Source organism: Thalassophryne amazonica, chromosome 6, assembly GCF_902500255.1.
Source record: "Thalassophryne amazonica chromosome 6, fThaAma1.1, whole genome shotgun sequence".
In the NCBI taxonomy this organism is placed as follows: domain Eukaryota; kingdom Metazoa; phylum Chordata; class Actinopteri; order Batrachoidiformes; family Batrachoididae; genus Thalassophryne; species Thalassophryne amazonica.
The window spans coordinates 117,147,617-117,398,713 of record NC_047108.1 but is presented as its reverse complement, the minus strand read 5'-3'; the positions used below and the strand labels follow the sequence as shown (position 1 = coordinate 117,398,713).

General features: G+C 42.5%; 1 protein-coding gene and 2 long non-coding RNA genes across 3 annotated transcripts; 2 read left to right on the top strand and 1 right to left on the bottom strand.

Annotated features, from left to right (window-relative positions):
- The first annotated feature begins 7,534 nt into the window (after positions 1-7,534).
- Positions 7,535-27,368, top strand: LOC117512977. Its single transcript, XR_004561429.1, has 4 exons — positions 7,535-7,634; positions 13,617-13,618; positions 23,484-23,494; positions 27,355-27,368. It is a non-coding gene; the product is annotated as an uncharacterized LOC117512977 (long non-coding RNA).
- si:dkey-178k16.1 (band 4.1-like protein 1) lies at positions 15,686-127,386 on the bottom strand. The gene is made up of 21 exons (XM_034173227.1): positions 127,237-127,386; positions 121,829-121,978; positions 100,097-100,201; positions 98,447-98,489; positions 98,271-98,346; positions 93,402-93,620; positions 93,206-93,293; positions 92,972-93,124; positions 88,671-88,768; positions 75,437-75,612; positions 72,997-73,235; positions 71,941-71,982; positions 66,585-66,614; positions 60,855-61,010; positions 53,800-53,850; positions 49,851-50,255; positions 34,307-34,534; positions 34,166-34,225; positions 31,521-31,604; positions 29,129-29,209; positions 15,686-15,990 (listed from the first exon to the last, which is right to left on the bottom strand). Exons 1-21 carry the CDS (start codon positions 127,333-127,335, stop codon positions 15,856-15,858), a joined length of 2,718 nt encoding a protein of 905 aa, XP_034029118.1. The 5' UTR covers positions 127,336-127,386; the 3' UTR covers positions 15,686-15,855.
- Positions 29,121-31,397, top strand: LOC117512978. The gene is made up of 3 exons (XR_004561430.1): positions 29,121-29,227; positions 30,681-30,687; positions 31,387-31,397. It is a non-coding gene; the product is annotated as an uncharacterized LOC117512978 (long non-coding RNA).
- Positions 127,387-251,097: the final 123,711 nt, after the last annotated feature.

Here is a 251,097-nt window from a genome sequence, read left to right as displayed (position 1 = left end):
ATTCATCACAATCAGATGGAAAATTATTACAACTTTCCACATGATCCGATTTGCGGTGATTTTCCCCTTGTTGCCATGATTTTCTCTCAACAGAAATGTAGGGTGCTAATGACGCTATTGGCTGTATCTCAATCCAGAGAGACGCATCCTTCAACGGCTGCATTCGATGACCACATGCATCATACTGGCGTAAAAGTTTCATTTTGAAGCCTCCTTGGATTGCAGCCTTTTTAACTCTTGAAAACAAGAGTTAATGTTTCAATCTAATTTATTTTTGTTAATGGGCAATTTGGGGCTTCTAATGTACAATTATAAATAACTAATGTTTATAAATAAGGCATAAATAAGCAGTGGAGAAATTTTTCTGAATGACAGGTTATGGCCATTACGCTAGCTTGTCATATGCAACTGTCAAGATTGGTAGGCAACAGGGGATGGGGCAGAATAAGCAAATGATGCAATTGCAAAATGTGCCATGGACTTGGCCATTTCATTTCAAAACGTTTGGTTCAGCATGTGTGGTATCGAAAGATCAGATTTTCATAGAACACAGCGGCACTTGAACTGAGACACAGCCACCGTGATGGCATTCATTTTTTTTCCCTAGCAACCATTTGCGTGGAACCAGCCTAGCGGTTGTCAAGGTGTTGTGACATCATCACTATGGAGCTCTATAATATTTTATTTACATTTAAATTAGTGTTGTGTCATATTTTCTATCAAAGTGTACAAATTGGTATGTAATGACAAGCAGATAAACATTAAGTTAATGGTGTCACTTGTGGCTAAAGGTTGCTTCCCAAGCAAGTTATCCTTTTTCACTTGAACATTCCACATTTCAGCTCATGCAAATATTCTTAAACATAATCATTCATTGTTTGTATAATATCCTGACAGGGAGAACTGCTGTTTAAATTTAATATGACTCATGGCTAACAGTAACTAACCAAGCTAATTAGCCAACCTGGCAGTCACAGTTGCGCTGTTGATAGCATTTGAAAAGGGTTAAAATATGAATACACTTTGAAAATAATTTTTGTGAAACATTTAATTCAGTCATGTAAAGATTTTCACAGTAGCTTACTTTAAACATCTGTGTATAATCGAGATCGAAAGCTTGCACATGACGCTGTCCACATTCCAACTTGTCAGTTTCCAGGTTAACACAGTATCAGGTTTGGCTTTTCTTTCGTTTTGTTGTATTTTTAGAGGGTTTTGTGGGCTCTGAAAAAATGCGCCTTTCTCATATGTCTTTCATGATCAGCATTGTGATTATATTGACTTTTCTAATATACCACAGTGGAAGTGGTACTGTATTTGACTGTCGCCTGCAGCTGGGAATTAGAATGAGATCAGTGTACCTGCGTTGTATAGGATGTATGGATCTTTTAATAAACTTAATGCCATTTTCCTCATTTCTTTGTGTAGTTGTAAGGTTTTATTTTTGTAGCTGATTCCTCCTGTCACAAAAGTAAAAAAAAAAAAAGGACAGTGAAATCTAGTGATGCCAATTTTAACACACAAAACCATTGAAAACCTTTTAAAAACCCCAGACACAAGTTTCATTACCATAACGAAGCATTGGCCACATGGACGACTTTTATTTTGACAATAGCTGCTGGATATTGTTACGCCAGTTGGCTGTGCAATGACACCAAGAGGCAATTTTTAGGTCATTTAGAAATACATTAAAGTAACATTTCAAATGTGTCAAAAGTAGTTCAAAGTATTTTAAAAATTGGGTATTTAACTATAATAAGCAAGTCTACAGAAGCACTTTTAACCTTTAAAAATGTATAATTTCGTAGAGAAGAAATTTATATGAAAATTGTAGGGTTTATTTTTATTCCTGTACAGTTATGCTATATAGTTGCATTACCACTGGGAACTTTTTATAGATGTTTATTTAATTTATGAATTTAATTATTATTATTTAAAAACTACATATGCCATTGCAGGCTTTTTTTTTTTTTTTTTTAGATTGAAACAATATAAAATTTTCAATTTTGGAAAAGAAATATTTAGAGACATTTATCCTCTTTGGAACTTGGAAGAACCTCCAGCACTGTGATTAGCAACAGAAACTATAAATGAATAATGTATTTCTGAGAAACATTAGCAAAATATTCAAATATGTCGTAGCTCTATACCATAACTGAATCACATAAAATAATTACTTCAACATTCGTGTTCTTGGGCAACTCTGCTTTTTCTTCAATGACATTTTATTTGGTGCTGCACTCCTCTGTTAGTTGAAGAGCGGGACTTGGCCTTCGCAATTTCAAAATGTAAGTATTGTTCTGCTTAAGCTTGTCTGCTACAGTCTGTTTGTGCTGAGGATCATTTTCACACTGTGTGACCCTGCCTCTGTTTCAGATCAAAAGAGACTGCATAGTGCTTTTCTCTGCATGAACGCGCCTGACGATATCTTGAAAACAGACGTTCATACACTCAACAAAAATATAAACGCAACACTTTTGGTTTTGCTCCCATTTTGTATGAGATGAACTCAAAGATCTAAAACTTTTTCCACATACACAATATCACCATTTCCCTCAAATATTGTTCACAAACCAGTCTAAATCTGTGATAGTGAGCACTTCTCCTTTGCTGAGATAATCCATCCCACGTCACAGGTGTGCCATATCAAGATGCTGATTCGACACCATGATTAGTGCACAGGTGTGCCTTAGACTGCCCACAATAAAAGGCCACTCTGAAAGGTGCAGTTTTGTTTTATTGGGGGGGGATACCAGTCAGTATGCGGTGTGACCACCATTTGCCTCATGCAGTGCAACACATCTCCTTCGCATAGAGTTGATCAGGTTGTCAATTGTGGCCTGTGGAATGTTGGTCCACTCCTCTTCAATGGCTGTGCAAAGTTGCTGGATATTTGCAGGAACTGGTACACGCTGTCGTATACGCCAGTCCAGAGCATCCCAAACATGCTCAACGGGTGACATGTCCGGTCAGTATGCCGGCCATGCAAGAACTGGGACATTTTCAGCTTCCAAGAATTGTGTACAGATCCTTGCAACATGGGGCCGTGCATTATCCTGCTGCAACATGAGGTGATGTTCTTGGATGTATGGCACAACAATGGGCCTCAGGATCTCGTCACGGTATCTCTGTGCATTCAAAATGCCATCAATAAAATGCACCTGTGTTCTTCGTCCATAACAGATGCCTGCCCATACCATAACCCCACTGCCACCATGGGACACTCGATCCACAACATTGACATCAGAAAACCGCTCACCCACACGACGCCACACACGCTGTCTGCCATCTGCCCTGGACAGTGTGAACCGGGGTTCATCCGTGAAGAGAACACCTCTCCAACGTGCCAAACACCAGCGAATGTGAGCATTTGCCCACTCAAGTCGGTTACGACGACGAACTGGAGTCAGGTCGAGACCCCGATGAGGACGACGAGCATGCAGATGAGCTTCCCTGAGACAGTTTCTGACAGTTTGTGCAGAAATTCTTTGGTTATGCAAACCGATTGTTTCAGCAGCTGTCCGAGTGGCTGGTCTCAGACGATCTTGGAGGTGAACATGCTGGATGTGGAGGCCCTGGGCTGGTGTGGTTACACGTGGTCTGCGGTTGTGAGGCTGGTTGGATGTACTGCCAAATTCTCTGAAATGCCTTTGGAGACGGCTTATGGTAGAGAAATGAACATTCAATACACGAGCAACAGCTCTGGTTGACATTCCTGCTGTCAATCAATCAATCAATTTTTTTATATAGCGCCAAATCACAACAAACAGTTGCCCCAAGGCGCTTTATATTGTAAGGCAAGGCCATACAATAATTATGTAAAACCCCAACGGTCAAAACGACCCCCTGTGAGCAAGCACTTGGCTACAGTGGGAAGGAAAAACTCCCTTTTAACAGGAAGAAACCTCCAGCAGAACCAGGCTCAGGGAGGGGCAGTCTTCTGCTGGGACTGGTTGGGGCTGAGGGAGAGAACCAGGAAAAAGACATGCTGTGGAGGGGAGCAGAGATCGATCACTAATGATTAAATGCAGAGTGGTGCATACAGAGCAAAAAGAGAAAGAAACAGTGCATCATGGGAACCCCCCAGCAGTCTACGTCTATAGCAGCATAACTAAGGGATGGTTCAGGGTCACCTGATCCAGCCCTAACTATAAGCTTTAGCAAAAAGGAAAGTTTTAAGCCTAATCTTAAAAGTAGAGAGGGTGTCTGTCTCCCTGATCTGAATTGGGAGCTGGTTCCACAGGAGAGGAGCCTGAAAGCTGAAGGCTCTGCCTCCCATTCTACTCTTACAAACCCTAGGAACTACAAGTAAGCCTGCAGTCTGAGAGCGAAGCACTCTATTGGGGTGATATGGTACTACGAGGTCCCTAAGATAAGATGGGACCTGATTATTCAAAACCTTATAAGTAAGAAGAAGAATTTTAAATTCTATTCTAGAATTAACAGGAAGCCAATGAAGAGAGGCCAATATGGGTGAGATATACTCTCTCCTTCTAGTCCCCGTTAGTACTCTAGCTGCAGCATTTTGAATTAACTGAAGGCTTTTTAGGGAACTTTTAGGACAACCTGATAATAATGAATTACAATAGTCCAGCCTAGAGGAAATAAATGCATGAATTAGTTTTTCAGCATCACTCTGAGACAAGACCTTTCTAATTTTAGAGATATTGCGTAAATGCAAAAAAGCAGTCCTACATATTTGTTTAATATGCGCTTTGAATGACATATCCTGATCAAAAATGACTCCAAGATTTCTCACAGTATTACTAGAGGTCAGGGTAATGCCATCCAGAGTAAGGATCTGGTTAGACACCATGTTTCTAAGATTTGTGGGGCCAAGTACAATAACTTCAGTTTTATCTGAGTTTAAATGGATGGATGGGATGGATTATCTCAGCAAAGGAGAAGTGCTCACTATTACAGATTTAGACTGGTTTGTGAACAATATTTGAGGGAAATGGTGATATTGTGTATGTGGAAAAAGTTTTAGATCTTTGAGTTCATCTCATACAAATTGGGAGCAAAACCAAAAGTGTTGCGTTTATATTTTTGTTGAGTGTAAGTGCAGTCGACACCTGCAGACACGTAAGTGTTGCCATCAAGTGCGTCACCTCCTTGACATTTATCTGGTGCTCTCTGGTGTGTGTAAAGATCACATTGCACTCATGTGAAGGACGGCATCTGCCTTTGTTCTGTTTGCTGTGCTGCAATACTTCGCTGAATGCTGAAAACACTTAAAATCAGCTCTTCACAGCTCGTATTGATCCATTAGATGCCTGTTACTCACTAAATTCACCAAGGTAAAGTTATCTAGGAGAACATTTGTGAGATGGTCTTTCCATTGGAGGTGCATCCCGGTGTCCAGTACCATCAGGGTAAAAGGTGAGTCCTGCACTCTTTTTACTGAGTAAAAAAAAAATCCAGTATCCATATTATTGTTAGTGATCGTGAAAATTCAGTAAGGTATGTCTTCTAGAACATGTTCCATTTCTAAGGTAGAACTCTACTAGTGTATACTAAGGTATATCTAAATATCTAAAAAAAAAAAGGAAGCGTAGAATAGAGTAAAGTAGAGCCATGTAGGTGCCTGGTCTTGAGAACCAGGGATGGTAGGTTTATTTATGATTAGCTCCAGCTGGTAGCATCTCTGTGCCTGTGTAAAAAGGATTTGTTTGACAGCACTGACTGGACTGACAACACAGAGTGCAATGGGAAAGTCCAAGAAGACAGACCTAGGTCAGGAATGTCTCTTGATACCATGTCTAAACATCCGTAGAGTCCAAGCTCATCGGTTCAAACAACTTTACTGAAGTACACAATAATGTGAGGTGTAGGTACTTTGTCATCATCTGCAAGAAGACCCAACACCGTCAATCTTAGCTGAGAAGAAAGTGGGTCATATGGTCTGAAAAAAAACCTAGGAACCACCAAAGTACAACTAGGACCTGCTGGAACAGCAGTGTCACTGTCTCTAGTCAGGCTAGTTTTACATCTCCATGGAGTGAAAGGTTGCTGTCCAAGAAAGAAGACCCCTGCTCCAAAACAATACTTTCAAATTTGAGTCAGATTTACAGCTGATGACATGGACAAACAAAATCTTCTGGTGGAAGGTTTTATGTCAGATGACACTGAGTTGTTTAGCCACAATGACCAGAGAGAGGTATGTTCAGGTTTGTAAAGATGAGGCATTCAAACCCAAGAACACCAACTGCTATAATGAAAGAGGGGGAGGACAACCTCAGAATACAAAGAGATGGTTCATCTATCTCAGGTGATTCAGCCATCGGTTAAACATTCAATCTTGGACAGAATTGGGTGACCCAACAGGGTAATGACCCCAAACACACATCACAAGGGGTTGTGGGTTGTGGAATGCATATAGTGGGACACTCGTGTGTAAAATATCACTAAAATTGTGCGTTTGCACAGGGACAGGTCAAACAGGTTGAGGGTCACTAGACCACAGATGATGTGGCCCCTGATCACAGATTATTCTAATAAACGCCTCCTTGTCCCCTCTCAGGGCCATTACATCCCACTTTCTCAGCTCCCTGTACATCCTAAGGTTTCCATCAAGCTGTGCACTATGACTCCTTTGGATGATATTTAGAGTGTCCTCAGATATGAAACACCTCCTTCTATGGACACTGTCGGCTCCAATACAGTCCTCTGCAACATTCAGGGTCTGATTGCAGAAGAACACTCACAACCTATTCTTATCACCAGTCCTCCAGCCAATGGCACTGACATTGAATTTGAAAAAAAGAATAAAAATAGAGTTTGGCATGATACCCAATTTTTTTTTTTATTACCTCCGCCAACGAAGTTGAAGGAAGTTATGTTTTCACCCCTGTTTGTTTGTTTGTCTGTGAACAGCCTGGAGCAGACAGTTTTTATTATATTGTTATGAAATTTTCACTGAACATTCATGTAAGAAGTGGTTCAATTTTCAAGGTCAAAGTCAGGAAAAATCTTGAGAAATTGGAAAATTTCCTATCTTTAACACTGAACGAATTAAAAAAAAATCATACTTCTGTCATAAACAATCAAATTTCTGTCATATTTGAGAGCTTTATTTAGGATGGTATCCTTTATCAACTGACAAAGTTTTATCCGGATCTGATTCAGATTACAGATTTTGTAGCCAAATTTAACATTGAAAACCCCATTTAATGTATATTTTACATTATATTTTAATCAAAGCACTCCAGTCACTCTCATATTTGAAAGTGAGGTGCAGACTGGCACTCACTGTCTCCTGACAAAGTTTGATCCTGATTGTGGATTTTGCGGACATTTTAATTAAATATTGAAAAGCTCATTTGGTGTATAGTTTGCATTATATCTCAATCAAAAGTGCCTCATTCACTCTCATTTGTGACAAAGAGGTGCAAACTGGCGCTCTCAATGAACAGACTAAGATGGATCCACATCTGCTCTGTATTGCAGATTTAGCAGATATTTGGTTTTAACATTGAAAAGCCTTTTTGATCTATATTTTGTAGTATATTTTAGCTTATGAAAAGTCACTTCTAACAGGACTTTGACCTTGTAAATGGTTTCCAAGGTAAAAATTTGTGCAATTGGAAACTAGTGTTGGCGGAGGACTGTGCTCTACGAGCACGGTGCTCGAGGTATCATTTCACATGATCTGTCCTGCTAATAAAGCAAGCATTAAGCTTTTTGAATGATCTGACCTCAGCCTGATAGAAATTATTTGCCGTGTGTTTAAAAGTTGGGTCCATACAGAAAACGAAAAAAAATATTTGAAGTGCACCAAAGCTGCTAACGTGCACAGTTAGAGTTAGTCCAATCAGAATTCTGCCAGAAGCTTGTTGATGGCTACCACAAGTGTCTGATAGCAGAAAACCCAACACCAGCACACAAATATCCACCTGCATCTCCTTAGAATTACAACAGGTTTGTGGACGTTTACAGTGACACCAAAACCACACAGATTTAGCTTTTTTTTACTATATAAAGTTTTCTTAAATTCAAGATCTATCTTAAGGATGTCTGGTTTGAGCCCTGTGGTGTAGAGTGTTACGTTTATAGGCCTGAATGGCATCATGTTCAACCAACATAATTTAAACTCAACTTTCAGAAACTTCAAATACGTGGATTCAGTAGTTGTACGGATTTTAAGATGCATGACACTGATGCATTTCTGGTGTGCAGAATACTCAACTTCAGCTTTAGAACTCCAGGAGGTGTGGCATCACACCATCCCTCAAAAATCTGGTCTCCATCCACTAGCATGAAAAGCCGTAGCGCTTACACCTGCAGACATTACGACATCCATCTCCACCAAGTACCACCAGTCTGCTGGATCTGGATCATTATGAAAATCCACTGTCCAACACAAAGCCCAGGAGCGACATTAAGTTTGATTTAAGGAAGAAGAGCTCTGATGTGTCCAGATGTGAGGGGAACCATTATTCCACTTTAGGATCACAGGTACTCTCAGAGTGTCCAGGCCTCCAGATGCAAACAACCTCAGTGAAAGATGTTCTGGCAAATGTGTGAATAATAAACACATAAATATGGAAAATCTGACAGTGTTCCATTTCATAGTGGGAGAAGTTTGGTCCTTCATGGACTTTAGATGTTGATGAATGACTACAGGCACAGAGTAAAACATCCAAGTTTGGTTTAACACACAAGCTTTATTTTTGGACCATCAGTTTGTGACACATTTTGTGAAATATTTATCATCATAGGCACCGTAGTGTGTGAGAGAGTGGCAAAATATGCAAATTAATGTTAAAGATGATTGTGAAGCTGCATATGGATCCAGATGTTTTTTTGTAATTCTACCAGTTCTCGCTCTTTCTACCCAGGTCCATAAACTGGGTGTGTAAAAACAGCCTCCTGCAAATGAATCACTTAAATTCTGACACAAAATATATTATAGGCATAGAAAGTGAACTGGTTCTGTGGCAGATTGGCTGAGACGCGCAAATCCTCATTAACATAAATGAAGTCAGAGTCTCTCATCAGATGCTCTCTTTTCTGTTTCAGTGCTTTTTACTTTGAAATTAGTGTTTTGTCATATTTTCTGTAAAAAATGCTAATATAACATCTATACCCTGGCAGGCTGAAACACCTTAAAAGATAAATGCTGTTATGGTTAACAATAGTTAACCAAGCTAGTTAGCTAACAAGGTATTCACAACATTCACCATTGGTAGTCTTCAAAACTGAAGACTTTAAAGAAAGTGATTTTTCTGATTTAGACGCTCAGGTAATGAGCTTTAACGTGGTTGTTAGCAACATCTGCAGTTAATTTGTTACTTTCAAACTGGGGATTTGTCATATTTTCTCTAAGACTGTCCACATACATCCTGACAGGCAGAAACACCATAACAGAGCTCTCAAGTCTCACTCATTCAGAGTGAGACTCGCGCTTAAAAGCGGTCCTGTCAGGTCTCATGTGTTTGGTGTGAGACTTAACATGTTGTCACGCTCTCCTTCGGGGTTTTCACATATCCCACAATCCCTTGCATGCCAAAGAGTCGCTGGAGTCAAAACAACATAGAGAATCCACACGATGACAATTAAAAATGAATTTTATTTATATAGCGCCAAATCACAACAAACAGTTGCCCCAAGGTGCTTTATATTGTAAGGCAAAAGCCATACAATAATTACAGAAAAACCCCAACGGTCAAAACGACCCCCTATGAGCAAGCACTTGGCGACAGTGGGAAGGAAAAACTCAGTTTTAACAGGAAGAAACCTCCAGCAGAACCAGGCTCAGGGAGGGGCAGTCTTCTGCTGGGACTGGCTGGGGCTGAGGGGAGAGAATCAGGAAAAAGACATGCTGTGGAAGAGAGCAGAGATCAATCACCAATGATTAAAAGCAGAGTGGTGCATACAGAGCAAAAAGAGGTGAATAAAAAGAAAAACTGGGTGCATCATGGGAAACCCCCCAGCAGTCTAAGTCTATAGCAGCATAACTAAGGGATGGTTCAGCCCTAAGCGTTTTCAAAAAGGAAAGTTTTAAGCTTAATCTTAAAAGTAGAGAGGGTGCACAGTTAGATAAAACTACAAAAATGTAATTTTTTTACTGCTTTTCCTCACGTTAATAAAAGACTGCTGCATGATACCCTGAAAACTTGCTAAAACAATTCTAACAAATAATCTGTGTTTGCTACGTTTAACCTGCGTGGAATTTAATAAACGCAAACCAAATTTCAGACATATATATATATATATATATATATATATATATATATATATATATATATATATATATATATATTAGTCTGGAACAAAGAGGACAAACAGTGTTGTAAAGAACAATAGTCAAGACGTTAAAGAGCAAACTTCACTTTCCCCTAGAAAGACATGAACAGGAAGCGAGCGTAGCTCACAGCAGCTCCCATTGAAAATAACGGAGAGACAGCCTGTGATTCTCGCATGTTTACATAAAACAAACACAATAACAATGTCTATAAACCCAGAGAATATATTCACAAGAGTTTTAGGAACAATATAAAAATAGTTTTATGTTGCGATGTTAATGGTGTTGTCCGTGTGCAGCGGTTAAAGTGAAACCCGATCAAAGCGTTTCAATGCAGTTCTCAATGTTACTGAGATCTCACAGCGTGGCGACCTCTCCGAGATTTTGCGGGATTTGAAACCTGAAAAGCCTCAATGCTAATGCATGACATTATGAAACATTTCACTGCTATGACTGGCGGAAAATAACTCCTTGAGCGTATCTCAACTCGAGAGCTCTGCCATAAACATGTCACTCACGGCTAACACTAGCTAACCAAGCTAGTTAGCTAACAAGGTATTCAGTGCAGGTGCTACTGGTAGCATGACGAAGGCCAGCAGGAGTCGCTGTGTGATAGTAGTCAATACGCTTCACACTACCGACAGCCAAAGGATACTCCGGCCACTCTGGCCAAAGCCCGGTTTTTAGCCGACTTCTCAGAGCCTCCGCCTCCCATGCCAGAGATTGCATGAGTTCGCGTCCTGAGGTGAGTGACTGGGAAGAGTGGAAAAAAAACTACACAGAAGAAGAGCAAGTACAAGCCGTTGCAGTTATGTTTCAAAACTAAAGACTTTGAAGAAAGCTAACAGTTTTCTGTTTTAGGGCCGGTCACACGGCACACAGCGACAGCTGAACAAAGGAAAAAGTCAAAAATCAGAGAGAAAAAGTGGACAAATGATCCTGTACTTTTTCCATGATCGAAAAGCGTACGAATCAAGAGCGCAAAAAGGAACGAAACAAAACCAAAATGAACAAAAGAAAAATGAAGCGAACGTCGACCTCGACACTTTAAACTAACTCAAAATGCAACATTCACGACGATGTGACTGACAGCGGGTATGAGACTGAGTGCAGCCAGCCCTGTCCTCATGTCCGCAGCACCTTGCAGGTGCGGGATCTGGTTGTCTTCACAACGTTTGTGCGCACGCATGTTCCAGCCACAAACGGCTGGAACATGTGTGAATAGTTCCAGAAGTAGATAAAATGTTTTTACCACAGTTGTTTCTGTATGACACCGTTGCTTTTGATCCCAAACATGGACGAATCATCAGCAATACAAGAATGTTACTCTCAGCTCGTCTGGGCTTTAGTTATTGATCCGTTCAGATATCGTCAGCATTCGTGCAAGATGTCCGACTTGTGAGGTTGGACGACGCAAACGATGAGGAAAGTAAAATGACATACGTACGAATTGAGGATGTCGTTAGTATTTGTTCACATTTTTCAATAGTTTGAAAATTCTGGTGAAGGAACAAAGCTGGACATGCTTCTGAAAGTCAACTTAAGTCCACATTTTTTGTTTCGTTTGGGCTTCATTGTCCTGGATCAAAATGTGTCAGTTGATAAAGGATACCATCCTACATAAAGCTCTCAAATATGAAAGAAATGTGATCTTCTTGACAGTTATGAATTTTTGAAAATTCATTCAGTGTTAAAGAGAGGGATTTTACTATTTTTCCAAGATTTTTTTCTGACTTTGACCTTGAACATTGAATCACTTCTTGCCCATCAGGATATGAATTTTCAGTAAAAATTTCATAATGATATATAAAAAAATTATGGGCTGCAGGCTGTTCACAAACAGTCAAACAAAAAACGGGAGAAAACAATAACCTCCTTCAACTTCGTTGGTGAAGGTAACGCTACATCTTCCACCGATCATCTAATTACATTTTGTTTAGAAGTGGCAATAAGGAAACACCGAAAATGCTGCTTCTGGGATGGTGGATCCACCAGCACGTCACGATAGTTTTAAAGGTTTAACTGCAACAAGGAGAGGAAACTGGACAAGGTGACACCTTTAATGCCTTCAATCAGAATATTTTCTTGTCCCAGATTAAAACTGGACCATGTTAGAGAAACATTTACGTTTCTTTTCTCTACTTGAAGCTTTCAGTAGCTGCAGTGCAGCGGCTGAGGAGCACAGACTCGTGGATCAAACAGTGCGACAGGGATCACTCTTTTTTTTTTTAATCTTCTTTATTGGTTTTGAAGGAGTACAAGTACAATGTACAGCAAAGACACGGCACCAAGCAATAAGAGACGTGGAGAAGGGCTCTGTACAGCTAGAAGCAGAACTAAGTCCAAACATGGGACCGAGATCATCCAGTCAGGCTTCAGGTGCAGATGGCTGAGGTAAGTTGGACTCTGCAGGATGATCTGATCTGAATCAGGTTTCCTGTTAGTGTTGCACGGTCAGAAGAATTTCCACGCTCTGTGGCAAAGCTCTCTCCTTTTCTAGGTAAGTGGGGCCCTCTAGTGCACCTCAAGTAAATTACCCATAACTACTTCAAATCTTCACAATCCACCAAACAGCACCAAATACACAGTATAAAAGTATGTGTGGCTGCAGAATTGTTTTCCACTTCCTATCTGACACTCACATCCATGATTTTAACTGTGACTTTAAAGGATTTGGAAGCAAAATAAGAAGCACGACGGGAGGTAAACTACACACATGAATACTGAAAATGAAGGCATCTTAAAGCCAAAGTATGGCAGAAATAATACCTTCATTAACATGAAAGCCTGAAACACTTTTTCCTAAATAAATAAATGCTGCAGGTGTTTATTAATAATATATTACCTTTCCAGAAGAAGGCAAGGATGTTCGAGTAAAATGAAAACATGGTCATTAATAGGAAACCATCACCATGACTTCCATGTGTTTTTTTTTTTTGTATAAAGTTAGTTCATACAAAAGAAAATTGTACAATTTGACTGCTACTGTAACTGGCACGCTACACGTCACCGACGCATCCGTGTGTCCAACAAAGATTGCACTCCTAAAGGGGCACTGAAAGGGCTTTGATGCAGAATATTTCATAAGTGCAGAATGTTTGACAGAGGAACATCCTTTCTCACATAGATTGAACTCACATAGGGTAGAAAAAAACAAAGAATTGGAGAAACCACACATTGTGTTTCCAAGTGGCTTCAGCAGGTACACTGAGCCAAACGTCCAACGCAGCCATCTGTCATCTTCAAGGATATGGTTTTCTTTTATATTATTTATTTTGAATTGCTAGTTTATTGCAAATCCAGATCTTCTGAATAGAACAGGTTTTAACTGTTGGATCAGCAAAAGCAGTTTCACAGCAAACTGATTCAGTCGTAACCCAGTGGTAACCTTGCAGTTCCTTCAACGGCCACTTGAGGAGCACTCCCAAACTGGGTCAAGACCCACATGCTCCTGTTCTCTACTTCGATCATCGATTATCGGTGAAAACATCACCGAACTCGATACAAATACATGTAATTTGGTCACTTTTTAAATTTAATGTACAATGGTTCATTTCAGGTCAGCTTGGTGTATGAATGTGACCGTTCCAGGCAATGAGAGCTGTCAGGTAAATGGTAAATGGACTGCATTTATATAGCGCTTTTCCATCTGCATCAGATGCTCAAAGCACTTTAGAATTGTGCCTCACATTCACCCCGATGTCAGGGTGCTGCCATACAAGGCACTCACTACACACCAGGAGCAATGGGGTATTAAAGACCTTGCCCAAGGGCCCTTAGTGATTTTCCAGTCAGGCTGGGATTTGAACCAAGGATCTTGAACCAAGGACGCCAACAGAATCTTCACCGAAATCCATCTGAATCTTTCGAATGGTTTCCAACTGGCTGTCTCTAACAGTTTCTGAAAAAAAATTCATGGAGCAAAGCGGCAGCCTTTCAGCCATTTCACTGACAATAAAAATCCGACGAGGGGGGTTGACCAGTGCTCACTCAAAGCCTGCCCACAGGCGAATGACGCAACCGACAGGTGTGAAAAAACTCACGCATGCGCACGAAGGTTCAAGCTTGTCTGATGCAAGCGCACATGATTCAAATCCATATAGTTTTTGAAAAAAATAAAAAGGTCTGATAGTTTTCTCACAGACCTCGTAGATACTGGTACACCTCAAACCCTGAAATACAGTAATTTTCAGAAGAAAAAAAAAAAATCACTGTATTTTATGCGTGTCTAATTTGTGCTGTCAGGTTTTGCTCGCACACTCTGTCCTGAATGTCATCATCCATCAGTTTGATTTAATGTATTACTACGGCCAATAAGGCAGGGGATCATCATGCAAACAATTCACATACAGCAGCTCATTCATTTGGCAAACTGAGCAAGTAAAGTGAGCCCAACATACTATGTACCCACTGCACAAGAGGGATTGAACATCCAACTGGATTTTCAAGCAAATCTAAAGTCCAGGACACTCTGCTAGTTTGTAAAAACAGCAAACTCAATGTCCACACGCATATGCAAATGCGCTAATCAGGCTAGCTTGTCACTTCATGGTGAAAAACTGAATCTCTCCACACGTAAATTCAGTCACACTGTAAGACCAGCTGTGTTTCCTCAGATCTGTCCTAATCTATGACAAACACTTGACCAGAGAAGCTCACAGTAATTTTCTAGGACTTGTATTACTACCAGCAGATGGAGCAGAGATCATACACTTGTTGATGTAAGGATGAAAACCAGAAGGTTGTGCTTGCCCCAAAACCCTGCTTCACGTCATGCATTTTACAGTACAGGAGCTACATGTAATGGGTCGTGTTCCACACTCAGGTGGGTTCACTCAAGTTATACACAACACACGGTCTATTTATTTATTGTCTACTCTTATTTCCCAGCACCTTTGTTAAGGCCGAAAAACAATCTCAGCATTAAAAAAGTATTTTAAAATGTCCATAGTCTGCCATTTAATACCAGCACGCCCTGGGGCCAGGTCCAAACTTTTCACTGGGTTTTGTAAAAATGAATTATTTAAAAAAGAATTTCTGCAGTGTAGATGATTGTTAAAGTGTCCAAAATGTAAAGATTTCTTTTCAAGAGCAAGCTTAACCTTTTTGCCATATTTTGTGAAAATTCTGTCATGTGTTGAGAAGCAAGGGACACATGTGGAACACGATACATCGGCTTTGATTGCTTGCACTAATCCCCTGCGACCTCTGTGGACTTATGAGTGCAGTTAGATTCAAGACAACCTGAGAGGTTTGCTGAGATTTTAGTCTGATGATTTGTTCAGTCAAGGAACGTGAAATGGTAAAATTCTTAAAACCACGCTGCCTTACTCTTCTTAGTGGAATGGTGTTCAAAAAAAAGTGTTTTTCAGATGTGGACACAGACAACTGTGTGTGTGTGTATGTGTGTGTGCGTGCGTGTGTCACTGGCAGTCAGCAGATGGAGAAAATACAAGTAGGGCAATGACACACCTGGTCCTCAGGGGGGCACTGTTGTCTCAGGAAATCACCACTGCACATTGTTTAAAAAAAAAGGAAAGAGAAGCACAATCTGAAGTGAAAGGCGGTCGAGAGACCTCATCTTGGCCTAATATTATTGTTGTTGGGAGTCAAAATGGCAGCTCTACTTCCAGTGCACTGTGTCGATCATCTGCAGATGATTCGGTTTCCCTGACAACCACCGCTTTGGTCACCTGCATGTCTGGATGCTGCTGTTTGGCTTCTTGTATTGCGATAGCCAGTGCCTGCAGGGGCAGAATGAGCAAATATTGTTTTTATTTATCAACCACATGGAGGTATAATGGTTATAAAGATAATTCAGCTTTAGTGTGGAGAGTTGTGGTCAGATGTTTACATACGGCAGTATTGGGGTTTCAGTGGTTTCTTTGTAATGTTCTTTTTCTGTGGCAGAATGTTTTTAATTGTACTTACCACATATAGGAAACATTGCTGCAGAATGCACTTGCATTTTTTACAACCCCTGGCAAAAATTATGGAATCACTGGCCTCGGAGGATGTTCATTCAGTTGTTTAATTTTGTAGAAAAAAAAGCAGATCACAGACATGACACAAAACTAAAGTCATTTCAAATGGCAACTATCTGGCTTTAAGAAACACTATAAGAAATCAGGAAAAAAAATTGTGGCAGTCAGTAACGGTTACTTTTTTAGACCAAGCAGAGGGAAAAAAAATATGGAATCACTCAATTCTGAGGAAAAAATTATGGAATCATGACAAACAAAAGAACACTCCAACACATCACTAGTATTTTGTTGCACCACCTCTGGCTTTTATAACAGCTTGCAGTCTCTGAGGCATGGACTTATTGAGTGACAAACAGTACTCTTCATCAATCTGGCTCCAACTTTCTCTGATTGCTGTTGCCAGATCAGCTTTGCAGGTTGGAGCCTTATCATGGACCATTTTCTTCAACTTCCACCAAAGATTTTCAATTGGATTAAGATCCGGACTATTTGCAGGCCATGACATTGACCCTATGTGTCTTTTTGCAAGGAGTGTTTTCACAGTTTTTGCTCTATGGCAAGATGCATTATCATCTTGAAAAATGATTTCATCATCCCCAAACATCCTTTCAATTGATGGGATAAGAAAAGTGTCTTTACCTGACATGCAGCTCCATATCATATCATATCATATCATCAATGACTGTGGAAATTTACATGTTCTCTTCAGGCAGTCATCTTTATAAATCTCATTGGAACGGCACCAAACAAAAGTTCCAGCATCATCACCTTGCCCAATGCAGATTCAAGATTCATCACTGAATATGACTTTCATCCAGTCATCCACAGTCCACGATTGCTTTTCCTTAGCCCATTGTAACCTTGTTTTTTCTGTTTAGGTGTCAATGATGGCTTTCATTTAGCTTTTCTGTAAGTAAATCCCATTTCCTTTAGGCGGTTTCTTACAGTTCGGTCACAGACGTTGACTCCAGTTTCCTCCCATCCGTTCCTTATTTGTTTTGTTGTGCATTTTCGATTTTTGAGATATATTGCTTTAAGTTTTCTGTCTTGACGCTTTGATGTCTTCCTTGGTCTACCAGTATGTTTGCCTTTAACAACCTTCCCATGTTGTTTGTATTTGGTCCAGAGTTTAGACACAGCTGACTGTGAACAACCAACATCTTTTGCAACATTGCATGATGATTTACCCTCTTTTAAGAGTTTGATAATCCTCTCCTTTGTTTCAATTGACATCTCTTGTGTTGGAGCCATGATTCATGTCAGTCCACTTGGTGCAACAGCTCTCCAAGGTGTGATCACTCCTTTTTAGATGCAGACTAACGACCAGATCTGATTTGATGCAGGTGTTAGTTTTGGGGATGAAAATTTACAGGGTGATTCCATAATTTATTCCTCAGAATTGAGTGAGTCCATATTTTTTTCCCTCTGCTTGGTCTAAAAAAGTAACCGTTACTGACTGCCACAATTTTTTTTTCTTGATTTCTTATAGTGTTTCTTAAAGCCAGAAAGTTGCCATTTGAAATTACTTTAGTTTTGTGTCATGTCTGTGATCTGCTTTTTTTCTACAAAATTAAACAACTGAATGAACATCCTCCGAGGCCAGTGATTCCATAATTATTGCCAGGGGTTGTACTCAAAGCCATCAAATATGGCCATCAGTATTGCGAAAGCTTTTTGTCCGTCTGTTTGTCCATCTGTCCATCCATCTGTCTGAACTCATAAGTCCAGTCCTATTACTGCTGAACTCTTGAAATTCACAAGGAACATTATTGGGACACAGACCTTGGACACATTCAAAGATTGCTAACCTTGATGTATTTTAAGAGGTTAAAAAGTCACATTCTATTTCAATCTGATCCATTTCATGTTTGAGTGGCGTGGGTGACAGTCAATCAGAGTACAAATGCACCATGATGTCAGTTACTGGTCTCTTCAAAACTGCTTCATTTTCTGTGTTTATATACATGTTTCTCATATGTTATGTAAAAGCTAGTGAGAAATAAACACTTCTAAAACTGAAAAGGCTATTTTTGGAACCTAATAACTCCTCTGAACTTATTTAAAAGAGAATTTGCAGAGGTTAGCATGGTGACATCACTTCCTGGTGTAGCTACTTGCTAACAGCTTCACTTCTGGTATATTATGTAAAAGATAATGAGAAATAAACACCTTTACAACTGAAAAAACTGTTTTTGTAACCCGATAACACCTCTAGAGTCTTTTTTAACATTTTACGGATGTTAGCTTGCCCACTAATTTTTGCTAACTCAAAGCTACCCTCCTATGGAGTTAAATTTGTCTCATCAATAACTGTAAATGCACAGAGGGTGATCTACAAATATTCCTTGATTTGCACAACAAGAACAAATAATTAATAATTTTATATCTTAATTAATTAAACAATTGCAAATTATAAAGAACACAATGTTCATACCGCCGGGGGAATTTTAGCATTACATTATATTTCTTCTTAGCAGCTCAGTGCACTTCCGGTAGCAATCATGATTTTCGTTTAGCAGTGCCTGTGTTGCTGTGCACTATTTTGTGAATACATTAAGTGTTTGGCAGTGGTGGGCACTGTTCCGCAATTCTGCTCACTGCTAATTAGCAAAGCTAGCTTTTTTGTTAGCGCATTAGCTTTTCAGCTAACTTCAAAAACCATCAGCAGACCAATTAGCTCCTGCTAAATTTCATTCCGCTAATTTAATCCGCTAATGTTTTCATAGTAACAGTGAAAAACATTCGTAAACCCTAAAATCATGCACGTTTTTGCAGCAGTCAGGCAGCTGAGAGGAGCTGAGCTCAACTCTACCCCAGCAGAAAGAACCTGGCTGCCAGGCTGCTACAAAAATAAATAAATAAATAAATAAATAACAAAAGTAATTTACATTTTTAAATTCACAGCATACAGTGATACATACATGATACATACAGCATACATGAGGCAGATGTCCTGAAAAGGAAAGCATGTTTGACTTATGGTTTTGATTTTTAAACAGAATAACTACATTAATGTCAACTCTGACATTTTTACAAAGTGAAAATATAACACATATCTTTTCATTTTAAAATAATGCATTAATTTGAATGTTTTTGAACATTAACACACATAGATGCCAAAAAGCATTATGTGTAAAATGAGCTTCCCCCTCATCACTGATTGGTTGACATAAAAACCAACACACCAGTGACTGTAACATGTGTCAGTTTTTACAAATAAATGTGTATTTGTAAAACGTCTTTTTTTTTTTCATTTGTAAAAAAGGGCATTTGCAAAACTGAAAATTCTGTTAAGCTGAGATTCAACTCTACAACCGTGATATAACCAGGCGCCATTCCTACTGCCATCCAGTAGATGGCAGTAAATGTCAGTGTTCTATGCATTTTGACCCATCTACTGGACGGCAGTGGCATCATGGAGTAGTGCCAAAATTTCAGAATGATGCCAGTTCCACAGGAGAAAAAAATCTCTTGCTGTAAGCTGTGTCCCCTGCAGTGGAAAACTATACGAGCAGCTGGTGAGTCTCACAGAGAAAGCCACACAAGTTTATCTGATTTTGGATTAGTGTGACGATGTAGTTGAAGAGAAACCAACAGCGAGTGATGACAGCAGGCGGCTGTGTTTGCGATCTCAACGGGAGAGCTGTGACAATGAAATGAGACTTGTAACAGCTACCAGTAATGTGTATGTTTACCTGTTTACTGACTGTGGATGGACAAATGAAAAGGACCAAGCAACAATCAATCAATCAATCAATTTTATTTATATAGCGCCAAATCACAACAAACATTTGCCCGAAGGCGCTTTATATTGTAAGGCAAGGCCATACAATAATTACGTAAAAACCCCAACGGTAAAAAAGACCCCCTGTGAGCAAGCACTTGGCGACAGTGGGAAGGAAAAACTCCCTTTTAACAGGAAGAAACCTCCAGCAGAACCAGGCTCAGGGAGGGGCAGTCTTCTGCTGGGACTGGTTGGGGCTGAGGGAGAGAACCAGGAAAAAGACATGCTGTGGAGGGGAGCAGAGATCAATCACTAATGATTAAATGCAGAGTGGTGCATACAGAGAAAAAGGAGAAAGAAACACTCAGTGCATCATGGGAACCCCCCAGCAGTCTAAGTCTATAGCAGCATAACTAAGGGATGGTTCAGGGTCACCTGATCCAGCCCTAACTATAAGCTTTAGCAAAAAGGAAAGTTTTAAGCCTAATCTTAAAAGTAGAGAGGGTGTCTGTCTCCCTGATCCTGAATTGGGAGCTGGTTCCACAGGAGAGGAGCCTGAAAGCTGAAGGCTCTGCCTCCCATTCTACTCTTACAAACCCTAGGAACTACAAGTAAGCCTGCAGTCTGAGAGTGAAGCGCTCTATTGGGGTGATATGGTACTATGAGGTCCCTAAGATAAGATGGGACCTGATTATTCAAAACCTTATAAGTAAGAAGAATAATTTTAAATTCTATTCTAGAATTAACAGGAAGCCAATGAAGAGAGGCCAATATGGGTGAGATATGCTCTCTCTTCTAGTCCCCGTTAGTACTCTAGCTGCAGCATTTTGAATTAACTGAAGGCTTTTCAGGGAACTTTTAGGACAACCTGATAATAATGAATTACAATAGTCCAGCATAGAGGAAATAAATGCATGAATTAGTTTTTCAGCATCACTCTGGGACAAGACCTTTCTAATTTTAGAGATATTGCGTAAATGCAAAAAAGCAGTCCTACATAATTTGTTTAATATGCGCATTGAATGACATATCCTGATCAAAAATGACTCCAAGATTTCTCACAGTATTACTAGAGGTCAGGGTAATGCCATCCAGAGTAAGGATCTGGTTAGACACCATGTTTCTAAGATTTGTGGGGCCAAGTACAATAACTTCAGTTTTATCTGAGTTTAAAAGCAAGAAATTAGAGGTCATCCATGTCTTTATGTCTGTAAGACAATCCTGCAGTTTAGCTAATTGGTGTGTGTCCTCTGGCTTCATGAGGTGGGCTTCATAGATAATTGGCAAAGCTTCTGGGGAAAACCTGGTCTTGTTAGGAGAGACGGCATCCATCCCACTTTGGATGGAGCAGCTCTCATTTCTAGAAATCTGGCCAATTTTCTTAAATCCTCCAAACCGTGACTATCCAGGGTTGGGACCAGGAAGCAGAGTTGTAGTCTTACACACCTCTCTGCAGCTTCTCTCCCCCTGCCATCCCCTCATTACCCCATCCCCGTAGAGACGGTGCCTGCTCCCAGACTACCAATAACCAGCAAAAATCTATTTAAGCATAAAAATTCAAAAAGAAAAAATAATATAGCACCTTCAACTGCACTACAGACTAAAACAGTTAAATGTGGTCTATTAAACATTAGGTCTCTCTCTTCTAAGTCCCTGTTGGTAAATGATATAATAATTGATCAACATATTGATTTATTCTGCCTAACAGAAACCTGGTTACAGCAGGATGAATATGTTAGTTTAAATGAGTCAACACCCCCGAGTCACACTAACTGTCAGAATGCTCGTAGCACGGGCCGGGGCGGAGGATTAGCAGCAATCTTCCATTCCAGCTTATTAATTAATCAAAAACCCAGACAGAGCTTTAATTCATTTGAAAGCTTGTCTCTTAGTCTTGTCCATCCAAATTGGAAGTCCCAAAAACCAGTTTTATTTGTTATTATCTATCGTCCACCTGGTCGTTACTGTGAGTTTCTCTGTGAATTTTCAGACCTTTTGTCTGACTTAGTGCTTAGCTCAGATAAGATAATTATAGTGGGCGATTTTAACATCCACACAGATGCTGAGAATGACAGCCTCAACACTGCATTTAATCTATTATTAGACTCTATTGGCTTTGCTCAAAAAGTAAATGAGTCCACCCACCACTTTAATCATATCTTAGATCTTGTTCTGACTTATGGTATGGAAATAGAAGACTTAACAGTATTCCCTGAAAACTCCCTTCTGTCTGATCATTTCTTAATAACATTTACATTTACTCTGATGGACTACCCAGCAGTGGGGAATAAGTTTCATTACACTAGAAGTCTTTCAGAAAGCGCTGTAACTAGGTTTAAGGATATGATTCCTTCTTTATGTTCTCTAATGCCATATACCAACACAGTGCAGAGTAGCTACCTAAACTCTGTAAGGGAGATAGAGTATCTCGTCAATAGTTTTACATCCTCATTGAAGACAACTTTGGATGCTGTAGCTCCTCTGAAAAAGAGAGCTTTAAATCAGAAGTGTCTGACTCCGTGGTATAACTCACAAACTCGTAGCTTAAAGCAGATAACCCGTATGTTGGAGAGGAAATGGCGTCTCACTAATTTAGAAGATCTTCACTTAGCCTGGAAAAAGAGTCTGTTGCTCTATAAAAAAGCCCTCCGTAAAGCTAGGACATCTTTCTACTCATCACTAATTGAAGAAAATAAGAACAACCCCAGGTTTCTTTTCAGCACTGTAGCCAGGCTGAAAAAGAGTCAGAGCTCTATTGAGCTGAGTATTCCATTAACTTTAACTAGTAATGACTTCATGACTTTCTTTGCTAACAAAATTTTAACTATTAGATAAAAAATTACTCATAACCATCCCAAAGACGTATCGTTATCTTTGGCTGCTTTCAGTGATGCCGGTATTTGGTTAGACTCTTTCTCTCTGATTGTTCTGTCTGAGATATTTTCATTAGTTACTTCATCCAAACCATCAACATGTTTATTAGACCCCATTCCTACCAGGCTGCTCAAGGAAGCCCTACCATTATTTAATGCTTCGATCTTAAATATGATCAATCTATCTTTGTTAGTTGGCTATGTACCACAGGCTTTTAAGGTGGCAGTAATTAAACCATTACTTAAAAAGCCATCACTTGACCCAGCTATCTTAGCTAATTATAGGCCAATCTCCAACCTTCCTTTTCTCTCAAAAATTCTTGAAAGGGTAGTTGTAAAACAGCTAACTGATCATCTGCAGAGGAATGGTCTATTTGAAGAGTTTCAGTCAGGTTTTAGAATTCATCATAGTACAGAAACAGCATTAGTGAAGGTTACAAATGATCTTCTTATGGCCTCGGACAGTGGACTCATCTCTGTGCTTGTTCTGTTAGACCTCAGTGCTGCTTTTGATACTGTTGACCATAAAATTTTATTACAGAGATTAGAGCATGCCATAGGTATTAAAGGCACTGCGCTGCGGTGGTTTGAATCATATTTGTCTAATAGATTACAATTTGTTCATGTAAATGGGGAATCTTCTTCACAGACTAAAGTTAATTATGGAGTTCCACAAGGTTCTGTGCTAGGACCAATTTTATTCACTTTATACATGCTTCCCTTAGGCAGTATTATTAGACGGTATTGCTTAAATTTTCATTGTTACGCAGATGATACCCAGCTTTATCTATCCATGAAGCCAGAGGACACACACCAATTAGCTAAACTGCAGGATTGTCTTACAGACATAAAGACATGGATGACCTCTAATTTCCTGCTTTTAAACTCAGATAAAACTGAAGTTATTGTACTTGGCCCCACAAATCTTAGAAACATGGTGTCTAACCAGATCCTTACTCTGGATGGCATTACCCTGACCTCTAGTAATACTGTGAGAAATCTTGGAGTCATTTTTGATCAGGATATGTCATTCAAAGCGCATATTAAACAAATATGTAGGACTGCTTTTTTGCATTTACGCAATATCTCTAAAATTAGAAAGGTCTTGTCTCAGAGTGATGCTGAAAAACTAATTCATGCATTTATTTCCTCTAGGCTGGACTATTGTAATTCATTATTATCAGGTTGTCCTAAAAGTTCCCTAAAAAGCCTTCAGTTAATTCAAAATGCTGCAGCTAGAGTACTAACGGGGACTAGAAGGAGAGAGCATATCTCACCCATATTGGCCTCTCTTCATTGGCTTCCTGTTAATTCTAGAATAGAATTTAAAATTCTTCTTCTTACTTATAAGGTTTTGAATAATCAGGTCCCATCTTATCTTAGGGACCTCGTAGTACCATATCACCCCAATAGAGTGCTTCGCTCTCAGACTGCAGGCTTACTTGTAGTTCCTAGGGTTTGTAAGAGTAGAATGGGAGGCAGAGCCTTCAGCTTTCAGGCTCCTCTCCTGTGGAACCAGCTCCCAATTCAGATCAGGGAGACAGACACCCTCTCTACTTTTAAGATTAGGCTTAAAACTTTCCTTTTTGCTAAAGCTTATAGTTAGGGCTGGATCAGGTGACCCTGAACCATCCCTTAGTTATGCTGCTATAGACGTAGACTGCTGGGGGGTTCCCATGATGCACTGTTTCTTTCTCTTTTTGCTCTGTATGCACCACTCTGCATTTAATCATTAGTGATCGATCTCTGCTCCCCTCCACAGCATGTCTTTTTCCTGGTTCTCTCCCTCAGCCCCAACCAGTCCCAGCAGAAGACTGCCCCTCCCTGAGCCTGGTTCTGCTGGAGGTTTCTTCCTGTTAAAAGGGAGTTTTTCCTTCCCACTGTAGCCAAGTGCTTGCTCACAGGGGGTCGTTTTGACCGTTGGGGTTTTACATAATTATTGTATGGCCTTGCCTTATAATATAAAGCGCCTTGGGGCAACTGTTTGTTGTGATTTGGCGCTATATAAAAAAATTTATTGATTGATTGATGGATAGATAAAGCTGGGTATCATCTGCGTAACAATGAAAATTTAAGCAATGCCGTCTAATAATACTGCCTAAGGGAAGCATGTATAAAGTGAATAAAATAGGTCCTAGCACAGAACCTTGTGGAACTCCATAATTAACCTTAGTCTGTGAAGAAGATTCCCCATTTACATGAACAAATTGTAATCTATTAGATAAATATGATTCAAACCACCGCAGCGCAGTGCCTTTAATACCTATGGCATGCTCTAATCTCTGTAATAAAATTTTATGGTCAACAGTATCAAAAGCAGCACTGAGGTCTAACAGAACAAGCACAGAGATGAGTCCACTGTCCTGAGGCCATAAGAAGATCATTTGTAACCTTCACTAATGCTGTTTCTGTACTATGATGAATTCTAAAACCTGACTGAAACCCTTCAAATAGACCATTCCTCTGCAGATGATCAGTTAGCTGTTTTACAACTACCCTTTCAAGAATTTTTGAGAGAAAAGGAAGGTTGAAGATTGCCCTATAATTAGCTAAGATAGCTGGGTCAAGTGATGGCTTTTTAAGTAATGGTTTAATTACTGCCACCTTAAAAGCCTGTGGTACATAGCCAACTAATAAAGATAGATTGATCATATTTAAGATCGAAGCATTAAATAATGGTAGGGCTTCCTTGAGCAGCCTGGTAGGAATGAGGTCTAATAGACATGTTGATGGTTTGGATGAAGTAACTAATGAAAATAACTCAGACAGAACAATCGGAGAGAAAGAGTCTAACCAAATACCGGCATCACTGAAAGCAGCCAAAGATAACGATACGTCTTTGGGATGGTTATGAGTAATTTTTTCTCTAATAGTTAAAATTTTATTAGCAAAGAAAGTCATGAAGTCATTACTAGTTAAAGTTAAAGGAATACTCGGCTCAATAGAGCTCTGACTCTTTGTCAGCCTGGCTACAGTGCTGAAAAGAAACCTGGGGTTGTTCTTATTTTCTTCAATTAGTGATGAGTAGAAAGATGTCCTAGCTTTACGGAGGGCTTTTTTATAGAGCAACAGACTCTTTTTCCAGGCTAAGTGAAGATCTTCTAAATTAGTGAGACGCCATTTCCTCTCCAACTTACGGGTTATCTGCTTTAAGCTGCGAGTTTGTGAGTTATACCACAGAGTCAGGCACTTCTGATTTAAAGCTCTCTTTTTCAGAGGAGCTACAGCATCCAAAGTTGTCTTCAATGAGGATGTAAAACTATTGACGAGATACTCTCTCACTTACAGAGTTTAGGTAGCTACTCTGCACTGTGTTGGTATATGGCATTAGAGAACATAAAGAAGGAATCATATCCTTAAACCTAGGTACAGTGCTTTCTGAAAGACTTCTAGTGTAATGAAACGTATTCCCCACTGCTGGGTAGTCCATCAGAGTAAATGTAAATGTTATTAAGAAATGATCAGACAGAAGGTGGTTTTCATGGAATACTGTTAAGTCTTCAATTTCCATACCATAAGTCAGAACAAGATCTAAGATATGATTAAAGTGGTGGGTGGACTCATTTACATTTTGAGCAAAGCCAATTGAGTCTAATAATAGATTAAATGCAGTGTTGAGGCTGTCATTCTCAGCATCTGTGTGGATGTTAAAATCGCCCACTATAATTATCTTATCTGAGCTAAGCACTAAGTCAGACAAAAGGTCTGAAAATTCACAGAGAAACTCACAGTAACGACCAGGTGGACGATAGATAATAACAAATAAAACTGGTTTTTGGGACTTCCAATTTGGATGGACAAGACTAAGGTGTTGACTCATTTAAACTAACATATTCATCCTGCTGTAACCAGGTTTCTGTAAGGCAGAATAAATCAATATGTTGATCAATTATTATATCATTTACTAACAGGGACTTAGAAGAGAGAGACCTAATGTTTAATAGACCACATTTAACTGTTTTAGTCTGTGGTGCAGTTGAAGGTGCTATATTATTTTTTCTTTTTGAATTTTTATTCTTAAATAGATTTTTGCTGGTTGTTGGTGGTCTGGGAGCAGGCACCGTCTCTACAGGGATGGGGTAATGAAGGGATGGCAGGGGGAGAGAAGCTGCAGAGAGGTGTGTAAGACTACAACTCTGCTTCCTGGTCCCAACCCTGGACAGTCACGGTTTGGAGGATTTAAGAAAATTGGCCAGATTTTTAGATGATGAGAGCTGCTACATCCAAAGTGGGATGGATGCTGTCTCTCCTAACAAGACCAGGTTTTCCCCAGAAGCTTTGGCAATTATCTATGAAGCCCACCTCATTTTTTGGACACCACTCAGACAGCCAGCAATTCAAGGAGAACATGTCACTCCCGGTCCGATTGGGGAGGGGCCCAGAGAAAACTACAGAGTCCGACATTGTTTTTGTAAAGTTACACACCGATTCAATGTTAATTTTAGTGACCTCCGACTGGCGTAACCGATTGTCATTACTGCCGACGTGAATTACAATCTTACCAAATTTACGCTTAGCCTTAGCCAGCAGTTTCAAATTTCCTTCAATGTCGCCTGCTCTGGCCCCCGGAAGACAATTGACTATGATTGCTGGTGTCGCTAACTTCACATTTCTCAAAACAGAGTCGCCAATAACCAGAGTTTGATCCTCGGCGGGTGTGTCGTCGAGTGGGGAAAAACGGTTAGAAATGTGAACGGGTTGGCGGTGTACACGGGGCTTCTGTTTAGGACTATGCTTCCTCCTCACAGTCACCCAGTCGGCCTGCTTTCCTGGCTGCTCGGGATCTGCCAGAGGGAAACTAACGGTGGCTAAGCTACCTTGGTCCGCACCGACTACAGGGGCCTGGCTAGCTGTAGAATTTTCCACGGTGGGGAGCTGAGTCTCCAATTCGCCCAGCCTGGCCTCCAAAGCTACGAATAAGCTACACTTATTACAAGTACCATTACTGCTAAAGGAAGCCGAGGAATAACTAAACATTTCACACCCAGAGCAGAAAAGTGCGGGAGAGACAGGAGAAGCCGCCATGCTAAACCGGCTAAGAGCTAGTAGCTGCGCTAAGCTAGCGGATTCCTAAAAACACGCAAAGTGAATAATGTGTAAATAATTCAGAGGTGATTCAGCAGAGGGAGTGCTTTAGTTAAGGCACGTGAAGATTACACTGTGAAACAAATCGTTATCTAGTTAACTAGATCAATCTAACTGTGCAGATTAAACAGCTAACAGATACAGCAAAACACCACTGTGCTCTGGAACAGGAAGTGATACAATACCGCAGTGAGAGCCAACCACCAGTAGAGGCAAGCCAAACATGACACTGGAACAGAGAATTTGGAAGCATCAAAAGGAAATAACAACTTTCTTCACATATCTGTTCACATCGCCAGATAGCAGAATAATATTCTACGTGTCTTGTTCTGAAACCCTCCTGTCCTGTGCACCGGCAAAATTTCCTGTATATTCGTTTTGTGTATTGTTTGGTAATTTGTGCCGTAGCATGGCCCAAGTAGAGGGTCACCCCTTTGAGTTTGGTCTGCTTGAGGTTTCTTCCTCAAATCATCAGAGAGAGTTTTTCCTTACCTTTCTTACCACTGTCGCCTGTGTGCTTGCTCTGGGGGTTAGTATACTACTATATATATATATATATACACACTATAGTATATAATACTTTGTTTATGCTCATCCATGTTATTTAGACATATCTGATGTTTTTTTGTTTTTTTTTTCTGAATACACGGCAGGTTACAAAGGAGGCGGAGATGGAAATACGTTTGCGGGCCAACCTCATAAAATTCATGCAAAAACAAGTAGTGCGCCCCTGTGGCGGTACATAAGTACCTATATGCAATAGTGAGAATTAAATAATACACAGAATTGCACCAGAACAGCACCAGCTTGAATTGATTGTGGGATCACCCAGGCATTAAATGTATACATACAGGGTCAAATATATAATATAGAAATAATGTACAATTATTCTGCCCCAGAAAGAGAAACGGTTCTCAGAAATCATTGAAATCTGAAGACTGCGTGACATTCATGTCCATTATGAGTTCTGAACTACATCAAAGCATGGACTCAGTAGATTGTTCAATACTGAAAGATGGTCAACTTTAATGCCTGAAATGTTCACATATTTTATTATATTTTTGCAAACTATTGCAATTACAATAGGTCAAAATCCTGTACTGAGAGAAATTTATATTTTTTGGTACTTATAAGCACTAAACATGGAAGCAGTGAAAACCAAAGACACTGTTGCTTTGGCTCAACTGTCTCTTCCACACATTTGTTCTGGATTCACCTGTTCCTGGTCAACATCATCGTCTCCGGTGATTATGATTCTCTTCTCGATCCTGGTCTCTGAATATCCTCCTTTCACCGTCTGTGACATACAACAGCTGTTCATCAACAACTTTCTAAATCAGTTGCAAAACCAAATTTACTGCAATGACCAATGTAAAATCCCTAACTATTTCAGCTAAATTATGTGAACAGATGTACACATGGAGTCACACAAGAGTTTACACCAGCTGGTAAACAATTCAGTAATCCCACCACATGGTGGTGATGTCATCAGGGGTATTCACATAAGCATCTTAATTTTCACTTTAATCTCCTTCTTTAATGTTACAAAGTTGGACTTTCTCCACAATTTTCTATTTAAAATTCCCAAATTGTAAAATGTGTGTGTTGGGTTAGAATTCTTGATTCTTCATTAGGCTGTGACAAGCTTAAAAAAAAATCAAGGTTTAGAAACTGACAAGTATCACAATAAGATGCACGACCTATCGGTTGGTAGAAACCGGCCAAAATATACAGAAATGGTCAATATTGGAAAATGTTCACTATGTACAAAAAAATGTAAACAACTCATAGCTGTCATTCCAGCAAATTATTAAGACAGTTTTCATACCTTTTTTTTATAAATTCAGCAATGGTTTTCATTTATGAATCAGCTCAGTGTTATTCCTATTGGTTACACGTCACCTCTAGCAACAATCTGTGCGGCGCACACTCATGTCGATGTCAACACCAAAAGTGCCCCTTGCAAGAAACCATTAGTGGCGCGCTGTGTTGTGGATCCACTGAACTGGCAACATAAATTTCATGTATGCAATCCAGCAGAAAACTGGAAGCACAGTGGCATCGGTTCGGACCTCAGACTACATTTGAGATAAGTGTGAGGTCAGTACTCAAAATTCTGCCATTTTTGGCCTATGAGTCAAATACTTTATGATATCAAGAATAAGGAAAGATTTTCTGTATTTGGTGGCAATGTCCTAGATATGCATCACAAAACTTTATCAAAACACTGCGCTTTCTATCAGTACTTTTGCAGAATAATTTTGATCCACGATTAACCAACATTATTTGGAGAATGATATAAAATGCTGAGTCCGAATTTAAGAAGCCTTTCCTGTTTCCAAGTAGGAAATCCACCTTCTGATAGCTTTTTCTCTAATCAGAGATTGGGTTTGCCAAGTTGTCAGTTGCCATCAAATGCGACATTTATGTCATACACAATTATCTTAAATCATAAATGCACAATATTGAATTATTTAGTAAAAACACTTAGCAGGCTTGCGTTCTGACAGCCCATTTAACATACAATATATGGGGATGTGTTGATGCATTGTGAGAAAGTTGCATATTAAATCGCTAAGCTAGCATGGTAGTAGTCAGACTGTAACTTACCGCTGCTGGGAAGAAACAGAATTTGCACTACCCGGTCTATTATTATAAGTTTGAGAGATGTATAAAATCCTATTTTGTGACACACTAGCTCATATAATAATATTAATTTGGACACTGGGCGGCACAGCAGCTTCATGGTTAGCATTGTTGCCTCACAGCAAGAAGGTAGTGGGATCGCTTCCCACCTGGTACTTTGTGTGTGGCATTTGTATGCTCTCTCGGTCTTTGGGTGCATTTCCTCCAGGTGTTCCAGCGTCCTCCCACTTCCAAAAGACGTGCAGGTTAGGTGAACTGGTGACTGTAAAGTGATCGTAGGTGTGTGTGTGAGAGCGATTGTGTCCATTTGTCTGTCGATATGTGGCCCCCTGCCGTAAACTAACATCCTGTCTAGGGGTTACCCTGCCTGAGGCCCTATAACTACTGGGGTTGACTCCACCCCCCTCCTCCCTGCCCCAACAACTGATTGTAGTAAGCGGATATAGAAAAATGAGTTTGGACATTGTTTACATCCATCACCTTAAAGGTGAGCAAAATGAAAAGTCGATTTGTATCTCAGAGTTAATCAAAGCTGAAATCAATGACATTGACATAATCACCTACCAGGAATTCAGGGTAAATGTGTGACTAATTGTTATTCACATTATTGGATATTAATTCCTTTCAAAATTTCAAGTTTGTCTGCAGCATTAAGTCTCTGTACCCCAAACAGCCACTAAGGGGAGATGCAGACGGTTTACCATCATTTTCAGTTTGACTGCCATGTCCATATTTGTATACAGAGTAAATGAAATTCTGTGCACATGGAGCTAATGATTATACACTCAGATGGGGGTGATGTCAATGGAGTTGCTGTGTTGCAACAAGCAGAATCATGAGCATGCGTCCTAATGCAGAATTGGAGTATTGCTTGTCCTGAGCAGAGCGATGCACTCTGCACGTACACGGTCTCATTATCTGAGAAAATGTGTGCAGCATTCGCTCAGTTTCAGCTTTATTACCTTGGTGACGTGAGTGGTTGCTGAGGTTACATTTTCAAGGATGGGCGACCCTGAAGCCTCTCTTCCAAAACCTGCCATATGTACCTGATAGAGCAGAGCCGTATTAGGGCAAACACACAATTGCTGATGAGAAACTAGAAATGATTCTGTTGTCACTTCTGAGGTGGTCCAGGTTTGGCACTTAATATTAAATGCAGATTATTTCTAAGTAGGATGAGAACAAGTAGTGGAGCAGAACATCAATTTTACAGCAAAATCATTTGTCATGGTGATTCCCAGTGGTGGGCATAACTAACCAAAACGTTAGCTTGGATAACATAAAAATTTATCTTTTATAAAGCTAAACCGATAAATCACCCAAAAATTTATCGGAAGCTACAGCTAACCCATAACTTCCAGTATTGTCTCTGGTACACTGGCAACTACTAACAAGCTGATTTTGAGTTTTAACACGATGATCACTTCTGGTAGCATCAAAGGTGACCACAGACCCAAACAATGAGTCAGTACTTCTGTCTTTGTGCACCCTGCTGGAAAATTAATACCGATAAAACCAACACGTTAATGTGAGGGGTGTAGGTTGGTGTTTACATATGAATGTGCTTTTGTAAAATATGCCTTTTCTTTATTTGTCAAAAAAAAAAAAAGCCAAAAAGTCAAGTTGTTATTTTGACAACCATCTCATATGACAAGGGTCAAAATAAATAGAACACTGCCATCTACTGGCAGCCAGATGCTCATACTGCCATGAACACTGAACACTAGTGGCCAGTAGAGACCGTGAAAACTTGCCAAAACAAAATTCCAGATAATCCATGTCTACATTTAAGATGCGTAGAATTTAATAAATGCAAACTGAATTTCAGACATCTTATACATATATTACTCTGGAACAAAGATGACAGGCAGTGTTTAACATAAACAGGACTCTAAATAGCAAACAGGAATCGAATGCAATGATTCCAATTGAAAAATAATGGAGAATCAACCTGAGCTTCTTCTGGCATTTTTATATAAAACAAACACAATAACAACTTTTGGTTCTTTTGGAACCAGCTCTCCTCTGTTTACAGAGGATAGAACTGCACATTTACTACAAAGCATCTAACAGGTAGGTACTCAACTGATTTTAAGCTTAATAAATGTTTATAACTATAAAGCTTTGTTCACCATGCCTCCAAGCATGCTGTCTAAAAATTATCGGACAAAAACTTATCAGAAGATAATTGGTCCAATGACGGTTTTCAAAGTTATCTGAAATAGACATGGGCGATACCGGGAATTTTGGTATTGATCCGATACCAAGTAAATACAGGCCCAATATCTATACCGATACTTTTCATATTTAAGCTTCATAGATCCAAAGGATCCAAAAGACCCAGGATAGAATTTCGCCAAACATTGTACGTGACAACAAAATACTTTATTATCACAATCAACATTTTTGTTTAAAAAAATATCACTCAACACAACTTAAAACAAAATCTCCTGAGGTAGAGGGCTGACTCGAGGAGAGCGCTGAATGGGCGGGCCAGGCTGAGCCTACCTGCATGGCTGTTGGCTGGTGCCACTGAGCCACATGATGGTGCAGCAACAAAAGACCAGAGGGGGGAGGGTGCGCTGTTCCATGTTGTGTGACACAGCACAGTGCTGCTCTTACAGACCGAGAGTAGACTTTGATGAATCTGCATGCGCAGCAGTCAATGCGTGTGGGAGAGAAAAAAAGCTCGAGTATTGATCTTTTTACACGAGGATCACTCAGTATCAATACCAGCATTGGTATCGATATTATCGATATTAGGATCGATCTGCCCACCTCTAATCTGAAAAGCTAATCCAATAATGAAAACTTTAACTTCAATAATTGGCGGTTAGCGGATTAACTGTGCCCACCACTGGGTATTCTCAAGGTAGTAATTACCAAATCTAGTCAACTGGCCACTTCAAAATCCACAATGGTGATCATTTTCTAAGATGGCCACCAAAATGACCTAAAGAAAGTTACTTTTTGCATTACTTTTTTTACATGCTATCACAATGGATTTGTTTTGCAGCATTATTGAAACCCAAGACAGCATCTCGTTTCAAGATGGCCACCAAACTGACCCTAAAATATTTTATTCTCACATAAATGTCATTACTTTATTTGATTTGGGGGACCTTGGTATCAAATTGTAAGTTGTAATTTTTTATGTTCCACTAACAATATGACAGTCTTAATGGTATAAATAGGCATTTGACCATGTTGACTGCATAAATAACACAATATATGATGAACACTTTCAAAACATGTGTTGGGTGGAAACCATTAATACTAAATGCAATTAGCACATAAGCAAAATAAAACATAATAAATACCATAAATAGCAAATAAAATATAACAAAATGGAAATCGTCATCAATATCATTGTAATTGATCAAATAGGAGCATTTCTAAGGAAAAAGTGCTTTTCGATGGGTGATTTTGTTGGCTATCATGAAAAATGGCCACCATCTTGAATAGACTACGTATATATGCTAAGTAATATTGTGCGAATCCCCCTGTCAAATTTGGTACTTGTGCCACCAAATGCATGATTTTTCTAGTTTCTGCTCCACTATTGGAGAGCCGGGAAGAACGTGCTCCAGGTCGAGTTTGTACTCACAGGGGAGACGCTTTGCCTGGTAGAATATGAAACTTCACTGAGACCACTGATACCGTGATCCTGAAAGAGAATTTTTTTGTTAGTAGAATGCTTTTACTCAGAGCAGTGGCCTTAGAATGAAGGAAGTACATAACAGTGAACCTGATCTGTGAACTCCACGATGGTCGTGGTGACCTCTGACCCGTTGGGCTGAGCTTCGGTTGTGACGTCAGTCTTCCTCACTGTGGACAAAACCACGGCGTCGCTGGTCTCCCTGCTCAGGGACGTGACGGAGACGCGAGCGTGTGGCGTCTCTCTGTGTGACGTCTCTCTGTCCACTGATGACGAGGACACAGGCACTGACCTCTTTGGTTTTTTGGGTACTACAGGCTTCACAGAAGAAACATTATTACTGTATTACAGTTTAATTTTTTTAAGAATACAAACAAAAAGAACCATCTCCTGACTGTGTGTAGAGTGGCAGAAGAAGAGTTCTGAAGTGTGACTATATTTAGAAGCAAGAATTTGAATAGTTTTGAAGCCACTCAACAACAGCCCACATAGCAGCTTCAACAAACTGCGCATTGTGTGTTCAGCTCATCCTGAATCATGAGGGATAGCTGGTGAAGACCCCACAAATATAGAGAAACACAATAATAACCAAATTATACAAACATGTCCCTGCTTGTCTCTTGGACTATCACAGTCAATTTCTGGTACTCTTCAGAGGATCCTGAGGTACCGCTTGACTGAAACAGTTTCTTCCAGGAGTGTCACTTGCATTGTGAGGGAATGTCAAGTGCAGCATTTCGGATACAGTAGTGTTCAGAATAATAGTAGTGCTATGTGACTAAAAAGATTAATCCAGGTTTTGAGTATATTTCTTATTGTTACATGGGAAACAAGGTACCAGTAGATTCAGTAGATTCTCACAAATCCAACAAGACCAAGCATTCATGATATGCACACTCTTAAGGCTATGAAATTGGGCTATTAGTAAAAAAAAAAAAAAGCAGAAAAGGGGGTGTTCACAATAATAGTAGAAACTCAAACTCAAAACTATTATGTTCAAACTGCTTTTTTAGCAATCCTGTGAATCACTAAACTAGTATTTAGTTGTATAACCACAGTTTTTCATGATTTCTTCACATCTGCAAGGCATTAATTTTGTTGGTTTGGAATCACGATTTTGCTTGTTTACTAGTGTGCTTGGGGTCATTGTCTTGTTGAAACACCCATTTCAAGGGCATGTCCTCTTCAGCATAAGGCAACATGACCTCTTCAAGTATTTTGACATATCCAAACTGATCCATGATAACTGGTATGTGATGTTGGAAAAATTCACATATGCCATTAAAATGATCATTTACTCATATATATATATATATATATATATATATATATATATATATATATATATATATATATATATATATATATATATATATATATATATATATATATATATATATATATATATATATATATATATTATTTATTTATTTATTTATTTTTTTTTTTTTATTGACCATCATTCTCCTATTATCACAACCTGAAATGAACCCTACAAAAGATAATTGGTTAACATTCCAAACCGTCAAGGTTGCAAGACTTGAACAAAAACTAGATGTTCCTGTTTTTGTTTTAACATGTGCCAACAGAAACTGATTAGTTAGAGGAACAAAATGTTCCACAGCCTTGAAATGCTTTGCATCTGTCTGCATGAGATGTGCATCATACGATCATGTGTATGTAAATGAATGATTCACCCCGTAACCACCCATGTTTGTGTCTTACAATAAAAAGGCTCCGCAAAAGGAACCTCTTCGGAAGACTGCACAGAAAAGCTGCAAGTTCTGTTGAGCTCTTCCCCTTTGCGCAAAGCCACTAAAAGAATTTCTATTCTCTGTCTGGTTCTGTTGAGTCTTGTTTTTGTATGTTCAGGTAAAAAGGGTTAAACCCGACATATTTCCTGGTGCCGTGACCCGGATGTCAACATACCCAGTTGCTGCGGAAGGAGGAAGACACACTGAAGCCCGTTGATGGCCGGCTCCATAGGGAGACCGAAAGAAAGTCCCGGGGAGTGAATTCTCCGCCAGGCCGGTGATTTAGAAGTCAACCTCCTACCGCAATGCTGGATTGATGACATCTGAACAGGGAAAAAAAAAAATCAACGGACCGGACAGACCGAAAGTAAGTAGGAAAACGATGATCACAGAGACATGACACAGGAATAAAAATCGTACATAGAATAGTGGCGCTCAAGGTCCACAGAGAAAAACGTGTGGGACACGGTGAATAAAAATGTAGGATTTAACAACAGGATACATGAAAAATAATGGTGATCAAATTATCGCAGGATTTTACAACAGGATGCGACAACAGGATACGTGAAAAATAATAGTGATCAATTTAATGCAGGATTTTACAACAGGATGCGACAACAGGATACGTGAAAAGTAATAGTGATCAAATTTACGCAGGATTTTACAACAGGATGCGACAACAGGATACGTGAAAAGTAATAGTGATCAAATTTACGCAGGATTTTACAACAGGATGCGACAACAGGATACGTGAAAAGTAATAGTGATCAAATTTACGCAGGATTTTACAACAGGATGCGACAAAATACAGCTGTCTAAATGAATGAATGTGATTTGTATGAATGTAATTTGTATGAAAGGGACAATTTATAATTGAAGCATGGGCGCCCTGACATCCTCCATTCCAGGGGGCAAAAATGAAGTGCGCTGTCTGTGAAGTAAATTGTGAACGATCCATATACACCACACCTGTTTGTGTTGAATGACGTGACGTGAAGAAACATTAGGTAAGGTCACCCACCTCCTTCGGGAGGTTGAAGTGGTTGACACTTTTCAGTCAAACTGTTGACCAAACAGTAAAAAGAGACAAATAATCGTTCATTTAGGTCTCCCTAGGAGACACCCCCATGAACGACCAAAATGGGAAACACACGGGGTAAACAAGTTTACGAACATGATCCAAAATACATGCATCGACTAAACCCTGACTATACGCGGTTTCTGGAAAAATGGGGAAGAAAATACAAGTTTAATGGGAAATTGTTAGTTGATCCCATACAACAAATTGTTGATAAACTAACAACAAGCACTGCGATGAAAAAAGGAGACAGAAGGAGGAGAAAAGAGGAAGAATTAAAATGTGCAATGTAGTTTAGGGCGCAATTGGGTACACGTCCGAGGTATTTATACTGGACAAGATGCGAATGGCCACATCATTCCATACTCAAAAGACCTTGAAGGGGGCCTAGATGAACAGGTTGAAGCACTCAATGGGCGTATTAAAACCAAATTCCAGTGTAAAGCAAATTATGATGTTATTGCTTCAACCAAACAGAAATCAGACGAGGACTCTGATGACTACCTGGTGAGGTTTGAAAAGGTGTTCCATGCCAATAGCAGTATACCTTACAGTGAAAATGCGGCTGGCCCCTACCAAAATCAGCTAAAACAAGCACTCCTAAATGGCCTTTTACCCCCAATAAGTATGTGGGTGAAGAAACATTGTGTTGAACTCCACACCCAGACACTCTCACAAACTATGGCATGGGTTAGACATGCCAATAAAGTGATTGGGCAAAAAGGACAGAAAAAGAAATCAGGTCAATCAGGCTGTCCTTCTAATATTTTCTCTTTGGATGAGTTCTATTCAAATGATGAGGTGTTTATCCAGGGTGGCTTTCCCCATGGATGCGGGCGCAGACGAGGTCGCGGACGAGGTCGCGGACATGGCGGATTCAACCCTCGGGGCAGGGGAAGAGCACATGTGATATTTGACAGACAGAAAAATACCTGTTGGAGTTGTGGAGAATTTGGACATTGGGCACAAGACTGCCCCTATCAACAAGGTCCATCTCAAAGGAAGGGCCCTGCTCCATCAGCCCCTTTCTTTGAAAAATGACTAGAAGCTGCAAAAACTGCAGTATTTAAATCAGATAACATTCCTGTCACACCAACTAACAGGCAGGATAACTCTGATGATTCTGACAATGACCATTTGGATTCAGTGGACATTTGTGGAGCATGGACAATGATGGGCATGAAAGACAAACCCACCATCACTTTGGTGGTAAATAGTTTTCTGTTTGAGTTCTTGTGTGATATGGGCGCATGTAGAACAGTGATGAACACACTGCCCCCTAAAGCAAAATAATCACACAATAAAATTTATGTGAAATCAGCTAATGGCATGACTAACCAAGACGTAATGTTGAAACCAGTGAACATTACTGATCCAGACACCCACCGTGAGATAAACAAACCCATTGTCTTTTCTCCAACATGTCCAGTGAATCTCCTGGGAAGCAACTTGTTACAAAGTCTAAAGATTGGTGTCCTCCCAACTTCAGGAGGAATGAAAGTGGTCAGACTGACTACAGATGACATATTTTATGGCGCCACAGAAGCGACAAGATACTCATAGGATCTGACGGACATGACGCAGGCTTCATGCCTACTTCAAAATGCTGTAAAGCAATTGACTGATTTACAGCATGCACTCCATCCTGAACAGTTACACATCACATACTACACTCACAGACCAGACCCCAGATATCAAACTAAGTTTTCTAAAATGACGATAGAACCACAGACTGTCGAATACATGTACACAGACAGACAATCAACAGCGGTTTGTGGAGTGACTCTTTCTCCATCTGCAAAAGCCCTGTTTGTCGGAGGCTGGGCCCCCCACCTCTCCCTGTGCAAACCAGAAACGTCTGAATGGAAGGATCTCGGTTTTCTGACCAAAAGAGCCGAAAATGCACTAGATTGGGATGCCAACTCATCCAACAACTGGGAATACAGTCCATCATTGAACTTATATAGAAGACTGATGTATTGCAAGGTTGATGTACTCCCAGTGGTGCATGACAAACAAGAATGAGAAAAGGAGCAAGTATCAGCCATGCTCTCAGATACAGCTAAAGCATTGCTGAATACACTCCCATCTGAACTTTGGGTTAACAGTCCCACGGATGTGGGCCTACTGACCTCCATTGCACCCGTCCAAATCAAACCAAAATCTGAGTGGAGACCTTTTGTGAAACAATACCCACTAAAACCCGATGCAGAAGCAGGCATTGAACCTGTTATCAATGATCTGCTCAAAGCAGGAATCATTGTTGAATGTCCTGATTCACCATGCAATACACCTATTTTCCCAGTGAAAAAAGTGAAGGTGATAATTGGAGAATGGTTCAGGATCTCAGAGCAGTCAATGAAGCTGTGGAGTCACGAGCACCTCTTGTGCCTGACCCACATACGCTCTTGAACACTCTGCGACCTGAACACACACATTTCTCTGTGATTGACATTAGCAATGCCTTTTTCTCGGTTCCTATATGTACAACAGCCATCTGTACAACAGATGGCTGATGTGGTTTTGTTTCACCCGCTGGTGGTCAAAGTTCCACATGTAGTGAGTGTCCTGCTGTTACAATCAAAAATGTCTTTCTTTTCACCCACCAGACAATTAGCCTATACGGCTATGCTGTTGTCACAACTGCACATTACTATTGAAAGATGCTCAATTCTCAATCTGGCTACTCTGTTGCCAACAACAGACGATGGAGAACCACATGATTGTCTCTCTGACACACAACAACTTCAGCTCCCCAGACCAGACCTCACTGATGTTCCCTATGAGGGCAGTGAGCACTGGTTTGTGGATGGTTCTTGTTTTAAAGGTGCTAATGGACAAACATTCACAGGCTATGTTGTCGTAGCCCTGCCTGATTCTGTGATTGAGGCAAAATAACTCAACTCTTCCCACTCTGCCCAGGCAGCAGAACTTATTGCTTTGACAAGGGCATGCATACTGGCTAAGGGAAAAAGGGTGACCATTTATACCGATAGCCAGTATGCATTCTCTACAATTTTCTTCTTTGCTAAACAGTGGGAACAAAGAGGCATGGTGACCTCTACAGGAAAACCAGTCACTCATGCTGGCCTTTTGCAAGACCTTCTATATGCTGTAACCCTCCCGTCTGCTTTTGCTTTATGCAAATGTGCTGCACACACTAAAGGCACTGACTATGTTTCCAATGGAATCCGCCTTGCTGACACAGTTGCTAAAGTGGCAGGGGCTGATAATTATGGTGTTTCTGATGCCTATACAGCTGACACATACGTTCCAATTATTGACTCAGACATTCTGAAAGACATGCAACAACAATCACCACAGCAAGAAAAAACTATGTGGCTGAACAAAGGTGCAACATTAAATTCCTCAAACATCTACCTCATTGGCAACAAGCCCATCCTTCCAAAAAATCTTCATAAAACAGCTGCCATTGTGACCCATGGTCCTTGCCATATGTCAACAGGAGGGATGGTATCACTGATTGAACAACATTTTCACACCTTTGGGTTTAATTCCTATGCAAAAACCTTTTGCAGAACATGCACTGTATGCATGAAATACAACCTGCAGGGTAATATGAGACCAAAATGTGGACAGTTTCCACAGCCACAGTATCCATTTCAGACAGTACATATGGATTTCATTGAATTAAATCAAAGTGGTCCATACAAATACTGCCTGGTGTTAATTGATGCATTCTCCAAATGGGTTGAAATCATTCCATCAAGACATGCTGACGCACTGACAGTCGCAAAAGCAATCAGTAAAAACATTGTCACACAATATGGGATACCAGAAACAGTGTACAGTGACAATGGGACACACTTTGTGAACAAAGTAGTGGAGAAAATGGCTGACAATTTGAAAATAAATCTGAAACATCACTGTGCATACCACCCGCAAAGTGCAGGACTGATAGAATGCACAAATGGAACAGTGAAAAGTAGACTGAAAAAAATGCATGGAGGACACAGGCCATCCTTGGCCTGAATGCCTGGACTTAGTGAAGTTGTACATGCACATAACGCCGACCAGTTCAGGACTGACCCCATTTGAAATCCTCTATGGATGACCTTATAGACTACCACTCTTCTCAATGGACCTGAAGACAGCAGACGAACAACAGACTCTAGCTGACTTCATGAGACAAACGTAACAGCAAAAAGAAATATCCAATGCACATTCCCTCAGCCCCAACCAGTCTCAGCAGAAGACTGCCCCTCCCTGAGCCTGGTTCTGCTGGAGGTTTCTTCCTGTTAAGAGGGAGTTTTTCCTTCCCACTGTTGCCAAGTGCTTGCTCACAGGGGGTCGTTTTGACCGTTGCGGTTTTTCATAATTATTGTATGGCCTTGCCTTACAATATAAAGCGCCTTGGGGCAACTGTTTGTTGTGATTTGGCGCTATATAAAAAAAAGTTGATTGATTGATTGATTGACATTCACTGCCGCCTGATTCTTTGTCTCTACAGGATAAAGTGCTGGTCAAGCCAGGAGATTGGGTGTTCATGAAAGTCATCAAAAGAAAGTGTTGATCCAGTCCACGCTGGGAAGGACCATATCAAGTGCTACTGACTACACCCACCGCAGTGAAGATTGCTGAAAGACCAATGTGGATACATCTAAGTCACTGTAAGCTGCAGCGTGTGCCAGGAGCCTCAAACAAGTAGTGGGGAAGTCTGACTACAAAGGGGTTCCACCGTATAGGAGTGGTTCATCTCAACGTCAGTGAAGCAGGGGGATCCCTACTCAATTAGGTGTGGTTCCCTGGCGACACTGTAGACTAGCAACAATGCCTGAAATGAATGAGCAGGGAGAGTGCGGCCCGAAGAGGCGTACCCGTCCCTCCCATTGCAGGACAGGCTGTTGTGCTGTGGTCTTAGCATGTATGGTTCTGGTGGGACTAATGTTGTAGTGGATAACCCAACAATGGATGCTACGTGTTCAACTGGCAAAACAACAGCTGACCACCAGAGGAAAACGATACGTCGACACACCAGGGACACCATGCCTCCCATATGCCATGAATATGTGGTGGAGATTTGTGTGTGTGTGCTACAGTGGGCACAGCGTGCTGCACTTTCATTCCAGATAACACCGCTGATGGAGGAGCTATCACCGAGCCTTGCCAGAAATGACTGAAGTTTGGGACTCAGTTGAGTCCACTATGCATTCTCACCACTGGGACTTTTGGTCTTGGTTTTCCTCTGGTTCTTGGTGGCAATTACTGCTCAAAGTGTTGACTCCGGTCTTTGTAATAATGGCTGTATTTTTCATGCTATTCTGCTGTGTAATACCCTGCATCTGTTCCATGGTTGTTAAACCTGTAGCACAAACATTTGTCCAATGCAACGTTATTCAACACCAACAACTCCAATACCACTATCAATCTTTAATGCGAGATCACCCAGACGCCTATGGTAACGCAACTTCTGTGTAAATACATAGAGCAACACCTGAGATGACATCCATTCTGTTCATGATGTTATAATTAAAAATGTCACTGGCAAGAGATTATAACTGATGTTTTAGAATGGTGCTTGTACATATGCGTTCATAAATGATAAACAGGAGGGATTATGTTGGAAAAATTCACATATGCCATTAAAATGATCATTTACTCACACACACACACACACACACACACACACACACACACACACACACACACACATATATATATATATATATATATATATATATATATATATATATATATATATATATATATATATATATATATATATATTTCTATTGTCCATCATTCTCCTATTATCACAACCTGAAATGAACCCTACAAAAGATAATTGCTTAATATTCCAAACCGTCAAGGTTGCAAGACTTGAACAAAAACTAGATGTTCCTGTTTTGTTTTAACATGTGCCAACAGAAACTGATTAGTTAGAGGAACAGAATGTTCCACAGCCTTGAAAAGCTTTGCATCTGTCTGCATGAGATGTGCATCATATGATCACGTGTATGTAAATGAATGATTCACCCTGTAACCAGGGTGAATATGTCTCAAAAATTGAAAATGCACAACAAAACAAATGAGGAACGTATGGGAGGAAACTGGAGTCAACGTCTGTGACCGAACTGTAAGAAACCGCCTAAAGGAAATGGGATTTACATACAGAAAAGCTAAACGAAAGCCATCATTAACACCTAAACAGAAAAAACAAGGTTACAATGGGCTAAGGAAAAGCAGTCATGGACTGTGGATGACTGGATGAAAGTCATATTCAGTGATGAATCTCGAATCTGCATTGGGCAAGGTGATGATGCTGGAACTTTTGTTTAGTGCCGTTCCAATGAGATTTATAAAGATGACTGCCTGAAGAGAACATGTAAATTTCCACAGTCATTGATGATATGGGGCTGCATGTCAGGTAAAGGCACTGGGGAAATGGCTGTCATTACATCATCAATAAATGCACAAGTTTACGTTGATATTTTGGACACTTTTCTTATCCCATCAATTGAAAGGATGTTTGGGGAAGATGAAATCATTTTTCAAGATGATAATGCATCTTGCCATAGAGCAAAAACTGTGAAAACATTCCTTGCAAAAAGACACATAGGGTCAATGTCATGGCCTGCAAATAGTCCGGATCTTAATCCAATTGAAAATCTTTGGTAGAAGTTGAAGAAAATGGTCCATGACAAGGCTCCAACCTGCAAAGCTGATCTGGCAACAGCAACCAGAGAAAGTTGGAGCCAGATTGATGAAGAGTACTGTTTATCACTCATTAAGTCCATGCCTCAGAGACTGCAAGCTGTTATAAAAGTCAGAGGTGGTGCAACAAAATACTAGTGATGTGTTGGAACGTTCTTTTGTTTTTCATGATTCCATAATTTTTTCCTCAGAATTGAGTGAGTCCATATTTTTTTCCCTCTGCTTGGTCTAAAAAAGTAACCTTTACTGACTGCCACAATTTTTTTTTCCTGATTTCTTATAGTGTTTCTTAAAGCCAGAAAGTTGCCATTTGAAATGATTTTAGTTTTGTGTCATGTCTGTGATATGCTTTTTTTCTACAAAATTAAACAACTGAATGAACATCATCCGAGGCCGGTGATTCCATAATTTTTGCCAGGGGTTGTAAAAGAATTTATATTCTCTATCTGGTTCTGTTGAGTCTTGTTTTTGTATGTGCAGGTAAAAAGGGTTAAACCTGACAGATATATAGGCCCAACACCATAGTAGGAGAAACATGCCTATATCATGATGCTTGTATCACCATGCTTCACTGTCTTCACTGTGAACTGTGGCTTGAATTCAGAGTTTGGGGGTCGTCTCACAAACTGTCTGTGGCCCTTGGACCCAAAAAGAACAATTTTACTCTCATCATCCACAAAATATTCCTCCATTTCTCTTTAGGCCAGTTGATGTGTTCTTTGGCAAATTGTAACCTCTTCTGCACGTCTTTTATTTAACAGAGGGACTTTGAGGGGGATTCTTGCAAATAAATTAGCTTCACACATGCGTCTTCTAACTGTCACAGCACTTACAGGTAACTCCAGACTGTCTTTGATCATCCTGGAGCTAATCAATGGGTGAGCCTTTGCCATTCTGGTTATTCTTCTATCCATTTTGATGGTTGTTTTCCATTTTCTTCCACTGTCTCTGGTTTTTTGTCCATTTTAAAGCATTGGAGATCATTGTAGATGAACAGCCTATAATTTTTTGCACCTGCGTATAAATTTTCCCCTCTCCAATCAACTTTTTAATCAAACTACGCTGTTCTTCTGAACAATGTCTTGAACGTCCCATTTTCCTCAGGCTTTCAAAGAGAAAAGCATGTCAACAGGTGCTGGCTTCATCCTTACATAGGGGACACCTGATTCACACCTGTTTGTTCCACAAAATTGATGAACTCACTGACTGAATGCCACACTACTATTATTGTGAACACCCCCTTTTCTACTTTTTTTTACTAATAGCCCAATTTCATAGCCTTAAGAGTGTGCATATCATGAATGCTTGGTCTTGTTGGATTTGTGAGAATCTATTGGTATCTTGTGTCACATGTAACAATAAGAAATATAGTCAAAACCTGGATTAATCTTTTTAGTTACATAGCACTACTATTATTCTGAAGACTACTGTATGTGTTTCATTTTTCTGGGCATGATTTAGCAAGCAGGTGTCTCAGTGTTGAGGAGTGCCCCAGAGCCTGAAAAAGGCCAAGGACACGCACACATTTTTCACCCAAGCAGTGAGCCTCAATGGTTTCAGATGAAACCCAACGTGGACGAAGAAAAAGTCACAGTTCCCTGACTGGCTGCTTTAGGATCCAGGAGCAGACAGGTTTCCATTGAGGTCCATGTTAAAATGTCCAACTGCCCAACCTTAGAGCAGAAATAATCATGTTTACAGCCTTGTGCACGAAACAGTTTTGGTCTCTATTAGTGGTTTCCTCCTCAGTGACAACTGTACGGGGTTGATTTTTTTTTAAGCCATAAAATTCTGTGTACCTGAAGGCGTGCCCACTTTGAGTGACAGCGGCTGAACCCCTGCCAGCAGCCGCTAGCTGTCATGGAGAGCTGTGTGGTTTCGAGCATTTTATTACAAAACACTTGGACTTGTAGGCTTGCTGTGCGGTGAAACATCCTAACAGATCATCTAAGACATCCCTAATGCAACATTTGTGCTGAGTGAAATTCTCGTATTTAATGTTGTATGCTAACAGTGTTAGCAACTATCTGTAGCGAGATCCATAGGTCCCTTTAATGCGTGATTACTGAAAAATAAGCAGCTCATAAACGTTTTACGTCTAAACCAAACCGTTACAAGAGCTGCAGCACAGTCTCCAAAAATATGGTTGAATAAGCCTAGCTTAGCTGGTTTGGATTCAAAGATGGGGCAAGTTTAGACTTCTTTCAGCACACAAAGAGCCACCCACACTTCGCCTCTTTATCTATATCTGGATTGGTTATGGTGTAGCCAGAATCAGCACTGCCACCATGGTGATGCCCAGATATGGCCTTCATATCGGCTGTTCCAGTTCATGCAGGCTACGTCCAGTCTATGAATTCACCTGGCTGCAGCAGGCAGATTGTTTCTTTGGTGAGGATTTATCAGTTGCCTGCCTGGATGGTTACCAACCAGTATCTGAGGCATAGCATGGTGGCTGAAACAATAAATGGTATCACCACCTGACAGAATAGTAACACTGGTCAACACGATTTTTCTTGCATGGAGTTTTTCAACAGATTTTGGGTCATTTGGGGGAGCTGGATCCAAATCTGGTGTTAGTTTTTGCCAATCACATCACATTTTTGAGATATGAAAACATATTCTCGTATCAAGCACTGAAGCAAAGGCTGCGGTCTTGCACACCTAGTTGGCGCCATAGATGATATTACATCTCTTGTTCACATTTCACGAACCTGGTATAAAAGATTTTGAAGCTGCTTTTGTGCACGATTAGTGGCATCAAACTTGTGACTTAATGAGCAACATTTGCATAATCCAACAATAAGGAACATCCAATCAATCAATCAATCAATCAATCAACTTTTTTCTTATATAGCGCCAAATCACAACAAACAGTTGCCCCAAGGCGCTCCATATTGCAAGGCAAGAATTCAGATTGCAAAAAAAAAATAATAAAGGAAATCTGAGCTCAGATTCGGATTCAGCACCACAAAATTACCCTAAATGAGTTCTCAAAGACAATGCAAACATAAAAAATTAAAAATGTTGTTGACCAATGTAATCAAGGAGGAATTAAGGACCTTGCCCAAGAGTCCCTCATGATTTTCTAACCTGATGGAGGTTTGAACCAAGCATCCTCAGGTTACAAACCCATCACTTTAACCACTTGACCATCACCTTCCCAGAGAAGCTTCATGATTCTCCATATTACCAGGTACTAGTTCCTGGATAGAGTTTTTCCATAAGGACAAAATACCAAAGCAAATGGGATAATGATGTTTTTTTTTTTTAAATGATGTTTGTGATCGGCAAGAACTTGCTGGGCTGATCCCAGTTCAACACATAAAGAACATCTCGTGAGTGTCATGGAAACTGGGGGTGCTACAGGACCGAGTCAGTGAGCGAATGTGAGAAAAGGAGAGTGAAAACAAACTGTTGAAAGGCACACTGTTGAAAGATTTCTGGTTGTGTTGTCTGGGGATGGCGAGATCAAAGTGACAAACATTCATTCATTCATCTTCTACCGCTTAGTCCAATTAAGGGTCGTGGGGGGCTGGAGCCTATCCCAGCAGTCATAGGGCACGAGGCGGGGTACACCCAGGACAGGACGCCAGTCTGTCACAGGGACACAAACAGACAAACAAACACATTCACACCCACTCACACACCTAAGGACAATTGTAAAGATTCCAATCAACCTAACCCGCATGTCTTTGGATGTGGGAGGAAACAAACATGTTCTGTGAAATCTTTCGAGTTATTTGGAGGCGTGTCTGAGACAGAAATCAAAATGCAAAAAAAAAAAAAAAACTAAACTAAAAACACAGCTCTCTGCATTAAACTATCATTTAAAATTTTCCCGAATCTGTAACCTGATCCGACTATTCTGAGATCACCTTCACTGATTTTTAAAGCTCTTCCATCAACCTTCATATGAACTTCAGCCAAATGTAAGTTTATAACAGAATCACAGATTCATCCTCACAAAACAGACTGCGCTAACGGAAGCGTCATGGCGAGGAAAATATACCCCACCCACCCCACTGCAGTTTTGCAAAAACTCTCCCTGCATGCACAATTTTATTTTGAAGGCCTGTTTGTGGTGGATTTGGATGCAGTCAGGTGCTCTGCGGTTCCAAGAGTCGTATTTTAGGCAGCGGTGTAGCTATAAATAGCACTGCTGTCACTAATGGTAAATGTTTGCTGTACGTTTTGTGTTTTTCTACCTAATAATATATGTAGCTGAACGTTAGCTCAGGAACGCTTCAGGATCCCCCAGGAAGAGTTAGAGGACTTGGCAGAGGATAGGGAAGTATGGAAAGAGCTGCTTGGTCTACTGCCACAGTGACCCACACCCGCATAAGTGGCATAAAATGAATGAGTGAATGAATGAACATTAGTGGGCTTTGCTAATGGTAAATCTTAGCTGTACCATAGCTGGACTGACTAATGGTAAACATACACTGTACATTAACTAGTTTGGCTAATTGTAAATGTTAGCTGTGCATCAGGCACATCAGCTGCACAATGGCTGGTTTTGGTAATACAGTAAAACTCGCCTAGACCATCATCGTATAAACCGGATATTCGCATTCACCGGACAAAAGCAAAAGTCCCAATGCATTTATATGGTTTTCTATGTAATAAACACCGTATATAATGGACTTTGTATAATGGATTTTCACTCACAGCGGACAAAACGTCTCACCCCATGGTAATGTATTCCTATTAAAAAAAAAACCCCGCATATACCGGACAAATTAAGTTCAGCACTAACACTTGCCGATTCAAGGAAAGTAGGTACCATACGTATTTCCGTGATTAAACGCCTGGGTGTTTATTTTTTCAAACTGTGCTCAGAACCGACACCTAAACGAGGCCTTTATTCAAGGCTGGTAGTTATTAACAAAATGCTGCTTGTTGCCTAAACTGTAAGATGGTGTTAATTTTCACAAAAATCCCTAAGTGTAGCGAACCAAACCACTTTAGATCACAGCCCTCTGCGTGGCTGTGAACCCGCGCACCTGCTAAATGACAGACACAGCTAAAGACTGTGATTTGTCACTTTCACTGTTTCACTGCTTCCTCTCCCATCATATTTTAAAAGTTTATAAAGTGCGCACGCTGATTACATTCTGATCATGGATCAAATACATTTGGCAGAAATGTCCACAAATATGACCAACTTCACAACACGGACTTCGAAAAAGATGCTCAAATGACCTGCAATTCATGGAGGGAAATTGTACGTACCATACAGTTGGTTTGGAGGTTGATGACTGTGGAAAAAAGTGGAAAAATTAAAAACAAAAACTAGCGCTTGTTGAGGGACAAATTAATCCAGAAAAGGCTGCTGTCCCTGTGCTAAATTGCATATAGACATGACGGAAAACTTTAAAAGGGTCACACACACGCCAGCGTCATTGCACGGCCACAGAGTTACAGAGTTGTAGAAGCATAAATCAGGCTTTAGGATTTTAAGGTACCACTCCGCAGCAGACTTAGATAAAAAAATGACTTGACCAAATGTAATCTTTTTAATGCACATAATGCACGCCGCTTATATAAGGCAGGTGTTTATTTTTTCAGACGAAGTTTTGACCCGGTCATTAAATGAGGCAGGTCCTGATTCAAGGTCAGGTGTTTAATCAAGGAAACACATGAGCCTAATTAGTGCTGGGGATTCTCCGTAAATTGTTGCCTCTTGACTGTTTCATTCTATTAATTGCTATAGTGTGTGCAAAATATATTTCCTAATATAAACAGCAGGTTGGTCGTCATTGGCAGTATCCCACAACAGCCTATACTCAAGGTTCTTTAAATGGAGCAATATCTGCACCTGGTGGACATTTACTATTAATGCAGCTACAATGGAGTTTTGCCAAGAGCTCTACTTAATAAGGTGTTTTAAAAAAAAGACTTCTAGAAAGTGAGATATATGCGCAACATCTGTGGTAAACAAACACCACAGGTAACATCTAGAACTAATGCAGGGTTGATAATGAAGCAAATCATTTTTAAGCAATATTTCATTGCTATTTTGAGCAAACCATGAATTTTCCCAATTTCTGTGATGACGATCCCATTAACTTTATTCTGAGACTTTATTGCTACCAACGTTTAAATATAAAGTGAGGTGACACACCTGCACGCTGGGCCGTTTGACATCTGAGTGGATTTCTTCAGCCTGGATTTGTTTGGCTGGAGGGGGGCTGCTGCTGGCTCCTCTGGAAGGAGGCGCAGACACTAACGGAGGAGGCAACTCAGAGGGGCCCAGCTGCTGCAGGAAGTCCATACCGAAGCACAGACCCACATCAGGTGAGAGATCCCTCTCTCCCAGCTCCGACATGCCCCTGGAAAACTCCTCCATGCCCGTGTGCAGGTCGGTGAGGACGGTGAAATCCACTTCAGCCTCCAGGCTGGACGTAGAACTCACTGTGATGCTGGAACATTTACGCTCAATGCCCAAGTGGGTTTCCTTCAGATACAGGATCTCGTGGTCCTGATCATCCTCTGAGACGGAGCCCAGACGCCTTTCCCAAGGTTCCCTCTGTGGAAGACAGGCCGATCATTTTTTTAAATTATTATTATTATTATTATTATTTATTTTTTTTATTTTTTTTGGTTTTTGAGTGTTTCAAAACAGTGAAACATTTTATGAATCAATTTATTTTCCCCCTTTTATTGTTTCAACACAGTGAATCATTTTCTGAAGCATTTGGTTACAAATGTCTCAGCTTTGCCATTACTGTGCAGAATACTTCCTAGTGTATTACTTCTTCAGACTGAATTGGCCCACTTTGTAGTTTAGAAAAGTATCCTTGTAAGTATGCTTTAAATGTCAGAGCAGTAAAGTCTGAGTACAACTAGTTTTGTTTTTCCAGTGCAAGTGAGTGTTACTGTAGTTATATACTTGTACCCCACATCTTAGATTATGAAAGTACAATACACCCTAATGATTTTCCAGTGTGACTGGGATTTCATCCAGTGACACAAGCAGTGGCGGTCCTAGAGTGATTTACTCCCCGGGCGAAACCCCCTGCGTGCCCGCCCCCCCCCCCCCGCACACACTAACTTGGCCACCACCTCCGCCCCACCACCCATGAAAATACTAACTTCATCCAGAACACCCACAATCCCACAAATTAACTGACAACAGCTATTTTCAAGAACAAATTTCCAGTTTTAATGACTACTGCAATAACAAACACAAAGAAATTGGCACAGTCTAATGTGTCATCATCCATGGACTTATCTGCAATGATCATCTCAAAGGTTTGCAGGAGGCATCATAATTGTTTGCCACAGTGCTCACTATCCGTGATGTGAAATTCCATCGAGGAGGAGCATTTCTGGGCAACCTTGAGCAGCCTGCAGACTCAAGAAAAGACATCCTCTTTGTGGATTTTGAGAAAAATGTGGCAAACCCAGAGAGTGATGCAAAAATGTTTTGCATTCAGATAAGCATTTAGCCCCGAGACAGAACCAGATTCAGTCTGTGTGCATAGCAATGCACAAACATTGCACTGGGGGCTGTTGCTTTAACTTTGGCCTGCAAACCATTGGGAGCTGAAGCCATGACAGCAGCCACGGCTTCTTCGTAAGGAAGACTATCAAATGGCTTCGCCAAAATCCGGTCCACAACATTCAAATTGTCTGCCATTATGTGCAGCTTGCTACCTAGCTAGCTCGCTAGCTGGGACTGGCACGAGGCTAGTGTGAAGTTTGTCCGCCTGTGAGTGCTTTGTGACGGCGGAGGAGCTCAGCAGCACCCGCTGCTCGGTAGGGACAGAAACTGCGATAGAAGTCAGAAAGAGTGATAGAAGTCAGTCTCCAAACACAAGCAGCTACAAAAAAAACACCAGAAATAGAAGCTCGATTTGTCGCTAGTCGTTTTTAACAAAGAAAATGCTGGATGGATTAGGAAATTCTCCGGTTCAACTCAGAAAAGAATGAAAATGCTCCCACGGATGTTTACACCAAAAGATCGCTGATTCGCTCATTTCGCTGTCAATCAAAAAGAGATTCAGCCTCAGACAGATCATCCAATCATCATGCAGAAGCTGAGCGTCCGGGCCAGCCGAGGCCGGCCCACTGCCCCATAGACCCCCAGACACGCTGAGCGTCCGATGGGCGGGACAAAGGCCAGAATTTATCCAATGACTCGTCTCGTTTCGCTGCAGTCTTTGCTTCGCTACTGTTTATAGCACTGTGAAACTGCGGGAATGAGTGAGAGGAAAGCCGCCATGGGACGGGAAGTGTATTTATTTTGAGCTGTGAGAGCGAAAGTGATAACATTTCCTGCAACAAGCCCAAACTGTTCCAGGCAGCAGACAGGTACATGGTATATTAAACTTACCTTTGTTCTTGATTGAGAGCATCAAATTTAACCAAATGTTAATCAGTTTATCTACATTATATGCAGATGATAATACTTATAGTTTTTGAGTACTTGTGTTAAACTGGAGGGGATAGATTTTTTTTTTCTCAGTGATTGTTTAGTCCTGTTTATATGAGGATTTGACCTTTTTCTGTTTGTTTCGTGAGACTTAGGCTCGGTATGGCTGACCTGTTTGCCTCTCACACTTGTAATCAATCATCCACTCCAGTACATTTTAAAAGACCAGCTCATTCATCCACTCCCTGCTAGTTTGTTCATGCACCTCCTGTACCAGCCCCGCACAGCCTCGCCACCCATTCTGCCAATGCCTGTGGTACATTGTGGACTTTTTGGGCAGATCCTTAGGTTTTGGACTCTGACTCTTCTCATTTGATAAATAAACTCACTTATTTCACAGAGTCAGTGTGTGGTTGTCTGCATTTGTGGCTCCAATTTACGAGGTCTGTTAGAAAAGTATCGGACCTTTTTATTTTTTGCAAAAACTTGATGGATTTGAATCACGTGTGCTTGCATGAGCAAACCTTGAACCTTCGTGCGCATGCGTGAACTTTTTTACGCTGTCGAATGCATCATTTTCTTGTAAGCAGCCTTTGTGTGAGGATATGTGCAGTGCGCTCGGCAGATTTTCATTTCAAGGAAAAAGACGGAACGACTGGAGCAGCGCCGCATCAAATTTTGCCAGAAACTGGGTGACAGCCAGTTGTAAACCATTCGGAAGATTCAGACGGCTTTCGTTGAAAATGCTATGGGCATCACACAGATTAAGGAGTGGTACAACCGGTTTAAAGACGGCCGCACAACGGTGGAGAGCGAGCCACGCTCCGGTTGGCCATCAACATGCTGAAATGACCAGATCATTTCCAAAGTGAACTCTGTGGTGATGTGGGACCGTCGTGTGACTGTCCGAGAAATTACGGAAGAGGTGGACATCAGCACTTTTTCGGCACATTCCACTGTGACAGAAGATTTGGCCATGAAAAGAGTGGCGGCGAAATTCATGCTGCTGCTGATGGTGCAGCAAAAGCGCCTCCGTGTTGAAGTCTCACAGGACATGCTGTGACATGCCCACTTCTTCCACAATTTCTCGGATAGTCACACGACTGAAAAGTCACAGAAAGCCATCTGAATCATCCGAATGGTTTCCACCTGGCTGTCGCCCAGTTTCTGGCAAAATTTGCTCCAGTCAGTCTGTCTTTTTCCTTGAAATGAAAATCCACTGAGCACACTACACATGTCCAAACACAAAGGCTGCTTACCAGAAAATGATTGTAATCGACAGACGTGAAAAAGTTCACGCATGTGCACGAAGGTTCAAGGTTGTCTCATGCAAGCACACGTGATTCAAATCCATCAGGGTTTTGCAAAAAATAAAAGGTCTGATACTTTTCTAACAGACCTCGTATTCATTTGTATAACAGTTTAAAGAATTTAGAAGAACTTAACAGCGGTCTATCACAAATTCAGCTCGTCTCAAAGGGTGACACATAAAGAGAAGCATCAGACTGTGTAATTTGTCTTGATAAATAGCAAACTGGTTGTCAAATTATATTCTATGAGTGGTATTAACACTGCACAGTTTGCACTTTTAGGAAGCTGCAAAAAACAAACAAACATATTGATAATAATGAAGTTCTGGTTTGTTTAGTTGCTTCCAAAGAAGTATCTACGAGAAGAAAAAGATGTAACAACTCACTGAGGCTTCATTCAGAGGCTCCTCGTGAATAGCAGGTGTGGGCGGCGTCTCCTAAACAACAGCCAAAAAACATTAAATCCATCAGTCGTTTTCGTATGTGCAATTACATGAGCAAAGCAGAGGAGAAAGTGTTTCTTTGTCAGTGTGCTGACATGCAGCGCAACACACGGCTAATAAAAGCTTTATTTTGACACTTGGTGAAACAGTTTGTCACATCTGCTGCTGAAAGCTTTTAAAGATATTGCTTTTGCAGACTGGCCAGAATTCACTGCATTATTATTATTATTTACAAAATGAAAAGATGATCCATCAGTCAACATCGAGGCTTCTGCGAAAACATTTCCCAGAGAGTGTGATGTCAGAAGCATGCTATATATCATGCTATATATACGCTATATACGCATGCTATATATCATAAAACAACTGCAAGGGCAGCAGTAATGCCATGCACTGTCTGAAGGCTTCCTTTATGCTGTTGTTTAAATAAATGACTTTCACAAAAACACTATAATTTCAGCAAATGTAAGACAGCAACATAAGACTCTATTTTAACTCTTAATTGTACAACCCCAGTTCCAATGAAGTTGGGACGTTGTGTAAAATGTAAATAAAAACAGAATATAATGATTTGCAAATCCTCTTCAACCTATATTCAATTGAATACATCACAAAGACAAGATATTTAATGTTCAAACTGATAAACTTTATTGTTTTTGTGCAAAATTTGCTCATTTTGAAATGGATGCCTGCAACATGTTTCAAAAAAGCTGGTACAGTGGTATGTGTCCATTTGTTCCTCAACTCTTCTAAGGTCCTTTGTTAGGTTTCTTCTAAACATGATATGTGGATGAATGTCAAACCCAGACTTGCCCTGAAAGGGTTAGTTTAGGTAGCGGTCAAGATTACTAGGATCAAAAGTCAAAACTTTATTTTATCTTTTTTCCTCTCCAATATCTACCAATGGCCTGCATTTATATAGCGCTTTTGCATCTGCATAAAATGCTCAAAGCACTTTACAGTAATGCCTCACATTCACCCCGATGTCAGGGTGCTCAATACACACTGGGAGCAACTAGGGGATTAAAGACCAATCTGCCACACATATGGAGGTTAATTCTAGAATTGTCCAGGCAATGTCAAATTTACCATTAACCAGTCACTGAGGTCAATGATCACTGGGATCAAAAGTCAAACTTGCCACACATATTCTGCTTCTGGAACTGCCCAGGCAAGGTCATATTTGCTAAAGGTCAGGGTCATATCTGCCTTATGTTGGCTTGCTCCTAACAGAGCCTTCTGCTGATTTCTAACAAATGGGGCATGTCAAGATAGGTTGACCCCAAAATTACCCTTAAAGAATTCATTTTGGCAGTTGTCAAGCTCAAGGAATTTTTTTTTTTTTTTTAAACCTGAGGGGATGTGATGGTCTAGTGATTAAGCATTGGCCTTGAGACCCTCAGTTCAAATCCCAGCCTGACCAGAAAATCACTAAGGGCCCTTGGGCAAGGTCCTTAATCCCCTAGATGCTCCCGGTGTATAGTGAGCACCTTATATGGCAGCACCCTGACATTGGGGTGAATGTGAGGCATTATCGTAAAGCGCTTTGAGCATCTGATGCAGATATTAATGCAGTCCATTTACCGTTTTACCTGATTTGGACCAAATGTGGCATAAATGTGTATTTGAGAATTGCTTTAGCAAGGTCAGCCAGAGGTCAATCATTTGGGTGAAGGTCAAGGTCATTGGGGTCAAATATGAGATTGCTGTTACTGTCTTCATTCTAATGAGTATGATTATTAAGTTATTAAAAATGACTGCACGTGCAGTGGTAATGACATGCACTGTCAGAAGGGTTCCATAAAAAAAAAAATCCCCTTCATATTCATAAAAACATTGTATGAATGTCAAAGTGCTGAGGAGTTTTGGCAGCTCTGGAGCCTGGGATTACATCCGATCTGCTCTTTGATTTTCTACTCCTGCTACAGAGGTGCCAACGATGAACATTTTGCTTCAAATGTCCTTCTCAGCCATTAATGCAAAGAATTAAAAAAGGCTTAAAAGAAAGATGGTGGAAAGGTCTTGCACTCCTTGCAACAGCAGCCACCTGTTTCCTGTGAGGAAAGGATAATGTTGGAAGGAGCGACACGTTGACATGAGATTACAGGGGCGCCTGATGCTTAAGCGATGGGCGCTTTTGCTTAAGGACCTGCAGGGATGTGAAAAGGCTAAGCAGATGTCAAGCTTTTGCAAAGGGGAACGGGAAAGCGTAATGTGCTCCCAGGGCTATGGCCGTGAATTTTAGTCATTCAATGATGCAATGCGAAGGGATGCCAAGTTCTACTTTCTCACGCACACATGCATTTTGATGTATGTGTGCAGGTTAAAAACAAAGCTTGCACCACATCGAGTGAAGCTCATGCAATGCTTCGCTTTCCGATGAGAAACAATTTGGGCTTTACCGCTTGCTTCCTCTTGACGCCGTCATGGATGGACGTCCTGCAGGTGGTGTGGCTGTTGTCCAAACTGCTCTGCTTGTTGCTCACAGCGCTGTCTCGGGACCACTGTGTTTTCAGAGGAAGGGTTCGTGGAGGAGCCGTTAGAACTGGGGGCTGGCCGGCTGAACAATTGGAGCTTGAGAGAAGATGTTGAGAGTTGTTTTGAAAATGCTCTTCGTGTACTTTGCATGGACTTTGTCCCTTTGCTTCACTTACGTCCCTGAACTGCTGCTGGTTGAACCCTTCAATCTGGCGCTGATCCGACAATGCAGCTTCACCCGCTTCTGTGTTTTCGGATTGCACTAACATCATATCATCCACTTTCCTTCCTGTTTCATAGGATCCAGCTTTTGATTTCATCATTTGTACATCCCAAGCAGCACCAAAGACGCTGCCATCAGATTGGATTTGGGGGTTTACAACACCTTTGTTTTCTTTGTTCAAAGACTTCTTTGATCTCCGTGGTTTGAGAGGAACTATTGTGGTAACGTCTGAGTGTGAGTCTGTCCCTCTCATGAGATTTGACTCGTTTATTTTCCAAACATCACAATTCCTCATGTCACTTTCAGTTCTGGTCCCATTGCCCAGTGGGAAAGAATCTGCTGCCACTCGAGCTTCAAAGCTTGGTCTTTCTTGGTGAAAAGTGTACTGATACTGGAAATGTTTTACCTCTCTGGTCTTCATAACATTCTTTTGTACATCAGCTGGAGAGCCATATCCATTTTCCTGAATACTTTTTCTTGTTAGTACAACATCATGATGCCAGTTACTTGGTATTCTACCATCCAAGAGGTTCACATCAGTTAGTCCTTTTGTGGCGAAGTCTAATTCTTGTTTTGGGGATGTTCTGGTTCTGACAGAGTCCCAGTTGTTCTCATTTGCCTCTTTACCAGTGTAACTATCCAGAGGCTCTCCATCAGTCCAGGTTGTGACTGCAAATGTACATCTACACACAGATGAATCACCTTCAGGGTGACATTTAAGGAAGGAGGATGCATTGCTTTCCCCTTTACAATAAGTGTCCAGCGCTCCTTCATGAGCATCTTGCTTGTCAATTGATTTGACATCACTGGTCGCCTATGTTGACATAGAGTAAACAGCTGCATTAGCCTAGCTACATGTATGACCCTTTGCTGTCAAAATCAGGCTTTGAGATAACAAACTGCTCAACAGAAATGAAAGATTCCCAAGAATTACCCAGATTCCTGGATGTGGCGTGCACCACAATGTGTACCAGACTTTATGTAGAAATGGTGCCTTTGATTACTGCTGGGCCATATTTCTTTAAACGCCACCCACATTAAGTGTAAGCATATTCCATCACATTTTAGCAGCAACCATTAGCATATGCAGTCACGCTAATGATAGTTTGTGCAAACAGTTACTGGTGAACAACTGATCCCAGTTATAAGTTCAACCATGATTAACACGCTAGCATGTGCTATTGCTAACTGCTAGCAACTGGATCTGATGTGATATCCTGAAATACAGCCTGTCTGTTGTCAAGTGTTCCATTGTCCAGTATTAATCACAGCATCCAGAAAGTTTACGTCTGCAGTTCAGTCGAGGTTTAAATGAAAGAACTGGGCAATGCAAGCTTTTGTAATAAAGAAACTTTCTGGTGTTTCTTGTAAAGTATGTTTAAAAAAATACTAATTTATAAATGTTTTAGTCTTTTGCAGCTTTTTCACAAAAATTATTCACTTAACTTGTAAAAAGCCTGAATAAATCTTCTCCTGTTCCCTAATGCAATAATGGAGGAGTAAAATTTTAGTAAAAAAGGAGTAAAAAATTTCTAGACGGAGGACCGGGGTGATGCCAGAGCGCCGCCATCTTGGTTAGCGTCTAACAACCAGACATAAATAGAAATTGATGGGCAAGATCAATGTTGTTAAGAGAGTTTCACCATAAATCTGTATTTTCCGTGCTATTACTGTGCTGTTATATTTATTCAAACTCAGTCCCACATTTGTACAGCCACTAAACAAATATAGAAGAGGATCAGACTATTTGTATAATAGACTTGAATGAATTTGTTAGTCCCAGTCCCGATAGAAATAATACCATCAGTTTGTTGAACACAGTGTCTGCCACGACACGAGATACCAGTCTGATCCTTAATTAATTTCATTATGAAGTTAAGTTAAAGATGGGAATGTAAAAACTTTACATGCTCACATCATATTAAAGATATTAATATTAAAGATATCAATATTAAAGACTAATCTTAATCCACCTGTGGCGCTGCTTTTATGGAGCACTTCTCCACGAAAATTTCAAATAAAAATAAATAAAATGAAGCAGCCACGCCAGCCAGGGTAAAAGTAAGATTATTTAATCATTTCTGGACCAAGCTGAAAGAAATCTGAAAACACTTCACTGAAATGTGGAGTATATCAGAGAGAAATTAATCTCATTCATGTATATTATTAGAATATACAATGTCAAAGCAACTGTCAAGTGACCCACCAAAATCAGAGAAAAAACATTTACATTCTATGAATTTGCCCTTACAGAATATCTCAGGATGGAAAACCTGATGTGAAGAAAAAAAAACAGAGGCTAATTACAAAGGGATAAATTGAGATTTATGAATAAGACTTCTAATTGAATCACTAAACGAATAGTGCAATATTTATCTCGACAGAGCATTCAGGCGGTAAAACTGAAGTCATTACTTTACAGAATACAGATCGACACAAAAAATAAATTATTTTATAACCTTTATTCAGCAATTTTAGTCATTTCCCCACATCACGAATATTAGATATAAGACTCACTTATGAAAGCTCACTCCACAATTTATTATTATTTATTTTTCATTTATTTACCCTTTATTTAACCGGCTCATACTCCTTTGTCAGCTTGCCGCAGCACCTGAACGCTACACAAAACAGCATTTTCAGATCACTTTAATCCAAGTTTGAGTCAGACCATCATAGATTTCTATTTAATCTAGTGCCTGACAATGCAGAATAACGCTAATCAAGATGGAGGCTGCTGGCAACAGCTCACAGACTGCATCCACCATCTAGTAGACAAGGTTGGGTAGGATTACTTTGAAAGAATAGATGTGGATTACATTTCAAAGTAATCCTACCCAACCTTGCTAGTAGATTAAATAGAAATCAATGAAATTAACTTATGCTTGAGCTCCACCCATAACACCTGTTCAAATTTAGACATTATATACGTAGACACCTCATGAACTGCTGCTGAATATTGGAGCTGACGTATCAGCATGGCAGCCATCTTGGATTGGTCCCTATTGCGCCCCCAGTGCATTTATTTGTACTGAGGAAGGCGTATCCCCAACTACAATAATCTGTAACTCCACAAATGTTTACCCGATTTTCTCATGGGTTGGTTTGTTAGAAACAGAAGTGATTCAGTTATGATACAGAATGCTGTCACACATTAAAAATATGTACTTTCATGCTGAAAGACTTTGTCTTATGCTCTTTAACAAAGACATGCTATGGCATATAGATAAATGTATTATAAATGATAAATGATTATTCATTTGAATTTATTTCTCCCTCTCTTTCTCTCACTCTCACACACACACACACACACACACACACACACACACACACACACACACACACACACACACACACACACACACACACACACACACACACACACACACACACACACACACAGGGGACATCACTTTAATTTCCTCTGCTTTGCTCACCAGGTTTTGTTACAAAATGAACATTTATTTCAAGGACAGGAAAAGAAAGTTCCAGGTCATTCTACGGTCTTAAACTACCTTGTTAGGCTGCAACTGAGGCTGGAGAGTTAAAAGCCTTGAAAAAGAACTGTGTTGCACAGCTTTGTGCGTGTGCTGGCACTCTAACTCCACTGTAGTTAATTTTGTGATGTGGTGCAGCCTTACTTTGTGAAATACAGACACCACAAATGACTGAAGCATGAAATGATGGTTCTCAATTCCAAAGAATTCTGAAACAAAAGTGCATAACAAGTGGATGGAAATGCGCACAAATGCACGCTTTCTTTTGCCACATTAACGAAAATTCGCTCAAGAGTTGCAATATTAGTTGAATAGAAACACAGTTAATCAGAGGGAATACCAGTTCCTGTTGTGATAACGTTACACGTAAGTACCGGTTGTTATGACATAAAATAACCAAAATTATTGTTTGATCTTATTTGTGAAAGGTAATCCCACATGATCTGGTTTCTAAACTGCGCTGGTTACTGCAACCGTAAGCAGCACAAAATACTGGCAAATTTGCTCACTCTACATTGACTCCAGTTGACTCTGGTACCATCCTATTGTGAAGAGACCCATCCAATATGGCGGCGATGCTGGATTACATTGCAGCAAGTTATGAGGCGTCTACATATATAATGTCTATGGTTATCAGATGTTATCATGCATCGAGAAAATGAAATGTCCCACAACATAAAAGTAAGTACAAAACTGTTATTTTATTTTTTTTTTTTTATGGGAGTGTACCTATGAGAAAAAAATGGAACATAGAAAATTAAAATTAAACAGTACAAGTAGCGAGTTGGATGGCTTCTTACTGGTTTTCGCTCAGGGGTTCCCCCAGGTGGTGTAACAGAAGAAAGTCGTTTCTCCCTCTGCGCCATCTTGCTGTTGGGCTGCTTCAGAGCCCTCTTCAGCTCATTGATACTGGCCTGATGCTTTTGTAGAACATCTTCTGGCTTATCCAAAAACTGCTGCTCAACCATCAGAAAGGACAGAAGGGATGCAAATTAAAACAAGTAAATAAAAATTGTTTTTGATCAAGACGTTTAGAGGAATGAACAACATAAGATGGACAGCCAACACCCCAGATGCACATCATTTAATTGGAAAATAACATTCTCCCAGCTTTCTAATGACCAAACAAACAAGTCAAGCCAAGTCTGGGAGCATGCACTGGTGCTGTGGTTCACCACATCCATGACACCACAACCACCTTGGGTTCTGGATGACAACCACCCACGTTCCCACATCTCTAAAACAAGAGCAATCTGAGATTTCTGACATCCGCCAATCTGGATCTGGCTCACCTCCAAAATAATGTGGAGTGTTCCATGCCCTAATATCTATCTATAGCACAAATTTGGTAAGAATTCATGGAGTAGTTTTGACATGATCCTTCAAAGCCTATATAAAGTGAAATCTTGATCCAGAATCTGGATCGGGATCACCTCCAATATTCAATGGAGTGTTCCATCCCCTAATATCTATCTATAGCACAAATTTGATAAGAATTCATTGAGTAGTTTTGACGTGATCCTTCAAAGTCTATATAAAGCGAAATCTTGATCCAGAATCTCGATCGGGATCACCTCCAAAATTCCTCTCCAGCTAACGGGGTCCTCAACACTCAGGCCCCTGCATGCCAGATCATGCACAAAGAAGCAAAAATTGAAGCTGGCACTCCCTCACAATGCAACTGATATTCAGTAACCACTTATTTGATACAAAGAAACCATATTAGGACACAACATTATATAAGACAAGAATTTCACTCAGCGCAAATACTGCAGCAAGGCAGTCTTAAGTGATCCATTGCGGCCTTTCACCACACAACAAGCCATATTATTCCAAGTGTTAAAATGACCAAAATGACAGACACAGCTTTCTACAACAGCTAGTGGCTGCATCAAGTGGCCTCTACGCAGCCCAGTCTCAGTTTTTTTTTTTTTTTTTTTTTTTTTGTCCTCCCGTCACAAAATAATGTAAATTTTCGTGACGGGTTTTTTAACTCGCTATTACAAATGCTATTTTTAACTCACTATTATGAACCCTACTCCTACCCCCAACCCTAATCTTAACCATAAACAACCATACTCCTTCCTCTAACCCTAACCACCCCCGACCCCCCCCTGCACTTTTAATTACGTGCACCCGTCACAGAATGAATTAGAATAAATTTGTGCTCCCATGATGAAAATTTTGCACTTTTCATGACAGTATGACGAACCAGTAGATTAATGTGTATTTCATGCTGCTGAATCATGACATGCCGTGAGACTGGGTTGCCTCATTGCTGCAGACACTGTAAGAGCCAGACACAGCTCACTGTCACCTCTAGTTTAAATTGCTGTCCTAGACAATCTTTCCCTCACTGCCAAACCTAGAGCCTGGAGAAAGTCACATAGGTCTATCTCTCTCTCTCTCTCTCTCTCTCTCTCTCTCTCTCTCTCTCTCCCCTCCCAATTCTGTAGGCGCATTCAGAATGCACCATCACTCTATTCAAGAGTCAGAACCATTCACACTTGCCACTAAACACTCAAAAATGCTTTAAAACAATAGTCCTGTCAGCCTGAAAACACTTTGTGTTTATTTTTTTTTATTCAGACAAAGCATTCTGTCACAAAAAACACATGGATGGGCTCTCGACCAAAGATCTGCAATGGCACCAGTGGGCCGCTGAGCCTATATAGGACTTACTTCTTCAACTAACAGGGGAGGGCAACAAGAAGTCTGACCTTTATTCCTCTCACATCTTTCTGATGTCATAAGGTGCTAAAGAATGCTAATGCATAAGAAAAAAGGAAAACGAACACCACAGTCACATGTTGACTGTAGGAAAACAGTCACAAAGGTTGTTGTAACTGCGTTACTGTCAACTGTAGCAACAGACAGTAAATACTGACAGGACAATCAATAACTGCAGTTTTAATTTCATGGACAATAACACCTTCATCTACGAATGCAGGAGTATTTTGGTGTTTTGCATAACATTGCACCATGAAGCTTTGTCTCACACTGTTTAAAGATTTTTGTGTTTTTCCTGTTTTTCTGAAACAAAATCCAAGTGTATCTGCACCAAAAAGACTGGTCTGTAAAGATCATCATGGCTTTTGTCCTTGTAGCTGAGCGAGAGATGAAGTCAATTTTTACAGACTTTTTTTTTGGCATATGCCAATGCTGCCTGTGAAAAGGAGCAATAGAGGATTTTCCCATCATCTTTTCAATGAAAACAATAGAACATCCAGCTTTATCACACAACGACAACATGAAGGTGAATACAGCGTGAAGCGGATAAAAGGAAACATTTTGAGGCAGATTTGGCTTTGATATTTGCTCTTCTTGAGTCAACAATTGTCTATCCAGATAATTTCATGATAATTTGTGAAATGTTTTCCATTTTATCATCTACAAACAAACAAAAAATAGGTGGTCACTTGAGCTGCAATTGTTAAAAGATTATTAAAGACAGTGTGTAGGATTTAGGGTTGTTTATCAGCAGAAATGGAATACAGCATTCATAACCATCTGTTCATTAGTGTGTTTTCAAGCTTATAATGAGTGCATGGGAACAGGCCCAACTGACCCCCATGCAGTGTTGCCAGATACAGCTGACGGTTTCCAATTTTACAGCAGATGCCCTTCCACATTACATAGAGATGGAGAATGGACACAGCTTGTCTTGAATCAGGAACCTTCTGTTTAGAAAGCAAGCACACTAATCACTTGGCTACCTAATGTCCAACACCCTGAGAGCAAAAATTGCAGCTGTATTGTTTTTTTCTTGGAAGCAAACCCAATTGCTGCTCTCAGACTTTCATGTCTTTTCTAAGCCTATAGCTGTTTCTCCACTTCTCAGGCATTCTCTCACTTTCCAAGATTTTCTGAAAACATCTGCATAAAAACCCCACTTTACATCTCTCCTAAACATTTCCATGCATTCACAGGTTTGTCATCTGGACCAACTGCCTTTCCATTCATAGCTGTCCTCACTTAATCCTTACAAATCTGTTGTGCTTCCTTATTCAGTCCCTTCACATAATCCAGCCTTCACTCACTCTCATTTTCTTCATTCATCAGCTCCTCAAAATACTCCCTCTTACATTTCAACACACTTTCCTTACATGTCAGTGCATTTTCATTTGTATTCTTTGTCACCCTAACGCCTGATGCACATGGCAAGATTTTAAAATTGTCCGTAGGTTTTCAGTAACTGAGAGACCCCACACATGCCAATTAAAAAATCATAGCTATAACAATTTTGGTCACCCAGTGTGTTGTGGAGCCACATTGCAAAGTCAACACACCACACACGAACAGATTTCACTCATGAACATTCCCAGGTCAGACGGGAAATCTCACAAAACCTCTCGAGATCAAACGTGACTTTAGAGTAAACAATTTTGGATTCCCCTCTGTGCTTCCCTCACCTCGCTTTCTGATTGGCTACATGTCACATTCAACAGGCTTATGTGTGCAAAGGCACACCCCACATGCTTGGATATCAGGCCAAGACAATCCAACATGTTGAATATACACGATTTGAGATCTGAGCGGTCCCAACGTCCTCCCAAGCAGACTAGAGCACTCATAACATACCACATACAACAGGAATATCTGATAAGATTATCTTTAGAGCCATCACAATAGTTGGGGCTTCCTAGATTGTCAGAAGGGGAAGATCGGGTCAGAAATCACCATACTTATCTTGCCATGTGAACCAGGCTTAACCTGCAGCCCATCACTTCCAGCTTGGTCCCTTTGTCTGGCCAATCAGTTTAAGTTCTTTTCTCTTTCCATAGTGTTGAACTACTACTACTACTACTACAATCTTTTCAACTTTTGCCACATCTTGTCTACTTTTTGAAACTTTCCAACTATCCCAATTCTTTTTCGCCAAGCTCTTCCTCCTTTTATTTCCTGAACATCTTCATTGCACCACCATCTCCTTGCCTTCCTTCTGTTCAGATGTTATAATTCAGTATGAATGGTAAATGGACTGCATTTATACAGCACTTTTCCATCTGCATCAGAAGCTCAAAGCGCTTTACACATTAATGCCTTACTTTCACCCTGGTGTCAGGCTACTGTCATACAAGGTACTCACTACACACCGGGAGCAACTAGGGGATTAAGGACCTTGCCCAAGGGCCCTTAGTGATTTTCTAGTCAGGCTGGGATTTGAACCGAGGATCCTCTGGTCTCAGCGGTATCTTCCTAGCTTTAGACCTCACCACATCTGCAGCAGTTGTCCAGCTTCAATTCACCTCCATACAGTGCATGCTTCACCTCTTCCCTGAACTTCACATGACAGTCTATCTTCTTCAGCTTCCACCATCTGATCCTTGACTCAGCTCTTCTCTTCCTCTTCTTTACCCCCAGAGTCACCCTACAATCCACCAGGCAATGCTGTCTACCTACACTCTCCCCTGCCACCATCTTACAGTGTTCAAGTTCTTTGAGTTTGAATCTCCTGCATAGGATATACATCATATATCAACCTGTGCCCCTCCTTCTTCTTCTTCAAATATGTAATGACCACAGCTATTTCCATCCTTCTTGCAAAATCTACTGCCATCTGCTCTTCTGCATTCCTCTCCTTGATACTCTATCTACCCATTACTTCCTCATCACCTGTGTTCCCTTCACCAACATGCCCACTGAAGTCCGCTCCTATCACTACTGGGTACACCATCCACCACTCTATCCAGCACACTCCAGAAATCTTCTTTCTCCTTTATAGTACAGTACAAGCTACCTGTGGGACATATGCACCATCTGTCTTTGTCCTCTTTGTTATACCAGCCAACTTGCTCCCTTTAACAGCCATACTGCCAGCATTCAAAGTCCCGACTCTGACTTCCATAACTTTCCTGCTGTCTTACTGCCTCTGGACATGCACGCCACGTCTTCTTCTTTGCCCAACAATAGCCTAATTTCTGCCACCACTTTGTTGGACAACAGCACCAGTGGTTGTCATTGTTAACCTGGGCCTCAACTGATTTGGTAGGAAAATTCAATTTACATTGGTCTAGAGATTTTTTACAATGGATGCTGTTCCTGCCACAAACCTTCTCATTTTCTCTGGCTTTAGACCAGCTGCCCAAATACACTGGTTTATACACCCAATGTGGCTCATATGTGACAAGATTTTGCTGGTGTCGCTCTTCTTGCTTCTACCTTCCTTATTTACCGGGGCTTGGGACCCGCACTCAGAATGCACTGGCTGTACACCCCCTTGTGGCTGAGTTAAATCCTGCACACTGCAGATTTCAATGAGTCACCAGCTATTTTGAAAATTGATTAGTCATTTTAAGTCAGATTTCAGCTTCTTATTTTCTCACCAACACTAAAGAAAATATCGTTAATTGCAGTGTCTGAAATGTGGACTGAAGGAAGGAAGGATATCAGTGGCAGAAATTGCATTCTGCATTCTGCAATGTTTAGCTCCTACTCAGTTCTGGTGCTTTTGGTGTGAAAGCAGCCGTGACAGTACATCATGTGATGGACACACACAGCACATGCCAAAAAGAGAGGACAGGTGGTACCTCCTGTTTGGGCCGAGGGCTGACCAGATCCTTGTCCCACAGGTGAGGGAGCCGAGGGTGAGCCAGGTGAGATGAGGTGAAGGGCAGAAAGTAAAGGAGGAGATCAAGGGTGGAGTGCAGACACGTTCATAGACAAAGAGGAAAAGTGCTGCAGGTGAGTCAGAAAGGCAGGCAGCCAGAATGTGCTGACAACGCTGAGTGTGTACACTTAAGACTGTTATAGTTCTGCCAAGACAGACAATCCATTCAGTGGACGCCAATTGATAATTAAAAGAGACATTTATAGACTGAACCTAAGTGTGTGCAGGCTGTAATTATTGTTTCATCCAAAGATTAGGAGAGAAGACTTGAGAAAAACCTTCAGAGACTAATGCAATGCTGATACTCTCCACTGGATTCTCTCCTCATTAATTTTTTTTTTTGTTTGTTTTTTGGTTTTTATGCTGTTGTGCAGGACACAGGAATCCAGGACAGGATTACTGAACACATTTTAATTATTGCCAGGCATTTGTATGTCACGGAGCGAAGGATGCTGACGAACGTAGAGAAATTTGGGTTCCATCAAGGATTGTTAAAGGTTGCAAAACAGTTTGCAAACAGTTTTTAGTGTCGCAAACAGTATTTGTTGTCACAAATCAATTTGAGCATGTTCAAAATTTCTTAGCGAATTTATTTTATGCAAACAATTGCAAACGTTGTACAAACAGTTGTAAATTGCAAGCATTGGTAAATGGCTGTAATGCGTGTTGCCAAAATTCATTTTGGTTCGCAACCACTCTGACCCAAACAGTGTACCTGTTCTTCTTCCTTTCTTCCTTTTCGTCCACGTTTTCCTTCTCTTCTGCAGCAGAATACCTGCAGCAGCAGCTAGACAAAGCAGATCTTCCTCAAGGGCAGCAGAAATTCGCTACGTTCGTCAGCATCTACGCTGTGAGAGTGCGGACTTGATTTTCACCAACAAAGTTGGCAATTCCAAAAATCGCAACATCTGATGATCCATGAGATACTAGTGGGACAAGATAAAGGAACAGTTCATGTAAACCTCTGATTGCTGGTGTCACCTCTGACAATTGCACCATATGAGAGAAATTCTGTTTTCAAAATGCTCAAAATGAAATACACGCATCTGAACGGCTTACCAGCAGTTAAACTCTAAATTAACTCAATCTGTTTTCCTCCAAACCATAAAAATGTCCGATTTTTTTTTTTTGTTGTTGTTGTTCTTTGTGCATTTTATGATTAATAATCAACATAAAATAATCAACACAAGCAGTAATGGCCTCGGTGGCCATCATACACCGGCTTTGTAAAAGAAAGAAATGGGGAAAAATCCTATTTCAATGACTGAAATCACAGATTTACTACTGCGGTCTATTTTGCACGCACTCTTCTCTCTTGTTGCCTTTTTGGAAATCTGTCATTGTGACCATTTAACTATGTATGTTTGCTCAACTGCAACATTTTTATCACTGCATGTTCTGATGATTCTGTGATGTTTTAAAGCAACTTTTCCTTTTGACCCCTGTACAAACTGAAATGAACTTTTACACCATTCTTGCTGTTTTTACCCCATAGCTCCATATCATTTAGTCACAGATAGTCCAAACCATACCTTTTTGGAATCTCTGTGATCAGACAAATAATGTGATATAGGTTTCAATATGTTAGGAGCATCTTTTAATTTTGACAACTGTATGCTTCTGGCCGCCTATTGAAAATTCAAGTAGACACCCTGCCTTTTCAAAAGGGTAATGTCTAAGGTGATTTGTGCCACATTTGGTGGTTGTATCACCATTTGAAGGATTTTTTTTTAAGTTATCCACTGCACTTACAATATAAAGCGTCTTGGGGCAACTGTTTGTTGTGATTTGGCGCTATATAAATAAAACTGATTTGATTTGATTTGCCTATATATTGTTAGTGAAAATTGTGCAAAATGGTGCAAAATTGATACAAATGGGTAATGAAATCAAAAAAAAATTCTGGTCATAATCCCTCAGATGTGCTAGTAACAAACAATTTAAGAACGTTGTTTGTGTTTTATTATTGCTGCTTTGACTGAACTGTGGAATTCTGGCTTTGGTTTGATGGTCTTATTGTCTGTAGTGGCTTGACTTCCTGAACCAATTTAAAAAATAAGCAAATTGCCCATAAGGACAAGGAACATAAGTTGATTTTTAACTGTTAACCCATCTTATTTTCACCAAAAGATAATTTCTCAAATGAATAAACAGTCAAGACCTTGCCACACATTTGAGCAGCTTTTGTCACCATCTAGCAGATGATGTGAGCATTTCAGTGCTCCTGGTACACTTCCTACTTGAAACCCAAAATTCAGTTAAAAAAAAAGGCATTTATAAACAGTGTTGCCACAGTAACTTTGAAAAGTTACATTTTACAGTTACTTTATACAGTTACTTCATTAGCAGCTGCGGACAACTTGTCAGCAGCTGCTGAATGTAACTAATAAAGTAACTCGTAATCTAGCTTGTTGTTTGTCTACATGTGGCCCTGCGACAGACTGGCGTCCTGTCCAGGGTGAACCCCGCCTCGTGCCCTATGACTCCTGGCATAAGCTCCAGCTCCCCGTGACCCTTAATTGGACTAAGAGGTTGAAGATGTGTGTGTGTGTGTGTGTAATCTAACTTGGTTATATTTAAGTTTGAGTAAAGTAACTTTGCTGATTAGTTACTTTGTTGATTACTCAATCTTAAGAATAACCAAGTTAGATTACTAGTTACCTTAGTTACATTGCTTATTAGTTACAAGTAGTCATCAGCTCCTCATAAAATAACTGCATAAAGCTGCTAATGAAGTAACTTCATAACGTAACTGTATAAAGCAGTGGTTTTCAAACTGTGAGCCCCCCACCCCTGGGGGGCGCCAGAGTTCTATGGGGGAGTGCAAGGGTTAGGTATCGAGAACTGGTTCTTTTTGAGAATCACTAAGAAATGATTCAATCCACCAATATCAATAGCTTTTTTGCTTAATGATTCCCTTATTGGTCCTTCAGAGCGGCCATTGTTTTTGAGGGTGTTTTATCAGGAATATGATCATTTCTTTACATTGATTGCAAGAATTGTCCCCCATTCTGCAGTTAGAGTCTGGCCGGAATTCATAACGTCAAAGTGAATCACCATTTGAAATCAAATGACACGTCTTTCCAAATGTTCTAATACAGACAACAAACTACAACAGACTAAAACATTTTTTTCCTCCCAAAATGAGACGTCCTGTGTTCTTTATGAATTACATTTATGTTGACGTGCAGAGCAGCCGGTTGATTTCAGCTCAGAAGTATGGAAAGACATTAATGTCTGAAAGGAAATGCTTTTGAGAAAAACTACAGATTTTGTCTATTTTTATTTAAGCCCAGAGATCAAGGATCCAGTGACCAATTTCATATTTATTTACTTTAAGACTCAGTAAAATGTTATCAACATAGAAAACCTGTAAAGCCTACTTTTAGTACACAGAAAATTCACAAGAGGTATTGATAAGGGAATCAATAAGGGAATCGATAAGGAATCGGATCAATAAGCGGAACTGATAATGGCATCAATATCGATAAAATCTTATCAATACCCATCCATGTAAAGTTGAATTAATATTATTTATGTTAAAATGTGTTTGTTATGCCAAAGACATTTAAAAACACACAGAGATATTTAAATGTTAAAAAAGTATGTTTAAAATATGACAAAAGGTCAAAATAGAAAAATAGAAAGTTCTTTAAAAACATGTTTGAAAAGGGTGTAAAATGTGTGAAAGAATAGCAAGTTCTTTAAAAACATGTTAAAATGTTTACAAAGGCTGTAAAATGTGTAAATGCATAGACAGTTCCTTAAAAACGCACAAATAGTTTTAAAATGTGTTTAAGATGTGTAAAAGAATAAAAAGAAACACACAAAAAGGTTGAAATTGTGTGTATGGGTGTCATGGGGGGGGGGGGCAGTGCAGCTATTCATTTGTTCTCTGAGGGGGGTCACTCTACCATACTATGAAAACCTCTGGTATAGAGTAATTAAAAAAGGAATGAATGAAATAACTTTTCAAAGTAACTGTGGCAACACTGTTCATAAATGTCAGAAATGTGTGATTTTTTTTTTTTTTTTTTTTTGGCAGGTAGGGCTTTGATGTCCCAGTATTAATGTATGAAAATTTTGATTTTTGAGAGTTTTATGGTTGTTGAGTTTTAAGACGTGGAACGTTTGCGGTATGGATGAACAAAAGGATGGACGGAAGAACAGCAATTTCTCTTGACAAACACAACTTACAGCTGTGGAAAAAGACAGCAACAACTGGTAACTGAAGCAAGTGTCAGGGGTGAGTAGAGCAATCAAATGATCAAATCAAATCAAATCGTGAACAATGTTGCAATACTTCAGACTTCACTAAGATACTTCAGAGACACTAAGTCTCAAATAAAATGTGAAGAAATAAACACAAATTCCAAACATAATTTCCTGATGTGTTAAAATGATTAGTATGTCATTATTTTAGTTGCCAACAAATTTTGTGTCGATTAGCCAGTTATCAGTTTATTACATAAATGTATTTGTAGCTGAAGGGCTTTAACTTTTTTAAACACTGATTTAAGTGTGGCAGGTAAATAAATTACATTTTAAATCAAATTTTCTTGTGAAATTATTTTTAGTAGGTTTCCAACAAAAAAGCATCAACTATACAGTTCTGTGCAAAGGTTTTAGGCATCCCAAAGTTATAATAACAAGTACCACCCCCTTTTTATTGGTATGTCAACACGAAATCAGTTCCAACAAAAGTGAATATGTCAGCTATTTCTTAATTCATTAATAATAATCAAAATAGTAATTTGTTTGTGTACTAGCCAGTATAATACCACACAAACACAGTTGCAAATCATGCAATATTAAAATGATTGTAAAACACAATTACTCATACTTTAAGTCACGTTATCTTGAAAATAGTTTTGAGGTACTGTGACTTATACGCTGGTGTGACTTATATACTGAAAAAATCACACGTGAATAGAACCCAATTTTCATATCGATTTATCATTAAAGTTGAAATTCATCATACATTTAATTTATTTAGGGATATTTATCAGGTTTTCATCATTTTTAATGCTTTTATGATGCATTAAATGTGCCTAAAACTTTTGCACAGTGCTGTACATATTTCCAAAGAAACATTAAATGTTGTCACATCTGCAGAAAAATCCATGCATTTTTCATACTGAAAAGACGATTTCCTCAGGATACAAATGAAAAGAAGGAGGCGGCGTGCCAAGCAAACATAGTGTGATACATGACCCACATAGTGCACAACTGCACAGACAGACACGACTGGCTCTTTAAAGTAAAAAATAAAATACCTCTGGCTTTGACTGTACAGGCGAGCCTGCCTCCTCCTCACCCTGCAGGTGTGGGGAGAGAGAGGGTGAGAGAAAAGAAAGCAGGGGTTAGTAAACAGAGTATCAGGTAGAAAAAAAGAGAGAAGAAATCAGCAGCATCAAAGAGGGTGAAATCAGATTATGAGAGGATATTTACAGAGCAGAGCCTTGAACCCACAGAGGGAACTACAGACATCTGAGGAGGAGAGCAAGAGAACCGAGCTGTGTGTGGGAAAAGAAGCGTGTGGAATGTGGTTGGATAAGGGAAAAAGAAGGATGAGGTTAGTCAGACGTTCATGAGGGAGTTTTCTGGACTGTTTCATGGCGAGTGCTGCGTCGTTTTAAAACCAGCCAGAGTATTTCCAGGTTTGTACTCTCCTCAGATTATGAAACAGTTTTCACATTGAGCGTACAGTACTTCATCACCAAATACTTCATTTACCACAACATCATTATTATGAAAACTGCTCTTACACCTGGATGGGTTTGGTGCCGTAACAGCAGAAGTTAAATCTTGGTGAATCTCAGCTGATTTCCTCCACTCGCTCTTGCCAGGGAGATTTCTGTGTGGAGTCCACACAAGCAGGAACGCTACTCAGAAAAGTCTGGACAAGTCATGTTTTCCAGAACTTGACAGACTCCCAGCTACCTCGGCACCACCTGCAGTCAGCTCAAGACGACCCAGCAAAGGCTCGACACATGGAGATGTAACTCCAGCCAAACTTGGCATAGACTACTTCCTCAACTCTTGATATCTCGGATAATTCTTTCCATCCTCTGCATGAAAACTAGATGCCAAGATATGTCAAAGCCTGTGTGAGGCAACTGAAGCATCTGGGAGTCTAAGCTCCTAAAAAGTTTGAACATGTTCAAAACCGATATAAGTGTAACCAGACTTTTCCCTGTTATGGGGATCTATGCCGAGCAGTGGGTTGAAGATGACTCAGCCAAGTGTAAGAGCTGTCAAAAATTACTTAAAGAGTGACCTCATGTTTTAGTTGGACAAGAACAAAAGAGTTGGTGGAGGGTGTATTGTACCTTGAGCTCCAAAGTCTTGGTTGGAATTGAGGTATCAATTCTCTGAGGTTGCTTCTGATACTGTTCTTGATCTTGTTCCAGTTCCTGGTCTGTAAACTGATCATGGTCTTGATAGTGGTAGTGATCATGGTCTAGATCGAGGCTGCCTTCTTGGTCCAGGTCTTCTCTAGACATGAACTGTGTGCGTTCACTGGAGCTTCGCTGGGACAGCTGGTCCATGCTGTCACCTAGAGCAGAAGCTGGTTGAGATGAAAAAGGAAGGAGACAAGTCACCTGGGCTGAATCAATTAAGATTCTCAGTCATCCAAGTAGAAATCACCAACAACTTTTGTCAGAACAAACTGGACTTCTTGTTTAGTTATCAAGATGATGACTCCTGCAAGAAGGCTCTTCAGTCTACGGTTGCAATTTGATACATATCAAGATAAATAATTTGTGGTGAATGTGAAGGACCAAATTATTCTGAAGCACAAATTGTAATCCTTGATTTATCAGTTTCCTGTTTGTATATTTATAATTAATTCATGATTATTGTGCAAGATGTCATAATTTCTTCCATGTAGTAGTCCACTTTTCATAATATCATGAAACTCACTTCAAAAATGATACGATTCAGTACAGGTTCCACAATACGATTATCACAATTCACAAGATATCGTTACACACCTCGTCTAAGGTGAATAACCCTGCTTGGTTATTAGTAACAGTTTGAGTTAACAAACCAGTTCACTCGGTCTGGAGATGTAACTCAGAGTTATGATGAAACATCTTTAACGATAAACAAAAAGTCCAACTTCATTTGACCAAACTATAATCACCTGAAAATATTTTTTTCCAAGAAGTCAAGATGATCAACAGTTTGCATGTATATATACCGTACGCCCACCGGCCTCTTCACAAGCTATGTATGCATGAAGATTCAGTAAGGTATGTCTTCTATAATACATTCCAATACTAAGGTAGAACTACTAGTGTATACTAAGGTATATCTAAATATCTAAAAAACAAGAAGAGTAGAATAGAACAGTAGAATAAAGTAGAGCCACTTAGGTGCCTGGTCTTGAGACAAATAGCTAAACCACCAAGCACGTGGAAAGAATTCACTGCATTCAGGCATGTCGACATGATCAAGAGAATCTGCTGACATTCAAATCAAGCAAAAGAATGGGGAGGAAAGTTGCCAATCCATTGGTGGCGCCAACTCCTGCTTGGAGTTGTTTAAGAAAATGGTGATTGCCCGGAATTTTCATGCACAACCATCATTAATGTCTACAAAGAATGCACCCCCCCCCCCCCCAAAAAAAAAAAGGAAGTGGCAGGCTCTCTGGGTGGAAATGCCTAATTTTTGGCTCAAACTGATGAAATGGCAATAAAACTCATTACAACTAAGAGATACAGATATGCATCTCTGAACACACAACATTTCAAGCCTTGGAGCAGATGGGTTACAGAGTGGGGGTGGTGGCGGCCAAGTGGTCAATGCCCTTGTTTCCAGTGCGGAAGGTTCCTGGTTCAATAGAATAGAATAGAATAGAGCCTTTATTGTCATTGTTCATATACATACATACAACGAAATTTGCCATCTGCATTTAACCAACCTAATTACAGTTAGACACAATCCAACCACTAGGGGCAGTGGGCAGCCACAGTCCAGCAACTGGGGACCAACTCCAGATGTAGAGATGCTGCCTTGGTCAGGGGCACAGAAGCAGACCCTAAATAAGCATGTTTTTGATTGTTGGAGGAAACCCACGCAGACACGGGGGAGAACATGCAAACCACACAGAAAGGGCGGGAAGTGATCCCATGACCTTCTTGCTGTGAGGCATCAGTGCTAACCACTAAACCCCACCCCTGCCCAATATAGAGTTGCGTCAGGAAGGGCAACCGGCATAAAACTTGTGCCAAATCAACATGCAGATCCGTGGATATGCTGTGGTGACCGCAAGTGAAAACAAGGGCATAGCCAAAGAAAACCACACCAGGTGCCACTGTCAGCTAAGAACAGAGAAATAGGCACCAGTGAGCTCAATGAAACTGGACAAAGGAGGATTGGAAACGCTAATCTGCCTCTCAGATGGTACCTTTCAGAATTTCGCATAAAGCGCATAAAACCATGGCGCCATCCTGCCTTGTATCAATATTCCAGGCACCCCCCCCCCCCCCCCCCCAAAAAAAAAATGGTGTAATGATGGTGTAATGGTTTGGTACCTATCATGTCAATATGGACCAAAATCTCAGGAATGTTTCCAGAACGTTGTTGAATCTCTGAAGAATGAAGGTAGCTGTAAAGGCAATGGGGGGAGTCAACCCAGCACTGGCAAAGTGTACCTAATGAAGCGGCCAATGTGTGTACATTCTGCAAAAACACGCAAATCATAATCCAGGACCACGAGCAAAAGAACCTCTGGGAGGACAGTTGAAATGTCAGTGTGCTCACCTCCATCCATGCTTCGAGGCAGCATGTATCGTTTGCTAATGGACCGCTCAAACTGTGGAGCGGGCCTGTCAATCAAAGCACTGGCCTGTCTGGTCTGGGCTTGGGTGCGGCCACTGTAGCGGAACTTGGAGCCAATCACCAGGAAGCCCTTGGGAGGCGGCTCTGGAGAAACCAACCTGCAGGACGGTTCAGTTTATGTAAAATCTGCACCCTGAGTTTACATTTTGTACTTTATTATCATAGACTGCATATACAAAATGACAGTATGACAGCACAGGTGATGAGAAGTGAGACCAAACTGTCCATCACCCGCTGGTGGCTGACTGCGGGACAAATCATTATCTTTGACTTCTCCATGTAAATCTTTTGGGCATGGATGAACATAAAAATTTAAGGTTACAGAAGATTTTCTCCCTCAGAGATGTCTTGTGCTTGTTTATGTGTCTAAATATGAATTTTGAGACCAAATCCATTTTAGCAAATATATTAGATACATTTTTTTTAAATCAGGATCCAGACATTTAACAGGCTTGATACAGTAGCTTCATAGCAGCAAATGTAATATGGCTAATGCTAGTTGTTGCTCTATCAATTATGGCTAACATGACTTTTGTTTATGGAAAAATGGCAACAAAGAGGAATCTGGGCAACCTATTGCTAAATAGATTTGGATCCATCCAATCATATGCCTGTGTTATGACTGCATACAACTAATACATTGGACAAACATCACCAGTTAACAGAAAAACATATTAACACACAACACTGTGCTAACATTATGCTAACATTGTGATATTTTTGTTAGCCTGGTGCACATCATTCTACACAGAAGTCTGACTTGTCCCCAATAATGCACTGCACTCCATAGCAACCAGTATGAAGGGTAAAACCAAGTCTACCGAATTACACAAAAAGAAGCTCATAATTCAGAACATCGGCATCTGTTCTTAATATACTGTAATGATCATAGTTAATGTTCACGTTGTCACGCAAGGGTTAACTGTTCTCGAGTGGGGAGGGGGAAAGTGGGTGTGGTGAGGAGAGAGATGAGAGACGAAAAAAAAAAGAAAAAAGAAAAGAGTCGAGCGTGAGTTGTGGCTGCAACAGCAACTCTGTTATCTTTGGCGTGTTAAAAATAAAGGCTCTGAAAGAGAACCATGGTCCTTGGTTGACTCTCTGCAGCGAGGGATATTACATTGGTGTCAGAAGCTCGGAATTTGCCCACTGCATGCGCCGCTGTTAAACGGGGGGAGAAGATGTCCTCTAGCTCGAGTGCCCGGCTGCAGGTAAAGAAGGAGGCCGATGAGTGCGCAATAGACATTCCAGAAAACACAGTGATTGCCTCGGAGTGCTGGAGTTCGCAGCGGTTGGACGGCACTGTTACCCGCCATCGGGACGCTATGCAGCCCACTCCTGAATGCAGCGCGGGACCTGAGACTAACAAAGATGGCGGGGCCCAGCAGCTCTTTGTCACCCGCTCCACGACACCGCTATTCTCCGGCAGAGGGAGCAGCCACTGCGGGTTGGTCTGAGAAGATTAAAGCCGTGCAGCTGGCACTTTCATTGACAGAGGAAGCGGCAGACTGCCTCTTGCTCCTGACCCCTGAGGAGAGAGGGGACTACTCTATGTTGGTCGGAGCTCTGCAGAGACGCTTTGGACTTTTTAATCTGAAAGACTCCCTGCGGTGTGAGTTTGAACACCGTGTCAGGCGACCGGATGAGCCCCTGCGATCCCTGGCACATGGGATTGAGAGCTTGGGCAGACGCGCATATGAAGGAATGCCAAGCACAATCCTGAATGAGCTAGTCTGTGACCAGTTCATCCACGCTCTGACACCTGTGGAGCTGCGCTTACACGTACAGCTCGCCCACCCCGTGACACTAGCTGAGGCGCTTGAACTGGCCCTAGAGAGGGAGGTCGCCACCTGTGCCATGAAGCCGTCAACACCTACACCAGTGATGGCTACCATTGTGAAAGAGCTGCCGGAACAGAGACCGGTGTGGGTAGAGGAGCTGGTACGTGCTGTGAAAAATCTGTCAGTGGGTCCTACTGTGAGTGGAGTGCAACACAACCTGCCTGCTGTCTGTTGGGGGTGTAGCAAGCCAGGACACATGCTCCGTCGCTGCCCAGAAGCTAAAGGTCAGCAAGGAAACGGGAAAGGGTCTGTGTAGCCTGGATGACACGGACCCCGTCATCCATTCACCGGGATCCGCATGCTGATGCGGTAGAGACTGTGGGCTGGACAGAGGTGGGTGACCGCTGCCATGTTCCTGTGCTGATTGGAAATGTTTCCTGCCCAGCCCTCGTGGATACGGGATCTACTGCCACATTGGTGAGACCTGATGTCGTCCCAGACGGGGCCGTTTTAGAGCCGACGTCAGTAAGGCTGCGGACAGTGACTGGTCAGACGGCTGAAATGAAGGGCAGAGGAACGTTTGTTTTCACAGTGGGGAGTCTGACAGTGACTTTTCCGGCATGGGTGGCTGAGGTGAAAGACCCATGTGTCTTGGGCCTGGACTTTCTCAGAAGCACAGGGTGTGTAGTGGACCTCGGGGCAGGTATGCTCATCTTGCCGGGAGGGCAGACTACCCCACTAATCCCGCAGTACAATCAGGTTCTCCCGGCATCACCCACCTCCTACACTGCTGCACATTCAGAGCTAGCCACTCCTCATCTGGACGAGATCCAGCCCAGCCCGCCCACACCACTCACCCCAGCTGTGTTGTCTGCAGATGTTTTAGCTCCACTGGATGCCCCAGTGGATCGCGGGGAGGCCATCCGGGGTATCTGGCAAGAAAGCTGCGTTGGTCTGGATGAACGGCAGCAGGTAGAACTGTGGCAGGTTCTGTGGGAATTTAGGGACATTTTTGCACTCAGTGACAACGAAGTGGGCCTCACACACCTGACAGAGCACAACATTGACACTGGGGATGCACGGCCCATCAAAGTGCGACCCCGTCACTTGCCTATGATTCGACAGGAGGCTGCTGATCGTGAGGTTCAAGCCATGCTGGAGGCGGGCATAATCGAGCCCTCAGACAGCCCATGGTCTTCGGCTGTGGTCATGGTCCCTAAAAAGAATAGCTCAAGGTGGAGGTTTTGCGTGGATTATAGGCCCCTAAACAAGGTGACAAAAAAAGACTGTTACCCCCTTCCCCGAGTGGATGAAACCCTGGATTTGGTGTCCGGCTCCTCATGGTTTTCTTCACTGGACCTGCGAAGTGGGTCCAGGCCCATCACCCAGGAATCCAGGCCAAAGACAGCATTCAGCACCACCAGGGGACATTGGCAGTTCAAGGTTCTCAGCTTTGGACTGTGTAACGTGCCCGGGATATTCGAGAGACTTATGGACAATGTTCTGGCCAAGGTTCCGCAACAGGAGTGCTTAGTGTACCTGGACGATGTCCTCGTCCATGGGAGGTCCTTTGAGGCTGCGCTGGACTCCCTGAGGCTGGTGCTGGGAAGGATTGCTGCTGCCGGGTTGAAGCTGCACCCGGAGAAGTGTCACTTTATGCAGCGGGAGGTGGAGTTCCTTGGCCACAAAGTGAGCGGTGAAGGCATCAGCACGCTCCAGGTGAAAATTCAGGCTATCTGGGACTGGCCAGTCCCAGATAACCAGAAGCAGCTCAAGAGTTTTCTCGGGCTGGCCTCTTACTATCGGAGGTTCGTGAAGGGTTTTTCCTGCATTGGAGCCCCTCTTTTCCGCCTCCTCCATAACAACCAGCCTTTCATGTGGACACCAAACTGCCAAGAGGCATTTTCTACCCTTAAGCAAGCTCTCACAAATGCCCCTGTTCTCATCACACCGGATCCCACTTTGCCATTCTTACTGGATACGGATGCCAGTGATGTGGGAATGGGAGCAGTATTGGCGCAGGTGGGTCCTGAAGGGGAGCGGGTGGTGGCATATTTCAGCCGCGTTTTCAATAAGAGTGAGAGACGCTATTGTGTGACCAGACGTGAGCTTCTTGCTGTTGTTTTGGCTGCCCGGCACTTCAAGTATTATTTATGTGGCGTGCCCTTCACAATCAGGACTGATCATGCAGCCCTTCAGTGGCTGGTGTCTTTCAGGGAGCCGGAAGGCCAGGTTGCAAGGTGGCTGGAGGAGTTGCAGTCTTTTCACTTCAGTGTCGTGCATCGACCAGGGGCCCAGCACGCTAATGCTGATGCCCTGTCCCGGTGTCCATGTGCAGTGGACGGTTGCAGCTACTGCGACCGCAGAGATGCCAGGGAAATGGAACTCAGGGGGGTGGGGTTGGCTGCTGAACAAACATGCTGCTCTCTAGAGGTTGTTGGGGCTGCGGATTGGGCCTCTCAGCAGGAAAATGACAAAGAGTTGAACTGTGTATGGCAGTGGGTCCAAAGCGGGGTCAGACCATCCTGGGAGGGGGTGATGGGCCTGTCGGGGACTGTTAAGTGCCTGTGGAGTAAGTTTAGCATGTTACGCATGCTAGATGGGGTACTCCAGCGTGCATGGAAGGAGCCTGCCACAGGGGAAGAGAGATGGCAGGTAGTGGTCCCCAGGACCCTTAGACCGATAGTGCTGAAGGCGTGCCATGGGGGTACAGGCTCAGGACACTTCGGGAGTACTAAGACCCTCCGTCGGCTGCGCCAGGGGTTCTACTGGGGTCAGCATCGCCGTGATCGCCGTGATCGAGGACTTCTGTCGGCGCTGCGATGATTGTGCAGCCTATAAAGGACCCCTTGACCAGTCCCGGGCCCCTCTACAGCAGCAAGCAGTTGGGGAGCCCATGGAGAGGGTAGCAGTGGACATCATGGACCCCTTTCCAGTGTCTGACAGAGGAAATAAGTATCAATCAATCAATCAATCAATTTTTTTATATAGCGCCAAATCACAACAAACAGTTGCCCCAAGGCGCTTTATATTGTAAGGCAAGGCCATACAATAATTATGTAAAACCCCAACGGTCAAACGACCCCCTGTGAGCAAGCACTTGGCTACAGTGGGAAGGAAAAACTCCCTTTTAACAGGAAGAAACCTCCAGCAGAACCAGGCTCAGGGAGGGGCAGTCTTCTGCTGGGACTGGTTGGGGCTGAGGGAGAGAACCAGAAAAAGACATGCTGTGGAGGGGAGCAGAGATCGATCACTAATGATTAAATGCAGAGTGGTGCATACAGAGCAAAAAGAGAAAGAAACAGTGCATCATGGGAACCCCCAGCAGTCTACGTCTATAGCAGCATAACTAAGGGATGGTTCAGGGTCACCTGATCCAGCCCTAACTATAAGCTTTAGCAAAAAGGAAAGTTTTAAGCCTAATCTTAAAAGTAGAGAGGGTGTCTGTCTCCCTGATCTGAATTGGGAGCTGGTTCCACAGGAGAGGAGCCTGAAAGCTGAAGGCTCTGCCTCCCATTCTACTCTTACAAACCCTAGGAACTACAAGTAAGCCTGCAGTCTGAGAGCGAAGCGCTCTATTGGGGTGATATGGTACTACGAGGTCCCTAAGATAAGATGGGACCTGATTATTCAAAACCTTATAAGTAAGAAGAAGAATTTTAAATTCTATTCTAGAATTAACAGGAAGCCAATGAAGAGAGGCCAATATGGGTGAGATATGCTCTCTCCTTCTAGTCCCCGTCAGTACTCTAGCTGCAGCATTTTGAATTAACTGAAGGCTTTTTAGGGAACTTTTAGGACAACCTGATAATAATGAATTACAATAGTCCAGCCTAGAGGAAATAAATGCATGAATTAGTTTTTTCAGCATCACTCTGAGACAAGACCTTTCTGATTTTAGAGATATTGCGTAAATGCAAAAAAGCAGTCCTACATATTTGTTTAATATGCGCTTTGAATTACATATCCTGATCAAAAATGACTCCAAGATTTCTCACAGTATTACTAGAGGTCAGGGTAATGCCATCAGAGTAAGGATCTGGTTAGACACCATGTTTCTAAGATTTGTGGGGCCAAGTACAATAACTTCAGTTTTATCTGAGTTTAAAAGCAGGAAATTAGAGGTCATCCATGTCTTTATGTCTGTAAGACAATCCTGCAGTTTAGCTAATTGGTGTGTGTCCTCTGGCTTCATGGATAGATAAAGCTGGGTATCATCTGCGTAACAATGAAAATTTAAGCAATACTGTCTAATAATACTGCCTAAGGGAAGCATGTATAAAGTAAATAAAATTGGTCCTAGCACAGAACCTTGTGGAACTCCATAATTAACTTTAGTCTGTGAAGAAGATTCTCCATTTACATGAACAAATTGTAATCTATTAGACAAATATGATTCAAACCACCGCAGCGCAGTGCCTTTAATACCTATGGCATGCTCTAATCTCTGTAATAAAATTTTATGGTCAACAGTATCAAAAGCAGCACTGAGGTCTAACAGAACAAGCACAGAGATGAGTCCACTGTCCGAGGCCATAAGAAGATCATTTGTAACCTTCACTAATGCTGTTTCTGTACTATGATGAATTCTAAAACCTGACTGAAACTCTTCAAATAGACCATTCCTCTGCAGATGATCAGTTAGCTGTTTTACAACTACCCTTTCAAGAATTTTTGAGAGAAAAGGAAGGTTGGAGATTGGCCTATAATTAGCTAAGATAGCTGGGTCAAGTGATGGCTTTTTAAGTAATGGTTTAATTACTGCCACCTTAAAAGCCTGTGGTACATAGCCAACTAACAAAGATAGATTGATCATATTTAAGATCGAAGCATTAAATAATGGTAGGGCTTCCTTGAGCAGCCTGGTAGGAATGGGGTCTAATAAACATGTTGATGGTTTGGATAAAGTAACTAATGAGAATAACTCAGACAGAACAATCGGAGAGAAAGAGTCTAACCAAATACCGGCATCACTGAAAGCAGCCAAAGATAACGATACGTCTTTGGGATGGTTATGAGTAATTTTTTCTCTAATAGTTAAAATTTTGTTAGCAAAGAAAGTCATGAAGTCATTACTAGTTAAAGTTAATGGAATACTCAGCTCAATAGAGCTCTGACTCTTTGTCAGCCTGGCTACAGTGCTGAAAAGAAACCTGGGGTTGTTCTTATTTTCTTCAATTAGTGATGAGTAGAAAGATGTCCTAGCTTTACGGAGGGCTTTTTTATAGAGCAACAGACTCTTTTTCCAGGCTAAGTGAAGATCTTCTAAATTAGTGAGATGCCATTTCCTCTCCAACTTACGGGTTATCTGCTTTAAGCTACGAGTTTGTGAGTTATACCACGGAGTCAGACACTTCTGATTTAAAGCTCTCTTTTTCAGAGGAGCTACAGCATCCAAAGTTGTCTTCAATGAGGATGTAAAACTATTGACGAGATACTCTATCTCCCTTACAGAGTTTAGGTAGCTACTCTGCACTGTGTTGGTATATGGCATTAGAGAACATAAAGAAGGAATCATATCCTTAAACCTAGTTACAGCGCTTTCTGAAAGACTTCTAGTGTAATGAAACTTATTCCCCACTGCTGGGTAGTCCATCAGAGTAAATGTAAATGTTATTAAGAAATGATCAGACAGAAGGGAGTTTTCAGGGAATACTGTTAAGTCTTCTATTTCCATACCATAAGTCAGAACAAGATCTAAGATATGATTAAAGTGGTGGGTGGACTCATTTACTTTTTGAGCAAAGCCAATAGAGTCTAATAATAGATTAAATGCAGTGTTGAGGCTGTCATTCTCAGCATCTGTGTGGATGTTAAAATCGCCCACTATAATTATCTTATCTGAGCTAAGCACTAAGTCAGACAAAAGGTCTGAAAATTCACAGAGAAACTCACAGTAACGACCAGGTGGACGATAGATAATAACAAATAAAACTGGTTTTTGGGACTTCCAATTTGGATGGACAAGACTAAGAGACAAGCTTTCAACTGAATTAAAGCTCTGTCTGGGTTTTGGATTAATTAATAAGATGGAATGGAAGATTGCTGCTAATCCTCCACCCCGGCCCGTGCTACGAGCATTCTGACAGTTAGTGTGACTCGGGGGTGTTGACTCATTTAAACTAACATATTCATCCTGCTGTAACCAGGTTTCTGTTAGGCAGAATAAATCAATATGTTGATCAATTATTATATCATTTACCAACAGGGACTTAGTGCTACTAAGTATGTGCTCTGTGCGATGGACTACTTTACAAAATGGCCAGAAGCTTATGCTCTGCCGGATCAAGAAGCAGAAACAGTCGCAGACGCCCTGTTGGAGGGCATGTTCAGCCGGTTTGGAACACCTGACATAATCCACAGTGACCAGGGCCGGAACTTCGAGTCCAAGGTTTTCACAGCTTTGTGTGACCGGTTGAATGTGCAGAAAACACGCACCACACCATTACATCCACAGAGTGACGGGTTAGTGGAGCGTTTTAACCGCACAATGCAGCAGCAGCTAGCAATCCTTACTGCCACCCACCAGCGGGACTGGGACAGACACATTCCCCTGGTTTTGATGGCCTACCACTCTGCTGTCCAGAGCTCTACAAACTGTACCCCTGCCATGCTGATGCTGGCTAGGGAAATCCGGACACCAGCTGAACTGGCTTTTGGGCGGCCACCAGACACAACACGGGACCCACCAGGGCCGGAGTATGCAAGAAAGCTGCAAGATCGTCTCGAGATTGCCCACACGTTTGCCAGGGACCAACTGGAGAAGGCTGGCATGAGACAAAAGAGAAATTACGATTTGAGGAGCAAGGGCAGAAGTTTTACAGCCAGTGAACTGGTTTGGGTCTATTCGCCCAAACGTAAGAAGGGGCGTTGTCCAAAACTGGACAGTCACTGGGTTGGCCCATGCAGGGTGCTAGAGCGTGTCGGGGAGGTGGTTTATAGGGTTCAGGTGCCCCCAAAGGGCAGGAAAGTAGCCCTCCACCGGGATAGATTGGCACCCTATAGGGGAGGGGCTCTCCCTTCATTTGAACAAAGTTCTGCCCCACTCTATAGCCCAGAACGCTCAGCAGGACCAGATTCCCCAGTCCCATTTCCAGTGACATCCACTATGTCTCTGCTGCCATCTGGGGATGAGCGTGGGCCAGCTCCACACAGGCCACAAAGACAGAGACGGAGACCTCCACGGTTTGGGGATTATTTGTTGACCCCTCGAGGGCGAGGGGCTTCATAAAGGGGGGGGCAGTGTAATGATCATAGTTAATGTTCACGTTGTCACGCAAGGGTTAACTGTTCTCGAGTGGGGAGGGGGAAAGTGGGTGTGGTGAGGAGAGAGACGAGAGACGAAAAAAAAAAGAAAAAAAGAAAAGAATCGAGCGTGAGTTGTGGCTGCAACAGCAACTCTGTTGTCTTTGGCGTGTTAAAAATAAAGGCTCTGAAAGAGAACCATGGTCCTTGGTTGACTCTCTGCAGCGAGGGATATTACAATACTTTTTCTTTAAGAGGGCTATTCCACAGAGCGTTGTTCCTTCTTGTTTTAATCCCGAATAGCAAAGCGAGGTGCGTTTTGAAGCGTCACAGAAACTTCTTGATTCATGAAACTTCATATTTGTATCAGGATCCAAATTTGAGCCTTTCACAAATTGGATCCTGATTCTCAAAATCATTGATAAAATGTGGTAATTTCCAGATTTTCATAGTCTTCACTGATTCAATCCTGTCTGAACTTCTTTAAGCGGGGTATTTGTAGTAACTATGGTAGTTTGATAAGGTTAGACCTTACTTGTGTGAAGCACCTTGAGGCAGCTTTGTTGTGATTTGGCGCTATATAAATGAAATAAACTGAATTGATAGTTTCATCCCGTTTTTGCACTTTTTAAATTGTAGTAGAAGGGTACACTGTGGAGTAGGGGTATTAATTCACAAAACAACAGCCTACAAACTGATCAATAAGTGAGTTTGCTTTAGTATCTGGTTTAAGGATGCTGACGCTACATGCTGAGATGGGCAATCCCCCAGTCGCCATGATGACACGTCATTTTCATTTCCTCATTCCACGGCTTTGGTCATATTTCTTTCAGGTACAAATGAGCATAACAGTGGAGACCTGAGTGCCATGTTTTGGTAATCAGTTGGTAAAAAATCAGTTGTTTTTTTTTTTTGACACATTATCCAGGACAGTTTCTTTTCCCCTGGTAAATTTGTGACGTCATCCTTAGATTTTTTTTTTTTCAGTGTACTAAAACTCCTCTGCCCCCCCTCCCCAACCAAAAACATGCTTGTACAAGAGGATGACTACATACGTCACTTAATACATTTTCTAAAGCATTACCTGTGACAAAATGTGTTCCACAGATGTAAGTGTAGCTCAGTTTTGGACACTGGATGTTGTAGTGGTTTTCAAGCACTGCCTTTCCAAATTTCCACTAACTGGTAGCAACAGAACCTCTCTTGGTTTGCAGTACAACCAAGAACACAGAATGTTTAACTACTCTAAATGAGTGGAAAATATCTCACTCGCACAACAATGACCGCCATAATCCACTCTGTCGCTACCCAATACAAATATGGCGACTGTGTTTGCTATGCCCAGTCTGACTTGGTTAATAGGCCATTGTGGTAAACCATCTACTTTGAATACTAACTCGATATACACTCAACAAAAATATAAATGCAACACTTTTGGTTTTGCTCCCATTTTGTATTTGATGAACTCAAAGATCTAAAACTTTTTCCACATACACAATATCACCATTTCCCTCAAATATTGTTCACAAACCAGTCTAAATCTGTGATAGTGAGCACTTCTCCTTTGCTGAGATAATCCATCCCACCTCACAGGTGTGCCATACCAAGATGCTGATTAGACACCATGATTAGTGCACAGGTGTGCCTTAGACTGTCCACAATAAAAGGCCACTCTGAAAGGTGCAGTTTTGTTTTATTGGGGGGGATACCAGTCAGTATCTGGTGTGACCACCATTTGCCTCATGCAGTGCAACACATCTCCTTCGCATAGAGTTGATCAGATTGTCAATTGTGGCCTGTGGAATGTTGGTCCACTCCTCTTCAATGGCTGTGCGAAGTTGCTGGATATTGGCAGGAACTGGTACACGCTGTCGTATACGCCAGTCCAGAGCATCCCAAACATGCTCAATGGGTGACATGTCCGGTGAGTATGCTGGCCATGCAAGAACTGGGACATTTTCAGCTTCCAAGAATTGTGTACAGATCCTTGCAACATGGGGCCGTGCATTATCCTGCTGCAACATGAGGTGATGTTCTTGGATGTATGGCACAACAATGGGCCTCAGGATCTCATCACAGTATCTCTGTGCATTCAAAATGCTATCAATAAAATGCACCTGTGTTCTTCGTCCATAACAGATGCCTGCCCATACCATAACCCCACCGCCACCATGGGACACTCGATCCACAACATTGACATCAGAAAACAGCTCACCCACACGACGCCACACATGCTGTCTGCCATCTGCACTGGACAGTGTGAACCGGGATTCATCCATGAAGAGAACACCTCTCCAACGTGCCAAACACCAGCGAATGTGAACATTTGCCCACTCAAGTCGGTTACGACGACGAACTGGAGTCAAGTCGAGACCCCGATGAGGACGACGAGCATGCAGATGAGCTTCCCTGAGACGGTTTCTGACAGTGTGGTGTGGTGTGGTGAGGTTGCTTAGTCTAGACTAAGCAGCCTTTACACAAAAGGCTATACCAGCACCGCAGAGAGGGCGCCAGTGGACCTCAGTCTGCAGTTCATCTCCACCTTAAAGACACTAACCACACGTTTGAGGACAAGGAAGTTAAAATATTAGCCAGAGAGAAGAAATGGTTTCAGAGAGGGGTCAAGGAGGCGTTGTTTGTGAAACGTTTGAAACCCAGCCTTAACCGGGGAGGGGGTCTGAGACACGCTTTATCCCCTGTTTACAATGGGATACTCAGGTCAAAGCCATTTCAGTCTTTTGTTCATGGTAATGAGTCATTCACGTCATCAGCAGAGTCGTCAAGGGAGCCATCAGGAGAGGGACAGCTGCCCTGTCATTAGGAGGGGGCTAACTAGAGCACAATAGGTGCTAATTAGAGCTATTGTTTAGTCACCAGCCTATAGCAGTCTGCCTCTCGGTAGGAGGGGTCTGGTTAGGTTTAAAACTCCAGCTTTTGTGACTTCTTGATTATTCTTCTCTACAAGAGTCAAGACAGAAGTCAGACCACCAGAGCAAGAATTTTAGCTGAGGAAGCTTCTGCGATTTGAAGCGAAACGTCCTCGCGTCAAGCGACCCAGTCCAGTCGAAGATTCAAGCTTCTCTACTATGGAAACCACCTGGACAACTGAGAGCCTACACAGAAAGAGATTTGATGGGTCACTATACATATACATTGCCATTATTGTGATATTTTTAATTTCAATGTTAGAAGAAAACATGAATAAAATCCTACTTCCCAAGTCTTAGCATTTTTAATACTTTTGAAGGACTAATTTAAGAAATTCAATTGCCAATTAAGGCCTTATTTTCGACAAATGATTTCATGCCTTTTAAGACGTTTTAAGGATCCGCAGGAACCCTGGACTCTGCACAGCTCATGTGTATGTCCCAGGGGACACCATTTGAGAGCTACGTTATACTCTCAGCCACCTCACTCTTGGCTTGGTGAAGGTGTAGCGGCTGCACTCTGCGTTGCGTTGTTACGACTCCGCCCATTCACTCCCCTGGGGACGCGAACTCATGAGCGCCGGCATGGGAGTCGGACTCTCTAACCAGAAGGCTAAAACCCAGGGCTCTGGCCTTGTGACCAGAGAATCCTTTTGAGCTGTTCGGAGTGAGGTTTACTAACTACATCTGCACAGCGACACCTGCTGGCCTCCGTTACACAGGTTCAGTGCATCTCCGCCTCCAATTTTCTCATCAAATATGGAAAGAATTGCCCCAAGAGTTGAGGATGGAGTGCACACCAAGTTTGCCCGATGTTGATTCGAGTTGCACCAAGCAACCGAGGTGGGTTAGAGTCCACTGAACTTCAGAGACAAAAATGATTTTTCCAGGACTTTTGCAAGTGGTGTTCCTGCTCAAGAGGACTCGTGAGACCTACTCGGGGAAATCAACAGAGCTGCATCAAGTTGTATCTCGGTTCACTACGATGTGAAATGGGAGCCAACCTCAACCCTGTGGAAGAAAGGCTTCAGACATGCAGATCACTACATATAGCCTGTTTATTACACACTGAAGGATGATGAAACTTATTTGTCCAGTGAAGGGTGCCACTACTGTGTGAAGAGTGAGCGTACATGCAAGGGGATAAAGCTGCAGAAGGAAAAAATGCCCATGTCTGTGTGAATGTCTGTGATTATTAAGTCCTACCTGAAGAACGTGTGGTGCTCAATGCAGACTTTCCACAATCGCTTTGAGGCCCGATGGTTGGGCAACTTGAAGCCAATGGTGCTTTCAAACTGTTCATACTGAGCAGTGAGGGGAAGGAGATGGAGGACAGCAGGTGAATGAGAAAAAGAAGAGTGAAGAGAGTGGGTGCAGGAAGAGATGAAGGGATGGTGGTAGGATGAATAGTGTTTACAGCAGCGGAAAGAAAAATCAGTGGTTCTGTTTACTCGCAGAAAATGTACTCTTGTGTCTCCTTGTGTATCAGGTAGATTTTCCATCTCTAACCAACCTGCAAATGAACAGGTGATGCACTCCGTCTACCGGGTGTTTATTGTTTGCACAGTAGAAGCTGTGATCAAATCAATAGGTTACTAACCCTTCACCCTGCAGTGAATTGGGATCAGTTCCATGTGTCTGTCTCTCTAGGTCTGTAACTCCAAAACTACTGCTGAGATTGAATTGAAAATGTTCAGAGGGAGTGACTGTGGCTGAGTCCCTCAAGATCAACCAGAGCTAGACTAGATGCTCTTAAAGATTCTTACCATCAAGAAATTTAAAACATTTTGTCCTCTGGCTCTGCTGGCTATAACATAGTGGTATCAGGAATTAGAAATGTGAATTTTCCCATGTGGTTTACATTAACAAGAGCTCAAAGAATTAATGAGCTTTTGCTATTTTAATAATGTCAGTGAAGAGCTAACAGTTACACGTAGAGCTCTCATAAAGTGGTAATCAAATAACATCAAAAACACAACATCTCATTAATTAGTAGCATAAATGTCACACAATCAGAAAAACCTAACAAATAGAACACATTATCTGCTCACAAAAGAGCTCAAGAAGTCTGTACAGTCACTTGCCCAGTTCTGGATCATTGCCGGTTCCGGATCACTGCTGTAATATTTGCGCCGCCGTTTATTGTAATCAGCGCGAATAAGCTAATACTTGGTACCAATGGAAAAACTGATGTTTTGTCTACAAACGACCACAAGCTCGACCGGAACCAGCCAACTTTGTAATCAGCAGAGGAATCAAAACATCCGGTATCGGTGGTGTGCGCACGTTTTCTGACTCACTCATTCCTGCAAGTGTGAAAGTAGCAGCTCTCTAAGAAGTAGCAATGGTGAGTTAGTCATTCGGTGTTTTTGGTTCTAGAGTGGGAAAATACTTACTTGGGTAGAAAATGTCAGTGTGTTATGTCTTGCTGTTTAATTGCTGCACGCATTTATCTCTGACGCGAAAATTTGCCGGTTGCGGATCACTGAAGCAGCAGCCTCGTGTCAGTACTTGTGAACCATGTGGACTTCAGGGATCATCTCAACATCACGAATGGGCATGAATGTGGGGGCTTTTACTTTTTAATTTGGGAGAAATCTCACCTCCACACATTTAAAATCCTCCTTTGCTCTCCATCTCTAACAATATACGATGCGCAATGATAGCAAGTTGGGGGCATCTTGTGAAGCAGTAGATGTTATTAAAAGTTTTTCAGTAAAAATAATGTTATCTGTCATTTCTTTCAGCTTTGATAAATGTTCTTTTCCTTTTTTGATTGTCATTTACAGGCTGTATTAAACATATTTGTAAATAAAACGAAGTGAGCTAATAACCCTTTAAAAGAAGCATTATTTTGTTCATGAAGGTTGAATGGTGGATACACGCTGTTTCCAGTTATATACAAATCAAATCAAATCAAATCAATTTTATTTATATAGCACCAAATCACAACAAACAGCGTCCCCAAGGCACCTTATATTGTAAGGCAAGGCCATACAATAATTACGGAAAAACCCCAACGGTCAAAATGCCCCGCTGTGAGCAAGCACTTGGCAACAGTGGGAAGGAAAAACTCCCTTTTAACAGGAAGAAACCTCCAGCAGAACCAGGCTCAGGGAGGGGCAGTCCTCTGCTATATACAGTGTAGTACTATAGAGAAATAAGTTGATCTTTCGTTATGAGAGCTCTTGCAACACAGCACATTTATGCTTTTTCAGAAATAATGTGGAATCTCAATAAACTTATTTCAATTTAGCAACTTTTTATTGACCATATATGGACCAAATAATGCAGGTTTGACGGTATTTTAAAACACTTAATTTTTTGCTCGTAAAAACATATAACAGTGCCTTTTGAAACTAAGTAAATTCTCATTTAATAAGTATAATTTCTATCATTTTGTGTTCAAAACACATTCTCAGGCACAGTGTGTATCATTCTGCATTAGAAGGGCTCCAGCCAGATGCCAGGAATGAACCCAAAGTGACACAGAGTGTCGTGATCCAGAACCGGGCAAAGTGATCCATTTCCGGCAAATATTTGCACCACACATAATGCAGCTTCACACTAAGTAGAAGGGCTACCCCATCCTGACTTTTTCAGATAGATAACATCCAAATACCCAATACAACAATACCCAATAAAAGATATTCAGTTGCATTATGGCTCCGTATAGCAGGGCTTTCAAAAAAGTGATCCAGAACTGGGCAAATGACTGTATTTGAGCCAGCTGCATGCTAGCTAGTACATTGGAAAGTCACTGCATTTAATGAGCTAATTTAGTTAGCTAGCCTGGTCACTGCTCAAATAATATGTTAAACAATTGAAAATAATACTTTTTTTTGTATCCAACTGTGTTTATACCTAAATATCAATTATATGATTTAATGGTTTAGCTCCATAACATTTTACCTGGTTGGCACATAATCAGAACGCATTATTTGCACACATCCACATTCAAGAAGTCTGTTTATAAGTAAGGTACATGTGAACTAGCAGGCACAGAAATTCACTTTATTAAATGTCTAGGTTAGTTAGCTAGCCTGGTTACTGCTCAAATAATGTGTTAAACAATTGAAAGGAATACATTCCTTTCTATCAAGTTGTTTGTACCTAAATATCAATCATAAATGGTCTAGACTAGCTAGTCGTTTTGACCTTTGGGGTTTTTACGTAATTATTGTATGGCCTTGCCTTACAATATAAAGCGCCTTGGGGCAACTGTTTGTTGTGATTTGGCGCTATATAAATAAAATTGAATTGAAAATAAATTGAAATGAATAGTACGCTTGGTCACTACTTTTTTTTAATCTAGTGTCTGCCGGCATCTAACTATGTCAGAAATGTGACAGTTATTTAGTTCCATAGGAAGTAACAGAATTTCAGAACAAATTATTTGCATTCAATCCTCCAAAAGTCTGTTTTTAAACAACTGCTACATGTGAACAAGCCAAGCTAGCTGCCTTGGAAAGCCAATGGGCTAGGGTACCTAGCTAGCTTGGTTACTACCTAATTAACAGGTAATAATGCAAACTGCAAAACAATACTGCAAACAATAGTCCTCTGTTTTTAGAACATCTTAACCTTTGGAAGGGTATCATAGCTTATTAAGGGTATCAACTAGTAGCATCAGGGGGTGGACTTTATTTTGCATTTTACCACTCAGCTCAGCAACACCTAGAGTTTACTATTTTGGATGGGTGTGCTTTTTCAGAATTTTGTTCAATTGCATCTTAAAATTCAACATCAATGCAAGTTTGTATTACAGTTCACCAAAATGGACATTTATGTTAAATATTTGTGCAGACTCAGTGGATATATCATATGGGGATAAGGTGGATAAAACACATTAATTTGAACTGAAATTGCCTCCAACACTTTGCAGACAAAATAAAACATTTAGAGAGACTACATCTTCTTACTCTTCTCTATCTATTGCATGAAATGATCAGATAAAGAAATCATACAAACCTGCTGGACAAAACATTGCTACAAAAGTCAAGCTTTTGTAAGATTTCAAAGTCAGGAGCTGATGAAGAGGTCAGGGTTGAGATATATAGTTACAAAATTAAAGCATGAATTGTGTTGCTGCAAACCCAAGACCTACCAAATACTTAGTCAAAGTTCAAATCCTCATGAATGGCTAATCTTTTAAAGTCACAGCAGAGAAGGGCCGATATGTTTTTAAGAATGACCCCCCCCCCCCCCCACCCTAATATTTAAGAACAGTACCTCTAAAGTCTATGAATAGTTATCAGTTGTCACATGGCTTGCTGCAAAATCTGACAAAGTCACACTAATTTTAAACCATAAAATAACGATTTTAGCTGCTTGGCGTGAGTCATCAGGGACAATATGATCATTAACAACTGCGACATAACAAAACCCAAAAGTGAAGCTGGCTTTTGAGCAAATCCTGCATCAAGATGTTGCCATGCAACAACTGAGCAGTGAATTCCTACTCAGTCAAGCAAGCTTCAGAAGACAAGGTTATAGTTTTTACTTACTTCTCCGGGGCGAATCTTGATATAGAAATTGCTCCTCTTATAGGAGATCTTGAGGATCTTTGGCCAGGCAAACCGGTTGATCCTTAGACGGTCTCGATAGATAAGCAGACCGTTGGCGCTCACACCCAACATTATATCAATTCCCTCTGAATCCTGTTGGGCATGGAAAAGAGCATCAGAAAACCTTCAAGAAATATGGTCAGACAAATAAAAACCCTGAAAGTCCAGTTGTACCTTAGCGTGATGAAGGTCCACGCCATACATCGAGAGCTTCTTGGCATTTTCTAGAAAGTTCACCTCTGCCTCTGCTGGACTCATGCCCCTATTTATTCAAAATGCCACAACTGATCTCTTGACTCACTTCTTTTATATTCAGCCCACACATCAATAAGACCATTAAGTTATGAAGCATGTTCGTATTTTCTCTGACCTGTAGTTACGGTGCAGCTCCATCACCCTCTCCTCCAACTCACGTGTCTGATTGGGGGCAAAGCGGAAATCACAGATGTAATCGGGACCATGTTCTTCGGGCTCATAGTCTCCCAGTTCAGCCTGGACGGTATAGGAGCCCAGAAGGGCGTGGGTAACAAACGAGCAGGGCAGACGACCGGAGAGGATGTCGTCCCTGAGCTGCAGGCACAAGTAGTACCTACAAAAACACAGCAGGCGGACACACTGCCAGCACATCTCTTGAAGTGGCCATTATCTATGCTATTAAACCCATTTGGTAACTATAAGTGTGCAACATCAGAGTGCGCTGCCAAGGTGCAAAGCACTACATCTTGTAATGTTAAAGAAAAAGCACTTAGAAATTTTCTGACTCAACACTTTTCTGCAGCTCTACTGCAAATTTCATATAATAATAATAATAATAATAATAATAATAATAATAATAATAATAATAATAATATGTATAATAAGAATAAGAAGAATATTAATAATGTTAACTTCAATATAATAATAAGAAGAATCATTCTTATTATTCTTATTATTATTAATAATGATTATCATTATTAGTATTATTATTAATAATAATAATATATTTGTTCATTGTGGGGCTCATAAAAGAATATCCATTGTGGGGCTCATAAAAGAATATCCTATATCTTAAATTAATAATATCTTAAGTTAATAAAATCAGGGTGAGAAGCTCGACTATGTTGGAGGGACTCGGAGTATAGCCGCTGCTTCTTCACATCAAAAGGAGCCAGCTGAGGTGGTTCAGGCACCTGGCGAGGTTGCCCCCTGATTATCTCCCGAGGGAGGTCTTCAGGTACATCGAACAGGAAGGAGGCCCTGGGGCAGACGCAGGACATGCTGGAGGAATTATATTTCCCAGCTTGTTTGGGAACACCTTGGGATCCCCTGGGAAGTGTTACAGGACTTGGCTGAGGATGGGAAAGTGCGGGATGAGCTGCTAGCGCTGCTGCCACCACGACCCGGATAAGCGGCTGAAAATGAATGAATGAATTCAGAAAAATTAAATAAAACAAGAGCATTCAGAGATTTCTGATGTCTGCCAATGAGGATTTGTATCACCTCAAAATTCAGTAGAGTCTTCCATGCCCTAATATCTATCTGTGGTGCAAATTTGGAGAGAATCCATGAAGTAGTTTTGAAAAAATCCTACAAAGCCTGTATAAAGGGAAAATCTTTATCCAGAATCTGGATCTGGATACAGATCACCTCCAAAATTCAGTGGAGTCTTCCATGGCCTACTATGTATCCATGGTGAAAACATGGTGAGAATCCATGAAGTAGTTTTGAAGAAATTCTACAAAGCCTATATAAAGGGAAATCTTGATCCAGAATCTGGATCTGGATCCAGATCACCTCCAAAATTTAATAAAGTCTTCCATGTGCTAATATGCATCTGTGGTGAAAATTTCATCAAAATCCGTGCAGTAGTTTTGATGTAAACTTATTAACAGACAGACAGACAAATAAATAAACACGTCATAATTTTTCACTTGTAATAGTAGCGTTAAACAGGATAACATCAACATATTTATGGTGCATTCAAATTTTCATTCAAAAACTGCTTGAAAATTTTGAAATATTCAATCAGACTCTTAAATCATAGCTTTAATGCCTTCAAGTGACTTATGTTGTGATTTAGTGCCGTAAAAATGAGCTGAACTAAACAACAGCAGAAATCATAACTTCGACGAGAGGACTGGATCACTCATAAATTTAGGTTGTACTGATGGAAAAAAAAGTGGTAAATGCAGGAAAATTGACGCCATAGTACATGTCAAGGGTGCTGAGAGGGAAAATTTAAGTTCCATTGGTGTTTTTTTGTGTCCCCAACTTTTATTTTGTCAATTTCGATGTTCACGATGTAAGTTTTCGTGTTCCCTTGTTTACATAAATCGCACCCATTAAAAACACCTCTTGAAGAGTAAATACCCATAAATAACTCACAGCTTCTTGAAGAAGAAAAACTCATACTATATAAGTTGCACTGGAGTATAAGGTGTATATTTTGGTGTATTATTCGCTCTTTAAATTGGGTTTTTTGTGCATCGTAGAGCTCTTTTTTATTATTGTTTCTTATTCTTTCAATATTGGAGGGTATTTTGTTTAGTGTTTCCTGGAAAAGTCCAATGTATGAGGTCTATTAGAAAAGTATCCGACCTTATTATTTTTTTTAAAAACCATATGGATTTGAATCACGTGTGATTACATCAGCCAAGCTTGAACCCTCGTGCGCATGCGAGAGTTTTTTCACGCCTGTCGGTGACGTCATTCGCCTGTGAGCACGCCTTGTGGGAGGAGTGGTCCAGCCCCCTCGTCGGAATTCCTTTGTCTGAGAAGTTGCTGAGAGACTGGCGCTGTGCTTCATCAAAGATTTTTCAAAAACTGTGAGGCATATCCGAGTGGACACCATTCGACAAATTAAGCTAGTTTTCGGTGAAAATTTTAACGGCTGATGAGAGATTTTGGATTGTTTCTATCGCTGTAAGGACTTCCCACGGAGCGGGACGTCGCACAACGCTCCAAGGCGACGTCGTCATCCTGTTTCAAGCTGAAAACCTCCAAATTTAAGCCTCTGTTGACCCAGGACGTCGTGAGAGAACAGAGAACTTTCAGAAGAGGTCGGAATCAGCAGTTTATCTGAACATTCCACTGTAAAAGGAGATTTTGTAATGAAAGACGTGCGGACGGATTGGCGCGTCGGCTCGCAGCCGGTGCGGCGCGCCCGCCACAGGAAAAACACCTCCATTGGAAGCCTTAAGGACAAGTTGGAACATGCCCTGCTGTTAAACAATTTCTCAGATACTCACTCAACTCAAAGCCACCAAAAGCCACCTGGATTTTACAAATGGTTATCAACAAAGAGGTGTCTTTCCTGTGGCAGGCGCGCTGCGCCGGCTGCGAGCCAACACGCCAATCCGTCCGCACGTCTTTCATTAAAAAAATCTCCTTTAACAGTGGGATGTCCGGATAAACTGCTGATTCCGACCTCTTCTGAAAGTTCTTTGTTCTCTCACGATGTCCTGGGTCAACAGAGGCTTAAATTTAGAGGTTTTCAGCTTGAAACAGGATGACGACGTTGCCCCAGAGCACTGCGCGACATCCCGCTCCGTGGGAAGTCCTTACAGCGATAGAAACAATCCAAAATCTCTTATCAGCCCTTAAAAGTATCCACTCGAATGTGCCTCACAGTGTCTGAAAAAAGTTTGATGAAGCACAGCGCCAGTCTCTCAGCAACTTCTCAGACAATGAAAATCCGACGAGGGGGCTGGACCACTCCTCCCACAAGGCGTGCTCACAGGCGAATGACGTCACCGACAGGTGTGGAAAAACTCACGCATGCGCACGAAGGTTCAAGCTTGGCTGACGTAAAAACATATGAATCAAACCCATACAGTTTTTTAAAAAAATAAAATGGTCGGTTTCTTTTCTAATAGACCTCGTATATAGTCATTAAAATTATTATTAGCAATAACTAAAGTGAGTTTTTTTCAGTGTATAAGTGGTAGCAGAGTACAAGTTACAGGATCTCCCAAGCTATTAAAAACACCGCAAGTATATACACTTGAAAATATGGTAATCATAAGTTGTGTATCACAATCATTGCAATAGTTGCAGGGGTATTGCAGAGTTTTGTAAATGTTAAAAAAGTGTTGATACACTGCAAAAAAAATGTGCAGGTTAACCACAAAACTACTGCAGCTGCAACAAACTGTCGATGCCTGTCAGCAGTAAAAGCAGACAAGCAACAGAAATAAGAAAAAAACAGCACCAAAAGTGTGATATTGCATTTGTAATCTCAAGTACTCACAAAGTGTCACATTGTCTATGATTAGTAACTGAGACAATATTGCAATAACGTTGTGGAGGGATGTTTTACATACTTCTGACGCGCATGAGAGAAGTTTCAACAGAAATACTGTCAACTATAGAAACACACCAAATTTGATTCACATATAAAGAGGAACATGTGAGAATTCAAGAAATTACAAGGCATAAAAACAAAACCACATGTGCACCATCCCTTGTGACACTTCACTATAGGTGTGATTATACACCTTACCAGCAAATTACTGTTGGTCACTAAGGGGCCGTTTGCATAAGCAATGTGTAAAAGCGTGCGTGCACATTTCCTCACACTTGACATGGTATATTTAAAGGAAGAATGTGTGTAAATCCTGCTTTATCCTGGCTTTATCTGCTGTGGTGACCCCGAACAAAACGGGAGCAGCCGAATGGACGACAACAACAACAAATCTTCTTCATCTTCTTTTTCTTTCAGCTGCTCCCGTTAGGGGTCGCCAATGTAGGGGATAAAACCATTTGCAGCCTGCATGGTATATTATTAAGTGTGTACTAAATCTTCATCAGTCCACAATTTTTTGTCATTTTCTTTTTTATTGTCAATTATGAGCACTTTAAATTGTTCCATAAAGATGGACTGACACCAGCAAATACATTTTCTCTCCCTCTCCAATGAGTGTGTCAAGTTCACACTGTGAAATTACGCTTCTTCTTCATTATTAGTTAGTTGGTTAGTTTTAATCCTTGCCATGTCCAGTAGTTTAGTGTCTTTATATGCAAATGTGTCTACATTCATTCATGGCTAATGATGGGAGTGGAAATGTGTGTACAAGTTTTCAGTGACTGAGGATTATGCAGACCAACAGACCAGTCTTACTTTTTTTGGCTTCGGTTATTATTTTTAGTCCTAATTGTAACCTTCTTTTGGTAGTGTAATAAAATTGCTTAAGAGACAGAGCTGTAATAGTAAATATTAATTTGTTGCATTAAACGTCTCCGTTGTTGACCTTAAATTTACCTGGTGATGTCTTCAATAAGTACAGATGGATCCGGAGGGTAGAACTTGACAGAAAATCCAAAAACCCAGGAACCAACTGTGGACAAACCATCAATATCTTTTTAGTGTGAAGGACTAAGCGTTGAATAAGTGACTTCCTGTGTGTGGATTTGGTGGAGTGTATCGGGTGCTCTTACCCCGAATTTGCTTCTTAATCTCTTTGGAAGGATCCAACCAATTCTGATTTCAAAAGAAAGAGAAAAACCCTTTGAAGAAAGCCAACCTCAGTGAGGACCATATTTTTAAGACCTCTTTTTAGACCTGGTCCTCAGAGGTTCTGCTATTCTTGTTGTTAAAAGGCCGAGTACTGGTACCATAAATGCTGGCTGAATCTCAATGCCTTAATGTCACCGCAGCAGACTACTTTTAAAGGCCACACAGTCTAATCACATTTTAAAGTTTAAAGGCCATGTATGTCACTCTCAGGATGGAAGTGGTTAATCACCGTTTAAAGGCCAACTCATTGCTTCCCACCTGAAAAATGCCCCAAGATCAGTGTCAAGAAATGACCACATTTAAACGGCTACCACACTGATTAAAGTCCTTTTACAAATTAACTAGAATCAACAAAACAACATGTTATATGAAATGTGTTGTGATTTCACTGGACTTTATATTTCCATTTTTATTGATGATTTCACTTTGAGTGTTTGGGCACAGCCACATCTGGTAATTGGAATAAGTGGGTTTAGAAAATTAATGGTTGGATGGACCATGTGACCCAGATGGACAGCTTAGGGTTTTACTGAGCACGATATACCAGCACTGACTGCTCATAGGTTGGGTTGGTCAGGTTAGACCAGGGTTGGGAAACAAGGGCCAAGACAGTGCAGGTTTTCCTGGCAACCAATCACCTCAGCAGATGGGTTTGCTGATGAGCTTCTCCCCTGAACATAAACACCTGAACATCAATGAAATCACTTGCTGAGGTGACTGGTAGAAAGGAAAACCTGCAGTGTCTCGGCCCTTCATGGCACATGATTGCCCACTCCTGGGTTAGACCTTACCCTTGTGAAGTGCCTTGAGGTGACTTATGTTGTGATTTGGTGCTACATAAATCAAGTGAATTGAATTGAACCCACTGTTTATTGACAATGTGTAATTTTATAGAAATGCCATATTCTGTCACTAAATACTCTCATGACTGTTGAAACAATCTGTGAACACTTCAATGCCCTGAATACATTTGCACCAGTTGAGGATTTGTTCCACCAGAGCCCCGTTACCTGTCGTCTCATGTTCAGGGTTCCTGTTGGGCCTTCGTGGTTATGGTAGAGGGCACAGGGCACACAAGGTCCCCACCATATTTCACCCCAACAGGCAATCCCCTACTTGATCTGTTACCCAGGTGTCACAGCGCGGATAAGAGATTAGACCTCGGCACCCCGTATGCCAGAGGTCTCAAACTGATTCCAGAAAGGGCCAAGAGGGTGCAGGTTTTCTTTGCAACCACCAACTCCAGCAGGTGATTTCACTGATTAACATCACTTTCAGCAAAGGAACCCTGCCCCCTCTTGGCCGTTTCTGGAATACTATGGACACCACTGAGTTACAGTGTTCAAATTGTTCATCAGTCATTGGGTTCCATCCCTGGTTGCTCGGGTCTGTTCCTCCTTGAGACACTGACTGACAAGCTGGCCCGATCTGTAAGTGCAGGAACTTACACAAAAGCTTCTCCCATCAGTTTGTCTGAGTATTTCAAATCTATAAGTCACTTCACTTCAAAACCTGCCCAATGCATAAACAGAAATTAGTTCAAATCCCCGTGAAAGTAAACCATGCCTGACCTTGGCGTTATCCGTGTCTTGGAAATTCAGACCAAAGTAATCCCTCTCCAGCAGGTTGAGATGACCACACACCATGTCCAGCAGGGTCTGGCCTTTAGCAAATTTCTGTCACACACACACACACACACACACACATACACACACACACACACAAACAAGAGAAGTCATGTGAGCAAATAAGACACGTCGCAAGGTAAACAAAATAAACAAAGGCTCTTATTTACTCTGAGTTGTTTGTATGGTACTTTTTATGCCATATGTCAAATTCAGAAAACATGTCTGTGAATGCAAAAGATTCCAGACCGAACTGTGGTGTGAACAATATTTCTAGGACTCAGCATGCCCCCCCGGCACAGTAGGAGGAGCTACTTCCAGCATGTCCATATAAGGGGACAAACTGTGTTTCAAAAGGCCACCCCCACTTTCTCTTTCATTCAAGGCTGGAAACAGGACTTCTGGGGTTTGCACAGGTGGACTCAGCAAATGCCGTTAGAAGACACACACATACGCATGCACGCACACACGCATGGACACACACACACACACACCATATTCATCTCAGAGGGAATGCTGACTCCTATGGCGACAGAGCAACCAAGCAGCTGTTACCATGGAAACAGAAGTAATAGGTCCCTTCAGTACGTGCATGTGCCCTCTTCCCTTTCTCCATCTCTGGGTTCTGCAGGGCCACATGGCTTTCTGCAGCTCCGTCGACAAAAAGGAAGCAGCCTGGTATGCGTACTCATGAAACATTTACAGAAACAGATATTAATTACAGAGGAGGGAACATTTACCCCATCAAATAAATAAAAATTCAGGTATGCTACTGCAGTGACACTGCTGAGGGCGACGTGCTGACAGAATAACACTGATTAATAGGCAACGGCTGTATGCACTGATTCCTTTTATTTCCAAGAAGATGAAATTGGAACGCACAGCTCAGGTGGTTCGTGGGGTGCACGGCAATGAAAATTTGATCATCGATCCAATTGGCTCCAATCACATTTCGGCATCAAGCTGCGATTCGGTTAGTGGCCGTTTGCGGGAATCCCAGAAATCCATTTACTTTACGAAAACAAGACGAGGAGAGTCGCAGTGTGTGTCAGGATGGTGGCCAAGGAGAAAGTTGAACTGTGTCACTTTGACTGACAACTGTGGACAGATCGCCATGTGGACAAATCACCCTGTGGATGGATCTCTCTGCAGACGGATCACCCTGTGGATGGATTGCCCTGTGGATGGATCACCCTGTGTGCAGATCGCATTGTGTACGGATGGCCCTGTGTATGGATGGCCCTGTGTATGGATCGCCCTGTGTATGGATTGCACTGTGTATGGATCGCCCTGTGTACGGATCGCCCTGTGGATGGATCGCACTGTAAATGGATCCCCCTGTGTATGGATCAGCCTGTGTACGGATCGCCCTGTGTACAGATCCCCTGTGTACAGATCCCCCTGTGTACAGATTGCCCCCTGTACAGATCGCCCTGTGTACAGAAATCCCTGTGGATGGATCACCATGTGGATGGATCCTCCATGTATGGATCGCCCTGTGTACAGATCACCCTGTGTACAGACCACCCTGTGGATAGATCCCCCTGTTTACGGATCGCCCTGTGGATGGATCGCCTTGTGTCTGGATCGCCCTGTCTATGGATTGCCCTGTGGGTGGATCACCCTATGTATGGATCACCGTGTTTATGGATCAACCTGTGTACACATCACTCGGTGGATGGATTGCCCTGGGGATGGATTGCCCTGTGCATGGACTGCCCTGTGTACAGCTCATCCTATAGGGTGGAGCACCCTGTGGATGGATCGCCCTGTGTACGGATCATCCTGTAGCATGGCGCGCCCTGTGTATGGATCACCATGTGTATGGATCGCCCTGATATGGGTCGCCTGTGTACAGATTGCCCTATGGATGGATCCCCCTGTGTACAGATCACTGTGTGTATGGATCACCCTGTGGAAGGATCACCCTGTGTATGGAACGCCCTGTGGAATGATCACCCTGTGTATGGAACGCCCTGTGGAATGATCACCCTGTGGATGGATCGCACTGTGGAAGGATCACCCTGTGGATGATCCTGTGGCACCCTGTGCCTCTACTGCTGGTTGGCTCTCACTGCGGTATTGTATCACTTCCTGTTCCGGAGCACAGCGGTGTTTTGCTGTATCTGTTAGCTGTTTAATCTGCGCAGTTAGTGTTAACTAGATAACGATTTGTTTCACAGTGTAATCTTCACGTGCCTTAACTAAAGCACTCCCTCTGCTGAATCACCTCTAAATTATTTACACATTATTCACTTTGTGTGTTTTTCGGAATCCGCTAGCTTAGCGCAGCTATTAGCTCTTAGCCGGTTTAGCATGGCGGCTTCTCCTGTCTCTCCCACACTTTTATGCTCTGGGTGTGAAATGTTTAGTTATTCCTCAGCCTCCTTTAGCAGTAATGGTACTTGTAATAAGTGTAGCTTATTTGTAGCTTTGGAGGCCAGGCTGGGCGAATTGGAGACTCGGCTCCGCACCTTGGAAAATCCTACAGCTAGCCAGGCCCCTGTAGTCGGTGCAGACCAAGGTAGCTTAGCTGCCGTTAGTTCCCCTCCAGCGGATCCCGAGCAGCCGGGAAAGCAGGCCGACTGGGTGACTGTGAGGAGGAAGGAGAAGCCCCGTGTACACCGCCAACCCGTTCACATTTCTAACCATTTTTCCCCACTCGGCGACACCCCGGCGAGGAACAGACTCTGGTTATTGGCGACTCTGTTTTGAGAAATGTGAAGTTAGCGACACCAGCAACCATAGTCAATTGTCTTCCGGGGGCCAGAGCAGGCGACATTGAAGGAAATTTGAAACTGCTGGCTAAGGCTAAGCGTAAATTTGGTAAGATTGTAATTCACGTCGGCAGTAATGACACCCGGTTACGCCAATCGGAGATCACTAAAATTAACATTGAATCGGTGTGTAACTTTGCAAAAACAATGTCGGACTCTGTAGTTTTCTCTGGGCCCCTCCCCAATCGGACCGGAAGTGACATGTTTAGCCGCATGTTCTCCCTGAATTGATGGCTGTCTGAGTGGTGTCCAAAAAATGAGGTGGGCTTCATAGATAATTGGCAAAGCTTCTGGGGAAAACCTGGTCTTGTTAGGAGAGACGGCATCCATCCCACTTTGGATGGAGCAGCTCTCATTTCTAGAAATCTGGCCAATTTTATTAAATCCTCCAAACCGTGACTAGCCAGGGTTGAGACCAGGAAGCAGAGTTGTAGTCTTACACACCTCTCTGCAGCTTCTCTCCCCCTGCCATCCCCTCATTACCCCATCCCCGTACAGACGGTGCCTGCTCCCAGACCGCCAATAACCAGCAAAAATCTATTTAAGCATAAAAATTCAAAAAGAAAAAATAATATAGCACCTTCAACTGCACCACAGACTAAAACAGTTAAATGTGGTCTATTAAACATTAGATCTCTCTCTTCTAAGTCCCTATTAGTAAATGATATAATAATTGATCAACAAATTGATTTATTCTGCCTTACAGAAACCTGGTTACAGCAGGATGAATATGTTAGTTTAAATGAGTCAACACCCCCAAGTCACACTAACTGCCAGAACGCTCGTAGCACGGGCCGAGGAGGAGGATTCGCCTCAATCTTCCACTCCAGCTTACTAATTAATCAAAAACCCAGACAGAGCTTTAATTCATTTGAAACCTTGACTCTTAGTCTTGTCCATCCAAATTGGAAGTCCCAAAAACCAGTTTTATTTGTTGTTATCTATCGTCCTCCTGGTCGTTACTGTGAGTTTCTCTGTGAATTTTCGGACCTTTTGTCTGACTTAGTGCTTAGCTCAGATAAGATAATTATAGTGGGCGATTTTAACATCCACACAGATGCTGAGAATGACAGCCTCAACACTGCATTTAATCTATTGTTAGACTCGAATGGCTTTGCTCAAAATGTAAATGAGTCCACCCACCACTTTAAACATACCTTAGATCTTGTTCTGACTTATGGTATGGAAATTGAAGATTTAACAGTATTCCCTGAAAACCCCCTTCTGTCTGATCATTTCTTAATAACATTTACATTTACTCTGATGGACTACCCAGCAGTGGGGAATAAGTTTAAATACATTAGAAGTCTTTCAGAAAGCACTGTAACTAGGTTTAAGGATATAATTCCTTTTTTATGTTCTCCAATGCCATATACCAACACAGTGCAGAGTAGCTACCTAAACTCTGTGAGTGAGATAGATTATCTCGTCAATAGTTTTATATCCTCATTGAGGACAACTTTGGATGCTGTAGCTCCTCTGAAAAAGAGAGCCTTAAATCAGAAGTGCCTGACTCCGTGGTATAACTCACAAACTCGCAGCTTAAAGCAGATAACCCATAAGTTGGAGAGGAAATGGCATCTCACTAATTTAGAAGATCTTCACTTAGCCTGGAAAAAGAGTCTGTTGCTCTATAAAAAAAGCCCTCCGTAAAGCTAGGACATCTTACTACTCATCACTAATTGAAGAAAATAAGAACAACCCTAGGTTTCCTTTCAGCACTGTAGCCAGGCTGACAAAGAGTCAGAGCTCTATTGAGCTGAGTATTCCTTTAACTTTAATTAGTAATGACTTCATGACTTTCTTCGCTAATAAAATTTTAACTATTAGAGAAAAAAATACTCATAACCATCCCAAAGACAAATTGTTCTCTTTGGCTGCTTTCAGTGATGCCGATATTTGGTTAGACTCTTTCTCTCCGATTGTTCTGTCTGAGTTATTTTCATTAGTTACTTCCTCCAAACCATCAACATGTCTATTAGACCCGATTCCTACCAGGCTGCTCATGGAAGCCCTATCATTAATTAATGCTTCGATCTTAAATATGATCAATCTATCTTTATTAGCTGGCTATGTACCACAGGCTTTTAAGGTGGCAGTAATTAAACAATTACTTAAAAAGCCATCACTTGACCCAGCTGTCTTAGCTAATTATAGGCCAATCTCCAACCTTCCTTTTCTCTCAAAAATTCTTGAAAGGGTAGTTGTAAAACAGCTAACTGATCATCTGCAGAGGAATGGTCTATTTGAAGAGTTTCAGTCAGGGTTTAGAATTCATCATAGTACAGAAACAGCATTAGTGAAGGTTACAAATGATCTTCTTATGGCCTCAGACAGTGGCCTCATCTGCTATGGATCAGCCTGTGTATGGATCGTCCTGTGGATGAATCGCCTTGTGTATGGATCGCCCTGTGGACAGATTGCCCTGTGGGTGGATCCCCCTGTGTAAGGATCACCCTGTAGATGGATTGCCCAGTGGAAGGATCACCCTGGGGATGGATTGCCCTGTGAGACGGATTGCCCTGTGAATAGATCGCCCTGTGTATGGATCATCCTGTAGTATGAAGCGTCCTGTGTCTGGATCGCCCTGTCTATGGATCGCCCTGTGTATGGATCGCCCTGTTTATTGATTGCCCTGTGGATGGATTGCCCTGTGGATGGATCGGACTGTGTATGGATCACCATGTGGAATGAATACCCTGTGTATGGAACGCCCTGTAGAATGATCATCCTGTGGATAGATCGCCCTGTGTAAGGATTGCCCTGTGGGTCTATCCCCCTATGTATGGATCGCCCTGTCGATGGATGCCCCTGTGTACGGATCACCGTGTGTATGGATCGCCCTGTGGAAAGATCACCCTGTGGACAGATTGCTTTGTGGATCACCATGTGGAATGATCACCCTGTGTATGGAACGCTCTGTGGAATGACCACCCTGTGGATGGATTGCCCTGTGTATAGATCGCCCTGTGTATGGATCGCCCTGTGGATGAATCGCCTTGTGTATGGATCGCGATGTCGATGGATTGACCTGTGTACAGATCATCCTGTAGTACGAAGCACCCTATGTATGGATCGCCCTGTGTATGGATCACCCTGTGTACGGCTCAACCTGTGGATGGATTGCTCTGTGGATGGATTGCACTGTGCATGGATTGCCCTGTGTTGGGCTCATCCTATAGGGCAGAGCACCCTGTGGATGGATCGCCCTGTGGATGGATCGACTTGAGGATGGATTGCCCTGTGTACAGATCATCCTGTAGGATGGAGCGCCCTGTGTATGGATCACCCTGTGCACGGATTGCCCTGTGGATGGATCGACCTGTTGATGGATCTCCCTGTGTACGGATCATCCTGTGTACGGACCGCCCTGTGTATGGGTTGACCTGTGAATGTATCGCCCTGTGGATGTATCCCCCTGTGTACGGATCACTGTGGGTATGGATCGCCCTGTGGAAGGATCACCCTGTGTATGGAACACCCTGTGGAATGATCATCCTGTGTATGGAACGGCCTGTGGAATGATCACCCTGTGGATGGATCGCCCTGTGGACGGATTGCCCAGTGGATGGATCCCCCTGTGTACGGATTGCTTTGTGGATTGCCCTGTGGATGGATCGGCCTGTGACCGGATCGCCCTGTGTAGGGATCGCCCTGTGTATGGATTGCCCTGTGGGTGTATCCCCCTGTGTATGGATTGCCCTGTGGGTGTATCCCCCTGTGTATGGATCGCCCTGTGGGTGTATCCCCCTGTGTACGGATCGCCCTGTGTATGGAACGCCCTGTAGAATGATCACCCTGTGGATCGATCGCCCTGTGTACGGATTGCCCTGTGGGTGTATCCCCCTGTGTATGGATCGCCCTGTGGATGGATCGCCCAGTGGAAGGATCACCCTGTCTATGGATCACCCTGTTTATTGATCACCCTGTGGATGGATTGCCCTGTGTACGGCTCGCCCTGTGTACGGATCATCCTGTAGGATGGAGGACCCTGTGTATGGATCGCCCTGTGTACAGATCATCCTGTAGGACGTGTGGATGGATTGCCCTGTGGATGGAACCCCTTGTGTACGGATTGCCCTGTGTATGGATCCACCTGTGTACGGATCGCCCTGTGTACGGATTGCCCTGTGAATGGGTCACCCTGTGGATGTATCGCCCTGTCAATGGATCCCCCTGTATACGGATCACCGTGTGTATGGATCGTACTGTGGAAGGATCACTCTGTGTATGGAACAGCCTGTGGAATGATCACCCTGTGTATGGAACGCCCTGTGGAATGATCACCCTGTGGATGGATTGCCCTGTGGAAGGATCACCCTGTGGATGGATCGCCCTGTGGAAGGATCACCCTGTGTATGGAACGCCCTGTGGAATGATCACCCTGTGGATGGATCGCCCTGTGGAGGGATCACCCTGTGGATGGATCGCCCTGTGGAAGGATCACCCTGTAGACGGATCGCACTGTGTCCGGTTCGCCCTGTGGATGGATTTTCCTGTAGGTGGATCCCCCTGTATATGGAATGCCCTGTGGATGGATCGCCCAGTGGAAGGATCACCCTGTCTATGGATCACCCTGTTTATTGATCACCCTGTGGATGGATTGCCCTGTGTACGGCTCGCCCTGTGTACGGATCATCCTGTAGGATGGAGGACCCTGTGTATGGATCGCCCTGTGTACAGATCATCCTGTAGGACGTGTGGATGGATTGCCCTGTGGATGGAACCCCTTGTGTACGGATTGCTCTGTGTATGGATCCACCTGTGTACGGATTGCCCTGTGTACGGATTGCCCTGTGAATGGGTCACCCTGTGGATGTATCGCCCTGTCGATGGATCCCCCTGTGTACGGATCACCGTGTGTATGGATCGTACTGTGGAAGGATCACTCTGTGTATGGAACGCCCTGTGGAATGATCACCCTGTGTATGGAACGCCCTGTGGAAGGATCACCCTGTGGATGGATCGCCCTGTGGAAGGATAACCCTGTGGATGGATTGCCCTGTGAGACGGATTGCCCTGTGAATGGATCGCCCTGTGTATGGATCATCCTGTAGTATGAAGCGCCCTGTGTCTGGATCGCCCTGTCTATGGATCGCCCTGTGGAGAGATTGCCCTGGGAACAGATCATCCTGTTGGACGGAGTGCCCTGTGGATGGATCGACCTGTGGAAGGACCACCCTCTGTACGGATCGCGATGTGGATGGATCACCCTGTGTGTGAATCATCCTGTAGTATGAAGTGTCCTGTGGATGGATTTCCCTGTGGACGGAATGACCTGTGCACAGGTCGGCCTGTGAACAGATCATACTGTCGGACGGAGTGCCCTGTGGATGGATCGACCTGTGTACGGATCGCACTGTGTACAGATCGCCCTGTGGGTGGATCACGCTGTAGATGGATTGCCCTGTGGTTGGATCCCCCTGTGTGCGGATTGCGCTGTGTACGGATCAAAGTGTGGATGGATCACTCTGTGGATGGATGCCCCTGTGTATGGATCGCCCTGTGTTTGAATTGCCCTGTGCATGGATTTCCCTGTGGATGGATTGCCGTGTGTTCAGGTCGCCGTGTGTACAGGTCGTCCTGTGTACGGTTCATCCTATAGGGAGGAGCACCCTGTGCATGAATCTCCCTATGGATGGATTGCCCTGTGGATGGATCGCCGTGTGGATGGCTTGCACTGTGGATGGAACCCCCTATGAACGGATCACCCTGTGTACAGATCGACCTGTGTATGGATCGCCCTGCGGATGTATTGCCCTGTGGATGCATCCCCCTGTGTACGGAGCGCCCTGTGGATGGATCCCCCTGTGTATGGATCACCGTGTGTATGGAACGCCCTGTGGAATGATCACCCTGTGGATGGATCACCCTGTAGAAGGATCACCCTGTGGATGGATCGCCCTGTGAGACGGGTTGCCCTGTGAATGGTTTGCCCTGTGTATGGATCGCCCTGTGTACGTTTCATCCTGTAGTACAAAGCGCCCTGTGTCTGGATCGCCCTGTGTATGGATCGTCTTGTGGCCTGACTGCCCTGTGAACAGATCATCCTGTTCGATGGAGTGCCCTGTGGATGGATCGACCTGTGGAAGGACCACCCTGTGTACAGATCGCCCTGTGGATTGATCGCCCTGTGGATGGATTGCCCTGTATATGGATTGCTCTGTGGGTGGGTTGCCCTGTGTATGGATCATCCTGTGGATTGATCGCCCTGTGTACGGATTGCCTGTGTACAGATCGCCCTGTGGATGGATTGCCCTGTGTACAGGTCGCCCAGTTTACAGATCATCCTGTAGGACGGAGCGCCCTGTGGATGGATCGCCCTGTGGAATGACCACCCTGTGGAAGGATCACCCTGTGGATGGATCGCTCTGTGTACAGATCACCCTGTGGATGGATCGCTCTGTGTACAGATCACCCTGTGGATGGATCCCCTGTGTACGGATTGCGCTGTGGATGGATTGCCCTGTGTACAGGTCACCCTGTGTACGGATCATCCTGTATGACGGAGCACCCTGTGGATGGATCACCCTGTGGATGGATCACCTTGTGTACGGATCACCTTGTATACGGATCGCCCTGTGTATGGATCGCCCTGTGTACAGATCCCCCTGTGTACAGATCGCCCTGTGGAGATTGCCCTGTGTATGAATCACCCTGTCGATGGATTGCCCTATGTACAGATCGCCCAGTGGATTGATCGCCCTGTGTACGGATCATCCTATAGGATGGAGCACGCTGTGTATGGATCGCCCTGTGGAGGATGCCCTGTGTACAGATCGCCCTGTGGATGGATCGCCCTGTGTATGGCTCATCCAGTAGGACGAAGCACACTGTGTACAGATCGCCCTGTGGAGGGATCGCCCTGTTTACAGAATCCCTGTTTACAGATCGCCCTGTATATGGATCATCCTGTCGGACGGAGCGCACTGTGTGTGGGTCGCCCTGTGGGATGGTCACCCTGTGGAAAAATCGCCCCGTGGAACGGAGTCGCTCCAGAAAAACAAAGTTTCAGCTCTCAATCATTTATTTACATCAACAGAATTCAGACCTCTGAGTCAAACGGAACCAGAAAGTAAACATCAACATCACTGACTCACTCTGTACGAACAGTTGGGTCCACAAGTATACACTTGTGCTATCAGGTTAAACTGGAGGCTCCAGGTCTTAGAAGATAGAAAAATTAGAGGTGAACTAATTGAAATGTACTGTATAAAATTATCTTTGGAATAGAGTCAGTTGAGCCCAGTTGAATTTTCACTACTAGCAGGAATCACTGCCTTCGAGCTCACCAATGTACTCTTGAACATTATAGAAGTAGACTTCATATCATAAAGTATAGCGTTTTTGTATACATGGAATAATTTACCAAGTCATGTGATTCAGTCACCAGATTTTGCTTCATTAAAAATTAACTAGGACAATTTTTATTGTTGTGCTTTTGGCTGCTCACATTTTGGTTCGGGGTCACCACAGCAGATACAGCCAAATCCGCACTAATATTTCGCACAGGTTTTATACCGGATGCCATTCCTGATGCAACTCCAGTTTTACCTGGAGAACTAGGACAATTTTTAAATTTTTTGAAAATTTTTATATTATAGTTTTTATATGTCTATTTATGCATGATGTCTGCTTTTTATGCACTATCATACACTTTTATCAGTTCAATACATATAATTACCAGGTCATATGAGTCTCTTACCAGATGTTGTTTCATTTAAAATGAATTCGGACCATTTTTATATTCCTGACAATTTTTGATATTTCTGGACAATTATTATATTTCTATTTATACCTGATGTTTGCACACTTCAATGCATGTAATTACTGGGCAGGGCTGGACTGGGACAAAAATTCAGTCTTGGCCTTTTGGTCCAGACTGGCCCACCACTACAATCCACGTGCAGATACTGTGCTAACTTGTCCACCGTTGATGTACATATAAACACAAAAGCCCTTAATAACACTAGTCTACCAGACAATATCTCTTTACACTCTGGAACCTACACAGTATGTTGCTCACTTGGTGCCAGACCTCCGCAGCAAACATCTCTGAAATTTTTCTGCTCTTAGCAGCATCAGTCGCGAGAGCTTTGTTCCCCTTTTCCATCAGTTTTTCTGCACTGCCTTTCTGTTTTTTTGGGTTTTTTTTTTTTTTTCTCCATTTTATGACTCACTTTATTTTTGGTGTTTTCGCTCTCTCTCTCATCATGACTGCATGGGTGGGACTACTGGGCCTCTGTAGCCTATTGTAGTGCCACAACTGGGTAAGGTATTCTTTTGACAGACACGCCACTGGGCCTATGCTGTGTCTCCAGGCTGCAGCTGAGCTCTATGAGCCGATGCATGTCTCTTTCCCTGGGCCGGGAGAATTCCCATGGCAAGGCCCACCAGAAAAAAATCCCAGTACTCCCAATGGCCAATCCACCCTTGTTACCAGGTCATGTGATTCTCTCACCAGATGTTTCATTTCAAATTAATTAGGACAATTTTTTTATATTCCTGACAATTATTTATATTGCTGGATAATTTTTAGATTTATTGATAATATTTATATTTCTGACCATTTTTATATTTCTAGCTAATGTTGATTTTTTTTTTTTTATTGATGCATGATGTGTGCTTTCTATGTGCTATTGTACACTTTTTAATCACACCGATACATTAATTACCTCCGCCATTTGCTGAAGATCTAAGGGTTTAACCCTCTGGAGCCGACGCGGTCGTATACAACGGCTGAGACCAAGCTTTACTAAATTATAAATAACTTTTTAATGATATGAGATAGAAATTTACTTTTTTCGTTGAAAAGTTAACTCCACTGACTTTCGAGCCACCGTCCACCACCTTTGTACTCCTCATAGAAGCTGTGTGATGACGTGAGCAATGTGAGTGTCCAATCGAAATTGGTTCACCGTTACATTGTTTTCCAAAATCAATTGTAGGGCAGATTCACCTCACGTGACACACCAAAGATTGTTTTTAGGAGTGATGTGTTATAGTTGGCCCATTTATATATAGCCCCCTGGCTGCTCAAATGCGCCCTACGCCATTACGCACAGCGAAAGTGAAAGTGAGCAGACGACGCAGACGGAGAGCCTCTCATACAATCTCACGTGCTCAAACAGTGTGTGAGTATCAGGATTGCTCGACTAGTTTTCCTGTGAATGTTACTGGATGTGGCAAGCACTCTCACTCCGGCAGAAAGTACTGTTTACCATATCAATGGAGCGAGGAGGGAGGGGCCGCTCCTCAAAACTGAATGAGCCTTTAAGTGTGAATGTTGCTTTCAGAGCAAGAGAGAACAAACACACAGTCAACTTCATAGTAGAAGTTTGTGATGTGACCTTTGTGTAATAGCAGACAGAAATTGCTTTGAGATGAAGACAAACAAAACGCATAGACGATTTTGTATATATTGTTCAAAATGTGCATTTGTGTTTTTTGTTTGAACCTTCTGTTGTACAGTCTTTCACAAAAGAACCCAAATTATCTTATTAAGTGTCAAAACAGTTGTTTATTATAGTTTGTTGTGTGTTTTTGAATAAATGTGTGTGGAAAATTATGTCGCATTTACTTTTTCCTTTCTTATTTCCGATTGTAAACCTTTATTACACTTATAAAACACAACTATAGCATATATATTTTGAAAGTACAGCTTGTCCTGAAAAAAAAGAGACATAAAACTTGATTGTGGGATGCAGGGAGAGCTGTTAACAGCAGGGGCGTAGGTTTGCATATGGACCATAGGGACAAGTCACAACCAATATTTTGGGATGGCAAAATAGTCCCTACCAATATTTAGCATTTTTGTTTATATAATAAAATCATTCACTATTTTTCTGCGACTCGATACTATAATTTTAGTCGTCATGTTTTGTGTTTTCGACGTGCCAGAGTGACAGGGTTACCCATGTTGCCAATTTCATTAGCTCACGTTCTTCTCACATGGACGTAAACAAAGTGCATCTCGTGGCAGGCAGTGCTTCATTTGTAAAGTAGGAGTCTCGGGCACAGAGGATGGGTGGCTCCGGTGCAGTGTTGCCAGATGTACGATAATTATCGTATTGTATGATAGTTGTGCCCTCTGTACGATGTACGATCAAGAATGGGAAAAAAATCAATATGTACGATAATTTCAGTGGTTGCCAAACACGCATCTCTCTCTGACCACCCAAGAATCATTTTGCAGGCGCTGCACTCAGTCGGCATCAAAGACACACCACACACAGGGTGCTGCTGCTGGCTTTCGGCGACCGTCATTTGAAAGCCCGCCCCCTCTCATACAGAGTAATGAGTTCCATCCCAATCTGTGCCGTGACAGGAAGATTCCCAGCCAACTTTTTTCAAACTTATTTCAACAAATGTAAATAACAAACGAACAAAACACAAGAGCAAAGAGATATACAAGAAAAATAAAAGTTCAAGTTCCTTATGGAGGTGTCAACATTTTTTCTGTGTTCAACAAAATCTGCACAAGTGTCCATGGCATCGGATGACGACAGTGACCTCGAGGTTGAATTCGACTCTTTCTAGTCTGGTAATTAACACGTTTGTGTCCCTTCACAGAAAAAAAAAATGTTTCTAGTCTGGTAGTGCATTTGCTTGTGCATTTGCGTTCTTTTTGTGCCATAGTTTCCCCATTACTATAATTACTGTTTAAAAATGTGACATAAAATTCTTTGTAAATTTAAAAAAGAAACGCTAAAATAGCTACGTTGTATGCGTTTTGTTTGTGTACGATAATTTCTCCCAAAATACGATCATTTTGAGGTTTTGGTACGATAGTTTCATATTTCATATCTGGCAAACACTGCTCCGTGCAGAAAAGCAAGAAGGGCGGGGGGGCTGGGAGAACAATGCTGTGTGCCACATTTAAATAAACTGCACACCCACACAAACACGCACACACCTTCACAACTGACACTAACACCCTGCCTTTTCCTCAAAATTACTACCATTTATGTTTGCTGTCTGTCTCTGTACTTTTCTGTCACTTTTGCGCTCTTTTTCATACTTTCCCTCGTTTCAAAAGTCACCGAACGCACTGTTGGAAAGCATGGGTTCTTGGCTTGCTGTCAAATTTTTCAGAGTGAGGGCTTATATGAGAACTTACGGTAATGAGAATCAGCAGCGCACTATTTTTTTTTTTTTTTATTATTATTTTTTTTTTTTCTCAGCGGCGCACTAGTGTGAAACTTCCGTGTTTTTCCTCTGCGTTATGACATCACAGGCTTACGTTTACCGTAATACACCATATATATCATTGGAAATCTTTTTTTTTTTTTTGGCAAATTAGGTTGCTAGATACCTACAACTGCATTATTGATGAAGAGAATAGATTATACATCTTGGTTGCAAAAACGTTTTTTTTTTTTTTGTTAACTCCACAAGTATTTTTTTGTTGTCTTGTTCTCTCAGGTGTAGGCATATAGAATAGATTAGTGATTTTGGGTGCAATTTTGTTATTTAAGCTGTTTGTTTGTTTGCCTACACACTTAATAATGTAAATAAAGTGTTAAATATTAATAAAGTGTCGTCATATGTTATGTATTATGCTGTACTTGTGCGTCTAATGGTGTGAGTGGGTTAGGGGGTGGTGGTGGGCAGGGGGGCCGGGGGGGTATTGTCCCTACCAAAGCTGAGACCAAACCTACGCCCTTGGTTAACAGCAATAATAAAACATTTATGACAGGTGAGTGAACTGTCCAAAAATGCCCTCGGACCCCAGAGGGTTAACCACTGAATCTGAAACATGATGGTAGATGCGTGAAACGACGTGGAATAAGTCTCTTTGCCAAAGGGTATTCCATGTGACGTCAGTGACCCTATGGCCTTGGCAGAGGTTTGCGCTCTCCGAGTGCTTCCAGTTATGAATTATGTAAGGACACCATGCTTTCAACTGGTTTTATCTAATCAGATTCCAGTCATTTTTTAAATTAAAAACAAAATGATGAAGAAAAAAAAGATTTACTGGCCACACCCCATTATGAGACCCCACCTCCAAAACCTGGCACTGATGTCAGTGTATACAAAGTTTAAAAATATATATTCATGACACAGCTTTTCTGACAATATTATAAAATATTTTTTAAATGTCAGAGGTTATTTGTTTATCTGGATATGCCACAAAATTTTACATTCCAAGTCAGCGCGGACTTTCTCATCAAGTTTGGCAAACATTGGTCCATTTCTTTTTGAGTAATGAAATAAACAAACTGGGATGGAAACAGCTTCCATTAGGGAGAATTATTTATTGAAGCAGTCAAATAACCATGATTTTGAGTCAGACGTCACATTTGTTCATGCACCAAATAAAATTTTTAAAAGTGGTCTTCTGAACGCACAGAGTCAGTGAGCTGGACCTTGGTGGTGGTGATGAGCGTTGGAGTTTCAGAAGATCGTCCTTGCTGGCAAACACATTGCAAACTTCTCTCAAGTAAAACACTAATGGGAAGCTTGAGCTGTTCAGATACGTAGCTAACTGCGTGTCGCGCTCAATATGAGACACCGAGACAAGCACAGTGCGGAAACATGTTCGAGCGCTGCTGCTGCTCGAATCTGAAAAATAAGATGAAGGCTGGAGAAAATAGTGACATTCTTCACTTTAAACATGAACTTCCATCATGCTTCTGTTTGGGTTGAAATTTGACTGCAGGATGAATACCTTTAGAATGTGAGACCATGAACATGAACACAGTCCCACTTTTACTGTGTACTGCTGTATCCCACTCACTCAAGATGCCACAATCAGTTCACATTTGGGCCATTAATGCAAAAATGCTTTTTGACCTCTGATTGAAGCACTTGAGAAGCTGACTATCTGGGATTGTAACGTGCCTGGAACAAGACTAAGATCCAGTCTTTCAATGACTTCCTGGAAGTGACAATGTTCAACCTGTGGAGACAATGGCTGTGTCTCCGTTCAGGAGACACATCCTTTACAGGCTGTCTTCTACAAAAATCTGGCCTTCTGAGACCACAGAGTCCAAACCAGATGTTCTGAAATGAGACGGTGTAATCCACAAGGCACTTTGGGGTTGCATCATTAGCTTATGCATAAATGTAACCCCTGTTGGCAACCTTGACAGATCCACGCAACCAACTAGAGTAACTTGTAGTTTAATCATGTACCTATTCATACTTCTAACCCCTTTTTCCGCATTGTGACACCGGGGAAATGGATTAAGTTTCACCTGTTTCGCCTGGATCACATTTTGCCTGTCACCATAGTTCGCCTGTTGGGGTGAAATATGGTGGGGACCTTGTGCGCCCTGTGGCTGCTACAGTATCCATGAAGGTCCAACAGGAACCCTGAACATGAGACGGCTAATGGGGTGAAACAAGAAGTCCCCATCGGTGGACCAGGGGGAAGAGGTGATGGCTTGCAAGTCAAAACTGTGAAGGAGGATGAAGGCGGCTGGACCTCCCAGCTATGAGAACAGGCTAAGGTCCATCAAGGACCGTGTGTTTGTCCATGTGTAAAGGCATTGCAAACCCACGCACAGGCATCTCTAGATCGAACCTAGATGTAGATATCCCATCTGGGAATCAACCAAGAAACGGTATTCCTCGCCACTGACGGGCTACAACAAGACATATTTAGAATGGAATGTGAAATTATCTTTTTTTTTGGTGTTGTTGCCAAGATTTTTGTCTTGGGGGTGGGGGGGTCATGCAGTGATGCTCTTGTTGTATCCTTCATCTTGAGAGGACAGAAGGCTGGCCACATCCCAAGGAGCCTTTGAAATGACAGACTGCCTAGTCACACATGGAGTTGAAAAATGGAGCCTATGAAGGATGCGGCCTCTGGATTGAGACACAGATATTCAATTATCTTAGCAGTGAGGGTCACATCTGTGGGTCCACTGCCTTTGAGATAGAGAAACGCCTGATGGAGTCATGAAGTCATCTGCAGCTGAGAGTTAGAGAGAAGGTTGGTCACTTTTTGAAGATGGTGTCCCTGACACGGAACCACAAGCTGTATACATGCTGGAAAAGTCCTTTAAAATGTCATGCATAGGCTTTATGAAGAGTGGTTTTGAAGCTCAAATGGGACAGCCCCAGATCCATCTGGGCACAGCCTAACTCCACCTCACTTCCGGTCAGTCCATAAATGGGTAACAAACTGGTGCATGGGCAAAACTGGTGCGACCTGGAAGGGATGACTGGAGCCCAAAAACACCCCCATCTCAGAGTGACCAAACAAGCTAACAGGCTAACTCTGGATCTGGTGTTTTATTAATGCATATTTTTGTGTACTGGGTGGTGGTTGTCATGACAGCTATCTTGGGTATATAAAAATTGTCTGGCATATTACCTCAGTAACCGTGGTGTGACAGTTTAGCTAACATCACCAAGCTGCTGCTACCTGCTATCGGTGCTTATATACAAATGAAATACCATGAAAATTTCACTCGATGGAAGCACTGGACCACAAACTTCTTTGTGCCTGTTATAAACAGCATAGTAAGGCATATTATCTCAACCATCAGCTAGCAGCTGCTGCTCGTGGACTCTGCTAGTCTTAGAATCTGGACTCCTGTCTCTCGTGCCCAGCTGTCATTCAAAGTGACCACGGCCCTAATTATTCACAACTTTTAGCCTTAAAATATCTTCAGGTGGAAACTATATGGACCAAAACCATTTGTTTTTATTCCAGGTTGTGAACATTTCTGCTGTAAAGTTGTGACTTTTAACTTGAGGGTCTGTGGGAAGTGACTCCCTTTTGGCAAGATTTGTCATTTCCACATTTGCTTAATTTATCAGGACCAGAGGTTGGAGTCTTGTGCGAAACCTCCAGATCAGAACTATATTGGATCCTCTGGGTCGAGAGGACGATGCAACTCAAAGAGCTCAAGTTTCTTGAGGTCTTGTTCACAAGTGACAGGAAATTCCACACAGCCAATATTTAAGCACTTGGGCCTGCATTGAAAATCTGTATAGCGCAGAAAAAGTCTGCAGGTCGTGGACTTGCAGTTTTAAATGTATGGCTTCAGGTTAAAGACTGGACAATGAAAATGCAGTCTTGTAAATCAATACCTCAATAGTAAACATCAATAGTCGAGCGGCTGAAGCTGCTGTCATGTGGTTTATCATCAGGTTCTCAGCACACTGACTCTAATTACTATAATGATTTTACTGTATTCATCACTGGGTCCCTCCTTGTTTATTTTTCCTTCCATTTGCAAAGACTCTGATTTCCACATTAATGTTTAGGTTTAATATCATGCACAAACGTGCACCTCCTTCTCCGCCTCCCTCTTTCTCTCAGTGCGCTTTGTCTTCTGCGCTTCCAGCTCTATTTCCTCTGCGGTCAAACACGAGAGCGCTCATCTGTCATCCGTGCGGACTTCCTGTCAAAGCCTAATACCTCTGGTGTCACCACACAGATAAGACGATGGAACGCGTGCACCTGTCCACCTGTGTGCATGTACGTGTGCGTGTGGCTGAGGCAGAAGGATGAACAGAGGGTTACAGGTGCACGTGCTCTTCCTTTCACTGTTTGTAGACGGTTATTAAAAATATACATATAGTTGGAGTGCATGAAGTCAGGCAGACGTCACTCAATCAGCAGCAGCAGCCAAAAAACAGCTTCAGGCTGGTTTTAGTGATTGATCACAGCCTTTGTATTTCCGCCCAGGATGTCCCTCTGAGGTGGAACGCCCCATCCTGAGAAGTCCTTTCAGTCCAGGAGCAGAATCATTGTACCTGTGATCAACATGTGAGCTTTTCTCTCATTCTAATGAAGCACCAGCAGTTTGGGGTTTGCTATTTAAAAATGCAAAAGGCTGCAGGTTCACGACTGAAGCGAGCCTGGGTCTGTTCATCTGAGGCTTCCCTCTCGCACAATGCCGAGTTTGCCAGCAAGCAGAGCGGCAGAGCGACAGAACGGCCTCCTGACTCGGTGTTACTGGGAGACTAATTCCTGCTGAGGTGCTGTGCTGAGTCAACAGCTGTGCACAGATAAGTCGTGCACCAAACGCCGTGCATTACTCATCACCCTGCAAGGTGAGATATCAGTTTCTATGATATAACGCAGACCTCAAAATACCTTCAACCTCTAGGATGCTTCAACTTGAGTGATTTCGAAATTTAGCTAATGTGATTAAAACCAGTAACGTTCGTCCTTTGATCGAGAAAACTGGTCAAAACAGCAGTTTGTCCTTAAGTTTCAGCAGCATCCCAGTTTATCCACAGGCACGTAAACACAAGTGATTTGTAAAGGTTTTTAGCTACTTTTTTTTGTCAGCAAAAATGTGATCTTTGACCTCTTCAAAACATGTTCAAGCCTGGATGTATTACATATTTCTTCAAAGATTTTTAAGAACGAACAAGTTGAAAAGTGATCTGCTTCCTTTCACATTCACATTTCACCTCTCAGAAAGTACACCAAAAACAGCAGCATGACCTTGAGCTTCATAACTTAATGATTTCATGAACAACATTTAGCTTAAGATTTCGTTTCATTTAGCAATGAGCTTGAGCAAGTTTGGGGGGAGGTGATGGTCCAGTGGTTAAACACTGGGCTTGAGACCAGAGGATCCTTGGTTCAAATCCCAGCCTGACCGGAAAATCACTAAGGGCCCTTGGGCAAGGTCCTTAATCCCCTAGTTGCTCCGGGTGTGTAGTGAGCGCCTTGGGTGGCTTGTATGAAGACTGCCCGATGTCCAAACATCGGGATCGCAAACACTGGATCAGAAAGGGAGGTAGCGCTGTGTTCCTCACGTGCACGTGCGCAGCGTGTGTGTGTGTGTGTGTGTATGTGTACATAATGTTGCATGAGTCACTAAGTCATTGAGTCATTATTATACGTGGCACGTGCCGGTCATACCGACAGGCTTTGTCGTGTAAGATGAGATCCATCCCGAGGTTCTCTCGTATGCGCTCAAATCATATCGGATCCCATTTTGCCACCATCGGAATATATAAATTGCAGTCAGATGGTCCTCAGACTGCACATGGACCGCCGTCGGATAGGTGTCCCATCTCCACGGCGCCTGGAGGGTTTTGAACATGTGCATCACACTCAGGACAGCAGGCCGATTTTGACCAACTGTGTGGACTCTCGCAGATGGCTGTCAGAATGTTTTGGAACTGAAACCCGACCCTTTCGGATGTGTGCTGATTCGCCATTCTGCGTGATTCTGGCTATGTGTGATGGGGTATTAAGAAATGAGTGAGGAAAGCCACCAAGACACCTAACACAACTCTGAAGAAGTTATAGGAGTCTGTGGCTGTGATTGTAGAAACTCTCTACAGTGTAACTTTTAACTGTTGCATCACCAGTTCTGCAGCCTCATGGTGGAGTGGCACAGAGAAGGATTTTCTTTAAAAGAAAGATGTGAAATTTCAGCTACAGTTTAACAGAAGGTACTTGGGAGATGCAAGCCTAGAACTGATCTGTTTTGTTTTATGAAAATCCTTCTCTGCTGCACTTCACTGAGGCTGTGAGTGGTGGTGCAATCAGGGACGGACCAGACTATAGGTAGTATATGCAACTGTTAAGGGATGGAAAAAGACCATCCAGATTGTTAAGGGTGTACACCTATGGTAACAGCAACATGATACTCAACCAAACTGACTAAACCAATTGAACTACAAAACAGTAACAACACTGTTAAACTAACAGGAACCACAATACACAATAACACTTAAAACCCATTAAAAATGTTGCCTGAGGCACCAAATTGGTTAGGGCCGGCACTGGGTGCAACAGACAAAACTCCAGTCACAGCCACAGAAGCCGATCACTTCTTCAGAGTTGTTCTTGGTGGCTTCCCTCATTAATCTCCTTCTTACAAGGTCACTCAGTATTTGAGAACTGCCTTCTCCAGACAGCTTTACCATACAGTAACATACTGTTTGTATTTCAGACTGAACTTTGGACATTTGAAAAAATATTTTCATGAAACAAACTTGCTTTGTTTTAATGTTTTTCTGACCGTATATTAAAATATGTACATAAAATATAGGGCACCAAAAATTTTGTCCGCGTGTGTAATTGCTGGAGCATTTTATGACTTCTGACAGAAGGAGGACCTTGAAATTTACTAGCATGTTAACTTTATTTTTTTCAAAGATGATTATACATTAGCAAGTAAAGATTGTTGCTTGACTTTTTTTCAAGACTATAAAATTTCATTTATTTGAAAAACCTTTTTCCTGTGCTTTTCATGTACAAAAGGATTGTGCACATCAGTACAATCTTAGGCTTTACATAATTATTGAAAAGATGCCTTACTACAAATATGAAAAACACAGATTTTGTTCCCCCAAACCATAATATGAAAGCATCCGTCACTACTGATGCTGATTAAACAAAGTCAAAAACAGCAATGTTCTCAGTTGATGCTAAATATGAGTGATTTCAAAAGCATATCTACATTTTCCCCCAGAGATATTGTTTAAACATCTTTTGCTGTGACATCTGACTGATCCAAAGGTATGTCAGAAACAGCAGCATGACCTTCAGCTTCAAATTTCTAAAATGATGCTTAGACTTGTGTGACGTCAAAAAGACTTATGTTTAAAAATCTTTGTCTGTGACATCTGACCTGCCAAAATTTAAATGCAGCTTCCTAATTTTTCGATAGATTCCTTGCAACAGAGATCTGAAAATCTGTCTTCTTTAATAATCTAGTAGATATTGCTGAAACATTTTTACTTCAGTGCAAAAAACTAAACTGTTGTACTAAGATGAATTAGACAGATGGAAGCCAAATCCATACAACATCATCCCTCCAACTTTTCTTTGGGCCAAGTTCAAAAACATCTATGACCTTCTGTTATAAATAAATCATTTTACATTTCTCATGGTTAAACAGTTACCAAAAATTGACTCTTTGTGAAGGACAGCTTTAAAGAGCTACTTTTGTGAAGGAAATTGAACACTTACTTCAACTGCAGTCTCGTAGTCTGAGCCATCTAGTAAAGTGACTTTGACAGGGACAGTTTTCGGCCGTTTGGTGCTCTTTTGTGGAGATTTGGAGGCCTTGCTGGGGGTCTTTTCTGAACTATCATCTACATCTCCGTGGTCCTCTGGAACCTGAGAAAGAAATCCATTTAGCAAGAAACCTTTAAATCAACAGCTGATGGAGGATTTTTCCAAGTTTGGGACAATTATGAGTACAAAGAGGGGCCAAGCGTATGTCCAGCATACAACATCTGCACTTCACACTATTATTTATTATTCGCTTTTATGACTGACTATAATTAATTAAGTTCTGTGTCTTGAGTGTTGAACCCTCTGAGGTCCATGGACTCACTGAGAATCACCTTTTCATCATATTTCAATTCATAAATTTGTGAAGAAATGAGACTTCATTTGACAATTTGATGAAACTGCAATGTCATAGCTGTAGTTTCCATCTTCACTTGAGACAATCAATCACTCACAGCCAATCCTAGAAGTCAGAGAATATCACATGGTAATGCAATGTTACTGCCTCTCTGTGCTTTCAATGGCTGCAGTGTGCATCAGCCTCAGATTCTCAGTGAAGGATTTTAGTGATGTGGATGCCAGTGTTTAATTCACTGAAGGATTTTATTCATACATTCAGGATTTTTTAAAGACATCCAGCAGACACTGGTACATGATTTTATTTTATGAATATGCTTGTTTGCAATGTACTGGCTTTCTACAGTGTAGCTCCCAGCAGACGGCACTGCTGCACTGCATGACATATTTTTATTATATTTTATTTTTAGAATGATACATTGGTCTAAAATCCATATTATTTTTACACTTCATGCTCCCGGCATGAAATAAGTCAAATTTTCGTGATGGGGCTTTTTAAACTCAATATTACTAACCCTACTCCAACCCCCAACCCTAACCTTAAACATAACCTAATTGTACTCCTTCCCCGACCCTAACCATAACCACCCCAAACCACCCTGCTTCACTTTTAATTTCGTGCAGCAGTCACGGAAAGAATGAGAATGAATTTGTGCTGCCGTGACGAAAATGAGGCACTTTCCATCACAATATCACAAACCAATAGATTAATGTATATTTTGTACTCCTGAATCACGACTTGCCGTGAGACAGGGTTGGACATAACCATGCCTTACTGTTTGTTGACGTGAAATTAACAAAATGGAAAAAATTCTTCTATTATTTCTTAATGGTGGTTGTTCATCTTGCTATTATTTTACTGTGGTTAGCATCCAGATTAAAGGTGCGTTAACGCCCCCTCCTGCAGTATACATAAAATTATATATTATAATACTGTATATAATTTTCAGTATATAAGCAATTATTTGGGAGTGACATGTTTAGCCGCATGTTCTTCCTGAATTGCTGTCTGTCTGAGTGGTGTCCAAAAAATGAGGTGGGCTTTATAGATAATAGGCAAAGCTTCTGGGGAAAACCTGGTCTTGTTAGGAGAGACGGCATCCATCCCACTTTGGATGGAGCAGCTCTCATTTCTAGAAATCTGGCCAATTTTCTTAAATCCTCCAAACCGTGACTATCCAGGGTTGGGACCAGGAAGCAGAGTTGTAGTCTTACACACCTCTCTGCAGCTTCTCTCCCCCTGCCATCCCCTCATTACCCCATCCCCGTAGAGACGGTGCCTGCTCCCAGACCACCAATAACCAGTAAAAATCTATTTAAGCATAAAAATTCAAAAAGAAAAAATAATATAGCACCTTCAACTGCACCACAGAATAAAACAGTTAAATGTGGTCTATTAAACATTAGGTCTCTCTCTTCTAAGTCCCTGTTAGTAAATGATATAATAATTGATCAACATATTGATTTATTCTGCCTTACAGAAACCTGGTTACAGCAGGATGAATATGTTAGTTTAAATGAGTCAACACCCCCGAGTCACACTAACTGCCAGAATGCTCGTAGCACGGGCCGAGGCGGAGGATTAGCAGCAATCTTCCATTCCAGCTTATTAATTAATCAAAAACCCAGACAGAGCTTTAATTCATTTGAAAGCTTGACTCTTAGTCTTGTCCATCCAAATTGGAAGTCCCAAAAACCAGTTTTATTTGTTATTATCTATCGTCCACCTGGTCGTTACTGTGAGTTTCTCTGTGAATTTTCAGACCTTTTGTCTGACTTAGTGCTTAGCTCAGATAAGATAATTATAGTGGGCGATTTTAACATCCACACAGATGCTGAGAATGACAGTCTCAACACTGCATTTAATCTATTATTAGACTCAGTTGGCTTTGCTCAAAATGTAAATGAGTCCACCCACCACTTTAAACATATCTTAGATCTTGTTCTGACTTATGGTATGGAAATTGAAGACTTAACAGTATTCCCTGAAAACTCCCTTCTGTCTGATCATTTCTTAATAACATTTACATTTACTCTGATGGACTACCCAGCAGTGGGGAATAAGTTTCATTACACTAGAAGTCTTGCAGAAAGCGCTGTAACTAGGTTTAAGGATATGATTCCTTCTTTATGTTCTCTAATGCCATATACCAACACAGTGCAGAGTAGCTACCTAAACTCTGTAAGTGAGATAGAGTATCTCGTCAGTAGTATTACATCCTCATTGAAGACAATTTTGGATGCTGTAGCTCCTCTGAAAAAGAGAGCTTTAAATCAGAAGTTCCTGACTCCGTGGTATAACTCACAAACTCGCAGCTTAAAGCAGATAACCCGTAAGTTGGAGAGGAAATGGCGTCTCACTAATTTAGAAGATCTTCACTTAGCCTGGAAAAAGAGTCTGTTGCTTTATAAAAAAAAAGCCCTCCGTAAAGCTAGGACATCTTACTACTCATCACTAATTGAAGAAAATAAGAACAACCCCAGGTTTCTTTTCAGCGCTGTAGCCAGGCTGACAAAGAGTCAGAGCTCTATTGAGCCGAGTATTCCTTTAACTTTAACTAGTAATGACTTCATTACTTTCTTTGCTAATAAAAGTTTAACTATTAGAGAAAAAATTACTCATAACCATCCCAAAGACGTATCGTTATCTTTGGCTGCTTTCAGTGATGCCGGTATTTGGTTAGACTCTTTCTCTCCAATTGTTCTGTCTGAGTTATTTTCATTAGTTACTTCCTCCAAACCATTAACAGCCCTACCATTAATTAATGCTTCGATCTTAAATATGATCAATCTATCTTTATTAGTTGGCTATGTACCACAGGCTTTTAAGTTGGCAGTAATTAAACCATTACTTAAAAAGCCATCACTTGACCCAGCTATCTTAGCTAATTATAGGCCAATCTCCAACCTTCCTTTTCTCTCAAAAATTCTTGAAAGGGTAGTTGTAAAACAACTAACTGATCATCTGCAGACGAATGGTCTATTTGAAGAGTTTCAGTCAGGTTTTAGAATTCATCATAGTACAGAAACAGCATTAGTGAAGGTTACAAATGATCTTCTTATGGCCTCAGACAGTGGACTCATCTCTGTGCTTGTTCTGTTAGACCTCAGTGCTGCTTTTGATACTGTTGACCATAAAATTTTATTACAGAGATTAGAGCATGCCATAGGTATTAAAGGCACTGCGCTGCGGTGGTTTGAATCATATTTATCTAATAGATTACAATTTGTTCATGTAAATGGGGAATCTTCTTCACAGACTAAGGTTAATTATGGAGTTCCACAAGGTTCTGTGCTAGGACCAACTTTATTCACTTTATACATGTTTCCCTTAGGCAGTATTATTAGACGGCATTGCTTAAATTTTCATTGTTATGCAGATGATACCCAGCTTTATCTATCCATGAAGCCAGAGGACACACACCAATTAGCTAAACTGCAGGGTTATCTTACAGACATAAAGACATGGATGACCTCTAATTTCCTGCTTTTAAACTCAGATAAAACTGAAGTTATTGTACTTGGCCCCACAAATCTTAGAAACATGGTGTCTAACCAGATCCTTACTCTGGATGACATTACCCTGACCTCTAGTAATACTGTGAGAAATCTTGGAGTCATTTTTGATCAGGATATTTCATTCAATGCACATATTAAACAAATATGTAGGACTGCTTTTTTGCATTTGCGCAATATCTCTAAAATTAGAAAGGTCTTGTCTCAGAGTGATGCTGAAAAACTAATTCATGCATTTATTTCCTCTAGGCTGGACTATTGTAATTCATTATTATCAGGTTGTCCTAAAAGTTCCCTGAAAAGCCTTCAGTTAATTCAAAATGCTGCAGCTAGAGTGCTAGCAGGGACTAGAAGGAGAGAGCATATCTCACCCATATTGGCCTCTCTTCATTGGCTTCCTGTTAATTCTAGAATAGAATTTAAAATTCTTCTTCTTACTTATAAGGTTTTGAATAATCAGGTCCCATCTTATCTTAGGGACCTCATAGTACCATATCACCCCAATAGAGCGCTTCGCTCTCAGACTGCAGGCTTACTTGTAGTTCCTAGGGTTTGTAAGAGTAGAATGGGAGGCAGAGCCTTCAGCTTTCAGGCTCCTCTCCTGTGGAACCAGCTCCCAATTAAGATCAGGGAGGCAGACACCCTCTCTACTTTTAAGATTAGGCTTAAAACGTTCCTTTTTGCTAAAGCTTATAGTTAGGGCTGGATCAGGTGACCCTGAACCATCCCTTAGTTATGCTGCTATAGACTTAGACTGCTGGGGGGTTCCCATGATGCACTGAGTGTTTCTTTCTCTTTTTGCTCTGTATGCACCACTCTGCATTTAATCATTAGTGATTGATCTCTGCTCCCCTCCACAGCATGTCTTTTTCCTGGTTCTCTCCCTCAGCCCCAACCAGTCCCAGCAGAAGACTGCCCCTCCCTGAGCCTGGTTCTGCTGGAGGTTTCTTCCTGTTAAAAGGAAGTTTTTCCTTCCCACTGTTGCCAAGTGCTTGCTCACAGGGGGTCGTTTTGACCGTTGGGGTTTTTACGTAATTATTGTATGGCCTTGCCTTACAATATAAGGCGCCTTGGGGCAACTGTTTCTTGTGATTTGGCGCTATATAAAAAAAATTGATTTGATCTGATTTGATTTGCATTTTGAAATGGCACTTCAGGGGCCAATCATTGCCCCTCTGGCCCCACCCCTGTATCCACTCCTGCTTTAAATGCTTTAAATCAGCATCCTTTGGCTTTAATAACAGTGTCTGTCTCTGTGCAGTCTATGAGGTGTCAATAAAGTGATATAGAGCTAAAATCTTTGATTGCGAGAGATGGTGATAAAACGTGTCGTGATCAGCTGCTGTGAGATGTTACGATGTTCAGATGATGGCACAGCCAGCAAGGTTAAACATCCTGCATATCAAATACGGAGCACAAAGGCCCCTGAGTGATGGAGAGGCCAGAGTGAAATGATCTACAGCTGCCGTGTCTCACAAAAGCACTCCCACCTGATTGGTTCTCCTGGTGTCACTCTCCACTGCGCTCTTCATTTCGCCCGCCAACGCCTTCTCTGTAGTCGTAGAAATGGATTGCAGTCCTGAAATCATACATAAACAAATTCAATCAAACCTTTTCCTGTTCCAAAGCCCATCATGGACTGTTTAATATCGGTAAAAGTCCAATCTGCCTTCACATCAATTTTCTTTACAGCTGACAGCTACACAGCATTCGTGTGGACCGCCGTTTCTCACACATGGTCATTGTGCAAGGAAGAATAGTGATGGATAGATAGAGAGGAGAGAGGAGGATGAGACTCGGTCCTGCCTCACATCCTCCCACAGGAGCACTCTGCATGAAGTGCACTGGCTTCAGGATCCACTCGTCTCACACTAGCCAAGGAGATTGCATAAATTACATCAGCCAGAGAGCCCTGCGGCATGGTGCAAGACGCCAAACACAGACAGAGCGCGCACGGGAGATTATGACGGATAGCTCGAGAGAGTGAGTGCCGTGGAAAGAGAGGGCACCGGGAATGTGACAAAGTGGAAGCTAACTGGCCCACTTATGGCTTTCAAATGTAACTGAAAAGCTAAAAGTTAGCTTCCCTAATTAGCTGAACTGTGCTCACAACGAGAAACAAAGCATGGGTTCACCAATCTGTCTTTCCTTATAGTAAGTCCCATATGGAGCAGATAAGAGTCTACAATTCCCCAACAGGACACGAGTTTACTTCCCCAGCCAAAGTTGGTATCCAAAGACATAGAGACTCGAACCCAGGTCTACACACTGAGCTACCTGAGTTTCTTCAACTGAAAATAGTTTAAATGTATGTGAATATTTGTCTCCCAAACTAGGAAAAGCAGCAATTTTTGCAAGTAGCCACACCCCCTCTCCTTTTTTAAAATTATATCTATATTATAACAGTCAAGTAACAGTCAGGTGGCCTCTGTGTGAGTGCATGTGTATGGCTTCAATCACACAGAAACCGGGGAGAGCTGACATTTGCCGTTTGGTATGCTTATTTAGTTTGGGTCAAGAATGAACGGCACCAAAACGGAAAGTTGATAGGACAAATATTTTTGGAGAAGTTAGCAATTTTAGCTAACCAGTAAAAAATGGACATTGTGTTGCAATGCACCATGGGAGTTTGGGGTTTTAAATGTTGATGTTGTGGTTCATGTTAGTTAAACAGTGTTGTTAGTGTTATTCATTTATTGTGTTTTTGTAATTCAATTGGTTTAGTTAGTTTAATTAAGCATCATGTTGTCATTACCATGAGTGAGAAGAGTATTGCTTTTGATACCTTCCACCACGGTCTCTGTTTATGCATGTGTAAAAAGTAAAAGTACCTGCTTGCACCAGAATCTAGAAAAAACATAAACCTCTGTGTGCGTGTGACTGGGGAGAGCTGACATTTGCCATTTGGTATGCTTATGTATTTTGGGTCATGGGTGAATGTTGCCAAAATGGATCGTCGATAGGACTAATATTTTTGGAGAAACTATGGCTATTAGTCAAAGTTACTAATTACATTCTGGACTAACATGCCATTCCAGCAGGGGGCAGTAAATCATCTTTATATTAAAACTGAGTGCCTGCATGCGTGCATGATTTTATTTTGTAAGTTCAATGTAAGTACATAATATACTGTCGTTGTAAATACAACCCCAGTTCCAATGAAGGTGGGACGTTGTGTGAAATGTAAATAAAAACAGAATACGATGATTTGCAAATCCTCTTCAACCGATATTCAATTGAATACACCACAAAGACAAGATATTTAATGTTCAAACTGATAAACTTAATTGTTTTTGTGCCAAATATTTGCTCATTTTGAACTGGATACCTGCAACACCTTTCAAAAAAGCTGGGACAGTGGTATGTTTACCACTGTGTTGCATCACCTTTCCTTCTAACAACACTCAATAAGCATTTGGGAACTGAGGACACTAATTGTGTGTCATGATTGGGTATAAAAGCAGCATCCCCAAAAGTCTCAGCCGTTCACAAGCAAAGATGGGGCAAGGATCACCATTTTGTGAAGAACTGTGTGAAAAAATAGTCCAACAGTTTAAGAGCAATGTTTCTCAATATCAGTTGCAAGGAATTTAGGGATTCCATCATCTACAGTCCATAATATAATCAGAAGATTCAGAGAATCTGGAGAACTTTCTACATGTAAGAGACAAGGCCGAAAACCAACACTGAATGCCCGTGACCTTCGATCTCTCAGGCAGCACTGCATTAAAAACCAACATCATTGTGTAAAGGATCTTACTGCGTGGGCTCAGGAACACTTCAGAAAACCATCGTCAGTTAACACAGTTCGTCGCTACATCTACAAGTGCAAAGTTAAAACTCTACCATGCAAAGTGAAAGCCATATATCAGCCAGAAACACCGCCACCTTCTCTGGGCCTGAGCTCATTTGAAATGGACAGACGCAAAGTGGAAAAGTGTGCTGAGTCCACAATTCAAATTGTTTTTGGAAATCATGGACGTTGTGTCCTCCAGACAAAAGAGGAAAAAGACCATCCAGATTGTTACCAGTGCAAAGTTCAAAAGCCAGTATCTGTGATCGTATGAGCATGTGTTAGTGCCCATGGCATGGACAACTTACACATCTGTGATAGTACCATCAATTCTGAAAGGTACATCCAGGTTTTGGAGCAACACATGCTGCCATCCAAGCAACGTCTTTTTCAGGGATGTCCTGTTTATTTCAGCAAGACAATGCCAAGCCACATTCTGCACATGTTACAACAGCGTGGCTTCGTAGTAAAAGAGTGCGGGTACTAGACTGGCCTGCCTGCAGACCAGACCTGTCGCCCATTGAAAATGTGTGGCACATTATGAAGCACAAAATATGACAACGGAGACCCCGGACTGTTGAACAACTGAAGTCGTACATCAAGCAAGAATGGGAAAGAATTCCACCTACAAAGCTTCAACAATTGGTGTCCTCAGTTCCCAAACACTTATTGAGTGTTGGTAGAAGGAAACGTGATGTAACACAGTGGTAAACATACCACTGTCCCAGCTTTTTTGAAATGTGTTGCAGGCATCCATTTCAAAATGAGCAAATATTTGCACAGAAACAATAAAGTTTATCAGTTTGAACATTAAATATCTTGTCTTTGTGGTGTATTCAACTGAATATAGGTTGAAGAGGATTTACAAATCACTGTATTCTGTTTTTATTTACATTTTGCACAACGTCCCAACTTGATTGGAATTGGGGTTGTACTTTAAAAATACATGAATGACACAAAAAAGTGAAAACACTTATTTCCATTGTGGTCCATTTAAAAATCAAATGACAAAATAGAAGTAAACATAAAATATAATAATAGCAATACTGATAATAAACAAGAACCTAAACAATTTATAAATACATTAAGACAATAAATTAACATTAAGAAATTACATAATTAACAGGAAATAAAAGGGTTGAATTCTTCTAAAAATGGTTGAGGTCTAAAGTTCTAAAAACACTCTGGACACACCATTCCAAGTCATTACAGAAACTTTGCTTAATTTATACCACCCTTGAAAAATGTCAGCTACCTATTTTATAAACACTACCCAATCTAGAGGCCGTGAATCTCCATGGGTATATATTTTCAACATCAACTAAGATGGTAAAACAGTACTAAGAATCTAGCCTGCATGTAGTTTACAGAAAAATGTAGACCAGTGTGCCAAATACAGCCTCACAGATTCAATGAATGATGACACACGCATCAAAATTAAATAATTTAATCTTGCTAAGAAGTGAACATTATTTATCTGATCATAATCATTTCAAAAGCTGTAGTTTGCGCAGCCTGAAGCTGTAAAAACTGCATCAAAAGCATAATGACGAAGGCCAATTCCAGTTTGGACTTTTTACTAATTTGGAAGGTCATACCACTTACACTCCAACACAACTTGTATACTGAAAAATTGCACATTCTTTTATGACAATAGTAATTAGAGTAACTATTAATATCAGACTTTCCCAGGAATCAAAGCACTAAACAAAATAAATTCAAATAATAAAAATTATATAAATGACAATAATGCACTGAATAGGACTAATATTTTTGGAGAAACTATGGCTATTAGTCAAAGTTACTAATTACATTCTGGACTAACATGCCATTCCAGCAGGGGGCAGTAAATCATCTTTATATTAAAACTGAGTGCCTGCATGCCTGCATGATTTTATTTTGTAAGTTCAATGTAAGTACATAATATACTGTAGTTGTAAATACAACCCCAGTTCCAATGAAGGTGGGACGTTGTGTGAAATGTAAATAAAAACAGAATACGATGATACGAATCAAAGCACTAAACAAAATAAATTCAAATAATAAAAATTATATAAATGACAATAATGAAAAGCACTCCACAACAATGCACAAAAATACCCAAATTAAAGAGCTGATAATACAGAAAAAACGGTTTGATTTATATTCTGGTGTGATTTACACTTGGGATTTTCCTCTTCAAGAGGCATTTTTAATTTTTTTTCTTTCAAACTGTGATGCAAGCACAACATTTGACACAAATACTCCTTGGACATTATTCTTTTGAAAAACCGATTGGCCACTTGAATTTTCAATTGGTTGCCAGGTAGGGGTCAATTAAGAATTACACAAGGGTCAAAATTTAAAAATGTTCCAATCATATTGAAAACTACACCACATTATTTGTATGATCATAAAGATTCAAAAAAGGTATAGTTTGGACTACCTATGACTGAATGTTATGGAGTTATGGGGTAAAAACTTTAAGAATGGTGCCAAAAATCATTTTCAGTTTGTACTGGGATCAAAAGTTAAAGTTGCTCCAATTTTGATAAAAGGTGGTCCAAATTATTGGTTGAACTAATAGGTTTAATAAATGGAATAGTTTTGACTTTGCTGAATGTTTGGTCTCCAAAGTAAAGGTCAAACAATGTCTACGTCCATTGGATTCTATGTCATGTGACATATGTTACCCTGTAACATGATAACCAAGCATGACACATAGTGCAAACTATTTATTTTTAAAAGCCAATTAACTCAACCAATAATTTGCATTACGTTTTATCAAAATTGAAGCAACTTATCTTTTGACCACTGTACAAACTGAAATTGACCTTTGCCTTCAATAGTTTTACCCCATAATTGTGTAACCTTTAGTCTATATATATATATATATATATATATATATATATATATATATATATATATATATATATATATATATATATTGGAAGAGTCGTCCGAAAACAACTGCAGGTGGTCTGAAGTATAGAGTGTGAACAGGAAGCGAGACAGGACCATCCCCTGTGGTGCCCCTGTGCTACTCTTGATGGTGTTGGATGTAATGTCACACATCTCATCGTTGAGCAGGTCAGGCCGGATGGTGTTGAACACACTGGCGAAGTCAAAAAACATGATTCTCACAGTGCTGCCTGCCTCCTCCAGGTGAAAGTAAGCTCTGTGCAGCATGAAGATGATGGTATCCTCCACTCCCATGTTGGTGTTGTGTGGGCCGCTGAAGAGGAGGTACTGCTGGCCTCCACCAGAGGGCGCCCTGCCTGAAGTGCGGGCTTCAGGCACGAGAGGGTGCCGCCGCCTTTTCAGGACAGTCAGACGTGGCAGCTGTCAATCATCATCTCCAACAGCTGTCATTCATCAACCACTCCATAAAGCCGGATGACATCTCCACCTCGCTGCCAAGATATCTTCAAGCCAAGAAGGTAATACCTCAGCCGTGATTGTGCCGTGTGCACATTATTTTCTCTAGTCTTTGATATTGTTTCAGGAGTCTACTCGCTGTTGTTGTTCTGTCGGAGTACGGAGTGGTGACAAAGTGAAGGGCGTTCACTTGTCACACCGAACTACAGAGACAACCGGAGTTTAACTGTCAATAAAAGGTGGAGGTGTTCTTTCCCACCTTAAAAGGAGAAATCTAACTGTTCTGACTGTGTTACTGGGTGTGCACACACCCAACCTTGATTGTTTCTGCTTCCTGCCAGCAGTACCAGATCCGACAGCCGGAGACGGTGACCACCTGGGGACTCGGGACTTGGCGGCTCCAGTATTCTCCGGGTTCGGTAGCGGTGGAAATCGTATGGGTTCCGGCTCCTCTCTGGACGGATGTCTTCTATCCTCGAGCCTGCCCACACGTCACCTTTGTAGATTGACTACATACAAATTCTGTAATCGTCTGTATTTCGTTGTGCACATTCACAACAGTAAAGTGTTCTATTTTCGGCTCATTCATTGACCATTCATTTACGCCCCCTGTTGTGGGTCTGTGTCACTACACTTTCCCAACAGTTGGGCTGGTATACAAACTGCAGGGGGTCCAGTGATGGTTCCATGACTGTGCGGAGGTGCTTCAAGATGAGCCTCTCAAGTGACTTCATAACATGTGATGTTAGGGCCACAGGCCTGTAGCCATTAAATGTGTTGGGGTTCTTCTTGGGCACAGGAACCAGACATGAAGTTTTCCACCACTCAGGAACAACCATCTGGCTCAGGCTCAAGTTTAAGATGTGCTGGTAAATCCCACACAACTGGATAGGACATCCCTTTAGCATTGTGGAGCTGAGGCCGTCAGGACCCACAGCCTTTCCTGGATACAGATGACTAAATGGTCAGGACGATATTCCAGGATTTCAAAGACTTCCTGGACCTGGCCATCAGAAAAGTATATGTATGCTGTGAAAGTGTGGAACTTGTAGAAGCATTCACTTATCTCAGCAGTGGCATTCATGTCATTTGGTCCTCAGCCTTTGAGACTGTGAGACGGTGAGAACTTATGGAGTCATGAGGTTACTGTACATAGATGTTTGGCGATGTCAAGATCTTTGCAGGGTATAGGTTGCAGGGTGAGGGCAGCACGGTGGCTTTGTGGTTAGCACTGTTGCCTCACAGCGAGAAGGTCATGGGTTCAATTCCTGCCTGTGGCCTTTCTGTGTGGAGTTTGCATGTTCTCCCCATGTTTGCGTGGGTTTCCTCCGGGTGCTCTGGTTTCCTCCCACATCCAAAAACATACAGGTTAGGTGGATTGGAATCTTTAAATTGTCCGTAGGTGTGCGTGTGCTGTGTTTGTTTGTCTGTTTGTGGCCCTGCGACAGACTGGCGTCCTGTCCTGGGTGTACCCTGCCTCACACTCTATGACTGCTGGGATTGGCTCCAGGCCCCCGCAACCCTTAATTGAACTAAGTGGTTGAAGATGAGAGAAAGAGAGAAAGAGAGAGAGAGAGAGAGAGAGAGAGAGAGAGAGAGACAGAGAGAGAGAGAGAGAGGTGCGGATCCTGCGAGTTATTCCCTGGTGCAAAACGATGTGTTCCTGAATAATGATAATAATAAGAAAAAGGAAAAGAAGAAAAAACACTACTATTTATTTTTGAATTTCCCACGAATTAAAGCACTTTTTGGAATTCAACAGTTCTTTTATCACACAACATAAAATGAGGGATTCCCTAAAAAAAAATCCACTGTTCAGTTGTCCATTCACGTCCATCTGATGATGCCTTTTATTCAAACTGAATCAAATAGCATTCAACATGTTGCTCGTCACATTTATTTGGCCATCTTGCTTAAATTTTGAATTTATAAGTCCTTATGTTAAGTAAAACACTGTGGTGTGCACATGTGCTACGCTGAGTTCCTATTTGTCATTAAACCGCCCCAGAGAAATGCTGTTTTTGAAACCAAGTTCCACATACAGAAAAAATGTGAAACTTGTACTCCAGGCTGACTTGTATATGTTGGGTTTTTTTTTCTCTCTCTCTCTCTTCAAGAGTCTCTTTTTTTTATAGGTGCGACTTTTACTCCAGAAAATATGGTAACCGCTCATTTGACACAAAGTCATTCCAGTAGTATTCAAGGATCCTCTGACAAGACCTGGTGCTAAAGACATCCAACACTGGCTTTAGGTCACCAATTAGAGTTCAGGTCTAATTCAGGGAGGTGATGGTCAATCAATCAATCAATCAATTTTTTTATATAGCGCCAAATCACAACAAACAGTTGCCCCAAGGCGCTTTATATTGTAAGGCAAGGCCATACAATAATTATGTAAAACCCCAACGGTCAAAACGACCCCTGTGAGCAAGCACTTGGCTACAGTGGGAAGGAAAAACTCCCTTTTAACAGGAAGAAACCTCCAGCAGAACCAGGCTCAGGGATGGGCAGTCTTCTGCTGGGACTGGTTGGGGCTGAGGGAGAGAACCAGGAAAAAAGACATGCTGTGGAGGGGAGCAGAGATCGATCACTAATGATTAAATGCAGAGTGGTGCATACAGAGCAAAAAGAGAAAGAAACAGTGCATCATGGGAACCCCCCAGCAGTCTACGTCTATAGCAGCATAACTAAGGGATGGTTCAGGGTCACCTGATCCAGCCCTAACTATAAGCTTTAGCAAAAAGGAAAGTTTTAAGCCTAATCTAAAAGTAGAGAGGGTGTCTGTCTCCCTGATCTGAATTGGGAGCTGGTTCCACAGGAGAGGAGCCTGAAAGGCTGAAGGCTCTGCCTCCCATTCTACTCTTACAAACCCTAGGAACTAACAAGTAAGCCTGCAGTCTGAGAGCGAAGCGCTCTATTGGGGTGATATGGTACTACGATAAGATGGGACCTGATTATTCAAAACCTTATAAGTAAGAAGAAGAATATTAAATTCTATTCTAGAATTAACAGGAAGCCAATGAAGAGAGGCCAATATGGGTGAGATATGCTCTCTCCTTCTAGTCCCCGTCAGTACTCTAGCTGCAGCATTTTGAATTACTGAAGGCTTTTTAGGGAACTTTTAGGACAACCTGATAATAATGAATTACAATAGTCCAGCCTAGAGGAAATAAATGCATGAATTAGTTTTTCAGCATCACTCTGAGACAAGACCTTTCTGATTTTAGAGATATTGTTGTAAATGCAAAAAAGCAGTCCTACATATTTGTTTAATATGCGCTTTGAATGACATATCCTGATCAAAAATGACTCCAAGATTTCTCACAGTATTACTAGAGGTCAGGGTAATGCCATCCAGAGTAAGGATCTGGTTAGACACCATGTTTCTAAGATTTGTGGGGCCAAGTACAATAACTTCAGTTTTATCTGAGTTTAAAAGCAGGAAATTAGAGGTCATCCATGTCTTTATGTCTGTAAGACATCCTGCAGTTTAGCTAATTGGTGTGTGTCCTCTGGCTTCATGGATAGATAAAGCTGGGTATCATCTGCGTAACAATGAAAATTTAAGCAATACCGTCTAATAATACTGCCTAAGGGAAGCATGTATAAAGTGAATAAAATTGGTCTAGCACAGAACCTTGTGGAACTCCATAATTAACTTTAGTCTGTGAAGAAGATTCCCCATTACATGAACAAATTGTAATCTATTAGCACAATATGATTCAAACCACCGCAGCGCAGTGCCTTTAATACCCTATGGCATGCTCTAATCTCTGTAATAAAATTTTATGGTCAACAGTATCAAAAGCCAGCACTGAGGTCTAACAGAACAAGCACAGAGATGAGTCCACTGTCCGAGGCCATAAGAAGATCATTGTAACCTTCACTAATGCTGTTTCTGTACTATGATGAATTCTAAAACCTGACTGAAACTCTTCAAATAGACCATTCCTCTGCAGATGATCAGTTAGCTGTTTTACAACTACCCTTTCAAGAATTTTTGAGAGAAAGGAAGGTTGGAGATTGGCCTATAATTAGCTAAGATAGCTGGGTCAAGTGATGGCTTTTTAAGTAATGGTTTAATTACTGCCACCTTAAAAGCCTGTGGTACATAGCCAACTAACAAAGATAGATTGATCATATTTAAGATCGAAGCATTAAATAATGGTAGGGCTTCCTTGAGCAGCCTGGTAGGAATGGGGTCTAATAAACATGTTGATGGTTTGGATGAAGTAACTAATGAAAATAACTCAGACAGAACAATCGGAGAGAAAGAGTCTAACCAAATACCGGCATCACTGAAAGCAGCCAAAGATAACGATACGTCTTTGGGATGGTTATGAGTAATTTTTTCTCTAATAGTTAAAATTTTGTTAGCAAAGAAAGTCATGAAGTCATTACTAGTTAAAGTTAATGGAATACTCAGCTCAATAGAGCTCTGACTCTTTGTCAGCCTGGCTACAGTGCTGAAAAGAAACCTGGGGTTGTTCTTATTTTCTTCAATTAGTGATGAGTAGAAAGATGTCCTAGCTTTATGGAGGGCTTTTTTATAGAGCAACAGACTCTTTTTCCAGGCTAAGTGAAGATCTTCTAAATTAGTGAGACGCCATTTCCTCTCCAACTTACGGGTTATCTGCTTTAAGCTACGAGTTTGTGAGTTATACCACGGGTCAGACACTTCTGATTTAAAGCTCTCTTTTTCAGAGGAGCTACAGCATCCAAGTTGTCTTCAATGAGGATGTAAACTATTGACGAGATACTCTATTTCCCTTACAGAGTTTAGGTAGCTACTCTGCACTGTGTTGGTATATGGCATTAGAGAACATAAAGAAGGAATCATATCCTTAAACCTAGTTACAAGCGCTTTCTGAAAGACTTCTAGTGTAATGAAACTTATTCCCCACTGCTGGGTAGTCCATCAGAGTAAATGTAAATGTTATTAAGAAATGATCAGACAGAAGGGAGTTTTCAGGGATACTGTTAAGTCTTCTATTTCCATAACCATAAGTCAGAACAAGATCTAAGATATGATTAAAGTGGTGGGTGGACTCATTACTTTTTGAGCAAAGCCAATAGAGTCTAATAATAGATTAAATGCAGTGTTGAGGCTGTCATTCTCAGCATCTGTGTGGATGTTAAAATCGCCCACTATAATTATCTTATCTGAGCTAAGCACCTAAGTCAGACAAAAGGTCTGAAAATTCACAGAGAAACTCACAGTAACGACCAGGTGGACGATAGATAATAACAAATAAAACTGGTTTTTTGGGACTTCCAATTTGGATGGGACAAGACTAAGAGACAAGCTTTCAAATGAATTAAAGCTCTGTCTGGGTTTTTGATTAATTAATAAGCTGAATGGAAGATTGCTGCTAATCCTCCGCCCCGGCCCTGCTACGAGCATTCTGACAGTTAGTGTGACTCGGGGTGTTGACTCATTTAAACTAACATATTTCATCCTGCTGTAACCAGGTTTCTGTTAGGCAGAATAAATCAATATGTTGATCAATATGTATATCATTTACCAACAGGGACTTAGAAGAGAGAGACCTAATGTTTAATAGACCAACATTTAACTGTTTTAGTCTGTGGTGCAGTTGAAGGTGCTATATTATTTTTTCTTTTTGAATTTTTATGCTTAAATAGATTTTTGCTGGTTATTGGTGGTCTGGGAGCAGGCACCGTCTCTACGGGGATGGGGGTAATGAGGGATGGCAGGGGGAGAGAAGCTGCAAGAGAGTGTGTAAGACTACAACTCTGCTTCCTGGTCCCAACCCTGGATAGTCACGGTTTGGAGGATTTAAGAAAATTGGCCAGATTTCTAGAAATGAGAGCTGCTCCATCCAAAGTGGGATGGATGCCGTCTCTCCTAACAAGACCAGTCAAGGTCTAGTGGTTAAGCGTTGGGCTTGAGACCAGAAGATCCTCAGCTCAAATCCCAGCCTGACCGGAAAATCACTAAGGGCCCTTGGGCAAGGTCCTTAATCCCCTAGTTGCTCCCGGTCTGTAGTACCCTCACATCGGGGTGAATGTGAGGCATTAATGTAAAGCTCTCTGAGCATCTGATGCAGATGGAAAAGCGTCATTTACCATTTATCAGAATGTAGGTAAGACAGGTAAGACATTAAAGACATCAACCTTTGTTCTCCTGCAAAGCCATCTGCAACCTCATGACTCCATAAGGTGTGTCTTAACCTGAAAAACAGAGGACACACAGACATGAATGTCACTGAATGAATGAATGCCATGAGACACTCCTTATGGCCAAGTCCAGGATGTCATTGAAAGCCTGGACCTTCCTCACCAGTCTTCTTAAGGGCTGCATCCATTGATTCTGCAAAATTCACAGCACCATCACTGGAGCACAGACATAGACAAAAACAGGTCCTGTTTTGGATACAAATGTGACTCAAGGCATAAATTAAAGGATGAAGTTCATGAGAGAAATGCATTACTAGAGACAGTGCACAGCTCAGATAAAAAATAGAAAGCTTTGAGGAAACGCCATTAAACTAGAAGCTTGTTTAAACTGGCACAGATATGGTTGTTATTTCCACCAAAATGAGGGTCTATAATTAGCTTTTATTCCCTGCTTCAACCAGCTGTCTGAGCACATTTCTGCATTTATAGTTCTGGAGACTGGATCACAGCACGTCTCAGGTCAGCCTCCCTCTGCATAATCAAGCCGGATCAAAGAGGACCACAGACCGGCTCCGTGAAGGCTGCAGATGTCACACATTGTGCACTTTTACTCCCAAACTTTGAAAGGCTTCAAAGTGGTTTAATTGGTTTAATTAATATTAATATCACTGATTTTGAGTTAAAGTTTACCACTTTACCTCATGACCGGTGAAGTGTTGTTTTTTGGTAAAGGTGCAGAGGAAAGTGAGATTAATCATCTCACAGCATTGAAATTCATTTATGCAGTGATACGATGTCAGATTCAGACAACAGAAGCGGACGTCTTGCCTTCATGCAAATACGTACACGAAGAAACGGCGTTGCTGTCAAACTGTTTAATTTCGCACCAATATCATTTGTCAGTTTTGCTCAAAGGGAAAAATGGAGACTTGACCTTTACAACGCTCATTTCATACAGCGAGTAAAAACGTGTGTATCCAGTGTATCCAAATGCATAAAATCACACACAACCTGCATTTCTTTCACGTCTTTCTCATTCCTCCAAAAAGCTGCAACACCTGCATCAACCACCAGAGGTGGTGACCAAGCAGTTAGTGCGCTTTGTTTCAGTGTGGGAAAGTTCCCAGTTCAAACCCTGTCACATTTCTCCATGTAATGTGGAGTTGCATCAGAAAGGGTATAACTTGTGCCAGTTCGACATGCAGATCCACCTCAGATCTGCTGTGGCGACCACAAGTGAAAAAAAGGGAACAGCCGAAGTGAACTATCAATAAAGCCAATGCGGAAGTGAAAAAAAAAAAGTTTTCATGCAGTTACTTGGATATGGATGCACCCCACCCCTCCACACACACACACACACACACACACACACCACACACACACACACACACACACACACACACACACACACACACACACACACACACACACACGTTTGCAAATTTATTCAAATATCTTGCCTGTGTGCTTAGGGTCATTGACACCTGTCATTCACTCCAAAGAGTTCAATCTCTGTCTCATCAGACCAGAGAATTTTGTTTCTCATGGTCTGAGAGTCCTTCAGGTGCCTTTTTTCAAACTCCAGGTGGGCTGCCATGTGCCTTTTAGGACTGGCTTCCGTCTGACCACTCTACCATACAGGCCTTATTGGTGGATTGCTAGAGAGATGGTTGTCCTTCTAGAAGGTTCTCCTCTCTCCACAGAGGAATGCTGGAGGTCAGACAGAGTGACCATCAGGTTCTTGGTCACCTCCCTGACTAAGGCCCTTCGCCCCCGATCACTCAGTTTAGATGGGCGTCCAGCTCTAGGAAGAGTCCTGGTGGATCTGAACATCTCGTCTTTGCATTTTACAGATGATGGAGGTCACTGTGCTCATTGGGACCTTCAAAGCAGCAGACATGTTTCTGTACCCGTCCCCAGATTTATGCCTCGAGACAATCCTGTCTCAGAGGCCTATAGACAGTTCCTTTGACTTCATGCTTGGTTGTGCCTCTGAATGTACTGAACAACTGTGGGACCTTATATGTAGGACAGGTGTGTGTCTTTCCAAATCAGTCCAATCAATTGACTTTATCCCAGGTGGACTCCAATTAAGCTGTAGGAAAACATCTCAAGGATGATCAGTGGAAAACAGGAGGCACCTGAGCTCAATACTGAGCTTCATGGCAAAGACTGTGAATACTAATGCTACATGTGATTTCTTTGTTATTTCATTTTTAATAAATTTACAAATATATATGTATAAAAACCCTTTTTCACATTGTCATTATGGGGTATTATTATGGGTGTGTAGAATTGTGAGGAATAAAATTAATTTCATCCATTTGGAATAAGGTTGGAACATAACAAAATGAAAATGCTGTGAATACTTTCACAAGAATAGTACAAAGAAGATTAAATGTAAGTGGAAAATGGAGTTTTCATGTTTTTTCTCAGTGTTATGATTGACGTTGTTTCGTGAGCACCAACAGATGTTCAGAGATCACATTGTGTCGGATTGAAGCTGTGTGAAAACGGTGAAGTGACGCCGAGTATGTTGATCAGGAGAAGAGCAGGTGTGGATGGGGTGGAGGAGTGGGCTTTGAATGCAGCTTTAGGTCTTAAGTCATAGAAACAAAACAGTATAGTTGAGGCAGGAATAAAATTAAGTACGTGTGGGAGTTAAAAGCGTTGGTTTGGTGTGATTTTTTATTCATGGTTAACACGAACAGCACTTAAACGCAAGACGGTGATTCATGTGATACAGCCTTTGATGAGTTGGAAATGTGAGCAAGTTGTTGATCCCTGAAAACTCTGTACGTAGCATTGATCATATGAGTGTTGCTATGGGTGTGCAGCATGAACTTTCTTTGGAGGGTCGGATATTGTTCAGGCACAGGTGATGAAGGTTTGCACTGAAGCTTTCAAAAAAAAAAACCCAGCTTCTTCTCTGCAGGTAGAAATGGGTTGAAATGCCACTGGCACTACGGCAATAAACAGCTGATGGACAAAGGCGGGATCATTTGCAGAGCGTGATGCGTCGCACTCCACCACAGAAGTGCTACATGAAGAAAGCCTCCTGATGATCCAGAGCTTCGCTAGCACCAGCTATGAGGATGCAGCAGTTGTATCAGTTTAGTATGATTTTAAATATAAAGACCGTTTTCTATACCATTTTCGAATACTATCTCTTTAATGTGATGTTTGGGTTTATAGTGTGATGGCGACCTAAGTAGTTGCATGAGAGCACGTGCACATTTTAGGACAACTTTGAAGAAGGCTGAAATTTTGGAATTTGCTGAATTCTTTGAATTTGCTTAAGATCTGATGGATTTGTTTGGGCCCCTTCAGACATAACACGAATGAAGCCAACTAGCGCACAAAGGAGGAATTGCATGCCATTTGTGAAAAATCGGAGCTGCCTCCAATGCCTCGTACACCTGTCACTGCAATTATTCAAGCACACCAGCAGCTGAAAGACAGAGAGTGCCGTGTGAGAGCCCATTCAGTCTCTCTCGCAGCAGGCGTTGACCAAATTCCAGGTGGCACACACGAACATCCAATACCACTCGCTGGGCACTTAGAAAATGTGTGGCCATTCGCACTGTTAGCACAAAAACAGTGAGCATGAGTGTGACGATGCACTTGCATCGCCACACTCATGGGGCACTTTTATGCAAGTGTACATAAAACATCTTTCACCTTTGCGCCGGGCTGCAGCAGTTGCACACAGTACACCTCAGCAGGCTGCCCTGACACGCGTGTCCATACATCGTCTAATTTCTCTTTTTTGAAAACATACGTTTATCTCCTTGTTGATTGGGACATCCCTGCTATAAGGCAGTGATTGTAGTGCAGTGGTAAACTTTCTGTCTGTTAATCAGAGCTTTTGTAGTGTTCTGCCTTTGAGGCATCTTAGTTCAGTTTGTTTAAAGGGAGTTTTATTTGACAGGCATGTTTTATTTTGACACTACAAACTGCAATAGAGCAGGAAACTCAGCCACATGGGGTGTGCAGCCAGTACATTCTGAGTGCCGGTCCCAAGCTCGGATAAATGAGGAGGGTTGCGTCAGGAAGGGCATCCGGCGTAAAACAAGCCAACCCAACAATGCAGACTCAGAATCGAATTCCCATACCGGATCGGTCGCAGCCCGGGTTAACAACGTCCACCACCGGTGCTATTGCACAACAAGGTGCCGGTGGAAATTGGGCTACTGCTGGGCGAAGACGACAAAGAAGAGGAGGAAAACATTGCCACGAACAGCGGGAGAAGAAGAAAACTAGAAGGGTGGAAATGAGAGTGGGGACTTTGAATGTTGGTAGTATGACTGGTAAAGGGAGAGAGCTGGCTGATATGATGGAGAGGAGAAAGGTAGACATATTGTGTGTGCAAGAGACCAAGTGGAAGGGAAGTAAGAGCAGGAGCATCGGCGGTGGATACAAGTTGTTGTACCATGGTGAGGACAGGAAGAGAAATGGTGTTGGGGTCATTTTAAAGGAAGAGTATGTTAAAAGTGTGTTGGAGGTTAAGCGAGTGTCTGACAGGGTGATGAGTGTGAAGTTAGAAATTGAAGGGGTGATGATGAATATCATCAGTGCATATGCCCCACAGGTAGGTTGTGAGATGAAGGAGAAAGAAGATTTCTAAAGATTTCACCACCTCATCTAACAGAATGTTAGATGAGGTGGTGGAGAGTGTGCCCAAGCATGAAAGAGTGGTGATAGGAGCAGACTTCAATGGGCATGTTGGTGAAGGGAACAGAGGTGATGAGGAAGTAATGGGTAGATATGGTATCAAGGATAGGAATGGGGAAGGACAGATGGTAGTTGATTTTGCAAAAAGGGATGGAAATGGCTGTGGTGATTACCTACTTTAATAAAAGGGAGGAGCACAGGGTAACATATAAGAGTGGAGGAAGGTGCACACAGGTGGACTACATTCTTTATAGGAGATGCAAGCTAAAAGAAATCACAGACTGTAAGGTGGTAGCAGGAGAGAGTGTCACTAGACAGCATAGGATGGTTGTTTGTAGGATGACTTTAGAGGTAAAGAAGAAGAAGAGAGTGAGAGCTCAACAAAGGATCAGATGGTGGAAGCTGAAGGAGGAAGACTGTTGTGTGAAATTTAGCGAGCAGGTGAGAGAAGCACTAGTTGGAGGGGAAGCAATTTTGGACAACTGGAAGAGTACTGCAGATGTGGTGAGGGAGACAGCTAGGGCAGTACTGGGTATGACATCTGGACAGTGGAAGGAAGACAAGGAGACTTGGTGGTGGAATGAAGAGGTCCAGGAAAGCATAAGGAGAAAGAGGTTGGAGAAATTTTTGGGATAGTTTGAGAGATGAAGAAAGTAGACAGGAGTACAAGGAGATGCGGCGTAAGGCGAGAAGAGAAGTGGCAAAAGCAAAGGAAAAGGCATATTGCGAGCTGTACAAGCAGTTGAATAGTAAGGAAGGAGAAAAGGACTTGTACCGATTGGCCAGACAAAGGGACAGAGCTGGAAAGGATGTGCAGCAGGTTAGGGTGGTAAAAGATGCACATGGTAATGTGCTGACAAGTGAGGAGTGTGTGCTGAGAAGGTGGAGGGAATATTTCGAAGAGTTGATGAATAAAGGAAATGAGCGAGAGAAAAGGCTGGATGATGTGGTGAGAGTAAATCAGGAAGTAAAAGAGATTAGCAAGGAAGAAGTGAGGGCTGCTATGAAGAGGATGAAGAGTGGAAAGGCAGTTGGTCCAGATGACATTCCAATGGAGGCATGGAAATGTCTAGGAGAGATGGCAGTAGAGTTTCTAACCAGATTGTTTAATAAAATCTTGGAAAGTGAGAGGATGCCTGAGGAGTGGAGACGAAGTGTGCTGGTTCCTATTTTCAAGAACAAGGGTGATGTGCAGAGCTGCAGTAACTACAGAGGCATAAAGCTGATCAGCCACATCATGAAGGTATGGGAAAGAGTAGTAGAAGCTAGGCTTAGAAAACAGGTGAAGATCTCTGAGCAGCAATATGGTTTCATGCAGAGAAAGAGCACTACAGATGCAATGTTTGCTCTGAGAATACTGTTGGAAAAGTACAGAGAAGGACAGAAAGAGTTACATTGTGTGTTTGTGGACTTAGAAAAAGCTTATGATAGGGTGCCAAGAGAAGAGTTGTGGCATTGTATGAGGAAGTCTGGAGTGGCAGAGAAGTATGTTAGGGTAGTGCAGGACATGTACAAGAATAGTGTGACAGCGGTGAGATGCGCAGTTGGAATGACAGACTCATTCAAGGTGGAGGTGGATTACACCAAGGATCAGCTCTGAGTCCTTTCTTGTTTGCAGTGGTGATGGACAGGTTGACAGATGAGATCAGACAGGAGTCCCCATGGACTATGATGTTTGCAGATGACATTGTGATCTGTAGTGAGAGTAGAGAACAAGTTGAGTCTAGTCTGGAGAAGTGGAGATATGCTTTGGAGAGAAGGGGAATGAAAGTCAGTAGAAGCAAGACTGAGTACATGTGTGTGAATGAGAGGGAGCCCAGTGGAATAGTGCAGTTACAAGGAGCAGAAGTGGCCGTCTTTAAACCGGTTATACCACTCCTTAATCCGTGTGATGCTCATAGCTTCATCTCCGAAAGCCGTCTGGATTTTCTGAATCGTTTCCACCTGGCTGTCACCCAGTTTGTAGCAGAATGTAATGCAATAGCACTGCTCCAAGCGTTCGGCCATTTTCCTCACAATAAAAATCCGACGAGGTGGGTGGACCAGTGCTCACTCAAAGCCTGCCCACAGGCAAATGACGCAACCGACAGGCGTGAAAAAACTCATGCATGCGCACGAAGGTTCAAGCTTGGTTGATGCAATCACACGTGATTCAAATCCATATAGTTTTTGAAAAAAATAAAAAGGTCCGTTACTTTTTGACAGACCTCATATAATTCTCTTCAACTCCATTTAATAACAATGAATAACACTGGTATCATGTAGATATGTAAATTATGGAATGTTCTTATGGTTTTCTATATCTTCTTGATGTCTCACAACTTCAGTATGAGACTCAAGTTGTAGAATTCTCCCTGCTTAGGGGGGCTAAAACTCTCTCACCTTGATCAGACATCTTGATTGAATGAAATGATCTGGATCCTGTATCAGGATCCTGCACTTGTCACCAAGGTAACACAAAATGGGGCTGAGAAAAGGAGGCTCTTGATTGGATGAAAAGCGGGCGATACAAAGTCTGGTATTTTCAATGTCTTTTTTGTATCACCCTTTTTAAAGATTTGTATCGCCCTGATTTTATTGCCACAGTTTCCAGGGCAGTAATTGATAGGAAAAGTGTACGATTTATCAGCCCTATTTTTTCTTGTGTCTCATGAGGGTTGGTTTATGAGTATAGGGCAGATTTTTGTTGTAATATGTGATAATATAATTTGTTATATGTTTCTGTGTAGGCTCTCACAGAGCCCTACAGGTACCCACGACTGCAGAGGGAAGGGCTAAAGAACAACAACGTGTCCGGAAAGCCCTCACAGTATGTGGGTACCCACGATGGTCCCTGGACAAAGTGCAGAAGTCCCAGAGAACAAAGAGACCAGATAGATAGGAGACGGAGACAAGAAGAAGAGGAGTGTCTCTCCCTTATTTAGCAGGTGTAGGGGAAAAACTACAGAGTATCTTCAGACAGCACAAAATCCCAGTTTACTTTAAAGCGGTTAACACCTTGTGACAGAAATTAGTTCACCCTAAGGACATGATCCCTAGTTACAAACAGAGCAATGTCATGTATTCTATCAGATGTCAGGAAAACTGTAACGAACACTACATAGGTGAAACAAAGCAACCTTTACACAAAAGGCTATACCAGCACCGCAGAGAGGGCGCCAGTGGTCCTCAGTCTGCGGTTCACCTCCACCTTAAAGACACTAACCACACATTTGAGGACAAGGAAGTTAAAATATTAGCCAGAGAGAAGAAATGGTTTGAGAGAGGGGTCAAGGAGACATTCTTTGTGAAACGTTTGAAACCCAGCCTTAACCGGGGAGGGGGTCTGAGACACACTTTATCCGCTGTTTACAATGGGGTACTCAGGTCAAAGGAGTTTCAGTCTTTTGTTCATGGTAATGAGTCATTCACGTCATCAAGGGAGCCATCAGAAAGGCATCCATTCCATCATTAGAGGGACAGCTGTCCTGTCATTAGGTGTGCTAACTACAGCACAATAGTTACTAATTAGAGCTACTGTTTAGTCACTAGCCTATAGCAGTCTGCCTCTCAGTAGGAGGGGTCTGGTTAGGTTTAAAACTCCAGCTTTTGTTGGCTTCTGTTTATTCTTCTCTACAAGAGTCGACAGAAGTCAGACGTCCAGAGCAAGAATTTTAGCTGAGGAAGCTTCTGCGATTTGAAGCGAAACGTCCTCGCGTCAAGCAACCCAGTCCAGTCGAAGATTCAAGCTTCTCTACTAATTTGTTATATGGCTATGATGCTACGTATGCTCTGATGGTTGAGCTCTGGTCTGATATTTTCCCATATAAGACCGCTACCATGACAATCGGACCAGATCACTCATCAGATTTGCAACTTTGTTTACAATTTTCACGGTGCGAAATAAAACAAAACAAAAAGTGAACCAAGAAATTATGAGGGACGAGGACGACCATTCTCCGAGCGAATTTTATTACACTGACGAGTCTGACTTGGAGGAATTAACAGCAAACAAGCTCAAAGTGCACATGCTCGATCTGTACGGGAATATCAGACATCAGTGTTTTTTGCACAGATCTCACCGCTCAGCCCATACTGTCAACACCTCGGTCTGATATTTTTTCATACAGACCTCGCACTCAGTTAATAATCCTTTATTATTTATGATGACGACCTTTGATTTGACTTTGGCCTTTGACCTTAACATTATCTGAGTTGTGAGAGGGTTGTCCACTGAGTTTATGCACAAGTTTGACTGAAATTGTCGTTTGTGTTTTGAAGCTATCACCATGTATTCCAGATGATGGCCTCTGATTTGATCTTGACATTTGACCTATGGCCTTGACATGACCTGTGTTATGAAAGAATTGTCCACTGGGTAGATTTGCCAAGTTTGATTGAAGATGCTCTTTGCATGTGGAAGAGATCTCCATGTCTTTTTGATGATGACCTCACGAGACCAAGACCAGAGTTAGGGCCCCTTCACACATAGTACGAATGTGGTCGAATTGCTCATGAAGCAGGAATCGTATGCAATACATGTAAAATCAGAGCTGCCTCCAGTGCCTCGTACACTTGTTGCTACAACTATTTGTGCAGACCAGTAGTTGAAAGACAGAGTGTACGTTGTGAGAGCCCGTTCAATTCCTCTTGTGGTAGGTGTCGGCCAAATTCCAGGTGACACACATGAACATCCGACACCGCTCGCTTGGCACTTAGAAAATGTGCGGCCGTTCGCACTGTTAGCACGAAAACAGTCATCAGATGATCACTTTCGAGCTGGCAGTGAAATTTGTCTCAGTGCCCCCATGACTGTGGAGTTGCCGAGTGCACATGTGGCGTGCCAGAGTGTCGGTGTGAGTTTTTTGATGTCTGTCTGACAGAGACCCATTTGGTTTTCCTCACAGCAAAAGTGCTCCGACACAGAAAAAAAACTTTATTAAACAAAACGTAAGGTTTCGGGCAACCTGCCCTTCGTCAGACAGCATACTTGATGAGAAGCACCTGTCTAAATACTGACATGATAAGTAAATGCCCTCACCTGAAAGCTAATCAAGCCACAATTAAAAACATCTGTTCATATGTTCCGCGACACACATACTCACAAATACATGAGACATACATACATACAATACATGACGTCTGTCTAACAGGACACGTGTGTCCTGTGAGTGGCGTGTTGCAGGACTATATGACAACAGTGCTACAAATACACCACTTTCATTCACATATCATCAGAAATACGCCATAACAAATGCAGTTTGGGCAGTTATGGTGTTTTTTTCTCTTTTTAAAAAAAATACATTTATGTCCTTGTTGATTTCAAGCATTTTCTGCACCTTTTACAGGACAGCGATGGTACTGCAGTGGTAAATTTTCTGGCTGGTAATCAGAGCTTTTGTAAATTGCAGGTTTGAATCCCGTGAGTGTAATGTTTTTTTTTTTCACAGCAGCTGTGCGATGTGGTTACACACGCTCCAGCTGCTCAATTTCATTTTAATTTATTTCATTTATATAGTGTCAAATCACAACAAACTTGCCTCAAGGCACTTCACAAGTAATGTCTAACCTTACCAACCCCTCGCACTGTGTTCCCACTGCGGCGGCTTTGTGGACACTCGTGCACAATACCACTGCATGCACAAAAGCGTCACAGCGGGTTTGTTCATGCCTGTCCGTCAGCTCAGTGTTTTCGTGGTTCGCTCATACAAGCTGTTTGGCCATGCTTTGCCCTAATTTGTACTTATTGGTACTCTGTGTGAAGGGGCCCTTAAGTATGACAACACAGACACAAAGACTTACGCATACAGATGGAGCAACAAAACCACAAACTCGACTTTTTGCAAGGTCAAGAAGCATTGAATCTTTTTCACCACAGTTACCAGATCCACGGGGGCCAAAACAGGCCTCGTAACTTAAGCAGGTTTTCCAGCAATGACAGTCCTCCTTTGAAAAGTGATGCATGACAGTATGGTTGAAATGTTTCAAACCCAAAGTCCATTCATTTACCTTGACATTCATTTTTAAACCTCTTCTGCTGACAAATATCAGGTCTCTGAACAGCTTACGCGAAACAATAAGACCCATCAGCCGTAAGAGCTCCACTCAGTGTGAATGTCAACCTGACGAGTCAGCTGTCAAAATAATGCATCAGTAAATCACCAGAAAACTTGAGGGGAATCCTAATACGTCAATGTCTGGTACTTAGCTGCTCGTTTCACACGCATCATGAGCAGGATGCCAATCAATTCTTTCATTTGAGTCACTTTGTGATCCAATCACACCGGCTCCACATCTGTTGTGGTCTTGAAACACCTAATCATCCATGCGAGAGCAATGATGGAGCTGCACAGATCCAAGAGTCTGACATGGGCCGTTGTCTTGCAACAGATTTGCATTAAAGACGTTCCATTAAAGGTTCCAGATGGTTTTGGGAGTCATCCCAAAACCATCTGGAACCTTTCAGTTCATGAACTTCAAAGGGGAAAGTCTGACCATGACAGCTCCGTTGGAGATGAAGCTCTGAAAATAACCAGGAGAGACTGAAAAGCTCGAGAAACAAAAATGATGATAATAACTAATAAAATATCAAGTATGTTATTTTTTTTTATGTAACTATGCAGAAGACAAATACCTTTGTATTCTTTCCTCAGCTGCTCAGATGTCTATTGAACAAACTGGGGAAAAAACTAATTATTACACAGAATGTAGGTTTAATTTTTTTTTTCAAAGTTTGTTTATTAAATTTCCCAACTCCCACCTCCGGGAGAGCTTCTCCAGATCCCGGGGGAGGTTAGAGACATGGAGTCCGAGTGGACCATGTTCTCCACCTCCATTGTCGATGCGGCTGCTCGTAGCTGTGGTCGCAAAGTCTCTGGTGCCTGTCGTGGCGGCAATCCCCGAACCCGGTGGTGGACACCGGAAGTAAGGGATGCCATCAAGCTGAAGAAGGAGTCCTACTTATCTTTGTTGGTAGGTGGGACCCCAGAGGCAGCTGACAGGTACCGGCAGGCCAAGCGTGCCGCAGCCCATGCGATCGCAGAGGCAACAACTCGGGTCTGGGAGGAGTTTGGGGAGGCTATGGAGGAGGACTATCGGTTGGCCTCGAAGAGATTCTGGCAAACCGTCCGACGCCTCAGGAGGCGGAAGCAGCTCTCCACCAGCACTGTTTACGGTGCGGGTGGGGAGCTGTTGACCCTGACTGGGGATGTTGTCGGGCGGTGGAAGGAGTACTTCGAGGATCTCCTCATTCCCATCGTCACGTCTTCCGAAGAGGAAGCAGAGACTGGGGACTCAGAGGCAGACTCATCCATTATCCAGGCCGAAGTCACCGAGGTGGTTAGAAAGCTCCTCGGTGCAAGGCTCCTGGGGTGGATGAAATCCGTCCTGAGTACCTTAAGTCTCTGGATGTTGTGGGGCTGTCTTGGCTGACACGCCTCTGCAACATCGCGTGGCGATCGGGGACAGTGCCTCTGGATTGGCAGACCGGGGTGGTGGTCCCTCTGATTAAGAAGGGGGACCGGAGGGTGTGTTCCAACTATAGGGGGATCACACTCCTCAGCCTCCCCGGTAAGGTCTATTCCAGAGTACTGGAGAGCAGAATTCGACCGATGGTTGAACCTCGGATTCAGGAGGAGCAGTGTGGTTTTCGTCCTGGTCGCGGCACACTGGACCAGCTCTACACGCTCCATCGGGTGCTCGAGGGTTCATGGGAGTTTGCCCAACCAGTCCACATGTGTTTTGTGGATGTGGAGAAGTCATTCGACCGTGTCCCTCGGCGCATCCTGTGGGGAGTGCTCCGGGAGTACGGGGTCCAGGGTCCTTTGCTAAGGGCTATCCGGTCCCTGTACGACCGCAGCAGGAGCTTGGTTCGCATTGCCGGTAGTAAGTCAAACCTGTTTCCAGTGCACGTTGGCCTCCGCCAGGGCTGCCCTTTGTCACCGGTTCTGTTCATTATTTTTATGGACAGAATTTTTAGGCGCAGCCAGGGTGTTGAGGGGGTCTGGTTTGGGAACCACAGAATCTCGTCTCTGCTGTTTGCGGACGATGTGGTTCCGTTGGCTTCGTCAAATCAGGACCTTCACCGTGCACTGGGGCGGTTTGCAGCCGAGTGTGAAGCGTCAGGGTTGAAAATCAGCACCTCCAAATCCGAGGCCATGGTTCTCGACCAGAAAAAGGTGCTTTGCCCTCTTCAGGTCGGTGGAGTGTCCTTGCCTCAAGTGGAGGAGTTTAAGTATCTCTGGGTCTTGTTCACGAGTGAGGGACGGATGGAGTGTGAGATTGATAGACGGATCGGTGCAGCATCTGCAGTGATACGGTCGCTGTATCGGACCGTCGTGGTGAAGAGAGAGCTGAGTAGGGGGGCAAAGCTCTCGATTTACCGATCGAGCTACGTTCCGATCCTCACCTATGGTCATGAGATTTGGCTCATGACCGAAAGAACGAGATCGCGAGTACAAGCGGCCGAGATGAGTTTCCTCCGCAGGGTGGCTGGGCGCTCCCTTAGAGATAGGGTGAGGAGCTCGGTCACTCGGGAGGAGCTCGGAGTCGAGCCGCTGCTCCTCCACGTCGAAAGGAGTCAGTTGAGGTGGCCCGGGCATCTTTTCCGGATGCCCCCTGGACGCCTCGCTGGAGAGGTGTTCCAGGCACGTCCCACTAGGAGGAGGCCCCGGGGAAGACCCAGGACACGCTGGAGGGACTACATCTCTCGGCTGGCTTGGGAACGCCTTGGGGTTCCCCCGGAGGAGCTGGAGGAGGTGTGTGTGGATCGGGAGGTCTGGGCGGCTTTGCTTGAGCTGCTGCCCCCGCGACCCGACTCCGGATAAAGCGGAAGAAAATGGATGGATTTATTAAATTTAGAAACACATAAGACCTTCAATTTCATGAATGTTGTGAGATGTTTTTCATTTATGTCAGTTTTTATTAGAATTCTTTTTTTTTTTCAACTGACAACATCATAAAGATTACAAAGAGATAAAAGAATTCTGACTGTTATTCTCTTTAAGTTGGAGGAGATAATAATAATAATAATAATGATAATAATAATAATAACAACAAAGCTGGGCCTCTAAGATCAGTGAACTCCAAGAAAGCTGCTGGCCCTGATGGTATCCCAGGGGCGGTGATTAAAGCATGTGCAGACCAACTGGCAGGGATCCTCACCGAACTCTTCAACTTCTCTCTGATGCATGCCACTGTTGCCACATGTCTGAAGGCCTCCACCATTGTCCCCATCTCCAAAAAAGCTGCCATAGACAGCCTGAACGATTACAGACCTATTGACTGACATCTGTAATCATGACGTGCCTGGAGCAATCAGTCTCCCAGCACATCAGAGACTGCTTTCCTCCCTTCCTTGACCCCCACCAGTTTGCCTACAGGGAAAACTGGTCTATGGAGGACACCATCGCCCTCAATCTCCACACAGAGCTGAGCCACCTGGACAGCAAAAAGAGCTACGTGAGGATGCTCTTTGTGGACATTCTCTTAAATCAAACTCCTGAATTTACATATCCCCCTCCCCAGCTGTAACTGGGTTAAAATCTTTCTGATGAGCTGGCCTCACACTCACACTCAGCACTAGTGATGCCGGTAAGGTGTTACTTAGTAACACGTTACTCTAATCTGACCGCTTTTTTCAGTAACGAGTAATGTAACGCGTTAATCTTTCCAAATCAGTAATCAGATTAAAGTTACTTCTCCAAGTCACTGTGTGTTACTATTATTTTTTGTATTGTGGGTCGATCGCAGCTTTAAAACAGGTGTCCCGATGAGATGCAGGTAGAGGTCTGAACTGTCCACTTTCAGCGAGCTGCTGCACAGAGCCGCATCCACTGTGCAGCTCAGCTCTGAGTTGAAGAACAGGTGTCTCTCAAAGTGCAGTGACACTCAGTGCTATGGTTTTATAGACATTTTACACTTTTTTTTCTTTTAAAACTCTGTGCTGCTCTGTGCGTGTCCTCATTAAATACAACTGATCCACGACGGGCAAATACTAACACTTTTTTCCCAACCCAAATAAGCTTAAACTCTCTTTCTGAGGATGACATGATGTAAAAATGCTGATGAAAACTTTCTTACCTGTCATGTTACCGGTCATGTTTTCTGCATAAATAAACGTTATCCATTCAACCTGCTCAAACAACAAGTCAGGTACGAATCCATGCGGGACAGGAGCATGGGGGGGGTGTCTCCCCATAAAAGCCCTAGATTAAAGGTCCACTTTTGAAGACATTTTTTCATACTATTACTTCTGCTAATACTACTTATAATAATTTCAACAACTGAAATGTTTAGAAAGAATTTAAATATTAGAAAAATGTTACAAAGAGTTTAATAGTTACATTTTTTGTATTACTTTTCAAAACGTTACTGTGGCAACACTGCTCAGCACTGGTTCCCCTCAAGGCTGAATTCTGAGTCGTCAACTGTACGCCCTGTACACCTACAACTGCTCTCCAATGCATCCAACCAACCACATCATAAAATATGTGGATGATACCACAGCAGTTAGACTTATCTGCAACGGGGACGAGACAGCAGGGACGAGGTGGAGAAACTGTCATTCTGTTGCTCAGAGAACAACCTGACCCTGAACGTACATAAGACAAAAGAACTCCTCATGGACTTCAGACAGGATCACCCCCCCCCCCCCCCCAAAAAAAACCCCCAAAAAACTGGAGACCAGGTGGAAATTGTCACCACCTTCAGGTTTCTCAATACCGACATCTCCACAGACCACACCTGGACCTCTGACATCAGGGCCCTGGTAAAGAAGGCTCAGCAGTGGCTACTGTTCCTGCGTGTCCTCAGGAATCTGCTGATGCCCTTCTATCACTCCTCGGTGGAGAGCATACTGGCATACTCCACAGCCGAGTACAGGAAGGCAGTGCAGAGGGTCATAAGCACTGCCCTAAATATCATCAGTTGCCCTCTGCCCAGCCTGGAAACCATCACCGCATCCTGCTGCCTGAGGAGAACCAAGGCCATCACAGGAGACCCCACACACCCTGCCCACCCCCTGCTTGACCTGTTGCCCTCTGGGAGATGCTCCAGGTCAACAAAGTCCCATACCAGCAGGCCGACAAAGAGCTTCATTCCCTGTGCCATATGTACTATAAAACACCCATGGACACACACACACACACACAAACAGGCCTATTCACATAAACACCCCCCCCCCACCCCCGGCAGACAACAAACAACCCAATCTACCTCCACCCCCCACCCCCCCCCCCCCCCCCCCCCCCCCCCCCCCCCCAGACAACAATTAACCCACCATACCTACTCCCACCTTTAGTGTTCAATCAATGCCCCAAATGTGCCTCCAGTGTTCAATCACTGGCTTAAATATGCCTCCAGTGTTCAATCACTGCTTTAAATGTGCCTCCAGTGTTCAATCAATGCCCCAAATGTGCCTCCAGTGTTCAATCACTGGCTTAAATGTGCCTCCAGTGTTCAATCAATGGCCTAAATGCGCCTCCATTGTTCAATCACTGCCTTAAATGTGCCTCTAGTGTTCAATCAATGCCCCAAATGTGCCTTCAGTGTTCAATCACTGGCTTAAATGTGCCTCCAGTGTTCAATCACTGCCTTAAATGTGCCTCCAGTGTTCAATCAATGGCCCAAATGTGCCTCCAGTGTTCAATCACTGGCTTAAATATGCCTCCAGTGTTCAATCACTGCCTTAAATGCGCCTCCAGTGTTCAATCACTGCCTTAAATGTGCCTCCAGTGTTCAATCAATGCCCCAAATGTGCCTCCAGTGTTCAATCACTGGCTTAAATGTGCCTCCAGTGTTCAATCACTGCCTTAAATGTGCCTCCAGTGTTCAATCAATGCCCCAAATGTGCCTCCAGTGTTCAATCACTGGCTTAAATATGCCTCCAGTGTTCAATCACTGCCTTAAATGTGCCTCCAGTGTTCAATCAATGCCCCAAATGTGCCTCCAGTGTTCAATCAATGGCCTAAATGTGCCTCCAGTGTTCAATCACTGGCCTAAATGTGCCTCCAGTGTTCAATCACTGGCCTAAATGCGCCTCCAGTGTTCAATCACTGGCCTAAATATGCCTCCAGTGTTCAATCACTGCCTTAAATGTGCCTCCAGTGTTCAATCAATGCCCCAAATGTGCCTCCAGTGTTCAATCACTGGCCTAAATGTGCTTTCAGTGTTCAATCACTGCCTTAAATGTGCCTCCAGTGTTCAATCACTGCCTTAAATGTGCCTCCAGTGTTCAATCAATGCCCCAAATGTGCCTCCAGTGTTCAATCAATGCCCCAAATGTGCCTCCAATGTTCAATCACTGGCCTAAATGCGCTTTCAGTGTTCAATCACTGCCTTAAATGTGCCTCCAGTGTTCAATCACTGCCCAAAATGTGCCTCCAATGTTCAATCAATGCCCCAAATGTGCCTCCAGTGTTCAATCACTGGCTTAAATGTGCCTCCAGTGTTCAATCACTGGCTTAAATGTGCCTCCAGTGTTCAATCACTGGCCTAAATGTGCCTCCAGTGTTCAATCACTGGCCTAAATATGCCTCCAGTGTTCAATCACTGCCTTAAATGTGCCTCCAGTGTTCAATCAATGCCCCAAATGTGCCTCCAGTGTTCAATCACTGGCCTAAATGTGCTTTCAGTGTTCAATCATTGCCTTAAATGTGCCTCCAGTGTTCAATCACTGGCCTAAATATGCCTCCAGTGTTCAATCACTGCCTTAAATGTGCCTCCAGTGTTCAATCAATGCCCCAAATGTGCCTCCAGTGTTCAATCACTGGCCTAAATGCGCTTTCAGTGTTCAATCACTGGCCTAAATGTGCCTCCAGTGTTAAATCACTGCCTTAAATGTGCCTCCAGTGTTCAATCACTGGCCAAAATGTGCCTCCAGTGTTCAATCACTGGCCGAAATGTGCCTCCAGTGTTCAATCACTGCCGAAAATGTGCCTCGTGTTCAACCACTGCCTTAAATGTGCCTCCAGTGTTCAATCACTGCCCGAAATGTGCCTCCAGTGTTCAATCAGTGCCCAAAATGTGCCTCCAGTGTTCAACCACTGCCCCAAATGTGCCTCCAGTGTTCAATCACTACCCAAAATGTGCCTCCAGTGTTCAATCAATGCCCCAAATGTGCCTCCAGTGTTCAATCACTGGCCTAAATGTGCCTCCAGTGTTCAATCACTGCCCAAAATGTGCCTCCAGTGTTCAATCACTGGCCTAAATGTGCCTCCAGTGTTCAATCACTGCCATAAATGTGCCTCCAGTGTTCAATCACTGGCCTAAATGTGCCTCCAGTGTTCAATCACTGCCTTAAATATGCCTCCAGTGTTCAATCACTGCCTTAAATGTGCCTCCAGTGTTCAATCAATGCCCCAAATGTGCCTCCAGTGTTCAATCACTGGCCTAAATGTGCTTTCAGTGTTCAATCACTGGCCTAAATGTGCCTCCAGTGTTCAATCACTGCCTTAAATGTGCCTCCAGTGTTCAATCACTGGCCGAAATGTGCCTCCAGTGTTCAATCACTGCCTTAAATGTGCCTCTAGTGTTCAATCACTGCCCAAAATGTGCCTCGTGTTCAACCACTGCCTTAAATGTGCCTCCAGTGTTCAATCACTGCCCGAAATGTGCCTCCAGTGTTCAATCAGTGCCCAAAATGTGCCTCCAGTGTTCAACCACTGCCTTAAATGTGCCTCCAGTGTTCAATCACTGCCTTAAATGTGCCTCCAGTGTTCAATCACTACCCAAAATGTGCCTCCAGTGTTCAATCAATGCCCCAAATGTGCCTCCAGTGTTCAATCACTGGCCTAAATGTGCCTCCAGTGTTCAATCACTGCCTTAAATGTGCCTCCAGTGTTCAATCACTGGCCTAAATGTGCCTCCAGTGTTCAATCACTGCCTTAAATGTGCCTCCAGTGTTCAATCACTGCCTTAAATGTGCCTCCAGTGTTCAATCACTGCCCTAAATGTGCCTCCAGTGTTCAATCACTGCCCTAAATGTGCCCCCAGTATTTCACAATCACTGCCCTAAATATTTCCAGCCACTTGTTAAACTGTGCTTTATTTATATGTTTATATTCAGATAGATAGATAGATAGATAGATAGATAGATAGATAGATAGATAGATAGATAGATAGATAGATAGATAGATAGATAGATAGACAGACAGACAGACAGACAGACAGACAGACAGACAGACAGACAGACAGACAGACAGACACACACTTTATAGAGCAGTGGTGTCCAAACTATTCCAGAAAGGGCCGAGAGGGTGCAGGTTTTTGTTCTGCTTGCAGCGACTGACTTCAGCAGGTACGGAGCCCTGGAAGTGTCATCACAAAATGTTTTGCATGTGGAGAGAATGTGCGCATGTTTTATTATATTGTGCACTCATTTTATTATATTGTGTGCTCGTTTTATTATAGTGTGCACTCATTTTATTACATCGTGCGCACGTTTTATTACATCATGCGCACGTTTTATTACATCGTGCACGTTTTATTATATTGTGCATTGTTTTGGAATTGCTTTTGCCCCTGTTTGAGTAAAACAAGGGTATGATCTACTTAAACGTGGCCACAATTTTTAAAACGTGCACTCAATTACTCAATATTGTCTTGCCACCAGGAGACAGTGTAATACATTTCCCTATTAGAAATGGATCTGGTCAGGGTATATCATCATGGTTGTTGTGCACAAAGACGTATAGAGAACTCTGGCTACCTAGCATGGCATCATCTGGAGTTTAAGCACATTAAAAAGGATGCTGAGGGCGAAGCGTCTCCCCATCATGAGTATGACAATTTAGGTCATATTATGGAGTTCATTTTGAACGAAAGGAAAACGTGTGCACATTTTATTCATTCGAGGGCTCAATTAAAGGAAAACGTCCGCACGAATGATCACGGCCAGGAAAACGTGCGCACATGTTATTCATTTGAGAGCACATTTTATTAATTTGTGGGCTCACTTAAAGGAAAACGTATACACAAATTAACATGGCCAGAAAAAAAATATCACTTTAAGTGACCTGTTCGGGGTTCCGTAAAGCAGGTGATTTCATTGATTAACATTCCTTTGAATAGGTGGGATGAGTTCATCAGTGAAATTACCTGCTGGAGTCAGTGGCTGCAAGGAAAATCTGCACCCTCTCATCGCTTATGGACATTATAGTTTGGACACCAATGCTCTATAAAGTGTGTGTGTGTGTATATATATATATATATATATATATATATATATATATATATATATATATATACTCAACAAAAATATAAACGCAACACTTTTGGTTTTGCTCCCATTTTGTATGAGATGAACTCAAAGATCTAAAACTTTTTCCACATACACAATATCACCATTTCCCTCAAATATTGTTCACAAACCAGTCTAAATCTGTGAAAGTGAGCACTTCTCCTTTGCTGAGATAATCCATCCCACCTCACAGGTGTGCCATATCAAGATGCTGATTAGACACCATGATTAGTGCACAGGTGTGCCTTAGACTGTTCACAATAAAAGGCCACTCTGAAAGGTGCAGTTTTATCACACAGCACAATGCCACAGATGTCGTAAGATTTGAGGGAGCGTGCAATTGGCATGCTGACAGCAGGAATGTCAACCAGAGCTGTTGCTCGTGTATTGAATGTTGATTTCTCTACCATAAGCCGTCTCCAGAGGCTTTTCAGAGAATTTGGCAGTACATCCAACCAGCCTCACAACCGCAGACCACGTGTAACCACACCACCCCAGGACCTCCACATCCAGCATGTTCACCTCCAAGATCGTCTGAGACCAGCCACTCGGACAGCTGCTGAAACAGTCGGTTTGCATAACCAAAGAATTTCTGCACAAACTGTCAGAAACCGTCTCAGGGAAGCTCATCTGCATGCTCGTTGTCCTCATCAGGGTCTGGACATGACTCCAGTTCGTCGTCGTAACCGACTTGAGTGGGCAAATGCTCACATTCGCTGGCATTTGGCACGTTGGAGAGGTGTTCTCTTCACGGATGAATCCCGGTTCACACTGTCCAGGGCAGATAGCAGACAGCGTGTGTGGCGTCGTGTGGGTGAGCGGTTTTCTGATGTCAATGTTGTGGATCGAGTGGCCCATGGTGGCAGTGGGGTTATGGTATGGGCAGGCGTCTGTTATCAATCAATCAATCAATCAATTTTTTTTTTATATAGCACCAAATCACAACAAACAGTTGCCCCAAGGTGCCTTATATTGTAAGGCAAGGCCATACAATAATTATGTAAAACCCCAACGGTCAAAACGACCCCCTGTGAGCAAGCACTTGGCTACAGTGGGAAGGAAAAACTCCCTTTTAACAGGAAGAAACCTCCAGCAGAACCAGGCTCAGGGAGGGGCAGTCTTCTGCTGGGACTGGTTGGGGCTGAGGGAGAGAACCAGGAAAAAGACATGCTGTGGAGGGGAGCAGAGATCGATCACTAATGATTAAATACAGAGCAAAAGAGAAAGAAACAGTGCATCGTGAGAACCCCCCAGCAGTCTACGTCTATAGCAGCATAACTAAGGGATGGTTCAGGGTCACCTGATCCAGCCCTAACTATAAGCTTTAGCAAAAAGGAAAGTTTTAAGCCTAATCTTAAAAGTAGAGAGGGTGTCTGTCTCCCTGATCTGAATTGGGAGCTGGTTCCACAGGAGAGGAGCCTGAAAGCTGAAGGCTCTGCCTCCCATTCTACTCTTACAAACCCTAGGAACTACAAGTAAGCCTGCAGTCTGAGAGCGAAGCGCTCTATTGGGGTGATATGGTACTACGAGGTCCCTAAGATAAGATGGGACCTGATTATTCAAAACCTTATAAGTAAGAAGAAGAATTTTAAATTCTATTCTAGAATTAACAGGAAGCCAATGAAGAGAGGCCAATATGGGTGAGATATGGTCTCTCCTAGTCCCCGTTAGTACTCTAGCTGCAGCATTTTGAATTAACTGAAGGCTTTTTAGGGAACTTTTAGGACAACCTGATAATAATGAATTACAATAGTCCAGCCTAGAGGAAATAAATGCATGAATTAGCTTTTCAGCATCACTATGAGACAAAACCTTTCTAATTTTAGAGATATTGCGCAAATGCAAAAAAAGCAGTCCTACATATTTGCTTAATATGTGCATTGAAGGACATATCATGATCAGAAATGACTCCAAGATTTCTCACAGTATTACTAGAGGTCAGGGTAATGCCATCCAGAGTAAGGATCTGGTTAGACACCATGTTTCTAAGATTTGTGGGGCCAAGTACAATAACCTCAGTTTTATCTGAATTTAAAAGCAGGAAATTAGAGGTCATCTATGTCTTTATGTCTGAAAGACAATCCTGCAGTTAACTAATTGGTGTGTGTCCTCTGGCTTCATGGATAGATAAAGCTGGGTATCATCTGCGTAACAATGAAAATTTAAGCAATGCTTTCTAATAATACTGTCTAAGGGAAGCATGTATAAAGTGAATAAAATTGGTCCTAGCACAGAACCTTGTGAAACTCCATAATTAACTTTAGTCCGTGAAGAAGACTCCCCATTTACATGAACAAATTGTAATCTATTAGATAAATATGATTCAAACCACCGCAGCGCAGTGCCTTTAATACCTATGGCATGCTCTAATCTCTGTAATAAAATTTTATGGTCAACAGTATCAAAAGCAGCACTGAGGTCTAACAGAACAAGCACAGAGATGAGTCCACTGTCTGAGGCCATAAGAAGATCATTTGTAACCTTCACTAATGCTGTTTCTGTACTATGATGAATTCTAAAACCTGACTGAAACTCTTCAAATAGACCATTCCTCTGCAGTTGATCAGTTAGCTGTTTTACAACTACCCTTTGAAGAATTTTTGAGAGCAAAGGAAGGTTGGAGATTGGCCTATAATTTGCTAAGATAGCTGGGTCAAGTGATGGCTTTTTAAGTAATGGTTTAATTACTGCCACCTTAAAAGCCTGTGGTACATAGCCAACTAACAAAGATAGATTGATCATATTTAAGATCGAAGCATTAATTAATGGTAGGGCTTCCTTGAGCAGCCTGGTAGAAATGGGGTCTAATAGACATGTTAGGGCACAACAAGTGCATTTGTGTCTCGATAATTTCATTCATGAGTTTTTAAATTAAAAAATGGCCACAGAAAGATCATTTTCCATGAAAACCAGCAAACAACAGAATTAACATATTTTGGTGATCATTTCTGAATATGAAATTACACTTTGGGGCCATGCAAGGAACCTATACAATGCTGGCTTGTTTTAATTGCGGTCGGGGGGGAATTGCTCAACATTGTCAAAAAGAACAGACTGAATTTCCATATCAAATGCTACTTATTTCCATAAGAGGCGTCACACATTCAAATGTGTGAAAATGCTGCAGGCATCAGTGAGATAAACTGTTTAGATCATTAGTCACAGTTATTAGAAAACATGTAAGACAATGCACAGACCCAAAAAAAGAAAAAGAAAAAAATCAGCCTGCTCCCTTTATCATGTCTCACAGAAACAGCCAACAGGCGCACAGACACCCGCTCAAAAACATTTCAAAACCTTTATCAATCCTTCACCTGTCAGCCAATCACTCAAAATTATGTCAGTCGATACGCGGCAGCATCACTCAGAAGGAAAATAACACACGTTTATGGGATTCTTTCAAAAGCAGTCAGAAATGCATTCTATATATGGGTTTAGTGTACATATATAGTCAGGTCCATATGCACTTAATAAGTGACATCATCATCATCATTATCATTATTATTATTATTTTGCATCTGCACATCACCACAATGGAGTTTACACAAAACAATCCAGATGTGCTTGTAGTATTAATTCAACAGCTTTAATAAAAATATTCCATAACCATTTAGTATTACAGACTTTTTTTATACTATTTTCATTTATTCTATAAACTAATATAATTCTAAGGGTCATTCATTACTTTCATTATTGCAAGACACCCCCACCACCACCTGCCGCCACCCACCCACCTTAATTATACAAGTAAAGTAAAATGTTCATTTGGCATGGATCAGTAAAACATTTTCAACAAACACACTTCTACTAAGTCAAAATCAAATTATTTCAGTGTTTATTACTTTTCCAGCGTGCCTTATTAAATTAAAATAGCTCATGTGGAGAAACCATCATCTTTATAGAATGACTGACTTGATACCTCATCAGTTGAGTGTGTTGCCCTATGGAACACATAATACACTGAATAACACATAATAAATTGAATACACTGAATACATACACAGACTTTAAAAACAAAATTCAATCAATTTTCAAGGAAATATATAAAGTTTCATATCAGTAAAACTTAATAATGAAAAATACATTATACATTATAGTAATACCTTAAAACAAAATGGAAAAAAAGTTCAGTTGCAAAGTGTAAAATGTAAAAATTGGGCACACAGTTTGGACCCATTCAGCGAGAACAATCATCAGTTTTACACACAAAGACTTTGAGATTCGTCAGGTGGATGGACAACACAAGGAGCACTGCCAAGCCAGTGGTACTGCATGATACATCTGTCTGGAGAGAGCAACTGTCAGAAACTGAGTGATCTTACAAGAAGGATAGTAGTGAGGGAAGTCACCAAAACAACCATAACTTCCATTCTTTCCAGTTTATCCACTCACACCCACAGAAGCCATGTAACTCCTGCACAGTTGGCACAGTGGGGGATAATATAGTCAAATACGCACCATCTTATCATAACTCAAAACCATGAAAACACCTGAGAACTTCTAATGCTTTGAAATGACAATCCTGAAACTAAAACATGATAATAACTAATTCTGGATGACAGAAAAGCACAAATCAAAGCCTCTACTTAATCCACGCATTATTCTTGTCGTGTCACTACCTAGTAGACATAAAGATGCTCAGATATATGTCTCTGAAACAAGCCCCAACCTCCAGGTGTCTGAAATGAAGCAAACCTGGAAGTGGAAAATATTGCAGTTCCTTGATTTGATTGATTGCTTGAGGCTTGGCTCCAACGGTGAGTTATTTTCCACAGAATCCCATGTTAAATGTCCAACTTCAGAGCAGAAATAAACATGTTTACAGCCTGGTACAAAAAATGGTTTGGGTCTCTATAGCTAGTCCCCTCCACCCCCTCCCATGACAACTGTAGTGGGTGAATATTTTTTAAATAACTCATCTTTTTAATATATTTTAAGCTATAATGTTATGAATAATTAAGGGTGTGGTTGCTTTAAGTGACAGGTCGTGTGAGCTGTGAGCCAATTCCAAAGCCCAGCTAGCAGACAGCAGTGGCTACTACGTGCTGTCTACCTGTTGTGGATTGATTGTATCTGTCCTTTCTAAGATAAGATAAGAAAAGCCTTTATTCATCCCTCAATGGGGAAATTTCAGTGTCACATCGCAGCATAGAACAGTAGGAATAGAAGGGCACGCAACAAAACAAGCATCTCTGAAAAACAAGAACCAAAAAAAGCACTGAGTGCCGGGTAAAGCTGAGGCTACCATTGTTCAGTTCAATGCTGCTTTCTGATTATTTTATTACAAATATTTGTAATAATATGGATTGTTGTGTCGTTAATTGTCCTAACGAGCTATCTAAGAAGTCTGTGCTCCAGTATTTCTGTCACGTGAACTCTTCATGTTATTAAATTTGTTATGTTAGCACTGTTAGAAAGTATTGGTAGCATGGTAACATTAGCACCACTGTTACACCACAGTTGAGTCAATTAGCTGGTCCTAATTTTTAACGATATATATATACAGTCTATGATCCTTCATGACGACTCTGCACTCGGTACACCAACATCTCAAGCTGCTCAATTTCACCTCTTCTCCAATTGCATGCATACAATAGTCCAGAACATCAATCCCCTGCAGCAGTGCACCTTGAATCAACTACTTGATAATAACAGGACACAATGTTTGATCATCTGTTGTGTGAAGGTGTCCACGATGCATCATTCAGCAGGACCTAACGGCTCTAATTCATCTTCATGCCATCTTCCAAACAAAGAGTCTGCTGAGTTGGATGGCCTAAAACGGAGGCATCTTTGGACTTGAGTTGCCTCCAGGCCAATCCTTCATCAGCAGTTGGGGAGGAGGAATCTGTCAAATCGAGCATCTCCAACATATGTCACAGCAGAGCAGGCAAAGCAAGAGATGACAGCTTGTAGATTTCACTCGCTCATGAAAGAGTGTGCTGTCAAATGTAGCACCATGTGTTAAAAGCATCAGTGTTTGTGCTGCTCCAGAGTAGAACCAAAAAAAAAAAAGTGTAACAACAAAGTGGTGACAGCAGGAAACAGTTTGACACTATCTGCTCATCAGGTCACAACATCAAAGAGTCTAAAAACCAAAACTCTGGAAGACTCCACACCCAAACCTTAACAATGATCAGGAGCTTTCTGGGAACTGTAACAAAAACTAGACAGTAATCAGTTGAGATCTTGTCAGGTTTTATCACATTCGTCAAAATGGTCTCCTCACTGCAGTGTGCACATATCTGGATTTTACCACTTTCAGATCAAAGTGCAGCATTTTACTGAAGTTCAGACCCACCCATTTAAATGAGTCGAGAAGCATCATCTTCTCGATATTTCTCACCACCGTCGTCTCCTGACGGATTGTTCCACATTCTCTTATTTCTACTTTCTAACAGTAGCCATGAATGCAAATACTCTTCATTATCATTCAGGTTAGCAATAAACTGATTAATTTTGACAGCAACACCACATGCACGCGAGTCGAGAAACATTCCTGCTTTTCATCAGCATAACGGTACGTGAGAACGTGCATGAAGCAGATCGCAGGAACTAACTGAACGAACTGAACTTGAACTCATTGCATATTAAGTAAGCAAAACTTCAAAGCATAACTTCAGAACAACTTAAAAGACTAAAGTAATTACAGTATATATTTGAATTCCACTTATTTTTATTGCTTCAACATTACTGAATGTGTCTGTTGTCAGCAACATATGGTGAGTGTGGTGAGGGATGATATGAAAGCACAAGTTTATATGTAAATATGAAAATATTTGATTTGACTTAGTGATCACTTTAGCAGGGGTAGTGGCCAAGTGGTTAGTGTGCTTGGTTTTAGTGTAGAAGGTTCCTGGTTCAAAACCCACCCCTGCCACCTTTCTCCGTGCAATGTGGAGTTGTGTCAGGAAGGTCATCTGGTGTAAAACTTCTTGGTCAACATGTGGATCCACCTCAGATCTGCTGTGACAAGGGAGCAGCCAAAGGGACTGGACTCATGAGGTACAACTAGTGTGTAATCAAAATGTTTGAATTCTGTGAATAATTGACTTTTAAGTTTCTGAACTCAAACATTTTGTGGCAATTGATTGCCTCAATACTTTTGAGTTCTGTTAACTTGTTCCAGTTTACAGTGTATATATGCACTTTAGGGGTTGACCAATTTTCAGCCTGGGGTCAACCAATCGAGTAAAGGGGAAGGTTTACAAGACAGTAGAGAGACCAGCTTTGCTGTACGGCTTAGAGAGAGTGACACTAACAAAAAGACAGGAGGTAGAGCTGAAGATGTTGAGATTCTCTTTGGGAGTGATGGGAATTGTCAGGATTAGGAATGAACATATCAGAGGGACAGCTCAGGTGGGAAGGCTTGGAGACAAAGTCAGAGACGCAAGACAGAGATGGTTTGGACAGGTGCAGAAGAGGGACCCAGGGTATATAGGGAGAAGGATGCTGAGGATGGAGCCACCAGGCAGGAGGAGAAGAGGGAGGCCAAAGAGGAGGTTTATGGATGTGCTGAGGGAGGACATGCAGGTGGCTGGTGTGACAAAGGAAGATACAGAGGACAGGGTGAGATGGAAACGATTGATCTGCTGTGGCGACCCCTAACGGGAACAGCCAAAAGCAAAGGAAGAATTCCTAGAGTAGAAAGCAGGACTTCAACTTTCAGGGCTTGTCAAAATCTAGTACATGCCAAGCCACCACAAACTCTAATCTGTTTATTTCTTTACACACACATACATACGTACGTATGTATGTGTGTGTAGTAGTAGTAGTAGTAGTAGTAGAATTAAAATTCTTCACTACAGTGAAGGTTACACTAGCATATAAACCTATAAATGTAAAGTGATGTTGTGAATCCATGCGGGAAGTCGTTGCTACAAGGCAGATTGCATAGTCATGTAAAAAACATGATGCCATGTGCTCCATTACTGTTTCCAAACTGATATGCACAGAGTCCTCTCACTGTGTCAGCCAGTCGCTGAACGGTCCTCAGTCAGTTCAACCATTTTATCTTTCAGCTCCATCTGCATCTCTGCTTTATAATCAGCACTGTCCTTCTAATGGCAGATAGGCAATCCATCAGTGCTTTCCTGGTAGATGCCAACTCTGAAAACCCAGGTAGAAGACCAGAGAGAGGAAGGAAGGAAGATGTCCTTGCTTAGAGGAAAACCACAAACACACATTCTACAAACTTATTTCATTCAGCAGTCTTGGAAGCAGACTGTGTAGCCGGTTACAATGGTTGCAAATCATGTCACACCACAACAGAGATAAATGGTACAAGTCTGAAACCAATGAGGCTGCAAATGCATAAGTGCATCCTCCAGTACAGAAGGAAAGGGGGGGCATGATACCTAGGAAGGAAAACATGCAGCACTTCAACAGGGGGTATGTTTCTATACTGTACACCCAACATATGAAGCACTTTAGAACTTTTTTGTTCCACTAACAGTTCATGAATACTATCATTCATCAAGGATGTCTTCTTACTGGTACACCGCTCAGCACCTACACAGATGGATGTTGGGTAATTTCAATTCTGTTTCATACAGCGCCAATTCACAACAAAGCTGCCACAAGGCACTTTACACGAGGAAGGTCTAACCTTACCAACCCCCAGACGACACTGGTAAGGAAAACTCCCTCTGATGATAATGAGGAAAAAACCTCAAGCAGACCAGACTCAAAGGGGTGACCCACTGCTTAGGCCATTCTAACACTTACAAGGTTGTGGCAAAGTTTTACCTAACCAGAATATCAAGAAACAGAAAATCCAGAATATCATAAAAAACAAAGTGCGTTACTGAGATGAGCACACAGTCACTGGCGCAACAGGCAGGGTGTCATGAGATAAATCCAGCACCCTGGAGTGCAGGACCAGCACTCATTCATCACAATCTCAGTGAGCCACAGCACAAGCTATCCTCATGGAAGAGTATATTCCCAAAGCAGACAGCAGTGTGCTGCATCAGCTTCAACCAGGGCATCTCGTGGTCATTCCAGCGCCCTGTGCTGCACAGCCATCAGCTTTGCACGATGTCGTCGGTGCCTTGAACTGAGAGAAAAAGAGCAGAATTAGTCGACCAGAAATAACTGCACCTAAGGTATGAGTTCACCAACAGTAAGTCGACAGGGAAGCAGAGACAATACTAAGGTGATCACTGGCAGCTAACTCTGAGCTTCACTAACAGACCCAGAATTTAGATGAAGTGAGGCTGAGTCCTGTTCTATTGATGCGTTCATAAGATAAGTTGAAAGGGATAGGAAGCATAGTTCCATACTACGCCAGTATGCTAGCCATACAAGAGGGACAATAAATGCATCTTAAGTTTGGACTAGAATGTCTCTGCAGAATTTGACTGGTTTATTGACGCAGGGAGATCATTCCAGAAAACAGGCACACGATAAGAGAAAGCTCTGTCGCCTGCAGACGTCTTATTCACCTTTGGGACACAAAGTAGTCCTGCACCCTGAGAATGCAGGGCTCATGCTGTCAAAGGTGCTGTCACGAGTTGATAAAGGTAGTGACTGAATGGAAGTTGGAGCAGACAAATATGACAATTCCAGTCACCACCGACAATGCCTCTAACATAGTGAATGCAGTCCGTGAAACAGAGAGGCTGGGACCACAGATAGGCTGCTTTGAACATACATTCAACCTGGCTGCCAAGAAGGCAGTGTCACTCGACGCCGTGTCCCGCCTGCTAGGGAAAGTGAGGAAAGTTGTTACTTTCTTTCGCAAAAGCACAACAGCGAATCATGCACTGACAGTGAAACAGGAGATGCTAGAGTTGAAACCACACAAGTAATCCACGATGTAACAACTAGGTGGAATACAATTCATGATATGCTGGAATTGATGCACTTTACAGCAGCCTCAGCCTGCCCTGTTGCACTTCACTTTTGTAATATAGCCTATATGGAAGTATTATGTTTATTTAAAGGCAAAGGCTATACGCCCAACCGTTGGGCAGATAAATATAATGTCTTATCTTATTCGCCCAACCGTGATTGTGTATTTGACATGTTTTGTGCATCTAAACTGTTTTTTACACCACTTTTTAAGGCTCTATTGTGGTGTATGTTTGACACATTTAATGGCGCAGTTTTTAATTACTGCAAAAACACCGCAATGGATCAAAACAGAACTTCATAAGCATTTTGAACAGAAGCCTGTTAACGACGAGGAAACAGTTTTTGAACAAAATGCTGCTTGTTGGCTGTAAGATTTTGTTAGTTTGACACAGTTCCCTGGGTGTGATGAGCCAAACAGAACCGCTTTAGATCGCAGCCCCTCCGTGGGGTGTGAACCCTCCCGCAGCCGGCGAAAAAATATCCGCCTTTTTTCCCTCCCGCGTTGAAACCAGAAGTGAGTTTACAAGCGCGCTCATCGGTTGTGCTTGGGTGTATATACTCACATATTTACTTTATTGACCTAACGGTTGGGCGTACGAGGTCTATTAGAAAAGTATCCAACCTTATTATTATTTTCAAAAACCATATGGATTTGAATCACGTGTGATTGCGTCAGACAAGCTTGAACCCTCGTGCGCATGCGTTAGTTTTTCCACGCCTGTCGGTTGCATCATTCACCTGTGAGCAGGCTTTGAGTGAGGAGTGGTCCAGCCCCCTCGTCGGATTTTCATTGTCAGGAAATGGCGGAATGATTTGGGCTTTTTTTCCATTAGAATTTTTTCAGAAACTGTTAGAGACTGGCAGCTGGAAACCATTAGAAAAATTTATCTGGCTTTCGGTGAAAATGTTACGGGCTTGGTAGAGAATAAGGAGTGTTACTGTCACTTTAAGGACGGCCCCCAGCGGCTGTGGGGCGCACCGCGCTCCGAAGCTGCCATCGACAGGATGAACGACCATTTCATTTCTAAACGGATGGCTGTCTGGATCCGTGACCATTGTGCGCCATTTCTCTGGTTATCACAAGAGCTGGACATCAACCATTTTCTGGCAGATTTCACTTTTAACAAGAGATTTTGTCATGGAAAGCCGAGCAGAGGCTTCGCACGTCACGATGGATTCGCTACTGGAGCGAGACAAAACCACCTCCTTTTGGTCTCACAGGATGGCTTTGAGATGGCGTTCAGACAGCTGTCGGTGGTTTTTCCATCAAGTGATTATCCGAGAAATTGTGGATGTGCCTGGACATGCCAGAACATGTCCTGTGAGGCTTCATCACGGCGTTGCTGTGCGCCATGCAGCACCGCTGCAACACGCGAAGCCTCCACTCCTCTTCCCATGACAAAAACTCCTGTAAGAGTGGAATGTGCCGTTCATTTCCAAACTGGATGCTATGTTTTATCCGGGACGCTGTCTGACTAGCACAGGAATTGTGAAAAGATGTGGACATCAGCACGTTTTCGGCACATTGAGACAGACGTGCGAAGGAATTCCGCGTGTCTTCGACCAAAACGGAGGTGGTTTTGTCTCGCTCCAGTAGCGAATCCATCGTGACGCTCGAAGCCTCCGCTCGGCTTTACATGACAAAATCTCTTGTTAAAAGTGAAATCTGCCGGAAAATGGTTGATGTCCAGCTCTTGTGATAACCAGAGAAATGGCGCACAATGGTCACGGATCCAGACAGCCATCCGTTTAGAAATGAAATGGTCGTTCATCCTGTCGATGGCGGCTTCGGAGCGCGGCGTGCCCCACAGCCGCTGGGGGCCGTCCTTAAGGTGACAGTAACACTCCTTATTCTCTACCAAGCCCATAACATTTTCACCGAAAGCCAGATAAATTTTTCTAATGGTTTCCAGCTGCCAGTCTCTAACAGTTTCTGAAAAAATTCTAATGGAAAAAAAGCCCAAATCATTCCGCCATTTCCTGACAATGAAAATCCGACGAGGGGGCTGGACCACTCCTCACTCAAAGCCTGCTCACAGGCGAATGACGCAATCAACAGGCGTGGAAAAACTCACGCATGCGCACGAGGGTTCAAGCTTGTCTGACGCAATCACACGTGATTCAAATCCATGTGGTTTTTGAAAAAAATAATAAGGTCGGATACTTTTCTAATAGACCTCGTATAGCCACTCCGTTATTTAAAATAGGCCAAGTGTGACTGTGTGTTATGTTTATAAAAAATTTAGGCTAAGTGTGAGTCACGGCTGATGAAATTTCTCATTTGTAAGTGTTTGATTTACATTTTATACTGTACATGTTTTTGTAATGTACAACAGTCATAGGCTATCTGAGTGTTATCCCAGTGTAAGAGGAGTCAAGGCTGAGAAAATTTCTCACTTGAAAGTGTTATGTTTACATTTTATATAGTACATGTTTTGTTGTGTACAACAGTCATAGCCTACTTGAATGTTATACCAGTGTAAGAGTAGTCAAGGCTGAGACGAAATTTCACACTTGAAATTTTATGTTTAACTTACACTTTATACAGTACGTGTTTTACCGCAGTCATAGCCTACTGGAATTTCTGTGATACAAAAAGTTGTATTTATTTTTGCCTATGACCAAAATAAAGGGAGTTAAAATAGTAGAGTTTATTTATTTATTTATTTTTAGGAAAAATGCATACCAAACCGAAACCGTGACCCAAAAACAGAGGTACGAACCGAACCATGGGCTAACTGAACCGTTGCACCCCTAGGCTGAAGCGGGAACTTCTTCCTTTTCCTCTCTGACTCTCTCTACATGTGTACTACTGAAGATAAATCTAACTTGAAATAAGCTTGTTTATCAGCGTATCAGTTAAAGAAGGTGCTAAATGCGCAAATGAAAACGGTTAGGAGGAAAAAAGAACCATTTTATGATGGACTCTCCACCATGAGTGTCGTTTTGTAATTGTAATGAATAAATATTAACCTACAACCTTAATTTTTGAACTCGGCTCACATATTATTCATGTGGATGTCTGAAACCAATCATTAGTTATCGTGTTCACAGAGTCGTTTAGACAAACACGGGTGAAAGTGTTCCCACTCTGCTGACGCGAAAAGCTCAGAATGAGCTGTCAAAACGCACCGTTTGATTGATGAGGTGAATATCTTGAATATTAAATCGATTTACCGGAGTGGAAGAGCTAACCTCATCTGTAAAGTAATTTTCTATCTATTTATTGAAGGCATAGCGTCAGGACTTTAAAAGCCCCATTAAAGACATTTGAATCCCGATGGCATAAAAATGACTACTTACATTTTTACAAGAGTCCTCAGAGTGGAGGAGTTTGTGTGGTTGTGACACTGATTAACAGACTGCTGAGACACTGACAAACAGTCGGTACTGGCTCAGAAGCTCACAGAATACAAGGCAGATTTTAGAATGAAGCACACGTCATTCTGCAGATTTGTTAACAGATTGACATAACAATTGTCCTGTTTTTGCAGAGATTTACCTCCCACTGCTTCAATAACATTTTAGGAGTTTTTGGTGTTTTGTCCACCTTCTGGGTATTTATGGAGCTGGTGATCTTGATCACTCTGAGGGCTGTGCAGAGTGGGAGGGGCAAAGCCTCTGATGCCTTCACAGTGATTCTGGCATTCTTCAGGGATGTGTTCTGGATCCTGTTTTCTCACATGGACTAGACATTGGTTGGGGTTGTGGAGCTCATCAAGGCTGCCCTGTCTTGACTTTGTGGATGACGTGGAGATCTTTAGCAGAATCAGTGGATACCCCTATTGCCTCATAAGTGTATCTTCGCAGTGACATTCATGTCTCTGGTGCCTTAACTTTTAAGGTTGACAGACATCTGGGAATAACTTATGGATTTATGTGGTTACTAGACAGAAGGCTTTGGAGAAGGAGATACTTTTACAGGAGAATGAAGGTGCAGGTCTTTTGGGTTCTGGTGCTTCTTGCCTTATTGTATTGTTAGACTGTGGTGAAAGTGTTGAAACATTCACTGTTCTCAGCATTGACCTTCAAATATGACTGGGAAGACCTCATGGAGTCATGAGGTCAGTTTTGGTCTATTTTTTCCCATATTGTTTTTGTAGAGCAGGTAGGTCAGTGGGATAAGGACCTGGACTACCAATATGTAGACCTTGGTTGAAATCCTGGTAATGTCTTTATGTACCCTTGGACAAGACACCTAATTTGCATTGTTGCAATCCACCCATGTTTAAATGGGTACCCACCTCAGGTAGGGAAATAACCTGCAATGGAGTGGTGTCTCTTCTATGGACAAGTCAAGCTTAGGAGCATGCAATGGTGCTGCACTTTGCTGCATCCACAACACCGTGAGCCCACCTTAGGTCCTATATGGCAACCACTCAGGCAGACAACCAGTCCATTCACACATCTCTAAAATAACCATCTATCTGGGGCAGCCAGATGAAAGGTGGGCGTGCCTTTGGCCTTCTCCAGCTATTGGGGTCAATTCAGTTCAATTTATTTCATTTATATAGCGCCGAATCACAACAAAGTTGCCTCAAGGTGCTTCACACAAGTAAGATCTAACCTTACCAGTCCCCAGAGCAAGCACACAGGAGACAGTGGCAAGGAAAAACTCCCTCTAATGATTTGAGGAAGAAACATCAAGCAGACCAGACTCAAAGGGGTGACCCTCTGCTTGGGTCATGCCACCAACACAATTCGTAATACAAATATACAGGAAATTTTGGGAGTCCATGCTGGTGCACAGGACAGGAGGCCTGCAGACAAAGACACCCACTCCCATCTCTGGATGGAACTGCACCTCAAACAGAGAGAAAAAAAACTGAATCAAGTGGCAGAAAGACAACAAATACAGTATAATTTGTCAGCATTAAGCAACAAGAAAAACAGAAGAAATACTAAGGTGATCGCCGGCCACCAGCCCTAAGCTTCACTAAAAGACCCAGAATTTAGATAAATTTGAGGCAGCGGCACACTCCGTTTCATAATAAAATGAATTAAAAGAGTAAAAAGCATAGTATTATACTATGCCAGTATGCTAGTCATACGAAAGGAAAAATAAGTGTGTCTTAAGTCTGGACTTGAAAGTCTCTACAGAATCTGGCTGTTTTATTGACGCAGGGAGATCATTCCACAGAACAGGGGCACAATAAGAGAAAGCTCTGTGACCCGCAGACCTTTTATTCCTCCTAGGAACACAAAGTAGTCCTGTACCCTGAGAACGCAGAGCCCAGGCCGGTACGTAGGGTTTTATTAGGTCATCTAAGTAGGGAGGTGCCAGTCCGTGAATGATTTTATAGGCTAGTAGCAGAACCTTAAAATCTGATCTCACTGGGACAGGAAGCCAGTGAAGAGATGTTAAAATGGTGTGGTCAAAGTTTCTGCTTTGTGTCAAATGTCTGGCAGCAGCATTTTGAACCAATTGGAGACCTCTAATGCTGGACTGCAGTAAACCAGAAAATAGAACATTGCAGTAGTCCAATGTAGAAGAAACAAACAAATGAATCAGGGTCTCAGCATCAGCCACAGACAGGATGGGACAAATCTTTGCTATATATCACAGATGGAAGAAAGCAGTCCTCATAATATCTCTAATGTGGAGGTCAAAGGACAACGTAGGATCAAAATTACCCCAAGTTTCCTCACTTTGTCAGTGTGATGTATGACACACGAGCCTAGGCTAATTAACTGGTCAAATTGATGCCAATGTTTCAATGGACCAAGAACCATCATTTCAGTGTTGTCAGAGTTTATAAGTAGGAAACTGCTGGACATCCAGCTTTTCAACTGATGCAAGGCAAGTTTCTAAGGGCTCTCAACACTCTGGCACCTGCATGCTGAATCATGCACAGGAAAACAGGCCACACAGTCAAAATGTTGTAGCTGATACTCCCTCACAATGCAAGTGATACTCCTCACCCTAGTCTCTCTTCATAACCACTCGTTTGATACAAAGTCATTCCAGCGCCACCCAAGAATCCTTTGGAGAAACCTACTACCAAAAACAGTGGTCAGTCACAGACAAAAACACAGGGCTAAGCATTGGAAGTGGGAGGAAACCAGAACACCTGCAAGGAACCCACACAAACATGTGGAGAACATCCAAACTCCACACAGAAAGGACTTGATCAGAAGCAAAGCTGGGACTTTCTCGCTATATGGCAGCAGTGCTAACCATTAAGCCACCGTGCTACCCTTACTGACACTAGGAGTCCCTATTTCCAAACATAGCAAACAGCTGTTTGAAAGTTATTACAGCCATCTTTTTCCCATCGGCTCAGTCATTCCGAATTGGTGTGCAGAGGCATTGCATTTGCAGTATCAAAGACAAAAATCTGTAGCATCACTTTTTACCCCAACAACTGGCAAGTGGACTCATTGTGCCATTTTGCTTGTTTGTTTGCTTGTTTTGTCTCTTTCTTCTCTGTTGGGGCTGAGGAAGAAATTCTCACCACTAACAAGACTTAAAGACATTAGGAGTGTCTTTCCAAGATGCAACTACCATGGGAACTGTAGTCTAATATCATCTTTAAGCATGTCAAGATAAAATATATACAGTAGTGTTCAGAATAATATTAGCGCTATGTGACTAAAAAGATTAATACAGGTTTTGAGTATATTTCTTATTGTTACATGGGAAACAAGGTACCAGTAGATTCAGTAGATTCTCACAAATCCAACATGTCCAAGCATTCATGATATGCACACTCTTAAGACTATGAAATTGGGCTATTAGTGAAAAAAGTAGAAAAGGGGGTGTTCACAATAACAGTAGCATCTGCTGTTGACGCTGCAAACTCAAAACTATCATATTCAAACTGCTTTTTTAGCAATCCTATGAATCACTAAACTAGTATTTAGTTGTATAACCACAGTTTTTCATGATTTCTTCACATCTTCTTCTTCTTCTCCTTCTTTGTCTTTCGGCTGTTCCCGTTAGGGGTCGCCACAGCAGATCAATCGTTTCCATCTCACCCTGTCCTCTGTATCTTCCTCTGTCACACCAACCACCTGCATGTCCTCTCTCAGCACATCCATGAACCTCCTCTTTGGTCTCCCTCTTCTCCTCCTGCCTGGTGGTTCCATCCTCAGCATCCTTCTCCCTATATACCCTGGGTCCCTCCTCTGCACATGTCCAAACCATCTCAATCTCGCCTCTCTGACTTTGTCTCCAAACCGTCCCACCTGAGCTGTCCCTGTGATATGTTCATTCCTAATCTTGTCCATTCTTGTCACTCCTAAAGAGAATCTCAACATCTTCAGCTCTGCCACCTCCAGCTCTGCCTCCTGTCTTTTTGTTAGTGCCACTGTCTCTAAACCATACAACATAGCTGGTCTCACTACTGTTTTGTAAACTTTCCCCTTCACTCTTGCTGATATTCTTCGGTCACAAATCACTCCTGCCACCTTTCTCCACCCACTCCACCCTGCCTGCACTCTCTTCTTCACCTCTCTACCACACTCTCCATTACTTTGAACAGTTGACCCCAAATATTTAAACTCATTTACTTTCACCACTTCTACTCCATGTAACTGCACTATTCCACTAGGCTCCCTCTCATTCAAACACATGTACTCAGTCTTGCTTCTACTGACTTTCATTCCCCTTCTCTCCAAAGCATATCTCCACTTCTCCACACTAGACTCATCTGTCAACCTGTCCATCACCACTGCAAACAAGAAAGGACTCAGAGCTGATCCTTGGTGTAATCCCACCTCCACCTTGAATGAGTCTGTCATTCCGACTGCGCATCTCACCACTGTCACACTATTCTTGTACATGTCCTGCACTACCCTAACATACTTCTCTGCCACTCCAGACTTCCTCATACAATGCCACAACTCTTCTCTTGGCACCCTATCATAAGCTTTTTCTAAGTCCACAAACACACAATGTAACTCTTTCTGTCCTTCTCTGTACTTTTCCAACAGTATTCTCAGAGCAAACATTGCATCTGTAGTGCTCTTTGTCAGCATGAAACCATATTGCTACTCACAGATCTTCACCTGTTTTCTAAGCCTAGCTTCTACTACTCTTTCCCATAACTTCATGCTGTGGCTGATCAGCTTTATGCCTCTGTAGTTACTGCAGCTCTGCACATCACCCTTGTTCTTGAAAATAGGAACCAGCACACTTCGTCTCCACTCCTCAGGCATCCTCTCACTTTCCAAGATTTTATTAAACAATCTGGTTAGAAACTCTACTGCCATCTCTCCTAGACATTTCCATGCCTCCATTGGAATGTCATCTGGACCAACTGCCTTTCCACTCTTCATCCTCTTCATAGCAGCCCTCACTTCTTCCTTGCTAATCTCTTTTACTTCCTGATTTACTCTCACCACATCATCCAGCCTTTTCTCTTGCTCATTTTCTTTATTCATCAACTCTTCAAAATATTCCCTCCACCTTCTCAGCACACACTCCTCACTTGTCAACATAATTACCATGTGCATCTTTTACCATCCTAACTTGCTGCACATCCTTTCCAGCTCTGTCCCTTTGTCTGGCCAATCGGTACAAGTCCTTTTCTCCTTCCTTACTATTCAACTTCTTGTACAGCTCGCAATATGCCTTTTCCTTTGCTTTTGCCACTTCTGTTCTCGCCTTACGCCGCATCCCCTTGTACTCCTGTCTACTTTCTTCATCTCTCCGACTATTCCAAAACTTTTTCGCCAACCTCTTTCTCCTTATGCTTTCCTGGACCTCTTCAATCCACCACCAAGTCTCCTTGTCTTCCTTCCACTGTCCAAATGTCATACCCAGTACTGCCCTAGCTTTCTCCCTCACCACATCTGCAGTACTTTTCCAGTTGTCCAAAATTGCTTCCCCTCCAACTAGTGCTTCTCTCACCTGCTCGCTAAATTTCACACAACAGTCTTCCTCCTTCAGCTTCCACCATCTGATCCTTTGTTGAGCTCTCACTCTCTTCTTCTTCTTTACCTCTAAAGTCATCCTACAAACAACCATCCTATGCTGTCTAGTGACACTCTCTCCTGCTACCACCTTACAGTCTGTGATTTCTTTTAGCTTGCATCTCCTATAAAGAATGTAGTCCACCTGTGTGCACCTTCCTCCACTCTTATATGTTACCCTGTGCTCTTCCCTTTTCTTAAAGTAGGTATTCACCACAGCCATTTCCATCCTTTTTGCAAAATCAACTACCATCTGTCCTTCCCCATTCCTATCCTTGATACCATATCTACCCATTACTTCCTCATCACCTCTGTTCCCTTCACCAACATGCCCATTGAAGTCTGCTCCTATCACCACTCTTTCATGCTTGGGCACACTCTCCACCACCTCATCTAATACACTCCAGAAATCTTCTTTCTCCTTCATCTCACAACCTACCTGTGGGGCATATGCACTGATGATATTCATCATCACCCCTTCAATTTCCAACTTCACACTCATCACCCTGTCAGACACTCGCTTAACCTCTGTCAGGAAAGATGACTTTAAGCTTGCTCTCAGCTTGTTTTCATCTTGGAGTATAATACGTGCCATGGGATTAATATACATGCTGTTGGATTAAACTGCACAGTTTTTGGTACCTTCCGGAAGTAAGTGAGGTCATGCCGGACTTTTCCATTGTAAATGGGGAGGCCCACGGAATGAACTCGGTGGTGAAGACGAGGGAATATGTCTAAAAATGATTCTAACATGACAAGTATGATCAAATGAAGTAATGTGTTAAAATTAAGAGTTGATTAGAAGATGTATTTTACGAATAAGTGAAATGAATGATTATATGAGTTGTTTTTCATAAAGAGTGCAGAGTCAGAGAAAAAGAGGAAGTGAAGAAGATGTCGCAAGTGGGGCAAGAAAAACTGATGTGAAACAATTGACCAAATGATTAAGATGTTGGTAAAATATGAAATAAATAATAAGGAATGAGAATGTTTGTATATGATCATATGAATTGTTTTTATGTGAAAGAGAGTTGTAATGAAATGATTGAATATGATTGACGTGATTCTAAAGAAATGATTTAAAAGAATGAATTCTCAGAAAAGCTGAAGTGTTAACAGAAAAGAGGAACTTGAGAAATAAGTTACTGGTAGGGGCTGCGGAGATTTCCAGTAAAGCAGAAGGAGAAGGGAGGAGGTTTGGAGTCAACAGCGTCCCCATGGTAACCAAGATCATCTGAGGACGACAAGAGTCAAGAACATATATAACCTGTTGAAACACCAGAAAACGGGGTTATTCTTCCAGGGAGAGGTGCTGTTGCCACTACTCCCCTGCTACGAGGAGATCACAAGACTTGACCATCTTGTGAGCATCAATTGGAATCGTGGAGTGAGAGGATTGGAGCCATAAAAGATCATTTGAGAGAGATTTCAACTCCCACTCAGGCCGTCCAGTCATGGAGTAGCAGAACGATGGAGGATAACCACTGGCCTTAAGTCTGAGTGGGGAATGTTCAACGATTTCTCTCTCAAGGAATATCACAGCATACCAGAATGGATTAGATCAACCTTTGCTTGATTGAAGACGGAATAAATTCTTATGTGGATTAACTTCCTGAAGGATTACAATATCACACAAGGATCGTGGTCAGCTAACGACTAATAGCTGATGAAGAGGAAATCAAGTTCACCGAGCTGGGGACCCTAACCTCAAAAACCTCCTTCCCTCACTCCTAGAAAAAATTGTTAAGAAGTCAATCCAGTCCCAGTCAAAGTAAGATCAGTCAGAATTATTGAATAAAAAAAAATCTCTGCCAATCATTATTCTAATTATATTTGAATTACTGTTGTGAAATTATCACCATATAATATATGTTGATTATGTTATCGGCACTTGCAAAACCTGCAATAAAATTCCAAGCATGCAGTTAAAGTGTTAAGGCTCGGACATTGGATTATTGATGCTTCTTAAGGTGTAAAAGTTAAGTTTATTAGGTGTACAACATCAAAAGGCTCTTAAAGGTTAGTCTGGTTTTTTAATGAAAATAACACATCCTGGGGACTCGCTGTACGAGTCACTAAATTTAAAATCTAGCAACATTCCAAGAGCCCTGATCCATAAGAGGAGAGCTGCCATTAACGGGCGTGGCTGGTTCGTATCCTGGTTCCTGAGAAGGCTATTCGACCGGGGTGCGAGATCAGCTTCAGCGGGGTGGACGTCTGGATGGAGGCAGTGAGCAGCTAGACGAATCTCCTCACCACCAGCTGGAACAACCTTTGTGCAGCCCTGCCGGGTAATACCCGTGGAGACATGAAGGTCGGACCCCAGAGACGGAGAGCTGGTTTTTACACAAACACGCTCATCGGAGGGTGAGCGTGTGCTGTGTATCTAAAAGCAGGATCTGACACGTGGCGCCCGAACAGGGACCTGACAAAGTATAGTCGGGTCCGAGGAAGAATCCTGGCCAAAGGAGAGTCTTTGCCATTGGGCAGGTGGAAAGCCCCCGAGTAGATCACCAAAGGAGACAGTGTTGTGGAGAGTGTCGGCTGATGGCCTGTATAGGTCCAGTAACGGCTTGAAACATATCTGTCCTCCAGAGGTGTGAAAATTTGGAGGCAACCACCAGAAGGACGAAGTAAAGACAACAGGAGTAAGTATCCCAGGGAGCTGGGATCAAGGAGGAGAAGCAGATGTGTCACTGCTGGATCATCTGGACTGGGACGAGAAGCAGACGGGGATAGCCTGCTGGATCATCACGAAACCTACACATGCGCATCCCAGGAGCATGGGGATCAATGAGAGAAATTGTGGTGGTCACTAGCAATGAGCAGGAGCAAGATCGAGTGAGAAGGGCACTTGAAGCGGTGAACCTAGGACCAAGTAGAGCAGGTCCAAGGAAAGGTGCAGTTGGAGCTAGTGGAATGGCAACTAGTCCCCCGCTAGTGATGCAGTCCATCCCCACGGCGACAAGTGAGAAAAGATCAGTTCATGCTGTGGGAGTGCAGCAATTAAGGATTAAAACCCCACGACCAACATTAAAACGAGTTGCAAGTTGGCTCCAGACTATCATACACCCCACAAGCTCCCAATCTCGGATGAGAGAGCCTTTCCAGGCTCCTCCACTGGATAATGGAGAAGAGGATCCTATATTCATTCCTCTACCTGTCGGAAATACCGAAGCAACCGGGTCACCCCGAAGGTCAGAACAAAACAGGGACCCACAACCACGAGACCCACATCCTTCCCATGAATCTGATATGGATGACGACCAGGAAAGAGAGTCTGAAGAGGAGATCAATCCACAAGACTCGGAAGAGGATGAACCGCTATCTGTGGTAGGGGAAAGAGAAGTCTCACACCCAGAACTGCGAACTGGACGCTACCGAGGACGAAAGAAAGAAGTTGGTGTGTATAATGTGCGTGTAGCATCAGAGAGAATTGCAAGAGATATCAGGATTAACCCAGTGGAGACCCGAGATAAGCGACAAACCTATGCTCCAGAAGTTGGGCAAACTGGGTATGACATCCCAGAAGAATGGATTGAGCGACAAGATGAAAAGAAAACTCTCGAGGTAACAGCAACTGTTGGAGAGTGGACTAATATGCTAATGTGGCCCTTCTATCCTACACTGACTGCCTGTAAAGAGTTAACAAATAACTTCAGAGTCGCCTATTTAGGCGTTGCCCATGATGTGATGTTGAGAAAACTAAAAACAGCAGCTTTACGCTGGTCACGGCAAGTGTTGAGAGAAATTAATGAAGAAAATCTGGATGATGAGGGAGAAACAATTCCACCATCGTCAGGATTACAAGCGAGCCTCCCAAATCAGGACTTTCCTGCTGGATCTAGAGAGCAAAGTCTTCCAGCAATTCAAGCTGAAATTCAAGCAGATGGCAGGGAATTCCGGGAATTCAAGAAATTAAAGATGCTGGTGAGAGAGAAAGAACCAAATGAGGACCTAAAGGACTATTTGAAAGAAGTGTGGTCCCCTTATTGACAGAGCTTCTAACAGTGAAGAGGGTAAATCTATGTGGCTGGCCCAAGTTACCAGTCAACCCATCAGCCGGGGTGAACCAGCACGAAACCATTATGCCAGGTTAGTGTTGGAAGATCCCAATGATGAAGATTCCCATATTGCTCGAGCTAAAGCTGGACTAGACAAAGATCAAACATTAGTTCAAGTGTGGCATGGGCTAAAACAGACGATTTTGCCACAACGCTATGTTAGGGCACTGAGAGAGGTCACTAAGGGAAGAAGAGGGGAGATAACCTTTGTGAAAATGCCCATAGACGGCACTACAGTCCCACAAATGGATGCGGTGGTGAAGAGCTGGGATTTGCAGCAGCAGTTCTATGAAGAAAACAGAAAGAAGGAGAGCACACCGAGATCAGGACAAAAACCAGTGGGAGTGGAGAAAAGAAATTCAATGCCTAAACCACCACCTCCTCAGCCACATCAAACACCACAGAGGAATAATCAAAGGCCTCCAGCTGGACAATGGAGCTCTCGGCCGAGAAGTTCACCACCTCCACCACCACAATCGCGACCTACACCTGTACCTCGTAGTGGTGGCTATCTCCCTAAAGAGGAGTACGACAAATTAACTCCAGAACAAAGGAAAGCCCTCCAGGATGTCCGCCAAGCCTCAGCGGCAGCTGGAGGGCAGAAGAAGTAATGGCTTTGGAGGCGCGGGTCATGCTAGACCATGCCTACTGGGAGGGGGACAATATCTACACTAATGTGGATGAAGAACCGTACCTGGTGGACACGGGAGCAGAGGTGTCCATGACCCGCAGAAGCCTCGAGACCAAGGGATACCTACTGATCCAGTATGCAAATGCGGCAACGGAGAAAAGACCATTTGGAATATGGAAAGGGGTAGTTTGGATAAAAGGCCCCTTTAATTTGATAACAGTCAAGGATTTGAGAGAATTGCATCGGCCCAAAAGGCTTCAAAATCTAATAAGAAGACGAGTGAAAAAATTACAGGCAAAAGTCGTACGAATGGATATGACTCCAATTGGAAAGAGTCCGGTAAGCTGGTACAAAGAAGTGGATGTACCAGCTGTCACAGAAGAAAAGATTGGAGAAAGTGATTTCTCTGAAGCAGGGAAAGAAAAATTGAGGGAAATTATCTCCAAAGCTAAAATAGCACGATTTAAAAATGATTGTGGAGATTTGGGGGCTAAATACATTCATGTCATCGAGGGAGGACTACATCCACTGGTGCGACAATATCCCTTGAACCCTGGAGCGGTTGAGGAAATGGATAAAATAGTAAAAGAATTGGAAGCTTCGGGGATCATTCGAGTGGAATTGAATCCGATCACTAACAGCCCCATCCAAGCAGTTAAGAAGCCAGAGTCGGCAGGAGGAGGCTGGAGACCAGTAATCAACTTCAAGGCTCTCAATCGACGAACAATAGCCAATAGAGCGAGTTTGATAAATCCCCAAGGAGCACTGAAAACGCTCCAAATTAAGAGATACAAGTCATGCATTGATCTGGCAAATGGATTCTTTTCCCTGCGATTAGCAAAACAGTCACAAGGGAAAACAACATTCACCCATAAAGGGAAAAGTTATGTGTGGCAACGACTCCCGCAGGGATACAGAAATTCACCAAATGTGTTCCAAGCAGCAGTAATGGAAATATTAAAAGATCTGGGAGTAACAGTCTATATCGATGATGTGTTTATCGCAGATGATGATGAAAATGAACACCTAATGCGGCTGAAAAAGGTGATTCAGAAGCTCACAGAAGCTGGATTAAAACTCAACCTGAAGAAATGTCAGTTTGGACAATTCAAGGTTAACTATTTGGGATTCCAGCTATCATCAGACCTGGGACTCTCAGAAGTATACCGAGAAAAACTGAGTCAGATTAAACCACCGCAATCTGAGAATGACCTACAGAAAATATTGGGATTATGTAACTATGTGAGAGATCATGTTCCACACTATCAGAGATATGCAAAGCCCCTTTATGCTCGTCTCAAGAAGAAACCTAGTGGACAAGAGCAAAAGCAATGGATTTGGACAGCTACAGCTCAGGATTGCTTGGAAAAGCTAAAGAAAGCCATTCAAGACGCAGTTAGGCTGGAGCCGCGTAGTCTGACTACTCGTCTGCTAGCCGAAATAAGCTGTGAAGAAGAGGATTCGGTGGTAAAAGTGAGCAACGAAGGAGGGGGTATGGTAACTTTGTGGAGCTATACTCTGTCTTCGATTGAGAGAAAATATCCACCAGAAGAAAAAGAACTGGCAGTCCTGGCTAGATACTGGAGTGCGTTAAAAGAACTTGCACAAGGTCAGGGAATAAAAGTTATCACTCAAAGCCAAGTCCACCGGTTCCTAAGAAAAGGAACTATTGAGAGTACTAAAGCCACAAATGCCAGATGGGGAAGGTGGGAGGACATCCTGCTAGACCCTGAGCTGGAAATTGGGCCAAAACAGTCGGCGACAAAAAAGCTGCCGAGGGGAGAGGCAACCCCCTATGGAGCCATACGACTGGACTATGTTCACTGATGGGTCGAAGAAGGGTACAGACAATATAGCTTATTGGGGCTATATTCTGAAGTATCAAGATAAGGAGAAATATCGTCAAAAAGGTCAAACGCCAGGGAGTGCCCAAGCTGGAGAAGTTACAGCAATACTGGAAGGACTCTTGGAGTTAAACAAGAGGAGAGTAAAAAGGGCTAAAGTGGTTACAGACAGTCATTACTGCGCACAAGCCCTGAAAGAGGACTTATCCATTTGGGAAGAAAATGGATTTGAGGGAGCTAAGGGGAAGCCTGTAGCTCATATGGATTTGTGGAGGAAAATAGCCGAGTTGAGGCTAACAATGGACTTAGATGTGGTACATCAGAAGGCCCATGTAAAGGAAGGAGCACATTGGAGCAGGAACGAAGAAGTGGACCGCTATGTGCAGCTGAGAAAAGTCGTCGTTGTCGGGATCGAGAAGTGGGAACAGACACCCAAGGGAAGGGTAGTTCCAAAAGAGTCCGTGAAAGAAGTGGTGCTGGCCATACATGAAGCACTTGGCCATGCAGGCACCATTCCCACATGGAAGGAGCTGGAGAAGCTGCAACTTTGGATTCCGAGAAACCAAGTCTGCCGAGTCCTCAAAGACTGTGAAGTATGTGGTCGATACAATGCAGGACGACGAGGACAAAGGGTGGATGGTTTCATCATAAAGAGTACTGTTCCATGGGGATCAGTATGCATGGATGTTGCCGGGCCCATGGGGGTGACCGGTAAAAAAGGAGAAAAGTATCTGTTGGTGTTTGTGGACTCTATGTCGGGCTATGTGACTGTTAAGCCTGTGAGAAAAGCCAACGGCAGCAGTGTGATCAGCATGTTGGATCAAGTGTGTTCAAATCTGGGGATACCTAGGGAGCTGAGAACGGACAATGGGACACATTTCCGTAATGCTCAGGTCAACCAGTGGTGCCAGGAAAATGGAGTAATGAGAATTTACTCGCCCCCATACACCCCTCAAGCAAATGGAGTTATGGAAAGGGCTATTGGACTGGTGAAAAACTGTATTGGGAAGAATGCTAACACGAGGGAATGGAGTACTAAGGCCCTGGAAATTGGACAGGCCCTGAATGACCGCCACCATGCCGGCAGGCCCACCCCTTCGCAAGAACTGAACCAACGCCCATTTTCGACACCGGAAGTGGGGTGGAGTCAGACTAAAAGGGACGGAGAACCAGAACCAAAGATCCCATTTAAGGTTGGGCAGAAGGTGTGGGTGAGAGCTCGAGATCACCTAACCAATACTGCTGTTAAACCTAAGTATGAGACCACAGATACAGTAGTGAAGATACTGGACAGCAACACAGTACAATTGAAGAAGAAGGGAATCCAAGGAGTAGAGCAGCTGAAGCCAACTCCTAACTAGACAAAACCAGGAGCTAAACATGGCCAAAAACACCCAAGATCTTCCACCCTTCGTCAGAGTGGCCACTGTCAATGGGGTGGTTACCTTAAGAAGAACAAAAACTGATCTCTGGGCAGGCAGAGCCCTGAAGAAACTATATCATGCAAAGAAAGGATTTTTATCTTGTGAAAAGGAGATATTACAATGGGAAAAATTTGAGAATCACTGTGTGATTTGCCGCGAAGAAGTACAGCTGACGGTCCAATGGTCGGGACCTGGGGTTAGAAAACCCCCAATTCCAAATGGGGCAAAACATGAGTTCAAGCAAATACTTCACAAGCCGGTGAAGGTTTTGGATGCACTGGTATGTGGGTTATGCTGACTAGACCAGTTGCCAAGAATGGTCTTTTACACCCAGTGGTATATACGTGGAGACGATGTGGATATGCAGGTGTGCTCATGCTATTGGAATGGACATGCGATCGAGTATTGCCTGGTGTGTCAAGCAAAAACTCATATGGGAAGACTACTGCATGTGGCAAGAGCAGAAGGATGGCAAGTGAGAAGGTTTTTGGACCCCCTGAGGACCTTTCACACCGATGAAGCCTGTTGGGCTAATCCTGCAGCAACAGTTGCACTTGATCAAGCTGAAGGGAATCAAGGCAGCGGTGACATGAGTCCAACGGCACCAAGTGTCTACTTGATGTTGGAAACAACTAGAACAGGAGGAAGAGACCAAGCTGCAGGAGGTGGTGAGCGAAAGCCGTCTTTGTTGCATAAAGCTATACATCAAAGTTGGTCCCATGGTCCAGGGTATGGGTAAACTTATGACCCTCCAATAGACACAGTGCAAATTCCACTGGTGTTCAGAGTGTATAGAGATCCGGAGCGACCCGGATATACAGACATGATGGGAGGACTGACCGATGATCAACAGTAAAAAGCCCAAGAAGAAGGATGGATTGGCCCTTGGGAATTGACAACTTGGGCCAAGTTGATAGAAGAAGTTCTAAAAAACCCAGAAATTCCACTGGAAGATGCAGAAGAGGTGCCACAAGAAAAAGGGGGCAGAGAAACTCTCCTGCATTATTTTACCACTGGACTAGACGCCTGGGGAAATAAAGCAGCAAAACTGAAGAAGAAGTCAGCCGAGTACCACGTGACACCTGAAGAATGGGTGAGAAAGAGGAGGATACAATCTTTGGGGGGAGTGGCTAGCAGAGTGGACACTCCTAGTAGGCCGGACCAAACACTTAAGGTGCAGCTCACAGTGTTGATGGTATTGGTCCCCTATGTGGGGGTTTACTCTGTCGGGGCACATGTTGACCTCCTGGAGGAACAGCAGCAGTCGTTACCCCAACCGACTCAAGGTGAGGAAAAATCAGGAAAGCCTCAGAGTCGCTGGATGTCTCCCTCCATTTTCCGCGGGATAAGGAAGAAGTAAAAAGAAGCGGCTGTTTGCAAAATGTCGCAAGGACCAGATGTAAATAGAGTACCCATTATCAATAATCGAGGAAGATTTGGACCCTATATACAATGTGGCATTGGTGCTGAGAAACTATACTTAAATTGGCCAGAAAAAGATTTTGATGAAGAAGATTGGGAACTAGCATCTAACGGATATTATGTCTCAAATTATGAATATAAAAGAGATGCCGACTTAACAGAGACAACAGGACAAAAATTACTTGCTGAACGAGTGCTTAGCGAGGAAAGTCTGCGGCATTGGTACATAATAGGACGCCGAAGAATACCCCAATCGGTTCCAAGATGTCCAAACACCTACCCCTGGATATTAAATGTGGTTTACCTACAACTCAAAGACCTGAGATTCACATTGAGATGGGGGATTAATTACGTTGAGCCACTCCAAGGAGTCTATGTTGAAATATACCTTAACCAGTGCTTGATCTGGACAACAAGCCCCAACATGTGACGTCAAATGTACAGACGACTGCAAGACCCAAGATATCACGTTTTAGATAACCAGACATTAAATTTGAGACTTATCGATCAACCTTGGGCCTGTATGAGCTGCCTACCCCCAACCGTACCAACAATTTTTGTAAATCAAGACTTCTTGTACCTGTACAAAAAAGGAGTCTGGAACTGTTGTCAAACAAGGAAGATTCAGCTTTAAATTGAGCCTAAGGATCAAGAAGAGAAGCCTATAGTTCCCCTTTATCTAGCCTTATCACAGACCAGGTATTCTGGAAAACTGTTTTGGCAGCATTGGCAAGATCTATGGAACTATGTACCCCCACATCAGGTACAGAGGATCCCTGAAGGACCCCTCCCTAAACCTGATAGGATAATTGTTACGATGTGGAAGTGGGCGTGGAAAGGAAGGGATTCAGAACTTAAGCACCCATCTCCCATCTACACTCATCTCTTTAAGAGACAACAACTACTCCCTATAGTGGTGCATCTTGGGAGAAAGAGAAGCAGACCGATGGCGGAGTGACAACTCACTCTGAATCATGCTGCGGACCTTCAAACTGGATGAAAATAATGTAAATAGTCTACGATCCGGTACACCATATTTGGAATTACCCTACAAGAAAATATGTTTAAACTGGCCACAAAAGGATTACAAAGAGAAAGGATGGGTGCTGGGAACAGGAGGATACTTTGTAGATAATGATTTGTATAAAAGGACTGCTGACCTTGCAGAGCCAGGATTGTACACTCCTCTGGAAGCTATTGTGGACAAAGTTGGACAACACTGGTACTGCCCTGGGGTCGGATGGAAGTTTTACCCAATTCCTCGGTGTCCAGACTCATACCCCTGCATCTTAAACGTAGTGCATGTACAAAAAAGGGGCTACAGATTTAAAATAAGGTGGGGACCTAATTATGTTGATCCATTACAGGGAGTGTATGTGGATATTTGGCTTGGATCTTTCCAGATCTGGACCAGTAGTCCCTATATGTTTAAAAGACTTCAACTACAAGAGGCACGTTCAACTTTCTATTTGATTGAGAACCAAACTTTGCCAATATGCACGATGATACAGTACCTCGACATCGAGAAAGGCGGAAGTCTCCCACCTATTAGAAGTGGATGGCGAACCAGAGTACTAGTGGGGCTTTGGCAACCCCCAAGGGCTATACTGATATGACTTAGCATAAAGTCGAGAAGAGGACTATTCCGGAGATTGACTCCTCTGTACTCTGTGATGGTGCAGTATGTCTACAGTGGAACGGCATATTGGGACGCCTATGAGGATATCTTGCACCTACGTAGAGAATTGAATCCTGCATCTTCACAGTGTTTCTACACACCCCAGGGACCACCGCCTGAAATGAAGGAGGTGACAGTCGTCACTTGGAAATGGGCGTGGCGAGGACTAGATATTAGACTCCCATGGCCATCTCCCTTGTTAGTCACCCTTCTTCAGCAACGAGCATCAAGCGTCTCTGTTGGGAGCACGAGACAAACAACAGCACCTAAGATCATCTATCTCCGAGATGGAAGAACCACGGGAAGACAGCGTGATCACCACGCAACCTCAAAGAACCAATGAAAGACCAAGAGAAGAGGAGTTTGGCATAGAAATGCCACTACTGCAACGACCCCAAAAGCTGGAGCCGCTGCCACCAGTACCAAGTGAATTCTACTACGAAAATGTTGGAAGAAAGCAGCAGCAACAAAGCCAGCTGCAAAAGAAAAAGTGCCTCCAATGTTGGAGTTGGATGGCTAGAGTTACAGCATTATTAGTCGGCGTTGCTGTACTTCTAGCTATCCTGTACTACTATGGTAGTACGCCCTGGACCTTAACCCATATCAGGGTCCAGTACGCAACAACTAAGACTTTCCAACAGACATGTTGGGGAGTTGAATCAAGAAACATCTACATGATATGGGACCAGAATTCTACACAGAAATGGGCAAAGATGAAGAACCTAACCCAGCAGATGCTAAAGAATGAGTGGCTGCAATACTTGAACGACAGTGGGGAATTTCCAACCGTCACCACCAATTACAACCTGACCACTGGAGCAGACATCCTTCAAAACCTACAAGTGAGGGATCAAGAGATTATCGTGGCAACCATCTTACGGTTAAAACAAAGAGAGCGAAGAGAAGTAGGCTGCACTTGGATAAAACCTGAACCTGGCGAGCCAGCCTGGTATTGCTCATGGGGATGCAGAGTACTACTAGGCTATCGAGCAGGATATTTGGAAAAAGAAGCTGTTTTTCCAGCATTACCAAGACATGATGTTTGCAGAATGATAATGCCTACCTGGAAACATTGGGGTAATTATAACCTCAACTGTGATAACACCCGCAGAAAAGTGCCGAAAGTGGATACTACATCTACAATAGTCCCTCCGTTGAACGACACTATCGGTATGGTAGCAGGAATACTATATTATATTCCCACCAGCAGCATCGGTGGGATCCACAAAGATATCACCAACACAGGGAAAAACCAAACCACTCCCTACATCGCCAACACAAGATACCCAGCAAGTATTAGAACCAAAAGTTAAAAGTATTGATAACACGGCTAAAAAAAGATGGAAGAAGATTCATGATTATTGTGTAAAAGAAAAAGTAGCAAAATTAGATAGATGTTATTGGAATCGACCTATTGGATGTAAATCTCAAAACTACATGGTGCTTGCACCAGTCATCGATTTGATAGACAGGATTACTTGGAAACAGAAACAGGAGGCAAAACATGATGAATGGCTTAACGACACCTTTCCATGGGTCTGGAGCATTCCACTGATACATTTTGAGGGGAATTTTCCAAAGGGATACATGTGGACTGGGCATAGTTTGTGGGGTCCACATAAAGCAAACTTCTATGTGCAAAAACTACCAAAGCCTGATGAGCTAAGGTCAGTACCTCAGGAAGATTTTAGCAAAATTGATCAATGCGTGGCGAATAGAATTTATGAAAGCTTACATGAGACAGAATACCATAATAATTTGTCTGAAGGTTCTGGTAAATCCCCCTGATGTCCCATAGACCAAATTAAGACAGGGAATTGGCTAAGATGGGTATATAACTGTACACAGTTGTTACAGATTCCAACCATTAAGGGGACCCTTCAAGCATGGCAGGAAGGAGTTAGATGTAGTAAGGACGTCACCTGGTGGGGAATGGAGAAATATGAAGTTGAAGATTGGGTATTCCCCTGTTTGGATCAAAGTAATAATTATTGGGTTAAATATCAATACATCGCCACTGTTGTGTGGGCCGCCAGAAGAGGAGGTACTGCTGGCCCACCACCAGTGGACGCCCTGCCTGAAGTGCGGGCTTCAGGCACGAGAGGGCGCTGCCGCCACGGACACAGCCGGGGGTGACAGCTGTCACTCATTATCTCTTGACAGCTGTCACCCATCTACTCTACATCATCTCACTCCATAAAGACCAGACGTCATCTCCACCTCGTTGCCGAGATATCGTACTTCTTTGGAGGTAATAGACTCAGCCGTTTGTGTTTTGCAATATATCTGTATATTGCGAGTTTCTGCAGGAGTACCGGTCCCTCTTTCTGTGGAAGCTGAGTGAGTGCAGGACGGCACTCTTTTCCCCTGAGGAATCACTGCGGTACTCTGCAGCATATTGAGTGAGAGGTGGAGGTGGCATTCCCACCGTTGTTGTTACGGGGTGTACACACACCCACACTTGACTGTCTTTGTTCTTCGCCAGCAGTACCAGATCCGACAGTCGGGGACGGTGATCACCAGGGAATTTGGGACTTGGCAGCTCCAGTATTCACCAGGTTCGGTGGCGGCGGAAATCGTGTGGTTCCGGCTCTTCTCAGGACAGACGTCTTCTATCCTTGAGCCTGCCCACACGTCACCTTTGTGGATTGACTGTAATCATATTCTGAGATTGTCTGTATGTTCGTTGTGCACCTTCACAACATTAAATTGTTATTTTTTGGCTCATCTATTGACCGTTCATTTGCGCCCCCTGTTGTGGGTCCGTGTCACTACACTTACACAACAGCCACGGTCTACTCCAGAGACAGAGCTACTTGGTCCAGTGTACTCTGGAGACCAAACCCTTATGTTACGCCACGGCCCTGGAAAATGATTTGTAACAGACTTAATACCACGTGCACGATAAGCCTTGCCCGCCAAAATTGTAGGAATGTTCCCAGCTGGGAAGGATATTGTGACGCTTACTATGACACTTACGGCCATCAAACAGTTTGGGAGAAGAACAGTGCTGGCATATGGATAAGAGCTTTTCCACCCAACGTTGGATGTGCCAAGGCTGTCCTGGGACATGGAATGTCGAAAAGGAAGCAGGTCCTAGGCCACATAGTGCCATTTGTTGGTGATGCTTTGATAATGCTTGAGGAAGGATGCGCCTTCAAGAAAAGTCTATGCGAAGGACGAGAAATTGTCGGTTACGAATGGTTGGGACCCAATCGGATTTACAATAATGGTACGTGTGAATCGCCTGCAGAACATTGGTTGAGCTGTGGAAAAGGAAGAGGTCGGCATGAATGTTCTTGGTGGGAAAGAACGCAAATAATAGCTGGAGGAATCATCACCACTTTTGCTGCAGAAACCGGAGAAGTCATTAAAGAAGGTCTCGAAGTGGTGACTGGTTGGATTGGACATTTATTTGGATATCTTTGGCCCTATCTGTTAATCATTATAGGACTTATTATTGCTGCAGTGATTGGATATGTTTTGTTAAAAGGAAGTTTCGCAGCCGCCCTGCGCTTGTGTGGGAGGAGCACACAACGCAGTGATATGGAGCCCCTGCTCCGTTAGGGGAGGAGCAATGAAGCCTACAAAGCCCGACGCCAAGACACGCCCTGTTCATTCTGACTTGGGGGAGTGAAGGAAGAAGAAGCATCTACATAACAGCGTACAAACTTAAGGAGATAAGTAAAAAGAATAAGAGAGCACAATGTCCAACAATACTGGCGGCGTAAATGACACCATCTTCAAAGTGAGTAGAGTGGAGTTTATTGCACTACTGTTAGTATGGCTGCTATACTGCTGTGTCGGCCATTGGGACTTATGACAACCACTGCGAATAGTAACGCTACTACATGGATGTGTCAGATTGGCGATCATCAATCTGCACTACGGTCAGAGTGACTTAGGGTTGTCTTTATTCATCACTCACGTCCTCGGTCGCTTTACTCTCCAGTTTGACTGTTGGGGAATATGGCAGTACACATCAATTACAATTTGGATGGTGATAGATATGACAGCAATGTTTTACGCCCCAGCAGTGACAGCTGACATTGTGTGCGAAGCTGTGATGGCCTTGACCCTATTGGCGTACAGAGCTACGTTAACTGGAGACGTACAACGCAAGAAACCCTGGCTCTACAAACTTGGACTTATCATAATTTGGGCCTTAGGATGGGGAATATTATCAGCTTATACTGGCTGTCCATGGTTAGTCAACTACTCCTGCTGTTATGGTTTACGACCTATGATGCTTGCTTCCCACGTACGGCTCCTTCAGCTACAGCGGGAATGACAACGTCACCACAGTCCCACTCTCCTACGGTGATCATGAGGCGTCTCTGGCGTACATCTGAATAATCCCGACGAACACTTTTGCTTGCTTGCAATATAATAGTTAAAAGACTAATGTTTCCTCTTACACTATAGGGGGATATAAGATGTATTCATTGTCAAGCCACCCTGGAACAAGCGCTCTACTTCTGGGAGATAACACCGACTCTGTGGTGCCCGATGTGTTATGCCAACAACTTCGCTGTTCAAGTGGCACGGGGAATAGTGGGACGGAAGGATACTTCTTTTCTGCCCCAGGTACCATCAGAAGCATACTTAAAAATTGAGATCGAGGCAGACATGATCTGGCATTCTCTCTTGATTGATCAAATACGAGCTGACACTATAGTGTCTCCAGAGGGATATATGTATTGCCCCGTGTTTACCAAAATGTGGATGTATCCTACGGGAATAAGATTCTCCACAGCTCATCTTGCCGATGGCCGGATCGTGGCTATTGGTCCTTCATTACCACCAGTTCCACGTTCACCTCCACAGCACACTGCGGAGGTTGGGGTGCAAACCGAGGAAATGAACTGCTGTTTGGAGGCCCTCACGCAGGTGTTCCTGGATGAACACCTTCAACAGCCCGAGCCTGAGGATATTCTTGCTGAGGCTTCACCTCGAACGAAGGATACATCACCGCGGCCATCTACACCAGTTACATCGTGTTATACACCCGTCACCCCCACTTCACCATGCACACCATCGTTCCCTGACGGATTATCATCTCAGGAATATGAGGCAAATCCGCCTCCATTGGGATTACCATCACAATCACCACTACTGGAAGAGCAGCCTTCTGACGGCGACGGCAATCTACAGGTGGGCGGAGAGGAGTACGTGGTGCTGGATGAGTGTCGTTCAACTCCAGCTCCTCCTGTTCTGTCTCCAATGGTGGATGAAAAGGAAGTGCTCACCCTTCATCCTGTCGACGACGACGAGGATGTTTTTATGGATGTATAGAGAGATCGGCGGAGCTTCAAGTCATGGAGGGGGTGTCAGGAAAGATGACTTTAAGTTTGCTCTCAGCTTGTTTTCATCTTGGAGTATAATACGTGCCATGGGATTAATATACATGCTGTTGGATTAAACTGCACAGTTTTTGGTACCTGAGGTAAGTGAGGTCATGCCGGACTTTTCCATTGTAAATGGGGAGGCCCACGGAATGAACTCGGTGGTGAAGACGAGGGAATATGTCTAAAAATGATTCTAACATGACAAGTATGATCAAATGAAGTAGTAATGTGTTAAAATTAAGAGTTGATTAGAAGATGTATTTTACGAATAAGTGAAATGAATGATTATATGAGTTGTTTTTCATAAAGAGTGCAGAGTCAGAGAAAAAGAGGAAGTGAAGAAGATGTCGCAAATGGGGCAAGAAAAACTGATGTGAAACAATTGACCAAATGATTAAGATGTTGGTAAAATATGAAATAAATAATAAGGAATGAGAATGTTTGTATATGATCATATGAATTGTTTTTATGTGAAAGAGAGTTGTAATGAAATGATTGAATATGATTGATGTCATTCTAAAGAAATGATTTAAAAGAATGAATTCTCAGAAAAGCTGAAGTATTAACAGAAAAGAGGAACTTGAGAAATAAGTTACTGGTAGGGGCTGCGGAGATTTCCAGTAAAGCAGAAGGAGAAGGGAGGAGGTTTTGCGTCAACAGCGTCCCCATGGTAACCAAGATCATCTGAGGATGACAAGAGTCAAGAACATATATAACCTGTTGAAACACCAGAAAACGGGGTTATTCTTCCAGGGAGAGGTGCTGTTGCCACTACTCCCCTGCTACGAGGAGATCACAAGACTTGACCATCTTGTGAGCATCAATTGGAATCGTGGAGTGAGAGGATTGGAGCCATAAAAGATCATTTGAGAGAGATTTCAACTCCCACTCAGGCCGTCCAGTCACGAAGTAGCAGAACGATGGAGGATAACCACTGGCCTTAAGTCTGAGTGGGGAATGTTCAACGATTTCTCTCTCAAGGAAGATCACAGCATACCAGAATGGATTAGATCAACCTTTGGTTGATTGAAGACGGAATAAATTCTTATGTGGATTAACTTCCTGAAGGATTACAATATCACACAAGGATCGTGGTCAGCTAACGACTAATAGCTGATGAAGAGGAAATCAAGTTCACCGAGCTGGGGACCCTAACCTCAAAAACCTCCTTCCCTCACTCCTAGAAAAAATTGTTAAGTCAATCCAGTCTCAGTCAAAGTAAGATCAATCAGAATTATTGAATTAAAAAAAATCTCTGCCAATCATTATTCTAATTATATTTGAATTACTGTTGTGAAATTATCACCATATAATATATGTTGATTATGTTATCGGCACTTGCAAAACCTGCAATAAAATTCCAAGCATGCAGTTAAAGAGTTAAGGCTCGGACATTGGATTATTGATGCTTCTTAAGGTGTAAAAGTTAAGTTTATTAGGTGTACAACATCAAAAGGCTCTAAAAGGTTAGTCTGGTTTTTTAATGAAATAACACATCCTGGGGACTCGCTGTACGAGTCACTAAATTTAAAATCTAGCAACATTCCAAGAGCCCTAATCCATAAGAGGAGAGCTGCCGTTAACGGGCGTGGCGGTTCATATCCTGGTTCCTGAGAAGGCTATTCGACCGGGGTGCGAGATCAGCTTCAGCGGGGTGGACGTCCGGATGGAGGCAGTGAGCATCTAGACGAATCTCCTCGCCACCAGCTTGAACAACCTTTGTGCAGCCCTGCCGGGTAATACCCGTGGAGACACGAAGGTCGGACCCCAGAGACGGAGAGCTGGTTTTTACACAACACGCTCATCGGAGGGTGAGCGTGTGCCGTGTATCTAAAAGCAGGATCTGACACCTCCAACACACTTTTAACATACTCTTCCTTTAAAATGACCCCAACACCATTTCTCTTCCTGTCCTCACCATGGAACAACAACTTGTACCCACCGCCGATGCTCCTGCTCTTACTTCCCTTCCACTTGGTCTCTTGCACACACAATATGTCTACCTTTCTCCTCTCTATCATATCAGCCAGGTCTCTCCCTTTACCAGTCATACTACCAACATTCAAAGTCCCCACTCTCATTTCCAACCCTTCTAGTTTTCCTCTTCTCCCGCTGTTCATGGCAACGTTTTCCTCCTCTTCTTCGTCGTCTTCGCCAGGCAGTAGCCCAATTTCCACCGGCACCCTGTTGGGCAATAGCACTGGTGGCGGACGTTGTTAACCCGGGCCGCGACCGATCCGGTATGGGAATTCGATTCTGAGTCTGCATAGTTGGGTTGGCTTGTTTTACGCCGGATGCCCTTCCTGACGCAACCCTCCTCATTTATCCGGGCTTGGGACCGGCACTCAGAATGTACTGGCTGCACACCCCATGTGGCTGAGTTATGATTTCTTCACATCTGCGAGGCATTAATTTTGTTGGTTTGGAACCAAGATTTTGCTCATTTACTAGTGTGCTTGGGGCAACATGACCTCTTCAAGTATTTTGACATATCCAGACTGATCCATAATATCCGATATGCGATATATAGGCCCAACACCATAGTAGGAGAAACATGCCCATATCATGATGTTTGCACCACCATGCTTCACTGCCTTCACTGTGAACTGTGGCTTGAATTCAGAGTTTGGGGGTCGTCTCACAAACTGTCTGTGGCCCTTGGACCCAAAAAGAACTATTTTACTCTCATCAGTCCACAAAATATTCCTCCATTTCTCTTTAGGCCAGTTGATGTGTTCTTTGGCAAACTGTAACCTCTTCTGCACATGTCTTTTATTTAACAGGGGGACTTTGCGTGGGATTCTTGCAAATAAATTAGCTTCACACAGGCATCTTCTAACTGTCACAGCACTTACAGATAACTCCAGTCTGTCTTTGATCATCCTAGAGCTGATCAATGGGTGAGCCTTTGCCATTCTGGTTATTCTTCTATCCATTTTGATGGTTGTTTTCCATTTTCTTCCACACGTCTCTGTTTTTTTTTTTTTTTTTTTGTCCATTTTAAAGCTTTGGAGATCATTGTAGATGAACAGCCTATAATTTTTTGCACCTGTGTATAAATTTTCCCCTCTCCAAACAACTTTTTAATCAAACTACGCTGTTCTTCTGAACAATGTCTTGAACGTCCCATTTTCCTCAGGCTTTCAAAGAGAAAAGCAACAGGTGCTGGCTTCATCCTTAAATAGGGGACACCTGATTCACACCTGTTTGTTCCACAAAATTGACAAACTCACTGACTGAATGCCACACTACTATTATTGTGAACACTGTCTTTTCTACTTTTTTTTACTAATAGCCCAATTTCATAGCCTTAAGAGTGTGCATATCATGAATGCTTGGTGTTGTTGGATTTGTGAGATCTACTGAATCTACTGGTACCTTGTTTCCCATGTAACAATAAGAAATATACTCAAAACCTGGATTAATCTTTTTAGTCACATAGCACTACTATTATTCTGAACACTGCTGTATATATATATATGAGGTCTGTGAGAAAAGTATCCGACCTTTTTATTTTTTTCAGAAACTATATGGATTTGAATCATGTGCACTTGCATCAGACAAGCTTGAACCTTCGTGCGCATGCGTGAGTTTTTTCACGCCTGTCGGTTGCGTCATTTGCCTGTGGGCAGGCTTTGAGTGAGCACTGGTCCACCCCCCCTCATCGGCTTTTTATTGTCAGGGAAATGGCTGAGAGGCTGCCGCTGTGCTCCATGAATTTTTTTTCAGAAACTGTTAGAGACAGCCAGTTGGAAACCATTTGAAAGATTCAGATAGATTTCGGTGAAGATTCTATCAGTATCACAGGGATTAAGGACCATTAAAACTGGATTAAAAACGGCCCACGGTGGCGGAGGGCGCACCGCGCCCCGAGCGGCCATCAACAGGCTGGAACGAGCAGATCACTTCCAAATTTAAGGCTCTGTTGATGCAGGACATCGTGTGACTAGCAGAGAAGTTTCAGAAGAGGTCGGGATCAGCACTTTATCGGCACATTCCACTGTTAAAGGAGTTTTTGTAATGAAAGACGTGCGGACGGATTCGCGCATCGCGATGCAGCCGCTCATGGCATAGGACAAACAACACCTCCGTGTTGGAAGTCTCACAGGACAAGTTGGAACATGCCCAGCTGTTAACACTTTATCTACGGCGATGGCGCCCACGCCATATTTTCCATATGCATATTTTTTTTTACCGTAACTCTGCCATAGTTTGTCCAATCCAAATGATTCCAAGTGCATTGTTAAGCTAACACCAAGGGCTTTCCAATGATATATGGTGTATTACGGCAAACGTAAGTCTGTGACGTCATAATGCAGAGGAAAAACACGGAAGTTTCACACTAGTGCGCCGCTGATTCTCATTACCGTAAGTTCTCATGTAAGCCCTCATGTTGTGTGGGCCGCTGAAGAGGAGGTACTGCTGGCCCACCACCACCAGAGGGCGCCCTGCCTGGAGTGCGGGCTCCAGGCACCAGAGGGCGCTGCCGCCTTATGGGAGTAGCCTGGGTGACAGCTGTCACCCATCACCAGACTCAGCTGTTCCACTCAGCACAGATATATATCAGGAGGACGGCGTCTCCACCTCAGTGCCGAGATATCGCCTTACGTTAGAGGTAACGTTCTCTGCATTAATATTCTGATTAACTGGCTAAAAGATTTGTTAAACCTTTGCAGGACAGCTGATTATTGTGAGCTAAATTGCTTGGAGAAGTACTCACCTTTCTGCAGTATTGACGTGAGGTGGAGTCAGCTTCTTCCCTCTCTGTGTACTGGGTGCAGCCGCATCCACACCTGTGTGTTTGTTCTCTTGCCAGCAGTACCGGATCCGACGAGCGGAGGCAGTGGCCACCTGGGAATTCGGGACTTGGCGGTTCCAGTATTTCCAGGGTTCGGTGGCAGGGGAAATCTGGGTGGTTCCGGCTCGACTCGGACGGACGTCTCCTACCTTCGAGCCTGCCCACACGACACCAGTGGAATTCGGTGTAAACCCAAATTGTCAATTGTTGTATTGGTTGTGCATTTTCACGACAGTAAAACTTGTTATTTACTTTCTCCATTGTCCGTTCATTGCGCCCCCTGTTGTGGGTCCGTGTTCCAACACTTTCACAACAGGATATCTCGGCCAGCGTCATGGACCCCGAGGGGCGTCAACCGGCTGTTGAACGGCCAATGGAAGACCAAGGCGCGGCGGAGGCTTCGGGAGGGGTAATCGGTGAGTTGCAGCGGATTCTCACCGCTTTCACCTCTCGGATCGATTTAATGACTGAGCAGCACGTTCTCCTGAACCGCAGGGTGGAGGCTCTCGCCGCACAAGTGGAGGCAGGCCCTTCGGGCGCCGCTGCGGCTCTCCCTCCCGAGGACCCTGCGCGCGAAAGTGACGTTCCACTGGTCGTTCAACGGTCCCTTCCTCCGTCCCCAGAAGCATACATAAGCCCTCCAGAGCCGTACGGAGGCTGTGTGGAGACGTGCGCGGACTTTCTGATGCAGTGTTCGCTCGTCTTCGCACAGCGTCCCGTGATGTACGCGACTGATGCTAGCAAAGTAGCTTATGTGATAAATCTGCTTCGCGGGGAGGCACGTGCTTGGGCTACAGCGCTCTGGGAGCAGAACTCACGGCTCCTTCATACGTACGATGGGTTTGTACGGGAGCTCAGAACGGTGTTCGATCATCCCAATAGAGGAGAGTCCGCTTCAACCGCACTACTGTCAATAAGACAGGGGCGTCGGAGCGCAGCTGCCTATGCAGTCGCCTTCCGCATCGCGGCGGCGAGATCCGGCTGGAATAGCACTGCCCTCCGCGCTGCCTTTGTAAACGGACTGTCACTGGTCCTAAAAGAGCACCTGGTGGCTAAGGATGAACCGCGGGATTTAGATGGGCTCATCGATCTAGTTATACGACTCGACAACCGGTTAGAAGAACGCCGTCGGGAACGAGGAGAAGGGCGTGGCCAGGCACGCGTCGTCCCTCTCCCTTCCGGGTCCGATCGAGCTCCGCCCTCCCCACGCTCCTCTGTTCCTGCGCTCCGTGCGCCAATGGCTCCCCCTGCTGACGAAGCTATGGACACGAGCAGGGCAACATTTAGGGCACCTGGAGCACAAAGGAGGCGGGCCCACGGAGCTTGTTATGTGTGTGGCTCGAGTGAGCATCTCGCCAACGACTGCCCCGAGCGGTTAAACTCCAACGCCTGCCCCTAGAGACTGGGCCAGGGGTGGGCCAAAATATTCACGTGGGACACACCCACATTGCTACACGACTCCCAGTCACGATCCTGTTTGAGGATTCAACCCTGAAGGCCCCAGCACTGGTGGACACGGGCTCTGAGGGGAATCTGCTTGACAGTAGATGGGCCAGGGAGATAGGGCTCCCTCTGGTGGCTCTTACCTCGCCTGTGCAGGTTCGGGCGCTAGATGGCTCCCTACTCCCACCAATCACACATAAGACACCTCCAGTAACTCTGGTGGTGTCAGGTAACCACCGGGAGGTGATCGAGTTCTTTGTGACTCAGGCCACCTCCCGTGTGGTTTTGGGGTTTCCATGGATGCTAAAGCACAATCCCCGGATCGATTGGCCGTCCGGGGTAGTGGTTCAGTGGAGCGAAACCTGCCATCGGGAGTGTCTAGGTTCCTCGGTTCCTCCCGGCTCCCAAGCTAAGGAGGAGGTCCGAGTCCCGCCCAATCTGAAGGCGGTGCCGGCGGAGTACCATGACCTCGCTGACGTGTTCAGCAAGGATCTGGCTCTCACGCTTCCTCCCCACCGCCCGTATGATTGTGCCATTGATTTGGTTCCAGGCAGTGAGTTTCCGTCCAGTAGGCTGTACAACCTCTCACGGCCGGAGCGTGAATCAATGGAGACCTACATCCGGGACTCATTAGCTGCCGGGTTGATCCGGAATTCCACCTCTCCGATGGGTGCTGGTTTCTTTTTTGTGGGTAAAAAGGATGGCGGGCTTTGTCCATGCATTGATTATAGGGGGTTGAACAAAATCACGGTTCGCAATCGATACCCGTTGCCCCTGTTGGATTCGGTGTTCACCCCCTTGCATGGAGCCAATATCTTCACCAAACTTGATCTTAGGAATGCGTATCATTTGGTTCGGATCCGGAAGGGAGACGAATGGAAGACGGCATTTAACACCCCGTTGGGCCATTTTGAGTACCTGGTCATGCCGTTCGGTCTCACTAATGCTCCCGCGACCTTCCAAGCGTTGGTAAACGATGTCCTGCGGGACTTCCTGCACCGGTTCGTCTTCGTGTATCTGGACGATATACTCATCTTTTCCCCGGATCCTGAGACTCATGTCCGGCATGTCCGTCAGGTTCTGCAGCGGTTGTTGGAGAACCGCCTGTTTGTGAAGGGCGAGAAGTGTGAATTCCACCGCACTTCTTTGTCCTTCTTGGGGTTTATCATCTCCTCTAACTCCGTCGCCCCTGATCCGGCCAAGGTTGCGGCGGTGAGAGATTGGCCCCAACCCACAAGCCGTAGGAAGCTGCAACAGTTCCTCGGTTTTGCTAATTTCTATAGGAGGTTCATTAAGGGCTATAGTCAGGTAGTTAGCCCCCTGACAGCCCTGACCTCACCAAAAGTTCCCTTCACCTGGTCGGATCGGTGCGAAGCCGCGTTCAAGGAGTTGAAACGGCGCTTCTCGTCTGCACCAGTTCTGGTGCAGCCCGATCCTAGCCGCCAGTTAGTGGTTGAAGTGGATGCCTCGGACTCAGGGATAGGAGCGGTGCTCTCCCAGAGCGGGAAGACCGATAAGGTCCTTCACCCGTGTGCCTATTTTTCTCGCAGGTTGTCCCCCGCTGAACGGAACTATGACGTCGGCAATCGGGAACTCCTTGCTGTGAAAGAGGCCCTCGAAGAGTGGAGACATCTGTTGGAGGGAACAGCCGTGCCATTCACGGTTTTCACTGACCATCGGAACCTGGAGTACATCAGGACCGCCAAGCGGCTGAACCCCAGGCAAGCCCGCTGGTCACTGTTCTTTGGCCGTTTTGACTTCCGGATTACCTACCGTCCCGGGACCAAGAATCAGAGGTCGGATGCACTGTCCCGGGTGCACGAAGACGAAGTCAAAACGGAACCGTCGGATCCCCCGGATCCCATCATCCCGGAGTCCGCTATCGTGGCCGCCCTCACCTGGGACGTGGAGAAGACCGTCCGGGAGGCCCTGACCCGTGTCCCGGACCCCGGAAACGGACCAAAGGACAGACTATACGTCCCACCAGAGGCTAGGGCTGCAGTCCTGGACTTCTGTCATGGTTCTAAGCTCGCCTGTCACCCAGGGGTGCGAAGGACCGTGACAGTCGTCCGGCAACGCTTCTGGTGGGCATCCCTGGAGGCCGACGTCCGGGACTACGTCCAGGCCTGTACCACCTGCGCCAGGGGCAAGGCCGACCACAGAAAGACCTCAGGGCAGCTACAGCCACTGCCCGTGCCTTATTGCCCCTGGTCCCACTTCGGTCTGGACTTCGTCATGGGTCTCCCGCCGTCCCAGGGAAACACCGTCGTCTTCACGATAGTGGACCGTTTCTCCAAGGCGGCCCACTTCGTGGCCCTCCCGAAGCTCCCAACGGCCCAGGAGACAGCGGACCTCCTGGTCCACCACGTCGTCCGTCTGCATGGCATACCATCAGACATCGTCTCCGATCGCGGTCCCCAGTTCACCTCACATGTCTGGAGGAGCTTCTGCCGGGAACTGGGGGCCACGGTCAGCCTCTCGTCTGGGTACCACGCCCAGACCAACGGGCAGGCAGAGCGGGCGAATCAGGAACTGGAGCAAACACTTCGCTGTGTGACAGCCGCGCACCCGACGGCCTGGAGTACCCACCTGGCCTGGATCGAGTACGCCCACAACAGCCAAGTGTCATCAGCCACCGGCCTCTCCCCGTTTGAGGTGTGCTTGGGGTATCAGCCCCCCTTGTTTCCGGTGGTTGAGGGAGAGGTCGGTGTGCCCTCAATCCAGGCCCACCTACGGAAGTGCCGTCGGGTGTGGCGGGCCGCCCGCTCTGCCTTGTTGCAGGCCCGGACGAGGGCGAAGAGACATGCAGACCGGCGGCGAGCCCCGGCCCCCAAGTATCGTCCTGGGCAGGAGGTCTGGTTGTCCACCAAGGACATTCCTCTACAGGTTGACTCACCAAAACTACAAGAACGGTACATCGGACCTTATAAGATCCTCAAGGTCATCAACCCCGCCGCAGTGAGGCTCCAGCTTCCGGCCTCACTGCGGATCCATCCAGTTTTTCATGTTTCCCGGATCAAGCCTCTTCACACCTCACCCCTCTGCACCCCGGGTCCGGCGCCGCCTCCTGCCCGGATCATCGACGGAGCACCGGCTTGGACTGTCCGCCGGCTCCTTGATGTCCGTCGGATGGGCCGGGGTTTTCAGTATCTGGTGGACTGGGAGGGGTACGGACCCGAGGAGCGCTCCTGGGTGAAGAAGGGCTTCATCCTGGACCCGGCCCTCCTGGCCGACTTCTACCGTCGCCATCCGGACAAGCCCGGTCGTGCGCCAGGAGGCGCCCGTTGAGGGGGGGGTCCTGTTGTGTGGGCCGCTGAAGAGGAGGTACTGCTGGCCCACCACCACCAGAGGGCGCCCTGCCTGGAGTGCGGGCTCCAGGCACCAGAGGGCGCTGCCGCCTTATGGGAGTAGCCTGGGTGACAGCTGTCACCCATCACCAGACTCAGCTGTTCCACTCAGCACAGAGGTATATCAGGAGGACGGCGTCTCCACCTCAGTGCCGAGATATCGCCTTACGTTAGAGGTAACGTTCTCTGCATTAATATTCTGATTAACTGGCTAAAAGATTTGTTAAACCTTTGCAGGACAGCTGATTATTGTGAGCTAAATTGCTTGGAGAAGTACTCACCTTTCTGCAGTATTGACGTGAGGTGGAGTCAGCTTCTTCCCTCTCTGTGTACTGGGTGCAGCCGCATCCACACCTGTGTGTTTGTTCTCTTGCCAGCAGTACCGGATCCGACGAGCGGAGGCAGTGGCCACCTGGGAATTCGGGACTTGGCGGTTCCAGTATTTCCAGGGTTCGGTGGCAGGGGAAATCTGGGTGGTTCCAGCTCGACTCGGACGGACGTCTCCTACCTTCGAGCCTGCCCACACGACACCAGTGGAATTCGGTGTAAACCCAAATTGTCAATTGTTGTATTGGTTGTGCATTTTCACGACAGTAAAACTTGTTATTTACTTTCTCCATTGTCCGTTCATTGCGCCCCCTGTTGTGGGTCCGTGTTCCAACACTTTCACAACACCTCAATCTGAAAAATGTCAACACTGACAGCAAGCCAAGAACCCATGCTTTCCAACAGTATGCTATATGTTGCATATATTACGGTAAAATGCGTTCGGTGACTTTTGAAACAAGGGAAAAGTATGAAAAAGAGTGCAAAAGTGACAGAAAAGTACAGAGACAGGCAGCAAACATAAATGTAGTAATTTCTGAGGAAAAGGCAGGGTGTTAGTGTCATTTGTGAAGGTGTGTGTGCGTGTTTGTGTGGGTGTGATGGCTCCATCAGCCACAAGCCACTGCCCGGTGCCAACAAGCAGTGGAAACCCACCTTGCCAGCGATCCACAAAGGGGCGGCGTTCTTGCAAGGTTTGCAAGAGGTCAACCTGCTGGATGTGCAAACTTTGTAAAATTGGCCTCTGTCTTCAGCCAGACAGAAACTGTTACAAACAGTACCACACTGACTAATTTTGATTCTTGGTTATATATTTGTATATAGTTTGACACTTTGTTTTATTTATAATGTATAATTTTGCACAAAATGAGTGATCAAATGAGTGATTTATTACACATTTTAATAATACAGATAATAACTAATATATTTATATATAGTTTGCACTTTGTTGTTATTTTGATACTGTTGACCATAAAATTTTATTACAGAGATTAAAGCATGCCATAGGTATTAAAGGCACTGCGCTGCGGTGGTTTGAATCATATTTATCTAATAGATTACAATTTGTTCATGTAAATGGGGAATCTTCTTCACAGACTAAGGTTAATTATGGAGTTCCACAAGGTTCTGTGCTAGGACGATTTTTATTCACTTTATACATGTTTCCCTTAGGCAGTATTATTAGACGGCATTGCTTAAATTTTCATTGTTACGTAGATGATACCCAGCTTTATCTATCCATGAAGCCAGAGGACACACACCAATTAGCTAAACTGCAGGATTGTCTTACAGACATAAAGACATGGATGACCTCTAATTTCCTGCTTTTAAACTAAGATAAAACTGAAGTTATTGTACTTGGCCCCACAAATCTTAGAAACATGGTGTCTAACCAGATCCTTACTCTGGATGGCATTACCCTGACCTCTAGTAATACTGTGAGAAATCTTGGAGTCATTTTTGATCAGGATATGTCATTCAATGCGCATATTAAACAAATATGTAGGACTGTTTTTTTTTTTTTTTTTGCATTGGCGCAATATCTCTAAAATTAGAAAGGTCTTGTCTCAGAGTGATGCTGAAAAACTAATTCATGCATTTATTTCCTCTAGGCTGGACTATTGTAATTCATTATTATCAGGTTGTCCTAAAAGTTCCCTGAAAAGCCTTCAGTTAATTCAAAATGCTGCAGCTAGAGTGCTAACAGGGACTAGAAGGAGAGAGCATATCTCACCCATATTGGCCTCTCTTCATTGGCTTCCTGTTAATTCTAGAATAGAATTTAAAATTCTTCTTCTTACTTATAAGGTTTTGAATAATCAGGTCCCATCTTATCTTAGGGACCTCATAGTACCATATCACCCCAATAGAGCGCTTCGCTCTCAGACTGCAGGCTTACTTGTAGTTCCTAGGGTTTGTAAGAGTAGAATGGGAGGCAGAGCCTTCAGCTTTCAGGCTCCTCTCCTGTGGAACCAGCTCCCAACTCAGATCAGGGAGACAGACACCCTCTCTACTTTTAAGATTAGGCTTAAAACTTTCCTTTTTGCTAAAGCTTATAGTTAGGGCTGGATCAGGTGACCCTGAACCATCCCTTAGTTATGCTGCTATAGACTTAGACTGCTGGGGGGTTCCCATGATGCACTGAGTGTTTCTTTCTCTTTTTGCTCTGTATGCACCACTCTGCATTTAATCATTAGTGATTGATCTCTGCTCCCCTCCATGTCTTTTTCCTGGTTCTCTCCCTCAGCCCCAACCAGTCCCAGCAGAAGACTGCCCCTCCCTGAGCCTGGTTCTGCTGGAGGTTTCTTCCTGTTAAAAGGGAGTTTTTCCTTCCCACTGTTGCCAAGTGCTTGCTCACAGGGGGTCATTTTGACCGTTGGGGTTTTTCCGTAATTATTGTATGGCCTTGCCTTACAATATAAGGCGCCTTGGGGCAACTTTTTGTTGTGATTTGGCGCTATATAAATAAAATTGATCTGATTTGATTTGATTCATATTGTTTGGTTCTGCACTGGTTGGTTACTTTTTGCATATTTTTGCCTTGCAAAATGTTTACTTTTGCACTGTTTCTGCGCTGTTTCTGAGTTCTAGACACACAAAATTAATTATTTTGATTGTAAACACTTACAGCTTCCTGTTAAAAATGTGAAATCCAAACTTCTTTTACATAACAATCATTTTTCACTAAAAAACTGAAAAAAAAATCAAGTTTGTGTTTTTTCTCATTTTAAATGCTAAGACTTACAAATAATGTGTATAAATAGTTAATCAGGTGTAATATAATTGAAATTCAGGTACTCTTGGAAAAGGGTAACAAAGCACACAAACATAGAACATTATTTCTTAATTGTATTGCTATAATAAAAAATTATAACCAATCGTCCATTTATAGCCTCAGTAGGTAAAGGGTTAAACAATTTCTCGGATACTCACTCCGAAAGCCACCGAAAGCCGTCTGAATCTTAGGAATGGTTTCCAACACGGAGGTGTTGTTTGTCCAGCGCCATGATTGGCTGTGTCGCGATACGCAAATCCGTCCGCACGTTTTCATTAAAAAATCTCCTTTAACAGTGGAATGTGCCGATAAAGTGCTAATCCCGACCTCTTCTGAAACTTCTCTGCTAGTCACACGACATCCTGCATCAACAGAGCCTTAAATTTGGAAGTGATCTGCTCGTTCCAGCCTGTCGATGGCCGCTCGGGGCGCGGTGCGCCCTCCGCCGCCGTGGGTGGTTTTTAATCCAGTTTTAATGGTCCTTAATCCGTGTGATACCGATAGAATCTTCACCGAAATCCATCTGAATCTTTCGAATGGTTTCCAACTGGCAGTCTCTAACAGTTTCTGAAAAAAATTTCATGGAGCAAAGCGGCAGCCTCTCAGCCATTTCCCTGACAATAAAAATCCGACGAGGGGTGTGGACCAGTGCTCACTCAAAGCCTGCCCACAGGTGAATGACACAACCGACAGGCGTGAAAAAACAGGCATGCGCACGAAGGTTCAAGCTTGTCTGATGCAAGCACACGATTCAAATCCATATAGTTTTTGAAAAAAATAAAAAGGTCGGATAGTTTTCTCACAGACCTTGTATATATAACAGCCTCAACACTGCATTTAATCTATTGTTAGACTCGATTGGCTTTGCTCAAAATGTAAATGAGTCCACCCACCACTTTAATCATACCTTAGATCTTGTTCTGACTTATGGTATGGAAATTGAAGACTTAACAGTATTCCCTGAAAACCCCCTTCTGTCTGATCATTTCTTAATAACATTTACATTTACTCTGATGGACTACCCAGCAGTGGGGAATAAGTTTCATTACAGTAGAAGTCTTTCAGAAAGCGCTGTAACTAGGTTTAAGGATCTGATTCCTTCTTTATGTTCTCCAATGCCATATACCAACACAGGGCAGAGTAGCTACCTAAACTCTGTGAGTGAGATAGATTATCTCGTCAATAGTTTTATATCCTCATTGAGGACAACTTTGGATGCTGTAGCTCCTCTGAAAAAGAGAGCCTTAAATCAGAAGTGCTTGACTCCGTGGTATAACTCACAAACTCGCAGCTTAAAGCAGATAACCCGTAAGTTGGAGAGGAAATGGCGTCTCACTAATTTAGAAGATCTTCACTTAGCCTGGAAAAGAGTCTGTTGTTCTATAAAAAAGCCTTCCGTAAAGCTAGGACATCTTACTACTCATCACTAATTGAAGAAAATAAGAACAACCCCAGGTTTCTTTTCAGCACTGTAGCCAGGCTGACAAAGAATCAGAGCTCTATTGAGCCAAGTATTCCTTTAACTTTAACTAGTAATGACTTCATGACTTTCTTTGCTAATAAAATTTTAACTATTAGAGAAAAAATTACTCATAACCATCCCAAAGACATATCGTTCTCTTTGGCTGCTTTCAGTGATGCCGGTATTTGGTTAGACTCTTTCTCTCCGATTTTTCTGTCTGAGTTATTTTCATTAGTTACTTCCTCCAAACCATCAACATGTCTATTAGACCCCATTCCTACCAGGCTGTTCAAGGAAGCCCTACCATTAATTAATGCTTCGATCTTAAATATGATCAATTCATCATAGTACAGAAACAGCATTAGTGAAGGTTACAAATGATCTTCTTCTGGCCTCAGAAAGTGGACTCATCTCTGTGCTTGTTCTGTTAGACCTCAGTGCAGCTTTTGATACTGTTGACCCCTCCCTGAGCCTGGTTCTGCTAGAGGTTTCTTCCTGTTAAAAGGGAGTTTCTCCTTCCCACTGTCGCCAAGTGCTTGCTCACACGGGGTCGTTTTTGACCGTTGGGGTTTTTCCGTAATTATTGCATGGCTTTGCCTTACTATATAAAGCGCCTTGGGGCAACTGTTTGTTGTGATTTGGTGCTATATAAATAAAATTGATTTGATTTTGATTTGATTTGATATAAATGAGAACAAACTTGTTGTAGTTTGCCCTGGTCTGCTGGTTTTGTCTTTGTGTTTTCAGGTGAACCTGAGGTGGAGCTGCTGAATGAAGTGGCTGGGTGCATCTGCTGTCAAGTTGCACGTGGGCCCCGCCCCTTCTGTCAGGACAGTGCAAGGGATTGACAGAGCGATATCTCACAGCTGATCTGCATTTCCCTTGAGTGAGGTCTCACAGCTGACAATCATCACCATCCCAGATTTAACCCCGAACCTGTCATGGGTTCGGGGCCAGAATCTTCCACTGCAACAACAGCTGACATCTGCTGTAGTTCGTCCCAAGAACCTCCGCATCCTCTGGGTTGGAACCAGGTTGCCACAGGTTTTCAGCTGTGCTCTCCATTGCACCCAGCCGGTAAACCCAAGCTTATGTGTTTATTTGACGTTCCGTCGTCATGTTGGGAGCTAATGTCACTCATCTGCTTTTCCTGTCGTGAGCCTCTGAGCTAATTAACTTTCCTGTTTGAGTTTTTTTCCGGACTGAAGTCTCTGCACTTCTGTCACAACTCTTCCGCTGTGGGCTCCCATGTCCATGAAGGTCTGCTGTGAAACGCCAAGTTTCTAATGTGGAAGTTATTAATCATGTTTTCCCTGTAGTACAAGCTCCTGCTCTTAATGTATTACTTCAGTTATGTAGAGTGAATCTCACAGGTTTTTTTTCACATCATGCTTTTCTGTTTCTCGCTTTAACCTTGACGTTTTTCTGTCTGATGCGTAATCACACGCAGCGCTTCACTCAGCCGTTAATTATCTGAGTCTGTTCATTTCCACGCTACTCAGTGTTTAGCAGGTGTTCTGCTCTCAGTCCATTCCTCTCACAGAGTTCTGTAGACATCAATGGTTATCTGTAGTTCGGGTTTGTGTGCTTCTGCGCTGTTCAGGAATAGTTTGCAGTCACCTTGTTAATTATGCTCTATTCTGCTGACAGTCTGGAGTGATTAACACACAGCAGCTAAGTTCTGAGTTAATGTAACTGATCTCTGAGTGTGAGCAGCTAAATTGCTGCATGCATCTAAGCTTGGAGCTGTCATCTGACTGTCGGTCTTCCACATGTGCTCACCTTTTGTGTGTGTCATGTAGAACTAAAATCCTGAATGAACAGAGGCTTTGAACTGAACTGGACTCCTGAACGAACTGCATCTTTATCTAAACTCCAATCTGAAATGAACTGATGTAACGGAGGCCAGCAGGTGTCACTGTGCAGATGTAGTTAGTAAACCTCACTCCCAACAGCTCAAAAGGATTCTCTGGTCACAAAGCTAGAGCCCCGGGTTTTAGCCTTCTGGTTAGAGAGTCCGACTCCCATGCCGAAGCTCGTGAGTTCGCATCCCTAGGGGAGCGAATGGGCGGAGTCATAACAACACAACGCAGAGTGCAGCCGCTACACTGAGTCTTTTACTTCTGAACTGAGAACCTTAAATAACTGCATCTCTGAACTATTTAGTTTAGCTTGGACTCATTTTTATTTCCAGAAATGTGCTCAAATGCACCTTTATTATTCCCACCTGCCCTCTCCTTTTCCCCTGCAGTCCCAGCAGCTCCGCAGGCTCGCTTCCCTGATTCCAGTCCCTGTCTTGTGGCCCTGTCAGTCCAGTCCTCGTGGTCCATCCTCCGTTGTCCCTCCACTGCGCAGTCCCTGTTTAATAAACTCTTGTTTAAACCTCTCTGTTTGCCTTACTACTCCTGCACTTGAGTCAACCACCAAACCCGGTTGCCTGATCGTGACAAAGCTACAGGCTTTTTTTTTTCCCCTCAGCTGGACCTAAACATCACACAGTTGTGATGAAGAACATGACGGCTCAAGCAGAGGTGGACACAGTTTGAAGATCAACGTCAAACGTCGCCTCCGTAAGCGTGCAGTGAGTTGAAGTGCAGGTCTGTTGTGATCATCTCAGTGCACCGGGGAGAGATTATACACATAACAAAAGTTAACGTGATTATAGGCTTTAAAGACGTTTGTCACACATTCTTTGCGAGGGTGATTTGTTTTTCACAACACTGGTCAAACAATTAAAATACAAAACCTCAATGTGCAGCAAAATCTGAAGTAAAACTACAATAAAGTGACAGTTTGTTTTCCAGCAAAAACTTGTTTGTTCTTCTCATAGTCAGTACAAAACAGACAAAAAATTTTTTGAATGCTCCAGAACAGAAATGTTTATTCTGAAATGGTGGAAAATGGGCGGGGGGTGTCATTACTGTATTACAAATTAAAGTATATTTGCTCACAATAACTCGGTGGTGAGGTATAGCTGGGACCCCATCACCCCTTGGTCACATTAGCTAAAAGAGACAGAGGCAGTGTGACCAGCTGCCATTCCTTTTCAGTCAGAGACGGTGTTTAGCATCCACAAGAGACAAGTGGTTGCTATGCTCCTAGCTAGGCAGGATCAAAATAGACAGATGCTGAGTGTTGCAACACCATGATCGTCAATCCGTATGAAGGCAGCATGACATTTGTCAGTTGGTTGTTGGTTATACTGATAGCTATTTGTAACAAGTAAGTCGTCCCAAAGGGCAAGGGACACAACTGTGAGTTGATATATTGACTGTGGGCTCTTTAACCTTACTAATACACTGATGTAGGAAATAAACATTGTTTATTTTTAAAAAGTAAGATAAAAACAGCAACATTCATTTCTACAGCGCTCTGAAGTAATTCTGTACAATAACACACCAAAAATATGATAGAGAATGACCAGAAATGAATGAAAATTTAGTACACAGGTCTTTAGGTATACGAGGTCTGTTAGAAAAGTATCCAACCATATTATTTTTTTCAAAAATCATATGGATTTGAATCACATGTGATTGCGTCAGCCAAGCTTGAACCTTCGTGCGCATGCGTGAGTTTTTTCATGCCTGTCGGTTGCTTCATTCACCTGTGAGCAGGGTTTGAGTGAGGTGTGGTCCACCCCTCTCGTCTATTTTTTATTGCGAATAAATGTCTGAACGATTTGGATCTTTGCTGCATCAATTTTTTTCCAGAAACTGTAAGAGACCTCCAGGTGGATGCCGTTTGAAAAATTAATATGGCTTTCAGGGACGATTTTATGGGGATTAAACAGATTAAGGAGTGTTACTGCCCCTTTAAGGACAGCCCACAACTGCTGAGAGCACAGTGCGCTCCCAGCCCCCATCGACAGGCTGACACCCCGCACAAACAACCAGATCATTTCCAACGTGAAAGCTTTGTTGATCCGGGACCTCGTCTGACTTTCACAAAAAGGCAGAAGATGTGGACATCAGCACTTTTTCCGGCACATTTCACTGTTACAGGAGTTTTTTTTCATGGAAAAAGAAGCCAAGGGATGCGCCACCGTACCGCTCTTGACGCGGCACAAAACCACCTCGGTGTTGGTCTCTCAGGACGGCTTTTGGGTGGCTTTCAGACGGATTCCGGTTGCTTTTCTGTCGTGTGAATATCCGAGAAATTGAGCTTGAGCTGGACAAGCCCCAACATGTCCTGTGAGGCTTCATCACGGCGTATCTCTGTGCCGAGTGGCTGCACCACGACGAGCCGAACTCCTCCGCACGTCTGTCTTAATGTGCCGGAAAAAGTGCTGATGTTCACGTCTTTTCACAATTCCTGTGCTAGTCAGAGGACACACCGGATCAAGACAGTGTCCACTTTAGAAATGAACGGCACATTTCACTGTTACAGGAGTTTTTGTCATGGAAAGAGGAACAAAGGCGGAGGAATTCCGCGCGTTGCGGCAGAGCTGCATGGCGAAAAGAAACGCCGTGATGAAGCCTCACAGGACATGTTCTGGCATGTCCAGCTCATGCACAATCACAATCAGATATTCACACGACTGGAAAGCAACCGGACTCCGTCTGAAATCCACCTTTAAGCCATCCTGTGAGACCAACACCAAGGTGGTTTTGTCCCACGTAATGAACGGCTCCGTGGTGCATCCCTTGGCTTCTTTTTCCATGAAAAAAAAACTCCTGTAACGGTGGAACGTGCCGGAAAAAGTGCTGATGTCCACATCTTCTGCCTTTTTGTGAAAGTCAGACAAGGTCCCGGATCAACAAAGCTTTCACGTTGGAAATGATCTGGTTGTTTGTGCGGGGTGTCAGCCTGTCCATCGGCGCTGGGAGCGCGCCGCGCTCTCAGCAGTTGTGGGCCGTCCTTAAAGGGGCAGTAACACTCCTTAATCTGTTTAATCCCCATAAAATCGTCCCTGAAAGCCATATTAATTTTTCGAACGGTGTCCACCTGGAGGTCTCTTACAGTTTCTGGAAAAAAATCGATGCAGCAAAGATCCAAATCGTTCAGACATTTATTCGCAATAAAAAATAGACGAGAGGGGTGGACCACATCTCACTCAAAGCCTGCTCACAGGCAAATGAAGCAACCGACAGGCATGAAAAAACTCACGCATGCGCACGAGGGTTCAAGCTTGGCTGGCGCAATCACACGTGATTCAAATCCATATGGTTTTTGAAAAAATAATAAGGTCAGATACTTTTCTAACAGACCTCGTACATGCAAAAATTTAAATCTCAGACTTTCGTGGTTCTTGAGTTTTAGGATGCGGAAGGTTTTGCTGTATGGGTGGATGGAAGGACAGTGATTTCTCTTGACAAACACAACTTACAGTTGTGAATAAAGTTCATATTTTAACTGTTAAATATCAAGCCTCATCAAGTATATATTGGCATCGGGAATTTGTTTCTCACTAATATCTATTAAACTCCAATAAATCCATATCGGTTGGGCTCTACCCTAAACATCCTGCACGTCTTTAAATTGCAGCAAGAAATCTGCCAGCAGCAGGAGGTGGTTAAAATAAAATGCAGTGTGTTTTCTTGTCTTGTCTTCTTGTCTCCCACCAGAGGAAGTAAATGTTGTGCTATTTGCCAAAAGCTGGGAATACATACAATGTGCAGTTTTAGCCATGTTTTTGTTCAATTCCTACTCAAATAAATTGTATGTGATGTAACGTCAAAAGTCACGATTTGTTTACAATGGACTGCTTTTAAAAATGACAAACCTATGGAGGCGAAAGTTGGGATATGGAGGAGCTGGGTTTTTGTTGTTGTTTTTTTTTGTTTTTTTTTTTTGCTAAAACAATTTCAAATGTGTGTGGTGGGTTTTTTTTTTTGACATCACAGTGTTGGTTTTTGACCCCCACAAGAAGACCTTTACATTCCCACATAATGCATTTTCTCATTCATCATCCAGGTCATATTCTGTTCATTTATACAAAGAGTACAGTAAAAAGCGCTCATGAATATACCAACAACTCTACAGGCTGCCTGTAACTCACAGAATGCAGTACTTGCAGAATGGTTTTCTTTTCTAATGTCACTTGGACATTTTTTTACTTTGATTATAAACATGATTAAGCACTGACACCAAATCTGTGCATTGCCAAGTTCAAAGTCAATCAAATGATATTGACAGGAACATTATAGTGGCTGCTGCAAGACATTAGATTGTTTTTTTTTTATGCAAAATATGTAGCGTGCAACGATACTTCATAAAAGCAATGTGAGGGCATTTAGAGTGCATATGAGGGCCGACTGAGAAGCTTTGAACATGACCTAGAAAACGCAGGATGTGGTTCTGCATATTTTGCATTCTGAGAAACCAACATTTCTCAAGAATGTGTGACGTTTTGACTCAATGGGTGCAATGTTGCGAAAGGTTGGTTTCTCAGAATGCAAAAAAAGAGAGGACCATACCTTATGTTTTCTGGGTCAGGCTCAAAACTTCTCATTCGGCCCTTCTATGCACTCTGAATGCCCATCTTGCAATGTTCCATTAGGAGCGGTGAACTTAGTGACCCCCAGATGAAGGGGGTTTGGTATGGTTTTGAAGTTGTAACTTCAAAACCATACATACACAAAGCGAGAGAGAGAGAAGGAAGAAGTGGCTGCTTCAACTACATTTATACATACAGAATCTTTGAATTCCCATTGTTGCCAAGTGCTTGCTCACAGGGGGTCGTTTTGACCGTTGGGGTTTTTCCGTAATTATTGTATGGCCTTGCCTTACAATATAAGGCGCCTTGGGGCAACTGTTTGTTGTGATTTGGCGCTATATAAATAAAATTGATTTGATTTTAGAATGTAATGCTGTGACAAAAATTTAAGAAGCATCAGTATATTACATTGATTCAGTGCATTTCTGTGGAAAAACGGTGTCTCTCTCTCTCTCATACACAGGACAGGGTCCAAGTCTAATAACCACACCATAAAACAGGAAGCACCAGGACCTACTAGAGTCCAGGAAGTAAGTAAAAGCCTGGATCTTAGGCCTTGCTCTCGCTGCCTCCGATGCGCTTACCGAGTCTGCCGGCTCGGTAAACGCCGCAGCGGGCCAGTCACACCGCGCCCCTGTCTGCTGTGCGGAGCTGCGGCCAACTCCGGCAACAGGTCCAGAGACTAAGCTCGCTGTTTTGATGCAGAGCGCTCCGGCAGCCCACAAGGATAGGCTTCTTGTGGAAGGTTTCTTCTGTGTGCAGCACCGCAGGGTTTCGGTAACCGCAGTCGCAGAGCTCCGTGGCCACTGAGAGAGGTTTGTATCTTTTTAATGACTTGGATTCTCTGCGGGTCCTGCATCCGTACCCCACAACGGTAACACCGGAGGCAGTGTGAGCGAGGGGTTAGTCTTGCCTTGGACCTTCATTCTCTTACAAAGATATTGGCATCACCAAACACCTGTCCACCAACCTCATGACTCCATAACTTCTTGTAGAGTATCTCCTGATCTACCAGGTAGGCTCATTTTCAAAATGTGTCTTTAATTAATGGAGAGTTTTGGTTTCAAAGAGGGAACATTCAGTCCTCAATGTCTGCCAAACTCACAAACACATTTCTACTGGTGCAACACTAAACAGCCTGTTGTTAGATTTCAAAGCAGTGACCTGATCAAGGGAGGACCTCCGCAACCTCCGTCTGCTTGTTAGATTAGTGATTTGGCATTATGGATTGCAATGACCAACCCCGATGACATCTTGGAGCAGGGATTACCGGAAAATGGACTGTTTTACCGAGTTAAGTGTTGCATCCTGCTACACATTTATGATGATAATGCGAAATGCAACCGATTATTACGCGCTATTATCTTTAATATGCCTTTGAAGGCTCTTATAAGTAAAGTCCGTTTATCTTGTGGAGAATTCCAATTTAGCTGTGAAGAGGCCGCTGGCCCTGGTTCAATGAGCTATTACAAATCAATCATAGGATGACTTGAAATGGGGCTCTGGGGAGACGAACGCTGAAGTCTGCTGCCTTGAACAAGCATGCATGCTGGATTTACGTACATGCACAAAGTGCATCGCATGACCTGACCTTTACCCTGCCGGCATGTACTCCAGAGACAGACTGCACATCAGACGACACTGATGCCTGATCATCGTGTGAACATCTGCCACATAACCTTCCTTGTCCCTTGATGTTTTAATGAGGAGTCACCTGAAGGTCTATTGCATCTCAGTCATCACAGACGAGAGGATACTGGTGCTGCTGAATATGTTGCATATAATTCCACTCTGTTTTAACAGCAGAGAATCCTTCATAACCGGTTAGAAAATAGGTTGTGAACATGTTTTTTTTTTCCTTCCTGGAGGTGTTTAACAGTCGATGCAGCCTCAGAAAACAATCTTTATATGAACCAGCGTAGGAGCGTCAGAGGAGCAGCAGAGTGATGATGATTGCAGCATTGTAATGCACAACAGGGACACTCAAAGTGGATCAAGTGGAAAGGAAGGAAAATGACAGTGGAGGATAAAATGAAGGGCAGAGGCAGGGATGGACAGATGGATGGATTTTAGATCCAATTTGCCCCCCGTCTCTTCTTTTTCTAATTCTGATTCTGGGACTTTCTGTCGCCTGTGGCATAGCTGCAGAGGAGCCAAGATACACCAAGACTGACAGTTTGTGCAACCACAAAGGGAGAACAGAACTGCTACTGAACTTTTACAATCCATCCCGTCTGAAGGAGCTGAAATACGTTTTTGCAAAACGTCATTACACTGTGAATGAAAACACATAACGGATGGAACACAAGCTACAAAGATATCGTCTTTTCTGTGCCGTTGTCAAACATTTCAGCACCAGCCTAATTTGCTTCTCAGCCAAAAAGGTATTAAACATGATTTTCTGATGCTTTTGAAAAGCCGAGGGCTGTAGCTGGTAAAGGAGACAGATAAATGAGTCGAACCCTCCAGTTTATGAAAACAATAACTCAAAAAAAGCAAATGCTATTATCTTCCATATCTCCAAATTAAAAGGTCCTATATTGAGGAAATAACTGACTAGCATTTTGTTAACGTTGATGCAAGCAGTTAACTCATTTATTTTACATAATATTTACATACCTGTCTGCCCCCTGCAGGACATATCTATGATTGTTGTAGGGAACAATCTTATCATCACATGATGGGAACTAACAGCAGATTTTTGATTGTTTTGATGATCAAGTCGTTAAAGGGTGGTGGGATTATGACCACAGGAGCCTCAGTTCAAATCCCACATCACTAAGAGCTCTTGGACAAGGTCCTCCATGTCCTGCTGTGCACTTTCGTAGTGAAATGCAAACTTTAGGAGAAAAAAACCCCAATAATAATAGCAACGCAAAGCTGCTGAACATCTAATATGTATGAATGAATATAAAAAAGTAATTTGGGCAGCCATTTCTCCACATTTAAAAGTGCAAAATTCACACTGGGAATAAATTCTAACCACCTTTTTAGGTGAACATTTTAAAAAAAAAGCATTTGATTCACAATGAAAAGCTGCTGAACATTTAATATTTATGAATAAGTCAGAATCAAATTTATTGCCAAGTAAGTTCTCACATACAAGGAATTTGATCTGGTGTCATTGGTGCATAAACAACAATGAAATGAAAAGGAAAAAATACAACCCCAATTCCAATGAAGTTGGGACGTTGTGTAAAATGTAAATAAAAACAGAATACAATGATTTGCAAATCCTCTTCAACCTATATTCAGTTGAATACACCACAAAGACAAGATATTTAATGTTCAAACTGATAAACTTTATTGTTTTGTGCAAATATTTGCTCATTTTGAAATGGATGCCTGCAACACATTTCAAAAAAGCTGGGACAGTGGTATGTTTACCACTGTGTTACATCACCTTTCCTTCTAACAACACTCAATAAGCGTTTGGGAAATGAGGACACTAATTGTTGAAGGTTTGTAGGTGGAATTCTTTCCCATTCTTGCTTGATGTACGACTTCGGTTGTTCAACAGTCCAGGGTCTCTGTTGTCTTATTCTGCGCTTCATAATGTGCCACACATTTCCAATGGGCGACAGGTCTGGACTGCAGGCAGGTCAGTCTAGTACCCGCACTCTTTTACTACGAAGCCACGCTGTTGTAACACGTGCAGAATGTGGCTTGGCATTGTCTTGCTGAAATAAGCAGGACGTCCCTGAAAAAGTCGTTGCTTGGATGGCAACATGTGTTGCTCCAAAACCTGGATGTACCTTTCAGCATTGATGGTGCCATCACAGATGTGTAAGTTGCCCATGCCATGGGCACTAACACACCCCCATACCATCACAGATGCTGACTTTTGAACTTCGCACTGGCAACAATCTGGATGGTCTTTTTTCTCTTTTGCCCAGAGGATACATGTCCATGATTTCCAAAAACAATTTGAAATGCGGACTCATCAGACCACAGCACACTTTCCACTTTGCGTCTGTCCATTTCAAATGAGCTCAGGCCCAGAGAAGCCGGCGGCGCTTCTGGATGTTGTTGATGTATAGCTTTCACTTTGCATGTTAGAGTTTTAACTTGCACTTGTAGATGTAGCAACGGACTGTGTTAACTGATAATGCTTTTCGGAAGTATTCCAGAGCCCACGTGGTAAGATCCTTTACACAGTGATGTCAGTTTTTAATGCAGTGCCGCCTGAGGGAACAAAGGTCACGGGCATTCAACGTTGGTTTTCGGCCTTGCGCTTACATGTAGAAAGTTTTCTAGATACTCTGAATCTTCTGATTATATTATGGACTGTAGATGATGGAATCCCTAAATTCATTGCAATTGAACATTGAGAAACATCGTTCTTAAACTGTTGGACTATTTTTTCACGCAGTTGTTCACAAAGTGGTGATCCTCACCCCATCTTTGCTTGCGAACGGCTGAGCCTTTTGGAGATGTTCCTTTTATACCCAATCATAACACTCACCTGTTTCCAAACAGATGTTCTTTGAGCATTCCTCAACTTTCCCAGTCTTTTCTTGCCCCATCCCAACTTTTCTGAAACATGTTGCAGGGATCCATTTCAAAATGAGTAAATATTTGCACAAAAACAATAACGTTTCAGTTTGAACATTAAATATCGTGTTTTTGTGGTGTATTCACTTGGATATAGGTTGAGGAGGATTTGCAAATCATTGTATTTCGTAAAATCGTTTTTATTTACATTTTAAACAACGTCCCAACTTCATTGGAATTGGGGTTGTACTTCTATTAGAAGTGAAAGAGTCAAATAGACAAAATGGGCAAAACTATGTTTGTTCACTGTCAAATAAATATAGTGAAGTGGGGCTGTGCAAAGGGCATGCAGATGTACAGTACCTTTCAGTGCAGAGATGAGCAATCTGTACTTTGTGGGAGTTGGGGGAGGGATAAGTGGGGGTCTCTGGCATTTGGGCAATTTGGGCAGCCATTTAAAAGTGCAAAATTCACTTTAGGAATTAATTCAAAATACCTTATTAGATTTACAATTGAAAGAAAAAGTGTATTTTATTAGATTCAATCAATCAATCAATCAATTTTTTTTTTATATAGCGCCAAATCACAACAAACAGTTGCCCCAAGGCGCTTTATATTGTAAGGCAAGGCCATACAATAATTATGTAAAACCCCAACGGTCAAAACGACCCCCTGTGAGCAAGCACTTGGCTACAGTGGGAAGGAAAAACTCCCTTTTAACAGGAAGAAACCTCCAGCAGAACCAGGCTCAGGGAGGGGCAGTCTTCTGCTGGGACTGGTTGGGGCTGAGGGAGAGAACCAGGAAAAAGACATGCTGTGGAGGGGAGCAGAGATCGATCACTAATGATTAAATGCAGAGTGGTGCATACAGAGCAAAAAGAGAAAGAAACAGTGCATCATGGGAACCCCCCAGCAGTCTACATCTATAGCAGCATAACTAAGGGATGGTTCAGGGTCACCTGATCCAGCCCTAACTATAAGCTTTAGCAAAAAGGAAAGTTTTAAGCCTAATCTTAAAAGTAGAGAGGGTGTCTGTCTCCCTGATCTGAATTGGGAGCTGGTTCCACAGGAGAGGAGCCTGAAGCGCTCTATTGGGGTGATATGGAACTATGAGGTCCCTAAGATAAGATGGGACCTGATTATTCAAAACCTTCTAAGTAAGAAGAAGAATTTTAAATTCTATTCTAGAATTAACAGGAAGCCAATGAAGAGAGGCCAATATGGGTGAGATATGCTCTCTCCTTCTAGTCCCCGTTAGTACTCTAGCTGCAGCATTTTGAATTAACTGAAGGCTTTTTAGGGAACTTTTAGGACAACCTGATAATAATGAATTACAATAGTCCAGCCTAGAGGAAATAAATGCATGAATTAGTTTTTCAGCATCACTCTGAGACAAGACCTTTCTAATTTTAGAGATATTGCGTAAATGCAAAAAAGCAGTCCTACATATTTGTTTAATATGCGCTTTGAATGACATATCCTGATCAAAAATGACTCCAAGATTTCTCACAGTATTACTAGAGGTCAGGGTAATGCCATCCAGAGTAAGGATCTGGTTAGACACCATGTTTCTAAGATTTGTGGGGCCAAGTACAATAACTTCAGTTTTATCTGAGTTTAAAAGCAGGAAATTAGAGGTCATCCATGTCTTTATGTCTGTAAGACAATCCTGCAGTTTAGCTAATTGGTGTGTGTCCTCTGGCTTCATAGATAGATAAAGCTGGGTATCATCTGCGTAACAATGAAAATTTAAGCAATACCGTCTAATAATACTGCCTAAGGGAAGCATGTATAAAGTGAATAAAATTGGTCCTAGCACAGAACCTTGTGGAACTCCATAATCAACTTTAGTCTGTGAAGAAGATTCCCCATTTACATGAACAAATTGTAATCTATTAGACAAATATGATTCAAACCACCGCAGCGCAGTGCCTTTAATACCTATGGCATGCTCTAATCTCTGTAATAAAATTTTATGGTCAACAGTATCAAAAGCAGCACTGAGGTCTAACAGAACAAGCACAGAGATGAGTCCACTGTCCGAGGCCATAAGAAGATCATTTGTAACCTTCACTAATGCTGTTTCTGTACTATGATGAATTCTAAAACCTGACTGAAACTCTTCAAATAGACCATTCCTCTGCAGATGATCAGTTAGCTGTTTTACAACTACTCTTTCAAGAATATTTGAGAGAAAAGGAAAGTTGGAGATTGGCCTATAATTAGCTAAGATAGCTGGGTCAAGTGATGGCTTTTTAAGTAATGGTTTAATTACTGCCACCTTAAAAGCCTGTGGTACATAGCCAACTAACAAAGATAGATTGATCATATTTAAGATCGAAGCATTAAATAATGGTAGGGCTTCCTTGAGCAGCCTGGTAGGAATGGGGTCTAATAAACATGTTGATGGTTTGGATGAAGTAACTAATGAAAATAACTCAGACAGAACAATCGGAGAGAAAGAGTCTAACCAAATACCGACATCACTGAAAGCAGCCAAAGATAACGATACGTCTTTGGGATGGTTATGAGTAATTTTTTCTCTAATAGTTAAAATTTTGTTAGCAAAGAAAGTCATGAAGTCATTACTAGTTAAAGTTAATGGAATACTCAGCTCAATAGAGCTCTGACTCTTTGTCAGCCTGGCTACAGTGCTGAAAAGAAACCTGGGGTTGTTCTTATTTTCTTCAATTAGTGATGAGTAGAAAGATGTCCTAGCTTTACGGAGGGCTTTTTTATAGAGCAACAGACTCCATCAGAGTAAATGTAAATGTTATTAAGAAATTATCAGACAGAAGGGAGTTTTCAGGGAATACTGTTAAGTCTTCTATTTCCATACCATAAGTCAGAACAAGATCTAAGATATGATTAAAGTGGTGGGTGGACTCATTTACTTTTTGAGCAAAGCCAATAGAGTCTAATAACAGATTAAATGCTGTGTTGAGGCTGTCATTCTCAACATCTGTGTGGATGTCCTAGCTTTACAGAGGGCTTTTTTATAGAGCAACAGACTCTTTTTCCAGGCTAAGTGAAGATCTTCTAAATTAGTGAGACGTCATTTCCTCTCCAACTTACGGGTTATCTGCTTTAAGCTACGAGTATGTGAGTTATACCACGGAGTCAGGCACTTCTGATTTAAAGCTCTCTTTTTCAGAGGAGCTACAGCATCCAAAGTTGTCTTCAATGAGGATGTAAAACTATTGACGAGATACTCTATCTCACTTACAGAGTTTAGGTAGCTACTCTGCACTGTGTTGGTATATGGCATTAGAGAACATAAAGAAGGAATCATATCCTTAAACCTAGTTACAGCGCTTTCTGAAAGACTTCTAGTGTAATGAAACTTATTCCCCACTGCTGGGTAGTCCATCAGAGTAAATGTAAATGTTATTAAGAAATGATCAGACAGAAGGGAGTTTTCAGGGAATACTGTTAAGTCTTCTATTTCCATACCATAAGTCAGAACAAGATCTAAGATATGATTAAAGTGGTGGGTGGACTCATTTACATTTTGAGCAAAGCCAGTAGAGTCTAATAATAGATTAAATGCAGTGTTGAGGCTGTCATTCTCAGCATCTGTGTGGATGTTAAAATCACCCACTATAATTATCTTATCTGAGCTAAGCACTAAGTCAGACAAAAGGTCTGAAAATTCACAGAGAAACTCACAGTAACGACCAGGTGGACGATAGATAATAACAAATAAAACTGGTTTTTGGGACTTCCAATTTGGATGGACAAGACTAAGAGTCAAGCTTTCAAATGAATTAAAGCTCTGTCTGGGTTTTTGATTAATTAATAAGCTGGAATGGAAGATTGCTGCTAATCCTCCGCCTCGGCCCGTGCTACGAGCATTCTGACAGTTAGTGTGACTCGGGGGTGTTGACTCATTTAAACTAACATATTCATCCTGCTGTAACCAGGTTTCTGTAAGGCAGAATAAATCAATATGTTGATCAATTATTATATCATTTACCAACAGGGACTTAGAAGAGAGAGACCTAATGTTTAATAGACCACATTTAACTGTTTTAGTCTGTGGTGCAGTTGAAGGTGCCATATTATTTTTTCTTTTTGAATTTTTATGCTTAAATAGATTTTTGCTGGTTATTGGTGGTCTGGGAGCAGACACCGTCTCTACGGGGATGGGGTAATGAGGGGATGGCAGGGGGAGAGAAGCTGCAGAGAGGTGTGTAAGACTACAACTCTGCTTCCTGGTCCCAACCCTGGATAGTCACGGTTTGGAGGATTTAAGAAAATTGGCCAGATTTCTAGAAATGAGAGCTGCTCCATCCAAAGTGGGATGGATGCCGTCTCTCCTAACAAGACCAGGTTTTCCCCAGAAGCTTTGCCAATTATCTATGAAGCCCACCTCATTTTTTGGACACCACTCAGACAGCCAGCAATTCAAGGAGAACATGCGGCTAAACATGTCACTCCCGGTCCGATTGGGGAGGGGCCCAGAGAAAACTACAGAGTCCGACATTGTTTTTGCAAAGTTACACACCGATTCAATGTTAATTTTAGTGACCTCCGATTGGCGTAACCGGGTGTCATTACTGCCGACGTGAATTACAATCTTACCAAATTTACGCTTAGCCTTATCAATCAATCAACTTTTTTCTTATATAGCGCCAAATCACAACAAACAGTTGTCCCAAGGCGCTCCATATTGTAAGGCAAGGCCATACAATAATTATGAAAAACCCCAACGGTCAAAACGACCCCCTGTGAGCAAGCACTTGGCCACAGTGGGAAGGAAAAACTCCCTTTTAACAGGAAGAAACCTCCAGCAGAACCAGGCTCAGGGAGGGGCAGTCTTCTGCTGAGACTGGTTGGGGCTGAGGGAAAGAACCAGGAAAAAGACATGCCGAGAAGTGGGGCAGAGATCGATCACTAATGATTAAATGCAGAGTGATGCATACGGAGCAGAAAGAGAAAGAAACAGTGCAAGAAAGAAACAGTGCAGCAGTTTAGCCAGCAGTTTCAAATTTCCTTCAATGTCGCCTGCTCTGGCCCCCGGAAGACAATTGACTATGGTTACTGGTGTCGCTAACTTCACATTTCTCAAAACAGAGTCGCCAATAACCAGAGTTTGATCCTCGGCGGGTGTGTCGTCGAGTGGGGAAAAACGGTTAGAAATGTGAACGAGTTGGCGGTGTACACGGGGCTTCTGTTTAGGGCTACGCTTCCTCCTCACAGTCACCCAGTCGGCCTGCTTTCCCGGCTGCTCGGGATCTGCCAGAGGGAAACTAACGGCGGCTAAGCTACGTTGCTCCGCACCGACTACAGGGGCCTGGCTAGCTGTAGAATTTTCCACGGTGCGGAGCCGAGTCTCCAATTCGCCCAGCCTGGCCTCCAAAGCTATGAATAAGCTACACTTATTACAAGTGCCATTACTGCTAAAGGAGGCCGAGGAATAACTAAACATTTCACACCCAGAGCAGAAAAGTGCGGGAGAGACAGGAGAAGCCGCCATGCTAAATCGGCTAAGAGCTAGTAGCTGTGCTAAGCTAGCGGATTCCTAAAAACACGCAAAGTGAATAATGTGTAAATAATTTAGAGGTGATTCAGCAGAAGGAGTGCTTTAGTTAAGGCACGTGAAGATTACACTGGGAAACAAATCGTTATCTAGATAACTAGATCAATCTAACTGCGCAGATTAAACAGCTAACAGATACAGCAAAACACCGCTGTGCTCCGGAACAGGAAGTGATACAATACCGCAGTGAGAGCCAACCACCAGTAGAGGCAAGCAAGAGCAAGCAAAAAGATTCTTGAGTGTTCATCATGTTGTTATGTAACATGTAGGACAGCTACAAAGAAAACACCGAAATCACAGGTTTTTGATTGTTTGTTTTTGAAAATGAGGTTTGTAACTTCATAATTAATTACCTCGGCCAAGAAGGTAATGTTCTTTTTCCCTTATGTTTGCAGGTCTGTCTGTTTCTTTGTGTGATTGTTAGCAGGATAACTCAAACATTCATGAATGGTTTTGAGTGAAATGTGGTGAGCAGATAGATAATGTTCTGGAGGGAAAAAAAAGGTGATTCAATTTTGGAGGTGATCTTGAATATTATATTCTAGAAGACTCTAAATTAGATCCAGAAGAATGTTTGACACAGAGCATGTTTTAACTCAAAACTTTGGTAAGCAGATGGATAAGGTCTTAGAAAATCAGATCCAGGCCCTCATTCATCAAACTGTGCATAAAAAAAAACTTGTAAATGTTTTGTACTAAGAAAACTTTGATGTAAATACAACAAAACACCACACATTTATCAAACAGATGCATGCTAGTGGTATGCACATCAGTAAGTATCAGCTGGTTCTAAGGGCATGCATTGCTCACCCACGTTTATAGTCATTTGCATTCAGAAACCTGAATAACAGCTAAGAAAATGAAGAAAAACTATTATGGAACGAGATCAAGGTGGACGCAACACCAGGTGGCAATAATGGACCCACCGGTAGTTATGAACCCAAACATTCATAACAACCATTCCCTTATGGTGTGTCATATTGCTTCTTAATTTAGACATCGCAATTACTTACTGACAGAATTTTAACAAGCGTTAAGAAGCTTGAACAAGCTCACGACAAGAACCAGCACAAGAATATTGGAGCTGTAACAACAATGAACTCAAAAAGTTATTACATTTGTGTTCACAGTTATGGCTTGGAGTGGCACGGTGGAATAGTGGTTAGCACTGTTACCTCACAGCAAGAAGGTCTTGGGATCGCTTCCCGCCTGGTGCTTTCTGTGTGGAGTTTGCATGTTCTCCCTGAGTTCATGTAGGTTTCCAGCTGCTCCCACTTCCAAGACATGCAGGTTAGGTGAGATGGAAACTTTAAATTGACAGTAGGTGTGAGTTAATGTGTTTGTCTATATGTGGCCCTGTGACAGACTGGAGTCCTGTCCAGGGTGGACGGTGCTGGGATTGGCTCCAACTTCCCCACAACCTCTAACTGAAATAGGTGGATATAGAAAATGAATGATTAACGGGGTGCCTTAAAACTTTTGCACAATACTGTATATCCCTGAAAGCTGCTCAATTTGGTATTTCATTAACGGTTGACCAAAAAAGAATTAGAGGACTGTGGAAAAAATGTGTTGGGATTTTTCAGTTATTTCTCTGATATTTTATCGTGTAAATATAGTATAATTGATTAACCAAAATTAATCAGCATATTTGGTTTTATAAGAGCTATTAACATTGTGGAAAATTTAAACCTATTGTTCATATTCCATATATCCTATTTGTCGCCAGTTTCGTTTCAAGCCTCATTTTTTTTAACTCTGTTCACTCTCAGTGGATTTTCTGTCACTTCAGTTTTTGTGCTGCTCACACACTTGGGAGCCCTGTGCCACACCCACGACAACACTCCATCTTCAATTATCTGATGATTATCCGGAGATGTCAGGCTGCTGCGCGCACACATCAGTCTTTACGCACGCATGTCCAACATTAGGACTCGGAAATGCGACGCGAGTCGGACGCGACAATCACCAAGGCGATCAGAAAGACGCACCTGATCAGATCCTGGCGCTGGGCCTCGATATGCACGAAATAAAGGATGCCCTGATTTCACGCCGACCATATTGGCCGGAATAAAGACGCACGCCAACACCCTGCCTGCGCATCCTCCGGCATGCACAAAGCGCCGCTTCCTCCCCACAATGTCACCAAACACGCACCTGTTCCCACAGACACACACGCACACGAGATGTGAAGCTCTGTACCTGTCCAAGCAGATCCCGGTGTCAAGCCTCAGTCCGGATTGCGAGCATCGAGGCTGCGGGGAACTGGAAGACGCGCCGCCACCGCCCCGGTGCGCCGCACCTCTGCCGCGGGGATGAGGCGCTGCAGGCGGGGACAGCAGACAGGCTCGAGCCGGCAGAGCTGCTGCGCCGCTGGAGGAGAGCGGAGGGGCGTTTTCACGGTGCACGCGAGGGAACTCCTGACGTCGTGCGTGATCTGTGGAGACCGACACGCAGCCTCGGTCACCACATGATGGGTTTTTGGAAGCACTGTTGTGTTTTATTTTATTTTTTTTATTTTTTTATTTTTTTCATGCATAATCTCCACCGTTAACTGCGCAGAACCTGCAGCAGTTTTACTGACTGCGTAATTAAATAAATTAGAACTCTTTTTGCTCTCAAGGAGCTTTAATTTCCGTCTAATTACATATTACATTAAAGAGTCACGCCCCCTTAAAGAGATGGGCCCCCGGTCACAGGAGCGGAGCTGCAGCTTTATATATGGGGAGGGGGGCGGGGAGGGGGGGATCACTGTCCCATTCAAAGTGACACATGAAAGAATAAAAGCATGTGCAACATAAAGTGGAATGACTGTCTTGAAAATAAAATGTTAAATGGACCAAAAATTAATTAAATATAACTAGAAAAAGGAATGTTAAACAATTCTACATAATTCATCTATGATCATGTGTCATGTTCATAAAGTACTAACATTTGTGACAAGCAAACAAACAAAAATGCCTGATTATTCATTCATTGTCTACACCCACTTACTCCAATCAAGGGTCATAGGGGCTGGAGCCTATCTCAGCAGTCATAGACAGGGGCGGATCTAGGTTCTTTCAAAGGAAGGGGGTTTGACTAGTGGGGGGGCTGCGAGAGCATGCTCCCCCCACCAGGAAATTTTGAAATTAAGGGTGCATTTTCCTGCAATCTCAGGCAATTCAAGCATGTATTTTTGGACATTTGGAACAGGTCATTGCTATCATTTTATTAACAAGTTGAGATGATGATAAATAAAATTAATTCAGTTTCTGACATCAAATGATGTTAGGTTGTTAGGATCCACACTAACAACCAGGCAGGCAAGTAGAAAGTTGGAAATAGCACATCATTATTTAGATATATTAATGAGTCTTCACTCTAATGTGCGCCTGTCTTGGCAAACATGTGCAGGTGGGTTCTGGATTTGCCCATGTGAGGTCAAATTTCAGGCTTCTTTCTTTGTGGTGGATCCATTTGCCGAGACTCCTCTAAGAAGACAAGATGGTTGAGGGAAACACCAATTCAAGCAGCCAGAAAGTTCACAAGGTTAGGCAGTGAGCCAGTGCAAAGCTAGCCCCATTCCTGTGCCTCCAAAGACAGACTAAAATGCCAGTACTGCCTCCAGGTGGACAACAAGAGGAGTGATGCTGCTCTTGTGGGTCAGGACTGTGTACTGTGCACTCTGTCTTGTATTGGACAGAAACTGTTTTTTGAGTGGTACATGTGGCATCTTACTGTTTCGTAAATAGTTGTCCAAAAACACCTGAAGCATTTTAATGTACGGTTAAATGGAATGCATTTATATAGCATTTTTCCATCTGCATCAGACACTCAATTATGCCTCACATTCACCCCGATGTCAGGGTGCTGCCATACAAGGCACTCACTACACACTGGGAGCAATAGGAGATTGAAGACCTTGCCCAAGGTCTGCCCAAAGGAGGAACCACTTCCATTAAAGACCTTGCCCAAGGGTCCTTAGTGATTTTCCACTCAGGTGGGGATTTGAACCAAAGATCTTCTGGTCTCAAGCCCAACACTTTAACCACTAGACCATCACCTCCCCATACGGTTGTAGGTAAAAGTTTGGGCACCCCTGATGATTTCCATGATTTTCCTTCATAAATCATTGGTTGTTTGGATCAGTTAAATATATCATACGAGGTCTGTTAGAAAAGTATCGGACCTTTTTAAGTTTTTTCAAAAACCATATGGATTTGAATCATGTGTGATTGCATCAGACAAGCTTGAACCTTCGTACCGCATGCGTGAGTTTTTTCACGCCTGTCGGCTGCGTCATTCCCCTGTGAGCAGGCTTTGTGTGAGCACTGGTCCACCCTCTCGTAGTTTTTTTATTGCGAATAAATGTCTGAACGATTTGGAGCTTGCTGCATCAATTTTTTTCCAGAAACTGTGAGAGACCTCCAGGTGGACACCGTTCGAAAAAATTAATATGGCTTTCAGGGACGATTTTATGGGGATTATACAGATTAAGGAGTGTTAGTGCCGCTTTAAGGATGGCCCACAACTGCTGAGAGCACGCCGTGCTCCGAGCACGGATCGACATGCTCAAACAACCAGATCATTTCCAACATGAAGGCTTTGTTGATTCGGGAGGTCGTCTGACTTTCACAAAAAGGCAGGAGACGTGGACATGTGAGGCTTCATCACGGCGTTGCTTTGCGCATATGAAGCCTAACAGGACATGTTAGGGCATGTCCAGCTCATGCACAATCACAATCGGATAATCACACGACTGAAAAGCAACTGGAATCCATCTGAAAGCCATCTCAAAGCCATCCTGTGAGACCAACACCGAGGTGGTTTTGTCCCGTGTAATGAACGGCTCCGTGGCGCATCCCTCCACTTTTCTTTCCATGAAAAAAACTCCTGTAACAGTGGAATGTGCTGAAAAAATGCTGATGTCCACGCCTTCTGCCTTTTTGTGAAAGTCAGATGAGGTCCCGGATCAACAAAGCCTTCACGTTGGAAATGATCTGGTTGTTTGAGCATGTCGATTGGCGCTCGGAGCGCGGCGCGATCTCAGCAGATGTGGGCCATCCTTAAAGCGGCAGTAACGCTCCTTAATCTGTATAATCCCCATAAAATCGTCCCTGAAAGCCATATTAATTTTCCGAACGGTGTCCACCTAGAGGTCTCTCACAGTTTCTGGAAAAAAATTGATGCAGCAAAGCTCCAAATCGTTCAGACATTTATTCGCAATAAAAATCCGACGAGAGGGGTGGACCAATGCTCACGCAAAGCCTGCTCACAGGCGAATGACGCAACCGACAGGTGTGAAAAAACTCATGCATGCGCACGAAGGTTCAAGCTTGGCTGATGCATTCACATGTGATTAAAATCCATATGGTTTTTGAAAAAAATAAAAAGGTCCGATACTTTTCTAACAGACCTCGTATAGCAGACAAACACATTGATATTTAAGAAGTGAAATGAAGTTTATAGCATTTACAGAAAGTGTGCAATAATTCTTTAAACAAAATTAGGCAGGTGAATAAATTTGGGCACCCCAACTGAAAAAATACATTAATATTTAGTAGAGCCTCCTTTTTCAGAAATAACAGCTTCTAAACACTTCCTATAGCTTCCAATGAGAGTCTGGATTCTGGTTGAAGGTATTTTGGACCATTCTTCTTTACAAAATATCTCAGGTTTGTTGGTTTCTGAGCATGGACAGCCCGATTAAAATCACACCACAGATTTTCAATAATATTCAGGTCTGGGGACTGAGATGGCCATTCCAGAATGTTGTATTTGTTCCTCTGCATGAATGCATTAGTAGATTTTGAGCAGTGTTTAGGGTCATTGTCTTGCTGAAAGATCCATCTCCGGTGCAACTTCAACTTTGTCACTGATTCATGAACATTGTCCTCAAGAATCTGCTGATACGGACTGGAATCCATGTGACTCTCAGCTTTAACAAGATTCCCAGTACCTGCACTGGCCACACAGCCACACCGCATGATGGAACCATCTCCAAATTTTACTGTAGGTAGCAAGCATTTTTCTTGGAATTCTGTGTTGTTTTTCAGGTATACCGCCCCTTGTTATGTCCAAATAACTTTTAGTTTCATCAGCCCACAGCACCTTCCAAACTGAAGCTGGCTTGTCTGAATGTGCTTTAGACAGTCCGAGTCAAACTCCTCACCTGACACGCCCAACACTTGACACTTGAAGCAAGAGCTCCTCGGATCACCTTCCCACCTCACCGACTGTAGTGAGCTACCACACACACAAAAAATTAAAAAAATTAAAAAAAATTATTTTTGTGGTGATAGGGTTTGCGATCAAGATTTCCTGCAGTAATTGATCCATAAACTGAAAAACAAAACTACTTAAACTGAAAAAATATATATCAAATCAAATCAATTTAATTTATATAGCGCCAAATCACAACAAACAGTTGCCCCAAGGCGCTTCATATTGCAAGGCAAAGCCATACAATAATTACAGAAAAACCCCAACTGTCAAAACGACCCCCTGTGAGCAAGCACTTGGCGACAGTGGGAAGGAAAAACTCACTTTTAACAGGAAGAAACCTCCAGCAGAACCAGGCTCAGGGAGGGGCAGTCTTTTGCTGGGACTGGTTGGGGCTGAGGGAGAGAACCAGGAAAAAGACATGCTGTGGAGGGGAGCAAAATTCTATTCTAGAATTAACAGGAAGCCAATGAAGAGAGGCCAATATGGGTGAGATATGCTCTCTCCTTCTAGTCCTTGTCAGTACTCTAGCTGCAGCATTTTGAATTAACTGAAGGCTTTTCAGGGAACTTTTAGGACAGCCTGATAATAATGAATTACAATAGTCCAGCCTAGAGGAAATAAATGCATGAATTAGTTTTTCAGCATCACTCTGAGACAAGACCTTTCTAATTTTAGAGATATTGCGCGAATGCAAAAAAGCAGTCCTACATATTTGTTTAATATGCACATTGAATGACATATCCTGATCAAAAATGACTCCAAGATTTCTCACAGTATTACTAGAGGTCAGGGTAATGCCATCCAGAGTAAGGATCTGGTTAGACACCATGTTTCTAAGATTTGTGGGGCCAAGTACAATAACTTCAGTTTTATCTGAGTTTAAAAGCAGGAAATTAGAGGTCATCCATGTCTTTATGTCTGTAAGACAATCCTGCAGTTTAGCTAATTGGTGTGTGTCCTCTGGCTTCATGGATAGATAAAGCTGAGTATCATCTGCGTAACAATGAAAATTTAAGCAATGCTGTCTAATAATACTGCCTAAGGGAAGCATGTATAAAGTGAATAAAATTGGTCCTAGCACAGAACCTTGTGGAACTCCATAATTAACCTTAGTCTGTGAAGAAGATTCCCCATTTAAATGAACAAATTGTAATCTATTAGATAAATATGATTCAAACCACCGCAGCGCAGTGCCCTTAATACCTATGGCATGCCCTAATCTCTGTAATAAAATTTTATGGTCAACAGTATCAAAAGCAGCACTGAGGTCTAACAGAACAAGCACAGAGATGAGTCCACTGTCCGAGGCCATAAGAAGATCATTTGTAACCTTCACTAATGCTGTTTCTGTACTATGATGAATTCTAAAACCTGACTGAAACTCTTCAAATAGACCATTCCTCTGCAGATGATCAGTTAGCTGTTTTACAACTACCCTTTCAAGAATTTTTGAGAGAAAAGGAAGGTTGGAGATTGGCCTATAATTAGCTACGATAGCTGGGTCAAGTGATGGCTTTTTAAATAATGGTTTAATTACTGCCACCTTAAAAGCCTGTGGTACATAGCCAACTAATAAAGACAGATTGATCATATTTAAGATCGAAGCATTAATTAATGGTAGGGGTTCCTTGAGCAGCCTGGTAGGAATGGGGTCTAATAGACATGTTGATGGTTTGGAGGAAGTAACTAATGAAAATAACTCAGACAGAACAATCGGAGAGAAAGAGTCTAACCAAATACCGGCATCACTGAAAGCAGGCAAAGAGAACAATATGTCTTTGGGATGGTTATGAGTAATTTTTTCTCTAATAGTTAAAATTTTATTAGCAAAGAAAGTCATGAAGTCATTACTAGTTAAAGTTAAAGGAATACTCGGCTCAATAGAGCTCTGACTCTTTGTCAGCCTGGCTACAGTGCTGAAAAGAAACCTGGGGTTGTTCTTATTTTCTTCAATTAGTGATGAGTAGTAAGATGTCCTAGCTTTACGGAGGGCTTTTTTATAGAGCAACAGACTCTTTTTCCAGGCTAAGTGAAGATCTTCTAAATTAGTGAGACGCCATTTCCTCTCCAACTTAAGGGTTATCTGATTTAAGCTGCGAGTTTGTGAGTTATACCACGGAGTCAGGCACTTCTGATTTAAGGCTCTCTTTTTCAGAGGAGCTACAGCATCCAAAGTTGTCCTCAAAGAGGATATAAAACTATTGACGAGATAATCTATCTCACTCACAGAGTTTAGGTAGCTACTCTGCACTGTGTTGGTATATGGCATTGGAGAACATAAAGAAGGAATCATATCCTTAAACCTAGTTACAGCGCTTTCTGAAAGACTTCTACTGTAATGAAACTTATTCCCCACTACTGGGTAGTCCATCAGAGTAAATGTAAATATTAAGAAATGATCAGAGAGAAGGGGGTTTTCAGGGAATACTGTTAAGTTTTAAATTTCCATACCATAAGTCAGAACAAGATCTAAGGTATGATTAAAGTGGTGGGTGGACTCATTTACATTTTGAGCAAAGCCATTCGAGTCTAACAATAGATTAAATGCAGTGTTGAGGCTGTCATTCCCAGCATCTGTGTGGATGTTAAAATCGCCCACTATAATTATCTTATCTGAGCTAAGCACTAAGTCAGACAAAAGGTCCGAAAATTCACAGAGAAACTCACAGTAACGACCAGGAGGACGATAGATAACAACAAATAAAACTGGTTTTTGGGACTTCCAATTTGGATGGACAAGACTAAGAGACAAGCTTTCAAATGAATTAAAGCTCTGTCTGGGTTTTTGATTAATTAATAAGCTGGAGTGGAAGATTGCTGCTAATCCTCCGCCTCGGCCCGTGCTACGAGCATTCTGGCAGTTAGTGTGACTCGGGGGTGTTGACTCATTTAAACTAACATATTCATCCTGCTGTAACCAGGTTTCTGTTAGGCAGAATAAATCAATATGTTGATCCATTATTATATCATTTACTAACAGGGACTTAGAAGAGAGAGATCTAATGTTTAATAGACCACATTTAACTGTTTTAGTCTGTGGTGCAGTTGAAGGTGCTATATTATTTTTTCTTTTTGAATTTTTATGCTTAAATAGATTTTTACTGGTTGTTTGTTGGTGGTCTGGGAGCAGGCAACGTCTCTACGGGGATGGGGTAATGAGGGGATGGCAGGGGGAGAGAAGCTGCAGAGAGGTGTGTAAGACTACAACTCTGCTTCCTGGTCCCAACCCTGGATAGTCACGGTTTGGAGGATTTAAGAAAATTGGCCAGATTTCTAGAAATGAGAGCTGCTCCATCCAAAGTGGGATGGATGCCGTCTCTCCTAACAAGACCAGGTTTTCCCCAGAAGCTTTGCCAATTATCTATGAAGCCCACCTCATTTTTTGGACACCACTCAGACAGCCAGCAATTCAAGGAGAACATGTGGCTAAACATGTCACTCCCGGTCCAATTGGGGAGGGGCCCAGAGAAAACTACAGAGTCCGACATTGTTTTTGCAAAGTTACACACGATTCAATATTAATTTTAGTGACCTCCAATTGGCGTAACCAGGTGTCATTACTGCCGACGTGAATTACAATCTTACCAAATTTACGCTTAGTCTTAGCCAGCAGTTTCAAATTTCCTTCAATGTCGCCTGCTCTGGCCCCCGGAAGACAATTGACTATGGTTGCTGGTGTCGCTAACTTCACATTTCTCAGTACAGAGTCGTCAATAACCAGAGTTTGATCCTCAGCGGGTGTGTCGCCGAGTGGGGAAAAACAGTTAGAGATGTGAACGGGTTGGCGGTGTACACGGGACTTCTGTTTAGGACTACGCTTCCTCCTCACAGTCACCCAGTTGGTCTGCACCGACTACAGGGGCCTGGCTAGCTGTAGGACTTTCCAAGGTGCGGAGCCGAGTCTCCAATTCGCCCAGCCTGGCCTCCAAAGCTACGAATAAGCTACACTTATTACAAGTACCATTACTGCTAAAGGAGGCCGAGGAATAACTAAACATTTCACACCCAAAGCAGAAAAGTGCGGGAGAGACAGGAGAAGCCGCCATGCTAAACCGGCTAAGAGCTAGTAGCTGCGCTAAGCTAGCAGATTCCTAAAAACATGCAAAGTGAATAATGTGTAAATAATTTAGAGGTGATTCAGCAGAGGGAGTTCTTTAGTTAAGGCACGTGAAGATTACACTGTGAAACAAATCGTTATCTAGTTAACTAGATCAGTTCCGGAACAGCAAGTGATACAATACCGCAGTGAGAGCCAAGCACCAGTAGAGGTTCAACACCAATATATATATATATATATATATGCTTTCACGTTTTGGGAGATATTTTTTCAGTATTCATATTTTGAAGTTAACATTTTGCAGATAATTCACAATTTGCAGCTGATTCACATTTTGGAGGTTAACAGGGTACCAAATAAACTATCCTGCATGTCTCCACATCAGTTCCTTCATCTGTAGCTCACACTTGGTATAATTTCTTTCCTGTTCATGTTGACTGATCTGACAGACTGAGGATTCCCAGCTCCTAGTGCCTATTTACATGAATTTGCATATTTAAATAGGGGCATGGAATAAGGGAGGAGTTTGGTACATCAATATGTGCGCAAAAATTTAACATTGATTTGGATGTGCAAACGGAATATGCTTGGATCCATGCATACACATACTCTGATACAACTGGATATTTTTGTGCATACGACAGTTTCTGAGTTTTAGCGTACACCATGTTTCAGTAGGAAATCCATGCAAGTCTTTGTACATGAGGCCCCTGGTCCTGTGCAGAGTTTGTATGTTCTCCCCATGTTTACGGGGGTTCCCTTTGGGAGCTCTGACTTCCTCCCACCTCCAAAGACATGCAGGTTAAGTGAAATGGGAACTTTAAAATGCCTGTCAGGGTGTCTGTCTGTTTCCACGTGGCCCTGTGACAGACTGGGGTCCTATCCAGGTTGAACCCTGCCTCTTGCCGAACGACCACTGAGATTGGCTCCAGTCCCACTGTGATCTCTTAATTAAAATAAGAACATATTGAAAATGAAACAAACTGTATGGTCAAGCCGGCAGTTCTCAAAAATTAAGCGACCATGCTGGAAAAAAGACGAATGAGGGAAGCCACAAAGACACCCATGACAGCTCTGAAAGAATTATGAGCTTCTCTGGATGAAACTGTGAATGGTGCAAAGGACATGTTGCATGTGTGTATCAGATGGAAATGCAGTCCATTTACCATTTTCCATACATTGATTGAAAGTGGTGATGTACGACACCCTGTCGAGCAGACGGCGGGTTAAGCAGGCGAAGGCTCAGCGTGTGCTGTGCTTCTCGTCTGACTCATAGGAACCCTGTGAGCCGAGCAGCCTCTTCAGCTTTTATACCCAAGTGTTCTGTTCAAATGCAAATATCCTTACAGAAAATTCAGTTCCTGCCATGCTTCAGTGGTTCTCCTTCAGCTGCACAGAGGATATGCAAAAATAAGCTGTGGATTTACTCCACCGCCCTGTCAGGCTCATCGTTGTTGGACTGCAAAATGATGTTTGCAGCATTTAATCTTCAATTTTGTTCCTGCAACAAATGAAGTGTAACAGAGTCAATATGAAGTGACCACATTTTAAAATCTCAGCACCTTGTGTCTGTGCAGAGGACACAAAAAATGTATTAAGGCGCTGCGAGGCTGTTTCTCCGCAAGGTGGCGCTCACACATCATATCACATCTCACAATTACACGTCTCGCGCGCGCGCGCGCGCACACACACACACACACACACATACACACAGACTTGTGTCCTACATTGCATGTTCTCTGTTTGAGAACGTTCATCCAGCTGGATCAGATGGAATCACAGATTTAAAGGATGTGGATTGAAGTCTGCAGGATCTGGATTCACTGGGAGGCTGTGCAGACTTGTTGCTCTACCACCGTGGGTCCTAACCTGGGGTCCGAGTTCTGCTGGGGAAGGGGGAGGGGGTCAAACGTCTCAAGGCTGCAAGAGGCTTTGTTTGTTGTGAGGGTGATAACATTAGAATCAGTAATATTAACACACTCACTGGACAGCTAATGTGTGTGTGTGTGTGTGTGTGTGTGTGTGTGTGTGTGTGTGTGTGTGTGTGTGTGTGTGTGTGTGTGTGTGTGTGTGTGTGTGTGTGTGTGTGTGTGTGTGTGTGTGTGTATGCATATATATATATATATATATATATATATATATATATATATATATATATATATATATATATATATATATATATATATATAAAATTTGGGTCAACCAAAAACAAAAGCAGTAGCTGAGTGGAAATGCAACCGACAAAAGTTGCAGAATGCAGAGTTTCACCAACTGCAGCCACAGAAATTGATAACTTCAGAATTTTCACGGGTGTTTTGGGGGCTTTCCTCACATGTCTCCTTGCACAGTCACTCAGATTTGAGAACACATCCAGTCACATGCAAATATTCTTGTATCATCCCCCGTACTTGGAGTGACTGTAAAAGTGATGATTTCTATTAAAAAAAAATACTAATCTATATGCAGGGGCAGATCTATGGCTCAAGAGGGGCATCCAGAGATATGCTCCCCCAACCCCCACTTGCCTTTGGTAAATTTTACAACGCTATCATTTTTTTTTTAACCTTCATTCATTTTTTTGATTTCTCAGCAGCATTCACCAAACAGTTGTTTATGAAAGGCCTTTCTTATACGAGGTCTGTTAGAAAACTATCCGACGTTTTTATTTTTTTTTAAACTATATGGATTTGAATCATGTGCGCTTGCATCAGCCAAGCTTGAACCTTAGTTCGCAGGCGTGAGTTTTTTCACGCCTGTCTGTTGCGTCATTCGCCTGTGGGCAGGCTTTGAGTGAGCACTGGTCCACCCCCCTCGTCGGATTTTCATTGTCAGGGAAATGGCTGAGCGACTGGAGCAGCGCTGAATCAAATTTTTCCAGAAACTGTAAGAGACAGCCAGGTGGAAACCATTCGGAAGATTCAGACGGCTTTCAGTGAGGATACTCTGGGCGTCACACAGATTAAGGACCATTACAACCAGATTAAAGATGGCCCACAGCAGCGGAGGGCGCGCCGCGCTCCGAGCGGCCATCGACAGGCTGAAACGACCAGATCATTTCCAAAGTGAACGCTGTGTTGATCCGGGACGTCGTCTGACTACCAGAGAAATTGTGGAAGAGGTGGACATTCGCGCGTCGGGACGGAGCCGCAATGGCGCACAACAAAAAGCACGTCCGTGTTGGAAACCATTCGGAAGATTCAGACAGCTTTTCAGTCAAGTGACTATCCGAGAAATTGTGTAACAGCTGGGCATGTCACAACTTGTCCTGTGAGATTTCCAACACGGACGTGCTTTTTGTTGTGCGCCATTGCGGCTCCGTCCCGACGCGCGAATTCCTCCGCACGTCTTTCATTACAAAATCTCCTATAACAGTGGAATGTGCCGCAAAAGTGTTGATGTCCACCTCTTCTGCAATTTCTCTGGTAGTCAGACAACATCCTGGATCAACACAGCCTTCACTTTGGAAATAATCTGGTCGTTTCAGCCTGTCAATGGCCGCTCGGAGCGCGGCGCGCCCTCGGCCGCTGTGGGCCGTCTTTAATCTGGTTGTAATAATCCTTAATCTGTGTGACGCCCAGAGTATCCTCACTGAAAGCTGTCTGAATCTTCTGAATGGTTTCCACCTGGCTGTCTCTCAGTTTCTGGAAAAATTTGATTCAGCGCTGCTCCAATCGCTCAGCCATTTCCCTGACAATGAAAATCCGATGAGGGGGGTGGACCAGTGCTCACTCAAAGCCTGCCCACAGGCGAATGACGCAACCGACAGGCGTGAAAAAACTCACGCATGCGCACGAAGATTCAAGCTTGGCTGATGCAATCACACATGATTCAAATCCATATAGTTTTTTAAAAAAAATAAAAAGGTCGGATAGTTTTCTAACAGACCTCGTATGTTATTATACAACCCCTGGCAAAAATTATGGAATCACCGGCCTCGGAGGATGTTCATTCAGTTGTTTAATTTTGTAGAAAAAAAGCAGATCACAGACATGACACAAAACTAAAGTCATTTCAAATGGCAACTTTCTGGATTTAAGAAACACTATAAGAAATCAAGTAAAAAAGACTGTGGCAGTCAGTAACGGTTACTTTTTTAGACCAAGCAGAGGAAAAAATATGGAATCACTCAATTCTGAGGAAAAAATTATGGAATCACCCTGTAAATTTTCATCCCCAAAACTAACACCTGCATCAAATCAAAGGAAAGGATTATCAAACTCTTAAAAGAGGGTAAATCATCATGCAATGTTGCAAAAGATGTTGGTTGTTCACAGTCAGCTGTGTCTAAACTCTGGACCAAATACAAACAACATGAGAAGGTTGTTAAAGGCAAGCATACTGGTAGACCAAGGAAGACATCAAAGCGTCAAGACAGAAAACTTAAAGCAATATGTCTCAAAAATCAAAAAATGCACAACAAAACAAATGAGGAACGAATGGGAGGAAACTGGAGTCAACGTCTGTGACCGAACTGTAAGAAACCGCCTAAAGGAAATGGGATTTACATACAGAAAAGCTAAACGAAAGCCATCATTAACACCTAAACAGAAAAAAACAAGGTTACAATGGGCTAAGGAAAAGCAATCGTGGACTGTGGATGACTGGATGAAAGTCATATTCAGTGATGAATCTTGAATCTGCATTGGGCAAGGTGATGATGCTGTAACTTTTGTTTGGTGCCGTTCCAATGAGATTTATAAAGATGACTGCCTGAAGACAACATGTAAATTTCCAGTCATTGATGATATGGGGCTGCATGTCAGGTAAAGGCACTGGGGAGCAGAGGTGTCAAGTAACGAAGTACAAATACTTCGTTACTGTACTTAAGTACACTTTTTAGGTATCTATACTTTACTCCATTACTTATTTTTATGCCTACTTCTGACTTCTACTTATTCCATTTTCACACAAGTACGTATCTGTACTTTCTATTCCTTACATTTTTTAAACAAACAGCCTCGTTACTCTTGGCTTCAGCGCCGGTGGATAAAGCTCGAGGTGCCAGCGCACATCCACCGGCGCGGCTTTACCGAGGTGCCAGCGCGGAGTTATCTGACCATGGGTCCGAAGAAGGCACTGACGGCGGAGGAGGGAGACAATATCAAGAAGTCCCTGGACTTTTTGTCTGAGGAAATCTCTGTTGTTAAAATGCAGCAGAAATCCATTATGGAGCTGGTGGAAGAAGTGAAGGCTCTCCGGATCCAGAATGCCGAGAAAGACCGGCGTCTGGTGCAGTACACAAGGATGAATGACATTATTATTACAGGAATTCATATTAAACCTCGATCCTATGCACGGGCGGTGTCAGAAGACAGCGGAGGGGAGGCCAGTGAGCAGGAGGCCAGCTCAGTGGAACAACAGGTGGCTGACTTCCTGCAATCTAAAGATATTCAAATGGACTGTAATAACATTGAAGCGTGCCACCCCCTGCCCAGGAGAGAGGATGGAGACAAGCGAGCAGTTATAATGAGGTTTGTCAACAGAAAACATAAAATGGCATTGTTAAAACAGGGACAGAAACTCAAAGGAACAAACGTATTCATCAATGAACATCTGACCAAAAGAAACGCAGACATCGTCAGGAAAGCTCGTCTCTTAAAAAAGCAGGGAAAAATTCAACAGACATGGACATCCAAATGCAAAACATTCATCAAACTGAACGGAACACCAGAACAAGCGAAGGTTATGGTAATCAGGAACATCGAGGATCTGGACAAATACGACCAATAAGGTATGAGGACACAAACACATCACAACACCATGACACAGACCAGAGGAACCTATTCATCTACTACATCATCTACATCTGGAGACAATAAGGATATAACTCACAGGATTGCTGATCATGGAAAACTAGAACTGAGAACATTTAAATACACAGACCACAATGTACTGGACTTGGAGCACGATATAGACCCGGACAATAATTTCTTCTCAAATATTAATGACAGCTGTTGCTATTATACAGATGAACAGTTTAATCGGATCATTAAAACGGATAACAAATTATCAATAATCCATTTTAACAGCAGAAGTCTGTATGCAAACTTTAACAACATTAAAGAATATTTAAGTCAATTTAAAAAAAATATTTAAGATAATTGCTATATCAGAAACATGGATCAATGAAGATAAAGGAATGGATTTTGAACCAATCGAAGCAGTGGTTCACAGATTGAAGCAATGCTTCGACCTATTGTTTTGTTTATTCTTTCTTTCTTTTGCTTAATTTTCCCCCGCTAAAGAGCATACTTCTGTGAGTATTATTTACCTTTTCTATGTTAAACCGACCTGTTATGGTCTTCTGAAACAGTTGATAGATGTATTTTATAACTTAAAAACGGGAGTGACGCTAACGCGTTAGCATGTCTAAGGCATTTTCAATGTTAAAAGTTAGCATGAAGCAGTTCCAGCTGTCTTCACGTTCGGGTGCATTTGTTTTCAAATTGTAATATTTCTTAAATTTATTTTTGTTTATATATTAATAATCTAATGATAATTATTATATACAGTTTCAGATAAAGAGACAAAAAGAACCTGAATAGAAACACAACAGAAAATAAAATATAAAAGCAACTAACAATGAACATAAATAAATACATACATACATACAGAAATAAATAAATGTTTCCTGTGAACACTAGTGACTCTTACACCTCCATTTCATCCCTGTTTTATTTAAGTTTAATGACAGTTTGTTTCGGTCAAACCGTATTGTCAATGTGTTAATTTCTTCAGTGATTTACTCCAGAACTTTCTGCCAAACTAGAAAACTGCTGCATCCTAGTAAAGAGCAGAATACTACTGGAATGAATCTGAATAAGGAAAGTTTTTTTTTTCTCACTAAATGGATGCTGCACTCACTGCAGTTTATTGTCTGGAATAGTCCCAGATTGCATTTCAGAGCTTCTAGAATTGAAACATTTTCATGCAGGTGGTGTTGGGGGGTAATTTTGGGTTTGGGGTCTTGGGCCACATGTAGAACGAATCAGTTTTAAAATGAAGCTTTCAATTCATATAGTGGCATCTACCTTTTTTTTTTTTTTTTTAAGGTTACTTTATACTTTTATACTTTAAGTAGGTTTTGGAGCACATACTTTTTCACTTTTACTTGAGTAAAGAGGTCAAGTTGATACTTCAACTTTTACCAGAGTGTTTTTAAACTGCAGTATCTATACTTCTACTTAAGTAACAAATGTGTGTACTTTTGACACCACTGCTGGGGAGATGGCTGTCATTCCATCATCAATAAATGCACAAGTTTACGTTGATATTTTGGACAATTGAAAGGATGTTTGGGGATGATGAAATCATTTTTCAAGATGATAATGCATCTTGCCATAGAGCAAAAACTGCGAAAACATTCCTTGCAAAAAGACACATAGGGTCAATGTCATGGCACAGGGTCAATATCAACGAGCAGATCTGATTTGATGCAGGTGTTAGTTTTGGGGATGATAATTTACAGGGTGATTCCATAATTTTTTCCTCAGAATTGAATGATTCCATATTTTTTTCCTCTGCTTGGTCTAAAAAAGTAACCGTTACTGACTGCCATAATATTTTTTTCTTGATTTCTTATAGTGTTTCTTAAAGTCAGAAAGTTGCCATTTGAAATGACTTTAGTTTTGTGTCATGTCTGTGATCTGCTTTTTTTCTACAAAATTAAACAACTGAATGAACATCTTCCGAGGCCGGTGATTCCATAATTTTTGCCAGGGGTTCAGCAGGCTGAAGGAGGGGTTACCGCTCCTTCAATCCAGGCCTCTTAAAAAGGAGAGAATGTGTTGAAAACATGTCTCTAATGATTTTTGACATTTCGGCTAAATCTGCACTTTTGTTTGATTTCAGCTCCACTATGGTTGTGTACAGAGGCAAAACTTTTTTTTATATAAAAAAAAGTGTCAGAACACTTACGAACCTGACTTTCACTTTTTATTTGTGAGATACTGACAAGCCAAAATGAGATGGGTGGTAGGTGGTTAAAGTGCTGCATGTTGAGTGTTTCAGTGGTTTTCCACTCTATTTCCATGCACGAGTGAAACTGTCAGTTTTTGCTGTTTTAACATGTGTACACTGAGGCCGAGCAGTGTGAGAAGCTTCACCGTTTTTATCTTGGCTGGGGATCAGAGGAATGTGGCTGCTGAAGAATTTCTGTCATCATCCCATCCTCTTTGTGTCTTTGCTGACACCACTGCTTTTGATTTATTTTTTTTTAAGTTTCAAAATTCTTTTGGGCTCTCCTTAAGGAGGGTCCGTCTGTTTTTCTGCATCTTTTTATTCATTATCATGTTTACTCAAATCATGTTTGACAAAAACAGGCCTTAATGTCTTTAACTTTTTGGGGTGTGGAAATGAAACGTTAATACGTTTTATGAAAGTTGGTGGAAATATTGACTGTGTCATGTCAAAGTGTTTTCCATGATGTGTTTCAGAAGTGTTTTTAGTAATCAGAACATGATACCGAGCACAACCTCACAACCAGATGTGACTGAAATCCTCCTGGACAGACGGAATAAACATATTAACGTGGATCAGTCACACTGTTGTGAACACATGTGTTTTATTTTCATGACACAGACGTGAAAAATTAGGGATCTGTTCAAAGGAGAAGCTGCAGAGGCCAGTCTGTTCGTAGGTGGCGCTAACGCAGCAAACAGCTGAAATTAATGGTACTGTATGCGGGCGACATAGTAGCTTAGTGTTTAGCACTGATGCCTCACAGCAAGAAGGTCATGGGATCAATTCCCACCTGTGGCCTTTCTGTGGAGTTTGCATGTTCTCCCCGTGTTTGCGTTGGTTCCCTCTGGGTGCTCTGGTTTCCTCCCACATCCAAAGTCATGCAGGTTAGGTGGATTGGAAACTTTAAATTTTCTGTAGGTGTGAATGTGTTTGTTTGTCTATATGTGTCCCTGTGGCAGACTGGCGTTCTATCCAGGTGTACCCCGCTTCACACCCTATGACTGTTAGGATAGGCGAATGGATGGATGAGATTTATTGTCATTATAAGTGCAACAACAATGAGATTACGTCCACACTCACATTACCACAAAGAAACAGCAATTAATCCACAATTATTACTTGTTTACCGTAATAATGGCACACATCAGAATTAAGACAACACATATACATTTGACATTGTTTATGTGCACTAAACTTGAAACAGTCTGTTATCCAAATTGAGGCAATGTGAGTGTGTGGTAGCCGCTGCAACTGGAGTCTAGCTAGCTTGGGGGGAACGGGGACCTGCTGCAGCTAAAACCGTGCAGCCCCCAGAGGGGAAAGGGGTGGCGTGAGCGGTGGTGTGATGGGGGACAGGAGGTGAGGTAGAAGGGAAAGTGGAGCATGCTTCAGTCTTTGTCCATGTGTGAGTCTGTGTGTCCTTGTGTACTGGAGTGAGAAAGATAAGGGGGCAGCCAATCTTCCCAAGGCCATAGAGATTCTTCTGGAGGATAAACAATGGGCATTTTATCCTTGACAGGCTGATAAGCCTGCCGTGTTTGTGGTTGAGCAGTGAAAACACTTTTCCAGCTTCATATGAACAAACCAAAATCCAATTATGAAAAATTCCCCGGCCTCTGAAATCTTCTCCTGCAAGGCACGCATTTGCTCCGAGATGTTGTCCAATTTGCCTCTGAGTTCAAGGGTTAACGCAGTCTGAGAATGCATTTTCTTGCCCAATTCATTAATCATGACGGAGAAGCGAGGGGTCGTGGTTTGGCAGCAGCCGTCTTGCCAATCTTCCGGTAGGTCAGGGCAGCACATAAGCCAATAAGTACCAGCCCTCCTACTATGAATCCAAATATGAATAAATCCTCGACGTCCTCCACAGAAAAAGACGGAAAGCATGCGACCTGCCAAGTCTCCCAGGCATCGAGAACATAGCCCGCAGGGTAAGTTCCATCTGGGCACACAGGGTTCCCCCGCCCTGATCTTCTTGTAAAAAAAAAAAAAGAAAAAAATGGTGTCAATAGCGTTCAGAGACCAGCTGATCAATTCCATGATTAATCCAATATAGTTTGAAGAATTTACAGCCTGGTGAAGTAGGGATTTTGAAGGTTGGAGCAGAGATAGAGGAGAGAGGAGGAGATGTGACCGCCCTTGTCGGAGTCCCAAGTTGTAGTCCCAAGATGAGTGTGCCACTTCATTAGGCACACTTGAAGTATCAAATCAGGCATTCAGGAACTTAATACACTAAAAGTAGAATACGTTTGGATTACCTACAATGTAATCAGAATACTTTTGAGTTACTCCAAAATCAATTACTGTAAATTACGCACTTTATATTAAAAATGAACATAATCACAAATATTCTGTTTTTAAACTGACAATCTTTAATTAAATTACATTATAAGTTAAAGCAAAGTATCACAAAACATCCATCTAATAATTTTCTAAATGCTTGCTTTGTTAATGACTTATGTTACAGATTAGTGGATTTTTTTATGAATATTTGTGGTTATTCTAACTAATATCAGACTGTATCTAGAATCAGCAAATAAAATCTAATTAAAACTCAATATTGGACTGACTGATGTTTAATTTAGGCATTGCTTGATGAAATTAAATTATTGCGTTGCTGTAGTGCTTCTCCATCCACACACAAACACACACACACACACACGCACACACAGTGTGCTGCCATCCACAGTGCTTAGCTGCACACCAGAAATGACCGTGCCAAATTTCATGAACAGTACACGTATGATCTTGTTTTCCACAGAAGGAAATAAATTTCAGGAAATAAATTAGAATCCTAATAAATATACAGTATACCAAATACTTCAGGACAACTTCAGGAAAATTTTGACTAATCTCATTTGTATTGATTTATTCTGGCCATCCCATACCACAGCTGATCTTCTCTGTGTCAGCCTGATCCCATCAGATGTCAGAAGCTAAGCAGTGTAGTACCTGGTTAGTACTTGGATGGGAGACCTCTTTGGAACACCAGTGGCTGTGTGTTTCTCCAGGTTACACTGGAGTTGCGTCAAGAAGGGCATCCGGTGTAAAACGTGTGCCAAATATGAATGCAGATCGGGCTGTATCCACTGTGGTGACCCCGAACAAAACGGGAGCAGCCAAATGGACAACAACAACATTCTGGCCATCCCATACCAAAAAAACTATACTTAATGTTTATTTTATTAAATAAACTTGAGTCAACCTCAAATTTACTACACTTTATCGTATACTTGAAAGTACATACTTGATGCTTGAATGTGTACGATTTCAATAGTTCTTGGGACTAAATTGGCCCACATTTTAGTTCATAAAAGTAGGGTTAGGGTTACTTCTAAGTATACTTTAAATGTAACAGTAGTAACGTTTGAGTACACATCTAGTTTTGTTTTTAAAGTGCAAGTGAGATTATACACCAGCAGTAAGATGTTAGTACGTCCAAAACTCTGATTGTGGTGTTGATACTGCTTTAGTTATACATGGGTAGCCCTTTTTTAGATTATAAAAGTACACTATACCAAAGAACTTCAATGACCCTTCAGTCTGATTGGGATTTGATTCAATGGCTCCTTACTCACAAGCCCAATTTCCTAACCCCTAGACCACAAGGTCCAGCATCACAGCACCTGATTTATGTGTTACCTGAAGACACTTGCTTCTTATAGCTACAAGTATACTTGCACACCAAAAATACTTAGATTATTCTGCATAAGTATAGAGATATTTTCTTGGTATACTTGCCAGAATAAAAGTATACTTTGAGTATAATCTGTTGAGTATACACTCATTGGCTACTTTATTAGGTACACTGTTGTTAAGACAAATAGCTAATCAGCCAATCACATGGCAGCAGATATCCAGTGAGTGGGACTTGTGTGGATGGAAAAGCCTCGCTGATGCCAGAGGTCAAAGGAAAATGGGCAGACTGGTTGAATGGGTAACTGTGTGATGCCATCATGCCAATATGGACCAACATCTCTAAGGAATGTTTCCAACACCTTGTTGAATCTATGCCATGAAGAATTAAGGCAGTTCTGAAAGCAAAAAGGGGTCCAACCCGGTACTAGCAAGGTGTACCTAATAAAGTGGCCGGTGAATGTATACACGATAAGTACATAAAACTAAAAGTATACTAACTTAGCTTTAGTTTAAAAGAGGTTTACTGTGAGTAAACTTGAATAAAGGGATGTCAACAAATTATGCTGACAAAATAGCATTTCTTCATTGACATGGCCGGAATAAATTGGTGCAACCGAGATTACTCAACTTTTTCTTGAAGCTTTGTACTTACATACTTTGTACTTATATATATGTATATATGTGATTCCGTACATACACTCAAAAAGGCATGCCTGCATTACATCTGTCCTCCAGATCTGAGACAAAACCAAACCAGACATTTCAGCAGGTTCCAAGCTCAAATTAAACAAAGACAAATGTGTCTCGTAATTGTCTTCCTTTCATCCGTCCAAACATACCGCAGCTTGTTTTACTCTTTTGACATTGTTTGCTGTACAACGATGTGACTGGTAACAAACATCTGCAGGAAAACCAGTTCATGCTGTGATCCAGTATTTATGTCAATCATGAGCGTCTGGTGTTCATTACCATTGGTTGCTCTGCGTTTAGCAGAATAACACAAAAACGGCCAACACTGGTTTTTATGAAACTTGGTGGAGGGGTGACACACGGGCCATGTACATCTACAAGTGGTTCCACATTGAGGCCTGGATACAAGAAAGGTTTTGACTTTTTATTCACTTTCTTTAACATTGCAAGATAGGCCCCCTTTTTTACATTTTTATTAATTACTCAGGAAATATTGCTGGGGTATTTTTGAAGAAAATCCATGTATATTTATAGTAATAATGTCCGTATGTAGAATTCAACACTAAGACACAGTGAAAGAAAATACACTTTTGTTGGAAGTTGATCTTAAATGAATCACAGTACAGTAACAAATACACTGAGAAAACCTCAAGAAAATGCTTCATTTGGTAACACTCAAGGGTGATTCTTAGACTACGGACGTCGGGCACTTATTATGTCCTTTGATCATATTGTATGAAAAACAGAAAAAAAGGGGAAATTTCACACTTTTATAGTTATCTTTACAATGAAAATGTGTTAAGAAATTTGTTCTAGTAGTCTATGATGACTTTTTCACCTTTTTTCAGCATCATTATATGCAAATATTGCTGTTTTGTGCTTGTCCCACACCCAGACTTTTGATCTTCAATGATAAAAATGAATGGTAAAGAAACGTTTTTTCTAATGTTTTAAAATATCTCTGAATAAAATAACAGTAAAATAATCAAAACATAATTGGGGTATTCAATGTCATACAACTGTTGTGATTTTTTTTAAACAAAATGTAGTTGTCCCACACTATTGCCGTAATTTCCACCACAACACTGTAATGTCCCTTTAAACAGTTTGTATGAAAGATTGTTTGGGTAGTTTCTATGGAGATAAACAGTGACATCAGAGCACATGTATATAGCGCCAAATCACAACAAACAGTTGCCCCAAGGCGCTTTATATTGTAAGGTGGTGTGTGGTATATTGTGTGGTGGAAATTACATTTACAAGGCCAATAGTGCCCGTAGTTAAATAATCACCCTCAAATGAATCAAGTGTGTCTAAAATAAGTTAACAAGTTGGTATAATTTTTACACTCGTTGAGTTAGATGAACTCAATTCAATTATGAACAGGATTTCCATCTAATAAGTATATGTAGACCCAACTAAATTTAATTAAATTATCTTGCATGGATGTGGTTTATTTGAGTTGGAGCTTGATTGGAAATCCTGCTCATAATTGAATTGAATTCATCCAGTGCATCAGTTTTTTGAGTGCATCAATAAAAAAAACTGACACACACACACACACACATACATATATATATATATATATATATATATATATATATATATATATATATATATATATATATATATTAGTTTTGGAACAGTTGGAATATGTGCAGTGCTTTGGGTCCCAAGGACCACAACTGGGAAACAGTGAAGTAATGTGTGGAGTGCTCCCCCCCCAAAGAATAAAGTGTTCCCCCTTTTTATTTTCCTTTGTTCTTTCAAAGAAAATTATATTTTTAATTAATTTTGCTTGTCAAATAAGTGTGTTATTATGTCTGTTTCCACTTTTAAGGTACTTTCTCTTAGTATAATGCCCAATGGTTGCATATCAAGATGGTCAGAACAATTTTAGCTTTCTGAGTCTGACATATATTTGTCTGGAACAGTGAGTAAAGCTATGATTTATGAATAGAAATATGAAGAAAAGTTGACCAGGATGGAAGGGAGTGTCATCATGGTTTCAAGGGTTAACAAGCGAAGTGCATATCTCGGGCCGCGCGGTGCATTATGGGTACGCTAAATTTTTCGGCTACCAATCAACATTCAAAGATGGCGGAAAGCAGCGAGGAGTGCTATGTTTTGGATCATTTCCACCGCTGGAAAGTTGATGATTTAAAGCGTTTTTGTAAGCTCCGTGGATTGCCTGTTACAACAAGGACTGCGTATGGCAGTAGACAGAAACAGAAGGAAGAGCTGGCTGCCCTTGCGTGTGCCGCATCACTACAGAAACTACTGTTGGTGCCGACAAAGGAGGAAGAGAGAGCTGCTGTCGAAAATGACCAGTCCTTGTTGATAGTCGGAGACAAATGACAAATGACTACAATGAAGATGGGTCTCACATATAACCTCTTTAGTGTCACGTTTGTTTTGATAAGTTGACAGACATACAATAATGTGTGCATGCATGCAGTTTGTTTATAGAACATGTCAATATTACAATATTACAGGCCACGTCATTCATGGCATGACATTACAGTCATAAGCTGATGCACAAAAACGGCGTCATCAGCCACATTAGAATTTGGCACAGTTTCAGGATATTGAAAAAATAAATGTGTGCAAGAAACTTACAGTTTTAGTCCGTCTTTTATGTCCGTCTGGATCTTTCTTTTCTGTGGGGAAATTGTGTAGAATGAACGGAGGTTTACAACCACATTTCTTCTTCTTTCCATCTTTGTGTGGACTCGGCGGAGCTTTGCAGTCATGTGTTTTCAGCCAACTTTCAGGCCTATAAATTCCGTTCGAGCATTTGAAAACAGCACAATGCGCACCTGTCATTATTGTATGCGTCGCTTAAGGCTTAAAGCCTTTGAAACAATCCCTGTAAAAGCCTTAACTTTTACAGTCCGCTAATGCTACTGTATACGAAATTCAATGAGCAGTGTGAGTTTGGTAGTTGGAATTTTTGCCCCTGTTTGACCCACACGTGCAGATGCGTTGCGCACTTCGCTTATAGAGGAACTTTGAAATTTGATAACCTGAGAACAGACAAAAACTTGGGTGTCCCCTGAGTTCTTGCCCCCTGCCCTCTAACCCTCAAGGAGGAGCTCAGAGCCCAGGTTGAGGACCAGGGTTCTAATTGACCCCACAAAGGAAGGAAGGTTTGGAAGGACTTCTGTTCTTTGCACAGGTTTACTCCTCATTAAAAACAAGACTGTCCTGCTGCTGTCTCCACACGTTGTTTCAGAGACTTTCAACACTGAACGTGTCTCCACTCACTCACAGACTGCAGGAGATGTTCTCTGGGCATGCTGCATGTGTACATGCTCAAAGCTGTGAATAGTCACGCAGTCAGTGTGATTTAATTAGATTCCTAAAAGTTTTCATTCCATCAAATTGACAGTAAAACACGCCCACAGGGCGTCATGTGTGCCAAAATAAACACTGTTGAAGAATCCTGACAAGCTGTTTGACGCTGGAAGGTTTTTCGAGCACACCTGCTCTCCTCAGAAGCGCACCGACGCTCTGGAGATCAGTCCTGAGTGTTTGTCTGTCTGTCAGCAAGCATGTTACAGTAACTTAAACACAATTTACAGAATTTCCACTTTCAAACTTTACATGTTAGGTGTTCAGCAGAGGGTGACATCTATCTATCAGTGTAACACTTGTTTTTATTCCTATTTTTCATGCAATGATAGCAGATAAAAGTTTGATTTGTCTCAAATCTTGTTTGCAAATTTGGTTAAAATCTGCATTTCACCTTTGCCCAGTTAATCCAGCCACCTGGCTGCCATGATATATCATGATGCTGATTACACA

Coding starts and splice junctions, on each gene's coding strand:
- si:dkey-178k16.1 (XM_034173227.1), bottom strand. CDS start 127,335: ATGATTTCAGGACTGCAATCCATTTCTACGACTACAGAGAAGGCGTTG. Junction 100,202..121,828: donor ACTACGAGACTGCAGTTGAA/GTAAGTGTTCAA, acceptor TGTGTGTGACAG/AAATTTGCTAAAGGCCAGAC. Junction 53,851..60,854: donor GAACCCCTGAGCGAAAACCA/GTAAGAAGCCAT, acceptor GCTGTTGTTTAG/GAGACGCCGCCCACACCTGC.